This window comes from Mesoplodon densirostris, chromosome 5 (assembly GCF_025265405.1).
Source record: "Mesoplodon densirostris isolate mMesDen1 chromosome 5, mMesDen1 primary haplotype, whole genome shotgun sequence".
NCBI classification, from domain to species: domain Eukaryota; kingdom Metazoa; phylum Chordata; class Mammalia; order Artiodactyla; family Ziphiidae; genus Mesoplodon; species Mesoplodon densirostris.
Window position 1 is genome coordinate 13,058,999 of NC_082665.1, and position 288,358 is coordinate 13,347,356.

General features: G+C 44.9%; 1 protein-coding gene across 1 annotated transcript; it reads right to left on the reverse strand.

Moving 5' to 3' along the window:
• Positions 1 to 101,132: 101,132 nt before the first annotated feature.
• Positions 101,133 to 213,895, reverse strand: HUNK (hormonally up-regulated Neu-associated kinase). Its single transcript, XM_060098558.1, has 11 exons — positions 213,635 to 213,895; positions 166,320 to 166,612; positions 154,361 to 154,416; positions 148,848 to 148,983; positions 135,414 to 135,541; positions 127,266 to 127,401; positions 122,086 to 122,248; positions 117,784 to 117,867; positions 112,429 to 112,476; positions 107,555 to 107,735; positions 101,133 to 104,465 (listed from the first exon to the last, which is right to left on the reverse strand). Exons 1-11 carry the CDS (start codon positions 213,893 to 213,895, stop codon positions 103,807 to 103,809), a joined length of 2,145 nt encoding a protein of 714 aa, XP_059954541.1. The 3' UTR covers positions 101,133 to 103,806.
• Positions 213,896 to 288,358: the final 74,463 nt, after the last annotated feature.

Here is a 288,358-nt window from a genome sequence, read left to right on the forward strand (position 1 = left end):
TGTGGGTGATGGAAATGTTCTAAAATTAATTAGGGTGATGTTTGCACAACTCTGTGAATATATGAAAAACCACTGAGTTGTCCACTTTATTTTTTAATTTTCTTATTTTTGGCCACACCATGCGGCTTGTGGGATCCCAGCTCCCCAGCAAGGGATCGAACCCCGCTGAGTCCTAACCACTGGACTGCCAGGGAATTCCTAGGTTGTGCACTTTAAAAGGGTGAATTGGGACTTACCTGGGGGCACAGTGGTTAAGAATCTGCCTGCAATGCAGAGGACATGGGTTCGACCCCTGGTCTGGGAAGATCCCACATGCCGCAGAACAGCTAAGCCCATGAGCCACAACTACTAAGCCCGTGTGCCACAACTATTGAAGCTCGTGCACCTAGAGCCTGTGCTCCGCAACAAGAGAAGACACCACAGTGAGAAGCCCACACGCCGCAACTAGAGAAAGCCCGCACGCAGCAATGAAGACCCAACACAGCCAAAAATAAATAAACAAAATATAAATAAATTTATTTTAAAAAATGGGTGAATTGTATGGTATGTAAATGTCCAAAAAAAGCTGTAATAAAAGTGAATTTGCCTGTTGTTAACTTTTTAAAAAGAAACTACTTTTTAACAAGGAGAGTGAAAGAATACACTAGCACAGTCTTCAACCCATGTTAAGCCCTGAGTACACCTGGCTCACTTCTGTTCCCTTGTCTTGTTCAGCAATGGGAAGACTTAGCTGAGGCAACGAGAGCTCCTTTCATCCCTGGAGACACCAGCAAATACTGGGTGACCGTCCGAAGCGGGTACAAAGACAGTTCCTGCAGTGAGAGGGATGGTGGGTCTTGGTTTGGAGTTTCTTGAAAGTAGCGTCTGAGGCTTGGACCTGGAGCAGGTCATTGATTTGGGAGGTGATCCCAGGAGCCAGTGTGAGGAGCAGGGCGAGGGAGGCAGGGAAAGAGCTAAGGTCAGGTGCATCATCAAGGCAGGGGGCCAGCCCTCCATGGGAGGGACCCTCCTGAGCAGCATACAGAATGCCTCTCCAAGCACTCTGCTTCCCATCCACCACCTTCTCTCCTCACTGGCTGAGGACCATCCTCTGGATATGTTCACCCCCCGACCCTTCCAGCCTGTACTTGAATGGGAGATGATGGGACCACCACGAGCCCCTGGGGGTTCAAGGAGGTACAGCTGCATACCCTGGAGTGAGATGACAGAGTGAGGTGAGCCTGGACTCACACACAACCTTCCTCCACAGCTGAGACTGAACTCAGAGGTGACGCGAGGAGGTGAGTTATGGACGCCAGACGCATCCACCACAAGGGGCAATTTTGGTTCACATAAGCAACTGAATGGATCTGACCTTTTATTTTATTTTATTGGAGTATAGTTGATTTACAATGTTGTGTTGATTTCAGGTGTACAGCAAAGTGATTCAGTTATCATTCACATATATTCACTCTTTTTTAGATTTTTTTCCCATCTGGGTTATCACAGTATACTCTGTAGAGTTCCCTGTGCTATGCAGTAGGTTCTTGTTGGTTATCTACCTTATAGTAGTGTGTGTATGTTCATCCCAAGCTCTTGATTTATCCCTTTCTCCACACGTTTCCCATTTGGTAACCATAAGTTTGTTTTCTATGTCTGTAAATCTGTTTCTGTTTTGTGAATAAGTTCATTTGTATCATTTTTAAAAAATTAGTTTCCACATATGAGTGATAGCATATGATATTTGTCTTTCTCTGTCTGACTTACTTCACTTAGTGTGATAATTTCTAGGTCCATCCATGTTACTGCAAATGACATTATTTTGGTGTTTTTTTTTTAATGTCTGAGCAACATTCCACTGTATATATGTACCACATCTTCTTTATCCATTCCTCTGTCAGTGGAGATTTAGGTTGCTTCCATGTCTTGGCTATTGTAAATAGTGCTGTAATGAACTTTGGTGTGCAATAATCCTTTCAGTTTATGGTTTTCTCCAGATATGTGTCTAAGAGTGGGATTGCTGGGTCATGTGGTAATTCTATTTTTAGTTTTTTAAGGAACCTTCATACTGTTGTTCACAGTGGTTGTACCAACTTACATTCCCACCAACAGTGCAGGAGGGTTCCCTTTTCAGATATGACATTTTTAAAATGAAGCAAAATAAAATAAAAATGCTCAAATGGGATGGCATCTGAAAAATAGCATTTCGGGAATTTTTTGTTTTGTTCCTTGCTAATTGTGTCTGTGTGCATATGTATGTACTGGGTTGTAACATAAGAGGTCTTTGTTTCTAGGGCCACAGTGAAAAATACTGCTCAGCTGGAACAATCCATAAATTCTTTCAGAAAGGGAGGTTCATTTTTAAATAAGGGTTTAGGTTGTAGTGGAGAAAATTGAAGAGCTGTGTGTCCTGATGGAAAGAACAGGAGTGAATTATGAGTCCAAGGAGATTTGGGCTTCAGTCTTTTTTAGTAATGACGTGATCTAGGACCACTTACCTGATGTAAAGAGATTTATTTTACGGGATTGGCTCATACAGCTGTGAGGGTCAGCAAGTCTGCAATCTGTAGGGAAGGTCACGAGGCTGGAAACTCAGGCAGGGTTGCTGTGTTACAGTCTTGAGGAAGAATTTCTTCTTCTTTGGGAAATCTCAGCTTTTGCTCTTAAGGCCTTCTACTGATTAGATGAGGCCCACCCACATTAAGTTCCTTACTTAAAGTCAGCTGATTGTAGCTGTTAACCACATCTATAAAATGCCTTCAGGGCAACACCTAGATTAGAATGTGACTAACTCACTGGTGCTACAGCCCAGCCAGGTGGACACATAAGGGTGACCATCACACCTGATGTGCAGGGATTTGGACTTGTGGCAGCCTCAGTTCCTGTAAGTCCTGCAGCTCCTTGAAGGTAAGCTCATTCTCTGACAGTGTTAAAGTCAAATGCCTTAAGGAGAATAGAATTTGCAGCCTGAGGCTTGTGCTCTTTTATCAGAAATTCCAGAAATTTTTTTTTTTGGCCACACCTTGCAGCATGTGGGATCTTAGTTCCCCAATCAGGGATTGAACCCGCACTGCCTGGAGTGGAATTGTGGAATCTTAACCACTGGACCGCCAGGAAAGTCCTAGAATTTTTTGTTGTTGTTTTTAGCCACACCTCGCAGCACGCGGGATCTTAGTTTCCTGATCAGGAATAGAATCCCTGCCCCCTGCAGTGGAAGTGTGGAGTCCTAGCCACTGGACTGCCAGGGAAGTCCCAGAAATTCTAGAATGTTTGAGCCCAACTCTGTTCCCAGCTTTACAGCTGAGAGAACACAGACACAGAGAGCTTATCCTACGCTGTAGAGGCCCCACCATGAACGTGTGGCCAAACCCTTGCCTAGTGACACATCTTATCGTTCTTAGAGACAGCCATGGGTTCCAAAATGATAATTGGCTCTGGCCAAGTGAGGAAGGAAATACTGTGTTTCAACAGAATCTCAACTACACTGCGACTGGTTCCTATTCTCCTGAACAAGGGGATGGTCATGCTTTCATTTGATGGCGAACATTTTTGAGAGCACATCTCCTATGGAGAACAGACCTCTTCCCTTCCTCTTGGGAAGAGAAGGAAGAGGAGAAAGAGGAGGAGAAGGAAGAAAGGGGGGCTGCTGCTGTTATGAGAAACTCAACCCACTCCCACATGGCCGGGTTCAGTCATCAGAACCAGATGTGTCTGGGCCCCTCCGTCTCACCACAGGGTGACAAAGCCTGGAAGGGCATCTGTGGCTTTGTGAAGGCTCTTTGGTGTCTTGGGTGCTGGGGGGGTCCCTCAGCACAGGGTGGGGAAGGGACTCTGCAGCAGGAAATATATTGGCCTTTCTCTCAACCCCCCCCTTCCTCCTTGCCCGCTGGCCATCTAATCATTTAAACACGGAAGCCACCCCACTCAACTCAGGGGGCCCATGTCTACATATATTCAGTTCTTGCCCTAGCAGAGTTGTCAAAAAGGTTTGAATCGGTCAAGGTCCCAGTCTCTCCTCTGTGAAGAGCTTAGTTGAAGCTGTACTTTTATCTGTCTTATAAATTGCAGATCTGTGTAAAATTTCACTTGAGAAAAACAAATTCCACTGCTTATATACAAAAGATCTGGAAAGTATTGCCAAAGATAATGGGAAATTATTTAAGGTGATCGTCTGAGATGTGATGAACGTAATATAATATTAAAACATAAGGGGAAAAATGACTAAACCACATATGACCCTTCAAAATCCTTTTTTTTCCAATAGCCTTATGTATAGTCTCCTCTGTACAAGTCAAAGTGTCAAACATCCCTGTACACAGTCAGAAATTATTGAAGAGGCAAAGGTGTACATGACACAAGGCAAGACACATCTTACTTGGACAAAGTTGGGATGGGATGGGACCCAGGAGCCCAGTCCAACATACACATGCATCAGAGATGAGAGTGAGTCAGGGTGCATGGCCTTTCTTATCCAAGGGGCAGGGCAGCTCCAGTGTCATCCGTGAATGAACAGTGAGTCTGACCGTTCCAGCAGACCCAGCTGAATACTGGTTTACCCTCAAATGGACAATAATCTCCCAAGGTTCTCATTTCACACTCAGAGAACAGAATAAGTCCAGCCAGGAATACATTCCACCTTTTAGATGGGAGAAAGCCCTGTCGCTTACAGAAACCTCAGGTTACCTCTAGTTTCTTATTTTTCCTCATGTGTACATAATAAAACAAAATTAAAAAAAATACTGCTTGGCCTCGGAGGGAAAATAGACACCTTCTGAAATTAAAAGGACCTAGTGTGATGTTGACTTTTAGTTGTACTTTTGGGAAAGTACAATAGTTGTTACTTACCTTACAGCCAAATTTGTTCAGAGAAGTCATTTCGAAGTTTCCATCAAACCAAAAAGTGCCATGACCACCTGACATTCTGTGCTAGAGTTGGTCTTTACTTGTATCGATAGGGATCATGGCAAAGAAGTGTGTGCTCTGGCACAGGGGCCAAGGCCAAGAGCAATGAGGGGAAGGGCCAGGATGGAGTGCCCCTGTGATAGCTGGTGGCAGCACAGCATGGTGTCACAGGACCTTAGCCTGGGCTCTGGAGCTTCAGGAGCCATAGCATCAAGGAGCCATATATAGCATTTCACAGAATCCTGCAGGGGCACTTGTGGATTTTCTATCTCCTGCACTCTCTCTCCATAACACATGTCCTCCTTCACACGCATTCTGGATGCCAGGATGGAATAATGTTCTTGTATTGCCCTTGATCCAGGTTTCTCTCGTAGGCATTTGACTTCAGTCGGGACTTGAAGTGTAACTATGACCCAATACTTGGCTTGAATTTCCTAGTTGGCTGCGTTGGGTCTTCATTGCTGCGCACGGGCTTCCTCTAGTTGCAGCCAACGGGGGCTACTCTTTGTTGTGATGTGCAGGCTTCTCATTGCGGTGGCTTCTTTTGTTGTGGAGCATGGGCTCTAGGCATGCGGGTTTTAGTAGTTGTGGCTCACAGGCTTAGTTGCTCCACAGCATGTGGGATCTTCCCGGACCAGGGCTCGAACCCATGTCCCCTGCATTGGTAGGCGGATTCTTAGCCACTGGACCACAAGGAAAGTCCCTCTCTGCTTCAGCTTTCACCTGAGAAACCCAAGCATTCCTATAGAGTGTCCCTGAGCCTGGGAATCAGCATCGCCTCCCTCTTTTGTCTCCTGGCCCCCTTCTTCCACAGGAGAGCAGAAGTGTGCCCTGCTGGTCTCCTGACACTCTACCACAGATGTGGGGCTAGGGGAGGAGCGAGATGGCGAAAGGGGGCTGGAAGGGGAGCTGGCCAGGGCCATGTGCACTGTAGTGAGGACTTTGAATTTTATCACAAGCAAGAGAGGAAGCACTGGAACATTTTGAGCAAGAGGGTGACAAGATTATTTCAGGTAAATTCTGGTTTTAAAGGCTTTCTGTGCTTTAAATGCGTAAGTGGCCTGTAGAAAACAAAAGGAGAAAGATGGACACGAGTTGGGAGGCCATGGCAGTAGTCTAAGTAATAGGATGGGGAGGGGGAGGGGGAAGGTGAGAAGGAGATGACGATGGAAGGGGAAAAAGGTGAGGCAGAAGAGCTGAGACTTGGTCCCGTAGCACGCAGTCCCTCTTAATACTAAACCTGGCAGTTAAGGGTTAACTCTTGTTCTATTAGAAGGCATTCTCTTGGGCTTTCCTAGAAGGCAGGCGAATGACCCGGTGGTGCCTGTATCAGGCAGAGTGGAGAGGATTTACGTGAGGAAGAGCAGGGGCTTCCCCTCAGCCTCCCTTAAATTAGTCACCATCAGTCACCCAGCAGCCTGAACTCTTGAGCCCCTTTCAGGGAGGCCTGTCCGTTGCTTAGGGGAGGAGGGAAGAATCTGGCCTCCATTCAAGAGAACGAATGTAGGGAAGACAGAAAAGAAACAAGACAAAGCTTACCGTCAAATAAAATTCAGCATTCAGACAGCACAGCTCCTAACTGTGTTTAATTCGGCACACAGTTTTAGAAAGTTGCTGTCCTGCACACCCAGTCCCCAGATGAAGTGCATGCTATGATTAGATTTTAATGGGAGAAATATTTTCACCACATACATTGATCACCATGTGTTGAGATTTATAGGGTCATTGATTTCGGTGGAGAAAGGTTTATTTCCCCCCAAGTGATGGGAAAATGTTTCAATAGAACACAGAGCACTATTTGGTTTTGGCGTTGAGGAGAGGGTCATAGATAGTAATAGCTGTCATAGAACTGCTTTAAGGTGTTGCCTGTTAAGCCTAAAAGTAGTGTGTCACCAGCAAGAACAACTATACCAACATGCAAAATCCTTGGGTAACATTAAGGAGGTTTTCAACTCCAAGTGGCTTTGACATTCAGGGTCTTATTATCTCACATATCAAGAGGTTGGAGGTTGGCATGTGCAGAGTTGGTAAGTTCAACAGCTTGTTGACATCACGGCTCTATGTCTGCTCACTGAGATTTTTCTGGACTTTTGCCTTTTGGCCACAAGATGGCTGCTAGCACTCTACGTACTGTAGTTTTACATCACAGTGTCAAAAAGCACAAAGTGTGACTGGATACATTTTTGTGTGCCAATTTTGATAAAGGAAGAAATCTTTCCCAAACAACCCATAGCAGACCTACTCTTCTCATCTCATTGGCCAAAACTGGGTCGCATGCCTATTCCTAAACCATCCCTGGCAAATTATGAATTACCTCCATAACGTTGGGTGTACCATCTATGAGTACACTGCTGCTCAATATCTGTACAGAGCCCTAAGCTGGGTTTCAAATATATCTAGCAACATGCCATAGTTCTATAGACAGAATGTTTGTGTCTTCCTCTCCCCCAATTCATATGTTGAAGCCCTAAACCCCAATGTGATGGTATTAGGAAATGGGGCCTTTGGGTCATAAACGTAGAGCCCTCATCACGGGATTAGTGCTGTGGTAAGAAGAGGTCAGAGGACTCTCTCATGCTCTCTGCCATATGAGCACACAGCAGAAGGCAGCTGTCTGCAAGCCAGGAAGAGGGCCCTCAGCAAAAACCTGACCATGCTGGCACCCTGATCTCAGACTTCCAGCCTCCAGAACCATGAGAAATAAGTTTCTGTCATTAAGCCCCTTAGCCTTGGATATTTTTCTTGGAGCGGCCCAAACCGACAAATACACATAGTTTATATTTACTGAGTAAATGGACCATGGACCATGGGCCAGGTTACTTGCTCTATGCTTTGCATGTATTGTCTAATCTTTATAATGCACAGTGAGTTAGAGATCTCCTTTTTGCAACTGAGGGAATTGGAGCTCTGAAATGTAAAGCAATTTGTCCATGGGCTCATAGAAATACGGAATTAAAATCTTGTTCTAGCCAACTCTAATGCTTGAACTATTAACACTTCCTTATGTAAAGTAGGGAGAGGGGAAGACAGATTTACCAGAAACCTATTTTTAAGGAGAGTCCTGGGAGACAACTCATTCTCAGTGAAGAATGAGGCAGGTACGCCCAGACTAAGCCATTGCAAAGATTTTGTTGGTCAGAGGGAATGAACAATCTGGAATATAGCATGGCATCTGTTGGCTCAGTCCCTGTTGTCTGAAACATTATAAGACATCAGGGTCCAAATAATACTCCTTGGCTACCTCTCTGAGTTGACACAGAAATGGAAAAAATTGGATGACTTAATAGAAATTTATTCTCACAGTTTTGGAGGCCAGAAGTCCAAAATCAAGGTGTTGCCAGAGCTGCATTCCCCCCAGAAGCTCTAGGGGAGATTCTAGTGCCTGTTCCAGCTTCTGGTGGCTGCCAGCATTCCTAGGCTTGTGCCTGCACTACTTCAATCACTGTCTCCATCTTCATGGGGCCATCTTCTCCTCTCTCTGGTATGTCTCGTATAAGGATACTTCTCACTGAGTTGGGGACCAACCCATATAATTCAGGATGATCTCATCTTGAGATCCTTAAGTTAATTATATCTGCAAAGGCCTTTTCTCCAAATAAGGTCACATGCACAGGTTCTGAGGATTAGGATATAAACGTGCCTTTTGGGAAGTCACCATTCAACCCACTATAAGCAATATAGGGCTTTTTTTTGGTTTCATATGACAGCACCACTACCCAGATTACAATAAGCTAAAGGAAATCTGTGGGTTCATGAAAATGGAAAGTATAGGGGAGGTTCTAGCTTTCAGTAGATCTAAGGGTTAAAATGATGGTACAGGGTTCTTTTCTATCTTTTGCTCCATTTCTCAGCTCTACTTGTCTCAGCTTGACTTTATTCTTTCTGCAGGCCTTTTCCATGGGACTAGGAACATAGCCCCTGGAAGCCCTGTATTCATAACCTTGTAGTTGAAGAAGACTGGGGTAGCTGTTGATAGTACTATAGAAAGTTCCTAAGGAAGACTCTGATTGACCTTCCTGAGTCACATGTCCATTTCTACAGAAGGAAGTGTGGCAGGAGGAACTTTACAATGATTGACAAACCCACTAGAACTACATGGAAGACTGGAAGCATACTTCCTGCAAGGAAGTGATGGTGGATAGGCAAACTAAATATGTCTACTACAGGACATTCTTTCCCCCCTCCACTACTTGAAGGAAGCATGACTTTACATCTAGAGGGCTCCAGGCCCTTGCTTCCATGAGACAAAATCAGCAGATAACACATTACATTGCAAATTTGCATCAGGAAATGGTGGAAACGGGGTGACACCTGAAGGGGGAGAACTTACTTGTGACCCCATGTAAGAAAGATGCCAATATGGAGACCTCAAAATACTTGCTGAAGAAAATTTTATAGGAAATGAGAGCCTGTGTATATATTTACAGGCTGGTGGGACCCAGAAATAATGACAAAAGATTCCCAGAAATGCCCCAAATGTTTGAATATTAACACACTTCTAAATAACCTATGGGTCCAGTAAGAAATCACAATGGATATTAAAAAATATTTTGAACTGAATGCTAAGTAAGCTGTGACATACTAAAGCCTGTAAGAATGCAGCTAATGCCATACTTAGAGGGACATTTATAGACTTAAATGCTTATATTAGTTGGGGTTGAGGGAGCTGAAAAGATGAGATAGACATAAATTTCAAAAAATTAGGGACTTACAAGATAAGGAAGCAACCTAAGTGTCCAACAACAGATGAATGGATAAAGAACACACACACAAAGAAATACAACTCAGCCATATAAAAGAGTGAAATTTTGCCAGTTGCAGCAACATGGACAGACTTGGAGTGCATTATGCTGAGTGAAATAAGTCAGACAGAGAAAGACAAATACTGTATGATCTCACTTATATGTGGGCCCTAAAACATACAACAAACTACAAACTAGTGAATATAACAAAAAAGAAGCTCACAAATATAAAAAACAAACTAGTGGTTACCAGTGGGGAGAGAGAATGGGAGAGGGGCAATTTAGGGGCAGGGGATTAAGAGGTACAAACTATTAGGTATATATAAAATAAGCTATAAGGATATATTGTACAACACAGGGAATATATCCAATATTTTACAATAAGTGAAGTATAACCTTTAAAACTGAATCACTATATTGTACAACTGTAACTTATATAATATTGTATAGCAACTATACTTCAGTGAAAAAAAAAGAGTGGAAAAACAAAAACCGGAAAGCAAAACAATGACAAAAATAAAAGAAAGTTAGGGGCTTAGCCAAAATGAAGGAATTATTGGCTCCTGTAACTGAGAAGTCCAAGTGAATTTCTGTTTTTCAGACACATCTAAATCAAGGTGTCAAAAAATATCATGAGTTAGTAGCTGCCTACACTGTTTCCCTGCTTGCCTCCGTGTTGACTTTTTTCTCAGGTAGGTTCTGTTCATGTGATGATGAAGACACCCCAGGTTTATATCTTCCAAGTTGAGCAGGAGGATAGTTCAGTGAAAAGAGGAGTAAATAGTTCTAAATAGCTCCAGCAAAGGTTTCTCCATTGACTCTGATTCGTCAGGCTTGGGTCACATGCCCACCTCCAAACCAATCAACGTGGCCTTTGGAATCCCACTGAATAAGAAACAGATGATTTGTGGACATTTTAAAATGTGTTCACTAGAAATCAGTATGTACTCTTAAAAAACAAACCAACCGGGCTTCCCTGGTGGCGCAGTGGTTGGGAGTCCTCCTGCCGATGCAGGGGACGCGGGTTCGTGCCCCGGTCCGGGAAGATCCCACATGCCGCAGAGCAGTTGGGCCCGTGAGCCATGGCCACTGGGCCTGCGCATCCGGAGCCTGTGCTCCGCAATGGGAGAGGCCACAACAGTGAGAGGCCCGCGTACCGCAAAAAACAAACAAACAAAAAACCCAACCTCATTCGTTTTTGTTTTTGTTTTGTTTTTTAATTGAAGAGGCTTCTCCTTCACAAGATTTGATTTCCATTAAGTACTTGACAGTCTATTGTGATATCTTTGTGGTGGATGAGACAGAATCTTACTCAGTGCATTTATAGCTGGTTGAGTTAACCAGCTGGTTGAGTGATGATGATCACGTCATCCTTTTTCTAACTAATTTCCAAGCCATCTGCTTAAAATTTGTTGACTATCAGTGTGACAGGATGTCTCTTCAATTGACATTCTTCTGGAGAATTCTCTTTAACGGGTAACCCAATGCTTATTTTTTTGGCTGTGTTGCGTGGCATGTGGGATTTTAGTTCCCTGACCAGGGATCGAACCCACACCCCCTGCATTTGAAGCGCAGCATCTTAACCACTGGATTGGCAGGGAAGTCCCCCCAATGTTTTTTTGGTTTTTTGGTTTTTTTTTTTTTGTGCCTCTGGCAGAATGTCTTTTCAGTATTTTTCTTGGACAAATGTATTAAGAAAGTTTTTTTTTTTTCAGTTTTGAAGATGATGTGAATGCAAAGTTTAAGATAGTATTCTTTGATAAGGGAACATGTTGAATTTGACTACAATTTTGGTTTGAAGGGATTCAGATGAGTTGAAATAGAAATTAATACAAAAGCATGCATTTAGGTTAAAAATTTCTCTTGTCCAAGTTTAGAAGGTGGGGAAAACATAAGTGGCAGCAACTTATGTGCAAAGTCAAGATCAAAGTAAACCACAGGGCAACCCAGCTCCTAAGGAAAGTGCATGCAGCCCACATGTGGAAGAGCAGACCAGAGTTAGGGATGTCCAGTCCCAGGGGTGCCTGCTGCTTGCTCCAATTCTAGCTGTGAGTTCAGTTCCTGGGGCCTCATTTTAAGGGGGCATTGACGATTTGAGAGCACTCCAATCAAGGCATTCCTATTAGTGAGGAATTTGGAACCATCCTGCAGGAATACTGGATGGAAGAATTGGTTATATTTAGCCCAGGGAACTGGAGATTTAAAAAAAGAAAAAAAAAAGAACAGCTGCTTTTAAATATTAAAGGGTTGTCATGTGGAGGAGGAAGCAGTCTTGATCTTGTTACTCCAGAAGATGCACTAGGAGAATGGGAGGAATTTTTAAGGGAGTAGATTTGACTCAGAATGAGACACTTCCTAACAACTCAAATTGGTAAAAAATGGAGTAAGCACCCCCTTTTCCTGCTGGCGAGCTCTGGCAGATGCTCAGGGAATTTCTTTAGGCAGAGATGGTACGCATCTACCTACAGGATCCAGGCCTATAGGAGTTGGATTTTACACTGCTTGGCAGAGCAGGTTGTCTTTCTAAGAATTCTTGTTTGTTTGTTTGTTTATTTGCATGCTGTCAAATGATGTCCTAGGGAGTCCTGCTAAGGATGGACCTCCCTGCGGTGGGATTGGCAGGGAGACAGGCCACAGGGCTCTGGCTCTGGTCCAGGACCTGGGACGGCTCTGACAAGTTGGTTCTCGTGGGGAACTTGCAGACGAGCTGTCCACACTGGCAGCCTACCCAACCACCAGCTGCCTCTGGCTCTACCAGTGTGCTACCGAAGCCCATGGGCTTCCGAGAAGGAGGGAAAGGTAGAGGGGCTTGGTTGTCCTCTGTGGTCCTGGTGAGATGCACACAGAGTGCATCTGTGCATCTCCTCTAAGTGGCTGAGGAGATGAGGGAAGGGGGGGCCATGAATGTACCAGGAAAGCAGCCAATTTGCCCACTGAGAAAACCAGAACCTCAAGAGAGGCAGTGAGGCGTATGGGAAAGAACTTCTTCATGAGGTGGCTGGGACCAGGTTGCCTGGGTCTGAGTTCCATCTCTGCTCCTCACACCTATGAACTCAGGCAAGTGACTTAGCCTCTATGTGCCTCAGTTTCCTCATCCACACAGTGGAGGCAATAATGGTACCTACTCCATAGAACTGTTAGGATGAAATGAGGTAACTTGTAAAGCAGTTAAAACAGTGCCAGGAGCATAGATAGTGCTAAAAACAAGTGCTTGCTAAAAAAAAAAATTAAGGTTGTGTAGTCTCTGGTTCATACCTTGGTTCTGCTGCTTTCCGGCTACGTGACATCAAGGAAGTGTCTCAAACTCCCTGGGCCTCTTTTCCACCCATGAAATGGGAATGGGAATGCCAACTCCATAGGGCCATGCAGGGCAGCGTGTGTAAACTAAGTGGGGCCCCGGCATCTGTCACCAACACTGGTTAATAAGCAAGATGCTGAGGACAAGCAAGAGTGAATACTTGGCTTCATGATACTATTTCCCAGAAAGATTCCAATAAAAACAAGCTCAGGGAGTCAGAGATCATTTTTTAAGAGCTGCAAGGGGGGGCCTGGAGGGCCAGATGACCTGCAGTAATAGTAACAGTAACAACAGCAACAGCAGCAGCAGCAGCAGCAGGAATTTACTGTGTCCCAGGCCCTGGACCAAACACTTCACATACGTTATCCTGTTGAACCGTTAAAAGTCTGTGAGGCGGGGATGAGGATAGTGATGATCATCATCATTATCATTTTACAGATGAAGAAAGTGAGCCTCAGCTTAACTTGTTCACACAGTAAAACTCGGATTGGAAAGGATGTCTGCCCACCCCACACCCACGCTCTGAACCACCAGGCACACGGTCTTGGAGCCACTAAAGACAAAATTTCAGCAGAACCTAAGGGACCCATGAGGAAAATCTGAGGGTCTTATTGGAACACAAGACTCAATGAGCCAAAACTGTGCCCTAGCTACTAAAGAAAAAGCAAACATGCTCATTTCACACAATGTGATCAGACAGACATTTCTGGGCCTGTTCTCATCGTCATCTCATTGCCATCTGCCCCACCCGGGCCTGGCTCTGGATGCTCAAATACAGCCACATTCGGTTGGCCTGATTTAACTAGAAATTTCCATTGTCTTGGAATGCCTTTAAGGGGAGTTGTCTTCAAGTAGAGATAATCTTTGAAATGCAAACACTCTAGGTCTGGATAGTACCTTAACTGAAGCTCACTGATACTGGGGACAAATTGCCAGCATCCTTCCCTCTGCAGAGTGGTCCTCGTCTGACTGCCTGCAATGGCAGATGAGGTGAGAAGACCCAACTTGGGAGGTTGGGGGTTTTGAGGGGGTCCAGCTTCCATCCTTGGTGCCTAGGGCTGTGGGGTGTAATCCCTCAAGAGCCTCAGTGTTAAGTTCCAGGCTGTCCCTGCAAGTCATTTCTCCAAGGTGGAACAGCTGATAGAAGCGTGGGGGGTGGGAGGAGAAAATGGGAAATGAGAGGAAGAGAGAGAGAGAGTGAGAGAAAGCAAGCACAAAGACCAGGCTCCCAAATACACAAGGGAGTCAATTAAGGTGGAAGAGTTGAAGTCTAGCAGGGAGGAGACTAGAGTCCACGAGGCTGGGTGTTCTGCAGGGGAAGATCGAAGGAAAGACAGGGTGGGAGGAAGTGACTCAGGAAAGCAAGCATAGTGATGAAGACTTAAGTAACAGAAAGAACACTAGTAATAACTAACAATGTTGTGCGTTTATTGTGTCAGGCATTGAATTCCCTTCCAGCCTCATTTTACATAGATATCGCAGGTTACCAGGAAAAAACAGGTAAAGGATGAACAGGCTGTCAACAGGAAGAGGTCAGGTCAAGTCAAACGTTCATACTTTTCAGAGACCGATTATAGCAACCTGTCGATGAAAATTAATCAATAGTCAATCTATGAAAGAAGTGGAAAATTTTATTCGAGCCAAATTTGAGGATTACAACCCGGGAAGAGCATCTCAGATAACTGTGTTTTGACTTCTAACAGGCAGAACAGTTCTCAGAGCTTCCAAAGATTTTTTTGAGATGGAGGGCTGTACATTCAATGACGTATAATTGACAGTTTATACAATCCAGATCTAAGCACCATCGTGACCCCTTACGAGATCAAGAAGGAATGTTATCTTTTAAGGAGCTGTCTTTTTGATGCTAGGAGAATGTTGCTCTTTCTGGTTGAGCAGGTATTTCTGCCAATGGGGGCGGTCTGGTCAATGCATAAGACAGATACACAATGCACAGTAGGGGAGAGAGAGGAGGCCAAAGGGCAGAGAAGAACTTATGTTTAAATTTTTCATGTCTTGCCATAAAATATGAACTTTATTTCACAAACCCTAGTACATGGGAATGTTTTGTCCACAGTTTACAGAAGAGAAAATTCATAGAATTTAAGTAACTTGCCCAAGGTCACACAGTAAGTGGAAGAGCCAGTATTTTAACTCAACAGTTTTGGCTCCAGAATACACTGTATCACGTAGAGCATGAACAGGCAGTTAGCATTAAAATGTGTGATGAAAACCTCTCTATCCTCCCTATGAAATCTTCAGTAAAATCAACATCTAGCTCTCTAGTTCTTTTTGTGTAATGGTCTCTTGCTGGGGCTCAGAAAGAGAGGTTATGTCCTGCCTTGAGATGGACCAGGGATGAAAATGAGGGCACGTATGGGAACAGATGACATCAAGTTCACAACAAGTCTTGAACAAGGGGAAAGAAAAATTCTTTCTAAGGCCTCGAGCAGAGGTAGATTTAATCTCTCCACAACATCCTCTCCTGATGAAGCAGTGTCCTGGCATGCCCAATCCAAACCCAACCACAGCTTCACAGAAAGAGGTCTAAGCCCATTTCCACATATGTTCTGGAACACTCAGAAAAGGCTAGGTGTGCTGCGGTAACAACAGTCCCCAACCCACAATGACTTACAGCCACAGAAGTTTATTTCTTGTATAAGTTACATGTCTATCATGGGTAGACTACATCCAGCTTCATGTCATCTTCTTTGGGATCTAGGCTGATGAAGCAGCCTTTTTCTGGCCTGTTGTCCAGCTTGTGGAAGAGGGAAAAAACACACAGCAAACCATGATCTGGTTCTTAAAGCTTTTGCCTGGACAGGATGCATGTCACATGACTTTGTTAGCAAGAGCAAGTCACATGGTCAAGCCTGATGCTGGGGGTTGAGAGGGGGACAGCAGAGTATCACCTCCTTCAGGAAGGGCCAGCACATATTTTTGAATAATAACACCATCTATGACAGTCTCAGAGCATTAAACCCCTGAGGACAGACCAAAAATTCTACTCTTAGCACCATGACCCAGTAAAGTGTCCTTGCCCCTGATCAAAATGCATCTTGGGGGGGAGGAGGGAGGTGTGTGAAAGGGAAGGGGGAGCAGAGAGGGCACCCTGAAGGTCAATAGCATCAATTAGTGATGACAAGGAAAAGGGTACAGTGCAGCATCAGCTGATAAGTGACAAGGGTGAGTGCCCTTGGCCCAGGGAGGAGGGGAGGTTGCAAAGAGGCCCATGAAGAAGGCAGGCCCAGAGGAGGAGAATCTGGCACTGCCCGAAGCTATTATCTGGTTAGAAAATGGAACAACTATTTTTCTATGACCCAGTTTTAATACTGTGAGTTTGTAAGGAAGCTGAGGGAGCCAAACTTTAATCTCTAAAGGAGCTTAATTTCTTTAAAAAAAAAAAAAAAAAAGCACTTCTCTACAGATAAGTACAGTTCAGTTCAAGTCAGAATAGAAAAAGTAAATCAGAGAGGACAGTAGGTCAGGGTGACTGGCTTGGTCTTCTGAGTTCATACCCTCTGGAGTTGACAGTCAGAGGGTGAGAAGGCAAAATAGCATAAAGGGATGGCATTCAGATGAGGGGCCTGAAGGGATTATGATCACATTTCTTCACAAAACCCACAGCACACACACTTACAAATACGTTTATGTGAACTGGCCCAGAATCTTTTAAATTAAAATTGTCATCAAGATCTGGAATATAAGGTCATGGGGCCCCCCGGGGTTTCCTATAACTCCTAAAACCAAGGTTCCCTCTCTGGAGTGGAACCATATGATTTGACCTTTCCATTGGCTTTTTGAGAACCTGAATATTTTCTAAAGGGTTCTGGGCCAACTTCCTGAGATAAGAAGCCCTCTGGGTGAAAGTGGTGGATTGTGTTGATTAACAGGCAAAAACAGGTGATGTGTGAGCAGTCATTTCAACAGGAAAGAGTAGGTTCAAGTTTAACTCTCATGTTTTCCGAACACTAGTAAGTGTGCCTGATGAAAAGCAAATTACTTATTGATGCAGTTAGGATGTATTTGTTCAGCTGCTTTAACAGAGATGAAAGTAGGAACAACTTAGTTAAGAGAGAAGGCTCATTTTCCTCTCATTTGAGGTTCGAGCTATCCAGGGCAGTCCAAGGGGTGGAGAGTGCAGCAGTTCTGATCCACTGGGTCTGCCAGGGATCCAGGTTCCTTCCTTCTTGCTGCTCCACTGCTACCTGTGGTCTCACCCTCATTGGACCTGGTTCACTATCCCTAAGTCTGCCTTCCAGGCTGGGTAAGAGGTTTGGAGGGCAAGGAGCTTCCCTGAAGGGCAGGACCCTGGGAGGGCACATCTCACTTCCACAGCATCCCATTTGCTGGAACTTAGTCACGTGGGCATGGCTGGCTGCAGGGGAAGATGGGAAACGTAGTCCAGCTGGACAGTTCTGTACCTACCAAGAGGAAGGGAGGGTGGATCCTGGGAAACCATGCTCAGTAAACAGTAAATGATATACACCCTTATGAGTCAATAAACAAAAATTGTATGTTGTCAAAAATCTCTGAATAGGATGCTATAGCTAATAACTACAATTGTGAATATTTCTCAAAGTAAGACTTCATTCATCGTCTTCAGCCTTGGGACCTCTCTTTGGCACCTCCAAGGGCTGCACAGCCACTCACTAGTGTAGCAGATCCGGAAGGGAGAACTGGCCCATTGGCCACATGTTGTCTGGTCCCAAAGTCCTCCGTTGAGGACAGCTAAGCTTTCAGAGGTCCTGAGCTGCACCATGATCCCGGGAAAAACTGAGGGGAAGGCAGAACTGGAGATGGGACCCCCTCCTCCACTGCATCTCCTGGACTCCGGGTGGTACTGCTGGGGCTGCAGGATTCAACATGCCTCTCATCAAAACCGAGCCTCCTGCTTCTTTCCTGCCCCTCTCTCTCTACAGAGGAACAAGGCACCTTCCTCTCCTTCGTGTCTTTCTCCATCCCTCTCTTCCTTCAGGTATAACCCCAAGCCCCCACGGATAGCCAAACCAAAGCCTCGTGCAACTGGCAAGCTAATCCATTTAAAGGCTAGTTTGTATTTGTTCTTCTTACATAGCCCCTCATCCTCACTTCAAGAAGGTAGCCAGGTTTTGTCATTCTTCGCCAGAGAAGCAAGCTGGCTGACCGCTGTCCCTAAACTCTTGGTATCTCGTTCAGGGCCTTTCCAGTGGTCAGAGTCCCATTAGAGTCCCCACAGGCACTCAGGTTTCCATGGAAACTGCAGCACTCTCCTCGGCTGTCCAGGCAGATGCCTCACAATGTTAGGAAAGCGGGCTGGCTGTCAGCAGGGCAGCGGGTGTCCCGTGACAGCCGGGAGGGAGAGCGCGACATCACCTGCAGGTCTGGGATGACAGCGTGAGGGCCGGGGCAGTGTCCCTGCGAGTTAAGCCGCTGCTAAAAATGTCAGCAGAGACAAGGTTTGCAAAGCAGAAGGACATGTGGATGAGCCTGGCCCCCTCCCCTTCCCTAGGGCTGGGGAGCTGTCTGGAAGCTGCTTCGGGTTGCTGCCATGGTGGGCAGCCTGACATTCCTGATCTGTGCATCTCACTGGGGCCTCTTAAGGAGATGGACAGATGGAAAGATGGAGGAGGGGAGGGGTGGGGGGAGGGGAATGGGAAGAGGGGACAGGAGAGAGGGAGGGGAAGCAGCAAGAGAAGGTGTGGGAGGGGAGGGAAAGGGAGGAAAGAAGGAGGGAGGGAGGGAGGGAGGAAGGAAGCTCCCGCAGCTCAGCTTAGGGGCCCAGGCATTTCTCATTCCAGCACCTCCTCATCCCAGGTGTTGCGAGTTAAACTGAATTCCTCCCTCCGCCTCCACCCCTACCCCTTCCGCCACCCAAAAGATGTGTTGACCTCAGAATTTGACCTTATTCGGAAATAGGGTCATTGCAGATGAAATTAGTTAAGATGAGGTCATACTGGAGAAACCAATCTGAAATACGTACTGTGTGATTTCACCTATATGACATTTAGTAAGGGCAAAATTATGGAGAAAATTTAAAAAGATCAGTAGTGGCCCTTGGTGTGGGGGAACAGGGAGTGACTAGACAAAGCACCGATGACGTTTAGGGCAGTGAAAATGCTTTGTATGATATTCTAATGATGGACACATGACATTATACATTTGTCTAAACCATAGAATGTACAATACCAAAAGTTAACCCTAAAGGAAACTACAGACTCTGGGTGATTATGATGTTTCAACGTATTTCATCCATGGTTAAAAAAAAATTTTTTTTTGATGACTGATGTTAAAATGCAGGAGGATATGCATGTGTGGAAGTAGGGGTGTACTGAAAATCTCTGTACCGCCTTCTCAATTTTGTTGTAAACCTAAAACTTCTCTTTAAAAAACTAGGTATTTTTAAAAATCAGAAAGCAGGTATGGTGCGGGCCAGCGAGAAAAGCAAACGTTGGCACTGTCTCTGCATTCTTCCCCCCAGTTATTCATAACGACAATAACCATCATGTGGGAGGCCAACCACGTGCCAGGCACTGGGCACAGACTTCTTACAAGACAAGTGAAAAGACTTACTACTTTTCACATGACCATTTCTCCCCTTCTACCGAAGAAAACAATTAGGTAACGACAATAAAGCAAGTTCCAGAGAAGTTAAATAGCTTTTTTGAGGCCACCCAGCCAATGGCATGCTTGTATTCAGACCCAAGTCTTTCTAACTCCAAGGATTGTGTGATTGTATTCTTTGAACCAATTCTCTCTCCCTCCTTTTTCTTTTGGTTGTGCCACGTGGCTCTCAGGATCTTAGTTCCCCGACCAGGGATTGAACCCAGGCCCACGGCAGTGAAAGTGCTAAGTCCTAACCACTGGACCGCCAGGGAACCCCCTTGCCACCAATTCTCATAACCGCATTTTGCAGTTAAGGAGTCGTCAAGATTAGAACTTACATGGGGAGAATCCATCTCTTTAGCTACTCTGGACTATCTCATTGTTACACACTGGATTCCAGTAATAATATTCCCCCAAATACAGTGGCTCAAGTGAGATAAAGATTTATTTCTGTCTCATGAAACAGTCCAGACAAGTAGTGCAGGGTCACAGCTCAACTGTGTGTGGACCCAGGACCTTTCCACCTCCTGGTTTTCCCATCCATAGAGTCTTCTTCTTGAACAAATTGTCAGAGATAGCTCTCCATCACCTCCACATTCCAGCCCATGACAAAGAGACAAGGAAGGAAGGGAGCACGGGTGTGTTTTCTTTTACAGGAACACCCCAGAAGTTGTGCACTCTGTTCCTGCTCACATCCCAGTGGCCTGAATCTGACCATACATTTGGTCATATTTAGCTGCAAGGGAGGTTGGGAAACATCATCTTTTTAGCTGGATTAACCAAGCTGAAACTTCTATTCCTATGGAAGGGAATAAAGGTTATTGTAGAAGACAATGGCAGTTCCTATCACAAAATTAATAGAGGAGATTTCCTTAACCAGAGCACATACAGAAGAGAGGGAAGTTTGTCCAGGAAGTGGGAATAACCAGAATCGGGACTCTCTGATCTGTTTTCCCAATTTGTGGTCTTGGTCTTCACAATGACTGCCCTAGTTTGGGTCCTCAAGCCTCTGGACTATTTCACCTGTTTCGTAATTGGTCTCTTTAGTTCCTGTTTCTTTCCCATATAATTTTCTACATCACCACACATATTCTAAAGTGCATTCTAAAATTCAAATCTAATTATGTCAGTTCCCTGCTTAAAGACTTTTGATGGCTCCCCACTGTCTAGAGGACCAAGTCCAATGCGCTTAGCAAAGCACTGGAACCCTGGTCAACTTTTAGTGCTCATCTTCGGCTGCCTTCACATCCTTACCCTAAGCTGTAGGCAGATGGAGACAATAGCAATTCTAAAAATGCTACAACTTCCCACTTGTATGCAGTGTTTCATTGCCCTTGTATATGATGTTTCTTTTGCCTGGAAGGCCCATCTCTGCTTTGTCCTTCAGGTGAACTCAGTCTTCAGTGTACTAAGGAAAAGTATACAGATATCTGCAATATACTTTGAATTGTGTCCAAACAAGTGAGAAAGTCTGATGGATGGCTAGTTGGGTGGAAAGATGGATAGGTTTGTAATTTTTTTTTTAAGTGTAGTAAAATGTTAATGGTAGATTCAAGCTGTGGGCATATGGCTGTCCACTGTACAATTTTTCTAAACTTTGCTATAAGTTTGATATTTTTCATAATAAAAATAAAGAAAAAGACCCCATCACAAAGTGGTTTTAAATGTTTAGTTTTTTATTCTCCCTCAAGTAACAGTTCCAAAGTGAGTGTGCCAGGTTTGTGGGCAGTTCTGTTCCATCTGTTCATTTAGGGGTGCCAGGCTTGTGGGCAGGGACTCAATTTTTTCCAAGTTATCAAGTCATTGCTCCATTATCCTTTAGACCCAAGGATATTGTCCTCATCTGTGGCCAAAGCTGGACCACTCTGTCCCAGTCCCAAGAGAAAGAAAGACTGCAGGAGGCATGCCCATCTCTCAAGGCCTGGACCCAGCTGTAGACAGCATGACTTCTGTCAACACTCCATTGCAAGAACTGATCATATGGCCACATGTGACCACAAAGAAGGCTGGGAAATAAGTAGCACCGTGCTTAGGAAGAAGGAGAGTATCCCCTACCCTGTGCTCTCTGAGAAAACACCACACAGCCATTTATCACACTGTAGTCATTTGAAACCTGCAAACTCCTTACAGGAAGAAACAGTGTTTTGCACATCTAGGAATCAAACACCAATCAAAACCGAACATGAGGCCTGAAATGAGAAAGGTGTTGAAGAAATGTTTGCTAAATGAATTAGTGCATGAAAATAAAAATGCATAAATTAATGAAATGAAGAATTAATAGTACTTTTTGGACCATACATTTCTCAGTATGTATCTACTTTGATTTGTGGAAAGCAAGCCATCTCTTGATATTGTAGATCTATAATATGCCAATTCATTCAAATCAAGTAATTCTTTATTAATTTAGGCCTCTTTCCCATCTCTCCTCTTTCCTCAATTTTATCTTCATGAGGGATAAGAATTACTCTTTTACAGAGTTTACCAAACAACTTACATGCCTTGGAAGAAAAATATTTAACATGATTAAGAATGGAAACTCCTTTCCATGTTATTAAAGCACTTGAGTAACACCAGTTTGTATTAAAATAATGTGAAATGGCATATGAAAATTGTCTACTTATTACAATCGACCCATAAGACTTCTACTTGGTTACTATTTAAAAAATATATCTATGTAGGTGCTTAGAAGTAATATGTGTTTCTTCCATTATATTCTGTAATTCTAACTTTCATTAACTCATACTGAATTCTTTGCCAACTGATCCAAATTATTGTGCTTTTACTGCACTTCTCCAACATTTAACCTGAGATTTAAAGAAACATGATACTATAATAGATGGCATTTAGCTCAAGTATTAATTGGATCACTATTGAAAAAATAGAATAGGAAATCTAATTTTCTTTCTCGATTTTGATGGGTTTGCCTTATACAAGATACAGAACTGTCCTTTCCAATTCTCATGTCATTTCTTTCTGTTCAATTCAGGGACCTCCTGCTTTTCTGCATTCACATCAAGATCTCCACATATACCTTTGTTGTAAATATTGATTTTTCCAGGTTATTTTGACTAGATCTCCTCTGTCTGTATATTGGAAATTATTTTCAGCAAGCTGGTATGATATGCATATGCTAGCCCAGAAGATACAGTGAATTTGGATGGTTCAGGAATTGACTGTCAGCAGAAGAATCTTGTTTAGATAGGTATGAGCCTGGGTTTGTGCCTGGTAAGAGAAAGCAGTGATATGGAAAAGGGAGAGTTTTCTACAAGAGGATAAGCAGAAAGAGGATGGCTTACCCTGGCTTGGGGATGAAGCAGTGAAAGCTGCAGAGGGCAACTAGGAGGTCAAAAGTGGTGGAAAGCTGCTGCTGTGAGCAGCCTGGCATGACTGAGAAGAGACCTGTCAACCTGGACATAAGTAAGACTAGAATGTCTCCAAGGTCTAAAATGAAGATACTGATTACTTCTCATGGGAATTTGGCCAGGTGGAGTTCCACTTTTAGGGTTACAAATTTCAGGACCACCATCAGTTTTGTCACAGATAAGTTGGGGGTCTTCAAGACCACTTTCATTCTGACACAAACTGCAAGTTTGAGCCAAGACTGTTACCCAAAAACTAGGTTCACCTCTTGGTGGGTGTTGAGCTAAAAGAAACAACCAAGTCAAAGATCAGGAGAAGGAAAGATTTATTACTTGCAGCAAGTAAGGAGAACACCAGGGATCTTTCCCAAAGCAGTATCTCCCCAAACAGCAAAATTGGGGAAGTTTTAAGCTACAGGTACACTGCATATTCATGAAGGGGGTTGGGCTGTTGACAGAGTCCTAGCTTTACTTGATGGAAGTCACAAGGGTCAGAAAAGGTCATCATCGTCCTCCCTTAGGTTCCAGTTGATGTGGTGGTTGAGTTTCAGGCTAATCCTTACCATTGAAACAGAACTGGGAGTTTTTACAACTGATTTATTATCTTTGCTATTGTTAATTATCTTACCTGATGACAATTGTTTGTTCCTGAATTTTTTGTTCCCTTAAGATTATTATTTTTTATTTTATTTTATTTATTTTTTTACACAGCAGGTTCTTATTAGTTATCCATTTTATACACATTAGTGTATATATGTCAATCCCAATCCCTTAAGATTATTAATTACTGAGACCTATTCAAGGACAAGCATTGTGGCCAGGCTTAGATCACAAAATGGCTTAGGCTAAAAATGGCTTCTCTCATGTCAAGAAAGCCATGCCTGGTTCTCTTCCTCCAGGGACCCTCCCTACCCTGTCTACTTACAAGACCACCTTCAGCGTTAACACAACATTGTAAATCTATACTTCAATAAAATAAATTTTTTTTAAAAAGACCACCTTTGGGTTCAATAATTTGTTAGAAGGGCTCACAGAGCTCAGAAAAGTCATTATACTCATGGCTACAGTTCATTAAAGTATTGATAAAAGGATTCTGATTAAAATCAGCCAAGGAACGAGAGTATAGGGCAGGGTCCAAGAGTCACCAGATACAAGTTGTCCCAAGAACACCTACTTCTCCATGATATAATATGATGTGTAGCAACATGCATGGAGTATTACTAAGCAGGGGAGCTCAAGCCTTGGTGTCCAGAATTTTTATTGGGGGTCAGTCATGTAGACAGGGTTGGTGATCTGCATGGTGGACCTTTGTCTCCAGCTTCTCCAAAAGTCAAGTTGATACCATGTGGTCCAAGTTCCCCCACCATAAATCACTCTGTTAGCATAGACTTTCTGTCATGGCCCAAGGCCTCCAGATAAACAAAGTCACTCTTATCGGGCAGGGCATTCCAAGGGCTTAGAAGCTACTTCAGGAGCTGAGGCAAAAGCCAAACCTTTCTTTGGGAAGGTAAATCCTGTACTGCACACAAGGGTCATTCTTGATTAGTGACCCTATGCCCAGGGCAGATCAAAAGATCAAATCTGTGGCAGAGCATCAGATAGAAACGTAACTGTCCTTGTATCCAAGGGGCAACGTCAGAGTTATCACAGAAAATAAAGCCCCAAAGTCTGGACAGGGAAGATGAGCAGACATGAATAAGGGAGTCATATCCAGGGCTGAGATACCAGAATCTTGTTCTTATTGGGTTCTTATATCCTATAATGCTTGGGTGGGTCTCTCATTAAAAAATCTAGGACTGGAGTGGTCCAACTGAAAAACTTAAAAACGAAAATCCAACCAAATCACATTGGTTGTGATGACTAATCTGGACACTTGAAATTTTCCATCTCTCTATAGCTTGACCTGGTTGTAGAGCAGATAATTATAAGCAGAATAACTGACACTCCAACTGTGCTGATGGACAGGCATGGGGCCTGGGTATGGAAGTAGATGTGAGGCTCCAAATGGTATCCAAAGAGGGCAAGCTTCCCCCCTCCTTGGGGTGGGAAGCAGCAGTGATCCCAGGTGAATACAAGCTTCCTGAAGAAGATTCTTCACAAGCTCATGAATAGTAGAATCTGTTCCCGTGCCTGTCCTGCCAGGTGAAGAGACAATCTAAAACCAAACTTCTCCACCATTTCTTAGACTAGGTCATGTTGGACTGGAATGGGATTACCAAGCATGAAGCATTTCTAAAAATCAGATGGAGGGTCCTTATAGAAAGACTTTGGCAGAGCCTGTAGCCAACGCATTCACTTAATCAACTTATCCTTAATGTTTATTGAACACCTCCTATGTACCTGTCAATGGATTCAGTTCCAGGGATATCACCATAAAGCTCACTCAAAAGGAGCTTATGTTCCACCTTAAGTCAAACATTTATTGAACGCCCACTGAGTGTAAAGTGTGCATTCTCTTATTTGTCCAGGGTCTGCATAGATTATGTGATGGTGACTTCTGACTGCTCCATGAAAGGTAGTAGTTAGGATCTAGTTGTCTCTCTACCTCCTCTTCCTGAATACCCATGGGTTTCTGAGCTTTGGAGAAGCTCTAGAATCCCTGGTGACCAAGAGAAGGAAACTACTGGTGTGAACGATTAGGGGAAAGGCTGAGGAAATCAGCTGTACACCTGGTACTGAAGTAATGGCTGGAGTACATTCTGATTGGTCAGGTTTGTCCCATACAAGCTGCTAATTCTGAATATCACCTTGGCTGTGTCCTCTCCTTCCAGGGCTCCTCCCCATCAAAGGTTTTCTCTTCTCCAAGAGGAATCCTGATCAGATGGACAAAGATTGCCTTAGAGGGCACTTTCTGGAAACTTCCACTTTTCTCCTTGAATGGTGGTTTCTCCCCACCCCACCCCCAACTTCATAAGCCCTAAGGATTCATCTCTGAGCAATAAGCAAATCTTCAGAATCATTTCACTGTTTCATTCTATCTCAGGACCCAGTGTGGTATTTGATTCTGATAGGGTTTCTTTGTGTGTGAGAAACTCTTCTGAAATCTGCTAACAAGAAACCAAGTCATATTATACTGCACTGTATGGGAAATCCACACAATTCTCCCCCTCCCTAGTGAGGGTAATCACTGCCAATTCATGATGCTTTTGTGAAAATGAGTTATTTGGAGGGGATCCAAAACAGGCAAAGAAAGGAGGTAACAGATCAGACTGATGGATTTGGTGGCATTAAATCACATAGATTTAAATGTGGTGCACTTTGTAGAGTTGTGTTTTTAATCCTTGCTGAGAATGTTGATTAAAGAAAGAAGTTACCTAGATTTGTGACATTTGGTAATATGATTATATTACCCTTTAAAAATTTTTATTTTTGACTAGATAATATATGCAAGTGTTTTAAAACTCAAAATGACATGCAAATGTACACACTGAGAAGTCATGCTCCTCATCTTCCTGTATATACCCTGCCCCCAGAGGTAACTACGTTTGTATCATTTTATGTTTCTTTATGCAAATACAAGTGATGAAACTTCCTCTTTAGTTTGGGGGAATCCCACACCAGAAGAGCTTGTCACCGCCTCTATAAGCTCAAATTAACAGATACATCCCCAGCCTTCCCCACAGCCGGGGTGAAGTCATATGATCTAGGCTCAGCCAGTCAAAAACACCTGCCCAAAGTGTGACTTGGAAGGAGGTGACATCCCAGAGCAAGCACAAGGGAGAATCTTTTCATCTCATTTTCAGAGACAGTGAGGCTAGTGGTTCAAACTGTTGCGTTTGGGGTCCATGGCCAACGGGGTCAGCAGTGCCCACTGAGGCATTTGCAAAGCCAGATTAACAGCGAATCCAATGATTCGTTACCTTCAGTCCTCCTCACTTGAATGAGCTTCTTCCAAAGCCTGGAAGCAGGTTCCAGCAACGTGCTGACACATTTTTGTAAAATCTGCAGAAGCCAGATATTTTAACTGCAATTGGTTAAGACTCTTTCCTCTCCAACTAACCCTTTGTCACACTTCCTTTTGGACTATGTGGTGTTGGTGTGGCTGCAGCATTTTGGGGGAACAAGTTAATTAGGGGGAAGCTGAGTTAGGGTACAGTTAGTTTGGGCTTAGTGTGACACGTTTCTGTGGTTCATGATTATCTCCATAGTCTTTGCTATCCATCCTGAGGTCAGAATGGCTGCCAGGAACATTTCAACCTCTCACTGTGCCAATTCACCCAGCCTCTGGTCATGAAGATGCAGGGCTAGAATTTGTATTGCAAAAGGATATGTCCTTAGTGCAAGGTCCTGAACTATGTGGGGAGAAGAGGAGAAATAAGATACAAATGCACAGAGCCAGAAGCTCGTCTATGGGAAATCCTTCTAAACCTTCAGGATCACAAATGAAACTTGACAGAGGTTTTCCCAAATCTGACCACAGTCCAACAACTTTACACGACGTTGCCAATAATGAGTATGAAGCTGAAAGAAACTTTTCTAAATTATAAAAAATATGAAACATATTTGGATCTCAGCCAGGTGGGCTGAGATGGGATGAAGGTGGTTCTTTGTCTGTGTGGTCTTCCTCTCCCAAACCTAGAATCTCTATCAAACCATGAGAAAAACAGACAAACCCAAATTGAGGGACATTCTACAAAACACCTGTAAAACTCAAAACTGTCCAGGTTACCAAAAAGAAGGAGAGTCTGAGAAACTATCGTAGCCCAGAGGAGCCTAAGGAGACATGGTGACTAAATGAATGTGATGTGTTACCCTGGAACAGAAACAGTTCTTCCTTAAGCTCTAATGAAGAACTAATGAAATTCAAATAAAGTGTGGAGTTATTTATTAATGATGTTTCAGTATTGATTCATTCATAACAAATAGATGATAGAGAAAAATGGATGAGGAGTATACAGGAACTCTTTTCACTATCCTCACATTTTCTGTAAATCTAATACTCATTTTAAAAGTTGCTTAGAAAAGAAATTTGGATCAACCATGCTAAAAGAAAGACTGAATTATCTATTCTCTCTATAGAAAATATTATAAATTACATTTTATAACCCTATTCTTACATAGCCCAAAAATGAAATGGAAAAATGTAATGTGAAGTGTGTCAGGCAAATAATTAAACTATTATGTAATATTCTAGATTTTGTGATGTTTATAGTATTTATCAGTTTTTAAAATATTTAATTTTTGTGATTTATTTTCTCTCATTCTAAATATTTACTTTTGTGCCTAATTTTCTGTTCATGATTTTTTGTTAAAGAACAGCCCCTAAAAATCCAGATCTGCCCCCTGGGTATACGTGTGCAGCCATGGGCAATAGTGTTATCATGGTACCAGTCTATAATATGCTGTGGGACATATGTACTGTTCTTTGACCTACCCAAAGGCCAAAGATATTTATTTAAATATTGTTTAGATAAATTCCTTTTTTGCATAAATTATCCATAGTTTGTTTCTGCTGCTTGTAAATGAGAATTTGATGAATAATTTGGGCATAATTTAAAGCAGTGGTTTTAAGCCCTGCTGTACATTAGAGTCCCCTGGGGCAGGAGGAGGGAGTTAAAATATACTGATGGCCAATCCCTGATGTTGAACCAGCCTTTCCAAGGCTAGGGCTTAGGCATCAGTAGTTTTTAAAATTCCCTAGATTATTCTAATATTCAGCCAGACTTGAGGACCATTGAACATAGTCTGGTTTCCAAGTGGTCCAAGTCAACTATTCATGTGATGAGTCCTAATTTTGTGCCCATCACTGTTCTAGGAGTGACAGATGCACGGAAGGGTGAAACAGACCAGCAAGGACCCCTCAGTCTGGACATCCCAGAGTGAGGTTGGGGTGTCTGGATTTCCCTTTCAGAAGCATCTGAAGAGAAAATTGAATGCACACTGCCTGGAGACAGGAGCAAATGAAAATGTCCAGGAGAGCTGTGTTTTGCTTTATCACATCTAGGGGTAGTGAGAGATTCTGAAAGAGTGTTCTATGAATTCCCGGAAGCTCCCAACCAATTTAAGTCCATGAAGAACCTTCCACCAGAACTCTCAGCTTTGACATTAATGAGGGAAAAGATGATCTCAGATGGCCTGCAGGCCCTGAGCCCCTGCCTTCTTGGAGACCCGACTAACAACATTGTGTGGTTGTTAAGAAAACATGAAGGAAGAGAGAGAGAGAGAGAAAGGCTGCTCACAGTAGCAACAAAAATATAAAATACTGAGGAAACAAGTGATATATAGGATCTGAAGTCAGAAAACTACAAACTTTACTGAATAAGTTTTTTAAAACTTACTAGAAAAAAGAGAATTGGGAAAACTTAACATCGTAAACACATTTATTCATCCCAAACTAACTATATACATTCATTAGAATTCTGGTCTCTATCCCAGTGAAATTATTTTTGGAACTTGACAGTGATTTTAAAGTTGAACTGGCAGAATGTGTGAAACCGGTCGAGTTTTTTTTTTTTTTTTTTTCTGAAAAGGAGGAGCATTGATTTTACCGGATATTAAAACATATTTTTTTAAGTGACTAAAATATAAACAGAATGATACCATCTTAGGAACAAACAGATAAGGAACAGAATGAAAAGTAAAGAAAGAGCTCTACTTATAATAAATAATCAGATATGATAAAGATGGAATTACAATTAAGTGAGGAAGAATGATCAAGTCAATACATCATTTTGGAATAACTGGCTGTCCATTTGGAAAAAATCAAGCTGGATTTCCTCCTCATAACATCCATGGTAATAACTTGCACATGGCTTATATATATTTTTTTTAAATGGAAAGGTACCAGAAGGAAAAAGAGGTAAAATTTTATGTAAACTTGTAGTAGGAAAAGCATTCTAAGCATAACACCAAAGGAAATATCAATAAAGTAACATGCTCGGAGAAATGATTATAAAAAATATTTTAGTCTTATAAATCTAAAAAATGAAGAAACATGAAAGGCAAATTACATCTGGGAAAATAGCTATGACACATGTGATATACATAGGATTTAAGATCTTAAAATACAAAGCTATCTTGACGGACAAAAGAAAGAGCAAATAGTTCAGTATAAAACAGATGAGATGAAATAAGAACTAACCGTTCTTACAATAAGTGCACACAGCCGATATGAAAAAAAGCATTCAATCTCCTTAGTCAGTAGAATGCACACGAAAACAAAGCCACTTTTGGCCTAAAAGATTAGCAAAGAAGGTGTGGAGAAATAGGTTCATCTCCAAAAAATATAAACTGGTAACATGCGTCTGGAAGACAATTAGGTATTAAATCTTCACAATCTTGCAAAGATTCATCTCCTTTGGGGAAGTCATTCTAAGAACTGCTGGTGTAAAAGCACAAAGAGAGAAAGTTAAGCACGTGTTAGGCATCAGCAGAGCAAAGAAAGCTTTTTCTTTTAAAATAAAAGAATTGTAGGGGTAGGAGAGAGGGAAGTGGGGAGGGGCGATATAGGGATAGGCAGTAAAGAGGTACAAACTATTACATATAAAATAAGCTACAAGGATATATTGTACAACATGGGGAATACAACCAGTATTTTATAATAACTGTAAAAGGAGTAAAACCTTTAAAAATTGTGAATCACTATATTGTACACCTGTAACTTATGTAATATTATACATCAACTTTACTTCAATAAAAATAAAAAAGAAAAGACTTATATATTTGATATTCAACAAAGGACCGGAGGAGTATCATCTTAGATAAACTAGAATCTTGCTGAACCTTTTTTATGATTTTACTACTTTTATTTTCTAATCTGAACTAGACAAGGGAATGCAGTGGGAGAAACCACGATTTCTTTTCACTATTTCATTTATCTTTAGATCTTTTTTTTTTTTTTGAGAGAGGCTGCATTTCTTATGAGAGAATTGTCAGACACCTCCCTCAAGCCAAGAGAAAATATGTTAAAAGATCCATGCAGGAGACGGACCTTAGTCCTTGGGATGTCAGGGAAGGAGAGGCTATCAGACTCATCCTTAGCAGTATAAAGGTGAAGGTCATCGCTAGAGTGTTCTGTGGTGGGAGAGGGCTGAACCAGGAGCCAGCAAGGGAATCAAAAGATAAAAAAAATATATAAAAATAAAAAATAAAAACTGCTACAAGATGAAAAAAATCCACAAATTTGTCAAATTATAGCCAAAATTACATTCTAAAACCCTTTGTCTGGAAAAAAAAAAGATTTGGCTAGACATTTCCCACTAGTACAGCAGAAGCAATATATTTTACCACCTGTCAGTAGTGAGTGGTGACCAACTTGCTTGGGGATGAAGACACTGGTTGGTCCTTCTGGAAGGTTAGCACCCTTGCTGCAGTACCTCATCGGTCTATGTGGTTCTTTTGGGAAGAGCGTCTCTCAAAAATTCTTAGTTCAACTCCCATCCACAGGGCCCTCCACCAGGCCAAGGGAACCATGCTTCTTATCTTTAGATCTTGATCCACACTCTGCATAAAGATATTTAATCTACTATTAATATTTATAGTAATGAAAAACTAGAAAAAACAGTAGATAAAACCATCAATGATTTGTTTCAAATGTATGCAGTCTTATAATGGAATACTAGGAGCCACTCAAAATCATAATTGCAAATTTCTATTTATTGACGTGGTTAGATATTCCCAATTTAGGAGAAAGTTCAAAACAAGTTCAGAAACAATCATCTAGTAAGATCCTGTTTTCGTTAAGTAAATATTTAAAAGTGTCTCGATGCACAGAATAAAAGCCCAGAAGAATAAATACTAAAATGGATACAGTGAGTGTGAGGATGGGGGCAGATGATGGTTAGCATTTTTTAAATCTGTGTTTTCCAAATTTTCTACAATGAAAATGAGTTACTTTGGGGATACAGAAAAGAAGTTAACGGAAATTTTTAGCCGCCTAGTTGTAATACTTTCTGGAACAAGGCAGAGTGTAAATTAATTATTTAATTTTTAAAAAACATAGAGCAGTCAGTCCACATGCCTGGTCCCATCTCCAAATAACTAGGTACCGTTGACAATGCCGTATATTTGTAAGAATGCTGTAGATTCTAAAATATTTGATCTTCAGGCATCTGTCCTCTTGGTTTTCTTGGCTACCCTGAAAGTGCCTGGAGGTGCTCAGCCCTTGTTAAAGACGAGAGGGCGAACCCCAAAGAGGGGAAGTGACCTGCCCAGTGTCATGAAGAAAGGCAGCATCCTCACGGGGACTAGACAGGGCCCTGGGGCTGCTGCTTTCTGCCCCACGGCTGAAACGTTCAAGGTATTTTGCCAGTCCTTGCTGTGCCTTCTGTCCAGGCACCTCCTTTTGCAATAGATTCGGGGCCTTTTCCTTCCTCCTTTATTGGGGTAGGGTGGATGGGGGCAGGGGTCCCTTACTAGGTGAACATTTGTGGGGCACTGTGAAGAGGCCACAGTCCGTGGGAGAGAGAGAACGTGATCAAATTATAATGCTGTCTCCAAAGGAGACGGTGGAGGCCTAAATATAGCCCATGAGAGTGACCATCACCCTTGGGGAGCCACAGAGTTTCAAAGAGGGTTGACACCTGAGGAGAATGACGCCTTTGGTGCATGGAGCCCGATGCTTCCCTGGAGCCTTGCCGGCCTCTCAGGGAGGCCTCACAAAGATTGTCCTCCAGCCTCTCTCCTGTGATCACAGCAAGGGCGGGGGGGCACTCCCAGAGGCTGACCCCGGCCCTCCTGTCAGCCCCCTCTTTGCCTTTTCTTTTGTGCTCCAACCACTGGCTCACGCCCAAGCTCTTGTTGCCTTCCAGATGGAGGCAGGCTTGGTCCAAGCCTCCTGGAGCACCGGAAAGCCCGCCCTAAGCTCTGTATGTGATGCGTGCATTGCTGGTACGGAAGGGGCAAGGCCCGGGGAACCCTACAGTGTCTGTGTTGTGCTCAGCGTCGCGGCTTCTGTCTCTCTAGAGTGGGGATACTAATGTCTCCATGCAGAACTATTAGAGAACCGAGTTAATTCAGGTAAAAGACCTGGGAGATAGGAGGTGCTCAATAAACATACATCAGTTACCACTTGGACCGCAGTCTCTTCTTCAGGAAAAATGCAAGAGTTGGTGGGGCAGACTTGATGGTCCCAGCCCTCTCCGCTCTCTGTGAGCCACCTTCCTCCCAGAGTTAACAGCTCTCAACCGAAGGGATGGCTCGTCATCGCCCCTATGGCGATTTTCCTGAAAAGGTTTTGGTATCCATTAGCCAGACACTATAACGAGAATATCTCTTGTTTTTCTAGAAGAATATGTTTTTTAGCCTTCCCTTCTGGCCTATTATATTGTTCTTTTATCCTTTCTTTAAAAAAAAAGTCTTTCAAACTGCTTGCCTTCCATGGAAGAATAGATAGTATATCATTTCTGGAGGGAGCTTATAAAAGATTTAATATCTTAGTTTAAAGCAAATTTACTGTAAGAAAGTTGCAAAGCTAATACTGATTTAAAACACAAAAAAAATTTTTTTGGCCCAACTCTGCCCAGCTGCAGAGATCTCAAGTGAGAAACTGGTCTTTCAGCTCCAGTGTTACATGGTGGTGCATTCACGGCCGGCCAAGCGGGAAGCAGCCGTCGGGAGGCAGTTTCCCCATGGAGGTGGATGGGGAGAGGCTGGAGAGCCTGGGGGAAGGCTCTGGTCCAGGGCTCTCTGAGCTTGGAGCGTGCGGAGCCAGAGCAGGACAGAGCCCCGCAGAGACCAGTGAGCTGGGCGATAGGCTCACCCTAGGAGCTCAGGCTGGGAGAGCAGAATGCAAGGGACTCGCCTGACTGCCTTCCCGTCCTTCCCTCATGACCCTTGACCTCCGCCTGCCCGTCCCCCCTTCTTCAGTGGGGATACAGTGGGCTGGGGAGCCAACGCACAGAGCATGGAGAAGGACTTCCACCTCCCGAGGTGTGGAATCCAATGGGATAATGACGCACTGAATAGCAGTTTCTCATTTTCAGATCACATCACAAGTGTTTGCTCGATTCAGACCCAGCTCTCATCAACTCCACTTTGAGGAGAAAAGAGGGATACAAGCGGATCTGGTGACTGGGCCCAGGTCAGGGTGCCCAGCGTCTGGGAGAGGACACCAACTTGGGCCTCCTACTTCCTGCCCAGGCCCCTTCCAGTGCTGGCCACACCATACATCATCCTCAGGAACCCCTCGGGCAGGTGCTGTTATGCCTACACCCAGGACTCGGGAGCCCAGAGTGGGTGAGTAACCTCCCCATGGTCACCCAGCTGGGTGGTGGGAGCCTGTGAGCCCTCCCTCCAGGCTCTGACCCTGCTCACCTCACTCCTCTGAGAGTCCACTACGGGCCCCTCCTCCCTCACATGTCTTATTTGATTGACTACTTACAATGTCCCAGTTTGTCAAGGCCAGATGACTGGTCCAAGCTCATCCATCAAGTTCTTGGAGTGCATCACAAAGACAGGATCCCTTTGGGATCTTCCAGTGCCAGCCCAGGGCACCTTTCCCACCCACGGGGCCTGGTGCCACACTCGGCTTGGTCTGGGTTACAGTGACGGTAACTAAAAGTCCATCAGTCCTCCTGTGTTTATTGTACTGATCACTGATTAAGGTTAGCTGTAGACAAGAGATAAATTGGATGGAGCTACGGAGAAAGATTTCAGCTCTATTTAAGAGCGGCCCAAGGAGGGGGAAGGTAGGAGTGAGTTCCCCTTGCTAGAGGTGTTCACACTCAGAATGAACAGTCACCAGCATGGGTGTCAGAGTGGTGACCCATCAGCAGAGGCTAGATCACCTTGACCTCCAAGCTCCTTTCTATACAGAGGCCTAGGAAACACTCCGTGATGGTCTCCCACGAGCTTTGAAACACAGGCAAGTGTGGACCCAATACTGCCCTCTCCCTATGGAAAAACCAGCTGTTATGGGTTAAATTGTTTCTGTCCCCCCAGAATTCACATGTTGAAGTCCTAACCGCCAGTACCTCAGAACGTGACCAACACTCGGACACAGGGTCACTGCAGATGTAATTAGTTACGATGAGGTCTCACTGCAGTGAAGTGGCCCCAAATCCCATGACTGTGTCTTTATAAAAGGGGGAGAGTATGATGCAGACACGCACACGGCGAGAAGGCCACGTCAAGATGAAGGCAGGGGGGCTTCCCTGGTGGCGCAGTGGTTGAGAGTCCGCCTGCCGATGCAGGGGACACGGGTTCGTGCCCCGATCCCGGAGGATCCCACGTGCCGCGGAGCGGCTGGGCCCGCGGGCCATGGCCGCGGAGCCTGTGTGTCCGGAGCCTGTGCTCCGCAACGGGAGAGGCCACAGCAGTGAGAGGCCCGCGTACAGCAAAAAAAAAAAAAAAAAAAAAGAAAAAGATGAAGGCAGGGATGGGGCTTATGCATCTCCAAGGCAGGGAACAGTGAAGAGTGCCTGGAAAGCACCAGAAGCTAAAGCAGAGGCCTGGAACAACTTGTCACTCACAGCCGTCCGGAGGCACCAACCCTGCTGATACCTTGACCTCAGCCTCCCAGCCTCCAGACCTGTGGGACAACACGTGTGTATTGTCTCAGCCCCCAGTGTGTGGTACCCGAACAGACTGCAATTCCAACTCAGGGCTCCGTTTCTGGCCCGCCAGGGACAGCCACGTTTGTTACCTTCTCTGTGGGCGATGGCCCACTTTGCTGCCCTGTTACTCGGGTGCATGCAGGGGCCGGGCAGCTGAAAGGTTGCTGCTGGGAGACAAAGCTATTCTTGAAACAATCAGGCGTGGGCAACCTCCTGGGCCCAGGAGGGTCTATCTCTGCTGCACTTTTCCTTTTTTTTTTTTTTGCAGTACACGGGCCTCTCACTGTTGTGGCCTCTCCCGTTGCGGAGCACAGGCTCCGGACGCGCAGGCTCAGCGGCCATGGCTCACGGGCCCAGCCGCTCCGTGGCACGTGGGATCTTCCCGGACCGGGGCACGAACCCGTGTCCCCTGCATCGGCAGGCGGACTCTCAACCACTGCGCCACCAGGGAAGCCCTGTGCTGCACTTTTGAATGATCCCCAGGCAGGGAGAGGGCGGCCATCTCCCGGTCAGTGGTCAGAGCCCCTCTGTTCAGATAAAGGCATCCACAGGGCTACAAGGACAGGAGGAGGAAATAGAGAAAGAGGCGCCTGGGCAGCAAGAAGCCCGGCTCTGCCACGTCCTAATGACCGGCTTTCAGAGCTGGGCTCCCTTTATCCAGACAAGGGTTTCATTCAAGTCAGTAGGTCTCCGTCCTCGGCCCAATTTCATGCCAGCAGTGCGTAGGCAAATGCACCTTTAGAAACCAGAATCCACGGACCTCAGCATCCTGGGGTTGAGCCCTCAGGGAGGACCGAGGCTGGAAGGCCAGGAGCCATGGCTTCCACCCCCATCTCCCAGAGACTCCATGGTCACAGCTCGCATCCCTCCAGCCCTCACTCTGTGTGAGGCACTTCACGTGTGTTGCGTCTTTCATCCTCTACCTGCTTTGGGGGTGGGGGTGGGGTCCTTTCATTAGCCCATCTCACACACGAGGAAAGTGAGGCGCGGATGGATTAAGAAACTTGCCCGGGGCTTCCCTGGTGGTGCAGTGGTTGAGAGTCTACCTGCTAATGCAGGGGACACAGGTTCGAGCCCTGGTCTGGGAGGATCCCACATGCCGCGGAGCAACTAAGCCCATGAGCCGCAACTACTGAGCCTGCGCATCTGGAGCCTGTGCTCTGCACAAGAGACGCCACAATAGTGAGAGGTCCATGCACTGCAATGAAGAGTGGCCCCCACTTGCCACAACTAGAGAAAGCCCTCACACAGAAACGAAGACCCAACACGGGCAAAAATAAATAAATAAATTAATTAAAAAAAAAAAAAAAGAAACTTGCCCGAAGCTTCAGCGCTGTAGATGGTGGAGCTGAGCTCTGTACTAGTAACCACTGTGCTAAACAGTGTCCACCTTGGCGGTGTCCTCCCCGCTGGGGGCGTCCTCGGGCAGACCGTGGGCAGGCCAGGAGGGCTGATAGAGCCCCCAAAGTCGTGAAGGACAAGGTTGAGGGCCTGGCCCAGGCACTGTGTCTCCCTCCGGAGCCTGCTGGCCCTGCTGAATGTAAAATCACCCCCTGTAGAGCTGAACGGGACCTTGACATTCATACAGTCCTCATTTTTTTCACAAAGAGGCTGAGGTCTAGTGAGGTGAAGTGACTGGCTCCAAATCCCAGAGCAAATTAGTGGCAGAACCAGGCTGAGAGCAGAGGTCCTGGTTTCCAATCCAGCAACCATTGTTAAATACCATGTTCCATCTTAGCAAGAGCAGGTAATTTTCTTCTGCCGCCTGAGAGATTCATAAAGGATGCTGAGAAACCCTTTCTGATCCCCAAGGCCATGATGTATCTGGTCAGGTTTTCCATGGTAGATCTTCCATGGGAGTTTAAAAAATGGGGCAGGGGGACTTCTCTGGTGGCGCAGTGGTTAAGAATCCACCTGCCAATGCAGGGGACACAGGTTTGAGCCCTGGTCCAGGAAGATCTCACATGCTGTGGAGCAACTAAGCCCGCACGTGCCACAATGACTGAAGCCCATGCGTCTGGAGCCTGTGCTCTGCAACAAGAGAAGCCACCGCAATGAGAAGCCCGTGCACCGCAACTAGACAAAGGCTGCACGCAGCAACGAAGACCCAAAGCAGCCAAAAATAAATAAATAAATATTTTAAAAATGGGGCAGATACCGTAACTCCCAACTGGGACAGGTACCCACCCTGCTGTAGGCAGACTCCCCTGAGGGGGAGCAAAGGCAGGCTGGAATCTCCCAGGACCATGTTTTAGGTGAGAAGTTGAGTGAACTAACCTTTTGCTAAAAGTCCATCGGTCCTCCTAAGCTTATTGTACAGATCCCTGATTAATGTTAGCTGAAGACAAGGGAATAATTTTAGCACAATATTCTGAGACAGCTGAGAGAGAGATCAACTGTTGGTAGTTCTTGAGGCACGTCTACCACATTTTCCATCCATTCAACCACTTTTCCGTCCATCCATCCATCCCTCCATCTATCCACCCATCCATTCCTCCATCCATCCACACATCCATCCATCCACCTATACATCTGTCCGTTTATCCATCCATCTGTCTATCCAATCATCCATTTATTCACTGTCCCTTACTCTGTGAAAAGTATTCTGCTAGACCTTAGGATTTACAAAAGTAAAAACTTCGTTCCTGCCCTCAGAAGAGCTTAGATTCTAGTGGTGGAGTCATGTTGTAAACCTGTAACTATAACTCTTCGTACTCAGTGAGGGAAATAGTCAAAAACCTGAGGAGGCAGGAGAGAGCTTCTTGGAGGGAATGACATTGAGTTGAGCAGGGATTCGTTAAGCAGAAAATGGGGGAGGGGGAGGGCATTCCAGATAGAGAGGCAAAGGTGAGCAACAGCATGGTGTGGGTTAGGCAGGTAATAATCGTAATCCTTGCGTTAGAGTGGAGTTCGAATCATATTTGCAAGGTGTGTTCACAGCTTTTGTCACAATCAATTTTCCAGCAACCCTGTATGGTTGGGAGGGTGATGCCAGGAAAGGAAATGAGCACTTGTTCAGAGTCACACATAATGCCATCGGCTAGCATCTTTTGAGCCCTCACTATATGCCAGGCTCTCACAAGCAAACCTTAAGGCATCACCTCTACTTTCCAGATGAGAAAACTGAGACTTAGAGAGGTTAATGAACTCACACACTAGCAGGAGGTAGTGATCTGGACCAGGTCTTCCGAGACGAGCCCAGCCCAGGTTAGATACACCCGAGGTCTCCTCAGTTGATGAGAGCTGGATGATGAACTTGGTAGTGATCCCAGCACTGGAGTTTAAGCCTTGAGTTCCAGCTTCTTCTTTGAATAAAGGCTTCCTATGGGTTGCTCCCAGATAAGCCGACAGGCTGCCCCGAGGAGATGCTGGGAGCAGTGTGATGGGCAAAGCAAGCCCCAGACCCAGGAGAGATGCCACGTCTGCCAGAAACACACCCAATCTCGTAGCAGCCTGAAGTTATTTGTTCCCCAGCACCCACTCCCCTTTCCCTCCTCTCTGCAGATGGATTTTATAAACAAGATAAAATCAGAACCTAAAAACTAAACAGACTCCACAAGGCCTCTTTCACTGGCCAGCACAGCCCACAGTACTGTTTTTCCAGATGTTTTCCCAGCCCATTTCTAGGAGAGCCCAGAGGTAAGGAGTGCCGGGAGAAAGCAAGTGCTGGAAGGATGAGGGGCCTCAGTACCATCCGAGGGCCAGGAGAGCTGCATCGCCTGAACAAACACTGTGCCTCCTTATCTTCTTGTTTTATGACCACCCCTACCCCCATCCTCCTCCTTCTGCCTCAGAAACCCACCCTGCATCCTGACTGCCCTCCTCCCAGGAAAGACCAGGGCAACGTTAGGTCAGCCCCATTCATCACTTGCAAATGCAGGCCAACAGCATTCCCATCCTCTGCTGAGAACACACATCCTGAGGTTGGGCAGGGATGGGCTGGAGGAGGGACAGGGCTCCGCCACAGGCACCCGGGGAAGGGAAGCCCCCAGGCTGGTGGTTGTTGTAGGGCTCGTGCCTGGTGTGAGTCCTGGCTTCCTTTCTGCCTTACTCAGTAAGGTTTGCAACATAAAATGAGGCTGCAGATGAGTATCCAACTGTGAAACCACCAGGGTATCAAGACCAAAACATTCATATTTTACCGTTTAAACTTTGGATTGTGGCGGGAAAATCAGAAGTGCTATTGGGTTGGCAAGGGCAGCAAGTCCACTGTATGCCAGTATCGCAGCTGCGGGGAAGAGAAATCGTGTGACATGCAGTTATAAAAATAGTCAGTCAAAAAGAAGAAGAAAGAGGAGGGGGTGGGGGAGAGGGAGAAGAAGAAGGAGAAGAAGAAGAATCTGTCAGAGACCAAGTTGGGATCTGAATCCTAGGCAATCTCGTCTAAGAGTCCATAAGCTCAACTGCTACACCATGGAAACCACAGCGCCTGGCATCTGCCTTCCCTGGTATTAAGCCTTTGGGTGTCAACAGGCACAGCCAGGCCACTAATCTTGTCAAGAGTCCCAGAGGGTAAAAACTGGACCCCCTGCTCCCAGCATTGGAACTTGAGGGACTGACGGGGAAGTCCTGGGGGTGGAGAGCAGGCTTCAGTCTGGTCTGGGGCTTGGAGGCTATCCTGTAAGCTCTGTTTCTCAAAGGCTCACCTGTGGTAGAATCAATCTGAGGGACTGTTAAAATGTAGAGGTCTGATCCCAGATGCATAGATTTAGCACTTTGGGAGGTGGGACGCTGAGAGTTTGTACTTTAAACAAACCCCACCTCACCCCTCACCTCCTACACTGGCCTCAGTGATACCACTGCACGGGAAAGCTGCAGGAGCACCGAGGTGACTGCCTGCCTCCCAGCTGACCATTCTGAGTTCACGTCTCTCCTCCCAGGGGCCAGGAGCTCTGAGCCTGCTGTGTGGATAAGCAGGTGGCATTTGATAACATAGAGGTCTTTCATTTGTTAGGGAGCAATTGTCATCCACATGGATTGCTGGGTTTTGGGGTCGTGCATCAGTCAGGGTTCTCCGGAGGAATAGAACCAATAGGAGATGCAGGCAAATGGACGGTGAGAGATGGATGGATCAGTAGATCGACAGGGAGATAGATCTAGATCTGTATCTATCTATCAATTGATCAATGGATCTATCCATCCATCCATCTATCCATCTAAGGGATTTATTTTGAAAAATAGGCTCATGCAGTTGTGAGGCCTGTCAAGTCCCAAATTTATAGGTCGGGCTGGGAGGTTGAATATTCTGGTAAGAGTTGAGGCTACAGTCTCGAGGCAGAATTTCTTCTCCGGGAAACCTCAGTTCTTTGTTCCCAAGGCCTTTCAACTCACTGGATGGGGCTCATCCACCTTATCGAGGGTAATCTCCTTTACTTAAAGTCAACATATGTAAATGTTAACCGCTTCTACAAATACCTTCCCAGAAACACCTAGACTAGTGTTTGATTAAATAACTGGGCACTATAGCCTGGCCAAGTTGACATATAAAACTAACCATCACAGGGTATTTCTTAATTTATTTATACTTACCCAAGGTAGAACTGGAGGAAAAGAACATTTGTTGAATAACACACAGTAATATAACTCCACAGTTTATGGCAAAAACTGATTTCAAAGGAAAAAAAAAAAAAAGCACCCCACATCTGCTGCCAGAGAGAATCTTTTTAAGCTACTCAAGGCAGAGGGTCACTTCAGTACTAAGCAGCCCGGGTTCAGCAAGCAATGACCTTTCATAATCCCTGTCTCATCCTGTCTCCTGGCAGCCCCAAGTTCTGGTCTCATCATGAGCACTTTAATTGAGATGAATGTTTATAAGTATCAAGGAAAAGTAAAATTATGCCTTAATTACTTTGCCTCCAACCAAATAATTTTCCTAAATATTCTTTCTTTCTTACCAAGAATTTTAAAAGAGACGAGCATAAAAGTAGGAGCGGGGGGGCAGGGCTGAGGGGAAGATTAACATGTTTTTCTAGGTTGGGGTTCTTAACATGGGGTTCATAGGTTTCCTGGGGATCCCTGCTATTACATATAACATGTGCATGTGTGTTTGTGTGTAAGTGTCTTTTTATGAGGAGAGAATCCATACTTTCATCAGATTCTCAAAATGGTAAATGATTCCCAAATAGGTTCAGAACCTTGTTACAGAGTTTGGAACGATAATTCCATCCCATTTAGAGGACAGTGTGGCGGCTGATCAACCAAGAACCAAGAACCACATACTGTGATGTTTTTTTAAAAAATAAACTTTATTTTTTAGAGCAGTTTTATGTTCACCACAAAATTGAGTGGCAGGTACAGAGATTTCCCATATACTCCCCCCATATACTCCCCACCCCATGAATACACAGCATCTCCCATTATCAACATGCCCCAGCACTGTGGTACGTTTGTTACAATCGATGAACCTACACTGACAAATGATTATCACCCAAAGCCCATTTGGACACATGTAGGACATGTATCCACCATTACAGTATCATCCAGAGTAGTTTCACTGCTCTAAGAATCCTGTGCTCTGCCGGTTCATCGCTCCTTCCCTTCTAACCTCCAGTACCCACTGATCTTTTTACTGTCTCTATAGTTTTGCCTCTTTCACAACATCATACAGTTGGAATCTTACAGTACGTAGCCTTTCCAGATTGGCTTCTTTCACTTAGTAACATGCCTTTAAGTTTCCTTCATGTCTTTTCATGGCTTGATAGCTCATTTCTCTCTAGTGCTGGATAATATTCCGTGGTCTGATGTACCACAGTTTATTTATTCATTTACCTATTGAGGGACATCTTGGTTGCTTCCAAGTTTGGGCAATTATGAATGAAGCTGCTATCAACATCCATGTGCACGTTTTTGTACAGATATAACCTTTCAACTCCTGCGGGTGAAAGGAGTGCGATTGTTGGATTAATATGAATTTTATAGATCAATGAGGTTTTCTTTAATCTTATGACTTGACCACTAATCAGCCCAGCAGATTGAAAAGCCAGTCCTGAGAGTGGAAAGGCTTCTCTGTTTGAGAGAGCACATTCTCATACTGACCGGACAGAGGGTTCTGGAGCTACGCAATCTGGGTTCGACTCTGCCACTTAGGAGCTGCCTGACTGGGCAAGTGACCCACCTTCTCTGTGCCAGTTTCATCATGTGTAAGATGGGAACAATAATAGCAGCATCCACCTCATAGGGCTGTGAAGTCTAAGTGAATTAATATGTGTAAAGGGCATAGGGTAGTTCTTGGCACAGAGTAAGGGTTGGATTTGATCAAGCTTCTGGGTACCTGGGGTCGGCCCAGGAATCGGCCTTTTTAACAAGCTCCCCTGGAGATTCTGTTTGCAGGCACAGTTCGCTGTGGACACGGGACTAAACTGAACGTGCCTATTCACAGTGCAGGCCCTGTTTGGCAAATCACTGCTCAGGATGCACAGGAATACCTGGTGAGCTTCTGAGCCCTAGTGCCGGTGCTGGCTGGTGAACCACCTGGGCACGGCCCTGGCTCAGACGGTCCCTCTTGGCTGGAGAGGTGTGACAGGTGCCTGTTATAGCTGCAGAGGCTGCTCCTGGACCCAGGGGCTGTGGTGATGCCAGATGCAACCCAAATGTTTCCTGGCAACTGGGAGGGAACCAAGATGATGTGCAGAGCACCCCAACGAAGGTACGGAGCACAGCCAGTGGTTCCCTCCAGCCCCACCCAAGCCCACACGGGAGCCATCGACATGGCAGTACCCACCCTCTCACCTGTTCAAAGACACCTTCCCCAGAAGCCCTCTCCCACCCTCTGCTTCCCAACTTCTCTCTCTGGCCATGCTTTCTCTCTCTTTCGCTTTACACTGTGGTCCCCCCTTCTCTGACAAAGTTACAGAGGACCCAGGGGGCATTTAGATTCCCAATTACCCTAGAAGCCGATGCCCTCAGCTCTGGTTATGCAGGCCTGTAGGCAGGTGAGGCTTCCAGACAAATCAGCCAGACCCAGGCCCAGTCACCAAGATGATGCACAGAAGTGCTGGCAGCAGGGGCCTAAGTCCACAGGAAGCAGCACTTCAGTGCCCGGTCTGGCAAGAGTGGGGCCCCAAGTCCTGGAAGTCCCTGCACCAGGTGGTGATGGGGTGGGAGTTGGAGAACTGGGCCCAAGGTGGCACCCAACTGGAAGGGGCCCATGTCAGATTAACTCAAAGGTGAAAAACTGAAGTCTTTGTCCTTCTGGAGGGCCTGCCCACAGCTCAGCCTTGCTCTTGAAAACAGGGCCCGATTCCACAGGCGGACATCAAGTCACTCCAGCTGTGAGGGGGAGGCACCAGGACCCCATCGGGACATGGCCTGGGGACAGCCATACAATGTCACAAATCCCAACCAGCCACCACCACTGCTACAATTCAGTGCCCTTTGTAGGGGCCAGGCATTCATGGGGATGCTCCACCACAGCCCTGTAAACTAAGCCTTAGCGTTAGCAGCTCCAGAAGTCAGGAGTGGGGACTCTGGAGCCAGGAAGCCTGGTTCAAACCCCAGTCTGCCACCGACTAGCTATGTGGCTTTGAACTAATTTCTTAATTTCTCTGATCCTCTGTTTCCCAATCTGTAAATGGGTACGACAAAAAGAGCTCCTTCTTCAGTGAGCTGCTGTGAGGTTAAGTGGAATGACCCACATAAAGTACCAAGCAAAGTGCCTGGCACCCAGGGACCGAAATGGCAGCTGATGTCACAATGTTACTGCTGTTATTATTATTCTTTTTTAGGTGGGCTCTGTGAGCTGTGCTCACGTGGCTGCATCAGGGGAGGAAGAAGTAGGCAGGTAGGCAGATTGACACTCCTTGAACAAAGGGATCTGGGTCTACCTAAAAAAGAACAGGCTTTTTAAAGTGTGCTTTACATCTGTTTCCCCCGCACACACTTTAGAGACATATGAACCGACCACAAACCACTTTCCACGTGACCTTGGAAAGGCAGACGTCAAACCACACAGTAGAAGCACCCAAACTTTCCTCAGATATTCTTGCAGAAAGACTGTCTGCCGAAGACAAAGGTCTTTCTCTGGTTAAAAAAAAAAAATCATCCATTAGGAATGTCAATAATATTTATATTGAGGGAGGGAGGAAAATAAGGGAGAAATAAAAGCAAAATCCTTCAAGGCTTATTATGATACTAATGTGCAAATCTTTGCACATGCGACCTCTCTCGCCTGGCATGTCGTCTGCACACGTTGATCGAGCTTTAGGATAAAAGCCACCACACCCAATTTTACACATACTATGCTTGCACCCTTCTGGGCTGAGGGCCAAAAGCATCCTATACAAAGGTCCTCGTTTTGCAAATGTAGCTGTAGAAAGAGTAGGAGCCATCTGGGCACGGGGACAGGCAGATATGCTGGTGGATGCAAGCAGGAAGCAAGGGAATTGAAAGGAAAGAGAAGTAACCTAGATGGACCCCTAGAGTTAGGATGGAAAAAGGCCAAGACGAGGGGCATGGAGACGGATACATTTGGGGATGGGGCAAAAGGGGGAAAAATGATGGGTGGTGATGCACTGACCCATCATGATCCAGGGCCATGAACCTGAGAGGGGAAACTGAGGCAGGACCTGAACAGGTTGCCTCGGGGTTGACTCCCAGGGCTGCCATTTCCTGGGGGGGGGGGGGATCCTGATCCAGGGTCTGGTTATCCCAGCCATGGTAGTGGGAAGCTAGCCGGGAAAGACTTCATGAGCTGCAGCTGACCCTTGAACAACATGGGTTTGAACTGTGTGGGTCCACTTATATGTGGAATTTTTTCAATTAATATATTGGAAAAATTTTTTGAGATTTATGTCAATTGAAAAAACTCTCAGATGAACTGCATAGCCTAGAAAGAAATAGCAAAAAAAGGAAGAAAAAGTTAAGAATGTCATGAATAAAATATATGTATATATTTATTTGTTTGTTTATTTATAAATATATGTATATTATTTATTTAAAATACATATATTTATTAAAATATATGTATTTTATTTATTTTAAAATATTTGTATATATGCATATATAATAAAATATATGCATAAAATATAGATATGAATCTATCCTTACATAGGCATAAAGTGATATTGGATATAAAATTAATAATGTGTTAGTTTTCTTACTGTTTCGCAACTTTGCTTTCAAAGAATTACATTACTGTACCGTATGCCTCTCTCCCTGGTAATTGGAGAAACTGCATATCAGCCTATCATCACAGGTAAGTGGTTTTTAAAAAATGTAATAATGTTTCCAATATTATATTATGAAGATGACTGTAACTCTGTGTGCCATGAAAATTTTATAACGATTCATTCATTAGTGGCTTGGCTTGGCTACTGTGAAGCAATTGTAACGATTACATTAGGCGAGCATAAAACAATCATATTACTGCTTCTTTGTTATCAATGCATGAATCATTATACTTGTAAATAAATATGAATTTCTGGGCCTCCCTGGTGGCGCAAGTGGTTGAGAGTCCGCCTGCCGATGCAGGGGATACGGGTTCGTGCCCCGGTCTGGGAGGATCCCATATGCCGCGGAGCGGCTGGGCCCGTGAGCCATGGCCGCTGAGCCTGCGCGTCCGGAGCCTGTGCTCTGCAACGGGGGAGGCCGCAGCAGTGAGAGGCCCGCATACCGCAAAAAAAAAAAAAAAAAAAAAAAAAAAAAAAAAAAAATTTAAATATGAATTTCTTTTTCACATTATCTTTTCATTTTCGATGTCTAGTGTTAGTAATACATATGACATCTACATTGTTTTGTATCATATAAGATAATATTGTTGTGGGTACTGACAGACAATTCATCTTATAAGCAAATGATGTAAATTTACGATATGGATAAATACAGTACATGATTGTAAATGTATTTTATCTTCCTTATGATTTTCTTTTTCTTCACTTTGAAAAAAGTCTTTTTTTAGAGTATAGTTGATTTACAATGTTGTGTTAGTTTCAGGTGTACAGCAAAGTGAATCAGTCACACATGTACATATATCCACTCTGTTTTAGATTCTTTTCCCATATAGCCATTACAGAGTATTGAGTAGAGTTCCCTGTGCTATACAGTAGGTCCTTATTAGATATCTATTCTCTTATGATTTTCTGAACAACATTTTCTTTTCTCTAGCTTACTTTATTGTAAGAATACATTATATAATGTATATACTGTACAAATTATGTTCGTACATAATTGACTATGCTATTGATAAGTCTTCCATTCAGCAGAATGCCATTAGTAGTTAAGTTTGGGGGGAGTAAAAAGTTATATGTGGAATTTCGGCTGTGACCCTGACCCTCATGTTGTTCAAGGGTCAACTGTATCGTGTTTATATGTACTCAAAATATAAACAAATGTATTTGTAATTATAATGATGTTTGTACCTATATGAATATGTTTACTTAAAATGCATCTGCACTGCTTTCCTCCAATGCCTAGTGTCCAGGTACATTGGAGGCACTTTGGAAACACTGGTTGAGTAAATGTTGGTAGGTTTAGTGTTGATTTAGGGTCACAGTCCCAAGCAGGAAGCCCCCAGCCAGTCATCCTCTGGATCAGGTGGTAGTGAAACATTTCTTGATCACATGCTATTCAGACTGTGAGTTCCTAGAGGGCAGGGAAGGTGACCAATGTCCTGGTTGACACCCCGCATTGTCCACCTGGTAAATATGTAGACCAATAACATGACAGAGCAGAAACCAGCAAGAGGAGCTCAGGACTAGCTAAAAGTGTGGCCAAGGATGCGGTCTCCAGGAGACAGATGACCAGACAGAGGAATCTCTGAAAATCCCTGAGTAATGGGACACATATCTACACACGTGGGAGAGGAGCCTGGAGGGAGATCTTCACCTGGACAGTCAGTGCGATGCTTCAGCAAAGCACGCTGCGCCCACATGAGTGCCTGAGGTGGAGATACCACCCCCCAGACTCGGGCTGATAACTTCAGCAACAAAGTTGTGTCAGAGCCCTCCGATTTGGGGCCAGGGTTGGAGATGGCCTCTGTTACTCCTTGCTGAGGATTGCCGCTCTGTGCACAGGAACTTTCAGTGCATTGCAGAGGATCACAGGCTGCTGGGGACAAAAGCTCCCCACCTCCACCCCAGGTCTTATTGGGCAGCTCTGGAGGGTAGCTCAGAGAATCTCCATCTCTTTCTCTCCCTTCTCCCTTCCCCTTCCCGCTCCCCCAACCCCGACTACATGGGGAGAAAGTCATGCATTAAATGCTTGGAAAGGATTAGTCCATAAAGCCAGATCAGATGGTTAGCTTTGGGGAGTGGGGAGGAGGATGAAGTTAGATCCTTCACTTTAACCTAGACTAAAATTAATTCCAGATGGCTTAAAGAATTACATATAAAACAAGGAGCCATCAAAAAAAAAAACTTCAAAGGTGCAGCGGGTTAGAGGATGATCCCACAGATGAATTTCCCAAACATAAAAGCAAGGGAAGGAGTCACAAAGAAAGCTTGTTAGATATGGATACATAGAGATGCAAAGCTTCTCCACAGCAAAAAGACACCGTAAAAAAATTAAAGGGCAAGTCACAAAGTATTTGCAACATATACAATAGAGTTAATGTTGTTAATATTTAAAGAATTCTTACAAAACAATTAAAAATGGAAAAATTAGCAAAATGGGTAAGAAATGCAAATATATTTCATAAAATAAATACAAATGGATAACGTACATAAGAAGATGGTAAAAACAGCTGGAAAAAAATAAATATTTAAGCCCACAAAAAATTGTATTTTACTTATCAAAATTAGCAAAAATTTGGAAAATTCTGTCATTCTAAGTATATGATTCTAATCACATGAGTACATTGTTATAAATTAGTGCAACTTTTCTGGAAAAGCAAGTGGCAATAAGTATAAAAGATATTAAATACATTCCCACTCTTTGAAAAGCAATTCCTCCTTTTGGAATTGATTCTAAGGAAATAATAAAAGACATAAAGACATGGGTGAAGACTTACATTTAAAGACATTTCATGCAGCATTATTTATAACATTGGAAAACTGGGAAAAGCCCAAATGTCCATCAGCTGGGAATTCATTTGAAAAAGATACATCCATGTGATGCTGTATCAACTAACCTATGACACCCATAGCTCAATGCTAAATGACTAAGACTATAACACTAGAAAACTATACACAAATATAATCCCAGTTTTGGAGTGTCTCTTTCTTCTCCCTCATTTCTCTCTTTGTCTCTGTCTCTCTATCTCTGTCTCTTTTCCCCTCTCAATCTCTCTTTCTCTTTCTTTCTGTCTCTCTCTCCCCCATTCCTCTCTCTGTCTCTATCTCTCTCTCTACCTCTCTTTTTATCTCCCTGTCTCTCTGTTTCTCTCTCACACACACACAGATGCACACACACACAACTACAAGGAAATTAACCAAAATATTAATAGAGGTTATCTCTGATAGGTGAGTATATTAATATTTTTTGTACTTTTTAAAACAAGTATATAGTACTTCTATGACCAGAAAAATAAACCCACATTCATATTATAAATTACACAGTGAGAACGAGCCCCATATCATAGCAGTGGGTTCATGACATGAACTCTGCTAGCTGGTTGAGTACACACTCACACGACTGTAGCCATGGCCACCCAGATACTGGAGCTGTGGTTGGGATATTTTAATAGGCCACAGAAAATGATGACAACCTAGGATTCTAGTAAATTCTTCCACAGGGGACTTTTGTGGAAAATTCCACCCTGAGAGTTACCCAATGTGGACTCACCTCCCCAACTTCTGAAAAAAAAACGGTCAGAGGAAGTGCCTCAGGCTCGGGGGGAGGGGGCAACAGTTTAGAGCAGCAGTTAGCAAACTCTGGCCCAAGGGCCAAATCCAGCCCACCTCATGTTTGGTATATCCTCAAGCTAAGAACCATCTTTATATTTTTCCATGATTCTGTAATTACCTCCGTAACGTCCTTGAGTTTGACTCTTGGGACACAAAGCCTAAAATATTCACTAGCTGGCTTTTCCCCACACCCTCACCTCCACCTTGGTGTTTGGCTTATTTTCAGTTGGAATGTATGTGCACATCACTCAAATACTAGTAACAATTTTCAAAAAGTAGTGCCTTTTTTGAAAACTAACAATGGTGATATTAGCTATGGTTTGGGAGAACATATATGCAAGGAAACTTATTCTCTGGTACTGCTGGGAAGGGTGGACCATTTTCATCTCTTCCTTTGCAATTGAAATTTCATATCAAAATTTCTTTGCAATTTGAAATTACATATCAAAAGGGCTTCATTAATGCAAACTTATTTACTTAGCAATTCCACTTTTCAGAACTTATTCTAAGAAACGTTATATATGTGCACAAAGATCTAGCTATACCAGAGTTCACTGTGGAATTGAAAAATTGCAACCAGCCTCAATGTCCAGCAACCAGAAACTTGTTGGACCTCCATCGATGTAATATTATGTGGCCCTAATACTAACATTATTGATAGACATGAACATATGTTCATGATAAAGAGTAGAGTAAAACAAAATAGATTATAACAATTATACAATATGATCATTTGCATGCATAGAAAATCCTCTAGAAAAATATAAACAAAAATGCCAGCAGTGGATGTCTCTGTGTGATGGGATTGTGGATAATTTTTATTTTCGCCTTTTCTGTTTCTCTGGCCTTTAGGACTTTTATACAAGGAACATAGATTATTTTTGCCTCTGTTCCCTTCCCACCCACACAACCTGACAAAGTAGACCAAAAGCTCATAAACATACTGTAACCAAGCAGGACCTTATAGGGCTTTCCTGGAACAGACCCGACCCTCGCCCCAACCTACCCACCATGTCCTCTACCTGCCTCTTGTCTGTAGAAAAACTTTAGCTTCCTAGGCCTTTCCCGAGTTCCAAAGAGTAAATTTAATCAGAGAAGTGAGAAAATGCAGAAGGAAAGGAAAACAGTCAAGCAAGACAAAATAATAATAGTTTAGCCACTAAACAAAGTCAAGGACTTTTAGTTCCTCCTCAAGGACTATAGATAATAGTCTGAGCCATGTCCTTTGAGCTGCTTTGCAGATACTGAAGCCCCCACCAGGGGGAAGAAGTTAATGGCATGCTGCTCACAAGCATGTAGACCCCAGACCAGTTGGAACCAGAAGGTTGATAATGTTGACTCCTGATTACCTCACCACCAACCAATCAGAAGAATGTCCATGAGCTGATCACACACCCCACAACCCCCCTCCCTCACCCTGTCTTTAAAAACCTTTCCCTGAAAGTCATCAGGGAGTTCAGGCCTTCTAAGCACTAGCTGCCTGGACTCCTTGCTTGGCACCCAGCAATAAATGCTGCACTTTCCTTCAGCACAACCCAGTGTCAGTAGACTGGCTTTACTGCATGCAGGTAAGCAGACCCAAGTTTGGTTCAGTAACAATAGAATCTTACTGACATGTCCTATAACATCTTACAGCAATGTTGTACAAATACTATTTGGAATTAGTTTTCACCTAGGTTGAAGTGAAGGATCTAACTTTATCCCTCTCCTCGCCACCCAAGGCCAACCAGCTGATCTGATCCTTTGTAAACGTTTAATGTGCACGTATTCCTCCCATTCTGTGTATCTTAACTGCACCAGAAAGGTCCATGTTTCTATTGGCTTTTGCTGCAATATAATATACCCAAAATTTAGTGGCTTAAAAGATCCACCATTTTATTATGTGGTCAAGATGTTGCAAATTGGATAGTTTGGTGGGGAGAGCTTATCTGTGCTCCACATGGTACCAACTTGGTAGCTTCAGCATCTGGGGCTTTCTGACATGGTTCTGCTTGGCTCATGTGTCTGGGGCCTCGGCTATCAATATTGGGGGTGGGGGCCTGTCAACTATTCTCCACATGGCTTCTTTACACAGTTAGCTTGGGCTTCTTCTGGCATATTCATCTCTGGGTGATTGGACTTCTTCCATGGCAGCTGGCTTCCCCAGAGCACAAAAGGTGAAGTTATTGGACCTTTAAAAAGTATAGACACAGAACTGGCTCAGCATCACTCCTGACACACTTTATTCTTTAAAGAAGGTCCAGGTCAACCCAGATTCAGGGGAAGGGAACACTGGGAGGGGCCTGTCTTCACTGGAGACCACCAAAGAAGCAATCTCCCACACTCAGCATTTACAGGAATATTTTAGCAAGTTCTCTGGAAATGTACACTGGTTGATTACTAATATGATTTATATTTCTGTATATAGAAATTCTTAAACTCAGCAATACTGTGAAAGGAAGATTCGTTATATATCTTACTACTAATTTGCACCTCTGATTTGACATAGTGTGTATTTGATCCATTCAAACATCTTAAACTGACTACTTTTATTTATGCACTCAACAAGATAACTGTCCTTAAGATATCAACATCTACTTATCATTCCCTTAAAAGCAGTGAATGGCATCAGTACATTTGAGCTCACATATTGCTTAGGCTCCAGACTTTTTTGTTGAGATTCAAGTTAAGCTAAGTATGTTGGATACGCGTTCCAAAAACTTTTCCACCCAGATCCATGTTTCTCACAGATTTTCAGGAAGGACTACGGGAGGCTACAGACATTCAGCTGAAGTCACTCTAGCTGTGGTGAGCAGGGAGGTGCTGTCTGGTGGGTGGAGGGGAGCATGGAGACCTGGAGGGTCAGCCACGAGATCTCTTGACCTCCCCACCCCACTGGTCTGCACCACCTCCCCCAGGGACCAGAATCTTGCTCCTCAGCTTCCTCTGCTCTCTTCTGTAATTTTCAAACTCTCCTTGTCTTCTGGTTCATTGCCAAAATACTGTAAAACTCAAGTCATATCAGATGAAGACTATACAAGCAACACACACTAAATGTCCCTCAGCTCCTTGTATCCAACCAAAACTATTGTTGTGGCTTTCTTCTTTTCTCATACCCAACCTCTGACAGAAGAGCCTATACCTGCTGTCTGCCCTTCCCCACCTCCAGCCCTCACCCAGGCTCCACTTTCCCGAGAGGTCCAGACAAAGCTCACCCATCACCACTGCCACCAAATCCCTGATAGATTTTCTTCAACCATGTGGCTGAACTTCTCCACAGCACAGAACACTTTGATCCTTCAATCTGCTCTTCTTGGGATAGTCTCTTCCTTGGCTTAGTTCTTAGAGCATCTTGGTTCTCTTCCCATCTCTCAGACCAGCCTCCTTCGCAGGCTCCTTTTTCTTTACCCACACGGTGAATGTTGATGTGCCCCTAAAGGCTATGCTTGACTCTCTTTTTGCCCTTAAGTTTGTTCCAGACCAGAGGTTCTTAATCTTGAGTCCGGGACTACATTGTGATTCTGGAACCAGAAATGCTGTGAAGATTTTTGAGTGTGTTCTTTTTCTGGCAGGGACACTAAAGCTTTTAGTAGATTCCGCAAGAGAGCTGTGACCCATTAAAGGGGGAAACCCGTTGTCTTAGGCCATTTCACCTGCTGTCCTGACTTCCTCCATCCCCCGAAGGGTGAAGATTTGTTCCTCTTCATGTCCAGCCTCTACATCTTTCTTAAGCCCCAGTCATGTGTGTTCAACCTAGATGTCTCACAATTATTCTTATGTCACTCAGATCAAACTCAATATATCCAAAACCGAATTTATTATCTTCCCCTGAAACCTGGATCCTTTTTCCCTCTTACCAAAGCTCCCAAGCTAGAAAATAATCTCTTTTCCTGACCCCATATTCAATCAGTGGCCAAGCCCATTAATTCTATTCCTTTTACATCATTACTGGGCCTATATCTTTCTGCCATCTCCACCTTATTGCCTTGGTTTAAGTCAGGAGTTGATAAACTTTTTCTATAAGGGGCCAAATAGTAAACATTTTAGGCTTTGTGGGCTGTGTGGTCTCTGTCACAACTACTCAACTCTCTCCTTGTAGCTCAAAGGCAGTCCTAGATAATCAGGAAATAAATAAATGTGCTGTGTCCCAACAGAGCTACTCTTGGACACTGAAGCTTGCATTTTATATAATTTTTACATGTGACAACATATTATTCATCTTTTGATTTTTCTCAACCATTTAAAAATGTAAAATCCATTCTTAGCTCTTGGGCCACACAAAAACAGATGGCAAGCCAGATTTGGACCATGGGCCATAGTTTGTCAACTCCTAGCTTAAGACATCACATCTCTTTCCCGAAACAATCTTTCTTTCTCCAGGATTCCTTCCTCAGATCTGCTTCCCACGGTGTTCCTACAGCGATCTTCTCAAGAAGGAAGCTGGGCGCGCCACTCTCCAGCTCTAAACTCTCCAACAGCTCCCCATTAACCTAAGAGTAGGGTTTCTCAACTTTGGCATTATCGATACTTGGGACTGGATAATTCTTTGGTGGGTGGGGGAGGGAGGTGATGTCTTGTGCATTCAGGATGATCAGCATATCCCTAGCCTCTACCCAGCAGTTGCTAGTAGCATCCTTACCTCCCTGGTGGTGACAATCAAAAATGTCTTCAGATACTGGGAAATGGCCTCTGTTGAGAACCCTGGCCCTGGGAGTAAAGCCTGAGCTCCCTGCAGAGCACACAAGTCCTCCCTGACTAGGCCCTGCCTTGTTTGCTGCCTATGCTCTAGCCACGCTGGGCCACTTGTAGTTCCCCAGGCACACCAGGCTTTTCCCCCCTCCGCTGCCTGCACAAATGCCCTGTCCTCCTGCCCGGTGAGGTAAATGCCAACTTGTGGTTCAACATTTGGTGCTACCCAGTCTTATGCATCTTGACATCGTGGGGAGATTTGAGCTTTTCCTCCACTGCATCCTCATGGTCAATCCTACATACTTCCGTCAAACCCCCTAAAATGCCTTCAAGCCCTGATTTTCATGTTTGTCTCCCATCTTAGATTGTAAGCCCCCTGAGAGCTTGGGTTGTGCCTGATTCCTCTCTGTAGCCTCAGCACATGGTTGAACGCAGAAATTGGTAAACTGATGCTCAGACATTCGGCGTCCATAATGGGAGAGCCCAAGATCAAGGATTTTCATGGTAGAGCCAGAGCCAGAAGACCCACCTGTCCTAATCCCAAGCCCTCTACCCTCACTTTGCCATGTCGACCCCCAAGCCTCAACTGTCGGTTTAGATATCTGAAGACTTTGTTCTTACAAACAAACAGGAACCATTTCTGGTGAAAAGGATAAACGGGGGAAGACATTTTAGACACGTGTTGCTGCGCTATTAAAGCTCTGGAATTCACTAGCTGTGCCAGTGGGTGAGGGCACACTGCCTTACAGCGTGTGACAGGCCTCTGCGCAAACTCAGACCAAGGTGACCTAAAGGCTCACCGAGGCTGGATGAGCTGAGGGAAATGGGAACATAAACACAAGATGCACCCAGATCCCAGGAACCCGGATCCTTGCCTGTCACAGAGGATTTTCTAACTGCTGCAAGCTGAGAAAAATTACTATAATTAACCCATGCTAAAGAATAATATTATGACACATGATTTTTGCAGCAGATTCTTGAGCACCTCGGAGCCACGGGCAGCCACACTGCTTGCAGCAGCCATGTACTCTCTGAGACAAGCAGCTCAAAAGGAGTTTTAGAAAAGCATTCACGGCCCTGAGACATCAAGCATCTGGTTTTTATTTCAGAAACCCAAACCTTAATAAGGCATGGAAGTCGCCAAGAGGATTATAAAACAAAGGCAAGAAATTGACAAGTGGCCCAGACCCTACAGAGCGTGGGGACAGTCCTGCTTGTGCTTCTGAGTGGGAGCAGTGCTGCAGGCCAAGGTCATCTAGCTGGCAATATTACTCCATCCAACACCCCAAGCCCCTGGTTTGGACATGATGGACGGGCCTCATTCAGGAAGTTCCATCTGCCTAAGTCAGAACCCTATGCCTCTTCCTGCACTTCCCTCCCACGTGTGCAAACCACCATCCATCTGTGCCCGAGGAAGCAGGGACCCCCAGACCCCGACTGGAGATTGCACAGGGGGAAGCACTGGGGAGTATCAGACCTCGATGTCTGGCAGCTGGAGGGCAGGCTGAGACTCTCTCTCCAACGTCCACCCTATGGAGGAGGTGCCTGAGGCCAGTGATGGAAACCACCTGCCCAGGGAGGGTCACCTGCTAGAATGGGGTTGAGTGCGCGCTAAGGTTCTGCTTTCTCCCAAACACGCTGCAATAGTGGGCGGGTCCCATAAATGGTGGTATTTCCCCACAGTGGAGAACTATGCAGCCTTCGAGAGAATGAGGCTACTCTCGAAGGACTGAGACACACTTGTGTCTTCAAGTGTGTCTTCAAGACACACTGCAAAGTGAAAAAAAGCCAAGTGTGGAAACTCACTCGGGTGGAGAAAGGATGAAACATATGTATTTGCTTGGATGCTGTAGTGGATTGAATTGTATCCCCCCCAAAGATATGTCCAAGTCCTAACCCCCAGTATCTGTGGATGTGACTTATTTGGAAATAGGATCTTTGCAGATGTTATCAAGTTAGGGATCTTGAGATAACATCATCCTGGATTCAGGATGGGCCCTAAATCTTAGTTCCCTGACCAGGGATTGAACCCAGGTCTTTGGCAGTGAAAGCACAGAGTCCTAACCGCTGGACCACCAGGGAATTCCTGGAGAGGGAGCTTTCAGACACATAGAGAAAAAATGTATGAAAATGGAGGCAGAGTTTACAATTATGTTGCCACAAACCAAAGAACACCTGGGGCTGTCAGACGCTGGAAGAGGCAAGGAAGGATTCTCCCCTAGACATTTCAGAGGGAACAGAGCCCTACTGACACCTTGTATTTGGACTTCTGGCCTCCAGAACTGTGAAAGACTAAATTTGCATTGTTTTAAGCCACCAAGTTTGTGGTCATCTGTTACAGCAGCCCTAGGAAATAAATACTGATGCTAGCTGATAAGAATATTTTTGGAAGTTAACTTAGACTTTATTGAATACAAAGTCAGTATGAAAAAAAAGCAATAATCAACAAATAATTAGAAAATAAAAGATTTAAACTCTACCATTTATAATAGGATCAACCATGCTAAATACCTAGGAATAAATTTATAACAAAAGATCTGCAGGACCTCTACACACAAAAAATAAAATATTATTAAGAAAAAGTAAAGGTTTGATAAATGAAGGTATATATTAAGTTAATGGATTGGAAGGTTCAGGAATGTAAAGGTATCAGCTCTCTCCAAATGGATTAATGCAGTCACAAGGTAGATGAAATGCAACCACAATCAAAATCTAGGTAGATATTTGTGAAAATTGATAAGCTGATTCTAAAATGTGTGTGAAAGTCCAAAAGTTCAGGAACAGCCAAAACATCTGACAAGCAAGCTAGAACGCTTACCCTTCCTGGAAAGCAAGACTTATTACCAAGCTAGTCATTGAAATAGTGTGCTATCGGCAAAAAGTCAGAAAAATAGACCAATGGAACAGAATAAAGCACCCAGGAACAGAACTACATACAAAGGAACACTTTGGTTTTTGATTTATAACAAAAGATTTGTACTGCAGAACGGAGGGGAAGTGGGGGCTTTTCAATAAACGATTCTGGGTCAGTTGGCTGTCTGTAGGGAAAAATATTTCTCTGGGTCAATTGGCTGTCTGTAGGGAAAAATATTTCTCTTATCAACCTCCCCACACCATACATAGAAATCAATTTCAGATCAGTTATAGGTTTAAATGTGAACAGCAAAACAATAACAATTCTAGAAATACAACAGGGGAATGTCTTCATGACTTTAGAGTCACCAAAGGTTTCTTCAAGACACACAAAACAATAACCATAGTGGAAAATATTGATTTACTGTATTTCACCAAAACGGAGAACTTCTGTTCATCAAAAGACACTATTAAGAAAGTGGAAAGGAAAAACCTCATGGAAGAGCCTATCCTAATGAGCAGTGAAAATAAAATCAATAAAAAAACAAGTTTGTGGTAATTTGTTATGGCAACCCTGGGAAATTAACACAGATGCCCAAGACATTTTGGAAATGGGTTTAGATCTGAAATTCCCTGCCACCGGTCTGCCATGGATCAGATCCTGCTGAGGCCACAGCCAGAAGGTTTTCAATTAGATCAAAAAATAAAATAAGTGAAAATAAATGAAAAGGTGCTCAGTCTCATTAGTCATCAGGGAAACACAGATTAAAGCCAAAAGAAAAACCATACACACTCATCAGAAAAGCTAAAGCAATGAAGCAAACCATTTGGTGGCAAAGATACAGAGCAAGTGGAACTCTTAATACACTGCTAAGTAGAAGGTAAAACTGCACAGTTTCTGGAAAACGTTGGCAGCATTTACTAACGTTGTACCTATATGTACTATGTTTACCCAAAGACATGAACAAGAATATTCATAGCCTCATTATTAGTAATCACTCAAAAATGAAACCACCCAGAAGTCCATTAACAAGAGAATGGATAAAGAAATTATATCTTCATACAATGGCACTAAGTAACAATGAAACGAAGGTGGCACAGCTACAAGCAAAAACAAAATGTGGGGCTTCCCTGGTGGCGCAGTGGTTGAGAGTCCTCCTGTCGATGCTGGGGACACGGGTTCGTGCCCCGGTCCCGGAAGATCCCACATGCCGCGGAGCGGCTGGACCCGTGAGCCATGGCCGCTGAGCCTGTGTGTCCAGAGCCTGTGCTCCACAACGGGAGAGGCCACAACAGTGAGAGGCCCGCGTACCGCAAAAAAAAAAAAAAAAAAATTGCGGAGGGAAAGAAGCCCACCTTAAAAGAAGACAAATATAAAATGCTTAAACACTAACCTATGGTGGTAGAGTTCAGAGTAGAGGGAAGGATGTGGGGCTCGGGAGGAAACCTGAAGGTCCTGCTAAGGGCCCCTTGTTTGACCTGGGGTGGGGTTACATTCGTGTGTCCATTTGTGCTCATTCATTTGATTGTACATTTCTGATGTTTATGTGTGTAAGGTACACTTTCATGTATGTCCCTCAGAGAGCAATTAACATTTTCTTTTTAAAAACTTTAGAAAAGACCAGAAAAGCTCAGGCATTCAAAGCAAAACAAAACAAATCTCAAAGGCTTGGCAAAAAACCTTCCCGCTGGAAGACGTAGAAATGAAAGGGCAGTACGATTTTTTAAATGAAGTGCTCCGAATCCACCACTTTCTTCCTCGTTTCCCTCTTGCTGCACACCTTTAGGGAGCAGAAACCCCTCCAATGGGGAGAGAGGAGGGGTGGGAGGGTGGGAGAGAAAGGAAAGATGGGGAGAAAAAATAAGCAGGAGGTACTGGGGTCAGAAAGAAACACTGCCTGACACCTCCTCAAATCCCAGCCCTTTGGCTACCAGGCAGCATTTTGAAAAATACAAATGTTCTTGCGGGGCGGGGGGTGTGGGTCGTCAGACTCTAGCTGTACAGTATGGATCCATCAGTGAAGCCTCATCTTGTGCCCAGCTGATGAGTATTCAGGAATGGGACCATTTGAGTGGAAGAAAGAGAAGAAAGTGAGATTTTTAAATAGGCCAGTGGGGAAAGGTCAGGCTTAGATGGATGATGGTTAGAAGCCAGCCAGAGGGCAGCGGGGAAGACCCAGGCACACGGGGACAAAGGAAAAGAGCTATTCAAGAGCTCAGAAAGGAGAACCCACCAGCTTCGCCGTCGTGCCAAGTGTCTGCCCATCTGTGTCTCAGGCTTACCCTTCCTGGCCCCCCCGCCCCCCATGATGGTCATTAGAGAATAAACTTCATTCACAATGCGCTGGAGGTACCCCCCTCTACAGGTGACCCGCGTGATGCCCAGCCCAGCTCTGCCCCAGAGATGGATTTAACCTACAGCCTCAGCCCTGCCCTACCCTTGAGGGCCTGAGGGAAGATTATTGGAAGAGCAGGGGTCCCAAGGCTCAGCGGATCATGGTGGCCTGGGGCCGCACAGCTGCTTCCCTGCGGCCACCTTACTCTCTTGTAGACCTGCCCTCCAAGCACCCTGGGCACCCAGCCTACCCACTACCATCACGCTCTGCTCAGCCAGCCCACACCAGGCTGGCTGCACCTCCTGCATCCCCACCAGCTGCTGGATCCCCACTCACCTGCCTCACCATGGATGGCCTGTTTGATTTCCAGGCCTGGCTCAGCCCACCACCCTGGAGCTCCACTTGGTCCAGGGGAATATTGCCATTGCTGCTGTCGCTGGCGAATAGGTACATAGTTTCTGCTGCGTGCCAAGCATCGTTCTACGCACTTTCGTGGTGTTCTCATGTGACCTCACGCCAACCATAGGTACTATTTGTTAGCATTCTTATTTTGCAGATGAGAAGCTGAGGCACAGAGAGGTTAGGAGACTTGGCCAAGGACACACAGCTGTCATGTGATGGTACCAAGAATCAGTCTCTTGACCGCCATGCTATGCTGAGTCGGGCAATGAGGAGGCCAGGTCCAGTCACAAAATAACACCTTCAAGGTGGGAGGGATCACATACGGCAAGAATGACAAGGGACCCCCAAAGGTGAAGCTGGTGTTATGCTTCCACTCTGGCTACTGCTGCCAGATGACAGGAGCACAGCCTCTCTGCACCAGGCTGGGGCTCCAGCCCCCAGCGGGGAAGAAGGAATGCAGCCTCAGCCCCAGAACCAACAGGCCGCATGCTGGGCTCTGAAGCTGCTGCCCTGGAAGGCTCTGCGGTGGGTCAGGTGCTGCGGAGGCCACAGCCCGAAGGTCCCTGCAGAAGGCGGAGGGACCCAGCCCAGCTACAGCTTCAAGCCCGTGATCTCGTCATCTTCTCGTCCTCCTCCTCCTTTCCCACATCACCCCTTCTGCTTCCTTTCTATTATCTGACCTTGCCTCTCGCTGGAATGTTAGTTAGCTCTGTGGGTCCACGGGTCTCCTCGCGTGGTTTTTTCGTCGCTGCATCCTGAGCACCTAGAACGGTGCTGAAGGCATCGTAGAAGCTCAATAGATGTTTATTCAATAAATGAGTGGGAATAAATAAATGCGACAAATACACACAGACTTTCGATTGAATAGACCCAGGCCTGCAGGTCATTCTCCAAATTCATTGTGCCCTTTTCTGGCCTGCTCTGTGCCGGGAGGCTGAGTCCCTGCCTGCGTTACCCAGGCCCTCTGGATGGCTGCTGCTGCTCCAGCAGTAAATGGGAGCACGGGAGGGAAGAGGGTGAGAACAGTTTTCCCCGTGCCCTTGACAGGTCCTCATGGGGCCCAGAAGACACCACTTCCTCCCCCTCCCCCCAGGCCCAGGGGTGGGAACAGCATCCCCTCTTGTTAGCACCTGGGAGCCCTCCATCCTTGGTCCTTCCCTCCTCCCTCCACAGCTGAGCCGTCATCTCACTCTCTCTATCTGCACCATTTGGGATGAAGTGTTTCTTGCTGGAGTCCTCTCTGCAATCCTCTGCTGCAACTCTCCTTTTCTATGTATATACAAAATAGTGTGGGCATGAATTATCTTTCTTTTTTCTTTAAACATTTTTTTTTTAATTTTGCGACTCTATTTTTAGACCATTCTCTGTTACTGACATACAAACTAAAAGTGCCTTGTATCTGCACTGTGGTTGTGTGTGTGTGTGTGTGTGTGTGTGTGTGTGTTTGCCATCAAGGGAAAAGTTTTCTTATAACTGTATAAAATTTCGAACCATCTAAAGGACAAACAATATCTGAAACAAAACGGGAAAGGTTTAAAAATTACAAAATAAGAAAAAAATGGTCGCAAAATTTTAACTCCCCTAAATTAACCTATGAATTTAGGACTAATCTAATAAAAATATTGTTAAGTATGAATGGAGTGTTGTTGTTTAAGGTTTTTTTCCAATTGTTTTTAAAAAATTAATCAAATTTATTCAGGTAAATGTTACTTGTACAGACTTCTAATAACAGCTCATGGCATACAAAAACGGTCTTTATTGTTTTAAGTGTCTGTATCCATATTAAACTTCAGTGATGGTCAGAGTAATACTTGACCTTTTATTTAAATCAAAATACTACAACAATGCTTATATTATCTAATTCTAGAGGGTCAGATGGTGTGAAAATAATGTATTCATAAGGATTATATTAAGAATATATTAAAAATAAACATCCATAAGACATATTAAATAAATCTTTATTTAAAAATACTATCCTAAAACAATAATGTTACATCTACTTGAATAATTGTGGCATCGGTTAAACAACAAACAGTAGCTAAACTAAAAAGAAATAAATCAGAATAACTTTAAAGACAAAACATATGCAGATGTTGTGCTGTGGTTGTGAGTATTTAGAACTCAGCTGCTGGGGAAACTGAGGCAAACCTGCAGGTGACCTCAGATCCCTGAGCCCTTAAAGCGTGACTCTCCTGCTTCCTGGGAAGCCTGATGACCCAGGGCATCCCCTGACACTTTGGGGCCCTTGTGGGCTGTGAGTGGTGCAGCAGGAGCACCAGGGCCCCTTGGGAAAGGCTGGAACTTGGCTCGACCTTGGCCAGCATCTTCCTGTTGTGCTCATTTTCTTTCTTTAGCTCCTTGAGCTTTCTCTCAGTTGACAAAGCTGCCATCCCACATGGTTGAGCTCTTTTCTCATGGACGCAGATCTTTCGATGGTAGGAATTGGTTCTCTTCAGTTCTTTGCCCATGTCTTCCACCATCTTCTTATAGAGGTCATGATCCTCAATTGTGGATTTCATGTTTTTACACACGCTGGGAAGTTTCTCCTCTAGTTCTAAGCAGTGCAGTTCCTCCTCAAGAAATTTTTTCTGAAGTTGTGTTAAATGATCTTCAAACATTTCAGGCAGAATTTGAAGCTGCAGCTTCAGCTGCTGAATCTCTCTTTCCAGCTGTGAATTCTTGTACCACAGAGATGCTTCTTCCACTTCAAGACTTGGTATTTGTCCTGGAAGCTCTTCATTCATTTGCTTTTCTTCCCACAGTGGTCGGGCTATTTCTTTAGGACTCCAAAGGGACACATCGAAGTCAGCATCGCCAATGACACCCTTCAGATCAGATCTGACCAATGGATGGATTGAGGGCTGTTTTCTGCTTCCTTCATTTGTGGGACTTTCGGGTTCCCAACATCCACATGATTCTCCAAGGAGGTCAGGTATGGGAATGGTCTTCAGCATGTGCTCAAACATTGATGTCAGTTGGCTGATTTTACCGTTCAGGATGTGCTCTGTTTGTGGCTTTGACTGCTTCAGCCTTTCTTTCTCCTTCATTTTCTGGACTCTCTGCTTCCACCTGGCAATTTCTTGGGCAAGCAGTTCTGAACCTTCTGGAAAATGAGTGGTCTTATTCAAATCATCCACTTTCTTCTGAGGTTGTTCTCCACCCTTCAATGATGCTTTTAAGATGGGTTTTCCATCAGTGACTTGGGAAAGTCAAGGAGGCTGGCTCTCCTGTGCCTTTTCCAGAAAGTCATCATTTCCCCGAAATGAGGACTTGCTCAGCATTGTATTCATTGCCAATAAGCACAGGGTTTGTAACATGGGAGGACTGGCCTCCACCCCAAGGTACCTGAGGACTTCATCAGCTTGTGCCTTGGTCCAACATTCTCATTCTCACTACAGGTTTCATCATGGGCGGATCTCCTTTTGTCTAGCAACTTCATGCTTCTAAAAGTGTGCTGTTTCTTTACTATCACAAGTAGCATCACAGCACATACCAGGATCTCCCAGGGAAAGGCAGGGAGACCTGGGACGTTTGTCAAACTTTCAGAAACCACCAAAAGAGCACCCCGCAGATGCTCCAGGATCAACTGGAAAGTGGATCCAGAGTCAGGCAGCAGGCTCTCCATGGCTGTGAGGGCTCCACATCTCTGCCTCTGAGAGCCAGTGTCCTGTTGGCCACAGCTAACGGCTCAGAACCCTGCGGGGTGTTCCGTCTCCAAGGTAAACAATTGCTCCGTAACCAGGGTAGATCTGTTGGGCTGGGGGAGGGGGAGGGGCCAGCCAGGTCCTAGGAAACTGTTCTCCCTAACTTCTCTGAAACAGAAAGTGATCTCACTTATACAGGCCCTTGGGGAGGTGGAAAGTGCTGGTTGCAGCCTGGAGCTCAGCCACTCTAGGCCCCACCTGGTCCTACAGCCAACCTAGGGGGTCACAGCAGGCCCAGGCTATGTCCTTTTTCATGTACAAGAGCACATTGGGGCAGACTGGTGGGGCTCTGTTCCCAGGTGAGACCCATTCTCCTGATTTAAAGTTTCCTTCTGCTGCAGGGAAGCCTGGTCTTGCCCTCAAAGGCCCTGGGGATCTCCCTTCTCTGTGGCTCCCTCTCTTCTTTGTGTGTGGTCACTGTGGACAGGCAGGCAGGGGCACCAGACTGAAAGGTATCCCCGAAGTTATTAACTAAGAGACAAAGATTCCAATCCTAACAACTCAGGAGAAATCATTTGGAACTGGCAAGGTCTTATAATTTCAAGGATTTTCTGCGGAACAAGTTTTGTTCAATCCAAGGATTCCTAGGAGGGGGTGACTCAGCTCCAGGAGTGACACAGTGACCGGAGTTGTTCCTTCATGTTCTTCCTCCATCTTCAGCCCATGCCTCCCAAGGTGGCCCTCGGAGGGTCTCAAATCCACTGAGACCTCTTCAGAAGTGGGCCTCTGGGGAGGGAGCGGGTCCTTCTTCTGGCTGAATTGCCCCATTTTACTTCATTAAACCACATCTCACTCTCCTAGTATCTCTTTGGTAGACCAGGCTCAGAGCCCCCTTGCCCATCCTCTGGGACTCCGCCATGAGCCTCTTATCCCCAGTCTGTCTACCTGAGAAGGAAACAAGAGAATTGTCAGCAGATGCCAGTCTGGGGGTCCTGAGGGGTGTCAGGGCTCAGGCTGCAGGGTCTGTATGGATGGAGAGAGCCGAGGCTCTGACCAGGTCTTGTAGTGAGGGGCGGAGGGGGCCAGGTGCCCACAGTGAGCATTGTTTCTTTATTTATTTATTTATTTTTTTTTTTGCAGTACGCGGGCCTCTCACTGTTGTGGCCTCTCCCATTGCAGAGCACAGGCTCGGACGCGCAGGCTCAGCGACCATGGCTCACGGGCCTAGCCGCTCTGCGGCATGTGGGATCTTCCCGGACCGGGGCACTAACCCATGTCCCCTGCATTGGCAGGCGGACTCTCAACCACTGCGCCACCAGGGAAACCGTTTTTTAAAAATTTTTAATCAGACTATTTTAAAGAGCAGATTTAGGGTCAAAGAAAAATTGAGCAGAAAGTACAGACATTTTACATATATGCCTTTGTCTCCCTGCAAAATGTCTCCTACTATTACTATCTTGTATTAGTGTGGTGCATTTGTGACTAGTGAACCAAACTGATGCATTATATTGACTAAAGTCTATCACTTACCTGAGGACTCACTCTTTGTCCTGTACAGTTCTATAAGTTTTGACAAATGGGTAATGTCATGTATCATACATAATCGTGTCACAGCCCTAAAAATCCACTGTCCCCCACCTATTCATCCCTCCCTTTCTCCTCTGGAACTGCTGGAAACCACTGATGACTTCCTTGTTCTGAGGTCCGCTTTGTCTGATATTAATATAGCTACTCTCACTTTCTTTCAATTAGTGTTAGCATGGTATATCTTCCTTCATCCCTTTACTTTTCATCTAATTGTGTCTTTAAAGTAGGTTTGTTGTAGACAACATAGAGTTGGGTGTTGTTTTTTGATTCATACTGATGGTGTCTGTCATTCAATTCATGTAATTAGATCTTTGATTTTAAAATGATCATTGCTATATTTGGACTAATATATTTGTTACTGTTTTCTGTTCATTGTCTTTTACTACTTTTTTGGTCTTCCACTCTTTTTTGCCTCCTCTGATTTTAGCTGAGCATTTTACATGATGCCATTTTATCCCCTCTTTTAGCATATCAATTATACTTCTTCTAAAAAGATGTTTAGCAGTTGCTCTTGACTTGCAGTATGCATTTACAACTAATCCAGGTCCACTTTCAAATAACATCATACCACTTTATGTGTAGTACAAACACCTTAGTAACAGAGTATTTCCAATTCCTCTTTTCCATCTCTTATAACACTACTCTCATTCATATCACTTATCCGTAAGCTATAATAACAAAATACATCATTGCTATTATAATTTTGAGCAAACTATTATCTGTTAGATCAATCAAGAATTTTTAAAAATATATTTTATTTTACCTTCGTTTATTTCATCTCTAATTCTCTTCCTTTTTCATGTGGGTCTAGGTTTCTAACCTATATCATTTTCCTTCCCTCTGAAGAAATTCTTTTAATTCTTGCAAGACAGGTCTATTTGATTCAAAAATCAAATTCTCTTGATTTTTTGGTTTGTCTGAGAGACTCTTTGTTTCCTCTTCACTTTCAAAGGATAATTTTGCAGAGTACAAAATTCTAAGTTGGTAGGTTTTTTCTTTCAACACTATAAATATTTCATTCCAGTATCTTTTTGCTTGCATGGTTTCTGAACAGAAATCCAATGTAATTCTTATCCTTGTTCCTCTATAGGTAAGTGTTTCCCCTCCCTCCCCCAGCTTCTTTCAAGATTTTCTCTCTGTCTTTGATTTTCTGCAGTTTGAATAGGATATGCTTGGGTGTTGTGTTACTACCATGTGCGTGCTGCTTTACGATCACTGTGTTCCCACAGAATTAAAGTGGGGAATTCCCCTTGCAGACACACACACACACACACACACACACACACACACACACACTGAACCATGTCAAGAAATTCTAAATCAAGAAAATAGGAGGGTGCCTCAGAATCTATAAATCTTACATTTTACATGAACAAGTTCCTAGACCATGTTTTACAGCATCCCAGAAACATGAGCAAGGCGACTCACAGCCATCCTGTCTATCTCTCAGCCTGGCAAATAAACACCTTGAATTATGTGGTATTTTGGGTTTCAGTGGAAAGTTGAAACCCAAAACTAAAGATGTGCATGAGCATATGCTTCTCAAGGGAAAAGCATACAGAGAAGGAACGATGATCACACAAAGAAAGGCCCAGTTGTGGTACCTGTGTGCAGTGCAAAGAGTTAGGGTGAAGGGTGAGGATGATAATCCTGAGTGTCTGAACTCAGGGATGGGGTGGGGCACTGAAACATCCAGCTGGACTAATGGGGGTGGGTTAGGAAGCAAGTTCATGTGTGAACATGAACCATCATTCAGGGGAAAGTATGTGAAGTTCAACCCAAGTGTCTGCAGCACAGGGATGGGTGAGGACAAAACCACCCTGGTCCCAGCCATGTTCTGACTGAACCACATGTGTGGGTGTCCAAACAGTGACATGGGTCACACCTGTGACCCATGGAAAATACCAGAGATCATCTGACCTTATAGTGGCCCCTGTCCACGTGACTGGCTTCCACCCAGGGTGCCTCCCTCCCACGGTGGAGGTCCCTGTGTCTCACCCCTTCTGTCTCCCGCTGCATGAAATGGGTCTGGGGCCCTCTCAGGATGGAGTTGGCATTTACCAGTCATTCTGTAAGGGGCTTGAAGTGCTCCCAGACAAGGCCAGACACTCCCAGGGGTTCATTTTAAGATCTGGAAGGCTTGTCCTTAACAGTGTCCTTTGAACATTGGCAGAAGGTCCCTTCAGGCTGCCCCGTGGAACAATGGCTCCATCCCCCGGGGAATCCTGGGTAGAACAAAGTCCATGACTAGCCAGTCAGAGGGAGGTGAGCTGATAGCCCTTCCTTCATCTGCTGGACTTCTCCACGTGAATGGAGAGCTGTGTGTGTGTGAGCACTCACACATATAAACACTCTCACACACCCACATACATATCACTCAAATACATGCACACGTGCATACATGTGCATACCCCACAGTCACATACACACACACGTTCTTACTTACAGGTACATGCACACTCTCATGCTCACTCACAGGTACACAGTCACACTCCCGGACACTCAGCCACTTTTACACACGTGTGCATGCTCAAACTCACACACTCACACACTCTTACTCACAGGCACTCTCTCATGTTCCCTCATGCACACGCTCACACTCTCAGACACACTCGTTTACTCATTCACACACATGCACACACTCACTCACACACTCTCACACACACCCCTTCCTCCCCTGCATCTAAAGAGGTACTGACCAGCCTTGGACAAAGCTCTGCGGGTCAGCTTTGCCCCTCCACCCGGCAGGATGCAGTAGACAGTTGACAAATTCACGGAGTACAGATCAGATGAGACCCCCCTGAGGGAGGCCCCTGTGTGTGTGTGTGTGTGTGTGTGTGTGTGCGCGCGCGCGCGCGTATGGCTGGCGGGGCTGCTGAGTGCCAGTGTTCCTCTGGATGGTGGGAGCGCTCTGCATGGTTTGCTACTGGCCCGAGGAAGCCGGTGTGAAGGGGTGTTTTCTAGGGCAGCCCTGCAGCCTTGGTCCTCCGCTTCTCTCTTGGTTACTGTTACCCAGATGACCCGATCATTTCCTCCAAAGCCCTGATCCTGGGGACCCCAGACTTCTTCTCACCTTTCCTGCGCTGGGGCTCCGCCCTGCCTCTCAGAGGTGGCTTTCTACTATTTGGGAGATCCTGGAGGACAAATTATTATCGTTCCCTACTCATTCATTCCTGTCTTCGTTCAGTAAATAAACGCTCATCGATTGAGTGCCTCCTACGAGAGAGGCTGTGCTCCGGGCGCTGAGAACCCGGCAGTGAACAAAATAGAGAGGAGCTTTGCTCTCATGGGGTGCGTATTCCAGTTGTGGGGTTGGGGTGGAGGGGGCCAAATGTAAATAAAAGAAATGTCAATGTAAATGCTATAAAGAAACATAAAGTGCAGAGGGAACATAAAGTGTGAGTTGGGATGGGATGTTCCTAGCGATTTGCCCCTGCTGGGATGGGAACTCCAGGGACAGCTGGAGCCTCGTGCATTTAAAAGGATCACTCTCTGTAAATGAAGCGACCAACAAGGGATTAATCTCCAAAATATACAAACAGCTCAGGTGGCTCAATATCAAAAAAACAAACAACCCAATTTAAAAATGGGCAGAAGATCTAAATACAGCAAGTGCCCTACATACGAGCCTTCAATTTTCAAACTTTCAAAGACGCAAATGTGCATCTGGTTCCAGCAAGGAACCAGAACCTGTGTCATCAACATCTTGTGTGAGTGACATTGCAGCTTGCCCTCCATCTCCTGTTGCTGACGACCCTTCAGCTCTACCATCTCCCACCTCTTCTCCCATCTCCAGTCAGTAACTCTTCTTGCCTGTTCACTCGATGCCAGCCCCTGTATGCCAGCTGTTGTACTGTACTACTGTACTCTTCAAGGTACTGTACTGTAAGATTTAAAATGTTTTCTTTATTTTTTGTGTTTGTTTTTTATGTATTATTTCTGTGAAAAGTATTATAAACCTATTACAGTACGGTACTATAGAGCCGATTGTGTTAGTTGGGTACCTAGGCTAACTTTGTTGGACTTATGAACAAATTGCACTTACAAACACACTCTCAGAAAGGAACTCATTCGTATGAAGGACTTACTGTAGACATTTCTCCAAAGAAGACATACAGATGGCCAAAAAGAACATGAAAAGATGCTCAAAATCGCTAATTATTAGAGCAATGCAAACCAAAACTTCAATGAGGTATCACCTCACACTGGTCAGAATGTCCATCATCAAAAAGTCTACAAACAATAAGTGCTGGAGAGGGTGTGGAGAAAAGGGAACACTCCTACACTGTTGGGTGTGGGAGGTTGAAATGATGAAAACCATCAGGCAATGCAGGGGGATGTTTGAAGTAGGGCAGGCTTGGTGGCCCAAAAGGGCACAGCAATTCTTATGTGTCACACCCTCCAAGGTGGGTCTAACAGCCCCCAGAATCTTCCTTCCGTGGCTACTTTCTTTTCTCTACCCCTTACTGGAACAGAGGGCCCATCGTTTCTTTTCACAAGCCTGCTCGGCCTCTGGAGAGATGGTCTGACATGCAGACAAGCATTAGGCAGACTGGGTGGGCACCAGTCCTGGCTGGGTGACCTCAGGAAGGTACTATTTCTCTCATGAGTAAATCAGTGATCATGATAGCTGCCTCCCAGGAGTGCTGTGAGGGTTAAATGAAATCATGTACATAAAGGGACAGATAGTAAGTGTGCAGCAAGTGGCAGCTGTCATGGTACACGCCCAGATATACACCAAGTGTGGGCAGGAAAGACTGACACACAACCAACCAGACACGGGGCAAGACCTGACAGTTCTTCAATGCAAGCATCCATGCATTACAAGCATAGCCAGTGGTTTCTTTATGTGGCCTGGTTGTGAGTTCATTAATAAAGTAGATGGTGGCTGCTGGGCTTTGCCAAACCCTTTCAGCCAGAGGATGAATCAACTCTTAGCAACCACGATGAACTGCTCACATTCTGGGGCAGAACCAGCTCAACTCTTTGTCAATGTCTGTTCTTGACACGAGGCACTTAACTCTACTGTGACATTATCTAAAGGCAGCCCAAACGTAGCTTTCTCATAAAAAGCAAAGCCAAACAAATAAAATAAAAAGCAGTGTCTGTGACCGCAAAGAGCAGAGTATATTCTGTGGGTGGTAATCAAAGAATAAAAGAAGGTCAGGAGGACCCAATCCTGGGACATGGTGTGGCAGAACCGGCCGGCTGAATCATCAGCATTCTGTCCATTTACTTCCTCGATTAAAAAAAAGTGTTCTGGGGTGAGTGGGGGTGGGGGTGGGCATGTAAGAACGCCCACCCAAGAGGGTGAGTCACGATTGGCCCAGCCTGTCTTTCAATCACCTTCCCCTTGGCCAGTGATTGGCTTAGTGTGAATATGTGACCTAATACTGGCCAATGAGACGTAAGGAGGGATCTGCTGGGGACTTTTGGGGAAGGTTATTTCCGCCCTGATCAAAAGTGAGGCAGGTGAGGGGCTCTCTTCTATTTTGAGGCGCTCACCTTCTCTTTTACCTCCAGTCCTTTGTGAGACATCTCCAGTTCCACGTGGCAAGCTTCCAGAGAACAGGGATGATGCCTTAGTTATAGCTTTACCCTTCCAGTTGCTGATTCAGGTAAGATGTTTAATGAGTTATCACAGACATGTGCAACCCATGTCTGCTCTTTGAATAAAGTCATTCTACAGCCATGGTCCTCAGTTGGGGATGATCTTGCTCCTCCACCCCCACTCCTGGCACCAGGAGATGCTTGACCATGTCTGGAGACATTTTTGGTTGTCATGACTGGCCAAGGGGAGGGCCACTACTGGTGTCTAGTGAGGAGAGGCCAGGGATGCTGCTAAACACCCTGCAATGCACAGGATGGTCCCCCATAACAAAGAATGATCTGGTCAGGACTCAGTAGAGCCGACTCTGAGAAACTCTGCTCTGTAGACAACCAACTAGGGAGGCTTTCTCTTGATTCTTTTCAGTCAAGATGAAATAAATGTTTGAAAACAAAAATTTTTTTTAAAGAGTGGAATCTTCCTTTTTTTTTTGAAGTATAGTTGATTTACTATACTGTGTTAGTTTCAAGTATACAGCAAAGTAATTCAGATATATAGATATAGGTATCCTTTTTTTCCAATTCTTTCCCACTATACTTTATTACAAGATGTTGAATATAGTTCCCTGTGCTAAACAGTAAATTCTTGTTGTTTATTTTATATACAGTAGTGTGTATCTGTCCATCCCATACTCTTAAATTATCCCTCTCCCCTACCTTCCCCTTTGATAACCATAAGTTTGTTTCTATGTCTGTGAGCCTGTTTCTGTTTTGTAAATAAGTTCATTTGTACTATTTTTTAGATTCCACATACAACTGATATCATATGATATTTGTCTTTGTCTGTCTGACTCACTTCACTTAGTATGATAATCTCTAGGTCCATCCATGATGCTGCAAATGGCAATATTTCATCCTTTTTATGGCTGAGTCATATTCTTAAGGGGTGGAATCTTAAGGCACTAGACTCCAGATTATCTTCACTGATTAACAAACAAACCTGCTTGAACAGTTCGCTGTCAGTAGGGAGACCCTGTTCATACTTCACAATTAGTCTACGGCTCCTCAACAGGCCAGCAGCATCACACAGTAAGAAGGGCGAGGTTATTCCTTTCTTTTTTTTTTTAATTTTTATTGGAGTATAGTTGATTTACAATGTGTGTTAGTTTCAGGTGTACAACAAAGTGGATCAGTTATACATATACATATATCCACTCTGTTTTAGATTCTTTTCCTATATAGGCCATTGCAGAGTATTGAGCAGTGTTCCCTGTGCTATACAGTAGGTCCTTATTAATTATCTATTTTATATACAGTAGTGTGTATATGTCAATCCCAATCTCCCAATTTATCTCTCCCGCTACCTTTTCTCCCTGGTAACCATAAGTTTGTTTTCTACATCTGTGATTCTATCTTTGTTTTGTAAATAAGTTCATTTGTACCATTTTTTTAGATTCCACATATAAGCGATATCATATGATATTTGTCTTTCTCTGTCTGACTTACTTCACTAAGTATAACAATCTCTATATGTATGGAATATTACTCAGCTGTAAAAAAGAATGAAAAATGCCATTTCCAAGGTTATTCTTTGAAAAAGAGGCCAGTGTGACTGGGGTCTCCTCACCTCAAGGCCATGTTCTGTGTAGCATCAAGGTGAGGTGAGTAGTGGAGCCAGGCTTCTGGTCCATGGGGTGGGATAGCCACTGAAGTGGATGGTGGCAACTCAGATCCTTTCCTTCATTTCTCAGAGAAAAGATCTCTCAACTGACAAAGCACAGCTTGTAAGAAACTCCCCTCACGTGGCCTGTGAGACAAAGAGGGTCCAGAAAAACAAACTGGGGCAACTGTTCCAAGCTTGTGGGACCTCCAGCCAGGTAGGACAGTGACTTGGGGGCTGGTTGCCGTAGATCAGTAGGTGGTGTGGCTGGCTCGTGCTGAGCCAGACCCAAGGCCCAAAGCCAGGCAGTGGACAGAATCTTCTGGGGGCCTTAAGATGCCAGGTCTGGTCGGGTCTCCCCACCACCTTGTATGGTAGCTTGTTTTGTTTGTTTGTTTGTTTCACTTCCAGGAAAACTGCCCCTGCCGTCTCTTTCCCCTGATTTCACTGTGTAGTTGATTGTCAAGCTACCACACCGGCCCTTCCAGAAATTGCAAACCTGGCCTGTACAATACAAACAGAACTTCTCCCGAAAGCCCTGTTTCTGTCTGTTGCCTTCGTCCCTTCCCACTGCTCAACCAGCAGCGGTTTGGCTCACAAGTGGGGTACAGAGGGGCTATCTCTTCCGCGTGCGAAGCCCTCACGTTTAGTTCCAGGAGCACTTTGGCTGGCGAAGGTGATTTCTGAGATTGTCATTTTCCCAGCTAAGCCTCAGGATCCCCCCTGAGGAGAATAGGAGGCCTGGGAGGGAGAGGGTGCCGGAGTTCCCACTCTACCCCATGCAGAGGCGGAAATGCAGGTGAATTCACATTCTTTCTAGAGAAGGTCCCCAGGGGTGCCTGGGCCCTCTGAAGAGTTCGTGCTTTAATTTAGAATTTCAGGGACCGCTTCTGGGATTGGGTGAAAGCCTAGAATATCGGAGAACCCCCTGAGTACCTTTCAATCTCCCTACCTCCTCTCCCAGGCTGGTCCCCAGCTCTCCTGCTGCAAACCCTGCCCCCTGGAAGACAGGAACCTGATAAACTCATTTTTACCGTGGCGTTCACGATGTCACGCTGTCTTCTCAGAGATCTAAAAAGCAGCACGGGGCCTCTAAGAAGGAAATTCGAGAGTCTGAGGTCAGAGTGGAGACTTTGTGTTTTAGGTCCTGGGAAACATTGCTTAACTTTTCCTCTCACTGAGTTCTCTATTCAACCAATTAGCAGCTCCCCTCTTCAGACAACCTGAGTTCCCCAAACACCAGATTGAGAACCCCAACGATTGTAGGGTCCAATGGGTGAAGGTCTTACTTTTACACCTCAGGAGGAGAAAGGAAAGCAAGGCTTTGGCTACACTTGGCACTGAGCTCTGGAAGGACCCCTTAGTGAGACGTTTGTGGCTCTCACTCAGGGACTGTGGACCAAGGACACACACACACACACACGCACGTGTGCACACGTGCACCCCACAAAGCTGGAACTACAGGCAACACAGCAGGGTGGGGAGAAACAGGTAATCTGAATTAACGATTCAGAAGAACCTCACGCTGTTTCGTAGCCTTCTCTCAGCCCAGGCATAGCTCTGGCTGACCAGACAAGGGACGAGCAGGGGAAGGTTCTCTGTAGCTACAAGAGGTTTGGTTGTGCAGCTGGTTTGCCTGTGGGGTGAAGGCGCCGAGGGAGGGCATGGAGGCCTGGGCTTGCAAACCCTTCCCCTGGGAGTATGGTCCTCTGGAATATGCCATGACAGGTGGGCATGCCCGATGCTTTTCGTTTGCCTCTGTCCTTCGCAGCTCGGCTTTGCGCCCTGCGGGGCTGGCCTGCATTCACTGCATCGCCAGCCTCCCTCCACCTGGGGTCGCCAGTGGGAGGCAGCATAGGAGGGAGATGGAGGGGCGGAGCGTGCGCTTGGGCTGTTTATTCTCCAGAGTCCCTTTCCGCTGAGAGGCTCCCAGTTGGCTGTGTCCATCTAGCAAAGGTCACTGCTCTGTTGGCAGTCCTCGCCGCTCCACTGCCCTCTTCACCCGGACGTAACCGCTCGCTGTCCCTCCCCTCCAGGAACGGGGAGGTAAGGGCTCCCGCTGATGTTATCCCCCAGGGTAATGCACCGTCCCTGTTCTTTCTCTAAATAAGCCCACATCTTTGTAAATAGTCCTTTTGGGAAACATCCCTCAATTACGCAGCTTAAGAATACCTGTTTCCTACCAGGATCCAGACCCAGCAGATAAAGAGGAAATGAGCCACTGGGATTCAGACTGGCTCCATGGAGTCTGGTGTGAACCATCCCTGTGATGAAAATGATGCAATATTTTCAGGTTTCTAGCTCTTTTCCACTCATCATCTGATGTTGAATTGGCCAGCAAAGCCCCCCACCCCACAATTCTGTTTTCTCCCCCCAAACTGACAATCCACACTCATTTAAGAAACAGCCCTGGTGTGTACTCTCTCTGTAGTGGGTGGAAATAGAGCTCCAACTTCTCACATGTAAAGCAAGAATGTTTTTTGCTTTGTAGAAGCAAAAGTTTGTAGAGGAAGGGAAAAGATTGTTACAGAGGGAAAAAAAAGTCCAAAAAAAGTGAAATTATATTTCACTCCCAGGGTGGGTATCTTCCCAAGAGGTCTGTGCCCTGAAGTCATTGCTGCCCCAGAAAACATGGTCTTTCTTCCCCCACCAGCATGCAAGCTCCATAACAGTAGTGATTTTAGACTGTGTTGTTCATTTATACATCCCACGTGATTAGAACAGTGCCTGGCACATAGTGGGTTCAATGACAGGAAGAAGGAAGGAAAGGAAAAGGGGAGGAAAGAAAGGGATGGATAGATCATGGAGATAGATAGATAGATAGGTGATAAATGATTGATGGATAGATATATAGATAGACAAACAGACAGATAGATAATAGATAAATAATACATGAACACAGACCTCTCCCTTAAGCTGAGGGGAAGTATGGGGTACTTCGGGGCCCCAGCATCTTACTAAGACATGAGAGTCAGGGCAAACCCCAGAGATGAAACTCCAAGGGCTGTGGCCTGGGAGGCCAGCCCACCCTGTGTGGCCTCTGGTCAGTGGCGAGGGTGGCCGACATGGCTGGAAGAAGTAAGACACAGACCTTGTGGCCAGGCCACCAGGTCAAGTCCTTCAGCTGGTTCTCAAACTCTAGGTGCATTAAAATCATCTTGGTTGGGAAGGGGGGCTTGTTTAAAATATTGACTCCAAAACCTTCATTTAAACAAACATCCCTTTGTGGTTCTGAGGCAGGTGGTCCCTGGACCATATTTTGAGAAACATGGCCCCAGAGGACAGAGAAGATTGTTATTCCTGGAGGAGGCCATAGAAAAACTGTAACCTTCCAAGTCATTGAAAAGAGCCCTAAGAGGTGCCTACAGGTGAGCCCACCGGAAGAAACAACCCAGCCTAGAGAACACCTGAAGAAGGACTGCTGACATAACCCCAGGTACAGGTGTGCAGAGAGATGGAAGCAGAGTTGCCATGAGTCAAGGCAGGGGCTCCCTGCTGTCCTAGGGTCGACTCAGTGCCTGACTCATGGTGAGCTCTCAGCAAACGTGTTAAACGACTGTTTCCAACGAGGAAGGTCTACTGATGATTTCATGGAAACCACACATTTTAGTTTGTTTTAGAAACTCTTGGCTTCAGCTGCCCATTGAAATCTCCTGGGGATTTTTGAAACAAAGTCTTTTCATTTGGGTTCCAACCCTGGAGATTCCAATTTAATTGGTCTAGGGTATGGTCTGGGCATTGTTCTTGTTTTGTTTTGTTTTTAAAGCTCCCCAGTGTAATGTGCAGTCAAACTGTGAACCAGTGCTTTAGCTGTTAGTGAACTTGTAGGTATTAAGCTGATGTAAAATTGGCCTACAAAAAAGGAAAATTCATACGGTTGAACTTGACATTTCACTTGAAGAGTTGGCTTTGCTTCCCTTTTATTCATGTCTATGCTTGGTTGTCAGAGGTAAAAGCACCTCAGCTCAAATGAAGCCCAGGCAGTCCTGCTTTGGGACACTGAATGAGATATATCTAAAGACAGGCTGGTCCTGGCTCAGAGAGGGTGCAGAAACCCTACACAGATGATGACTGTATGGAAGCTATGAGAGGCTTGCTCTTCCATTTGGGCCAAATAACGAACTTACTCTGCACCTAAGAGCAAATAAAAGATGCTAATCTGAGCCTGCTTTTCTAATTCACCCTGTAATGTAGGAAAGGCTTAGCTGGATTCATGTATGAAATGCTCAGAAATCCATAAAGGTGAGTGCCCTGCAATCACTTCCACTTCTTCACTGATAACTGGAGATCTGGTCCCAGTGGGGACCAGTGGGAGGAAGGGAAGGGGATGATGGAGGAGGCAAGACGCACAATTAGTCACAAGGGAAAAATGAAGCTTCCATCCTTTTTCTTCCCTCTACTGATGGTCTTTGCTTGGGAAGATGTGAAGGCTGGGAGCTGTGCACACATAGCCCTTGCCTCTGGCACCAACTGCTAAGTTCGGGGGGCACATTTCCCCACGCTGAGGTTTGATGATTCATTAGAAGGACTCACAGAACTTACTGAAAGCTTTCTACTCATGGTTACAGTTTATTACAGTAAAAGGATACAGATTAAAATCAGCCAAGGGAAGAGAAGCATAGGGTGGAGGCCAAGCAAGATCCAAGTGCAGAGTTCCAGTTGTTCTCTCCCAGTAGAGTCAGGTCAGCATCACTGTCCCAGCACAGGTGTGTGACAATCCACACAGGGTCCTGCCAACCAGGAAAGCTCAGCAAGCCTTGGAGTCCAGAGCCTTTATTAGCGCTCCATTGTTTAAACCTGGTCAGGCCCCCACGTGGTTGACCTCAGTCTCCAGCTCCTCCAGATGTCAGCTGATACCACATAACCCAAAGCACCCACCCTAAGTCACATTGTTGATGTGGCTCAAAACCTCCAGGCAAACAAAGACACTCCCATCAAGCATGACATCCCAAGGGCTTGGACGTCCCCTCCTGGAAGCTGAGGACAAAGGCCAGACTCTCTTTGGGCAAGGTTGAATTCTTTCCACACAAAAGACGAGACTTCTTTCTCCCTCAAAGGAATCCTGCCATGCATCGCATTTGCTTTTCTTCACTGGGCCTCATCAATCTGGACAGACTCAGTGCCTCAGCCTGTTTGTCTTTTCTAGGTCAGATGTCATCTCCAAACCCTAATCTAGATAAGTCCTGAGTCCTTGGGGTCCGCCAGTGATGGGAGTGGAGGTTGGTGAGAATAAGGTTGATGCAGCTCCCTGAAACCTTCCATGTAGGTGATGTCTACATGCCTTAAGTATAAGACAAATCTGATTCACTTTTTTTAAAGGTAATCTTGGGATTTTGTCATCTAAAATGCAGGTCACGAGCAGGTATAACATGAATCTGTCATATTATCTGAGGATATTTAATTCTGTGATGGAGGATAGGAAATGAGATGAGTTGGATGAAATAAGGTGAAGTACAAAGAATGAATAAGCAAGTAGCTTGTAAGACATAAGCAGAATTTGTAAGAAATGTCAAGTATAGATAATAAATTAGTAGCCTGTAAGTGATGTTGTATGATTTTTTAAAAAATGGATGGACTAGCAGAGTGCTGCTTACAGATAGAAAGGGATGGAAAGACCAAGTCATGATGTATGGGTCATGCCACCTCTAAGCTGATTGTTTTGTCACCCCTGGATTGGCCACCCATCTGTGGCACTCAGTATGTCCCATTCTGAATCCCCATGTGCTCTGCCCAAGGAATGCTGATAAAACCCACAGCTGTTCAGTAAGCTAGTTGGCAAACTCCAGCTATGACTGGACATAACTGCCCCTGCATCTCTCCAGCAGAACAAGTGTATGTTGACCCCAGGCGCTTTCTGCCTGCTGACCCCTGCTCAACCTTGGCACCAAACCATCACTGCAGAAGGTTGATGCAGCTGTAGAGACAGGGTGTGTGTATGCCATGTAACCCAGGATTCACGTGGGCTGCCCGCTATGCTAACTATGGTAACTACCCCATCCCAGCCCCTTCACTTCTTGCTGTGTGTTTTAAGTTGACTTAACAAACCATGAGATTCAAGCATCTTAGTTTGGTCTGTGTGCTGTCTGTTCAGGGACCACTGGAATTATTTTCAGGGTGGTCTCTTTGGAGGCTACCACTAGATCAAGGTGATTTCCTACACGACAGCAAGGATTAAATATTACAAACTATTATAAAAGGACATACAACTCAGGGTGGGCCCAGCATATCACAGACCTTTAAGGAAGGAAAGAGGAAGGCATAGGCAGGGCTCTCTGAGGCTCCAGGGGCAGCATCTTCTCCCTTGCATCCCTGGGGAGGAGCCTGAATTTTCATGCAAATGTTGAATCAGACAACCCTCTGCCTTACTGATTCCCTTGTGGGAAGGAAAAGTCATGAAGCCAGGATTTGGGTATTTCTTTTGCTTCATGCCAATTAAAATACTAGTATTTTACTTTTTAAATGAAAGAGGATCACCATGACCATCTATGATTTTGTCCTCATAGGCATTCTACCTGAGAGGAGGTCAGGATCCAGGACTAAAGTTTTCCTCTCTCCAAGTGAAATGATTGAGAAAGAAGGGCCTTGGAAAAATAAATTATCTTAGAAGAGACATCTTCCCTAAGAGACTGGATTTGGCCTTGGAGGAAAAAAATGGGAATAAAGTGGAGGGAATGTAGCCCTGAGGAGCGGGAGGTGATTTGCTACTGGGGCAGGGGATTGGGTTTGAGAATCTTCTTCTTCTCATCCTTCCTTCCTCTCCCCCAACATCATCCCCCTACTCCTTAATAATACACCCTTCTCCTTAATAATCCCCAGTAATTCTGAAATGACTCCGAGAGAGTTAAGGAAAGAGATGTGGGCCAAACGCTCTGGGAAAACTATAAATGACCAATAGGTTCCAATAGGAATTAATTAAATTAATTAATTTAATTCCAATAGGAATTAAAAGCAACAATACAATTCCTTAGGAGGGTTTTGAACAACTGAGAGAAGTGGCCTCCACTCTTTCCAAGTAAGGAGACCTTTAAGCTTATAACTCCCTAGGTCTGCCTCAAGATGGACATGATTCTGATTTTGGAGGGTTTTTTTTTTTTTTTAATGATAGTGAAATACTACCATTATACCGACAAAAGTGGCAGGTATTTGGGGATTTAATAAAAGCGTGGTATCCAGGATTTATTGAAATCATAACTCATGGCAGTCTTGAGAGATGACAGTCATTTTTTTCTTTGCCATTGGTCTTGTGGAGATTTCATTTGGAGAAATCAGAGCCTATAACCAGCACTGAGTTTTGCAAGAGGAAATTATCCCACCTCTGTGTTACCCAGACCCTTCTCTTTCTTCCACCTAAAAGACTCTCCCATCTATGCCCTGACCCAGTCCTGCCTGTTCACATGTGCACTGGATTCTGAACAATAGAACTATAGAACTAATAAGCTGTCGAAACCTGGGTACCTTCTTCATTAGCAGATCTTCTTTCTTCCCTGCCCAGAGAAAATTGAGATTTGGAAGTTCAGCAAAGAGCTTTCTGGCTGGGTTCCCCTCTGAAATGAAACTGAAAGCACCTAGCATCACCTGTGAACAGACATTTACAAGATGGAATGTCTGCGTGTCCCCTCCCCGCTTCTGTAGAAGGACAGATTTCTATTCCATACACCAAATGCCATTTCTTGTCTCCTTCCCTTCTCAGTTTCCTCCTATTCCATCAGGAAAGAGGAAAGTTCAGCAGTGAACTTGAAACTTCCAGCATTGCAGAAACGCCATAAGGCGTTTCTTTCTCCTGTGAATTGGTCTGTCCATAGCCTACCTCCAAAAGTTACAGCTCTGCAAAATGTCAGGGATACAGGATGAGTGAGGGCCACCTTCTGCAGGGAATCTGGCAGATCCCTTGGAAAGTTCTGCAATCATTCCAAATGAGATGAAGAGATGGAAACGCTTGCACTGGGATCATTAAGAGCCATTTTCCAGAATGAATGCAAGAAGATTTGATAACATTTCCCTGGCCACCACCATCGTGACCATCAGGAAAGTTCACCAAAACAGTTCAATCAAATAGCAGGATGACGCGAAACAGAAATGCGGACAAAACCTCCTACTTGGAGCTTCTTTTATAAACTTGTCTAACCCACTACGGTGGTATGTTTTGCCCCAAGCCTTTGAAACTATCAAGCTGGGTTTTCTGGCTGTCAGGGAGGACCACTGACACAGACCTTGCCTTGAAATTCCTGTCTGTGTCCACCCAAGAGCTATTTGGCATCAAACGGGTGGCGACAGGCTGGGTGCCAGATCTGCCTGCCTATTCCAGGCAGCGGATGAGGATATCTGAGAGGCTGCCTTTCATCCACAGTTTCCCTGCCCTTTGCCAACATGAACTCCTCTGGGAACCGCCCCACCCCTCATGCTGAAAGGGGGCAATGCCTGGGCTGTCCCTGCCACTCATACTCCTGGCTCAGACTCTCTCAGGCTGCAGTCAGCTGACAAAAAGAAAGGTCAGGCTGGGGGAAATACATAGGGGGCCCTGGAAAACCCCATGCCCCTGGCAGCAGTGCCAGGTGCATCTGTGGCAGCCAAGGCAAGGGTCCCACATCATCCATGTAAGCACAGAAGCATCAAGTGGAGGCCAGAGGCAGTAGACTGTCTTTTAGGCTTGTGTGTCTTGCTAATGTAGTGGTGACCAGCCTTTGTGGAGGGTGCTATAGGCTGACTTGTGTTCCCCACCCCCACCCCCAATTTCTTATGCTGAAGCCCTAACTCCCATGTGGCTGTATTTGGAGATAGGCCCTATAGGAGGTAATTAAGGTTAAATGAGGTCATAAGGCTGGGGCCCCAATCCTATAGGCCTGGTGCCATTATAAGAAGAAGAGACTCCAGTGATTCTTTCTCTGCACTTGAACAGAGAAAAGGCCATGTGAGGACACAGCTAGAAATCAACCATCTACAAACCAGCAAGAGAGGTGTCACCAGAAACCAACCATGACAGCACCTTGATCTTGGACTTTCCAGCCTCCAGAACTGTGAGAAAATACATGTCTGTTGTTCAACCCACCCACTCTGTGGTGCTTTGTTATGGCAGCCTGAGTAGACTAATACAATAGACTTTGTATGAAAACTGGGCAAGTCCAGAGAAAACCAAGACAAGGCCCTTACCCTACCTAGAGGTCCCCATGCCCTCATTACCCTTCCTGGAAAGCCGCAAGTGTATATACTGCAAGCCCTGCTCCCACCACGGGGGCAGTCATTGCTCTTTGCCTCATCTCCAAGGAGCACAAGCCAGGGCTGGGCTACCAGCCATCCCCAGGGATGTCAACTCCCTGGCACTTCCACTCCATGCCCTTGCAGGTGAAGCAGATCCAGTGGCAGGCATCTGAAGGACACAGGTGCAAGCATATAGGAGCAAAGCACATGGAAGCTGGGGATGCAAGCACAGAATGGGTAAAAGGGATTCCTGGACACCTGGACATCAAGAGTGTCCCCTGGTGCTAATATCCTCCAATTTTACAGATGAGCAAATTGAGGTACAGGGAGATTAAGTAATTTGCCCAAGACCAGCGAGCTTTTGTTTGAGACACCTTGATTTCAGACTTCTGGCCTCCAGAACTGTAGGAGAATAAATTTTTGCTGTTCTAAGGCACTCTGTTTGTGGTACTTTGTTATAGCAGCTACAGGAAACTAAGCCAGGAGGGCTCTGTAATTATGGACTCAGGGGAACAGTTGTAAGGGCCCTGGACAGTTGAGGGGGTGTTTTATCCAGTGGGGACAGCCAGGGCAGCTGCTAAGGTCCTGAGGTCCAAGGGCCCTGGATTTGATGTCCAGGCCAAACAGTTGCTACTGGAGCAGCTCTGCCTCTGCAATCAGCCATTGCTAGCTTGACGCTCATCGGACCGAAGCAAACCCCAAACTTTTGTTTTCCCTTCTGAGCCTCAAGAACACGTGTTAGAAATCAGGGTTCCCGGGCCTCCCTGGTGGCGCAGTGGTTAAGAGTCCGCCTGCCGATGCAGGGGATACGGGTTCGTGCCCCGGTCTGGGAGGATCCCATATGCCGCGGAGCGGCTGGGCCCGTGAGCCATGGCCGCTGGGCCTGCGCGTCCGGAGCCTGTGCTCCGCAACGGGAGAGGCCACAACAGTGAGAGGCCCACATACCGCAAAAAGAAAAAAAAAAAAAAGAAATCAGGGTTCCCTATGGACCTGCTATCGCGATATTTCTAAGTCTGGTGGCTTAGTGCACCAATACACTGAAAAGGAGCATCACTCACCAAGTCTCTTTCTCCCACTCGGTGTCCCCACTCCAGGTCATCAGGTTCAGGGAGTCACCCAGGACACAGGAGACCCAGTGACCTGCTGGCCTCGCAGCCTGGGAAGAGTAAGCACTACCCTCCCTTCTCTTTACAAGTCCACTCATGGCTGGGAAGCCATAGCGCCGCAGTGGAGCAGGAGACTGCCAAATAAAATGGTATTTATGGAGAGGTTTTAGTGACAGGGCCAAGTGCTTTTGTTATGTATCTGTATTTTGTTAAGTAAATAAAGCTGGTGGCCACAAAGATTGCATATGCAATTAAAAAGAAAAATAAGGTTTAAAAAATTATATATGTTGACAATTGCACCATGGTTATAGAAGATATTGTCACTAGGCACAGCCATTAGGATGGTTATTATCAAAAAGAAAGAATATAGCAAGTGTTGTCAAGGATGTGGAGAAATTAGAACACTTGTGCTTCACTGGTGGGAATGTAAAATGGTGCAGCCACTGTGGCAAACACTATGGCAGTTCCTCAAAGAACTAAACATAGAATTACCACGTGATCCAGCAATTCCACTTCTGGGTATAGACCCCAAAAAAGTGACAGCCGGATCTTGAAGAGATATTTTTACACCCCTGTTAACGGCAGCATCATTCACAATAGCCAAGAGGTGAAAGCAACTCAAGTATCCATCAACGAATGAATAGATAAAGAAAATGTATTATACACAGTATACATTGTATAGTCATACAATGGACTATTCTTCAGCCTCAGAAAGGAGGGAAATTCTGAGACATGCTACAACATGGATGCACCTTGAAGCCTTTATGCTAAGTGAAATAAGCCAGCCTTCAAAGGACAAATACTGTATGCTTCCACTTATATGAGGTACCTAGCACAGTCAAATTCAGAGACAGAAAGTAGAATGGAGGTGGTCAGGGGCTTGGGGGAAGGATGACGGGGCATTCTTGTTTAATGGGTCAGGTGTTTTAGTTTTGCAAGATGAAAAAAGTTCTAGAGACGGATGGTAGTAACGGTTGCGCAACAATGTGAATGTACTTACTGACACTGAATGGGACACTTGAATTTTATGTTTTGTATATTTTACCACAATTTAAAAAAATAAGGGAATTCCCTGGTGGTCCAGTGGTGAGGACTCGGCACCTTCACTGCCGTGGCCCCGGGTCAATCCTTGTTTGGGGAACTAAGATCCTGCAAGCTGCGTGGTGCAGCCAAAAAATAAAATAAAATAAAATAAAATAATCACTGGGGGAGGGTACATGGGAACTCTCCATACTAGTTTTGCAACTTGTATGAGCCTAAAATTATTTCTAAATAAAGAGTTAAAAAATAATAGTAAAATGAGCAAACCCTATGAAGGGTAAAACTGTATTTATAAATGCATGGGAAGGAATTACAAATGTTTTTAGGCATGGGATTTGGGGTAAACGGTTTTTCCTTTTTTCCTAACCTTCTAGATTTGCTAAAATGCAACAGTATTATTACAATTAGGGGGAAAAAATCCCTCACTTTTAAAAAACCCTCTGCTATTTCCTAGTCAAATATAGAAACACGAGTCTCTTGATATTCAAGGGCCAAAACAAAGTCTCATTTTTAGATCCCCCAAAGACTCACAAAAAGTTATTCATAGACAAATATTTATAGATTTATAAATCTATATTTATAAACACAAATAAATTTTTATTGAAGGAATTATAATAACCATCCGTATAATGAATGGTGAGATGAAAACCAGAAGAGCAATTGCTGAAAAGACAACAAAGGCATCAGTCTCTGCCCAGGCTAAAGATGGGATGCTCTATTCTGAACAGGAAAGAATGTTATTGTCACAAACAGACTAGTGGCCTTGTCATTGATGATCAGGAAGCTTTTCTATGAAGTTCACTCCAACCTGGGGGCTTTGGTGTCTTTCATCAGACTCCCCATCCCTTTCTAACCCCTTCTCCCATCATAACCCACCCCACAAACTGCAGAGAAAGTTCTTCTCAAGAAGAAATATCATTTTGAGCAAAAATTCTCATTTCCTAGCTGACTGGCTGTTATAGGTTAAATTGTATCCCCCTCGAAAAGGATAAGTTGGAGTCCTAATCCCCAGTACCTCAGAATGTGACCTTATTTGGAGATAGGGTCTCTATAGAGACAAATAAGTTAAGATGAGGTCATTAGGATGGGCCGTAATCCAAAATGACTGGTTTCCTTAGAAAAAGGGGAAATTTGGATACAGAGACAGACATGGACAGAGGGAAGATGATGTGAAGATGCAGGGAGAAGACAGTCACCTACAAGTCAAGGAGAGCCCGAGACCACCAGAAGCTAGGAGAGAGGCCTGGAGCAGATTCTCCCTCAGAGCCCTCAAAAGAAACTAAACCTGCTGACACCATGATCTCAGACTTGTAGCCTCCAGAAGTGTAAGACAATATTTTTCTGTTGTTTAAGCCTCCCAGCCTGTGGTACTTTGTCACAGGAGCCCTTGGAAACTAACACACTGGCCTTCATTTCATCTTCCAAGCCAGGTTCTTGCCTGACAAGCCCATATCAGGCCACCGAAGGGTAGGCTATGCCTTTGGATCAGCTGTTGTTACACTCTCTTTCCCAGACCCAAATCTGAAATGGCTGTTTTCCCCTGGGTACCTCAAAGACACAAATTTGTCTTCTGTGTCCCTCCAGCCCTTTTACCTTGTTATTTTCCAGTCTGGTAAATTGCTCACCAAAAAACTGACTCATAACACTAATACCCAACTGGAAGACCTCCCCCAATTCTACCTTGCCACAGCCCAGAGCAAGGACCACAGGACCTGATGACCTTCAGGACCCAAGATGCCAGCCACACTGGAAGGCTAAAGGCAGGACATGTGGCCCTGTGGTAACCTTGCTAAACAGCCATTATACAGCCTTGCATTTCCCAGGTCAGTGGGTGCATGGCCACAGCCACAGATCAGGGCGCCAGGTTCCCACCATGGGAGGATTGGATGGTGGCCCCAATCCCACAGCTTGTGGCTTGGCCCAGAATCAAGGGAATTCACATCCCACACACTACAATGGGGAGGGTGGTTGATGGGTCCAAATGGGATCACGAGCTTCAACTCTGTGTGGCTTGACAGCATGAAAAACTGGTAATACTAATATCTCCAAACCTCAAACCTCCCCTGTGTGTGGAGAAAGGACCCTCAGGGAGCCTTCCCCATCCAAATTCTGCAGGGCTGCTCTGCCTGTGCACTACTGACCCCCAGCTCCTTGAAAGTGGTGCATGTTGCTTCTCCTGGCTTGGTGCGCGGAGGGGCGCTAGGTTCAAGGGGGGCAAACAACTTGCCATGTTCTTTAGTCTCTGAACTACTAAATTCTTGGGCAATCTCAGCATACATCAAGTCCAGCCAAAGGTCATATCTTAAAACCAGGATGATATCTCTATTCATTTCATTATTCAACAAATGTTTGCTAAGCACCCATTATGCTCCAGGCACAGCTGTTACTGGGGATACAAGATGAGAAAGATATGATTCCGAAGGTTGAAGAGCAGTTGGGGGTAAAAGGGGCAAGATGGATGAAGAAATAGATAACTACAGACTAACGTAATAAGTGAAGCGATCAGAGTATGCATCAATAGTTATGGGAGAATCAGAGAGGGGCATTGTGGTTGACTGAATAAGGCCCCCCACCAAATATCCACATCCTAATCCACAGAACCTATAAGTATTACTTTTTATGGCAAAAAGAACTTTGCAGATGTGATTAACTTAAGGATATAAAGATGTTACCATGTGAGGGAGGGGGATGGTGTCCTGGATTATCTAGGTGGGCCCTATCTAATCACAGAGGTCCTTACAAAATGGAAGGGAGGGTCCAGAGTCAGAAAAAAGAGGTATGATGAAGGAAGCAGAGATAAGAGTGATATAACTTTGAAGTGGCCACAAGCCAAGGAATCCAGGCAGCTGCTAGAAGCTGAAAAGGCAGGAAAACAGCACCTGCAGAAGAAACCAGTCCTGACAACACCTTGATTTTAGCCCCGTAAGACTCATTTCAGACTTCTGACCTCTAGAGGTGTAAGAGAATACACTTGTATTATTTAAGCCATTAAGTTTGTGGTGATTTGTTATAGCAGCAATAGGAAACTAATACAGGCATATGATGACCCACTCCAGGATGGTAAGAGTGGGGACAATGATGTCTCCTTGATAAGAGAACATTGGACATAGTCTTACAAAATGGGCAGGAAAAGTGGGAGAGAGGGGCCCAGCAGAGAAGACAGCAGATATATGTGTGGAAATACGAGCAGCTGAGCATGGCTAAAGCACAGTTACAGACAAGGAATGGTGACAGTTGAGCTTGGAAGATAAGCAGGGACCAGGTTGCACAGAGCGCTGTGTTCTTGCTAAGCAGTGGGGGTTGTAGCCTGTGGCTATTAGGGAGCCAATGAAGGTCTGTAAGTAGGGAAGTGACATGGTCAGAGTTTAATATTAGGAAGATCAGTGCAAGTGGATGAAGGGTGGATTTCAGGAGACCAGTTAGATGGTTGTTGCAATAGGCTTGACCCAAGATGATAAAGATTGGTGTAAAGGCTATTGAAGGGAAGTGGCTTCAATGAAGGTGTGGAAGAAGCAAGATCCTGAGGTTGGTTGAACGTGGGAGCTAAAGGAGAAGAATCAAGCATGAGAGCTAGGATTCTGGCCTGGGGGCCTCAGGGCAGAAGAAAACAGAATGGAGGAAAGAGAGCAGATTCAGAGGGGACACTGGTAAGTCTGGCTTTGCACATGTTGAGTTTGAGGTGCCTATGAGATTGCTGAGATTTCCAACCAGAGACTGAACGCTCATGTCTGAAGTTCAGGGAGATATAGATGTTAACAACTTTGGCTTGGAGGGAAGAGCTGAAATAATGACAGTGAGTGAGGTGGCTGGGGATGGGAGGTGGGGACACCAGCATTTAGAAAGCGGTGAGGGGAGAGGAAATCCAGAAGAAGACAAAGAAGGAAGAGTCAAAGAGATGAGAGGAGAATCACGGAACTGGGAGAGTGGAGAGTTTCTAGGAAAAAAAAGTGTATGAGTCAGCTAGGGCTGCCATAACAAAATACCGCTGGAAGTCCAAGATCAAGGTGTCAGCAAGGTTGGTTTCTCCTGAGGCCTCTCTCCATGGCTTGTATAGATGGCAGTCTTCTCACTGTGTCCTTACATGCTCTCTCCTCTGTGTTTGTACATCCCTGATGTGTCTTCCTCTTCTTATAAGTTCCCCCAGTTCTATCCTACTAGGGTCCACCCTTATGACCCCGTTTACCCTTAATTACCACCTTAAAGATCCTATCTCCAAATATAGTCACATTGGGGTTAGGGCATCAATGCATGAATTTGGCAGGGGGACACAATTCAGTCCATAACAGAGACAGTCCAGTGAAATAAATGAAAAATAGTCATTATGTTTGGCAATGAGGAAGTTCGTAATGATGCTGGAGAACAATTTCAATGACACAGTGGGAGATACCAGAAGGCAGTGGTGCCTGGTGGATGGAACAGCGTGAAGAAACGGAAGCAGCAAATGTGAGAACATCTTCAAAAAGTTTGGATATGTTGGGATGAGAAGGGGAAGAGAGGAAACAGATCCAAGTTGGAATTGTGTTGGGTCAAGGTAGAGGGGCTTGGGCTTGGGTCAAGGTACTGGAGGGGCTCGCTGTGGTATATGAGGCTCTACAGAAGACAGCTTGGTGGGGAACTTCTGGCGGTGGTTCCTAGCCAGATGACATGTGATCCTTCTAAGGAGAGTGTATTAGTCGGGTTCTCCAGAGAAAGAGAACCAATAGAACATATATACCTATAGAGGTGTACACACACATGCACACACACACACATATGGGGAGACACACACACATACACACACATATGGGGAGAGAGAGAGAGAGAGAGATTTATCATGAGGAATTGGGGACTGAGAAATCCCACAGTCCGCCCTCTGCAAGCTGGAGACCCAGGAAAGCTGGTGATGTAATTTAGTCCAAGTCCAAAGACATGAGAACCAGGGGAGCATCTAGTATAAACCCCAGTTCAAAGGCCAGAGATGAGATGAGATGTCCCAGCTCCAGCAGTGAGGCAGGAATAAAAGGGGAGAATCTCTCTTTCCTCCACCTTTTGTTCTATTCAGGCCCTCGATGGATTGGATGATGCCCACCCACCTTGTGGAGGACCATCCGCTTTACTGAGTCCACCCATTCAAATGCGACTCTCTTCTGGAAACTGCCTCACAGACACACCCAAAATAATGTTGAATCTGGGCACTCCATGGCCAGAGAAGTTGACAGGTAAAATTCATCATCGTAGACAAGACAAACATTTTTCACTCTTTTCACCATGAATATCAGTCCATCCACTGCAGTGGATTTCTGTGTATCCAAAGGGGTGGCCCGTGAGACTTGTGAAAGTCAAAGACTGATCTTAAAAGGGACTTGCTATAACCCGCCTTTGCCTGACAGCTGCAGGATTTCCCACACCAAGCAGACAGGTCTGCGCCAGGGGGTTGAAGAGGATGTGCATGTTGCTTCATGCCTGAGTAAAAATGATGGCAGTTTTAAGAGCAAAGAGTCTCCAATTTTATATAAAATAAAACAATGGGTAAGCTAGACATCTGATTTTTTTTTTTCAAAAGAAAGCATTGGGAGAAAAATCCAAGAACATATGGCAAAGAAGAGAGTTCTTGATTGTCACGGAGGGCTTAAGAAAGGAGGGAGCTGGTTCAGCGATGGAGAACGGGGAGTTGCCTTCTCACTCAAAAGAGCAGTGGAAATGCTGAAAGATTGGCACGCTGGACAATTGAATGTGAGCATGATGGCTGAAGTGTTACAGTCAGATGGAAGAGGACTTGAACACTAGAGAGATTTCTGTGAAAACTTGCCAAGAATTTTAATTCATGAACTTAAAGCTAAAAAGCCTTGGCATTTGCTCTGATTTTTCAAGGGGGGTTTGAAGAAATGAACAAGCACACGGTTTTGAGAAAAATAGTAACTAATCATGGAACGTGGTGTTTCTATTATGATCCAGAAGCTAAGTTTCAACATTTATGGTGGAAAACTTCAACATCCCTAAGACTTAAGAACATCCCTAAGACTTAAGACCAACACCCCTTTCAAAAGCAAAAGGGAAGGAAGTGTTCATTTGTTTCTTTTGCATCAGTGACATTGTTCATGCTTAATTCATCCCACAAAAGCCGAGAGTTGATCAGATTTTTAAAATGCATAAACACAGAAGTCATTGAAAAATGTTAAGTACTGTTAAAAAACAGACTGGCTATGATTTGCTTCTCAACCATGCCATTGCTTTGGTTCACCACTTACTTTCTGTCAGATAGGTTTTGTTTTTTTCTTTTTTTTTGCGGTACTCGGGCCTCTCACTGTTGTGGCCTTTCCAGTTGCGGAGCACAGGCTCTGGACGCGCAGGCTCAGCGGCCATGGCTTACGGGCCTAGCCGCTGCGCGGCATGTGGGATCCCCTGCCTCGGCAGGCAGACTGTCAACCACTGCGCCACCAGGGAAGCCCCCGTCACAGAGTTTTTGATGAATGATATTATTTAACTCACTTGATTACCAATCTATGTCACCAGATAAGATTCCAAATGATGTTTGGTTATTAAAATATTTTTTAAATCCACTCACAAAGGAATTGGACTTGGCACAGTTGGTGACACTCAAAAGAATAGAATGAATCAGGGCTCCTTGGGAAAATGGCTGCTTCTAGGACAGAGGCAGGGAAAGTATTAATACAAGATGAGCCTGAAGCATCTTAGAATGCCAGAAAGTAAGGGAGTGTTAAAAAAACAGAAGGGAGGAAACATGTCAAAGGGATGCAGAAACCAACCTGAAAGGGTTCCCAATGCCCAAAACTGGAACAATTTGGGCAACAAAATAAATAATGTATATTGGATTATAACCTAAAGTATAAACTTATAAACCACGAGTCCATACTGATATTAATAAGTGACTGAATAAACAAACAAATGGGCAAAAAGAGACATATCTTCCTTAAAGAAGAAATTCAATTAATGTATGTAATACTCCCTCTTCCCGGAGGTAGAGCTTGGTTTCCCCTCTTCTCACTTAGTCACTGGCTTCCAAAAACTAGAGAAAGGGAAAAACAGGAACTTGACAACGGAGAAACCTAACAACTCTACCTTTACCAAATGATTGAGGTTCATATCATCATGTTGCCATGTGGCTCCCAGGTACGCCCTGATACAAGGGTACTTCTCCTCCATGGAATTCCTTACAAAGACCCATGCTCTAGTCTAATCATGAGGAAACCAATAGAAAAACCCAGATTAGGAGACATTCTACAGGACACCTGGCCAGTATTCCTTGAGACCCACAAGGTCATGAAAAACAACAAAAGATTGAGAAACTGCCACAGGCCAGAGGAGACCGGGGAGTCATGACAGTTAAATGCAATGTGGTGTCCTGGATTGGATCCTGGGACAGAAAATGTCCTATTAATGGGAAAACTGATGAGACCCAAATAAAGTCTGGAGATTAGTTAATAGTAATGCACCAATGTCAGTTTCTTAGTTGTGGCAAATATACTCTAATAAAGTAAGATGTTAACAATGGGGGAAACTGGGTAAGGAATATCCAGGTAAGGGGAACTCTCTGTACTATCTTTGTAATTTTTCTGTAAATCTAACATTTTTCCAAAATAAAAAGTCAATTAGAAAAAAGAATACTTTGAATTCCAAGAGAAATACTAAAACAGAATTCCTCAAAAGCATTCTGAAAACTGGCAGCAATGCTAGAACACGAGTTCAGTTTCTCAAGGGGCTGAATTCAACTGTTTTTGTTTTATTTCAGTGAGGAATCTCTCCCTAGAGAGTGGGGCAACTTGTCCATAGCTCCTTAATGCAGATCGAGGCTGAGGATGCAGGCACCTCGACTCTGGTACTCTGTACAACAGCGCAGCAAACTGCCACAAGATAGCTTACACACCTATAGCACTTGCTACGTATCAGACTCTTCTAAGTGTCTTGCATATATTAACTATTTAATCCTCATTTACCTTATTACCCCAAATTCTTATTTTGCAGATGATTCTGGATTTGATGTATCTTCCACTGCCCCATGCTAAGTGGCATGAGAGGAGAGTGGATTTCATACCTCCATGTGGAGTTCATATTAGCCCTTGGTAGCCCTTCGTCTTTGGAGGGTGGAACTAACAGGATTTGTGAACGGACTAGAAGTGGGAGGTGAGGGGAGAATGTGGTCCAGGATGATGCTCAGGATGGGGCTCGGGCAAGGAGGCATCTGTGGTGCCCTTCACTACAAAGGGAGACCAGGAGAATTTGGTCTGAAGAATGAGATAATTTGTTTTGGATACACTGAGTTGAATGTGGTCCTTCTCTGGGGCTTGATAAACATACCTGAAACTCCAGAGAATATTCTGATGTGAAGATAGAGTTTTAGGACAAACAGTATGTTGATCCATGGATTTTGTGGAGAATCGAGACTTCATAAACCCCTGGACACAGCATTCCCACAATTCAGCATCCCCCCTCCCCCCCAGGGTTGTCTCTCTCTTTGTGAAAGTCTATGTCAGGAGGTGACCAGATCATCAACTTGGTCCCAGTGTCTGCCTTCCTTGGAATGGACCTGCCAATCACTCCACATGGTCAGATGTGGTTTCCTCTCCTCCCCACCTCTGAGCATCCCAAAGTTTCCACCCAAAGCATCACTTCCTAACATACTCAATTCTGAACATCTTGAGACTTCACAGAGTTGACTCCCCCGTGGTGCCCAAGGCCCTGTGTCAGGTCCAGACTTGCCAGGCCTCTGGTCTTGGTGACAGCAGAAGAGAGTCCTTAACCAGTATAGTATGTTGTATAGTGTCTCCCCTAAAATTCTCGTCCACCTGGAGCCTTAGAATGTGACCTGATTTAGAAATAGGATTACTGCAGATATAATTAAAAATGAGTTGATACTGTGTCAGAGAGGGCCCCAACCCAATGACTGGTGTCTTTGTAAGAAGGCCTTGTAGAGACACACAGGGAATAATGACAAAGTGACGATGGAGACAGACATTGGAGTCATGAATCTGTAGCCCAAGCATGCCAAGGATTGCCCAGAACCACCTGGAGCTGGAAGAGGCAAGGAAGGGTCCTCCCCTAGAACCTTCAGAGAGAGCACAGCCCTGCTGACACCTTGATTTCAAACTGTCTTCTCGAGCACTGTGAGGGAATACATTTCTGTTGTTTTAAGCCACCAAGCTCGTGGTAATTTCTTACAGCAGTCCTCGGAGACGAACACAGCCAGATAAATGGAATGAGAAGACCAGTGAGATAAAGGATATATTGTACAAATGGAAAATGGAACTCTGATGTTCTTTTTCCTTTTTTTGAATTCAGTCAATCCTTTATTTTTTTTTAATTTATTGGAGTATAGTTGCTTTACAGTGTTGTGTTAGTTTCTACTGTACAGCAAAGTGAATCAGCTCTAGGTATACACATAGCCCCTCTTTTTTGGATTTCCTTCCCATTTAGGTCACTGCAGAGCAATGAGTAGAATTCCCTGTGCTATACAGTAGGTTCTCATTAGTTATCTGTTTTATACATAGTATCTGTAGTGTATATATGTCAATCTCCATCTCCCAGTTCATTCCACCCCTCCTTCCCCCTTAGTATCCATACATTTGTTCTCTACGTCTGTGTCTCTATTTCTGCTTTGCAAATAAGATCACCCATACCATTTATTTTAGATTCCACATACATGCGTTAATATACAGTATTTGTTTTTCTCTTTCTGACTTACTTCACTCTGTACGACAGTCTCTAGGTCCGTCCACGTTCCTACAAATGACCTAATTTCATTCCCTTTTATGGCTGAGTAATATTCCATTGTATATATGTGCCACATCTTCTTTATCCATTCCTCTGTTGATGGACACTTAGGTTTCTTCCATGTCCTGGCTACTGTAAAAAGTGCTGCAATGAACATTGGGGTGCATGTGTCTTTTTAAATTATGGTTTTCTCTGGGTATATGCCCAGGAGTGGGACACTATAAAGCTCTCAGAGGAACTCTGAGTTTCAACCTCTGCTGTAACCAGCCTGCACAGCCAAACTACACCCTCGGCAACAATCAGCCCAGCAGGTTAGGAATTGGTCAGCGATTGCCTATTTCCCTAGTTTTGTCTCTGCTTCCAACTCCAAACCAACCAGAAGAAGCCAGCTGTGTTCCCCTAACCAATCACGTAGGATGCCCTTCTTCTAGTTAGTCTGCCTCCAGCTTCTCCATGACAACCGCCTCCAATCGGGGCACACCTGAAGACTTCCCTTGATCCCACTACGAAGCTTTCCCACTCCCCTGCCTGCTGTTGAGATGGTTCTGATTCCCTTGCTAGAGCGAGCTCTGAGAAATAGCCTCTGTCTGTTCTCACTGGGTAGTCTTCATTGTTTCCGCACCCGGAATATGTGGGTGTATTACTTTGCAAGGGTTACCATAACAAAATACCACAGACTGGGCAGCTTAAGCAACAGAAATTTATTTTCTCATAGCTCTGGAGGCTGGAAGTTCAAGATCACGGGGCTGGCAGGTTGGTTTCTCCCGAGGCCTCTCTCTCCATGGCTTGCAGATGGCCGCCTTCTCCCTGTGTCCTCACACGGTCATGCCTCTGTGCTTGTGTATCCCTGGTGTTTCTCTGTGTGATCAAATTCCCTCTTCTTATAAGGACATCAGTCACATTGGATTAGGGTGCACCCTAACAGCAGCCTCATTTTAACTTAATTACCTCTTGAAAAGCCCTACTTCCAAATATTCATATCCTGAGATACTGGAAATTAGGGCTTCAATATATGAATTATGGGAGGACATAATTCAGCCCATAGCAGAGGGGAATAGACCACGTCAGCTGGGGTGAGACATTCTATCTCCCTTGTAAAAATGCTTTATCTGTTTGTAGCTTTTAGATGATTTGTGTGCTACAGAGCTGAAAGATTGGGGTGACAAGATATGAAAGTAAATAAGAAGGAGCATTTCAGAGTCAGTATTAGGATACAGAGAAGAGTTTGGGCCTCAGTAAACTGGGCTAGTAAGCAACCATGTCGGGGGAGGAGGAGGCCAGGTAACTGTCCCAGCTTCTCTCCTAATTGCCTCACCTTCTTGCCAAATCTCTATAGTCACCAAAGTAAAAGTCAAGTGGACATACATGCCTTTAAGAAATGGGGACAATGGCTTCACCACACAAACAAGGCCCATGATTACTTGTTTCCAGGATGGTGAATGGACCAATTTTAGGAGGAGGCAGTACTCTGGCCGTCTTCTGTGTAGGATGTTGGTACCCAAACTGAGAGCCCTATTTACTTCCCAGGCCCTCTGCTTGAATGTTTATGATATATCTGCAGGCTTATACTCTGGGTTAGAACAGTATTTTCCTTTCCCTTAAGTGCCCTTCCGCCATCCACTAATCGAAGTCATCTAACTCCTCTCCACATTTACTCTTTATAATTATTATTATTTTTTTTTGCGGTACGCGGGCCTCTCACTGTTGTGGCCTCTCCCGTTGCGGAGCACAGGCTCCGGACGCGCAGGCTCAGCGACCATGGCTCACGGGCCCAGCCGCTCCGCGGCATGTGGGATCTTCCCGGACCAGGGCACGAACCCGTGTCCCCTCTATCGGCAGGCGGACTCTCAACCGCTGCGCCACCAGGGAAGCCCCACATTTACTCTTAATACTATTCATGCATCAGTTCAACCACCCACGCATCCATCCACTACCCACGCATCCATCCACTACCCACGCATCCATCCACTACCCATCCATCCATCCATCAGCCACTCACCCATCCACCCACCCATCCATGCCTGTGTTGGATGTACTCGTGGAGGACCAGGAGTACCCAGAGAAGGGCAAGACAAACCATGCTTGGGAAGGTGGAGAGAGCAGTTACACATACCCTCTTCCTTCAAATACTCCTCACAAATCAATTTCCTTCTTTCTATTATCCACCCTCTCTGTGGCCCAAAATGTGCAAGAGGGAACGAGTAGACCCCAGACATCGTGACACTCCTAAGCATCCCCAGCCCCTCCTTTAATTCTGAGCTCTTCAGACAGGGTGGTGGGAAGAGAACTGACCATGGAGGCAGATGTTGCCAATGACCAATTTGAGTTCCTCATGCCTTATTTCTCCATTCTGGCCTCAAATGCATCATCTGTAAATGAGGGAGGTTGACCCTGACTCTGCCTCTTAAAATTATCCCCTGAAATAGCCAAAGCAGAGAGGACAATCAGGGGTGGATTCACAATATTCACACTAATTTTGCATCTGAATACATGACATACGTTAGTTTTAAGTTAAAAAATAAAATTGTTTTAAGTAGCAGTGAGTTATAAAAGCTCTGCTCCAAGAAGCTGCTTCGTGCTTATCTTGAGAACCCATGTTTCCTGTTGCTCTTTGTGGAAGGCCCCAAATGCCTGGGGGGGACTAAGCCCAGGAGCTAGGTGACCCCAAGGTCCTTGTGATTCTGTGACTTGGACCCAAAGGCTCTGAAAGTGAGAATGGCTCACGTAATTGAAGTGGCCATGGTGGGAAGGGCTCTGAATGGGCTCTCTGGGGCTCTCTGACTCAGAGGGCACGATTCATCTTTCAGTGGAGGGGACGCTGGTCCAGCCAGTGGTGACACCATGTCATTCAGGTTTGAGTAATGGTCATGATTCATCTACAAGACATCACGCAGCTACACACCTGCTCTAGATTTAGGCTTATTTGCTCAAATGTTGACTAAGCTCTCTCTTTTTATGAGCAAGCAAGAGTCCATTTTGGAGAGGCCATTCACAAAGAGAATGGGAAATGGCTTGAATGGAATGTGATTTGAGCACCAGGGCCATGCTCTGTTCTGCGTGGATGAAGCAGGATGAATCCGAGAATGGGGACTAATAATGGCAGTGGCAGACTGCTGACCAGGACGTTCTCCTGAAATATTGCTGCGCCTGTGGATGGAACCAGCGCTAGAAATCTACCAAAAGCAATACAGGAAGGAGTTCTCTTTCTCTTCTTTTCAGGTGGTGGGACATTTTGAACATCTGTGGTCTGTGACTGCATTAGTGCTGGTTGTATGAACTGGGCAAAGCTACCTCAACTTACCTGTGAAATAGAGACAATCTGACCACTCCACAGGGTTCTTGTGAGGATTAAAGCGGGAGGCCTGAGGGCCAAAGTCTCTGTGGCCTGTTTTTGTCTGCCCACCAGACATTTTTAAAGGGTTGTAGAAAAACGAAAACAAAACACAAAGAAGAATATACCACAGACTGCATGATAATCCGCTAAGCATAAAGTATTTTCTATCTGGCCCTTTACAGAAAAGTCTGTGGGTCTCTGGATTGAAGGAAGAAATATACTTGAAAACAACTGGCACATGGGTCTAGCACATCGGGGACACTTGGAAAAGGTGGAATTTCACTCCAAAAAAAGGACAACTTTCCGGGAGTAATTTAGTTGCAAGAAAAGGGTAAATGAGATTCAACATATGGGACAAAATCTGTAGGATTTGTAGAATATATAAATATTTCTATTTGGCCTCCCCACCGTGTTAGTCTGCTGGGGCTGCCATAACAAAATACCACAGACCATGCGGCTTAAACAACAGACATTTATTTCCTCACAGTTCTGGAGGCCAGAAGTCCAAGATCCAGGTGTCAGCATGTTGGGTTTCTCCTGAGGCCTCTCTCCTTGGCTGACAGATGCTGCCTTCTTATTGTGTTTTCACATGGTCTTTCCTCTGTCTGGTGTCCCCTCTGTGTATCCAAATTTCCTCTTCTTATAAGGACACCAGTCAGATTGAATTAGGGCCCACCCTAATGGTGGCCTTTTTTAAACTCACCTCTTTAAAGGCCCTATATCCACACACAGCCACATTCTGAGGTACTGGGGGTTAGGCCTTCAATATATGAATTTTTGAGGGCATACAATTCAGCTTATAACACTCTTCTTAAGTTAAAGGAAGTATCTATAATTAACAAGGCTTATCCCTTTATTTAGAACAAGTAGTCCTTACACATGAAGAGGTGCCATAATTGTGTAACAATGGGAAAGGCCAATCCAATTTTAGGGAACCTTTAAGTGAGAGGCATCTGTACTTCCCCTGTGGCAGAAACATTCACTGCACCCAAAATATCCATATGGTCCCACACATTTCTCAGCCTCTTGCTCACAGGCAGGGCCATAGGACGAGTGCCAGCTCTCATGAAGCTCTCAAGGGCCAGTGGAAGCCCTCCAGCTCGCCCTTCTTGGCTGTAGCAGCTAGAGAAGCTTCATTTTTTTTTTTTTTTTTTTTTGCAGTATGTGGGCCTCTCACTGTTGTGGCCTCTCCCGTTGTGGAGCACAGGCTCCGGACGCGCAGGCTCAGCGGCCATGGCTCACGGGCCCAGCAGCTCCGTGGCATGTGGGATCTTCCCAGACCCGGGCACGAACCCGTGTCCCCTGCATCGGCAGGTGGACTCTCAACCACTGCGCCACCAGAGAAGCCCGAGAAGGTTCATTTTGAGTGGACAGAACTGGAAGCTGGAAGCAGCCTGGATCCCTGAGTCACCACATAGAGGACAGCTACTCTGGAGTCAGCCAAAGTGCATAAATGTTTGTGTAAGTAAGAAATAAAGCTTTATTGCACAAATCACAGAGATTTGGGGTTTAATTTATCATAGCAAAGCCTGATCTATCTCACACACTGGTTGTCAGAGAAGAGCTAAACACTGGTGAAGGATCGCAGAAGGCACGCTCATTTCAGACCTGCCGTGAATTCACTACCTAACCTTGGACAAGAAGCCTTACTCCTGACACAGGCTTGCACTCTGCCCTTTGTTAGCTGGCTGTGGTAACAAGGCCTAGAAAAAATAAATTTTGTTATTCCTGAGGGTTTATATATAATATCAGCCAAAGACTTTCCTTTCAAAATAGCTATGGTGGGGGGCTTCCCTGGTGGTGCAGTGGTTAAGGGTCCGCCTGCTGATGCAGGGGACACGGGTTCGTGCCCCGGTCCGGGAAGATCCCACATGCCGTGGAGCGGCTGGGCCCGTGAGCCATGGCCGCTGAGCCTGCGTGTCCGGAGCCTGTGCTCCACAACGGGAGAGGCCACAACAGTGAGAGGCCCGCGTACCGCAAAAAAAAAAAAAGGCTATGGGGGCACTTCCCTGGTGGCGCAGTGGTTAAGAATCCGCCTGCCAGTGCAGGGGACACGGGTTCGTGCCCTGGTCCGGGAAGATCCCACATGCTGCAGAGCGGCTGGGCCCGTGAGCCATGGCCGCTGAGCCTGCGCGTCCGGAGCCTGTGCTCCGCAATGGGAGAGGCCACAACAGTGAGAGGCCCGCGTACCGCAAAAAAAAAAAAAAAGCTATGGGGGGACTTCCCTGGTGGCGCAGTGGTTAAGAATCCGCCTGCCAATGCAGGGGACGTGGGTTCAACCCCTGTTCCGGGAAGATCCCACATGCCATGGAGCAACTAAGCCCATGCGCCACAACTACTGAGCCTGCGCTCTAGAGCCCGTAAGCCACAACTACTGAGCCCGCAAGCCACAACTACTGAAGCCCACGCACCTAGATCCCGTGCTCCGCAGCAGGAGAAGCCACCGCAATGAGAAGCCCTTGCACCACAACGAAGCGTAGCCCCCGCTTGCCACAACTAGAGAAAGCCCACACACAGCAACGAAGACCCAATGCAGCCAAAAATAAATAAATAAAGTAAAAAAATTTAAAAAAGAACAGCTATGGGCCATCTTCTGAACAAGGAATATGTTGTGTAACTAACTCAGGCCCTTAAATTGGAGCCATTTATTAAATAATGCAGCATCCTGGCATTGTCCCCTCTGTGATGTGTCACTGGTTAGTCCCTGAGTTTGCCGCACATCAGTCTACCCTATGCTCCCAGAGCTCATGCCCCCAAAGACCTCCTTATCCACACACCAGCTCAAACGTGGATATACATGTAGAAGGAAATTGCAAAGGCTGAGATGCTCCCCCCCCTTCCCACACCCAGGCCCTTGGTGCCACAGACATCAGCTCTCAGAGATAACTGTGTGTCCTGAAAACAGGTCCACAGAAACGAAGTGCAAATACAGACTCCATTTGTCTTTGGAACTAGGTGTCTGAAAAGCACCCTTGACAAAAAAAAAAAACAAAAAAAAAAAACCTGTTACAAATAGTACACTCATTTACTACTCAGGAAATATGCTCCTTTCACTGAAAAGTGATGACATTAAATTGAACCAGCTCCCAGTACTGCTCTGAATTATTCTAACTGTGCCTGTAACACTTAGAGGGTCTCACAAAGAAAACAAATACAATAATCGAGATGCTTCCAGACCCCCTAAAAATATCAGTCTCACATTCTTTCTGAATTGGTCTCACATTATGACATGGCTATATAGAAAGTATTTTATTGACTTAATCTAGTAAAACCCAGTAGCCTTTTAATAGCTAACCTAGATAACAAGGCTATCCAGGGTGGCTGCTTACTTGGGACATCTGTTGAGAATGAAAGAGTCTTTGTCCAGCTTCAAGAGTTGTCATACTGAGTGAAGTAAGAGAAAGAGAAATACGGTATGATATCACTTATATGTGAATCTAAAATAAAATGACACAAATGAACTTATTTACAAAACAGAAACAGACTCATAGATTTAGAGAATGGACTTATGGTTACTGGGGGGAAAGGGAGGAGAGAGGGATAGTCATGGAGTTTGGGATTGACATGTACACACGGCTGTATTTAAAATAGACAACCTGAAGAGCGGCCCCTGCTTGCCACAACTAGAGAAAGCCCTCGCACAGAAACGAAGACCCAACACAGCAAAAATAAATTAATTAATTAATAAACTCCTACCCCTAACATCTTAAAAAATAAAAAATAAATAAATAAAATAAAATAAAATAAAATAGACAACCAACGAGGACCTCCTGTATAGCACAGGGAAATCTGCTCAATATTATGTAACACTAAATGGGAAAAGAATTTGAAAAACAATAGATACATGTATATGTATAACTGAACCACTTTGCTGTACACCTGAAACACATCATTAATCAACTGTACTCCAATATAAAATAAAGAGTTAAAAAAAAAAGAGTTGATGGTAGACGGAAAGCGTGTGATGCTCAGGATCTCAAGAAGCTGCACAATTTTGAGAACGACTTAAAACAGCAAAGACCTGGCCCACGTGGAAACACCAAAGATACGTGCTGTAAGGACAGCTCAATCTGCTGTTGACTTTCCCCTCTGCCCACGGTGGCCATGCTCTCTGATTTCTCTGTGTTCTTTGAGGAAGGTGCCCTGCCCCCCAGACCCACTCAGGGACCCTGGAGAGTCCTTAAACCATTTGGGGCCCCAGTTTTCTCTTCTTCAAAAAAGCTTGGGTTGAGCCCCATGATCTCAGGTCCCTTCTGTTCTAAATTGTTCTGATTCCTAAAAGAAAACATCATCATCAAAACTAGACACACCTTCTTGCCTCCCCCATCCCCACCCCATCAAACTTCAGAGCAAGCTTTGCATAGTGGAAACTGTGGGCCTCTCACTTTCTACCATGCTACACCGTACAGGGGAGCCACACTGTAAGGGGGACACAGGGCTTAAGCAAGTCTGTAGATATGAAAAATGTTTTGTGAACAGTTATGAATGAAGTCAGAACTGGGCCAATCCAAACACCCCATCTGGACCCCCCTTCCATTCTACTCATCACTCCTCTTCCCCCAACCCTCAAACAAGGACAAAAGCTAGAGGTACTGTTCACAGATGGCACTCTTCATGTGCCATTTTCAGAGTCTACAAGGAAGATCCTGACCTCCCCTCCCCATGAAAAAAGAAAAATGCTGATTCATCTTGAACTGCCATTTGCCGGTCGTCAGGAAGATAGATGTTGGCAGACACCCTGTGGCAAGTGAAACGAAGCCAAAAATGCCCTCAGATACCCACACCTCGATCCCCTCTTGTATCCTGTCAGTTCCTGGGCCAAGAACTTTACGTAGAAGACGATACCACTATTTTGCAATGTGCTCTTAGTTTTAAGATGTATCAGCCAATAAATGAAGCAGTCATAGTGAGGGAAAAGTGTATTTCACAGTCGTTATAAAAGTACATATATTTAATAATGGTGACATAAATACAGTCCTTACTTATGACCAGATGGTACAATGAAAGCCGACTTTTCCTCCCGGATGTCACAGGAAGATAATTGTCACTTCCGGCAGTTAACTATAGGCTGACTCAGCTCACAGGTGCGGACTACTACTGAGAGACAGTCATGGGTCAAAGAGACAACACGCTTCTTACTTACCAAAGGGATAATCAGGGTCTCCATATAAATATAATAAAATAATAAAGAATTAACATTTCTTCTCTCACTCGATTCCATAGATTTGTCAGGTGCTCACACACACAAAATACAGTTTCCCCCATTCCTCACTGCCCCCTCACCTCTCACTGGGTTTGGAATAAACCTGAGTTCACAGTTCAAGTTGCCAGTGGAGATGCACTTGGTCAGTTGTAGGAGAGCCTGCAGCTGTTCTGGAAGCATACGAGGATCGGGGAACACGTCCCAGCAAGCTAACAGCGACACAGAAATGCTTACGTTCTCGAGGCAAGTAAAACACAAGAGAGAGACATAAAGAGCTAGACCAAGTTCACAGGCACGTAGCCTGCAAGCCTGCAGAGCCGGCAGTTGCAGCTGGAAACCATCTTCAAAAAGGCTTCTTCGGCGATCAAACACCAAACACTTCATGTCAAATGGAGAGAGGGACTTTTTCAGATGCTTTTCTTCTCTCGACTTAAAAAGCTCTATTTTTAACGGAAAGTTCCGCAACCCGGTCTGGAGCCATCCAAAGGAGTGCCACCAACAGCGGGGAGGCTGACTTGTTCCCTAGCCCTAGGGCTGGGGTGATCCCATCAAGGGGGAAGCAGCAGCCCCAGGTCTTGTCAAGGTCAGCCAAGACTGGGCACGGCAGTGGCTTCTGGGGACAGCCAGGTATCCGCTCTCTCCTTGCTCAGTCAGAGACGTTTGGGGCAGAGAAGGTCACCAGTGCTGAATGAGAAGAAATGAAGGACCATCCCCACTACTCTCTGGCACAGGCTGGCTGCCGGTGGAAGGGAAGGCAGGCTTTGCAAATGCTCAAAGGCCGTGGCCTTTTTTCAGGATCAGTGGGCTGGGAGGACTAGCCCTGGGGTGGCCACATTAGTGGTTTCTGGCCGCATCTGCACCAGCCAACAGTTGAAGGCTCCAGGCTGCAGTGTAACCTGTCTCTGAACTGACCTCTATCCAACCTGTGCTGATTCTTCTTCTTTTGCCAGTTCTGCTCACCACCAAGTGGTCCCCACCAAGTGCCAGGGCCCAGGCCCCAGTGGAGACAGCCCCCAGTGGGCTCCAAGCTACACACGGTCAGACAACGCTGGGGTCCACAAAACACGTACAGAGGGACGGCACAGACACAGACCCAGAGATGCATCTTTGGTTCCATCCTTGGCAAAAGGTGTGAAAACAGAACATGGACTCAAAGCCTGCGTGAGGAATGCTGCTGTCCTCAAAGAAGATACGGTACTGTATTTTGAATGTGATGCCCTCCAGACGAGCCTTTCACAGCCCACGGCAAACTGGCTGAATTCTAAATCACGCCTGTTTCCTTGGCAGCTTGAAAACCGCATTGCACAGAGCTAATGGTGCCTTCTGAGTACATCCATATCCAACCTTAATTCTCTTTTCTCTTTCCAAATAACCACCCGTAACTATGTGTTACACTTTCCAGCAGGATCAGGGCTCTGTTGATCCGATGGGAGGAACACGTGGCTGGCTATGATCTCGCCCCTCCTGCAGGCCAGCGTAGGCCACCAGCCACTCAAAACATCACCTGGGTGAGCTTTGATGCCCTCCACGCTTATCCTCCTGTGAGAACAGGAGTTTGGTGAAATCAATTCTCATCTCTCCATCCAGGTTTTTAAAAATTATGTTGTTTCGGTCTAATGACATCACATAAAGAAAAATCATCTTCGGAGAAGATAATTCAACCATTAGCCAGTTTCAACCAAAAGAGAAAAGAAATCTGTCAAGACCCCGCTTGGCAAATGAGTGTCCCCATCGGCCCTTTCCTTTCATTGGCGTCCCCACTGTTCAGATCAGTCTTTGCCCAGATGCCCCTTTTTGCTCAGAGGGGATGGTGCTGGTTTCAGAGGTTCCTGCCTGTCCTCCCCAGGGGTTCATGGGACTGGGTGCTCCAGGTCGCCAACTCTTGTCACCCCTGCAGGGATCCACCTCTATGAAAAGAGGGGAAACCGTGCCTGGGTGAACCAGTTTGTGACGCCGCCATCTGACTGCTGAAAAGAGAACAGTCCGTTGAGAGGCACACACAGAGCACGAAGTGGAGAAACAGCTCGGAAGGGTCTGTCATCTGAGTGGCCCAGAGCCCGAGGCTGGCTTCTCACCCCTAGCGCAGTTGAGGGAGGTGGGTGGAGGGCTCGTGAGTGGGTGGGAGGAGGCCGTGCATGATTGGAGCTGGTCGCACAGACAGGCAACCCTCCTGGGGGATCCCAGCATCTCCAGGGGGCCCTACTCGGGACTGGGCTCTACAGGCTCTGGGTCTGTGGGTTTCAGCTGTGGGGACATCGCATCTCAGGAGGAGGTGAGACCGTGAAGGATGCTCTGTGAGAGGCCTTTGAGTCTTCATGCCCTGACAGATGTATGGAGCTGCTCCATTGCTTTCCTTAGAATTGCCAAGAACCCCACTGCTGGCCCAGGTTAACACTGGCCTTTGACCCCGTCAGCCACATCGAAGGAGAGGCTCACAGGGGCCAGGGGCTGCAGTGGGGGCATGCTGGCCTCCAGGGGCCTGTCTGCGGAGGGCTGCAGGCTCTGATGCCGCTTCCTCAGCATCTGTCCGATGCCCATCATGGGGAACCTGCCTCGGCTCTTCACACAGTTCGGGCTCCCCAGGGGCTGTGTGGTGCCGTTGCCGGGCCCTGGGGCTGGGGGACACATGCCCTCCTCTTTGGGGGGGCTGTTCTTATCTTCGTGGGCAAAGGAGACCAGAGTGGGGTGCAAAGGCGTTTGGAGAGGTGACGGGCTTCCAGGCAGCAGGACGGGAGAGAGCGTCCGCTCACCGGGATTCCCTCGAGCCAGGCCCCCAGGGGAGTTCAGAATCCTATAGTGATGGGACGGGGACAGCAGTTCCGTCTGGTCGTCGCGATCCACAGACTCAAAGGAGCGCACCATATCCAGCATCGGGGGGTCTTCCTTGGCAGGGATGCCAGCGCTCCCAGGCCCCTGCTGAGGGGGCTCTGGTTTCTTGATAATCCTGGGTGTCCTGGGGGGCGGCACAGGGATGAACTCCATGGAGGAGGAAGCCACACAATTGGAGTCCGAGGTTTTGCGAAAAATATTGCGGCAGCCGAAGGAATCTGCACACCAAGAAAGCAAAGGAAACATGAAGACGGCCACACAGACCGTGCCAATGGCCCACTCCCGCCTGCTCTGACCTCCAGCTTCACTGAGACCGTGCATTATCCAGGGCGGTCAGATGGAACCAAGAAGTGAATGGCCTCAACCTCCCATTCTCCCCATGGGGAATCAGACGGTCTTCCTAGAATGGAGGGGAGAGAGGGCTGGTGATGGGAGGCCTCCTGGATTCTGATTTGCCTCATGGCGCCAGCTTAACATCTGTTCTCCTTTCGGTTGCTTAAAATTCTGGACCCTGCCGAAGAGCCTTTGAATAAAAAGGTCCACGGCTCAACAGAACGACCACAAAACTGGGGAAGCACATGGATACCAGCTCTCTGAGGACTTGCAAATTTGGTCCTCAGATAATCAAAGCTGGAAAGAGTGTTTCCCTTGTGACTTAAAAAAAAAAAAAAATGATGGTAAAAATTACATAACATGAATTTTAAAGTGTTTATTTATTACTGAACCACTTTTAAGTGTACAGTTCAGTAGTGTTCAGTACATTCACACTGCTGTGAAATAGAACCCTTCACCTTGCAAATCTAACAGTGGTTGCCAGGGGCAACCGGTCTATGAATCTGACTACTCTAGGTCCCTTGTATAAGTGGAATCCACAATATTTGTCCTTTTGTGAACGGCTTGTTTCACTGAGCACAATGTCCTCAAGCTTCCTCCGTGTCCGCGGAGCGCGGGTCAGAATTCCCTTCCTTTTTAAGGCCCCCTCATGTTTTTTGGTCTCACCGGAGCCTCACCTAATTCTGACTAGGGGTGAAACACTCTTCCTCTGTATATTTAAGGCAACCAGCTGACCCGCACGGTTTCCATTTCAAGTTGGCACAGACTAGAATCCAGCTTTGCAGACTCTGCCAGAAAAGAAAGGGAAAACCTCCACGAGTTTGGAGGTGAGGGAAGTAAAGCCAAGTTCCTGTGGAACAGGCCCTGTCTTAGCTGCCTTTTCCTACCATCATATTTTATAGGCCCCGTCGGGGCCCAGAGGCAGGAGCAAGCTGCTGCCCCCGGCAGTGATTTCGGGGGCAGCCCAGGGCACTGGGAATCCTCTTCACCTTACATAAATAAATACACAGATCCTGAAATAAACCTCCTCCTCAGGCCAGCACAGATGCCTGAGATTCACCGGCAGAGAGAAGGAAAGTTTCATCGATGGCTAATGTCTCCACAGTGTTCCAGCTGGCATGTGAGGTCCCTGTCCCTCCCTGAGATGGCTGCATGCTCCCAACTTGTAGCCCGGCTTCTCCCTCTGTGCCGTCCTGCTTCCTTCACTTCCCCAGAGGTGCAGATCCTGGGAGGACGCCCCTCACCCTTGCCCTACTGATCCCCAGCTCAGAGTCAGCCCCGGGGCATAGAGCCAGACACTGCATTGTCCCCACAAGAAGGGCACAGTCACCAGCCCCGACCCCTGAGCATGACTGCCAGCTCGTCTTCATCCCATCCTGCCCGGGAGGAAGTAAGCTACGCTGGTCAGGAGAGAAAGCTCTAGAGCCAGGCTGCCTGGTTGGAAATCTGGATACCGTCACTCACCAGCTCTCTGACTTTGGACAACTCTCTGGGCTATTTCCTCATCTCTAGAAAAGGGGGTGAGAATGATTTCACTGGGTTGAGGTAAGAGTTGAAACAGTGCCTACCACACAGTGAGTGGTCAGTGCTAGCAATTATAGAGGCTCAGGGGTGCTTCTCAGCAACAGGCTCTCCAATCCCAGGAGGAAGGAAAAATGCAAAGAAACAGAGGACAGTTGGTCCAGAAAAGTATCAAGGAATGCACTCCACCTCTGGGGCTGCAAAGTTACCCCCAAATATGCAGCCCTGACCTAGACTTTCCTTGGGGAATCCATAGGACGCCACTGCCAAGGGTCCTAACCGGATTTGCTGCCTGTTCCCAAGCCAGAAAGAAGGATCCCCCAAGGAGGGACAAGCACAGTCCCTCTAGTGGGGTCCCCGCCTTCCTGAAACCTGCAGAATGAAACTGAACTACATGGAATTGTTCTTCTCTGGGTGAGAACCGGTCTCAGAGTCCAATGGACCGTGCTGCTTGGTGCTGTTTGAATCTCTCTGATACTTTCCTGCTTCCCCAGGGGACCACTGGTTGATCTCAGACAGCCAGGGCCCTCCTGGAACCTCAGTCTCTTCATATTTAAAACAAAGAGATCAAAGGCTGGACTCCACAATCTCTCCCATCCGCCCTCTGTAAGGAGAGCCTCTCCTCTACCCCGCGGTTGGCTTCAGGATGCTCCCCGGCTCCCTGTGCCCGCCTCCCGGCTCTCAGAGCGAGTTCAGCCTCCCTTCTGCATCGCTGGATGCTTGCCCCCGAGGAAGGAGACCCGTATGGATCAGTTATCTCACGTGCTGGATGATGAATGAGGCAGCGTAGCCCACACACGTATCTCATTCGATCCACGCAATAGCTCTGACGGGTAGATTTCCTCACAAGTGAGGGAACCAATTAAGATCCTCAGAGGGGAAGGAACTTGGGCCACAACCAGCTATAGAGCTGTGTTTGAGCCCCCTACCTCCACCCCAAAGCCCACATCACTGCCTCTCAGGGTGCACTTTCCTGGTGAAGGCTCCCACAGAAGCACGCCCCCATTGCTGCTCCTGCACCACGATCTCTGCCCCCCAGTACTGAACACCCATTCCTGGTTCCATGATACCGTGCACCCCAGATCTGTTCCCGCAATGCCACGCACCCTGACATCTGCTCCTGCAAAACCATTCCTCCAATCTCTGCTCCTTCATCCTGATCTCTTTTTCTGCACCAAAATCTCTACTCTTGTAATACCTGACACCCTGATCTCTGCTCCCACCATCCCGTGCACCCCATCTCTGCTTTCTCAAATCCTGCCCACACCGGTGGACAACACCAGGCAGTCTGGACTTGCTTATTCTCAGGTTGCCTTGCATGCGTTAATCCTGCTTTCCCCTGGGCACGAGAGTCGTGTCTGTCCCAGGGGCCTACACAGCCACCAGCATGGGGTACACAGCGGACACGCAGCTGAACACAAATGGCCTGGAAAGCCCCCCCGAGCTGACCCACCTTTGTCGGGGAAGCCAGGCTTGGCGGCCTTCCGGTCCTTCAGCAGGGCCCTGGTGCTCTGAATCTGCGTGATGAGCGAGGCTGAGGGCTGTTTGTGCGACGGTAGGTTCTTATCCAACTTCTTGGAAAACGGCCGATGAAGAAAATCCCCTTTTTTTTCTTGTTCTTTGGGCTTTTTATCCTTCCAATCAGAAGCAAACATAGGTACTCAGATGCACACAAGAATACACAACGGAGTCCCTCCCTGAAGAGTTACCGAAGTAAAGAAACGCCAGTTTTCCGAAACTCTAGGCTCTCAGCTACGTGTTGAACCATGGAGGCGCTGAGGCCCAGCGGATGCTCCAGGGAACCTCCCTCCCTCCGCCTGGGCCACAGCAGGCTTCGGTGGTCCCCAGCTCCCTGCCTTATGCCGTTTTGACGTGTTCCAACAAGGGCAAGGTCATCCCTGGGCAGTCCATTATTCTAGAACAAGCTGAACAAACTGAGGCAAAGCAGATGAGGACTCCCGGAAACCTGGTGTCTTATTTATAGCAGAGCCCTACGATTCTGTCCACAGCAGTGGTTTTGCAAAGGCAATTCTGCAGAGGAAACGTAACTGCTTCCTCAGCGCCTGTGTGTTCAGTCAAGCCAAGGAGGTGGACGACCCGCCCACGGAGCCCAGAGCCAGTCTAGGTGAGCTTCTGACCCCTTTACCCGCTCCGGGCACGTGGGCTCTTCCTTGTGTCCTTAAACTGGCCCAATTCAGCCACTTGTGCTGTCAGCCTTGCCTTTATTTAACTCAATTAGAATCCCTCTGCTAGGAGTGAAGTTGACTGTTTTATATATCTTCCACCCCACAGCCTCGGGCATGAAGCCAGGCAGAGAGAGAAAGCTTAATAAATAGTTATTGAAATGTTAAAAAGCAAAAACAAAAAAGCCAGTGGAAACAGAACTGAATTAAAATTAATTGGGTTCAAGCTTCTGGGAAGGGTGATGCTGCTAAGAGGAAGCTTTTTTTCTGGCCCTAAAGATTATGTTTGATGTTTACTGTTAAACAGAGGCTACTGAAACCGGACCTCACCACAAGGGAGGGGGGGAAAAGAGACTGATTTTCACATGTTTTGCCTTAAAACCTTCAGAGCATTTGCAATTCAAGAGAGCTCATCTATTTTTCATTGATGTTGTTGAAAAGCTTCTCAAGGAAACATCCCCTTGCACTCAGGTGGCCCTTTCTAATGAGGATTTTCAGAGCCTTTACGAACTGGGGTTCATTATGTCCAGGTTTTGACTGGGAAAGGACGACTGGGAAGAGATGGAAAATGGGGACGCCCCGTCTTGAGTGTCACCATGAGGACAATAGCTCCCTGGGGCTTACGCCTTGGCTGAGGTGGCTTGTCACCTGGGGAGGGGTGAAGTGGGATGAAAGCAGAGGTGAAACTTCTGCAAACACCCTCCCCAGCTTCTGGACAGCCACTGTCACCTTTACTGAAGATGCCTGGAATGCAAGACTCTAAGAGCATGACCCATGCTGAGGCCAATACTGTTATCCCCTCTTGCAGAGGAGCCTGCGGTGGTTAAAGAATTCACCCAGAATATACCCAGACAAAACTATAATTCAAAAAGAGACATGCACCCCTATGTTCATAGCAGCACTATTCACAATAGCCAAGACATGGAAACAACCTAAATATCCGACAGAGGAATGGATAAAGAAGATGTGGTACATATATGCAACGGAATACTACTCAGCCATAAAAAAAGAACAAAATCATGCCATTTGCAGCAACATGGATGCAACTAGAGATGATCAGACTAAGTGAAGTGAGTCAGAAAGAGAAAGACAAATACCATGTGATATCACTTATATGTAGAATCTAAAATATGGCACAAATGAACCTATCTACGAAACAGAAACAGACTCACGGACATAGAGAACAGACTGGTGGTTGCCAAGGCAGTGAGGGGGAGGGAGAGGGATGGCTTGGGATTTGGGGTTGGCAGATGCAAACTATTACATTTAGAATGGGTAAACAACAAGGTCCTACTGTATAGCACACAAAAATATATTCAATATCCTGTGATAAACCATAATGGAAAAGAATATAAAAAAAGAATGTCTACATGTGTATAACTGAGTCACTTTGCTGTACAGCAGAGACTGGCACAACATTGTAAATCAACTATACTTCAATAAAAAAAAAAAAAAAGAAGAATTCATCCAGGAGCCAGATGGCAACTCAGTTTTTCACAGCCCGCCCTGAAAGTCAGTGTTCTTAACCCTTGACTCCACACTGCCCTCCGGAAGCCTGGGGCAGGGCCAGGCGTTTCCAGTGGCATAGAGAAAGGCTGGGCACAGCGACTGCAGGATCAGGGACCACACTGTAGTCCCAGGGCTCCGGGTCGGCATCTGGAATGCTACAGAGGAGGCCGTGGGCAGGACACTATGGAGGGGGAAGGGGGCATCCTCTCCAGGTCAAGGCCAAACACAATTCTCCACTGCCCCCACTCCCCATTTCTGTCAAACACCAACAGGCCCCCGTCTCTACGGCAAAGGAGAGTGAGCTTTCACGCTCCCCAGCCTCCCCCAAGCATCGAAGGACCTGTCCTGAAAAGTCTGGCAGAATTCCATCCTTTTGCTCTGTTCTATCTCTGTTTTTACGAGAAAACTCATAAGTTCTACCTGATAACACCTTAAACAGGAAAAAAGAAATCAAACACGCTTTCGTGCTACATTGTAAAACAACAGTATTTGGAAGAAAAAACAAAACTGGAGTCCCACCCCCCACCCCCCACCCCCGGCCCCTTTTTAAGGATTTTTTTTTTTTTTTTTCAGTACGCGGACCTGTCGCTCTTGTGGCCTCTCCCGCTGTGGAGCACAGGCTCCGGATGCGCAGGCTCAGCGGCCATGGCTAACGGGCCCAGCCTCTCGGCGGCATGTGGGATCTTCCCGGACCGGGGCACGAACCCGTGTCCCCTGCATTGGCAGGCGGACTCTCAACCACTGCGCCACCAGAGAAGCCCAAGGACTTTTTTAAGAATGATGAGCACACCTTCCTTTGGGCTGCCCTGTGTTCCCTACACTCAGAGGGCTTCCTGCCGACGGCTTCCTGGGTCCAGCTCAACCCTTTTCTAACTCTCCGTGGGTTCTCAAAGCTAAAGGATCAAGATGCAAACTTTCGGGGGGCCAGTATCACCACCCAGATAGAGTTCATGAACCAAGAGGTGTACAAGGTGTGAGAGTTTTCTGTAGGAAGAGACCAAGGTTGGCTCTAGAAATCTCTCCAACAACCGACTAAGGGGTGTTTGGCAATGAGCTTAAAGCCTGCGATGGAGGCAGAAGAAAGGGGACATGGACTTAGGACTAAGGACTGTGGGGAACCCTGCTCAGGCCTCGCTGTTGAACTTAATCCCAGGATCCTGAACCCTGGTGCTTCCTCCATAACCCCCAGCGCACCTTTCTCCAGCCAGAAAGACTGGGTGACTTCACAGTGACTGGTTTCTTGGGAGATACCAAGAGTTCATCACCGGACCGCTCCCTGTGCGGGACAATCCGGGTCAGTCAGTCCCGGTGGAAGGGTCACCAGCCCCCAGGAAACGAGTTTGTTTACAAGCAGCCATCCTCATGCCTTCCAAACACAGGTAACAAGTGCAACTGATCATCCAATTCTACCTTTTCATTTGCATGGCCTATTTTCTCCAAAAGAGATTTCCCAGGGAGCAGGATGCTAAATTGCCTTATGTAACAGAAACAGATCTTCAGAAGGACTAATTACGTTCCCCCTTTGACATGCCTGCACCCATTCCCTCGCACCCCACCCAGCATCGCTGGCTGCCTTCAGGCCTCTTTGGTTTCCCTCTGATTCTCACGGGAGGGCCGTGCGCCCCACCCCCGTGTGCGTCTAAGGGTGGGCGATGGAGCTGAAGCTTCAGGGGTCTTCTCTGCCCCCTTAGGCTCAGTCCGCACCCCCAAGGCAAATCCAAGAGGAGGCCACAAGCAAGCCCCACACAAAACAGCTTCTTGCTTTCTTTCAACCATGTTCCAACCACCACACATGTGTGTGGACATTTACAAAGCTGGACACTTTGAAAATGTGACCCCTTAAAGGATTATCTACCCAAGACTCTTTGGATGTCATGGATTGTTTGATGGAGGAGAGGGAGAAACCGGTGAGTGAGGGCCCAGTTGCTCCACGGCATGTGGGATCTTCCCAGACCAGGGCTCGAACCCGTGTCCCCTGCATTGGCAGGCAGATTCTCAACCACTGCGCCAAACCCCACTTCTTTACAGGTAGAAACACGAACGCATAGCCAAGCGTGTAGTTTTAGCAAGACAATAAAAAACTGGTCAACTACGCATAGACAGCACTGATCTGATCTGAGGGGTTCTGACAAATCCACTTACAGCAGGATTCTGCATGGTGCAATTCAGGACAGGATGGAGGCATGCAGGGTCCAGAGCCCTGGGCAGAGATCTGCCAACCTTCAGGGTCATATGTGATGGTTACTTTCATGTGTCACGTTGGCTAGGCCAGGGTACCCCGTGTCTAGTCAAACACCAGTCTAGACGCTGCGGTGAAGGTATATGGTACATGTGACTGACATTTAAATTGGTAGGCTCTGAGTAAAGCAGATTAGCCTCTACAGTCTGGGTGGGCCTCATGCAATCAGTTAAAGGCCTTAAGAGAAAAAGACTGAGGTGTCCTGAGGAAGAAGGGATTCTGCCTCCAGAAGACATGGGGATGAAGCTGAAACATCAGCCCTTCCCTGGGTGTCCAAGCATCACACACACACACACACACACACACACACACACACACACACACACACACACACACACTATTGGTTCTGTTTCTCTGGAGACCTGACTAATCCAACATAACCCCCCAAGTTCTTACCTGCACAGCGTGAAATTCGAGGTCTCTTGTCCAGGTGCCCAGGGAGGCCTGTAAAAAGCAGCATTTTTCAACAATTCAAGAAGCTGCACTTGCTGTTTATTTCCCAAACTGTACTCCCTCCCACTTGCAGCTCCGGTTGAGGATTCTCCATTTCAAAGTTCATAGACAAGAAACCAAACCGTCGTGGAAGCAGGCAGCAGATGTCCTGATGCCTGCCCTGGCTAGATTTTCTAGGTAAGATTTTTATTGAAGTCTAGGACACATAACACAGGGTGCTCTGATGATGAGTAAGGAGTTCCATACGTTTCCTCAAACAGCAAAAACACATCAAAATGGCACCCTGATCAAGACACAGAACCCAGCTGGCACCTGGAAGTCCCTCGTTCCCAGCATCCTCTCCCTGTCCCCAAAGGTAACCACTGTTCTGATTTCTAACAATGCAGCTTGACCTGATTCCATTCTTGATCTAAAAAATTTGTACAGATTTTTAAATGACACAGAGAAAAATCATGGTAATATTTTACCTTTAAACTTAACAGTCCCCATTATGGGTTTAACTTTATTCCCCCCAAATTCATATGTTGGAGTCCTAACCCCCAGACCTCAGAATGTGGCCTTACTTGAAGACAGGGTCAGGACAGGCCCATCACATCCTCTTTGAAGCTTGGGGGAGGGGGGAGTGTGAAAGTTTGCTCTCCTTTGCCCTTGAGAAGAAGGAGTGTTGGGGCTTCCCTGGTGGCGCAGTGGTTAAGGGTCCGCCTGCCGATGCAGGGGACATGGGTTCGTGCCCCGGTCCGGGAAGATCCCACATGCCGCGGAGCGGCTGGGCCTGTGAGCCATGGCCGCTGAGCCTGCGCGTCCGGAGCCTGTGCTCCGCGACGGGAGAGGCCACAACAGTGAGAGGCCCGCGCACCACAAAAAAGAAAAAAAGAAGAGTGTTGGTGTTACTTTGACAGAGGTAAGCAAGTTAAGATGAGGTCATCAGGGTGCGTTCTAGTGCAATGTGACTGGTATTCTAATAGGGGGAAATTGGTCACACACACACACACACATACACACACACAGAACGCCATGTGAAGATGAAGGCAGAGATCGGGGTGATGCTTTTACAAGCCAAAGAATGCCAAAGATTGCCAGCAGCCACCAGAAGCTAGGAGGCGTGAAAGAGTCTCCCTCACAGCCCTCAGAGGGAACCAGTCCTGCAGACACCTCGACCTCGGACTTCTGGCCTCCAGAACTGGGAGACAATACACTTCTGTTGTTTAAGCCACTCAGTGTGTGGGACTTGGTTATGGTAGCCCTAGCAAACTAATACAGTCCCTCTGCACCGCTGCACAACTTTTCTTCCAAAACTGCGATGTTACTTTGACACTACAGAGAAGCCCTCCAATTCTAACTTCCATTTTGCTACAAATTAGCATTATTCTTCAAGACTAAACAAACTTGGCCCCTGGCTCTCTACAGCTTTAATAAGCCAGTTTAGAAATGATGACTGCTCTGCCATGACCCCCATGGTCCCCCAGGGCCTCTGTCTTAGGAAAAGGAATCTCTGGGGCACACGCCTAAGGTGAGACAAGTGTCCCACTTTTCCAGACATAATCTCTGCCTGTTACAGGAAGAAGAGGGGGAGAAAGTGGTGAAGTCATAAAATGACGGCACTGTAGTCCCAAGAGGGAAGGTCTTTCCACTTAGTTCAGCTCCTCCGTCTCCTTAGAGAAAAAGAACCAGGATCGAGAAGAAGAAAGAGACCATCACGTGCCCTCAAGGCCCGGACATGGCCCCGGAGCCGCTCCCCACGGCTTGTGTACAACCATGAACTTCATTCCACGGTTCCTGCTCACAACACCTCCCGCCCCTGCCCCTTGGCCGCTTCTCCTCCTGGACCAGCTGATGGTAACTGGGAAGAACCCCACGGAGGCTCTGAGTGGGCTTTACCTGGAAAATCTGGCTTCTTTCAGACTTTCTCACCACTTTTTCTAACTGGCCCCATTCCACTTTCTAGGTTCCAACAGAGAGGAGTTGCGTCATCTAGTCAGAGCCTGTAATTTAATTAGCACAAGGACTGCTGCAGTTTGGAGAAAACAAATGGATCACAGAAAACTGAAATGCTGTCTTCCCATTAGCGTTCCCATTGAAACCCTAACCATTAAATATTTCGACAAATGGTTTAAAATGCTTACTATGTGTTTTCCGGGCCAAATGAAATAATCAGCTGAGAATAATAACCTGGATGAAAAGAAGAGGCCCCTTTCCCATCACGGTTCTGACACTTAACACACAAGCAGGGCAGGGTACGAGGGCAACCAAGGACATGGGTGTCAGCCAGGTGGCTTAGAGGCTGCCTAGGGCACACACATAGGGGCATGCGGTACGTCTAAGTTTGTGTTATTACCTGCGGCCCTAAACAGTCAAACCAAGAGGCAGGGGAGCCTAACAGTGAATTCAGTATCCCCTGGACCCCAGCCGAGGTGGCCACCCTCCCTGCAAGTGACTGTAAGAGGTCCCTCCCTGCCACAGGGCATGGCCATCAGGTGATGATCATTCGACTTGCACGCTATGGTGCAGGTGGTCCCCTACTTTAATCAAGCTAGGTGTCCCACCTGGAATGTTCGACCTTCCCCAGATGCTGGCCCAATTCTATTTTCTGAGACTAGGGCCAAGGTCCACTTGATTATTTCATTTGTTCATCTACAAATATTTATTGAGCCTCTACTGGGTGCCAGGCATTGTGTAGGCTCTAGGGACACGATGAGGAGCAAAAATGACACAGTCCCTGCTCTCAAGGGACTCACAGACCAGAGTGGGGAAGACATGATAATCAAATAATCCCTGAACAAACAGAACCCTGCCAATGCGACAAGCCCCAGGAAGCAGAATGTGTGTGACGGTGTGTTCTGGAGGGAGGCAACCCAATGGCAGAGGTCAGAGGATGTCAGGGGTCCACGAGGACATGACCCTGCCGTGGGAGCTGAAGATACACATTAACTCAGCAGAGAGGGGTGGGGAGAACATTCTGGAAGAGAGAACAGGGTGTGCCCAGCCCTGGCAGCCAAGAGAGCACAGAGTCTCAAGGCCCACGGGACTGAGCACAAAGCAAGAAGCAGGGCTGTGTGCGGGGCCTGGGAGACAAGGCTGGAGTTGCTGGCAAAGCCGGTTCAATCCGGGACGCAGTGGCCATGTCACAGAGCTTGCCTTCCAGGTTAAGGAAGGCTTTGAAGGTTTCAAGCGGGGAAGTGATGTGGTCTGATTTGAGTGTGAATCGCTCGCTCTGGCCAGTGTGTGGATGGAGCGCCAGGTAGTCACGGGGAAGGAGCGGGACCAGTTAGGAAGGAGCTGCAGCTGAGGTCCACGCAAGAGGTGATGGTGGCGAGGATGGGGCGGATGGAGAGTGGAGGGGTTGGAGAGGTTCAGGAGTCAAACCAGCAGAACTTGGCGACAGACTGGCTCTCGGGGTGAGGGAGAGGAATGCAAAGGTCTTCCAGGTTTCTGCCCTGTACTGAGGGTGGGGCTGCCATTTGCAGACAGAAAATAGGGGCCAGGGGTTGTGGGGGATGGGGAAGGAGAGGTGGGGTTGGTTCCAGGCGTGCTGGATTTGAGACACCTTCGTTCACACCACAGAAGGTTCAGTAAGCAACTGGCTGGAGGGGCGTGGAGCTCAGAGAAGTCTGGCCCTCCACCATCTCCGCTCTCCCTCTCCCAGCCCTAGAAGCCATGCTCCCCGCCCAGCCCCAGTCCGCGCCCCCTTGCTGGCGCTCCAAAAGCTTATCTCCGTCTTCATCATGCTGGTGCCACACAGCCAGTCGCAGAGGAAGGAGGCCTGCAGCCTGGGGTCAAGGCTAGGGCCCACCCTGGCTGCTCTGAATGCATGCCCTCCCCCCACCCCCCCCATCACTGGAGTTCCTTCCTCTGCCTCCCAGCCCGCCTGCTCCCCAGCCCCTCTTCACTGCCAGCGGCATCGCCGGAGAGATCTCTGCTCACGGTCCTCACTCCCCCAAATCCACGCAATCTCCTTTCTGCTTCTCCACCTCCTCCAGGACGAGAAACGGCTCAGCTGTCACCACTGGCTGCTTTATACTTGACCTTTCCCATGTCCTCCCTGGCATCCTTCCCTCCTGGGTCTCTGGCTGCCCCGTTATCTTCGCTAGCTTCTCTGTCATCAGCGTCTCCTTTTCGCTGCCTCCTTAAATGGTGCCATCCCCCAGGCTGTGTAGATTGACCAGCCTCACCCTCCTCCTGCAGCTACCGAAGGCTACCCCAACCTCGATGCTCAGGGGTGGCCGCATTGACCCGTGGTGCCGGCAGTTCAGCAGCCCCGTCACCGGTGTCACTGGGCTGGCCTGGGCCGTGTCCCACTTGCTTTCTGCTGCCGCCATGGAGCGCAGCCCAGCTCGTTCCAGATTCCATGGAAAAGCACTGAGAAGACAGGCGACCCCCACTGGACAAAACAGCGAATGAGGAGTCCTGGTGGGGGGACCCTTACCCTGTGCTCCTGGTCTTGGATCTCGAGTCCCCAGGCACAGTCTCTCTCTTTTTTTTTTTTTTTTTGTGGTACGCGGGCCTCTCACTGTTGTGGCCTCTCCCGTCGCAGAGCACAGGCTCCGGACACGCAGGCTCAGCGGCCATGGCTCACGGGCCCAGCCGCTCCGCAGCATGTGGGATCTTCCCGGACCGGGGCACGAACCCGTGTCCCCTGCATCAGCAGGCAGACTCTCAACCACTGCGCCACCAGGGAAGTCCAGGCACAGTCTCTTAACAAGCATGTATTTGGGGTCCAAATTTGGGACAATATGATACCAGTTTTTACTCTGAAATCAAAGAATCTTGGCTATTTTCTCTCAGGTACGTTCTAGGTAGCATCAAGTCACCAGGGACAGCTGACTGGAAAGGCTTTGCTCCAGATACTTTTTCCTGTTCCTCACTGTACTTTGTTCTCCTGATGCCAAGTTTTACATACACATATTTTTCAGCACCTCGTTTTTACCTCTTGGAGACCTGACAGTAGATTCCAACCTTGATTCCGCTGGGAACCATCCAGGGAGCTTTAAAAAATAGTGACCCCTGATCTCGTTGGAGATCGAGAATGGATCAATGGAATCAGTCTGAGGTACGGCCTAGGCATCCAGATGTTAAAATGCTCCTCAGGGATTCCACTATGTGGCCACAGCTGAGAACCATAGTCTAGAGACTGAACGATGGTGGCCCCGCTGTAAACCATTTCTCAAAGGCTCAGTTAAGTATTTGTCTTTGGCTACTTCTGTGTCCCACAATAATTGGTTTCCTTTCCCCTCTTCCCCGCAGAATAGAAATCCACTCTTCCTAAGAGATCCTGGTGTTTTTGCTCTGGGGGCCACTCACCTCATAGGGCTCCTTGGTGGGCCTGCACTTTTCTATCTGGTAGAGCTGGGTCTTGTAACAGACGCTGTCCTGGATGTCGGATTTCTACCAGAGGAGAAGAGAAAAAAAGCCTGGCTTAACTCCCAGGAAATAGAAATGTCCATTAAGCATTCATTAATTTTTAAACCAGCGCTTGGCTGAAAAAGGGCAGAAAGGGGTTGTCAAGGCACTTAATTGCAGTGCAAAGCCTCATCCAAGGATGGAGTGTGGGGAGAGCACGGGACCCAGAATCGGGTGACCTATTTCTGTTCCTGGCTCTGCCAGGAAAGGGCCAGGTGACCCTGGGCACATCACTGCTCCTTGCTGGGCCTCAGTCCTTTCATCTGTGCGATGAAGACCACTCTAAGACATGGAAGCAGAGACCAAGTACGTGAGCTGGGGAGAATACCTTATTTTACTGAATTACTGAATGGGATACAGATGTTGCTTATTTAAAAACAGCCCTAAAATGGATAAATAACAAGGACCTACTGTACAGCACAGGGAGCTAGATTTAATATCTTGTAATAACCTATAATGGAAAATAATCTGAAAAAGAATATATATATATATATATATATATATATATAGGTATAACAGAATCACTTTGCTGTGTACCTGAAACTAACACAACACTGTACATCAACTATACTTCAATTAAAAAAAAAAGCCCTAGTTCCTGCCCCCCGCCCCAATAAACGTCACAGCAATTCATAATATAGCTTAAAGAAGAAGACAGATAACCACACATAAGATGATCTAGGGGCACTGTTTAGGTGCAATCCTCTCTGGCGACAGGTGAAATGAAATGACTGATTAATTTTTCAGCCAACAAATATTCACAGAATGCCTTTACAGGCTCTCCAAATTAAAATCCACGCTTCTAGGTTTTAGAAAGAGGAAACAAGAATCAAGGGATAAGGGGAGAAATGACAAATAATTAAGTTACAATATTTTACTTTTTTTTTTGCAGGTTATTAGTCATCAATTTTATACACATCAGTGTATACATGTCCATCCCAATCGCCCAATACAATATTTTACTTTTTAGTTCACTCATTTTGCTTTCAAAATTATACACGGTTGTTAGTAATTGGTTAATGATATCCATAACTGGCACAGTGCATAGGTGCAATTAAATTAGCCTTGTGTGGAAATTACTGAGTGGACCAGCTATGGCTGTCTCTGGGGAATAATTCATTCTTAAAAGCAGCCACCCACCTAGACAGTGGTTCTCAGAACAGCTATGTCCTATGATTTAAGGTTTAAGTGTGAAACAGACAATAAAATAAGAAAGAACCTTCTCCAGTTAGAACTAAGTTAGTAGAGTTTCCAGGGAGCTTCTCAGTAAACAAAACCACAGAGCTTTGCAACACTGCACCATTTGTAACCCTGATGCTGGGCAAACACAGCAGATGGCAAGACATCCAGAGAAGGCAAGACGTACCCTAAGAGCTTCACACAAATGTCTCTTACTTGGGATGAGCCATGTGATTAAGAGCGTGAGTAACCAAAGTTTGCATCTGTAGATGTGGAGGTAGACATAAGAAAGAAACTAGGGCTTCCCTGGTGGTGCAGTGGTTAGGAATCCGCCTGCCAATGCAGGGGATGTGGGTTTGAGCCCTGGTCCGGGAAGATCCCACGTGCCGCGGAGCAACTAAGCCCATGCACTACAACTACTGAGCCTGCGCTCTAGAGCCTACGAGTCACAACTACTGAGCCTGCGTGCTGCAACTATGGAAGCCCGCATGCCTAGAGCCTGTGTTCTGCAATAAGAGAAGCCCTCACACCGCAACGAAGAGTAGCCCCCACTCACTGCAACTAGAGAAAGCCCGTGCGTAGCAACGAAGACCCAACACAGACAAAAATTAAAAATATAATTTAAATAAGGAAAGAAACTATTTTAAAAACAAAAGCCCCTCTATTTTATTGATCAGTATCCAGAAAACTGGTCCTTTCAAAAGAAGAATGTTTCAATCTGCTAGCTTACTCAGGAAAGTAGCAATGTCATCCTTTAAATATGTGAAATCATAAACTTTATAGTCAGTTTCATGGAAACATTTTTTTAAACTAATTTTTTGTTTTGCAGTACGCGGGCCTCTCACTGTTGTGGCCTCTCCTGTTGCGGAGCACAGGCTCTGGATGAGCAGCCTCAGCGGCCATGATTCACGGGCCCAGATGCTCCATGGCACGTGGGATCTTCCCGGACCGGGGCACGAACCTGTGTCCCCTGCATCGGCAGGTGGACTCTCAACCACTGCGCCACCAGGGAAGCCCTAAAACTAATTTTTGAACAACATTCATCATTTCAAAAAGAAAATCAGCGTGTGACCCTCCTCTGTTCCTTTACTTGAGAACTACTTGTCCCTAGCATGGTGGTTCCTAAATGGTGTGATCCTGAGCCCATATGAGTGAAAAAAGTTGTTAGCAGGCATCTACAATATGTGCACATTTATTTATAAATTATAAGCATGTACTGTACTAACATATCACGTACATTATAAAATAGGCAATAAAATAGGAATTTAAAAGGATAAGAAAAGAAAGAAATATAGGACATATGGTCTTCTCATAAAAGAGAAATGAGAAATGGCTTCAAGTCTAACATGTCTTTTAAGCTCATCATCATAGGTGAACAGAGGACCTCTGTTCTCTGGTGTGAGAGAATTTCTTAATCCCTCTTATCACATAATAAAATGATATAAGTAACATACTATGTATCAAAGGTCCAGTTTTTCTGAACTCCACTTCTCTCCTGCAGTAGCTTTCCCATGACCGTGACACTGGCTCTGAAATCCAGCTGCATATCTGTTCCCTTCTGAAATTTCGTCCCATCACTGCTTCTGGAGCACGTTTTTTTCCCCCATAAAACATTGCTCTTATTTTTAAATGCCTTTTACTATAATGTTTCTTCTCATGTACATCATTCCTTTTGTGGCTCACCAAAAAAAAAAAAAAAAAAAAAGTTGTTCTGTGGATAATTTCCTGTTGAAGCCAAATCTAGGAAATACCCTAAGCTGAATCAGCTTAGAAACATCGATACTTTTGTTCCATTGTTTGACAAATCTCCCATCAAGCTTCTTCATCTATTCGGCAATGTTTTCTAGATGTCTCCCAAATCCATTTGCTAATAAGAGACACATTCTGATCATGCTGTCCTCTGGACATCATTTTGGTCATTTTCTCCCTCATCAGGGAGAATATCATTTCCCCAACTATCGGTGAATTTTCATCTTTAGCTTTAATGTAGAAACCTCATAAAAGGCTTGTAAGCCTATTGTTGAGTGGAATTTTGTGGGATATTGGGCTATCACATGACTTTAAATAGCACCGAAAAACTCTAGAAGTTCCTCTTTACGTTCTGGATTCTCAATGTCTTCCTAACAGTGGTGACCCCATACAACCTGATCTCAAGGCGCCATATAGGCAAGGTGACGATCATCCTTCAGGAATGGGTATGAAATCAAATTTCAGATGGGCTTCCTGACAATTCCAAATTTCTCTGGTTGACTTCCTGTTAGATCTGGTCAGTGGTCACCATTCTGAGTAGGAGAAACAGAAGGAGTGATATGCGGAATCCATACTGCCTGTGATCCAGTTTTCTTTGCAGAATTCCTTTTTAACCATTGTCCATTTGGAAAGAGTTGATCTAGTCAAATCTATATACTGAAGCATGTAAGTTCCCTCACCCAGGCATGTATGAACTTCATGAGGCAGAAGAATGAAGGTGACCAAAGCCTGAGGGTACCGTGGTCCGACCCAGGCTCCCAGCTCTACGTCCTTCATCTTCAACACACGCGACACCTGGACCATCTGATGCCCAGACTGAGTGAAGGGGCCAAGGTTTCACTTTTGCTTTCTAGAGAAGTAAATGTAAATAGTGGCTTTCTCATCTACCATGCTTTACAGGTGAATGCTTGAGGGGCTCAGCTCCCCAACTTTTATGATTACACAAGCCCCAGTGCATCTAAGTGGGGACCCCAAGGAGCCAAGAGAAACGGAGCCAAAAAGGCAACAAGAAGCTGAAAGGAAAAGAGGCTTGAATCTCTCACGAGTCTGCCCAGAACTTAACCCTGTGGGAGAATATTTTTAAAACACCTCAGATAAAAAGCGCTCCCTGAGAAGCAGGTTTTGCTACTATTTTATCCCACCTTCAGGAAACTCGGCCTCACATTAGTTTCAATTAACAGCTCAGATCAAGTGTCAGTAACTGGGAAACACTTCCAGTGTCAGAGCTCGTTTTTCCACAGAGACCAGAGAAAACCACCGCGGGGCTCCACTCACCCCGGACAAATAGCGCTCGAGCTTCTTGTTTAAGAGGAAGTAGATGGCAAGGATGTGGCAGGCGCGGTTGGAGAGCACGGTGTTGATCACGTCGCTGTTCTTGTAGCCCAGCTTCTCCGTCATGTGCAGCACCACGCTCGGGCTCAGGTCTTCCAGGGAAATCCTGCGGGGCAGAGGGACATAGAACCCGTCACCTCTCCACCGTCGCTGAGAGGCTCCAGCGCCTCCTGAGCGATGCTCACAGACATGACGGCACAGAAACCGCCCCCCCCACACGGGCCCCCTCGTGGACAATCAGTCCATTCATTCACTCATTCATTCACTTGACTTTTTATTATGGAAAGTTACATATACAGAAAAGTAATGGGAATCGTCTAATAGCCTATGTGTGTACCCGATTCCTGGGTGAACACTTTGGCTTTCTTTCTTTCTTCCTTCCTTCCTCCATCTCTCCCTCCCTTCCTCTCTTTCCTAAAGTATTTTAAATCACAAACATCATGACATCTTTTTTCCTAAACACCTCGACCTGCATCTTTAAAAACCAAGGACATCTCCTGTAGAACCACAATACCATCAACACACCCAACAAAATTTTAGTAATCTCTTAATATTCTCTGATATCTAGAATATATTCAAATTTCCCCAATTGTCCCAAATTTCTTTACAATTTGACATGTTTTCCTTAAAATGTATTTATTGGAAATGGGGTGGAGCCCACACTTAGGTTGGGTGGAAGCTGAGTTGGGGAAGGAGGGTGTTCAGGAGCCAGCCCAGAGAGTGTTTGAAGGAACAGTGTGAGTTCACAGGTTCACAAATAGGGGATTTGAGGCTCAGCTGTAAAGTAAAGTGCCCTCAGAGGACAGGTTAAATCTTCTACACAGGAGTATTATGAAGATAAACTCCTTGGGATAAAATGCCAAAGAAATGAATGCCAGGCATTCATTTAACCACTCATTCACTCATTCGTTCATTCAACAAGTCCCTGCCTCATGAAGTTTACATTCCAGTGGGGAAGAGAGAAAATAAATTCATTTATTCTTCATGACAGTCTTACGAGTAGGTACCATTATTATCCCCATTTTACAGATGGAGAAACTGAGGCCCACAACAGGGAAGTAACTTGCCCAGGGACACATAGGCAAGAAGTGGCAGCTATGGAGAACACAAAAACAGGCTGAGGGGCATAGAGAGTATGTGTGTTGGTAGTGGAGATGTGTCATCAGAGAGGAGGTGCTACAGTCCTTCAGAGAGATGCAAATACAGTACTCTGTGAGCAGAAGGTGAGCACATCTGGCTAGAGAGCTCTGTAACCGCCGCCGAAGAGTCTGAAGACATTTCTGGTGGAACCTCAGAACCATAACACTAGGAAAAACCACACAGTATAACCCCATAATGGTGCAGAAGAGGAAACCGACTTGCCAAGTTCACAGGCCCGTTAGTAGGGGCAGCAAGGGCAGACCTGGGTCTCTTGACCACTGTAACCTAGGTCAGCGCTCCCTCTATGTGGCTAAGTGCCGTCCAAAGAAAAGGTGCCCAAGAAACCACAAAATCTGCCTTCCTCACTCCTGTTGGCTACAAAATCACAAATTCTAGAAAGCAGGTTGGAGTATGGTTGGTATGATTAATGGTTAAAAATAATGTTTGTTTAAAAAGGATACAATTACGTGAAGACTGACACAAGCACTTAACACAGAAAGCACAACTGTTTGAAACTATCTGGTAACAACCACATGCCAGCAGCCCTGCCCTAGGTCAATGACACCACTGCTGCTTGACCTCACTCCTGGCCAATGAGATCACTGACATTGGCCAATCAGACCACAGCCTCATAGACTCACCTCCCAGCCAATCAGATCATGATTTTGTGACCCTCCCCCCCCCCCCGGCCAATCACCCACAGCTACACATGGATGACCCCGCCCCCTACCAGGAGCAGGCCCTGGAAGGGAGGGTGCTCTGGGTGTGGGGTGCCACCGGGGTGGGGGTGGGGGTGGGGGTGGAGGAGAGAGGAGGAAAGTGAGCAGGGGAGACGCCCCGTCTCTGCCCTTTGTACCCGCTGTCTTCCAAAATAGGTGAGCTCTGCCAAACATAGACTGTGGACTGGCTCTTGACTGAGAGTAATATTTTAAACATTTTCAATAAGCAATGCATGTATTTAGTGCTCTCCTGTATCAGTTGTTGAACCTGTGTTATCTCTCCAAGTTTTTCTTTTTTTAAATTTTACTTATTTTTTTATACAGCAGGTTCTTATTAGTTATCCATTTGATACATATTAGTGTATATATGTCAATCCCAATCTCCCAGTTCATCCCACCACCAACCCCTACCCCGCCCCCGCCGCTTTCCCCCCTTGGTGGATAAAGAAGATGTGGCACATATATACAATGGAATATTACTCAGCCATAAGAGGAAATGAAATTGGGTCATTTGTAGAGACGTGGATGAATCTAGAGACTGTCATACAGGGTGAAGTAAGTCAGAAAGAGAGAAACAAATATCATATATTAACGCATATATGTGGAACCTAGAAAAATGGTACAGATGTACTGGTTTGCAGGGCAGAAATTGAGATGCAGGTGTAGAGAATAAACATATCTCTCCAAGTTTTGATGATATAGACAACGGTAAAAAATGTTCCAGAACTCTAGGTATAATTTTGAGTAAATTTGCATTAAATCCAATTTGATTCCACTTTGGTCTAATTCAGTCCTCTGAACCAATGACCTGCTTTCCCTCCCACTCATGTCCAGAGCTAACTGGAGGTGTGGGAGAGTGTCCAGGCCCAGGCAGGAGAGGAAGGAGGTAGCCAAGGTCGGCTCTAAAAAAAATGTCTGTTCCCAGAACAGGGAGGGGGGCCTGGCACACAGCAAACATCTGTGACTGACTGACATGAACATTTATTATAAAGAGTTTAAAGACATTTTCCTCTTGCCTCTTGGGGCTATCAACTTGGAGGCCCAAATGAATTAACAGAAGGCTTTACAGAAGAGTGATATAAAACACAGGACCTTTATTTTCTCTCTTTCCCAGAAGTAAAACATTGACAACATCTAAAATAATTAAATCTGGGGCTATGAATGTTGGGAAGCTATAAAATAGACTTTGTAAAGAAAATATTCCTTTCCCTGGTCACATGTTCTTACTCCCTTTATCTGTGTGCTGGTAAAAGCAGAAAAATAATCATCAAAAGCACATTTTTTTGCATTATATATTTTTCATAATAAAGACTGTAAATAACTCGTGTCTTTTCCAATAGTTGAGATTTCTGGTTTCATTACTTAAGAACTGGACATTGATTTGCCTCTAGTATAAAATGAGTAACGAACCTTAGCTAAACAGAAGATACTGAGCTGCTGTTTTCCTTCATATACAAGCTCTTAACCATTTTTACAATCTACCCAACTAGATCATGTGCAGCCTTTATTGCTTTTGACCAAGTCCAAATGCAAAAATGACCAATCTGGCAAAGCCAGTATGGGTTACTAGAATTTAAGTTTTAATCTACCAAAGCCTGTTTATAAGCTACAAAATGAGATGCCTGGGTCTGAATCTTTGTGAATGAAGATGTGGTCAGCAAGGAGGGGGGATTGTATTTTTAACAGCGGCTTCACTTCCTTTAACAGCTGCCGCATCGAGTGGATTGATTCTGCTCATTTAGACCGTGATTACATTAGGTTAATGACTCATTTGGCTGCCACCAGCGCCTCCTTCTTTACAGAGAGCACACCTGGGCGTGCCAGGCAGCATGAGCCCTGGTGACGAGGCACGGCTCCTCAGCTTTGCTTTCCGTCTCACACTGGGCTAATATTCCTGGTGTCTATTTCAGGTACTAGCCCAAACCGAGCCAGCACTGGAAACCAGCAGTCTATTTCCAGGTTCCCTTGGTAACCTAAGTAACCTAGACTTTGTTTACATTACCTCCCACAAGTCAAATGCTAGCACTGTAGATAACAGCTATCTATGGCCATGGCGAGTGCAAATGTGGCCCAGTAGCCAGGAGGCGGGTCCCAGCACTGTCCACCCACACCCCCTGAAGTTCTTCTAGAACTTCCTCCCCAAGACGGAGCTCTGCCTGCCCATCTCATTTGGAGAAGTCAGTGCTGCAACTTTCATAAGTCCTGGTGGATGTTTCCAGACCTTCCTGGGCATTTTGAAGATAGGATCACAGAGGACACGTCTTCCCTGCCCTGTCAGTGCTGAACCTGTCCCGCTTCATCAGTGGTTCTCTTGTCTTCATCTGAGCCTCAGATCTAGAATGCGCGGGCCACTCCAGGTCTGAAGGAAGAAGGGACTCAAGGTAGGTCCCTGTCCTGGGGGGTTTTGGACCCACAGGTCCTCACGTTGGCTCTAAAGTCACCAAGGGGAAGGTCCTCATTCCTCCACTCGGGCTAGTTAACAATATGTCACATGAGTAAGGAAAAGTACAAGGAAATGTTCTCCTGTACTTGTTTTCAAATCTGTACTCCATACCCGCGCATGGGGACACGTGGGCCGTCATGAGGTGTCCCTCAGGGATACCTGAGGACTCCTGTGGACTCCGGCCTGTAAGCCTTCCCTAAAGAGTCCTCCTCACAGAAATGGCACAGGGAAACACGGCCTGAAGCAAAGGACTCCTGCCCTTGACTTTTCTTTCTGTCCCCAACATTTCAGGGCAGGGGACTTAGGGCTGAAACAAACATCAGAGCAAAGAAGTGGCGGAAGAGGAGCCCGGGGGATGGTTTGAAAAGGGAGAGAGGCGATTCCACTGGATTCCGCCCGATGCCGACAGGATTGAGTGGAACACACACACACACACAAACATAACACTCACAGACACACACAGACACACACACACTCACTCAGGTCATAGCTAGTCTACACGGTCCCTTGGTGTGAATTAGAAAGAGGTGCTGCTTTGGAAAAATGCAGGCCCTCAGGAGCAGGTTTGAGAAGGGGAGTGCGGCCTGATTTCACCGTCCTCACGCCCTCCGCGGGGCGCCCCCTGCAGGGCGCACTCTGCACAGCCACACGGGCTGGCCCCGCCTACACTTCCTCTTGTGTGCGCCGTGGGAAAGGGCAGCCAAGAGAAGGCGTGGCCTTTCCTCGAATCGCGTGAAGCTTCCTGTCCAGAACTATTCAGGGGCTGGTAAGACAGGCCCCATCTTGCCCGAGGAGGAGTCCCTCTGTGTGCACTGGATTACCTGTTGGGATAGGTGACATTGCATGGCACTTTGCCCATGTAATTCTCATTAAGCCAGCGATTCGCCAGTGCTTGCTGGATATTGGGCCTCTTCACAGGATCTGGTTCCAGGAGAGAACGCAGGAAGTTCACGGCTCCTGCAAAGACATTCAGCAGAGAACACGCGTGTGTTACAGGCTGAAGGAAGACCCAGGGCAAGGGACCCGCCACACCTCCCGAGCCACTGCTGATCTAGTTTCTGGATCTCTGGGTGTCATAAGTCAAGAGTTTAAGGTATCTGTCCAAGAGGTGCACCTGGAACACGGTAGAGCACGAACCAGTGCGGGTCTCCCCACATCCTGTACTTCCCCAAACCACCTGTGGTCTTATCTTATGGTCCACCGCTGTGGTTTTTTCTCTGGTCCACTGCTAAAGGTGAGCCAAAGAGGGACGAAAGAAAGGAAAAAGACAGTGCTTGATCTCAAGGTAGGTTTTGAGGAATATATATATATTATTATATATATAATATAATTATATATTTATGTATTATATATATGCAAATTCTTTTCAGATTCTCTTCTCTTTATAGGTTATTACAAAATACTGAGTATAGTTCCCTGTGCTATACATGCATCCTTTAAGATGATAACAGTGGAGACAACTACACAACATGGGAAAATACGTTTATAATGCACATGGAGGTCACAGGCTCCAAAACTGCTCAGCAGGAGAATATGCAGGTCCTCATATGGACAAGGAATGCCAGGGATTCCTTCAAAATGAAGATGGTCTGTCTTGCTTGAGTTTTGGGACCAGGATATTTTCTTACTTGTACTCATTTTATGAAGCATTGTGATATTATCCTTGCAAGAGAAAAAAATACTCTTTTATGTAGCTTTGTACATGATAGCCAATTTCCAATATACCAAGTAATAGATTCCAGAAAATAATCTTAATTTGCTTGGTCACGAAACTTTTCTATCTTCTCTCCAAAGCTGTTTTTCAGTTTTCTAAGATAATCTAACTTTTCAGTGATACGTCATAAAAATTCTCACTTTCTCACAGGCTTTAGCTGTCATTTCAAAAACTGTCCTTTACAGAATGATGGGTGTTACTGTCAACCATTTTTTGCGGGGTAAAAATGAAGCCTTCAAAAGAGGAGCTAACTCTGATGCCAGAACCAACCCCAAAGAAATAGCCTTTGCTAGTTCAGGACCCCAGGTAACCTCTCCAGGTGCGTTCCCACACAGTTGATGAGGTCACCAGAAGGTCATTTCCCTTTGAGAACGTTGTGGGTAAAAATATATGCGTAGATGCCAGAACAGTCAATGAAATACATTTACTATGCTAAGTTTTATAGCTGGGTCTCCAAATCAAACTTTTCTAAAATGTTCTTCAATGCTCTGAAAAGCAAGTGGGGCTCCAAAAGAGGGCTTCCTCTTGTTGGAACCTCTATCTCCCTTCTCTCACCTCCCCTATATTGTAAGGTCACTTACATTTGCTTTATCAGGGGCATCTATTGGTCAAAGAAAAAAAGATGTGAGCTTAATGAGTTGAAACGGGGATGCTATTCAGTAAATGATGTTTCTTTTACAGACATCTCTGTTGCTTACCCTCAAAGGACCCGAACAGCAACCCAGGCTTTCTCAGAGTATGATTAACCAGAAGAGCTAAGAACAGACTGGATGTGTGTTTTTGTTCTATTTTCAGAACAGGCGCTGTGCGCCTTCACAAATTGCTGATGAGCACAAGTAATTTTAGTTCAGATCTCTACTGGTGAATTTTCTTTCTGTGGACATCACAAATATTGCCTTACTATCCAAAAAGGACTTTGAAAACATCCTTAGAGCTCTTTGCAGTTTGTGTTAGGGTCTTGAATATCCCTATGACTCATGAGCAAAAGGGATTAAAATATTCTCCAGTGTCCTGGAAAACCATGGGGGGAACAGCCATGCGTCCCAGCCCGTCTTCTAAGCTAGCGCTTGGGGTCTCCACTAGGGCTCAAGTGTAGGGATGGCCCACACGGGGCGCGCTCCCTCTCTGTGCTCCGTGTCACAGAAGGTACACACTCCACCGGTGCAAAACCTGTTACCTCCATGAGCTTCAGCTTTCCAAAGTCTGGACTGGCTTGTGTGAGCTCCTGACCCTGTGCCTAGGGAAAGAGCCACAGGAGACAGACGAAGCCATCAAACTTTTTGCTCCAGTGCAGCCCATGGTACGCCAGCTGGGGTCTCCCACACCTGAAGCTCCTTCCCCATCACCTCCCAGGAGAAAGCAGCAACAACAATTATTGGACTGTCGAGGCTTCTCAGAAATCTTTTTTTTCATATATATGTATGTGTGTGTATATATTTATATATATACACACACACACACACATATATAAAAATATATGTATTCTTTTTCAGACTCTTTTTCATTATAGGTTATATACAAGGTACTGAATATAATTCCCTGTGCTATACAGTAGGGTCTTGTTGTTTATCTATTTTATATATAGTACTATGTATCTGTTAATCCCAAATTCCAAATTTATCTCCCCCCACCACTGCCCTTCCCCTTTGGCAACCATAAGTTTGTTTCCTCTGCCTGTGAGTCTATTTCTGTTTTGTAAATAAGTTCATTTAAATCATTTTTTTTAGATTCCATATATAAGTGATATCATATATTTGTTCTTCTCTGTCGGACTAACTTCACTTAGTATGACAATCTCTAGGTCCATCCAAGTTGCTGCAAATGGCATTATTTCATTCTTTTTTATGACTGAGTAATATTCCATTGTACATGTATACTACATCTTCTTTATCCATTCATCTGTTGCTGGACATTTAGGGTGCTTCCATGTCTTGGCTATTGTAAATAGTGCTGCTGTAAACATTGGGGTGCACATATCTTTTCGAACTAGAGTTTTCTCCAGATATATGCCCAGGAGTGGGATTGCTGGATCATATGGTAATTCTATTTTAGTTTGATTTGCATTTCTCTAAAAATTAGCGATGTTGAGCATCTTCTCATGTGCCTGTTGGCCATCTCAGAAATCTTAACTGGCATTGGCTCAACCCTCACAAATGCTAACACTCCACCTTCAGCATCACTTCAGTGACTTCATGGTGCAAAACCCTCTAGATCTGAACTGAGTGTCTGGAATGTATTCTAAGTGCCATCATTGATGTGTAGTGATGAAAAGGTAAATGTGAAAGCCATGAAAGGCATTCACAACTCTGTGATGTACAAGCACCAACAAGCAGAAAGAGAAACTGTCTAGAAGCCAGAATTGGCAAGATCCCAACAGCTTAAGCTTTCAAACTACATGGTGAAGAGAGGCAATTCTTCAAAAGCGTGCAGAACAGACTCACAAGGACAATAACACTGTGCTCTTTTCCAGCTCAAATTTGGCAAAAATTATTCCAACTTAACCTAAAAAAAGAGTGCTATTATACAACAGACGTGGAAAGATCATTACAAGCATGAATGATAGGGGACTTCCCTGGTGGCACAGTGGTTAAGACTCCGTGCTCCCAATTCAGGGAGCCCGGGTTTGATCCCTGGTCAGAGAACTAGATCCCACATACATGCCACACCTAAGAGTTCGCATGCTGTAACTAAGGAGCCCACGTGCCACAACGAAGGAGCTGGTGAGCCACAACTAAGGAGCCCACCTGCCGCAACTGAGACCCAGCACAACCAAATAAATATTCTCAAAAAAAGATGAATGATAGAATCATCAAATTAATAAAGATGTGTTAGTGAGACACAATAAAATGGCATATCCTCAATTTGGATGTTTCAATTTTGATATTACTCAAAACATGAGGACAACAGATAAAACCACCAAATCTGGGATGGGGAGGGGAGCGGAGGCATCTTATACTGAATAACATAAAGAAAGATAGGGAAGCAACTGAGTATAGTAGGGAAGTTCAGGTTTGGGGGTCAAGCAGATGCAAATTAAAAACCAGAGAAGCTATATGACCTCACCGAGACTCAGTTTCCTCCTTAATAAATTGGGAATAATAGAACTTACCTTACAGAGTTGTTTTGAGAACAGGAGGTACTGTGAAGAGCACTTACCAATGGCCATTCAGTAAATGGCAGCTACTCTTGTTATTGTAAGCTAGCATTCTGGGATGTAAACAAGGCAGTATCATACAGTATCACAAATGAAGGTGGGCCAGGCACGGTAGAAGGGAGAAGTGGTAAACTCGGGGTGCAAAGGACAAAGGGTTGGAGAAGCAGGGGGCTGATGGAAGGGCAGTAGCTGATCCCCGAAACTGAAGCCATTCCCTCTGTAAACAAGATGACCTGAGCTTCCTCAGCAGCTGGGGCACAGCTCTGGGCCCTACCGCATCGAGCCTGATCCCATATCTGAGTAGTCAAATGAATCTATGGGCTGCCTTCCCAGACCACACACTTTAACACAAGTGCCAGAGACTTAGATTCCCTGAGCAACGACTATGTGCCAATGCTATGTTTGGTACATGGCACAAAGGGTTAAAGCCCAAGATGAGTAGATATACACATATCCCAATGGTAAAAGAATAAAAGGGGGAGGACAATGTCCAAATTCCTTAATCGTAAAATCAGATATAGAAATGCACTTCATGCTTGTTCATGCCTGACCAGTCAAAGACCACAACATCCTGTAGGAATGTGAAGATCTTTAACAAGCACACACAGAGCTTAAGGCCAAAGTCAAAACTGTCTGCTCAGCGCAGGAGCTACGTGAGGTTGGACACCAACTCCAGGGATGCTGACATTGCTTGGAACATTTCTAATTTTTCTTCTGTGGAATTTCCTTTGGATTTTTTTTTAACATTTTCAGGGGTGCAACTTTTACTTCTTTAAGGGTATATTTAATTGTCACAATCAGAAGACACTTAGAGCCTAGCCTGCTAAGGCCAGATAACAGTATTGGGGTAAAAACAAGTTTGGTTCAGAAGTAATGAGACTGATTTCCTCGTGCTCTTACTCTACCTTTCCTTGCCCTGCTGCCCAACCCTCCTCAGTGACGATGGCAGGGACCACTGCCCACCCCCCACCCCCACTCCTCCTCCTACAGCCTGTGGCTCACACTAATAATGCTGTTTGGTCATCGAATATTTCTGGCTTTCTGCCTTCCAGATATATGGTAGGGTTGTACTTCCTCAGTTCCTTCAGCTGGGTGAAGCCATGTGACATGTTTTAGAAAGTTAGGAGTTATGAGTGGAATGTTGGTGGAAGATTTCACTGCTGACAAGAGACCTTCTAGATTTCTCTTTCCCTCTGCACGGATCAGATACATTTGAAATGGTGGCTGCCCCATTGGTCTGGGACCCTGACTAATTAGAATGAGCAGAACCCTTTGACCTTTGATCCAATTCTCCATAGACAGAAAGAGGAATGAGAAAAGAATCTTTGTTGAATTCCCTGGTGGTCCAGTGGTTAGGACTCTGTGCTTCCAATGCAGGGGGCACAGGCTCAATCCCTGGTCGGGGAGCTAAGATCCCGCATGCCACATGTCGTGACCAAAAACAAAACCAAGAGAATCTTTGTTGTCTTATGCCACCGAGATCTGGGGACTGTTTGTTACTGCAGCATAACCTGGGCTATCCTGACTAATACAGTGAGAAGCAGCTCCAGCTCTTTAGGGTCTCACTGGGATTCAGAGTGAACACTGTCTGCCTTTTCCAGGCATGAGGATACAAACAACCTCCTATTGTTCTTTGTATTGGGCCACTTAGGACAAAACAGGCTCTGAATCATAAGAGGAACTTCAGAATCACTCTGAAAGATGGCGGTACTTATGACTATATAACCCTTAAAGAGACTACCTTGAAAGATTGAATTTATTTATAAACATTAAATCTTTTTTGTTACCACAATGAAGTATCATTAGACCCCTATCAGAATGGCTAAAATAAAAAGTAGTGAGAGTATCAGATGCTGGCAAGGATGCAGAGAAACTGGATCACTCACTCACACATTGCTAGAGAGAATGCCAAGTGGTACAGCCACTCAGAACAGGAGTGTTAACAGTTCCTTACAAACCAAATATGTGCTTACTATACAACCCAGCGATTTCACTCCTAGGCATTCATCTCAGAGAAATGAAAACATGTTCACACAAAAACCTGTATATGAATGTTGACAGCAGATTTATTCATAGTAGCTGGAAACTGGAAACAACTCAATGTCCTTCAATGGGTGAATATTTACATTGTGGTATATCTATACCATGGACTACTACTCAGCAAGAAAAAGGTACAAAGGATTGATACGTGCAACAACTTGGACAGACTCCAAAGGAATTATGCTGAGTGACAAAAAGTGATATATATATATATATATATATATATATATATATATATATATATATATACAGCATTTTTGAAAGGACACATGACAGAGTTGGAGAACATGTTAGTGGTTGCCAGGGGTTAATTAGGAGGCAGGGAGGAGGCTGTGGCTACAGAAGGGTAGGACGAGGAATGCTGGTCATGGGACTGTTCCCTATCTTGACTGTGTAACTGTCACATGACTCTGCACATGTGATGAAACTGCATAGAACTAAATACACACCAATACACACAGGTGCAGGCATATTTCAATAAGCTCAATGGATTCTAACAAGGTCCTGGTGGTGACATTAAACTACAGTTACTTAAGATCCTACCAATGGGGGAAACTGGGTGAAGGGTAAACATATCTCGCTGTATGATTTCTCACAGCTGCATGTGAATCCACAATTACACCACAACAAAAAGGTGTTTAAAAATTGTAATTGGTTAAACAACAACAACAACAAAAACCTATCTTTATTCTCTATCCCCTTATCCTGGTTTATCTGATTTTCTTTAGAGCATTTAAACTATTAAACATCACATGTGTTTGTTTATATATTATTTTTTGGCCTCCCCTGCTGATATGTATGCTCTCTATGGGTAGAGACTGTTCTATTCTCCTGGTGCCTAGAGCATTCCTAGCACAGAGTTGATGCCCAGGACATATTCATGGAATAAGTGAATGAATGTGAAATATGGAATGAATGAATGAATGTGCTTTCATTGCAGCACTTTCAACATTTCAGAAAGCTCTAAAACATAAATATAACAATTCAATCAACATTTTGCACATTTTCTAATTCCAGGAGTTATGGCTCTTGGTACAGAACTATTTCTTTCACAACGACAGAACTGTGTAACTCATCTTTCTAAGTACCTAATGCCTGCTTTGCTTTCAGCCTCCAGAGATTCGAACCTCCCCAGCAGAGGTGAAAGTATGAACCGAATTAGATAATTACCTATAAGAATGCATTTCAGCTTGGGTGCCATTTGGCAAGCATTAAATTCTGGGTCAGCCTCATGGATGCTTTATAAACTCAAGAAAAAAATACCTGACAGTAGTCAAACAAAAATGCTATATTTTGACCATGTTTCATACATTGAAATTAAATAATTACTCCTTTTTTCTTTCGTGGCCACATGCCTTATCTTAGTGAAGCTGAGTTTATTCTAAGGAGCCAATTAAATGACTGTCAAGGCCAAGCCAAGGCCAGGAACTTGAAGTGAATTGTGAAACAAACCAAAGAACACACTGTACTAATCTGCTGGATCTGAAACCAAACCTTAATACGAACTGTTTACTGAAATGTGAACCAGGTAAAGTTGAGTGTACTTTCCAAACACACCTGATGATTCAGTCTAATCAAGTAACCAAACCTATATATATTTAAAAGCTCCTGAACAGGCTCAAAAACTCACATTGCTAAACAAATTCCAGGCCAAAGTTGAATGAAACTAATATTTCTTTACAGTAACTTGACTAAGGAAGACACAATAGAAATGTGATGATCAACATTCTTTTCAAAGTCGACATTATAATATGGTGAGTTTTAAAACAAACCAGCCTGAAAGTATTTTTCCAAGGCAGACTATACGATCCTTTTGATCTGTGTATTTTGTGCAGAAAGAGGAAGTTAGGGGTTCAGAATTACAACGGAAAAAGAAAGGATTGAGGAGAGTGCCTCCTTAGAGATGGGAAACCCAACCATTTTTTGCGACTTAGCTTTAATACTAGGAAGAGACCGAGTACAATCAGAGGGTCGTCCTAACTCCAGTGCTGCAAAACAAACACTGCTTCCGGTGGTCAGAGTGCAGCCCTGGACCCTGAATCAGAGTGGCAGGTGCATTACCTGTGGAGAGCTGGGTGGGAAGGGGGTTCATTTCCTTGTCCACCATCTTCTGGTACAAAGCCCTCAGGCTAAAAGGCTCCACCGTGAAAGGCAGGGTCCCGGTCAGCATGGCATACATGTTCACACCTCTGAAAAGAGAGACACCAGAGCATGAGACCAGAAGAAGACCCCAGGGAGAGGATGCCAAAGAGGGCGTGGGCTGGGGGAAGCTGCAGTCCTGCCACTTTCATGTCCACCTCGGTGCTCCTTCTTGGTCATTTTCTGGAACACTCAGCTCTGCTCTGAAACAGCAAATGTGAAAGGCGTGGGTGAAAGCACAACTCTGACGATTTGGACAGGCACTAAGAAGAGGTTAAAGAGCTTCAAGATGATACAAATGAACTTATTTACAAAACAGAAACAGATTCACAGACATAGAAACTTATGGTTACCAAAAGGGGAAGGGGGGGATAAATTAGGGGTTTGGGGTTAACAGATACCCACTACTATATATAAAATTGATAAACGACAAGGACCTTCTGTATAGCACAGGGAACTCTACTCAATATTCTGTAATAACCTGTTATGGGAAAAGAATCAGAAAAAGAATGGATATATGTATATGTATAACTGAATCACTTTGCTGTATACCTGACACTAACACAGTATTGTAAATCAACTATACTCCAATATAAAATTAAAGTTAATTAATTAATTAAAAATAAATAAATAAAGAGCTTCAAGAGCTATCCCAGTAAGGAGGGGAAACTATGTCCCTTCCTTCTGGGAGGAAGTCCAGACCAAATGATGTGAAAAATACCTGGGGAACCTCATATAAATAGGAACCTTGAATAAAAGTAGGTCTGCCATGATGTGGTTTTCCAGGTACAGTGTACAAGGTGGAGCCTGGAGGAGGCCAGGCCAAAAAATACATAGCAAGACCCTGCACAGGAGGCCAAGTCACAGCATAGCCAGCATGCCTGGTTACCACTCAGCCCTTTGAGACAAAAGTCTCATACCCCAAACTGGTGTTTTGCTCCTCCCTTGAGTTCTGTTTTGGTCTGTCACTGGAGAAATTCCTTTGGGGGTGGGGAGGGGAAAGGAAGTCTCTTTCCCACTCTTATTTTCTATATTATTGTTTATTGTGAGATTCTGCCACCCAGCTCTGGACCAATATCTCAGATGTGGTCAGAATACCTTCCGAATGGGCTTAACTCTACTTATATCCAAAGCCAAACTAGAGAGCAGCAACATCTCTTGGAGGATTTTTATTTTCCTGATGTGAAATCCTAATATCATTTTGATGAGATTTCCTGATGGGGATGAAATGCCTTGCCTGCCAAGAGGTCTGAAGTGTTCAAAAGCGCCCAAGGGAATGTTTTAAAAAGAGGCATCAGGATCTCCAGTCAAAACAAATCCAATGAGACTGACTGAAATGAAGACCCTTGGGGCCCCATTCCACCAAGGTGCCTCTGAATCACAGAGCTCTGGAGAAGGACAGGTACAGAGCCCACAGGCTCCAGCTAGAGATCATTCTCGCATTGCAGGCATATGCCAAGACCCAGTTCCTGCTCTGTAACTCGCAGTCGAGTTAGGGAGACTGATACATCAACATTCAATCCACAAATGCTTGCAGGTCGGCTCTCTGCCCCAGGCAGTGGAATAGATGCTGGCTCTGGGGTGGGTGGGGAACCAGACAAGGAGCCGCCATCTTGGACTTAGAATTGGGTGATGGCTGACAACCAGCAAGTCAACAAATAAATAAGCACAGTTCTTTCAAATAGTGAGTGCAGAGGGGATAAGAAAATGCTGAACTCTGCTGCTCTTGACCCCAGAGGAGTTGAATTAATGGAGACAGAGGACTGTAATAAGTACTTGAAGATGGGAGGCCTCTCAGGGGTAAGTATATGTGTGTGAGCTTATCTGTCTTGGCTGGCTGGATATGAGGATAAACTGTGTAGACCAAGAAATGGAGAAAAGAATGAACAAAGCACATGCAGAGCCGTTTCGAGCAGCGTTTTCCCGTGTGTGCTAAGTGGAACACATTTCCCAGGACAAGAATAGATGTTGGGTGAATAAACCTTCTATGGCCAGATAAGTTGGGGAGTAGTTACCTGGCATTAAGTGGATGAGGGCTCAGAATGAGCAGGAGACTGTGTCATGCTATTATTAAAGTCTGAACGGGAGGGACGGCGTGCAGTGGAAAGAGAAAGGCAAATTAGCAATAGAGACGTCTGAAGGGGATGTAAGATGCAAACATGGAAAGCGGATGGTGGTGATGATCGTGATAGAAGACAGGAAGCTGGGAGGAGAGCCAGTCTGGGGGCAGAGGGAAGGGGTGTTAGGGGATGTAACCTCTCTGAGAAACTGGGATGCAGTGCTGCATTGTGGGTCTGTTTGAGGCAGAACCAACCATCCTTGCTTGGCGGATGCTTGGAGACTGATGAGGGGGAAAACTAAGAGGGCCTCCAAATTTTATCGTTTTTGCATTCAAAGGGGTCTTGGACACATGGCTCTTATGGATGGAAACCCCATGGGACACTCCACGAGGTTGTTGTTGGAAAACCCTGAAGAACCTCAGAGTCAAACAGCTTCCAACCTCCCTAAGGCAGCTCGGGCCATTCAGGGCAATGCATGGGGAAGGGCTTCAAATACTAAGCCACAGTCTACAACTTCTACCCATTGGCTGTGGGACACGACCAGTCAATCGTGTCCCCGCTCACCTCTGTGTGCCTTAATCCTGGCTCTGACACTCACACCTAAAGCTGAACAGCCTGGTACTTAAACAATATCATTTTTCCCGCAGGTGTTTTATGGTACCCAACCCATACAGTGATTCTCAAACTGAGGCCCAGGGACACAACTTCACGGGCTCAGCAGTCCTACTTTTGCTTTGCTTGTGGTGACAATACTAAAACATTTGACAAAGCCCAACGAGGGACATGGGACGGCCGCCATAGAACCCAGTCACCCTCCAACTGTACACACTTGACTGCAGTGCCTGCTTTTGCATCTGTGTTTACCAATACACACCTTTATTAAGGTGTGTGCTAAAATATATCACTTTTGTTATCATAGGCCAATGAGAAAGGAGCGGAGGTGGACTTAATTTGTCAGTAATGTCTCTATGCTTATATCTGTGGGAAAGAAAGCCTCCAGATGATCTGAAGAGGGTGGTGGTTCCCAAAGTGTGGTCCTCAGACCAGCAGCCGAAGCATCACCTGGGAACTTGTTAGAAATGCAAATTCTTGGGCCCCGCGCCAGACCTACTGAGTTAGAAACTCTGGGGGTGGGGACCCCCCCACCACGTGCTTCCTGTGCACACTCAAGGTTAAAAGCCACTCAAAGAGTGAAAAGTGGTGAGCGAGTGCAGGGATCACAAGCCGGGACTGAGCAGCTCAAAAAGCCTGCGCCCAGCGGTGAGAACCACATTCAGACTGCGTACAGCAATTCAGCTCCCACCCACAGTAGCCTCGGCATTTAGTGAATGTTGCTAATTTGAATATTTGGGGGTTCTTTTAGTCTTGGTTAGATTTAACTTGTAAATGAGTTTTGGTTTTTCATTTCTACAGGACCCTAAATAAAAGGAATTTAATTTTACATGCATGCACAATAAGTAAAACTTAAATAAAAATCACGAGTCAACACGAGGGGTTACCAAGAATGTTCTTCCTTTATAAGAACGATACTGAAGTTTGATGAATATCGCCCTATGACCTTTTCTATTTCCCTTTATCTTTAGGGACACAGAGCATCCTGTGACAGGTGGAATAGTACAGAATGCTACATAAGGTAGCATGTTATGGTAATGGGACGGGGGTCCAGCTGAAGAAGTTTGGTGAGTGTAATATGGGGTCAGAGAACTGACTCTAAAAGCTTTATGAACTTTCTTCCTTCAAGGAGTTCTTAAGACGTCAAACTACTTGTCTCCTTGTCACCCCTGGCTGCAAAAGATGACAGAAATCTCCTCCAGGGCTTCCCTGGTGGCGCAGTGGTTAAGAATCCACCTGCCAATGCAGGGGACACGGGTTCGAGCCCTGGTCCAGGAAGATCCCACATGCTGTGGAGCAACTAAGCTTGTGTGCCACAACTACAGAGCCTGCATTCTAGAGCCCGCGAGCCACAACAACTGAGGCCGCGTGTGACAACTACTGAAGCCCACGCGCCTAGAGCCCGTGCTCTGCAACAAAAGAAGCCACCGCAATGAGAAGCCTGTGCACAACGAAGAGTAGCCCCGCTCACCATAACTAGAGAAGCCCGCGTGCAGCAACAAAGACCCAAAGCAGCCACACACACACACACACACAAAAATCTCCTCCAGTCACTGCCCCTCTACATGATCTGGCAGTGACCACAGATAAAGGTAGCAGATGATTGTCTTAAAAATGGTGCCCGTGAACTCTGTGGTCAGGCCAGGATTGAGCAAGTGGTTTTTATAGTAATTCTACCTGATTATTTCACCAAACTCACTCCAGGTTTCCATTTCTCTTGGAGGAGTTTATCATCAACAAAAAACAGTCACAAATCTGTAAAGAAGACCCAGCTCTCTCATCCAGCGTCTCTCATCTATAAAATGTGGATAGGGCTTCCCTGGTGGCGCAGTGGTTGAGAGTCCGCCTGCCGATGCAGGGGACACGGGTTCGTGCCCCCGTCCAGGAAGATCCCACATGCCGCGGAGCGGCTGGGCCCGTGAGCCATGGCCGCTGGGCCTGTGCGTCCGGAGCCTGTGCTCTGCAACGGGAGAGGCCACAACAGTGAGAGGCCCGCATACAGGAAAAAAAAAAAAAATGTGAATAATAATAGTACCTACCTCTCAGGCTGTATGAGGGTCAAATGAACTAAGCCACAGAAAGTGCTGAATGCTGTGCCTGGCATAAGTTTACTGCTTGATAAATGTGACCTGTCATTTCATCACAAAACTTTTAAAAACGAGAGATAAAAAGCTACCATTATATTTGTACCTTACTGCCAAATAATAATGGAAATGTACATTAATAGTCCTACAGCCGCAGGAGGTTTGAAAAGGGAAACCAGACTGAGCATCTTAATTCCCCTCTGCTAGAGTTTTCATCCACGTTTAGTATCTGGATAAAGAGAAATCCAGTCCCTTTGACATTTCGGAAGGATGTGAGAATACCAAGGGAAAAATGTGGAATGCGGTTTATAAACCTCTGTAATCCCATAGAATTAGTAGGAGTTTCAAAACATGTTCAGAATTTCCTGATGTGTCTTTTGAAACATGGCCCTTGGGCTTTCTCGCTTCTCCATGGCAGACATGGGGCCCCCAAGAACCACAGATAGTTTTAAAGAAAGAAAGTAATGAGATGCTGGGGTGAAGGAGGGCAACAAGCAAATACAATTCAGGGTTTTCCAAGCAGAAAGAAATAAGGATGGAAGCAAATCCAGAGAGACTGGCCAGGTGGAATACTCTGATGTCAAGAAAGGAGGGCTTCCCTGGTGGCGCAGTGGTTGAGAGTCCACCTGCCGATGCAGGGGACACGGGTTCGTGTCCCGGTCCGGGAAGATCCCACATGCCGCGGAGCGGCTGGGCCCGTGAGCCGTGGCCGCTGAGCCTGTGCGTCCGGAGCCTGTGCTCCACAACGGGAGAGGCCACAGCAGTGAGAGGCCCACGTACCGCAAAAAAAAAAAAGAAGGAAAAAGTGCCACTGAAGGACAGCTGGAAGAAGAGAGGAAGGGGCCCTGGGAAATGTAAATGTGGAGTCTTTGGGATTAAATCAGGAGCCAAATGGTGGTCCTAATATTAATCCGAAACACAAAAATATTCCCTGGAGGAAAAGTTGGGGTATCACCTGGCATCTCTGAAAGGAAAGACATAGAGTCACAGCTCCCTGGAGAAGTCAGCCAGCAACTTTAACAAGACACAAGGGACAAAGCAATTGGCAGAGTTATGGTGTCAGGGGAGGGTGTGGATACGGGTTCTCACAGGGCCGGTGGGCAGCCCAGTTTATACCAGAGTGAAGCTGAGAGAACCGTCAGCTGACACACCTTGCTTCTGTGTGGTTCTTCAAGAAAGAAACTGCCTTGGAAAAATTAAAAATAGCTCTTCACCTAAAAGCAAGAGCCTTCCATCTTTGAGTATCAGCTTTCAGTACAACCTCTGATTTAAGGTCTTAAAAATAGAGCGGGAACAGATCCATCCATTTGGTAAATCTCAAAGTTCACAACTGCTCCATTAAATGGTCTGTGTTCAGCAAGAAATTACTTTCTTGTGGACTTTAAGGCTTCCCCCCGCTACACACACACACTTTTCCTTTCTTCTTTTCCTCTTCTGTTTTAAATGCACATGCTGGCTACAAAAACAAACAAGTCTTGTATTTTATACCTGAAAAAGCTCAAAAGCTAAAGAAACCTTCTCTTTTCAAAGTCAAAAGCTCTACACTACCCAAAAGAAGCCATCAGCCTCCTCTTTCTGCCTGCTTCTCCTGCCGTCTTTCATTTTCAGGGGGCCTGAATGAAGAGAAAATGCCATCCTTCCAGATTTGACCCCTGGAAGTAGCTGATGGTGTCTGGTAGTACTTTTACAAAACAGAGTCTGAGGACTGGAACAAATTCTCCCGCTCTCCCTCCTGAATGCTTAGGTCTATAGGGGGACAGTAGGGCTGGGAAAAAGATGGCACCCCTCGGCCAACTTGTCTACCCAAAGGGACAGCACTGGAACAGAGATTTCCCACTAAGTGAAAACAGACTCAGTGAGCCTGGGAAGGTGGTCTGGGTGTATTGTGCAGGACACTCCACTAAGTACCAGGTCTTCACACAGATGCTTCCCTCACCTCAGATGCCCCCACGAGAGCAAAGAGCAGCTTTGGTGAAAAAAATGTTGCATTCTCAATGTTTTGGGGATAGAACTCTCAATTTCCGGTTTCCCTACCCTTAGAGATTCACCGAAGTTCTCCCAAGAGCATTGTAATATTTTGAAAATTAAGTTCATTTGGATTCTTTTCATTTAAAACGTACATCTGCATGAAAGCGTTTTTTTAATTAGCATATATGCCACTCTGAGGAAAAGTCAGTTGCAATAAAAAAAAGTTCACTGCACCAGAATGAATATTTAATTTTTGTGTCTGACATTTCAAAATTCACTGGAGATAGAGATATAGATATTTCATTCATAGGGGTTAAAGGAAAGAAGTGAATGATTTTTAAAGGTATTCATATACAGTTCAAATACAAAAACAATGACCATTGAAAATAACAGGAATCCCCCAAGATGGCACACGTCTTTTTCCATTTCCATTGTTAATTCCTGATTCACTAGAGGAGGAGGATCCTGGGGGCTCCATTTGTGGGGAAGAGCTTTCTCTCCCAAGGTTTCCTTGAATGACAAGCTGGTTTTCTTCCTGAGTCAGTGTCAGAAGTCTTGAAGAAAGGCCCCATCCATCTGTCAAGGTCCAAAAAAAACCTCTGGAGACGGGAGTTTGCTTTGATTTTGGAAGCAAGCTCTTCATTTTATTGATTCAGAACAATAAAAAGGATGTTTTATAACACTGGTGTCTGACCCAGGGAGAAAATTGGTCCCACTTTCACTCTCTTTTTAAACAGCCTTTAAAATTAAATTCTCTTTGGGTTTTCCATTTCCAATGCCGCCAGCAAAGTCGTGGGCACCAAACAGAAACCTAACCAGTATCTCAGACACAACACCCCAAAGCAGTGGAAAATTAATCTCTTAAAGAAGGTTCTGAAGTTTTGTTTTCTCCAAGATTAAGAGCAAGAGGAATCAGACTTTTCACAACTTCCCGCCTTTGCATAGGCTGTTCCCTCTGCCTGGAAAGTTTCCCCTCCTTTTCTCCATCTGGCAAACTCCACATCATCCCTCAGGAGCAGATTAAAGCCTCCTCTGATGCCTTCTTGAATTTAACCCAGCTGGGCAGCCTCATTTGTTCTCAGCACCGTGCTTCCTGACATGCTCTATTTGTTTTCAGGTGAGACTTCTAGGTCACCTGTAAGCAGGTATCTTGGTCAGCTTGGGCTGCCATAACAAAATACCACCGACAGGGTAGTTTAACTACCAGAAATGTATTTTCTCACAGTTCTGGAGGCTGGAAGTCTGGATCAGGGTGACAGCGTGGACAGGTTCTGGGGAGGTCTCTTTTCCTGGCTTGTAGACGGCCACCTTCTCGCCATGTCCTCACATGTCAGGGAGTGAGCAAGCTCTTCTTGAAAGAACACCAATGCCATCATGAAGGCTCCACCTTCATGACCTCCCAAAGGCTCCACCTCCAAATACCATCACACTGGGGCTTGGGGCTACAAAATAGGACTTTTGGGGGGAACACACTTGTCCATAGGAGTAGATAAGTATGTTCAATTGCAAAACAAACAAACAAAGGCCACAAATTCCTTGCTACTCCCCCGTCAGGGGGTGGAATCTCTCTCTCCTCTTGACTCTGGGCTTGGCCACGCACTCTGCTTTGCCCAAAGAGACATGAGAAAAGATGACACAGAGGCCTCTTGAAAAGTGCTTCTGCACCAAGGCTTGTCCTCTCTTGCTCCAGGGACTCTGCCGCCATTATGTGAATGAAATGCTACACGGTGGTGGTTTTATTTTGTTTCTGGTTTCCATGCAGCCAATGATGTATGGGGAACAGCAAGGACTGAGACTTCGGTATATGGTCTGACCTTTTGGTGACCTCTGCTGGGGGGCTGTGAGGGGTGACCAAGACTTCAGCTAGTCCGCTTCACTCGTCAATAAGTGCACTTGATTCACTGGGAAGGAGAATGGCTCTTGGGATCTGGAGTGGTGAGTTTTTACTCACCTGTCACCTTTCCTGAGACTGCAGAGCTTAAACAAAGGAAATCTCACAATCCTGGAGGTGCAGAGTCTGTGATGCAGGTGTTGGCAGTGTCAGTGTGTCCTGAGGGCAGTGAATGAGCATCTGTTCCTTGCTGCTCCCCGAGCCTCTGGTGGTTTGCTGGCCAGCTGGGGTTCCTTGGCTTCTAGATGCATCACCCTGATCCCTGCTTTCATTGTCACATAGTCTTCTCTCTGTGTCCAAATGTCCCCTTTATGTGAGGACACAATCATATTGGACTACAGCCCATCCTAATGACCTCATTTAGCTCATTAAAGACCTGATCTCTAAGTAAGGTCATAGTCTGAGGTCCTGGGGTTTAGGACTCCAACAGACCTTTTTCTGGAGGGACACAGTGCAATCCATAACTTTTTGTTACCCACCTGCTTATAACTGTCCAATAGTCTCTCACTACCTTTAGGGCAAAGTCAAACCCCTTCCCACCCCTTCCCACTCTACAGCCTTCACACATCCTGTTCTGTCTGCCTACAGCCTTCTCCCACACCTTCTTCTTCCCATAGCTGATTCTTCTCATACTTAGGATTTGGCTTTGAGGTCTTCTCAAGAGGCCACCCCCATCCTTGTTCCCAGCATCCCGCCCACTTCTTCCACAGCCATTACTGCACTGAGTTTACAGCTTTTTAAAAAATTGTCCGTCTGCCCCACTAGTTTGTAAACCCTACAAGAGGAAGTACAACATAGTAGAAGCCGTAGAGGCTGACGATTAAAGGCAGACTCCAGAGTCAAACCACCTCAGGCCATCTTGGCTTGATCGCGCACCAGCTGTGTGTGTTATCTGGGCAAGTGCCTTCAGCAATTCATGCCTCAGTGTCCTCATCTGTAAAGTGGGACAACAAAACATTCCCTTGAAGCGCTGTGAGGCAGATGAGATGAGCTAAAACTCGCAGAGCCCTTGGAACGCTGCTCGTCACTCGGCGGGAGGTATGTGAGGGTTAACAGTGATCATTACAGGAGCAGGACGGACCATTGTGCACTCGGAACTCAGCACAGGGCCTGACTCCACAAATATCTGCCGAATGAACAAATCTCTAGTAAGCCAATATAGGGCTCACATAGTTTCCTTTTGTTTTTCAAGCTTTATCAACAGCTTCTAAAAAGGTCTGAGTTTATACCAACCCTGTGAATTAGGTGTGGGTCGTGTGGTCTCATCCCCTATGGAATGTTCCAGAGAGTCAGCTAACACAGAGCTGCTCTGGGGAAACCTCGTTTCTAAGAAGGAATCAAACATGACCCTTTGTAGCTGAGCAAGGGTAAGAATTTACTCCACCTCAACTCCCCACCTCAGGGCACCAGAACAGGGACTCGAGGGGCTGCGGTTTCTGGTCTACCTGGACGCATCCCACACGGGCTTCCAGAGCTCTGCCGTGATCAGCTGAAGCCCAGTGTCTGTAAAGTGTATAACCGTTTATCAAAGGCTTTCACATACATTACTTGATGGTATCATGACTAAGAATATGGCACGATTAGAGCTTTCAGGAGAGTTTCAGCTGCACATCATCTTCTTGAAAAAAAATGTGATTAAGTGGAGGTTAGCAAAGAAGTGTCCAGCTGCTCCAGACACAGCCCACCAGGCCAGCAGCGAGGGTGGAGGCGGGAGGCGAGAGTCCGGGCATCCTGGTCTCGGGTCATCTCCATTCCTTCTGCAGCTTCCCCTTTACCTGTCTTCCTCCGAGGCCACCATTACTTCTGGGTAGAGTCACTGGATGGATGGCGATGCAGCAGGTGGCGATGGACCAAGTCCCTTTATTTTATTTTATTTATTTATTTTTTAATTAATTTATCTTTGGTTGCGTTGGGTCTTCGTTGCTGCACGCGGGCTTTCTCTAGTTGCGGCAAGCAGGGGCTACTCTTCATTGCGGTGCGCAGACTTATTGTGGTGGCTTCTCTTGTTGCGGAGCACGGGCTCTAGGCATGCGGGCTTCGGTAGTTGTGGCGCGCAGGCTCAGTGGTTGTGGCTCGCGGGCTCTAGAGCTCAGGTTCAGTAGTTGTGGCGCACGGGCTTAGTTGCTCCGTGGCATGTGGGATCTTCCCGGACCAGGGCTCGAACCCGTGTGCCCTGCATTGGCAGGCGGATTCTCAACCACTGTGCCCCCAGGGAAGTCCCAAGTCCCTTTATTTTAATCATGGGGCCCCAAAACTAAGAAGTGGAGCATCTGTGGTCACTAAATGTGGATTCCTTTCCCACGTCAAGGGACTTGGAAGAAGAGGTGGGAATAAAGTCCGAGCTTAATACTGACCCTCGGATGGTGCTGCCCTTTGCAGCCTGTGCTGTTCATTTTCCTTTGTATTTCCCCACACAGGATAAATGATTTGTCCCCATCTTAGTGTTAGCACAAGGGGACGAGTGACCCCAGGCTGGTTATAAGGCCAGGCGCTCTCCTACAGCTCTGACAATCCACTGGCTCCTTCCTTCCTGCCTTCCTTCCTTCCTGCCTTCCTTCTAGCAGCAGTTCTAGACTTTGCGGAGATGCCTGCTTTGTTAGTCATGGGCCACAAAGGGTCCCTCTCACACAGGCTGAGCTTCATCACCATGACAACCAGGGATGACACAGTATTGTCCAGTCCCCTCTAGAGCAGGACCTCAAGAGCAGACTGTCACTTCTTCTCCAACCTCTCTTTCCCTTTGATCACTATGTCGCCCACCCCACTGCCTGTCACCACAGTTAGGTGACACCCCTGAACCCCTGGTCTTTCAGACTCCCCATTCTCCACTTTTTTTTTTTTTTTTGGTACACAAATCATCCCTCTCAAAGCTTTCCATTTAGCCTAAATACGTTCCCTAACTGTTAAGGAGAGAGAATGATTATAGACTCAAACTTTCATATTCACCCATTAATAAATAAATACTTATTAAGGGCAGATTACGTGCCAGACACTTATGACACCAAGAATGGCTTTCACCTGTGTATTGACTCCGATCCATTGGCGTTGGCTGCCTGGAGGGCTGTGTTGAGAAGGATTCTGAGGCCCGTCTGGGCACAGGATAAAAAGAGTCTGAGATTAGCATTGCCAGTCACACCACCCAGCGCACCTCAAAGAGAAGATATCCTCTGCCTCCTGCTGCCACTCCCCCCTACCCCAGTGGCCCCCAGCAAGTCAGCAGCACACGGCACCCTCTCCACCTGCAGCCTTCACACATCCTCTGGAGAGAGGGAAGGAACCGGGAGCTCAGGCTGAGGCGTGAAGAGCCCTGAGTGCAAAGCACAGCTCCCACACCTACAGGCTGGGTGGCGCTGGGCCACACTAACCACAGAGCTGCCCTCCTGTCTGTGTAAAAGAGGGTAAGAGCCGGCCTCACAGGGTGTCCTGAGGAGCAAAGGGGTCAGTTAACTCCGAGCCCTCAGCAACGGAAGCTGATCCCCCACTCACTGGTCTCACCCGCTGGCTGAACAAACAGAGCTGCGGTTCCAGGGAGAGCTGGCCCTTTCTGGGAAAGTTCAGGGAATTCTGGTGCCCCCAGAATCACATTCTCGTCTCTGGCTCCTCTGAGTAATCTCCAACCAGAACCTCCTGAAATCCCCTCACTGTCTCACATTCCTTTGTCTGCTTCCTCTGCCAGGTTTAGCCCCTGACCCTCTAGCTTCTGTTCACCTGGATGAAGTGCCTGTCCCTCCCTCCCTCTTTCCCTCCCTCCCTCCCTTCTCTCCTTTTCCTCCTTCCTTCCTTCCTTCCTTCTTTCCTACCTTCCTTCCTCCCTCCCTCCATCCCTCTCCAGCCCAGGCTCTGTGCCAGGTGCTGAGGCATCCCTGGAACAAGAGATGGACGCCGCAGTGGTGACACTGGATTAGCGCTGGAATGTGGGAGTGGACGGGCCATTCAGAGAGCTGGGAAATGGCATTCCAGGCAAAAGCAACAGCAAGTGCTGGCCAGGGGGGAGGGGAGGGGGGAGGCTGAGCAAAATAGGTGACGGGGATTAAGAGGCACAAACTTCCAGTTATAAAATAAATAAGTTACTGAGATGTAACCTACAGCATAGGGAATAGAGTCAATAATATGGCAATAACTCTGTACAGTGACAGATGGTTGCTAGACTTATTGTGGTGACCAGTTTGTACTATACATAAATGTCGAACCGCTATGTTGTACACCTGAAACGAATACGATATTATACGCCAACTATACTTCAATAAAAGAAAAGAAATAGCGAGTGCAAAGCCCAGAGGTGGGGAAGACAAAACAGAAGCCGACATGTGTGAAGAACAGTGAGCAGAGGCGGGGGGGTGATAGGTGTAGAGGCAGGAGAGGTGGGCAGACCCATGAGGTGTGGGGCCAGGCACCAAGGCTGGGATTTATGCTGATGCTGATGGAAAGCTTTGGGAGACTCCAAGCAGGGGAAGGACGTGAGTGATTCGTGAAATCAGAACATGATCGCGGCGAGGGCACGGCTCTGTCTTCTTCCCTTCCAGCACGTTAATGAATTTTAATAAAGGCCTTTCGGGCAGTTGGTGGAGAAAAGACAGAAAGAACAGAGGTGGAAATCAGGACCCCAAAGAATCACTGCATATATATCCCAGAGCCTATAATTACAATTCAAGCTCATCAACTACTCAAAGGTTATTTCATAAGAAGGGAACAGCGGAGACACCAGGAGGGCGCATTCAGTCTGAGAAGCTCAGTAACTCACATGGACCAGACATCGATTTTGGGGCCGTATTTCTTCCTGGCAAGGAGTTCGGGCGCGGCGTACGCGGGGCTGCCACACTGTGTGCTGAATGGGTCGGAGTGGCCCAGGATCCCGGCACAGTTGCTCAAACCAAAGTCTGCAAAGAGGGGAGGACAAAACCAGCCCTGAATTAGAAAACCATGGAAATGAAAAATGGGGGAGGGTTGGGGGACGCAGCAGGAAAGGAAACATTCTCTCGGGCTAACACATCATTTCACATCCAAAAGGAAACCCAGCAGCTGTGAACCGTAACCTCTGGATATGGGTCTCAAGACAAAAGTTCCCTTGCTGAACTGGAAACATTTTCTATCAGGCCTCACAGTCAAATCCAGCGAGAGCTAAAAAGTATGTTGAACCAAAACATATTTTCATGAAATCTTGGAAATGAGTCATCCAGAAAAAAGACAGGCTTGCTTTCTAGGACTAAAGCAGAAGGAGAAAACGAGCAGAAGTCCTTGGAGTCAGCCTGCTGGCTTCCAAGTGGCCACGTGGGAAAAAGCCGAAGGAAGATTGATTTTCTCTGGCTGGTGTTGGTGTCACCCCAGGTGACATGCGATCCCACCCAGTTAGAGTTGACTTTTTTGGCCGAATTCTTTCATTTCATGCAAGTCTCTTAAAAATGCTCCCAATGCAAGAGGCAACATATGGTGATTTGAAGAGGGGGGAAAAATACACCCAGCAATTCAGACAACGCTGAGTGTTGGCCGGAAAAATAACGCCAGAAAGATAGCAATGAGGACTAGACTAAAGGACCTCCTAGCATTGCTTTGCTCCTGGATGATTAAGGCAAGGGGGGAAGAAGAAAGAAGCGCCCAGTGCATCTAAAGCCATACTGGGTCCATTGTGCCTTTTGTGCTGTGTTTACTTTTGATCTTACAGATCCTGCGACTGACAGGTCATAAGAGGGCTGTTAGGGTTAGGTCCTCATCTGATATCTTTCCTCAATCTTTGTTGATTGAAGAATTAAGAGCATGGCTCCCCCTTTGAACTTCAATGTAAATATTATGGTTCTGGTCCCCAAACAGAAGGCTCAGCCCCCGGGGCTCAGTCAGAAAGGGGCTGTGGTCAGAGACAGGCTCCACATCGGGAACAAAACCCTTGCACTTTCTCAACTGGCAAGATATACATCTAATTTCCTTGACTGTTTTCTCCTTGAGGCTAACACGTCTCTACCTGCAAAGCCACGGCTCTTGTGAAAGCTGTAGAAAAGCTCAGGAAAGGAGAGACACAGGGTGGGTCAGTGCTGCGAGTCCACGAAGTTACTCACACACCACAGGTCAAGATGCACCACCAAAAATTCTCCCCACAGTCGCTGGTGTAAGCCGTGTAAGGAAAGAGCGCTTCTGAATAGAACCACAGGACTTCCCTGGTGGCTCAGAGGTTAGGAATCCGCCTGCCAATGCCGGGCACATGGGTTCGAGCCCTGGTCCAGGAAGATCCCACATGCCGCGGAGCAACTAAGCCCATGCGTCACAACCACTGAGCCTGCAGTCTAGAGCCCGCGAGCCACAACTACTGAGCCCGTGAGCCACAACTACTGTTGTGCGCCTAGAGCCCGTGCTCCGCAACAAGAGAAGCCACCACGATGAGAGGCCCACACGGCAATGAAGAGTAGCCCCTGCTCGCCGCAACTAGAAAAAGCCCACGTGCAGCTACGAAGACCCAAAGCAGCCAAAAATAAATAAATAAATTTTTAAAAAATAAATAAATAGAACCCCATCCAAGCAGAGCTCTGAAAATACATCAAGGCTCTGAAGATCACCCAAACTCTTCAGCTCAAGATTCGAATGAAGAATCAGAACCAAAAGTGGGGTGAGGAAACCAACCAGGAACGCTGCCTGTTCACATACTTGACTCTTCTTTTGTTTGGGGGAGTTTTTTAAAATATGATTTTATTCCTTTCTCTTAATCTCCCTCTTCCTCTCTTCCTCTGCCACTCCCACCCTGACAAACAGGGGGACAAAAAGGCCCCGACTTCTTTTCCCATCGGCCCAGCCTGCACTAGCAGGCCACACATAACGTGCCCAAAAAAGCCCTTCAGGGGCTCCACGGCTCTCTTGGATTAGGGGGAGATCTCTGTTCAAAAGGATCTGAGGGCCGCTGCTCTCAGGTCTCACCCTGTAGTATCACTGAAGTAGGAGAAGTGGGGGGAACATAAGTAGAAAAATCATATTGAGCTTTAAACTGAATGGTCGTTTAGAATTGCCAAAGGAAATTTAAGGAGACAACCGATGTGTAAAGAGTACCCACTATGTATGGTAAGATGGAGAGATAGCACCATGGAATACACATCATATTAACTGGGCCAACATTTCAAGGAACATTTCTTTAACAGTCATGTTAGAGGCCCAATCTCCTGAGAGCCCCTAAACTAAAAGCCTCCCTTTCGAATCTCCGTGGGGTTCCATTAACTCCTTCAATTACTCCCTCACCTCCTGACCTGGGGTCTACAACAAAGTGCTTGATCTTAAAAGAGGGCAGGGGAGGGGAGATAAGAGACCAGATCACCCCCCTTTGCTCCCAGGCACGCTTGTGCGCACAGCGCCTTGCCTTGTCTTAAGTTTCAAGAAGATAAATAAGCAGGGGAGCTGGGGAATGGAGAAGATAAAATCTACATTTTAAGTGACTTATGTTGACCTAGCCGAAATATAAAATATATTGTAGAGAAACAACTAATGTGTTTCACATTCATAACTGTAATTATTAAAAATTTACACATATGCCTATAATTAGAATTGTGAAACTAGGGAGAAGTTCGCCTCCCAGTAATGTCACATGGATCTGCCTCAATTAGATTTGGTAAACGCATAAGCCAATTATCACTCAATTTTCTGGGAGCTACACAATGAATTTCAAAAGACGTCCAAGTGAACGCTGTTTTGGAAAACTGAAGTGCAAAATCGTTTTAAGTTGTGGCTGATACATTTTAAGATTATACTAAACTAAAAACATCAAACTGCTTTTTTTTTTTTTTTAAAGGGGGTGCGGGGGAAGGATCCTGATTAAATCAAATCTCATTCCAGCTAATTCTAGTTAACTTGAAACATGGCTTACATGGCTTAAGTAAATTTATTTAAATCAGATTATTTCAAAGAGAAACTATTAAGAGAAAATGGTAATAGCTATAATCAACCTTTGAATAAACAACTAGGTAATTCCTTTGAAGAACAGGTTCAAAGGCCTTTCAAGTTGCAAAAGGACAGTTGTAGAGACATTTGATCCAAATTGCCCAACCCAGGGGCAAGAAAACCCACAAGACACTGGGCCTTCCTTGCCTCCAGCATCTTCCCTCCCCTCCTTCGGCCTCCTCTTTATGAAAAAAAGGAAGAAACGCAGATTCTGCTAAACAAAATGCAATTCCCAGCTGCCCTCTGGGATGGCATAATGTCTCTTTCCATTAGGATGTGCGTTAGCGTTCTTTGGTTTTAGCGGATCATGAGAGAAGAAGGCGCCAAGTGAAAAGTTCTAACAAAGGGACCTCTAATTATCAGAGCCTCCTTTCCAGCAATTTTGGGAATTCCAGTCTCTGACACCTGGTTTCTGACATGGCCCATTTTGTCTGGATGAGCTGAAATCCCAGCGTGGGTACCAATCCAGCGGTTGCCAAGCTGGGAGATGATGACTGAGTAAAATGGTCCCTGGTATCCAAAGGGTCCACCACTCATCCCAAGGCAACTGTGGGCTCTAATTTAGGTCCATCTTGTCTTCATCTTATTTGTACAGGTCTCTTCTAAGAGGGTTTATTATGCAACCAATCTGTGAGCTACTTATTAAATGCATCTGCTGTTGACAAGAGATTGGTTCTTCGAGGATCTTCCCAGCAATGAAAAGATCTGTGCTTTTCAATACTATATACTCTCACAAATGGTCGTCTAGGGCTACAATTGAAGAGAGAGAAGGGAAAGCAAGCACAGGGGCAGACAGTGAGGCAAAGTGAAGGGAAGAAACAGTGTAGGGGATGCTGGGTGGGTAGGGAGACCCCCTGCCGGTGGCCTGCTCTTTGCTGGAATTACCAGCCTCAGTATAGACGGTGCGCAGGGGAAGTGAATTATTCTAACTCGTATGGTCATGGACATCCAGCCTTCACACAACCTGTTACAATCTCTGCAGCTTTAGGGCAACTCTGTGATTGTCACCTACACACTTTCCAAAGACAAGTTCCAGGTCACCCTGCCAGGGAACCTAAAAAACAATCTCCGTTCCTCACCAGCCCCCTCACCAGGACATGCCTTTGTTTAATGCCACAGATCCCATCCCGGAAACCAGGACCAGAAAGACATCCGGCAGGCATTTCAATGTCTGCCTTGTTTAGTGCTGCTGCATCTGGCCCTCAGGACAACTCAAATGCAGTAGTAAAACAACTTGATTAAAAAAAAAAATTCTTTGAGTCATTCAGGAATCTTTTAACAATACCGCCTATAAAATCTTTGGAGGAATAAAACTGGTTTCCTCTTAATTGTTAATCTCCTAATAATGGGTGTATTTACCAACACCTGTCAGTGATGCCTAATCACCCAGCCAAGGGGTCTGGAGTCCCTTGCAGCCTCTTGACTGTTACTGGGTTGGAAGCCAACTGGGCTTCCAAAGAATATAACTGGTCACTTGAATGATATGTTTTAAAAAGTCTTGAGATGGTTTTCAGTATTTGAAAAACAAAATTTCCTTCTTGGGTACAAAAGTTGAAATTCACAAAGTTCTGTTGATCCTTCTCTTTTCTTCTAATATAAAGTTTTTTCAGGCCATTGAGGTGGAAGAAATTACTTGCACTTGAGATGGGAAAAGAAAGAAAGGAATAAAAGATGATGCTAATATCTGGGTGGGAAAATGATGCCCTGAGATTTTGCCAAGAGCAACAAAACAGGCAAACAAAAGCAGAATTCTAGAGAATAAGCCATGGAGTGAATTCTCTTCTGGACCCTGACTTGTGAACCAATTATGATTGACTCCATTCTGGAACCTCCTTCTGATTGGGACAGACCTCTAAAGGATCCCTCTGTGGGGATTTCTCTTTGCACGACCATCAGTGTACTACAGGGCTTGGCTAAAGATATTAAAATGAGAAGGTAGGTCACATTCCCCCTTATTTCAGTGCCTCTACATTCACTGAAAAGTAAAATAAGGCACGGCCAAGCTAAGGGCAGCATTTCTGAACCAAACTATTTTCCACTATTTTTAAGAAGCTTTTTCGTGAATTCAGATAAAAAGAACCCCTATAAATAAGTTCAGCTCCATCTGAATTAACAGAGAAGCAGAAGTTTGAAGAATCCTAAGAACATGTTTTAGGTCTAAATTATTAAAATTAATTTTCTTTTTCAAAACCATTGTTAAATGTTGCAGGTAAAAGGAGGTGAACTAGAAGTATTGTCTGGGGATTAGAAATAGATCATGATAATTTTCAAAGTCAGAAACAAATAACTGAGAATTGATAACACAGCACTTAAAGGATAATCTTGCTTTAAAAAAAAAAGTCATACCAATCAGCTTGATATTATTGTCTTCATCTAGCAGCAAGTTTTCTATCTTCAAGTCTCTGAAATAAACAAAACCATACAACATTTCAGATAAGCACTTGAAATAGTGGAATAACATTTTGCTTCTGAAGGGAAACAAACTGTTTTAGAGCCACTGTGAACCAACCCATAAGGCTTTCTGCCAAAACTCACACAATCAATAAGTAAATATTTATAAAACATGATATAAGTAATTGCTGCAGACTGAAAAACCTAAAGGATTTCAGATAAGATGGGGAGCAAGAAGGGCAGAACAAATAAGTTTCCAAAAGAAACGGGACCAAAGCTGAAACTTGGAAGTTAATAAGACCAGGAGACAGTGGAAGCATCATTCAAGGCAGGCACTGTTAGAACAGTCAGGGCAATACAAATGTGGCCACATGTTTGTGAGACGGTGAGCAAAACCAGCCAGAGTAAGGAAGATTCAGGGCAATAGTTTAAAAAAAAAAAAATGGAAAGCTAACATAATTATCAGTCCTACAACCTCCATGCTTGGAGCCCAATCCACAAATTGGCAAGTGATAATAAATTAATCTATTTCGCGAGCAGCTATTATGGTGGGTAGAAAAGTAGACCCCAAAGATGTCAGGGTCCTAATCCTTGGTATTATGCCCAAGGATAGGTTAACATTACATGACCAAAGGAAATTAAGTTTGCAGATGGAATGAAGATCGCTAATCAGATGGGGGACTTTGATCATGGACACTGAGATGATTCAGAAGGTGGGAGGGAGAAATGCACCCAGGGTCATGCTGAGTGTGAGGGGCCTGTGGTATCTGTACAAGCTGACTGTAAGCCCCTTGAAGGCAGGAAACATGTCTGCCTCGCTTACCACTATGCCCCAGTACCTTTGCACATTCCATACTCAGCAAATACCAATGAATCTACATTACCAAAGAGATCGTTTGGGATTTCAGAAGGAAAAAACACGGGCAAAAGTATAAACCGGCTATGTCAATGACTATGAGCATCTTAAGTTGCAGCCTGTCAATTCAGACACACCATGAACATTAAATATGTAAGAATATTCTTCCCTTCTATACACACACAAAATGATTTCTTCCATTGTTTTGAAACACAGCATTCTTGGTCCAGCTTTTATTTTCCCACTTCTGAATAGAGACATGGCCAATAGAATTATTTTTGTCCTCTTATCTCTATTGTTAGGACTAGAATAGTGTGGTCATGATAAACAAAAATGGCAACTGACAGCACTTCTTCAAAGTGCAGAGGCAAGGGGAGCAGCAGTTGCTAGGACCGTGGTAGCCAGGAGAGCAAAAGTGTCCCATTTAACGGGGACAGTGGCTCACAGCTTGGTCCCAGCACTGCCACCTCATCCTGCTTCCCAAGAGACGCCAGAAATCTAGATTCGATCCCAGTTTTTTAAAGGTTGGCAACAAATTCACATTTAAAACAACAATAACAATCACAGTGCGTGGGCCAACCTTGCAGGCAAGATCCAGCCTACAGACTACCAATTCTCAACCTCAGTGTGGGTAGAAGCTGAGCCTGGAAAGGACATGAGATGCCCAGGGAGAGGGTAGAGAATGAGGGTGAAAAGACCAAGGACGACATGCTGGTGGGAACACCGACATTCAGAGCTGGCTGGGAAGGAAGAGTCCGGGAAGCATTGGCACAGGACGACCAAAGGGCAGCATTTCAAGACAAGAAGAGTTAAGGAGTCAAGTGCAGAAAAAGGTGGGCTCTAAACAGTGACCAGTGGCTTTCAAAATTGGAAGGTGGCCGGTAGCCTTAAGGCTGGACACTTGAATAAGGGAGATCGCGTTGAACCTGGCAGCTGGGGAAGGTAAATCGATAGTCTCTAATCCACATGCACCACCAACGGGAAGAATTGTATGCCTGCACTTCAATTCAAATGAAACGATACACTTGAAAAACTGTGCCAGGCTTTAAAAGATGTCACGTATGTCCAAATGCAGGGTGACCCCCAATACGAGATGATCCTCCTCACTTTCCCAGTGGGAGGACCCTGCCCCTCAGAAGGGTTTTTGGAAAACACAAATATATAATTTTTAGAAATGCAATGAAATTATCAAATGACTATTTATACTATTTACCTATGAAGCTGCACCATCCCATTTAAGAGCATATACTATCATCTTAACACAATTAATTGTAGAAATATTGTTCCCACACCCTCACATTTTATAACACAATTTCATTCAAACTTGTGGCAGGCAGGGGCAGGATGAATCCTGCTTCAGATGATTCAGCAGAATCATCGCCCGCTGTTTCCAGTGTAAGATGATCTTTAAGTTGATTGGATATTTGAGATAAAGCACTTTTCGAATCTGTCTGTGACGTGCTTGCTGGAAATATTATCCCAAGTCATTTAAATAACAAGAGCCCATTTAAAATCTCTATAAATTATCTGCTGAGTGAATCGATTTTAGAGTGGTCTCACAAACTATCACAATTGTGAGTCATATCTCTTTAGAAGTTATTATTAAAGCCACGCAAAATGCCTCCCTTTCTGTTGGTTTCCTCAGGTGACTTCTAGAGTTCCCGAAGTCATCAGTGAGTCAGGTCAAGGTTAACTGGTCCTTTGCTGTTGAAAATAAAGTAATTGAGATTGTGCCCCCATACTATCAGAGACTTTGCAAGCACTCTGTAAGGCACTTCCTCTTTCCTGAAGAGGATGGGGACAGAAGACAACACCCTTATATTCAAGCATGTACGGTAATTCCCAGCCACTTGCACAGACTCAGAAAAACAGTGTGCCAGCAATAGCCCAAACTGTGATTCTGTGAAAACTGATTATAAAGCAGCAGCATTATTTTAATCTAAAGGAGAGCCACAGTTTGTTTCCAGCAAAATTAAACCTCTTTCCCTGGGAAGCATGGAAGCCACACTAAGGCATTAAAGGAGAAATTTGGTTCAGAACAAATACTATAAAGAAAGACAGCTTAAAGAGGTGAGGTAAAAGAATACAATTGTCAAGAATAATAAGACTAAGCTGGATAATTCTGGGGCCACAAAAGCCCAGAGAACAACCACAGTGATTAGAAGAATGATATAAATAGAAGGCTAAAACTAAGAGAAAAATGTAGAAGAAAAAAAGCCCACTTTTAAAATCGGGAAAATGTCATAAAACCAGGGGAGAAAGCATTAAAATGTAATTATTAGGCGAAATGAGAAAAATGAAATCAGTTTTTCTTTTCACCCATGGCATCTCATAGCCACCCACCCCAATCCCTGGGAAAAATGCTCAGGACAAACCTGGTTAATGGGTTGTTTACCCATACCCTTTTGTCAAGGTTTCTAAAGGATTTCAGTGATAACCAATCAAGCTGCCTCCATGACTAGTTAATGGAAAGGTAGCTACATCAGTATCTGCCCAGATCAATGTACTTAATCTACCCAAATGAAGGGAACATTCAACCTCTTTTGGCTTTATTTCCACCTCCTGCTTTGTCTTTGCAGATTTATCTAGAAAGAGGAGAAGAAGACGTTCCTTCTGACTCTTTAGGAAAAAAGGGTCTAAAGGCATATTTTAAAAAGTCATTTTACCCAAACGCGTTGAAAACTTATGGATACGAATGTTTACAGCAGCTTCATTCGTAATTGTCAAAACTGGGAAGCAACCAAGATATCCTTCAGTAGGTGAATGGATAAACACATTGGGGGACATCTCAGACGATGGAATATTATTCAGCCGTAAGAAGAAATGAGTTATCAAGTCATGGAGGAACCCTAAATGCATGTTTTTAAATGAAAGAACGTAGTCTGAACAGACTACATACTGTATGATTCCAAATTCTGGAAAAGACAAAACTATAGACAGTGAAAAAAACCACTGGTTGCCAGAGGTTGCAGGAGGAGGGCTAGAATGAATAGGTGGAACACATTTTTTTAGGGTGGTAAAATTATTCTGTATACTATAATGGTGGCTACATGACATCATGCATTTGTCAAAACCCATAGAATGTATAACACAAAGAGTATCCTAATGTACTATGTACCCTAATGAACCCTAATGTAAACTGTGGATGTTACTTAATAATAATGTATCAATATTGGTTCACCAATTGTAACCAATGTCCTACACTTTCCTAAGATACTAATAATAGGGAAAACAATGTAGAAGGGAGGTGGGAACTCTGCAGTTCTGCACAATTTTTCTGTAAACCTAAAACTGCTTTTAAAAATAACATCTATTCATTTTTTAAGTCACTCTTGGATATGTTCCCCCTTCCTAAGAGATCCGTACTAGGAATGTTAGGGCCACCACCAAGTACCTCATTCAGGATGTTCACTGTGGAGCATCCTTACCGTCTGAAGTTAATTATGAATCCATTCAGCACAGTGGGCCACTCAGACCCTCTGCCCAGCTACTCAACATATGACCCAAAAGGCCAAAAACTGAGAGATAACTACATGAGTAATAAAAGAAGGATGAATTTATTCACACACACACACACACACACACACACACATATACTGGCAGGCCTCTATAATCCAGAAAACCTCCCCCATGGTCCATGTGAAAAGCATGGTTTTTAGCTCCATCCCGAAAGCAAAATATTCGTCTGTGTTAAGTATCAGATCTGTCAGATGGGAAGGAAGGTTCTGACGGCTGACTGGTTTGCACTTGATGATGGAGCAATGCTCAATTTCCTATTTATGGTCCTTGATCGGACTTAGCGCTTTGTGCAGACGAGACAGAAGTGGAGGGCTCTTCCTCCCGTCCTGCAGTGTGAGAAGTTCCTCTCTGCGGCTGGCAAACTTGAGGTGGTGTGAACTTGCAACTGAAAGCCAAAGGGAAGGAAGGAAAATGGTCCCTGGATGGAGAGGAAATAGCTCTTCCTTGGCCAGAGGGGCTTCCAAGAGGAGTCAGGACAAGCAAGAAAGGGGATGGGGCACATGTGAAGGATCCACTGGCTAGGACAGTGCTGGGGGACAGGAGTGGCAATGGTGTGTCTCAGGAACAAAGGAAAGTAGCCAGTGAAGTGGCCTTTGGCAAAGCATGAGGGAGCCAAGCCCAGAGTGCAGGCCCAGAGGCTTCTGGACCCATCTCTAGTAACTGGGCAGTTCCAGGAAAAATGCCCAGTGGGACTCATCATGGCGGCCCTCGGCAGACCAAACATTGGGTCCTGTTCCCTACAGTGTTTGGGGGTGGGGAGTGGGGGTGGGTAGGCATCTTTCCAGACATTGAGAGAAGGCCCAAGGGGACAGCCCCAATCACCAGCCCTTTGTTCTAGGTTATTTCAAAAGAACAAGCTCGAACAGGCTGCAACTAATAATTACAGGTTCACCCACAGGCTACCAAGCACCCCTCCCCCTCCCCACCCACCCACCCAGAGGTTCCTTGCATTTCTTTAAAGATGATAATCTCTAAGATTTGGAGACTGGGCACAAGGAACTCTGCCCTCCCAGACTGAGGGGTGGAGGGGAGGGCCCTGTTGCCATAACAAACACAGGGTCCTGGGGCGCCATGGGGGAGGGGAGGGCCAGGATCGCCAGGACCTGCAGAGCAGAGGCCTGAGTGGGAATGTGTGTGTGCATGCTTACAGGGAAAGCACACATCCCTGTATGGGTACTCGTATGAGACTGCACGTGTGTGCATATGTGTTGCACGCACACCCACGTGTGTGCGAGCACACGTGTTCGTGTGTACGTGTGTCTGTGTGCACCTGCACACACACGCTTCCAGAATACTGGGATGGGAATGAAGGAAGAGTTTCTCCCCTGGGCCTCACCTGGCCATGCAGTGAAGGTGGAAGGTCGGGCCTCTAACCCCGGGCCTAAACTGAGGGGCAGGAAACTCGAGAGCCTCCAGGGGCCACTCAGGGCTGAGACCCAAGATGAAAGTGAGGAACTGAGGGGCATAAAATGGAGGCTGCCAGGCTTCCAGGGAAGGGAGAAGAGGACGGGGGGGAGACATGGGGGAGCTGGGGAAGGCCCAGGGTAGAGGGGCTGAGCAAGGCCTGGTCCAACACGGCAGCCTGGGGAGGGAAGGAGACAGGCTCTGGAGGCTGGGTCTCTCTCACTGACCCGCTGAGCCGCCCTGGGCAAGTTACTTAAACTCTCTGAACTTCTGATTCTTCTTTGGAAAAGGGCTTCATGAGAAGGGCCACCTGGCAGGGCCATTCATGGCGGAAATGAGAAAATGGGCCACTCCCAGCTGAGCAACCACTAATAGGTAAGAGGTGAGAGGCTGGTGTGGCCAGGGGAGGATGTGAAGTTAAAGGTTCTAAGACTCCAGGCAAGACTTAAGTGGTTCACTTGGTGATAAGCAAACAGTACTGGGGGACATGAGCCCTCGAAGGAAAGGTCAGAGAGAAGGGGCCCGGGCAGGAGGTGGGGAGCCTGGACCAAACCCACAGAGGATTAGGTCTGGGGGAGAACGCTGTACCTGTGGAGATGGCCACAAGATGGATTTCAGTCATAAGCTAAGAAGAAGGCATTCAAGAAAAGCACATAACTCCCCAAGGCGATAAGCATTTTGCCGTGAACAAGAGGTGTTTCTGTTTTTGTTTTCGTTTTTGATTAGGTTTTATCTTCAGAAGCACTGTATTAAAACCAAATGATGTTTTAATCTTTGATTTATTTACAAGATGGGCAATTTGGTAAAACATAAGAACAATTTGTTAAGCATGGACCTGATTTATTTATTCAAAATGAAACCTTTATTGAGTTCCTACAATGCTCCGGAAACAAATTCTCTTTATAAAATCAAAGAGCTGGTCATTCACTAAAAAGATGCCACTCTACAAACTGTGACCTGAAAAATAAACAAATTGGTATGAAGTCAATGAAGAAACTCCCTTAAAATTCCAGGGAGAATATGGACTATTCCAGAAAGAACATGAATGGGTGACCAAAAGCTTCCATCCCAGTACTAACTGTATCCGTTCAGTTTCCCTTCATTTAGCTAACAAAGTCTCTCTGAGTGAGTACTGGGCTGGGCGCTGGGCTATATGGTGGACTATGCAGAAGACAGATAGCAAAGAAGCCAGTTATCTTGTGAAAAGTGTTTGGAAATCAAAGTAGAAGATGCCGGGGAATCTATGACCGGGGGTCCTAGCCTGGAGGACATGCGCTTCCTAGCTGGGACCCGAAGGATGAATACGGTTCATCCAAAGGTTGCAAGGGCAGGGGCTTCCCTGGTGGCGCAGTGGTTGAGAGTCCGCCTGCCGATGCAGGGGACATGGGTTCGTGCCCTGGTCCGGGAAAATCCCACATGCCGCGGATCGGCTGGGTCCGTGAGCCATGGCCGCTGAGCCTGCGCATCCAGAGCCTGTGCTCCGCAATGGGAGAGGCCACAACGGTGAGAGGCCTGCGTACCGCAAAAAAAAAAAAAAGAAAAAGAAAAAGATTGCAAGGGCTGTACAAGCAGAGAACAGCTGTGAGGCCTTGAGCACACAGAACTCAGCGTCTGTGGATAAAATGAATGGGTGGACTCAGTAGTAGTTACAGCAAACACGTACTCAGTACTTCCTAAGCGTCTCGGTGTCAAGCACTTTACATGAACTGACTCATTTAATCCTCACAACAACAACATGAAGTGGATAATCCCTCATATCTGTTGTGTAGCTCTGGAAAGCGAGGCAAAAAAGCCTAAGTGATTTGTCCAGTGCAGCTTTTTTTTTTCCTCATAAGTTTATTTATTTTATTTATTTATTATTTTTGGCTGCGTTGGGTCTTTGTTGCTGTGCGCGGGCTTTCTCTAGTTCCAGCGAGCAGGGGCTACTCTTCGTTGTGGTGCGCAGGCTTCTTATTGCGGTGGCTTCTCTTGTTGCAGAGCATGGGCTCTAGGCACGCGGGCTTCAGTAGTTGTGGCACGCAGGCTCAGTAGCTGTGGCTCACAGGTTCTAGAGCACAGGCTCAGTAGTTGTGGCGCATGGGCTTAGATGCTCCGTGGCATGTGGGATCTTCCTGGACCAGGGCTCAAACCCATATCCCCTGCATTGGCAGGCAGATTCTCAACCACTGTGCCACCAGGGGAGTCCAGCAACCGTGCAGCTTTTAAGTGGTAGACCCCGTACGTGGACGCAGGCGGTCTGGCTTTAAAATCCACATGGCCGACCGTGCATCCCAGTCCACAAAGTTGTCACGTTTTTTTCTAACTCAATTAAACAAAAAACCTCTGATCTATATAACCTGCACCTCCCGATATGTGCTCAGGCCCTGGTATCTCCAACAGCCCCCGATGTGAGCAGAAGTCACTCCCTTCTCTTCTGCCTTGCCCTTTCTCCCCTCTCCAAGGAAACTTAAAAGTTACAACAACTTCTTAAACCCCCCCACCAGTACAGGAGGGGCTTGCTTCTTGTCAGGCCCATGAGAACAAAGAAGCGTCCCCTCTCTTGCCCCACAGTCCTCCCAAGTGCAGAAGGTCCTTCCCCAATACTGATGAGTGAATACAGACACGGCTCTGGGAGCAGCCGTGTTGACACACAGGCTCCCGTTCACTTTGATCGTCTGTGTTTCTCTCCCTGTCCTCGGGCCCCTATGGCTTGTCTCTTCCTGCTTAGGGGATGGCGGTACTGTGTTACCCAGGTATGTTCTGTCTGTACAGTTTGATTGGACTTTGTTATTTTGAATGAACAGAGGAATCTCAAAGTAGCCTCTTGGCAGAATCAGTATTCTTGATGATGGATGTGAAGAGTCAACGCTCTTTGTACAAGAGGAAAATCATCAGATTTTGGTACCCTGCTGGGTGAGCCCGGAAGAGAAAATGAAAAAAAGAAAAAAAAAACTCTCATTAGATTTTAAACCGAAAGCATCTCAGGCAATCCTCAAATGGTGTAATGAAGAAGTTAAGACCATATTCTAACTTTGCAAAAGTGAACAACAACCCTGTTGAAGAAGACACAGAAGCTACGGCAGGTCCAGTTTTAAATGAAGTTCTCTGCCAGCTAAGGAAATCTGCTTTATAGACGTTTAGTTTCCTTTTTTCCCTTCTACTTGTAAATAGTTACAAGATTTTTAAAGCTTTGCTTCCTTTAAATGATATTTAAATAGTTCTGGAGATAATTAAATATTTAGATTTAATTTCACAGGAAATGAGGGCTCTGCTAGGCATTAAGTTGATGATGATGACATGACGATGTCGTACCAGCCTCATCAGGAACTGTGCTTTTTAAAGCATCCTCTAACACATAACCAAAAGCCCTTTAAATCATATAATGCAGCCACCAAAATTCATCCTAAATCCTTTTGGATGATCCAATCTGTTTGCTCAGAACTCTTCCCGCTAGGGACTCCGGGACATCTCTGAAACGCTATCTAAGCTCTCTTACTCATTTGAAAAATCTAACCTCAACATAATTTATGAAATTCACTCCACCTCCATAGCATAAAGGAGAAGATTCTCCACCACTGAAAAAGGCTACAGCATATAGGATACCAGCCAGATTACGGCTGCTAAAAATGAGACGTATGGAACCTTTTAAAATCAAGACATTCCAGGTACAGCCACCCATGAATATATTCTAAACAAACATTTTCCTGTTCTGTCTCAACCACCTAATCACCTATGCCCATGTGTGCATAGGTGACACTCATTAACATGAGTTCTGGAGAAGAAAATAAAGAACTCCTCCGAAACGACACCTGTATTTGCAATCTTCCCTAACTTTAAAAGATCTGAGCCTTTGCCACCATTGGCTGGTGAATATATTTCCAGGGAGGGGGGAAAAAGTAGAATGCTGGAGATCAGAGAGAAAAAGCACACCGTCTTTGCTATCAAAACATTATTAAATTCATTCCTTTGACATTCTGACAGTAATTGCACTGAGAGGGATTGGATTTTGTTAAAATTACTTTAAAAGGGTTGTTGAGAACTTCCTGTGGGAGGGACCAGCGAGCGATGCACAGCCTTTGCTGGCTTTCCCTTTGTTGTCCTCAAAGCTCCAAGCTCCGTGCACATCTGATTTTTGACAGGACGAAACCCTTGTAATAACACCTTGAGTCTCTTGGAAAGCTCTTTCCCAGGTTCTGTTTTCTGCCGTGACCATCCGAGTGGGTAACCCAAGCTGATTCATTCGTGAGGTTTCTGCCTTTGTCATCTCAATCACCAAAGACAGAACCAGGAGCACTTACGACCATCATTCTCCTAATAACGGCAGAGCTCTGACACGGCAGGTTACACAAGGGTATTGTTGGAAAGAGCCAAAAATAGTGTTATTCACTTAAAATTTCTGAATGTTCCCTTCCTTGCTGATCGAAACTCAAAGACTTCTAATGAATCGTGATTTCGTGACAATGTGTGTGACTAAAAATATGTACAAGGAGAGGTTTTCTTACCTTAGTGAGAAAAGGATGTGCCTGAATGGGACCTGGCTGGCTCCCTCCCCCCAGTGCCACCCCTCTGCCCCTGAGCCCGGGACCTCCCCACAGGGGACCTCCTCCCAGTGTCCCCCCACCCAAGCCCAGGACCTCCCCACAGTGTCCCAGATTCAGGCACACAAGGCAGAGCATCCCCCGGTGCCAATCACATTGGTAAAGTTAAGTGAAAGAAGCCACTCATAAAAGACCACATATTGTTTCCATTTATATGAAAGGTCCAGAATAGGCAAGTTCATAGAGACAGAAAGCAGATTAATGGTTACTACCAGGGGCTGCTGGGAGGGCTGGGAATGGGGGGTGACTGCCCATGGGTACAGGGTTTCTTGTTTGGGGTGATGGAAATATTGTAAAATTAGACAGTGGTGATAGAGGCACAACTCTGCGAATATACTGAAAATGACTGAATTGTACACTTTAAAATGGGGACTTTTATGGTTTGTGAGTTGTATCTCAATACAAAAAATTTTAAACGTATGTGTGTGCATATATATATAATTCCTCGATCTTGCTTTTGTAAATGAGCATCAAACATGAGCCCTAATTTTTCTCAACAACCCAGAGTAATTATGAATTATAACTCCATGAAGGAAAAACTATGCATTTATTGGTGAAGTCAACACTTTCTTGGGACGGAAAGAGGGCGCTTTCATTTTTTTATTTTATTGTATCGTATTGACCTTATTTAGTCTAGCACTAAAAGTCAGCACCCACCACCAACGGCAACGCTGCTAAGAATCCTGTTTCTGCTCAGTTTGCTTGCAAATCTCCTCCACAGGAAGGAACAGGCTGTTTTTTTAAAAAAAGTTTGATTTTCATAATTATTTGCAAGGTTGGTTTGGCTTATGGAGAACATGCCTAACTTTCAAGGGCAAGTTCACACTTCACGTGGTGATTCAATTCCGTTGAATGAAACAGCTATTAAGCAACTACCATATGTAAAGCAAATACAATGAAAGCACCATCACTTGCTGAAAAACAATCTCACGCCATCTTAACATTGATGCTTCTTTCAGGCACCTGAGCAACTGTTCTCATTACTTTGCAAATAATAATAATAAGAGCCGCCAACACTAAACATGCCCCTTACTATGTACCAAACGCTGTTCCAAGCTCTTTCCGTAAATATATAGTTTTTCTTTTTTTTTTTTTTTTTTTTGGCCATGCCGTGCGGCATGCAGGATCTAGTTCCCCGACCAGGGATCGAACCCAGGACCCCTCCCTTGGGAGAGTGGAGTTTTAACCACTGGACCACCAGGGAAGTCCCTCTTTCTGTATATTAACTCATTTCCCCTTATACCAACCACGAGATAAGTATCATGAATATTCCCATTTTACAGAAGAAGAAACTGAGGTCCAGAGAGGTTAACTAACTAGCCCAGGGTCACACAACAGTGAAAGGAGAGAGCCAGGATGCAAACCCAGGCAACTCTGGCTTCAAACATTATTCTTTTAACCCCATGTTAGCATTAACCCGACTCACAAAACAAGTCCATGAAACAAAACTGCAGAAGAACTGTAAAACATGCTGCAAGGATTCAACCTTGCTTGGAGCACGCTGAAACACAGTGCCATCCATTCAGCACAGAACTGGCGATCAGCCAGTGGCCCTTACCTGTGGACCACCCCGGCCCGGTGCAGGTGCTCCACCGCAGAGATGAGCTGCCTGATGTATCTGCGGGCTTCGGATTCCTCCAGCCGCTTCTTCTCATATATCTTGTGCATCAGGTTGCCCCCAGGACACAGCTCCATGACCAGGTAGTAGCTGTTTTCTGTCTCTAAGATGTCAAGGAGCTGGGTAATGTTAGGGTGGCGGATCATCTGCTGGATCTGCCCCTCTCGCCGAAGGTTTTTGGTGACATAGGTGTCTTTTTTGGCTCTCTTCTTGTCGATGACTTTTATGGCCACCTAAGGAGACACCAAGAATATGGCTGCTGTCAGACACTGCAGGCAAAGTTTATGCCCTGACTATTCACAAAACCCTAGGAAAATACATAGCTACTCGTCTTCACCAGGAGAAAAACTTTATCTGAAATAGCATCAAGGGAGAAAAGAAAGATGTAACATCAGAGAAGATCAAAAGATTCAGTTATGGGGCTTCCCTGGGGGCGCAGTGGTTGAGAGTCCACCTGCCGATGCAGGGGACACGGGTTTGTGCCCTGGTCCAGGAAGATCCCACATGCCGCGGAGCGGCTGGGCCCGTGAGCCATGGCCGCTGAGCCTGTGCGTCCGGAGTCTGTGCTCCGCAAAGGGAGAGGCCACAACAGTGAGAGGCCCGCGTACCGCAAAAAAAAAAAAAAGATTCAATTATGAAGGAAGAGAATGAAATTTACTCAAGCAAACTCAAATGGTGGTCCGGAAGCCTCCGTGAAGAGTCAGCGTTGAACTTGGTTCTCCGCAGGGTGAAACACCAAGTTCTCCTCCAGCAAAGGGCCCCTCCCCGCTCCCTCTCCGGCCTCGCCACCATCCCTCCAGGTTGGGTCCCCCCGTGACTCCATTTCTGAAACGGCCAAATCTGCCCGATCTTCAGTTCCAGGGCGTGTTTCGGGAGCCGGGGGATGCAACGCCCAGTGATGGGGCACCCCTGTCCGTCCTCCCCACCCTTTCTCTGCCCTGTACCAGGACCTCAGGCCAGGCCACCTCTGTCCAATGGTTACCTCTTTCCCTGTGAATCACTGTACAGGTTATCTCTTGGCCCCAAGTCCAGAGAGGTATCTCAACTGCCCCCTGGATGCTCCTCCTGGGTCACTTCCCCCACAATCAACATGTCACATGTGTGGACCCTCCAGCTTTGTATAAAGGGAGGGAAGGGGGAGGGAGGGACAGGAGAAGGGACGTAACGATGGCACGAGGGAGGGGAAGGGAAGATTGTCCCTTCTGCCCGAGTCTGCACCCTTCCCCACTCTCCCTTCCTTCAGTGGCTGTCACCAATCCACTCACCTGGCCTTACAACACACCACCGTTTGGCCCTCTTCTTTTCTTACTATGTCTTCACTCCTCTCTAATGTGACCAGCCAGTGACATCATGTCTATGCCTTCTGCTAACTGCCTTCCTCACTGTTCCTTCCTCTCTGTTCCCATGCCAGGTCGGGTTCATTTAGGACCTTGCTTCGCAGCGCCCAGACATGTTGTCTCTACGTGAGACTTCAGCAACCCAAGGGACGTTCTCATACAAGGCTACCAAGCCACTGGGCTGCAGGACAAAAACAGTGGACCTTCCATTTCTACTTATTTCCTTTTTTGTAATTATATATATATATTTCTTTTTTGTGTGTGGTATGCGGGCTTCTTACTGTTGTGGCCTCTCCCATTGCGGAGAACAGGCTCCAGATGCACAGGCTCAGCGGCCATGGCTCACGGGCCCAGCCACTCCGCAGCATGTGGGATCTTCCCGGACCAGGGCACGAACCCGTGTCCCCTGCATCAGCAGGCAGACTCTCAACCACTGTGCCACCAGGGAAGCCCTATTTCCTTTTTTGTAATTATATTTTTTAACGGCTTCATAATGCACTCAATGTGCAGAGGTGTGATGTAGATCAATCAGCAAATGATTGATAGATGATAGATGATAGATAGATAGATACATACATACATGTTTGCATCAAGGGGCTCAAACGTTATTTTCTTGAGAGAAGTTTGTAATAAAATAAAATAAAAGTCTATCCACCACTAGCCTGGACTATGACATCAGCGTGCTACCTCTTTTCCTTGATGCTCATCCTGGCCCCTTGAATTCATACTCGAAATCAGTGGGTCTCGAACTCTGATTTCTTGCTTAAAGCTCTTCGGCGGCTCCCTGCTGCCCACAGAGCAAGGTCCACAGCCTCAGCCCAGCCCTGAAGCTCCCTCCCCATCAGCCCCACCACTGTCCAGCCCCGACTCCCAGTTCCCCAAGGCGGGTCTCCTCACTGCCCAGACCACACGTTCTGCTACTCTCCAAGCTTGCACTCACAAGCCCACTTCACCCCTTCAAATCCTCCTGGTCCTGCAGACGCTAACTCCAGGCCCACCTCCCTTCCAGGAAGTCTCTTCAACCCTCCTTCCTTACGCTCTCACCCCACCCACTGTCTGCAGTACCATTTAAAGCTCCCACCCCTCTCTTAAAACAGGGACTGCTCCCCCGTCACCGCACACAGCACTTCATAAACAATGAGTGACCAACAGGTCACTAATTGAGCAAATCAGTGAACCTTTTTTTTTAACCATTGAAGCAAAAATAGCTGTAACAGCTTAATCTATGATCTCTTCTGGGGAACAGTCTTTTTAAATTTTTTTTAAATTGCGATATAATTGACCTATAACACTGTATTAGTTTTAGGTGTACAACATAAGGATTTGGTATATGTATATATTGGGAAATGGTCACCACAATAAGTTTAGTTAACATCCATCACTACAGTTACAAATTTGTGTGTGTGTGTGATGAGAACTATCCAGACCTTCAGTATTAGCAACTTTCAAATATACAACACAGTACTGTCAACTGCAGTCACCAGGCTGTACATTACATCCTCAGGACTTATAACCAGAAGTGTGTATCTTTGGACCACCTTCACCCATATTGATGGAGATTTTCAGGCCCTTAAACCAAAGATATGACTAAGAGGGGACAATCAGCCATTGGACCAGACAAGCTGGGGGCCTGTACTGTCCCTGGGCCATGAGAGGCAGGTGCTGTCAGCCCACAGAAGTGGGCTGTAGTTTGGCCTACGAGTCCAGTATATATGAAACTAAAAGCTTTAAAAACTGTACTCATTTGTGTGTATATATGTATAATACATACCTATACATATATATATACATACAAATATATATCCATCATCTTGTAGAGGTGGAGAGAGAGAGGAGTGCTGGAAAGCACAATTAGATTCTCTCTTTGCTCGAGTCTATGTTGCAATGTTTTGAAAATTACACCCTTTAGCAGTGAAATTCTCAAATGTACTCTGAATACACAGCAGTCTGAAAACCCAGCAGTAAAACGATCTACCTTTCTTAACAGAGCACACAATTATTATTAGGATAATTTATTTAGCTCTTTAATTGCCTGGAGTAGGTTATATAATGGCCACCCAAAGATGTTAAGGCCCCATTTCACATGGTTAAGGACCATGTGAAAGTGACCTTATCTGGAAAAAGTGAAGGATGTTGAGATGAGATTAACCTAGATTATCTGGGTGGGCCCTAAATGTCATCACAAGTGTCCTTATAAAATAGAGGCACTGGGAGATTTCACACAAATACACAGAGAAGTGGCGAACGGGGCAGAGATGGCAGGGATGAGCCACAGGCCAAGGAATAATGCAGCCACCAGAAGCTGGGAGAGGCAAAGGACAGATCCCCCTAGAGCCATCAGAGGGAGCATAGCCCTGTCGACACCTTGATTTTGGCCCAGTGAAATCGATTTTGGAATTCTAGCCTCCAGAACTGTGAGAGAATGAATTTCTGTTGTTTTCAGCCACCAAGTTTGTGATAACGCATTACAGCAGGAAACTAACACAACAGGTGTCTGCTCCACCATCATGTGACATCTTGGTTCCCAAGTTCTACTCATTCTGAGAGTCCCTCAGTGAAAACCGAGAACCCTTAGGCAGCCTCACCTGGAGAAGGTTTTCTATAAAGCCCCCTCTCTATTTTTTTTTTTTTTTTTTTTGCGGTACACGGGCCTCTCACTGCTGTGGCCTCTCCCGCTGCAGAGCACAGGCTCCGGACGCGCAGGCCCAGCGGCCATGGCTCACGGGCGCAGCCGCTCCGCGGCACGTGGGATCCTCCCGGACCGGGACACGAACCCGCATCCCCTGCATCGGCAGGCAGACACTCAACCACTGCGCCACCAGGGAAGCCCCCAATCTCTATTTTTAAACACCCTTACTTGTAAGCGACCCTAAACTTATAAGCTCTGCATTGATAATACTGAAAATGGAATCCGTTCTTGATTACACAAAACCATTTAATCAACTTCATCTGTACAACTGAAAAGGGAAAAACTGAATTGGAAGTTAAGGAAAAGGCAGTGATCAATGATCAGCAAAGGGAGGCATCTAATTTAATTTGACAGTAATCAGAGATATTCAGGCACTAATTCTACCTGGGGGGAGCCCAGTGTGATGACCGGTCTCTAGCTGAAAAGATAAACTGCTTTAGTCAGGGGAGTTTTAAAGAGTAAAATTAAATCTGCACAGACCGACTGAGGCCCCAAGTCCCAGGACCACACTGGAACTCCCAAGCTGGTCCTCAAGTGTGGGAGGGAGGGGAGGGGAGGGTGTCAGGGGAGTTTCTGAGTTGCATCCTGAGCACATTGGGACAGAAACTTTTGCTGTGAAAGGTCAGTAAAACAAAGACTCCAACCCTTCGACGGATCCAAGTTGCAAAGCCTCCTGAAATTTTAAGTTTTCAAAGATTGCCCCTAGGGCGTCCCTGGTGGCGCAGTGGTTGAGAGTCCGCCTGCCGATGCAGGGGACACGGGTTCGTGCCCTTGTCCGGGAAGATCCCACATGCTGCAGAGCGGCTGGGCCCGTGAGCCATGGCTGCTGAGCCTGCGCATCCGGAGCCTGTGCTCCGCAACGGGAGAGGCCACAACAGTGAGAGGCCCATGTATTGCAAAAAAAAAAAGATTGCCCCCATATTTCCGAGTAAGTAGCAAAGTCTTTAGGTGCTAGGAACTTACTAGAGAGAGATTAACACAGCGCCAGTATACCACAACTGAAACTGATCACTCATCAACTTCTTATTAAGAAGTTGCACTTCTGTGACTTCTCTGGGGGTGCAGTGGTTAAGAATCCTCCTGCTAATGCAGGGGACACGGGTTCGAGCCCTGGTCCAGGAAGATCCCCCATGCCGCGGAGCAACTAAGCCCATGTACCGCAACTACTGAACCTGCGCTCTAGAGCCCGTGAGCCACAGCTACTGAGCCCGCGTGCCACAACTACTGAAGCCTGCAAGCCTAGAGCCCGTGCTCCGCAACAAGAGAAGCCACCGCAGTGAGAAGCCAGAGCACAGCAATGAAGAGTAGCCCAGGCTCGCCGCAACTGGAGAAAGCCCGTGCGCAGCAATGAAGACCAAACGCCACCAAAGAAAAGAAATTGCACTTCTCACAATATGGCAACTCCCACCCCACCCCACCCCACCCCACCCCCCAGGCTCCCGCCAAAAAAAATACCTATCCATGATGGATAAAATCCGCAAACTTTTAAATAACTAAGCTCATAAGAAAGAAAAGGAAATCTTCCAAGGCCAAGAAAGAAAAAAAAAAAAAGAGTAAATCTAAGATGAGGAGAGGGCAGCTATGGGGTAGTGAAATAGAAGATACAGGAAAGAAAGGGTGACTGCAGGGAAGGATCCTGAGGAAGGAAAGGAAGAGGTGGCAGAGTGCTTTGCAGGGATGGGAAGCACCCCTCCCTCCCACACGGGAAGGAGGAGGGACCCAAGCACGTGAAGCCCAATTCTCCAGGAGAGGCGCCAGCTGCAGCAAGGTGTTCATGCTTAACGGCCCCTGTGACGTATTAGGAGAAAAATTCCAACATAGAATTGTGCTTAGAATGCAGGATGCACAAAAGCACATGGCTCCAGTCACGGCACACACTCCCACAAACCAATTGGTACCTAAGATAACGTATGTAAAGCACTCAGTACAATGTCTGGCACATAGTAAGAGCTCCTTAAACTGACATTCTTATTCTCATTATCATTTTACTTTCACTGAGGCAACCTGTAGAGGGTGAAAAGCATTTAAGCTTAGTTCGGCGAAGAAAAAATGTGCATTTCCTTGACCTGTCGCTTTAGCATATTTTCAAAAAAGAAAAAGAAGCCTGAACCTCATTTCAGTGTTTCGAACTCTCTGGAATAGAGTTGCTTTTAAATCCCAAGGAGGAGGTTTAATATCAGTCTAGTCTCTCATCTTCTTTAAATATTGACTTAGTTGAGACTGTCTACGTAGGATCAGAGTTAACAGGATTTAAAATTCATCCCTTCATCCTGGATCACCGTTCACTGCCTTTAAAATTCATTCCTCTGAAGAGGATTGTTCACATATCCAATCTCCAAAATGAAAAAGCAGATGCAAAATGGATGGATCTTCCATACAACGGAGAGGGAGGGAAACACTGATCAAAGAAACGACTCTTTAATATCACAGAAATATACATATAGGTTTTACCCATTATACAGTGTATGCTGTGTAAGTTCAGCCTTTCTTTAATTAAAGCAATTTTATACCATGATGTTTTAAATAATCAGAATGCACAGAGAATAGGAGGCTCTCATCAGCAGGATTTTCGTTTTACATGGAAATTAGCCAAAAAGAGCTTCCTTTCCAGAACATGTTGGTTTCTTCATAAATACTGTATGTTAAACTCAAGTGAATCTTTTCTTCTTCAGCAAACATTTATTAACCACCTAAAATATACGTGACACTGTTCTACATGCCAAGCGTACACCATGAGAGAGACATGGATCTTCAGGCCCATTTGTGGCCATAATTCAGATTTTTTATAGTGGTTTAAGATGACCATCTGTCATGGGCTGAACTGTCTCTGCCCACACACCCTGCCCCCAAATTCACATGTTGAAGCCTTAATCCCTAATGTAACTATATTTGGAGATAGGGCTTTTAGGAGGTAAAAAGGTTAAATGAGGTCATAAGGGTGGGTGGGGACCTAATCTAATAGGATTGGTGTCCATACAAAAAAAGAAAGAGATACCAGAGATCTCTCTCTCCACACATGCACAGAGGAAAGGCCATGTGAGGACACAGCAAGAGGACGGCCATCTACAAACCAAGAAGAGAAGCCTCACTAGGAAGTAACCCTACTGGCACCTTGATCTTGGACTTCCTGCCTCCACAACTGTGAGAAAATAAACGTCTGTTACTTAAGCCATCCAGTCTGTGGTCTTTTGTTATGGCCACCTGAGCATCGTACAATTCTACTATGCAGAAGAGTGTAACTGTAAGAACCAAGGGCTAGCATCCATTCTCCAAGGACTGGGGTCAGATCTGATAGTTCCTTTCCTGCCCTCCCCCAGTTTTCCACACCCCGGCAGTTCAGAGGGTGGAACGGCACAGCAGCCAGACATACAGATTCCAAAGTTGGGTGCCTTGACTTCAAAGCCTGCCTCTGCCACCCGGTAGCTGGGACCTTAGTTTCCTCGCTGTTATAAAAAACGGAGGGGGGATAATTGTACCTATCTCATGGGGATGCTGGGGATATAAATGAGGAAACTCAGGAAGGATGGTGAGCACCGGGAACATTTCTGGAAGCCCTTGATAAGTGTCCACTGTTAGGATTTGCATGTTTTGTGCAGGAAGAGGAGCCAGGAAGCCCCTGCCACTCAGCTTCCATCCCCATCACTCCCTGTAGTCCTCATCAGGGTCCCTGGTGCCTCCCAACCACCCAGTCCACAAGGTCACTCTCCCTCCTTGTCTCCTGCTTTTCCTCCCAGCCCAGTCTTTCCAAGGTTATGCCCCAGGCCCCATCCTTCCTCACATTAGGGATGTACAGTCCATCTCCTCCACTTCCAGGACTCCTACGACCATATGCTGACCAGTCCCAACACCTACATCCTGCTTACGCCTCTTCCCCGAGCTCTGACGGCCCTGTGGACACCTCCCATTTGGATGGTCCACTGGCTCTCCAAACCCATCACTTCCCCCTGGTCCTCCCTGGGGCTCCCCAGCTCAGCCTGAAGCACCTCCCTCCATAGGTGTCCTTGCACCCCACCTGTACATCCTCCTCCACCCACCGCACCCCTAGTCCCCCACCTAATTAATCACCAGGGCCTGTCACCTCCACCTCCTAAGACCTCTCCACCCCCTCTCTTCCCCCATTCCATCCACTGCTTGCTGCACCACCATCCTCTCCGGCCCAGATGTCTCCCACCCCCGCCCACCACTGCCTGAAATTCCCTCCCACACAGGGCTGTCTCGTCAGGCCAACTCCCAACTCCCACTCCTCTCTCCGACCTCAGATTACAGTTTGCTTCTCCACCCCAGACTGGCTCGGGCCACCCTGCAGTCCCCCAGCTGTCACACCCATCACACACACTCTTAACGGTGTGGGACACCCTCCAGTGTCATTTCCAGGAAGGCAGGACTTGCCCAGCCTCCTCACTTTTGTGTTCCTGGCTTCCACACTGTGCTTGGCTCATTTAGGGCAAGAATGTGAGAGAAAGAAAAAAAAAAGAACAAAAGGTCCCAGCAGTCTGCTACAGCGGGTCAGGATGGTGAGCTGGGGATCATCTCTATGCCTGCCTTGGGTAAGCTGGCCACTCGAGCCCTCCCCCTCCTAAGCTACAACACAGGCAGGCAGACCAAAAGCCTTCCCTTCAACCATTAAAATTATAAAATGTGATGCCACCTGTGGACGTGGTTTCAGCTCGTGCGTGACTGTGATGTGGAAACGCACCCTTCCCCTTTTGAGAGATGTCACCTCTTCAGAGGCTTCCCTAACCAGCCTAATTAGAGCTGCACCCACGCGCTCCACCCCCACCCCCGTGGCAACACTCATAATCCCCTTACTCTATTCTGATTTTCCACTGGGCTCCAATAGGACATTCCTCCTTCACAGCATCAAACTCTCCCAGATTTTGGGATCAGCCCTGCTGGATCCTTCTCACCCTTCTTCAAGCCTCATCCTTTTCATAGAACACTCTTCCAGAACCTCAATCCCCCTTGTCACTTCAAACAGTGCTCACCCTTCCACGACCTGTGCCTAGCAGTGTCAGGAACAGAGAAGAAGCTCAAGTAACGTGTACTGGACCAATGACACAGCCAACAATTGTGCAGGTTAAGGAGAGAGGAAGGGAGAAAGGGAGGGCGGGGGAGAGGGAAGATGGATGGATGGCTCCAGTCCTTCCCACTTACATGTGAGCTTTGTGGATTCCCAGATAGAAGCCAGACGATGTACACTAAATGCCCACGCTAGAAAATAGATTAGATGACATGGAACGAACAGGATCCTTGGTGACCCTCTCTGGGCGAGCCAGGGCAGACTGGGAAATTCAGAATCCCTGCTAAGCTAAAGGCAGTGGATTGTGGTCCCCTGCTCACCACATGTGGACTGGAGCTGCCCAGCCATCCTGCTGCAGAAAGCAGTTTCTTACTTCCTGAGAGTCTGGCTGAGCGCTGGGGGAAGCACCAAGGAGAAGGGGTGCTGGAGAGGACACCCAGGACCAGCGGTGAAATGTGCCATCTGGGGACCTGGTGTCCGTCACAGAAGCAGCTTCATTCTTCCCCCTCGTACCCGCTAAGTCCCTCCCACCCCGACATCTTATTCTGGCCTGTGCCCCTGCCATGTACCCTTTCTCCCTCCTAAACTTGTCTGAACCATCTGTCACCTTCTCTAGAACAGCTCATCTAGAGGGGCAGGAAAGTTCCCCCAAAGCAAGGACCACCCAAAAGCACCCAGAATCTCCATTTCTCCCAGAGAAAGAACCAAAGTTCTGACAGTGCCTGGACACCCATCTCCCTCCCATCTCCTGTCATTCCCTCTGCACACTTGCGGGCCTTCCAGTAGTTCCACGAATGGGACAGGTGTATTCCCGCCCTGGCCACACACTCTCTCCCTCACTTCCAAGACTTGCCGAGATGTCACCGCTCAGAGGGGCTCCCGTGACCCACCTATTTACAGCCACACCCACCAAGCACTCACCATCCCCTCAATCCAGTCTATTTGTCCCCATAGTGCTCATCACCTCTTAAATCCTACAGAACTCATTGACTGAGTGTGGAATCTGCCTGACCCATGGCAGCTCTAGAAGGGAAGAAACAGCTCTTTGTCTCCTTTGCTGTCATGTGTTCAGCATCCAGAATAGTCTCTGGCTCATAGACAACACTCAATAAATATTTCTTGAATGAATGAATGAATGTAAGTGCAGCTGGAAGAAAAAGATTCTATTAACTATATCAGAACCTGTTATGGACCAAACTGTGTCTCCCCTCAAATTCATATGTTAAAAGACCTAACCCGCAATGTGACTACTTGGAGGTGGCTCTTTACAGAGGTAATTAAGGTTAAATGAGGACATAAGGGTGGGGCCCTGATCCAATAAGACTGGTGTCCTTGTAAGAAGAGGAAGAGATACCAGGGATCCACTCACAGAGAGAAAAAGCCATGTGAGGACACAGCAAGAAGATGGCCCTCTGGAAGCCGGGGAGAGAGGCCTCAAGAGAAATCTAACCTGCTGACACCTTGATCTTGGACTTCCAGCCTCCAGAACTGTGAGACAATAAATTTGTTGTTTAAGCTACCTAGCTGTGGTATTTTGTTAGGGCAGCCTGAGTGGACTAATACAGAATCTTCATGAAAGTTATCAGTGATGACAGGATGGCTTGCTCTGCAGATCTCATTACAACAATAATATCTAGGTGACCATCCTGCCTGAAGTGAGTTGAGCAGGGGTGAGCCGGAGGGGACATCCCAAAAGCCATGAAGAAAATAGCAAGGGACTGAGGACTCTGAGGCTCTAGCCCAAGCCTGAATTCGGTGTAAAAGGGCTGAAAACTGTAGTGATTAGCATGACCCAGTGGGAAGATTTGAAAATAAATTGGTTTCACGCCTTCTTCCTGTAGAAACAGTATATGTGTAAATGCACTAGAGTAGAGAGTGTGCCTGTGAGGAGGATACTTATTTAACAGAAAGCAGAAAATATCCTCTACTGGCTTTATAATTAATTTCAGGGTAGCTCCAATTCACAGAGAAATGATGCTGGACAGCACACACAAATCACTGTCTTTTATGAGGGCCCATTAATTGCTGCTATTTATGTCACAGAGCACACAGCTCTGACCCCTGGCTCCCCGCCGACTGTCTTTGTGGAAGTGAGGGGGAAAAGTTTCTTTCCCCAGTTTAAACAACAGAGCTCATTAGGGCTGATCTTGGTGATGAGAGCAGAACCCAGTGCTGGGCAGATGTGAGGAGAATCCAGCTCACAATGCAGGGCTGGGAGACCCTCCCACACCCACCCTGGGAAGTCCTGAAGCCACCATCACCGGGGTTCTCTGTGCCCTGACTCCAGCTCCGATTCAGAAAGCAAATCACATCCTGACACCCTAGAAACATCCTGTGGTTGGGAAACCAGAAACTGGTTCCTGCAAGGAGGAAAAATGCAAGGCACAGAACTTTGAGAGCGCTATGTAGACCAGCCAGGCTGCCCACAAAGGGCAGTAGTTGTGCAGTTGTTGGAATTCTTATCAAAAGCCCGCCTACTTAGTTAGAATATGCATGTCTCATTTGTCATCAGAATGTATTTATTATCCACAAAGATAAAAGCAACCCCCAATTCCCTGCCCAGTTGGAATTCACCAAAGCTCAGGAATCCTAAGGGGAGATGAGAATTAAATGACGAATTAAAACAGGTAATGCTAGAATCATTTCTCCTTGGTTTTGGAAAAGGGTCAAAAAACCCCAGCTCAGTAACAGATTACAAGTTTTTTGAGACCATGGGTAATTCATCTTGGTATTCCCCACAGTGCCTGGCTCTGAAAGCACCAAATATATTAAATCGATAAATATACTGGTTAAAAAACTGAATGTCCATTTGTCTCAAATACCCTTCAACTCTGATCCCCCCAGCAGCCTCTTCCTGCTCCAATTCTCTTCTAACTCCACCCCACTTTTTAATGACCCAGAATGTAACTCGGGGCCAATATGGAGGAAGCCACAAGTTACATCATCTAGAAGCAAATCGATCCGTGGAATCCAAAAGATAATGGGCTGGTTAGGCTTGACTACCCCTCGCCAGCCATCACTGTCAACTGGCTGGGAACAGCAACTCCTGGCTGCCCGCGGGACACCCCACATGGACAGCTGGCATCCAACCCTCCCATCACAGCCTCTCCAAGATCATACCCGCCATGCTCCTCCTCTGAGTGAATCGCTCTCTATGCTCCCCTCACTGAGGCCATCATCATCCCCACCTATTGGTTGAGCACTTGACTCCCTCCCCCTCTCCCCCCAGCCCCCAATTCCCATGGCAACCAGTCACCAAGTCTCTTCTGGAAGTTTCCTTCCTCACCAACCCCATTGCTGCTGGCCCAGCCTCCTAAGGGCTCCCTGGGGCTCCCTGAGGTCTCCACCTTCCTCTTTCTCTACACACTGAGGCATCAGAGGTTTCTTTCTAAGGATGGTTATGATCATATTCTGTGCTCAGAAACTTTTAAAAGAAACTCGATCCCTTGAGGAGAAATTAAAACTCCGTCATGATCTGGCACAAGCCACCACGCCCCCTTACCTCCCCCTCTGCATTTTTTTTTTTGAGCAAAATTTTGACTAGCTTACATTCTATCAACTTTCATTTAGCCCGACTGCTGTCAGCCAAATGACGTTTTCATTCTTTAAATGGTTTCACATAATAGTCATAGTGAGACACATAGTCATGAAGTTTTTGTTTGTTCTTTATTATTTATTTTTATTTTGATAAAAGACACCTAATATATAATCAAGCATTATTTTTTTCACATCTTTATTGGAGTATAATTGCTTTACAGTGTTGTGTTAGTTTCTGCTGTATAGCAAAGTGAATCAGCTATACATATTCATATATCCCCATATCTCCTCCCTCTTGCGTCTCCCTCCCACCCTCCCTATCCCACCCCTCTAGGTGGTCACAAAGCTCTGAGCTGATCTCCCTGTGCTATGCAGCTGCTTCCCACTAGCTATCTATTTTACATTTGGTAGTGTATATATATCCATGCCACTCTCTCACTTCGTCCCAGCTTACCCTTCCCCCTCCCCGTGTCCTCAAGTCCATTCTCTACATCTGCATCTTTATTCCTGTCCTGCCCCTAGGTTCTTCATAACCCTTTTTTTTTTTTTTAGATTCCATATATATGTGTTAGCATATGGTATTTGTTTTTCTCTTTCTGACTTACTTCACTCGGTATGACAGACTCTAGGTCTATCCACCTCATTACAAATAGCTCAATTTCATTTCTTTTTATGGCTGAGTAATATTCCATTGTATATATGTGCCATATCTTCTTTATCCATTCATCCGATGATGGACACTTAGGTTGTTTCCATCTCTGGGCTATTGTAAACAGAGCTACAATGAACATTGTGGTACATGACTCTATTTGAATTATGGTTTTCTCAGGGTATATGCCCAGTAGTGGGATTGCTGGGTCGTATGGTAGTTCTATTTTTAGTTTTTAAGGAACCTTCATACTGTTCTCCATAGTGGCTGTATCAAATTTACATCCCCACCAACAGTGCAAGAGGCTTCCCTTTTCTCCACACCCTCTCCAGCATTTGTTGTTTGTAGATTTTTTGAGGATGGCCATTCTGACCAGTGTGAGGTGATTCCTCATTGTGGTTTAAATCAAGCAGTGTTAAGTATACAATTCAGTGGCATCAAGTACATTCCTATTGTTGTGCAACTGTCATCACCACCCATCTCCAGAACTCTTTTCATCTTGCAAAACCGAAGCTCCTGATTCTTTAAGCAATAGCTGCCTGTGACCCCCTCCTTTGGTAATCACCTTTCTACTCTTTGTTTCCATGGGTTTGATTTTTCAAGATTCCATCTAAGTGAGATCATGCAATATTTGTTTTTCTGTGTTTGGTTTATTTTATTAGTATAATGTGCTCCAAGTTTATCCATATTGTCACAAATGGCAGGATTTTCTTCTTTCTCATGATTACATAATATTCTATTATATATACGCCACACTTTCTTTGTCCACCCATCCAACAATACATAATATTCTATTATATATATGCCACACTTTCTTTGTGCATCCATCCAACAGATATTTGTTTCCATATTGTGAATAATTCTTAACAAGCTATTTTATGCTTTTTTTTCATACTAAGTCTCTGAGGTCTGATGTGGATTTTGCACTCACGACACATCTCAGTTCAGACCAGGCACACTTCCAGTGCTCCACAGGCAGACGTAGAGAGTGGCCAGGGTCAGACAAGCAGTCCTAGTTCCATGACTTTGACCAAGTCACTCACCCTCTGAGCACAGGACCCAGCATGCTGTCTGCCTGAGACAGAGAACTCAACAAGAAAGCCTGGTGAATGAAGAAAGGAATGAAGAGATGCTCCTTGGTCTTCATCTGCACATTGTGTAGGAGAATGCCAATCACACAGATGTGTAGTGAGAATAAATCACACCTTTTGGAGCCAAACCAAGGTCAAGCTCCAGAACTGAGAAATCCCAGGGAAGAAACTTAACCTCAGTAAACCACAGATTGTTGATCGGTAAACCGGGGGTGATGGTGGTGGCCAGGATACACCGAGTAAAGTGCTCAGCACATGGTGACTGTTCATTAGTTGAGTGAAAACTGAGCAAACAATGGTGACAACACAGTGGGATAAGGATATTACTGCTCTAATCACACCGTGCTAATGGGGAGGGGAAGGAAGGGAGGGAGGGAGGAAGGGAGGAAGGAAGGAAGGAAGGAAAGGAAAGGAAGGATGGAGGGAAGAGAGGGAGGAAGGAAGGAAGAGAGGAGGGAGGGAAGGGAGGAAGGAAGGAAGGAAAGATGGAAGGAAGAAGGATGGAAGGAAGGAAGGAAAGAAGGGAGGGAGGGAGGAAAAAAGGAAGGAAGGAAGGGAGGGAGGAAAGGAAAGGAAAGGAAGGATGGAGGGAAGGGAGGGAGGAAAGAAGGGAGGAATGGAGGAAGGAAGGAAGAGAGGAGGGAAGGAAGGAAAGATGGAAGGAAGGAAGGAAGGAAGGGAGGAAAGAAGGAAGGAAGGAAAGAAGGGATGGAAGGAGGAAAAAAGGAAGAATGGAAGGAAGGAAGGAAGGAAGGAAGGAAGGGAAAGGAAGGATGGAGGGAAGGGAGGGAGGAAAGAAGGGAGGAATGGAGGAAGGAAGGAAGAGAGGAGGGAAGGAAGGAAAGATGGAAGGAAGGAAGGAAGGAAGGAAGGGAGGAAAAAAGGAAGGAAGGATGGGAGGAAGGGAGGGAGGGAGGAAGGATGGAAGGAAGGAAAGAAAAGAGGAGGGAGAAAAGGAGGAAGGAAGGAAGGAAAGAAGGGAGGGAGGGAGAAAAGGAGGAAGGAAGGAAGGAAGGGTAGACTGCAGGGGGAGAGGGAGGTGTCTCATGGAAGCCTTCAAGAAGAGGGACGTACTGCTCTAGGTGGAAAAGAGTTCACCAGCCCCCAGAAAATGAGGGAGGGCAAAGGCCCGGGGGAGGGAGAAATGCGGTGGTTCCAGAAAAGGACAGTCAAAATAATAGTTGTGCACCCACCGAGCACAGGAATCCTTATCAGCCCTGCCGTCTCCAGCGCCCGGGACGGCTGCTGCCCTTTCACACAAGGTCCTCAATCAGTGTCTGCAATGGCTTCCCCGCGCCGCACGCACACAAAGCTTCCTTCCTCTCCGCGTAAATCACGCGTTAAGCATCAGGGCTAGCCCCAGTGCCTGTGCTCTTCAGAAAGGGAAAACTAGGTCTTTTTTCCACTCTTGCTCTGATTTATACGCATCCATTTATGGTGTCAGTCTGCGTGAAAGGAGAATTTGTGTTCCTGCAATGACACCATAAATCCTCCCGGCCTCTCTTCCACTTGCTGGGAATCCTGAAAGCTCCGCTTCCACTGACAGCAGATAATGGCTTTTAGGAAGGGCCAGGAATTCACAGGCAGATAACAAAGGGGCTCGGCAGGCAGCGTGTGAGTGTTCGCAGGCACTTCTGCACAGGGTGCAGTAGGCTGTGTGGAGAGGGCCTGGGCGAAACCAGAATGCCCCAGTACTTGATTCTTTTTTCTTTTTAATACAGGTTGTTCTTTCAATCATTTTAATTTATGTCTCCCAGTGTATTCGTTTGCAAGGGCTGCCGTAACAAATGACATCAGATCGGGCGGCTTCAACAACAGAAATTTATTTTCTCACAGTCCTAGAGGCTAGCAATCCGAGATCAAGGTGTCAGCAGGGTTGGTTTCTTGTGAGGCCTCTCTCCTTGGCTTGTGGACGGCTGTCTTCTACCTGAGTCTTCACGTGGTCCTCCCTCTGTACATGCCTGTGTCCTAACCTCCTCTTCTTTTAAAGACACCAGTCAGGGCTTCCCTGGTGGCGCAGTGGTTGGGGGTCCACCTGACGATGCAGGGGATGCGGGTTCGTGCCCCGGTCCAGGAGGATCCCACGTGCTGCAGAGCGGCTGGGCCCGTGAGCCATGGCCGCTGAGCCTGCACATCCGGAGCCTGTGCTCCGCAACGGGAGAGGCCACAGCAGTGAGAGGCCTGCGTACAGCAAAAAAAAAAAAAAAAAAAAAAGACACCAGTCATACTGTAACCGAAAGTGGGGTCCGGCTGCTCACCGCTCAAAAGCCAATAAAAAGGCCAGGTTGGTGGAAAGGAAAGTGTGCTTTATTTTGCAGCCTGGCAACCTGGAAGGAGGGCGGACTCCTATCCAAAGGCCAACTGCCCCCGCTGACAATCGGGGCAAGAGCTTTTATAGGTGAGGGAAGGGGGCTACGTGCAGAAACATCACAGTCAGCTCTGACAGTCATCTTGAAATCGCTCATCAGTGGTCTGACCAGCATCATCTTGATTGTTTTAAGTACAGTTAATCTTCAGTCCCAGGGTCAGTTTGTTCCCATTTTCTTGAGGCCAATTCTTGGAATTCTGGCAGCCTATGTCACGGCTACAGTCTGGTCATCATGTAGTTAACTTCTTCCACCTGGCGGGGGTTTCAGTATCTACCAGACAGCTCACGGGATATGGCTCAGAATAGTATCTATAGCCCTTGAGAAGGAACTAATGGTCCTTGAATTTACTTACTGACTAAACTGTTATTGTTTTGTCCTGTTTGACTGCTTTTCTTTTGTTTATGCATTTTCTCACTTCTCTGATTAAACTTATTCTTTGGCTAAAGTTTTTCCACAGACAAAAGGCAGGCAGAGGACATGGGGGAGGACAAGGAAGATAGGGTCCTGCCCCATTTTAAAATTAAGTTAGGGCCCACCCCAGTGACCTCATTTAAACTTAATCGCCTTTTAAAGACCCTATCTCCAAACATGCACCCCTATGTTCATAGCAGCACTATTCACAATAGCCAAGACATGGAAACAACCTAAATGTCCATCGACAGATGAATGGATAAAGAAGATGTGGTACATATACACAATGGAATACTACTCAGCCATTAAAAAGAATGAAATAATATCATTTGCAGCAACATGGATGGACCTAGAGATTATCATACTAAGTGAAGTAAGTCAGACAGACAAAGACAAATACCATATGATATCACTTATATGTGGAATCGGAAATATGGCACAAATGAACTTATCTGCAAAACAGAAACAGACTCACAGTCACAGAGAACAGACTTATAGTTGCCAAGGGGGAGGGGGGAAGGGAGAGGGATGGATTGGGAGGTTGGGGTTAGGAGATGCAAACTATTACATTTAGAATGGATAAACAACAAGGTTCTACTGTATAGCACAGGGAACTATATCCAATCTCCTGGGGTAAGCCATAATAGAAAAGAATATTAAAAAAAATGTATATATGTATATAACTGAGTCACTTTGCTGTACAGCAGAAATTAGCACAACACTGTAAATCAACTATATTTCAATTAAAAATCAAAAAGTTTCAAAAAATTAAAAAAATTAAAAATAAATACAAAGACCCTATCTCCAAATACAGTCATATTCTCAGCTACTGGGGGTTAGGACTTCAACACAGGAATGTGGCAGGGAGACAACTCAATCTGTAACACCCAGGAAAACTTCTCACAAATTTTAGGAGAAAGGAAGCAACGAATGTAAAGGAGAAGGGGACTCACCAACAACGTGACCTGAGTAAACTCAATTCCGACAATCACATTGCTCTGAGTTTCTTTTTATCTGTCACCTGTTTTCCCTGCTTATGCATTTCAATATGCTTATTAGTTTAAGTTATTAACTTTTCTACAAATAAACATATCTTTTGCATCTTAATTTTGGACATTTATTGTACTTCCTGCATATCTTTGAAAAAGGAGATCACTGTCTTATATGCATTTGTCACCATGGTTTTCTTTTCTCTTTTTCAGCTGCTTTTAGCGATGCACAAAGTTTAGGAAACACCAGATAAATATGCTTTCTACTCTATACCATTCATCCATTTAAAGTTTAGCAAAAAAAATAAAACAAAAAAATAAAACAGAGGCAGAAAGGGGCTGCAAGGGTGGACTCCAAAAGAAGATTTCCTGAAGCAAGTCCAGGTCAAAAACCTGCCAGGATTTCAATATGTGCACATAAAAATCCAGTCTTTTGTGGTAAATAGTAATAATGTGAATGTTGGATAGAGGGCTGTGACTAATTGCTTAGCTTACAGGAAAGGGGGGGTCTTGAGATGGTTCTAGGAAGGAACAGAATTGGTTTTTGGCTCCATCCTCCTTAAAGAAGTCTTTAAAACTCTCGTAGTAACTACAAGTGTCAGATAAGAAATTCACACCCATCCCCAATGAGACTACTTTTCTGTTAATACCATTTCATTTTCTTAAATGGTATCAAGACTTAAGAGTCACATAGTCTAAATCAGCTATCAAAAAAAGGGGAAACCATTTTTAATCAATATTGTTCATCCCATTAGATACAATCTGATGTTTTAGAAAGACTTAACTTCAAATGTTTCTATTATTTTCTCTAAAATCTTTCTCATATTGTGAAAATGCACTTTTTGTAGCACAGTCCCTCTGAAAATGTGACCATTTAAGAAAGTATTAGGAGTTTAGTTTTATTTCCACTGATGGAAGAGTGGGAGTTTGGGGATTTGCCCAGGGTGACACAGACAATGTGGCAATTCCCTGACTGGAATGTAATTATTCCAACTCTACCCAGGACACCAATGTTCAGAATTCTTTTAAAATATACACTTTTTATTCATCATTTAGTCAATGGTCTGCTGCAAAGGTAATTTTTTTTTTCTTTTTGCGGTATGCGGGCCTCTCACTGTTGTGGCCTCTCCCGTTGTGGAGCACAGGCTCCGGACGCGCAGGCTCAGCAGCCATGGCTCACGGGCCCAGCCACTCCGCAGCATGTGGGATCCTCCCGGACCGGGGCACGAACCCATGTCCCCTGCATCGGCAGGCGGTCTCTCAACCACTGCGCCACCAGGGAAGCCCTGCGAAGGTAATTTTTGTGGCAAGAATAAACTAATCTGTTTGGCCAAGAATTAAAATTATTTCTCAACTCAACCATATCGTTAGTACCTGGGAAACATTTTTTGTTATTCTGATGGCAAAAAAGTAACTGATGAAACAACATGAAATATACACACACAGCAACATAAATATTTATATAGTCAAGTCCAATAAAAGAATCATTTCAAGAGAACAGACTATCACAGACTTCAAAAGGATGTTTCCCACTTAAAAGAAAGGGATCACTAACTATGAAAATACATTTTAAATTGAGGTTTTTTTTTTAAGTTTTGGTGGAGGTATACCTGTGATGGGAGTTATTACCCAGTTTATGATTTCCTACACTACTGGGTCCCATACTGTGAATTTGGGCCAAGTACCAGTTATCTATTTCTTCCATCAGAATTAATGGAGCTTTGTTATGTCAAAATCAGGATAGAAAGATTTTAATAGTGTCTTTCATAGGAGACAAAATTTACTGGTTGCAAACCCCACCTCTCCCCCTTCAAAAAGAAAAAAAAAATACTTTGATCAATATCATAGTTTTTAAAGTGGATCAGTAGTGATAATCTCATTATATTCAACACATTTTTATCATTACATAAAGAAAAGATTCATAGTGCAAATAGTATTAAAAATTCGTGTTGTAATTAGGATTGGGTCTCTGTGGTCCAGATAAATCGATCAATCAATCAATGTAGGCAAGTGTCTGAATAACTGAAGCTATGTAAATATTCAGACTGACTAGGGATCCATTTAGTGATCTAAATTGTCTAGTTTAGCTGTCTATAAGCATAAAATTAATGAGCTATTTGGGCGATTGCCATTTCTTTGTCAATTGCATAGTGTGAAAACAAATTAAAAAGTACACGTGTAGACCACAGTCACCGAGCCATATAAAGCTCAAATTGGGACTAGTCCTATTAAGTACTTGCCAAGCAAGACTCTGCAAGACGTTTTACATGCATTGTCACATGTAACTCCCATAGATCCTACTATTTTCCCTTTTTTTTTTTCCTTCGGCCACGCCGCATGGCATGCGGGATCTTAGTTCCCCAAACCTGGGGTGCCCCCTTCAATGGAAGCACAGACTCTTAACCAGTGGACCACCAGGGAAGTCCCTTTTTCCCCTTTTTACCAGAGGGGAAACTCTTGTTTTACACAGATTAAGAAACTTGCTCACAGGTCACCCAGCTGGGATCTGGTACAGCCTGAATTTGATGCTCAACCCACAGCCTAGCTCTTCTTGCCATGTACAGGGGCCATTGGATCTGAGTTGGAGCCCGAGCTGGACTACCCAGTGGATTATTTGATTATTGTAAACAGCTAAATCAGGTAATTCGATGTAACCAAGAAAAACAAAAACAACTTATTTTACTATCCACATTAGTCACTTAAAAAGCCTAATTCCCAAATCTCTACATCTTCCACTGCTTAATGAGACATCCTACACTATCTGTCTTAGCAAACGGGCAGTAGCTCAGTTCATGCAGGAACAGCACTTGGTGAACAGAGAAAGAAATCGTACAGGTGGGACAGTGTGAACAGAAAAGGGCAAGTCACAAGTTTAAACATTAGCTAAACACAGATGTGACTGATGCTGGGACCTTAACTCGGAGACCTCAAAAGCTCTCTCCAAGAGGACCTACCAATTCCTACTGGTCTCTGAATGTATCCCAAGCCTGGTGGGTCACTCCTGCCACCAGCCTGAGGCTTCCCCGTGGGAGAAGTGCTTATAGTGCATCCACAGCCAGGTGTATGGACCAGAGTTATTTCCCAGGGACTAGAGGGGAACAGGGTGGATGGGAATGGTCAGATCCTTCTCTTCACCTCCTTCACCCCTGAGGGAGTATTCCTCTGCCCTGGCAGACTTCAATGCCTCACCCAAGTCAACCTAGCAGACACACCCCAGGCTCTATGGGGTGTTATGGGTTGAAGTGTGCCCCAAAACGTTCAAGTTGAAGTCCTAGCCCCCAGTACCTCAGAATGTGACCTTCTTTGAAATAAGGTCACTGAAGGTGTAATTAGTTAAGATGAGGTCACTAGGGTAGGCCCTAATCCAATGACTGGCATCCTTATAAAAAGGGGAAATTTGGACACAGTCGCACATGGGGAGAAGGCCATGTGAAGGTCAGAGTTATGCTGCCACAAGCCAAGGAACTACCAGAGCTAGAGGGGAGGCCCGGACAGATGCTTTCTAGAGCCTTCAGAAGGAGCCTGGCCCTGTCGACAGCTTCATTTTGGACTTCTGGCCTCCAGGACTGTGAGAAAATAGTTTCTGTTGTTCTAAGCCACCCAGGTTGTGGTTCTTTGTTAGACAGTCCCAGGAAATGAATCCAGGACACTAGGGTTACTGGCACCCAGTTCATCCTGAAACCTCTGGAAAAATCCTTTCCAACCACTCCACATCCGGCCCATCAGGAAGTTAAAAATAAACCACAATAAACCAGCGGCCGACTTTGGATAAAAGCTTTCTTCCAGAGTGCTGATTAATTGAGGTCTCACACGGGGCTCAGCAGTCATGTTGTCCGAAGGAAACCCTTGGACGGTAACAAAGCCTCAGAAGTGCAGCCAGAGCCTCCACAGGAAGACCTTGGTTCTCCCGAGCTGCCAAGTCCCACCATGTGTGAAACATCAGGAGAAGCACAGAAGAGTATTTATTTTGAGTGACTAAAACCTGGTTCTACCTAAACAATCCTACGAATTGATGAGGAAGCTAACACATGCTCCCTCATGACCAAGATGTCACATGGAGTGTGAGAGGTGACAGGGGCAGGAAGACACAGAAGCAGGAGAAACTGCTTCGGGTCGGGCAGATCAGGGCAGGCTCCGTGGAAGAAGTGGCATCTCAATGGGGCTGGAAGGGTGGGCCTGCGGGTGGCACCAGCAGGGAGCAGAGGCGTGCCACAGGCCCCCGAGAAGGACACTCCAAGGACAGAGAACCCATCTGGCCTGGGTGAACACAAACGCTGATGGGAGAGAAACCAGAACAGAGCTCGGGGACTGAACACTGAGAACCCTGGACGCAGGGGATGGAATTTGGAATCTGCTCGGTAGGGAATAAGAAAACCAACCAATGGAGGGTGTTTTTGGTTTTGTTAAGCAGGGCTGTGGCATAGAGTTGGTTTCTAAATGGTTAGGATGGATTCTGGCCCTGAGGAACTGAGGGTGGGGAGGATGAACAAGGACTCAACCTGAATGCAGCCAAGAGACGGGTCAGTGGGTGATAAAATCAAAACGCAACCCGGAAGTGGAACTCACAGGAGCTGCAAATAACCCGGAAGGGCTGAGGCAGCGGGAGGCGAGGATACCAAGCCTCTGAGCAGAAGAAGCAGGGAAGGCAAAAAGGCGACCGGGGGGCACAGATGGAGACAGATGTGTTCGGGGTGGAACTGTGTCCCCCCGAAATGATACACTGAAATCCTAACTCTGAGGACCTCGGAGTAAGGCCTTCTTTGGAAACAGGGTCATGGCAGATGTAATTAGTTAAGGCAAGAGGAGGTCCTACAGGGGTAGGGAGGGTCCCTTATCCAAGGTGGCTCGTGTCCCCATGGGAAGAGAAGGGACACAGGGAGAAGGCCTTGCGAAAACAGAGGGAGAGATGGAGTAATGCGGCTACAAGGCAAGAAACACAAAGCTTGCTGGCAAACCGGAAGTTGGAAGAGGGGCAAAGAAAAGCTCCCCTACGTGTTTCACAGGGAGCCTCGCCCTGCTGGCACCTTGATTTCGGACCTTCTCGTCTCCAGAACTGTCAGACAATGAATTTCTGTTGTTTTAGGCCACCTTGTTCATGGTACTTTGTTTCGGCGGGCCCGGGAAACGGATACAGAATGTGGAAACAGAAGATCTGAGCAGGGTTAGCTCATCAGGAAATCACCGCCAGCCCTAAGGCCATTTCGTCTGTAGCACGAAGTACGGGATTCAGCTTTCCCCCCATTATACTCATATACCTATCAGAACAGTGGAAGGCGGTAATAACTTATAATCACTGAAACTGTTTCCCCTGTAACATCCATCATCAATGTTTGTAACTTTAAGCCATAAAGGAGAGTAAGTTCGCAAACGGTAGTCCTCAAGAGGCTCCCAGCCAACTATTTAAGCATACTGATTGGATGCTTTGCGGATATCAAAGTCTTTACTTTCAAATCCATCTCTTTGAGTATCAGCAGAAACTGCCTTTCCCCTAAACTTCCCGAACTCCTTACTTCCCTCAGGGCTGGGCCAACGTTAACCAGCCTCCGCCCCACCCCTGCCCTGTTCCACCCCAATCCACAGCAAAGTTCAAAGCTGGGCCTCTCCAAGGGGTGACCCAGAGACAGAGGAGAGGCCTCCATAGTCTGGAAGAAAAGAGAGCTGGCAAAACGCATGTTCAATACACTTACTTTGGCCCTAATAAAACCTCAAAATATAAAGTTGGTCCTGATAGTAATCACAAACCATAAAATGGTTCTGCCAGGTGGGGATTCACCAAGGGGCACGTGGGTGAACGTCAAGGCTGAGAAATACTGGACCCAGACATGAGCTGTGAGCCCCACAGATGGGCAGGCTTCCACGGAAGGCAGAGAGGTGAGCAACACAGGGCAGAGTTTCTCAGATTCGCTCTTCTTAGGAAGACACCAGTCCTACTGGATCAGAGCCCACCCACACAACCTCGTTTTACTGTAATTACCTCTTTTTTTTTTTTTTTTTTTTTGCGGTACGCGGGCCTCTCACTGTTGTGGCCTCTCCCGTTGCGGAGCACAGGCTCCGGACGCGTAGGCTCAGCGGCCATGGCTCACGGGCCCAGCCGCTCCGCGGCACATGGGATCTTCCCGGACCGGGGCACGAACCCGTGTACCCTGCATCGGCAGGCGGACTCCCAACCACTGTGCCACCAGGGAAGCCCCTGTAATACCTCTTTAAAGTCCCTATCTGCAAAGACAGCCACATTCTGAGGTCCTAGCGGTTAGGACTCCAACATGGGATTTGGGGCAGGGGGTGGGAGTTGGGGGACACAATTCCGCCCATAACAAAAACCCCAAGATTTGCAAGACTTGGGTCTCTACGTGAGGATGCTCAGGATGACAGTGGCTCACAACCATTGCAAACACCAAGCACCAGCTTACACACCCTTTCCGGGGCAGAAGCCACACTGAGCAACTTTACTGAAAAGGTCGCTGATGCCCGGGCACCAGTGAGGCATGGCCCACCCAGCTGTTTGTGATAAATCACAAGTTACTTTCCTAATGTTGCAACTGTCCTCTGTCACACTGCGATGGATGAGTCTCTCAGATTATACACGGAGAAACCCAAAACTATCACGTTCCTTTCCCAGAAAAAACAACAACAAAACCCAACTCTGTTCAAAGACTCTTGCTTCTTATTCTCTCCACTTGCATGTAATTGTCGCTGACCCTTTATTAAGCGGTCGCACTATTTACCCATCCAAGGGGGGTATTGTGCAGAGGGGCCTGAGGTGCCATCAGTGCTTTGGGGGAATTTTTCTCTTCAGACTCATAGAGCAGGGTCTTTGGGACCCCAGCTGAACAGCTGCTGCAGCTCTTAACACACAGGAAGTCTGAGCCCTGGGCCTCTCCATCGGCTTGAATGATGACTCAGGAGATGGGGCGGGTCACAGGCCTTGAGGCTCCAGTGAAGGGCACTTCCCCAAGATCTTAACATTACATTTGCTGGAGTATGTCTTATGTCTCCCAGACAGTGAGTAACACAAACACAACTGAATTTATTTCTCACCCAGATGCTTCATCTTGCTTGTCTTTCTCTTATAGAGCAAAGCAACACAGTAGACATTTCCAGAGAGGAACCAGGACTGATTCTGCAGAATTTTACTGGAGCTTCCCTAAAACCCTAGGACTCTTCATCTGTCACTCTCTGAGGAAATTATTTTTTTAATTTTATTGAAGTATAGTTGATTTACAAGGTTGTGTTAATTTCTGCTGTACAGAAAAGTGATTCAGTTATACATATATCTATATTCTTTTTCATATTTTTTCCACTATGATTTATCACAAGATATTGAATATAGTTCCCTGTGCTATACAGCAGGGCTTGAGGAAACATTTTCACTGTAATACCATGAGCTCTGTGTTTGTGGATCATGGCTTGGTTCTGATTCTAGAACACAGGTTTCCTGAGGGCAGATCTGATTCTTCTGCCTATTCACAGTGCATTTGGTGCCTTACACACACACACACACACACACACACACACACACACACAAACACCCATTGGAGGGGCCGTTTGAGACAGAAACCCAGACTCCACTTGACTTGCCAACCCGTGTGCCCTGGAGGTGCCAGGTACCATGGCGCTGCAGCCACTCATGGGGGGCATCTTTTTCCAACTGGTCTAGCAAAGGAGACTCCTTTTTCTAAACAGTCTGCCCAGGGCAACACCTTTTTCTAACCAGTCTGTCTAGACATACATGCCTTTTCTAATTTGTACAAAAGCCCATACAAGTTGCCAGCAGCTGTGCATAATGAAAGAAGTCAATAAATGTTTGAATGAAAAAACACATGATCATCTCCAACGGCCAAGTAAAGGTAATGCTTTCTTTAAAAACCATCCACAACCGGGAAACTTCTCCAGCCATGAACGTTCTGACCTCACAGTACACCTAGCAAATGGCTTTAGATTAAGAAATAAATCCTTAAGAAGGACAATATGAACATGGAAAGACTTCTCCATGAGTGTGGAGGGGATGATTCAGAAGAGGGAGAAGAAGTCATCAGCTGTTTTCTCTTTTCCCTTCTCTTTCTTCCTTTCCCTTCCCCTCAGCCTTGGATGACCTTCCCTTGTGTAACAAAGCGATCTTAAACAGGCTATCTTCAAAAGTTGACATTGAGTACTTTAAACTCCAAAATTAGCTCTAATTCAAGAAGCATTCCTGTCCCACAGGCAACAGGAAACAATCAATATTCTATTCTCACATCACAGGACGACTGGCAGTCAAATGTAGCTGAAAAAGTACAAGAATAAAGTTGCCTTTGAAGGGGGGGTAAGTTTGGGAGGCACTATAGGAAATGGAAACACAGATATTTTGGCAATAATAACCCAATAAAAAATTCTCAGTCCAATCCTGGACTCTAAGGAGATCTTTAGATCACACTGGAAATAATGAGAACTTCTAGCAAAGGGCCAGTTAACAAATGTAGTGCCATATCCCCAAAACCACAAATGTAGAAGAAATCAGAACCCCTAAAGACAGTAAAATGTTTTACTGAGTGTTGAGGAAAGAGTTGGCTACCAAATCAAAAACATGGAGAACTAAGTTGTCTAATACATTTTTCTAAACCATACCAATCTGGTAACTCATGGGGAATCACCTATAAATTGACTCTTTCTTCTACTGTTAAAATGATTTTTTACTGTTAAAGGATGCTCAGTGCCAAAAAGGTGACAAGAAGGTCAGGGCAGTATGGATTCAACGATCAGACCTTCCAAGCACTATGTCACCAATTCAAAAAATGTCAGGGAACCAAATAATATTTAGAAAGAGTAGAAAGGGAAAACCAGGAGGCAGACAAGACAAAAGGCAGAGAGGATGGGCCGGATGGAGGAATATTCCCTAGGAGCCTGGGAAGCTCCAGGCAGAGGCAGGGAAGGGAAGCGGAATGTTTGGAATGCAGACATCCAGGGCCCTGGGGAGTCCTGCAGACCTTCCAGGCCTCAGGGAGGTGCTGACTGCAGAGGTGAGAGACATAGCCCTGGTCTTCCTCACCTTCCCTTTATCCTTAAAATAAACTCCATCTTCCATGATGAACTGAGTGGGTGTCTGTTAACTCGCTACCTGAAAGAGGTTAATTAACACAAATCTTTAAGTGTTAAATATAAATGTGAAAATATAACAGAAGAAGATAACCAACTGCCATTTGTTCACTAACACAGTATGGAATACATTTTCAGGCTAACTATGTGCTTTACACATACATACACATACATACACATCAAATACACAGTATATATATATATATATATTTTACATACATGTGTATTTTACACACACACATATATATTTAATCAAATTTCTATTGAATTCCAAATTCAATTTTTCTTTCTACTTTTTCTCCCTTTTATTCTGAGCCGTGTGGAGGACAGGCTCTTGGTGCTCCAGCCAGGTGTCAGGGCTGCGCCTCAAAGGTGGGAGAGCCAACTTCAGGACACTGGTCCACAAGAGACCTCCCAGCTCCACATAATATCAAATGGCGAAAATCTCCCAGAGATCTCCATCTCAACACAAAGACCCAGCTTCACTCAACGATCAGCAAGCTACAGTGCTAGACACCCTATGCCAAACAACTAGCAAGACAGAAACACAGCCTCATCCATTAGCAGAGAGGCTGCCTCAAATCATAATAAGGCCACAGACACCACAAAACACACCACTAGACGTGGACCTGCCCACCAGAAAGACAAGATCCAGCCTCATCCACCAGAACACAGGCACTAGTCCCCTCCACCAGGAAGCCTACACAACCCACTGAACCAACCTTAGCCACTGGAGACAGACACCAAAAACAACAGGAATTACGAACCTGCAGCCTGAGAAAAGGAGACCCCAAACACAGTAAAATAAGAAAAATGAGATGACAGAAAAACATACAGCAGATGAAGGAGCAAGGTAAAAACCCACGAGACCTAACAAATGAAGAGGAAATAGGCAGTCTAGCTGAAAAAGAATTCAGAATAATGATAGTAAAGATGATCCAAAATCTTGGAAATAGAATACAGAAAATGCAAGAAACATTTAACAAGGACCTAGAAGAACTAAAGAGGAAACAAGCAATGATGAAAAACACAATAAATGAAATTAAAAATACTCCAGAAGGAATCAATAGCAGAATAACTGAGGCAGAAGAACGGATAAGTGACGTGGAAGATAAAATAGTGGAAATAACTACTGCAGAGCAGAATAAAGAAAAAAGAATGAAAAGAACTAAGGACAGTCTCAGAGACCTCTGGGACAACATTAAACGCACCAACATTCGAATTATAGGGGTCCCAGAAGAAGAAGAGAAAAAGAAAGGGACTGAGAAAATATTTGAAGAGATTATAGTTGAAAACTTCCCTAATATGGGAAAGGAAATAGTTAATCAAGTCCAGGAAGCACACAGAGTCCCATACAGGATAAATCCAAGGAAAAACATGCCAAAATACATATTAATCAAACTATCAAAAATTAAATACAAAGAAAACATATTAAAAGCAGCAAGGGAAAAACAACAAATAACACACAAGGGAATCCCCATAAGGTTAACAGCTGATCTTTCAGCAGAAACTCTGCAAGCCAGAAGGGACTGGCAGGACATATTTAAAGTGATGAAGAAGAAAAACCTACAACCAAGATTACTCTACCCAGCAAGGATCTCATTCAGATTTGATGGAGAAATTAAATCCTTTACAGACAAGCAAAAGCTAAGAGAGTTCAGCATCACTAAACCAGCTTTACAACAAATGCTAAAGCAACTTCTGTAGGCAGGAACACAAGAGAAGGAAAAGACCTACAATAACAAACCCAAAACAATTAAGAAAATGGGAATACAAACATACATATGGATAATTACCTTAAATGTAAATGGATTAAATGCTCCCACCAAAAGACACAGACTGGCTGAATGGATACAAAAACAAGACCTGTATATATGCTGTCTACAAGAGACCCACTTCAGACCTAGGGACACATACAGACTGAAAGTGAGGGCATGGAAAAACATATTCCATGCAAATGGAAATCAGAAGTAAGCTGGAGTGGCAACTCTCATATCAGACAAAATAGACTTTAAAATAAAGACTATTACAAGAGACAAAGAAGGACACTACATGATGATCAAGGGATTGATCCAAGAAGACTGTAAATATTGTAAATATTTATGCATCTAACATAAGAGTACCTCAATACATAAGGCAAATACTAACAGCCATAAAAGGGGAAATCGACAGTAACACAATCATAGTAGGGGACTTTAACACCCCACTTTCACCAATGGACAGATCATCCAAAATGAAAATAAATAAGGAAACACGAGCTTTAAATGATACATTAAACAAGATGGACTTAATTGATATTTATGGGACATTCCATCCAGCACATTTTTCTCAACTGCTCATGGAACATTCTCCAGGATAGATCATATCTTGGGTCACAAATCAAGCCTTGGTAAATTTAAGAAAATTGAAATTGTATCAAGTATCTTTTCTGACCACAATGCTGAGAGACTAGATATCAATTGCAGGAAAAGATCTGTAAAAAATACAAACACATAGAAGCTAAACAATACACTACTTAATAATGAAGTGATCACTGAAGAAATCAAAAAATACCTAGAAACAAATGACAATGGAGACACGACCACCCAAAACCTATGGGATGCAGCAAAAGCAGTTCGAAGATGGAAGTTTATAGCAATACAATCCTACCGTAAGAAACAGGAAACATCTCAAATAAACAACCTAAACTTGCACCTAAAGCAATTAGAGAAAGAACAAAAAAAAAACCAAAGTTAGCAGAAGGAAAGAAATGATAAAGATCAGATCAGAAATAAATGAAAAAGAAATGAAGGAAACGATAGCAAAGATCAATAAAACTAAAAGCTGGTTCTTTGAGAAGACAAACAAAATTGATAAACTATTAGCCAGACTCATCAAGAAATAAAGGGAGGAGACTCAAATCAATAGAATTAGAAATGAAAAAGGAGAAGTAACAACTGACACTGCAGAAATACAAAGGATCATGAGAGATTACTACAAGCAACTCTATGCCATAAAATGGACAACCTGGAAGAAATGGACAAATTCTTAGAAATGCACAACCTCCTGAGACTGAAGCAGGAAGAAATAGAAAATATGAACAGACCAATCACAAGCACTGAAATTGAAGCAGTGATTAAAAATCTTCCAACAGAACTTCCCTGGTGGCGCAGTGGTTGAGAATCTGCCTGCCAATGCATGGGACGCGGGTTCGAGCCCTGGTCTGGGAAGATCCCACATGCCGCGGAGCAACTGGGCCTGTCAGCCACAATTACTGAGCCTGCGCATCTGGAGCCTGTGCTCTGCTACAAGAGAGGCCGCAATAGTAAGAGTCCCGCACACCGCAATGAAGAGTGACCCCCGCTTGCCACAACTAGAGAAAGGCCTTGCACAGAAACGAAGACCCAACACAGCCATAAATTAATTAATTAATTAATTTAAAAAAAAATCTGCCAACAAACAAAAGCCCAGGACCAGATGGCTTCACAGGTGAATTCTATTAAACATTTAGAAAAGAGCTAACACCTATCCTTCTCAAACTCTTCCAAAATATAGCAGAGGGAGGAACACTCTCAAACTCATTCTACGAGGCCACCATCACCCTGATACCAAAACCAGACAAAGATGTCACAAAGAAAGATAACTACAGGCCAATATCACTGATGAACATAGATGCAAAAATACTAGAGAACAGAATCCAACAGCACATTAAAAGGATCATACACCATGATCAAGTGGGGTTTATTCCAGGAATGCAAGGATTCTTCAATATACGCAAATCAATCAACCTGATACACCATATTAACAAACTGAAGGAGAAAAACCATATGATCATCTCAACAGATGCAGAGAAAGCTTTCAACAAAATTCAACACCCATTTATGATAAAAACCCTGCAGAAAGTAGGCATGGAGGGAACTTTCCTCAACATAATAAAGGCCATATATGACAAACCCAAAGCCAACATCATCCTCAATGGTGAAAAACTGAAACCATTCCCACTAAGATCAGGAACAAGACAAGGTTGCCCACTCTCACTACTATTATTCAACATAGTTTTGGAAGTTTTAGCCATAGCAATCAGAGAAGAAAAAGAAATAAAAGTAATCCAAATCTGAAAAGAAGAAGTAAAGCTGTCACTGTTTGCAGATAACATGATACTATACATAGAGAATCCTAAAGATGCTACCAGAGAACTACTAGAGCTAATCAATGAATTTGGTACAGTAGCAGGATACAAAATTAATGCACAGAAATCTCTGGCATTCTTATACACTAGTGATTAAAACTCTGAAAGTGAAATTAAGAAAACACTGCTGTTTACCATTGCAACAAAAAGAATAAAATATCTAGGAATAAACCTACCTAAAGAGACAAAAGACCTGTATGCAGAAAATTATAAGACACTGATGAAAGAAATTAAAGATGATACAAATAGATGGAGAGATATACCATGTCCTTGGACTGGAAGAATCAACATTGGAAAATGACTCTACTACCCAAAGCAATCTACAGAGTCAATGCAATCCCTATCAAACTACCACTGGCATTTTCCACAGAACTAGAACAAAAAATTTCACAATTTGTATGGAAACACAAAAGACACCGAATAGCCAAAGCAATCTTGAGAATGAAAAATGGAGCTGGAGGAATCAGGCTCCCTGACTTCGGACTATACTACAAAGCTACAGTAATCAACACAGTATGGTACTGGCACCAAAACAGAAATATATATCAATGGAACACGATAGAAAGCCCAGAGATAAACCCACGAACATATGGTCACCTTATCTTTGATAAAGGAGGCAAGAATATACAGTGGAGAAAAGACAGCTTCTTCAATAAGTGGTGCTGGGAAAACTGGACAGGTACCTGTAAAAGTATGAAATTAGAACACTCCCTAACACCATACACAAAAATAAACTCAAAATGGATTAAAAACCTAAATGTAAGGCAGACACTATCAAACTCTTAGAGGAAAACATAGGCAGAACACTCTATGAATAAATCACAGCAAGATCCTTTTTGACCCTCCTCCTAGAGAAATGGAAATAAAAACAAAAATAAACAGATGGAACCTCATGAAACTTAAAAGCTTTTGCACAGCAAAGGAAACCATAAACAAGACCAAAAGACAACCCTCAGAATGGGAGAAAATATTTGCAAATGAATCAACTGACAAAGGATTAATCTCCAAAATTTATAAGCAGCTCATGCAGCTCAATAACAAAAAAACAAACAACCCAATCCTAAAATGGCAGAATACCTAAATAGACATTTCTCCGAAGAAGATATACAGATTGCCAACAAACACATGAAAGAATGCTCAACATCATTAATCATTAGAGAAATGCAAATCAAAACTACAATGAGATATCCCACACCGGTCAGAATTGCCATCATCAAAAAATCTAGAAACAGGGCTTCCCTGGTGGTGCAGTGGTTAAGAATCCGCCTGCCAATGCAGGGGACACAGGTTTGTGCCCCGCTCCGGGAGTATCCCACGTGCCGCGGAGCGGCTGGGCCCGTGAGCCCTGGCCGCTGAGCCTGCACGTCCGGAGCCTGTGCTCCACAACAGGAGAGGCCACAACAGTGAGAGGCCCGCATACCGAAAAAAAAAAAAAATCTAGAAACAATAAATGCTGGAGAGGGTGTGGAGAAAAGGGAACACTCTTGCACTGTTGGTAGGAATGTAAATTGATACAGCCACTATGGAGAAGAGTATGGAGATTCCTTCAAAAACTAAAAATAGAACTACCATACGACCCAGCAATCCCACTACTGGGCATATACCCTGAGGAAACCATAATTCAAAAAGAGTCATGTACCAAAATGTTCATTGCAGCTCTATTTACAATAGTCAGGACATGGAAGCAACCTAAGTGTCCATCAACAGATGAATGGATAAAGAAGATGTGGCACATATATACAATGGAATATTACTTGACCATAAAAAGAAACGAAATTGAGTTACTTGTAGTGAGGTGGATGGACCTAGAGTCTGTCATACAGAGTGAGGTAAGTCAGAAAGAGAAAAACAAATACCGTATGCTAACATATATATATGGAATCTAAGAAAAACAGAAAAGAAGGTCATGAAGAACCTAGGGGTAAGACGGGAATAAAGACACAGACCTACTAGAGCATGGACTTGAGGATATGGGGAGGGGGAAGGGTAAGCTGTGACAGTGAGAGAGTGGCATGGACATATATACACTACCAAATGTAAAATAGATAGCTTGTGGGAAGTTGCCGCATAGCACAGGGAGCTCAGCTAGGTGGTCTGTGACCACCTAGAGGGATGGGATAGGGAGGGTGGGAGGGAGACGCAAGAGGGAAGAGATATGGGAACATATGTATATGTATAACTGATTCACTTTGTTATAAAGCAGAAACTAACACACCATTGTAAAGCAATTATACTCCAATAAAGATGTTAAAAAAATAATAATGAAAAAAGTATATGTAAGTGGCCATGCAAGAATAAAATACATGGCAATTAACAAATATTAGCCCAGGATTTATTTTGATTAATTAAAAACCACAAATATTCTAGAATGTGCCAGTGACTAGACTAGCTGAAAAAATTCTAAAACACGAAGTACTTGGTCCAAAATACTTTAAAAAATTATTTTAAAAATATTTATAGCTGGGGCTTCCCTGGTGGCGCAGTGGTTGAGAGTCTGCCTGCCGATGCAGGGGACACGGGTTCGTGCCCTGGTCCGGGAAGATCCCACATGCCGCGGAGCGGCTGGGCCCGTGAGCCACAGCCGCTGAGCCTGCGCGTCCGGAGCCTGTGCTCTGCAACGGGAGAGGCCACAACAGTGAGAGGCCCGCGTACCGCAAAAAAAAAAAAAAAAAATTTATAGCTGATCATAGGAAAAACACGGATTTATACTAGATGATTTACATATATATTTTAAATAAATATGCCCTGCTGAAATCTGTAGCACATTATTCCAAGTCTGATTATTGGAAAGAAACCATTTGTTACTCTATGTGCTCTCAGGTACTTTAATTTAATGGCTTCAATGACAAAAAGCTCATTTTTGGTCTAGGAAGAAGCATCTTAGGGCACTGAATTGGGTGGGAGTACCATCGCCATAAAGCACCTTCCCTCCAGAGGGAAATTCAAGTTTCATTATGTCAAATCGGGCTTGAAATTACAACCACTGCTCACAAATGTTAGTTTTTAATATAATAAAATGTCATCCCGTGGGACTGACACTTTACAAACTTGAAGAAGTGTTTTCAAAACAAGTTCTTTAGTAGTATTATAAATGTAAATGTTCAACTGAGAACTGAGTCATCAACTAGTTTCTCTAATTAAATTTTTAACCTGGAATAAAGAATACACTTAAAAACTTCGACTTCTACATCAAAGCCGCACTAATTCCACCGAAAGACCAGATTACATAAGTGATAACACTTATCTCTATCCACTTGGTTTCACTAAAGTAGGGCTTAGGTAACATGCTAGAATATTCTGATCCCAGACTTTACAGTCACTTTCCTTGCAGCTTCATTTTCACTTGGGCACTTCCTTCCGTTTGGCTCCAGCGTCCCTTCTTAGCCCGGATGGGGACAGAGGAAAGGCTTAGAAAAGCTAGTCTAGCTCCAACCGTCTGCATAAATAAACTAGGCAAAGGTACTGGGTGTTCTGCATTGTTTTTAATAAACAATCTGTTCATTCTTGAAGGAGAGTGGTCTAACAAGGAGACTCTCAGGGACTGTTCAGTGAGCTACATAAGACGTGCAGTTGCAGCTTCACCTTTATTCAAAATCCTCTCTCCCCTCATACAGATTTTTCTCCCTCCAGTGCAAAAGAAAGGTATTAAAACTAAGACTGAACGCTAATCAGAGCTACTCAAGGTAACTCCTAGGCCCCACCGCTTCCTTCATTAAGAAAACCTGCTACCGGGGCTTCCCTGGTGGCACAGCAGTTGGGAATCTGCCTGCTAATGCAGGGGACACGGGTTCGAGCCCTGGTCTGGGAGGATCCCACATGCCGCGGAGCAACTGGGCCCGTGAGCCACAACTACTGAGCCTGCGCATCTGGAGCCTGTGCTCCGCAACAAGAGAGGCCGCGACAGTGAGAGGCCCGCGCACCGCGATGAAGAGTGGCCCCCACTTGCTGCAACTGGAGAAAGCCCTCGCACAGAAACGAAGACCCAACACAGCAAAAATAAATTAATTAATTAAAGAGTGAAATACCTTGTCATTAAAAAAAAAGGAAATCTGTTACCAAAAAATTATGTGTGGGGACTTCCTTGGTGGTCCAGTGGTTAAGACTTCACCTTCCAGTGCAGGGGGTGTGGGCTCGATCCCTGGTTGGGGAGCTAAGATCCCACATGCCTCATGGCCAAAAAAACAAAACATAAAACAGAAGCAATATTGTAACAAATTCAATAAAGTCTTTCAAAATTGTCCACATCAAAAAAATCTTTGAAAAAAAAAGTTATGTGTGTTTATATTTAGCTCGGTATTATGATTTTTATTTAATAATACACACACACACACACACAGCAGGCTCAAGCTCTTCATCTCATTGTGAACTTGTAAAAGATGGCAGACCAGGACCTCTGCCCACACTGGAGACTTGGAGTGCACGGTGAACCTAGCATATTGGAGCCCAGGGGTGGGAAAAGCCCCCCTCACCACCCAGGACCACGAGTGGAGGTCATCATCCACAACAAGCATCTCAGTTATGCCCGGGGCTTGGGGCTTTGGATTTGGTTCATTCATCACTTATTCATGACCTGATAAACTGCTTTTTTTTTTTCTTTTTTTTTTCTTTTTTTTTTTTTTTTTGCGGTACGCGGGCCTCTCACTGTTGTGGCCTCTCCCATTGCGAAGCACAGGCTCCGGACGCACAGGCTCAGCGGCCATGGCTCACGGGCCCAGCCGCTCCACGGCATGTGGGATCTTCCCGGACCGGGGCACGAACCCGTGTCCCCTGCATCGGCAGGTGGACTCTCAACCACTGCGCCACCAGGGAAGCCCGATTAACTGCTCTTTAATACTTTCACTTGAAAACCCTCAGTAGGATTCCAAATACTGATGAGATGTCTTCTCGGGTTCATCTGGTTTTGCTGTTATCTTAGGAGTTTCCCCAAATGCAGGACTTTAGAGACTCTTGGGCACCCTGGATGGCTGGTCAACCTAAGCTACAAAACTGGGACAACACTGCCTACTACAAAAGTCACTGTAAGGAATAAATTCTATTCCGTAGCAAAGCATCTAGGACATGGCCTAGCAGATGGTATGCGATCCATAAATGTTAATTATTACTATTGTTATCAGCATTACATTCTCATAGTCAAAGCAAAGAGCAAGCACGCAATCCTCTCCTGTAGGTTTTTGGTGATTCAGAAGGTCACGAAAACCCTGCTGTGCTCCAGGTAGACAAGAGAATCACTGGGATTCGGAACTTCATCCCATCATCCGAAACAGAGAGAGCAAGCCTCCTCGTGGGTGGCTGCTGCATTTTCCGCTTGCTTTGTCCGTCAGCACCATGCCCAGGGAGCATCCCTCACTGCTGTTCACCCTTCCTGTGTCCTGTGCACAGAGCTCTGGCAAAGAGCAAGTCGTGACCAAGAGAGGAGATTCGTGGAACAAGAGTATCTGAACAGAGTCAGAAGGATGACCAGACACCTTAACAAAAAGCCATGGGGCAGGATGTAAGACAACAGAAACTCAATAGGAGATAAAAATGACAGAGATACAACATCTCTAGTTATTAGGGAAATGCAAATCAACACTATATGAGACATCACCTCACACCGGTCGGAATGGCCATAATGAAAAAGTCCACAAATAACACTTGCTGGAGAGGGTTTGGAGAAAAGGGAACCCTCCCACACTGCTGGTGGGAATGTAAATTGATACAGCCACTATGGAGAACAGTATGGAGGTTCCTCAGAAAACTAAAAATAGAGCTACCATATGATCCAGCAATCCCACTCCTGGGCACATATCCAGACAAAACTATAATTCAAACAGATACATGCAACTCTATGTTCATTGCAGCACTATTCACAATAGCCAAGACAGGGAAACCATCTAAATGTCCACTGACAGATGAATGGATAAAGAAGATGTGGTACACAGAACTCCCTAGCAGTCCAGTGGTTAGGACCTGGCCTTTTCACTGCTGTGGCCCCAGGTTCAATCCCTGATCAGGGAACTAAGATCCTGCAAGCCGCGAAGCACAGCCGAAAAAGAAAAGAAGAAGATGTGGTACATATATATAATGGAATACTACTCAGCCATAAAAAAGAATGAAATAATGCCCTTTGCAGCAACATGGATACAACTAGAGATTATCATACTAAGTGAAGTAAGTCAGAAAGAGAAAGACAAATACCATATGATATCGCTTATATGTAGAATCTAAAGTATGACACAAATGAACCTATCTATGAAACAGAAACAGAATCACGGACATAGAGAACAGACTGATGGTTGCCAAGGGGGAGGAGGTTGGGGGAGGGGTGGAGTGGGAGTTTGGGGTGAGCAGATGTAAGCTTTTATATAGAGGATGGGTAAACAGCAAGGTTCTACTGTGCAGCACAGAGAACTATATTCAATATCCTATGATAAACCATAATGGAAAAGAATATAAAAAAAGAATATATATATATATATATATATACACACACACACACACACACATATATAAAACTGAATCACTTTGCTATACAGCAGAAACTAACACAACATTGTAAGTCAACTATACTTCAAAAAAAAAACATGACAGATAACGCAAGGAAAGGGATGAGAATGAATCAAATGGCTCAGAGAACAGGCAAGAGAAGCAAGCAGGTTTGCTAAATGTTTTGGCAGCAATTTGGCTAAGAGACTGATAAACTTATAAAAAAATTTTTAGTTAAAGAGACAGAATCCAAAGCTCCATATATCTCCATGGGAAACATCCAAAGAAATGTATGTTTGCAAATAGCAACGTCGCCCATCTGCTGCAGTGTTGGTACATTTTCTCAGGAAAGAGCTGAGGGTCCATTAACAGTCCCATGACATGGCAGAATATCTTTCTGTCTCTGGCTGGTCCCTCTGATACCTAGGTGACTTCCTTAACAAGTCCCTGCAGAAGGCACAGCTGTCCTGGGTCTGGGATTTTTTCCCAAAGAGCGCCAGCTGAACAAGCTGTCCAATCTACTCACTGCTCACACAGGCGCACCCAGGAGCTGCAAGGAGGTGAGAGAGACAGGGCTGTCAAACCATTCCCGGCCAAGGAATTCCCTGGTGGTCCAGTGGTTAGGACTCCATGCTTTCACTGATGGAGCCCGGATTCGATCCCTGGTCGGGGAACTAAGATCCCACGAGCTCCGTGGCGCGACCAAAACAAAAAACAAAACAAAACAAAACCATTCCGGCCAACCGTCCTCATGGCCTGGGGAGATCAAAGCATTCTTTGATCCATTCAAAAAATATTTACTGAGCACCGTCTCTGTACCAGATACTATACTATTCTAGCCACCAAGCATAAAGCAGTGATCCCTTCCTCATGGGGCTTACAATCTAATGGGGAGAAAAATAATAAACATATGAACACAGAAATATATACCATGGGGTCAGGTGATGGTATGAATTAAATGGAGTCCCCCCCAAAATTCATCTGTTTAAGTCCTTTCTTAGTCTGTTCAGGCTGCTATAACAAATACCATAGGCCAAATAGCTTATAAATAACAGACATTTATTTCTCACAGTTCTGGAGGCTGGGAAGTCCAAGATCAAGGCAGATGTGGCGTCTGGTGAGATCACTCTTCCTGGTTCCTAGACAGCCATCTTCTTGCTATATCCTCACATGGAAGAACAGGCAAAAGACCTTTCTAGGGTCTCTTTTTTAAGACCAGGAATTCCATTCATAAGGGCTCTGTCCACATGGCCTAATCACCTCCAAAAGGCCCTACCTCCTAATATTGTCACACTGGGGATTAGGTTTTAACCTATGAACTTTGAGGGGACACAAACATTCAGACTAAACCCCAGTACCTCAGAATTTCACCTTATTCGGCAATAATGATCTTGACAGAGGTCATCAAGTGAGGTCATTAGGATGGACCCTAGTACGACTGATGTCCTTATAGAAAGGGGAAATGTGGACACAGAGACAGACACACACAGAGGAAAACAATGTGAAAACACACAGAGAGAAGAAAGCTATCCCCAAACCAAGGAGAGGGGCCTAGAGCAGATCCTGCCCTCACAGCCCTCAGGAGGAACCAACCCTGCCAACACCTTGATTTGGGGCTCTGGCCTCCAAAACTGTGTGGCAGTAAGTCTCTGCTGTTTAAGATGCCCAGTGTATGGTACTTTGTTACAGCAGCTCTAGCAAACTAATACAGGTAGTGAGAAGCACCTTGAGGAAAGACAAAGCAGGGTGAGGGGGCACAGAGTGACAGGGGACAGGAGCAATAGAGAGGGTCATCAGAGCGAGGCCATGCTGACCTTCAGGACTCCAAACAGGCCCAGTTGTTCACTCCACCAGTACCACCCGCCGGAAGGCTTCGAGGGTGGACAAAATAGCCCCAAAGGGTCCCAGGAATATTTGTACACACGTGCTTACACTTGACTTGGTGCATTTTATGTCCAAGTTAAGAGGCAGCTATTGCTCCTTAAAAGGTTTTCATTTCCCTTGATACTCCCTCTTTCTCTTTCTTCTCAACCAGCCACCATAAACTGTATCTATCACCTTTCCCATGAAGAAATAATGGGACATGATTCAAACATGTCCTAGCAAGAGTCAAGGTCTTCCAAAAATCTGTCTACTCTCTATCATGCCCTTTCCCTGTGACCCAGGCATGGTGCGGGACAGGAAGGCAGAAATTAGGCATGCCAAGCCAAGGTCACAGTCATAGAATCACCTGCCTAGCCCGAGTGTAATCTGCAACTTCAGCCCAATTAGCACAGGTGCTAACATGCCAAGGTGATCCAAATCCTGATCCCAACTTACAAACCTCCATTCAGACAGCATTGCCGACACAGATGGGCAACAAAGCAGTGGCTCTTAACATTTTGGGGGTAAATAATTCCTTGTAGAATCTGATGAAGTCATGGATCCTCGCCCCAGAAATATAATTATACACATACAATTTGTAGGGGTCCATGGAACTGCAAAGCTCCTTATGGCCCCTCACTTGTTAGTAGAATCCAGGGAAATAACCTCTGCAGTGGTGAGGATGACCAAGAAACAAAGACAAAGAATAAGCAGGGAGCAAGCAAGGTGGAGGAGGCTTCAAAATATATCACTGAAAGAGGACTGATTGCCTTAAAATATAAAAAGTGCCTATAAATCACTAAGAAAAAGACCAAAAACCCAAGGGAAGATGGAGAATGGACATGAACAATTAACAGAAATGAAAACCAAATTGTTTTTGGACATATAAAATATGTTCAATTCACTTACAAATATGATACACTACACATAAAAATGATACCATGTTTAATCTAATAGATAGGCAAAGATCAGAAAGTTTGAGAGTACCTTATATTGATAAAGATGTGGAAAGAAACTCACATACCAGGTTGATGGAAGTATTAACTAGGACAACCTCTTTGGCAGGCAATTTGGCAATATTCGTCAACAGTTAAAAGTCATACCCTTGGGAATTCCCCCGTAGTCCAGTGGTTAGGACTCAGAGCTTTCACTGCAGGGGCCCAGGTTTGATCCCTGGTTGGGGAACTAAGATCCCACAAGCCACACAGTGTGGCCAAAAAAACAGAACAACAAAAAAAAAAGAGTCATAACCTTTCGCCTAAGGCTAGGAATTTATCCCTCAGATACACCTGAAACATTTACAAGATGACACAAAGGCACAGATATTCACTGCTGCACTATTGGGGAATAAGAAAAAATTGTATACAACCTAAATGTCCATTCTTTAATTGTGCTTAATTCCTTAAGTAATGTCCATGGACATACTCATCAAGGAATGACTAAGTAAACATGGTACCTCCATACGATGAATACTATGCAGTAATTAAAAAGAATAAGGCAATTCTGTAGTAATTTGGGGGAAGGATGTTCAAGATATATTGTTAAGTGAAAAAGGCAAGATACTGAACAGCATGTGTAGTGTAAAAATATATTTCCCCCTATCTATACCTTTACAAATGCATGCATATGGAGTATCAAATGTATGTACACTTGTATGCAGATAAGAGTATGTCTGGAAGGACACACAGGAAACTAGAAGTGGAGTTGCCTCTGGGGAGAGGAACCCATCACTGAGGCACACAGGTAAAGGCAGAATTACCTTTCACTGCATCCCCTCTTGAAACCTTTCCATTTAAGACCACGGGTCTGTATTTCCTATTCCAAACTTTAGCCAAACGAATCTTAAAACACACACACACGTGATTAGAAAGCAGAAAGAATCCAGTCATTAGAAACTGCATAGCTGTAGGGAAGAGCCGGTTCGCTGGAGGTAGAGGTGGTAAGAGGGTGTTAAGAGATGGCTCCCACCCGAGCAGTCCTTCCTGTCACCCGAATGTCCCGAATCATGACTCTGTTTGTCACCAACCCAATTTCCCACAACTCAGGAGTGATGGGGGAGGGAGGATCTCTCCCACTGTCTCTGATTAGACACGTTGGTCGACAAGTTAGCCCAACTCTGTGGACATAAAGTCCTCAAGAGAAAACACGTAGAACACATGAAAGTACCCCAAAGGTACCCACAAACCCAACAGTGAGCCCTGAGTATCCTAAGTGAAAAGAAACATGAGGCCAGAATATTCCCAGGATGTTCCCTGTTAGGAAGTAGACTCTGGCTGTTCCCTCATTTCAGGTGGCTTCCAGAAGTCTAAGAGAATAAATTTCTGTGGTTTTAAGCCACCCAGTTCGTGGTCATTTGTTAGGGCAGCCCTAGCAATAGAGAAGAGAAGGTCAGAGGAAAAATCTACTCAGGGCAATACCTCCACGTAGTCAACAAAGGTAAGGGCACCAGTGAGTTAGTTCTCACCTGCCCAGGGTTGCTTCTAGCAACTAATGAGAAAAATACATGGAAGACCCTGAATATGCCACAAAGCGCTCTACCGCTGAGCTGGAGTTCAGGAGACAGGAGAGGCAATAGCTCTGTCTACCTTTGTAGAAGTATCTGCCTCCTCAGGTACCATTCAGGTCCCGTGGTTCACCCCTCTCCTGCTGGTCATCTTACCAGCCAGCACCATTTCATCAGAGAGCATGAAATTCAATTCAGGTCAGCACTTGAAAGTGGCCAGGGCCCAGGCTGAGCAGAGGAAGAGGTTTCACCAGTTTGCTAAAAGTAAGGCTTGGGGATTATCTACGGGTTTCAATGAACCAAGACAGCAGGTCACTGGGTTACCAGGAATAATCGAGATGGGGCGTACATCCCAAGGTCAACGATACTTGGTGCCCAAATTACCTTCCCACAGGACACCCAGTCTGCTCCTCTCTCTGGGCAGACACGGCTGCCACTCCCCACACCTCCTGGAAAAGTTAACCCCTGGGATGGGTGGTTGCCACGCGGCACTGGAACAGCCACCAGCGTGCGGACCGCTGTCGTTGAGCCCAGCCTGTGCCGGTGACTCCACACTCGCAGAGAAAATGTCAGACCGTGTCCTCTTCGTGGGCACTGTTCAGCACTGTTGTGCTGACTCAAAGCGCCCTTTGAAGTCCATGGGACCTGCGTATCGATGAACACTGAGAAGCGAGCCCAAAGTGCCAATTTCCATCATTCACAAGGACTTCAAAAAGATCGTGCCTGTGAACTGCAGCGTGCAGTCTCGGAAATTATAGGCACTGCCTTATCACAAGCAACACACTGAGCAGGTGCTTTTGCCCAATGCCTTTCGCTGGCCAAGAAATCCCTGCTGGGGACTTATAGGAATTTCCAGTTCCCTAGGCATTTCTTGAGCCTCAGAGCTATTACCCCTAAATTTCTAGCACTTAAAAAAAAAAAAAATACAGGATTTAGCACCTGTTTGTTTCCGAAATACTTGCTAAAAACAGATCTGCCAAAAGGCCACCTCTAAAATTAGTCATATTTCCTCCTCCAAAAAACATAGTAAATTGTATTTTTAGTAACTCCTTCACTCCAGGTATCTGGCGCTGTCATGCTTGAAGCATAATTATTGGCAACTTACTAAGCAGGCAACCCTTATTTTTAGCCCCAAAATAGCTCGAATGAAAGTGATAAACAGGCTTTTTTTTTTTTTTAACCAAGGGTTAGAACAAGGTAGTTAAACATCTTAACCAATCATTTTCTGTACCTAACTTTGTCTCTCAGAGACACTTAATCACAAAAAAAAGTAACTGTGGCCTCAACTATTTTCCCCTTTTTGCAGCTTTGCCTGCCTGTGGAACCTGCTCTATACTTGAGATACTCCTATGCTGTTCTCTCTAAGCCTCTGCAACTATATTCTTTCATTTTTAAAATGAATAACCTATCAAGTGCCAGAGACTATGCATTTCATAGGTACTGGGGACCAATACAGAGGCCTCAAGCACACCTCTTCCTGCATATTTCAAAGTTATCACTTAATACTCCTGCACGGCAACTTTGTTCTTTGTCTCAAAGCCACTGAGAATCCTTTTTTTCAAAGTCTGATTTTGTGATCATTTTTCTTTGTCTAATCATCAACTTAGTCAAAGACAGACTGAGAATGTGCTGGTTAAGAGTTTCACATGATCGAGTGAATGATTTATTTTCAAAGCTGCATTAACAGAGGATGGCAGCAACTCGAAGCTACAGGAGAACAAAATTAGGTCTTGCCCGAAGCCAGCCTTTCTTTTCAAGTGGTAAAAGGGCCGACTAGATTCAAATGACTTTCCAACAACTTAGGAGAGAGGCTGGCAAAAAAAAAAAAAAAAAAAAAAAAAAAAAAAATACTGTCCTGCAGGCAGTGGTGGGAAAAGGAGCCTCTTGATAAGATAGGATTGAAGCCTGAATGAAAGTCAGGAAAAAGTGGCTGCTTTTGTCAGACGGACTCAGACAGTAATTCTCAGCGAGCCATGTAGGATGGCACCCAAAGCTTTTTGGAAACGTGCGCCGAGTCAAAACACAACACACACACACACACACACACACACACACACACACACACACCCTAAGCCAGCACTACTCTGTCTGGATGTTGGCATAAATGACCCAACGCAACGTGCACAGTTTGAGACTGCAGCTGCAGGCACGGGACACCTCGCCTGCTTCCCTTTCTCCATCCCCCTTTGCAGATTTTTCATGAACTGATTCCTCAGACAGGCTGCCCTGGGTCCTTCCACTCAGGGGATGGCGTGGGGGGATATATCTATTTCTTAGGACAGCCTTCATGACTTAATTCCCCTCCCGCGGTGGTCTGTGTCCTTTCCAAAAAAAAAGGAATAGAGAAAAGTGAAGTGCTTTCTCCGGAAAGTATGCACCTCCGCGAAGGGGGAATTATTGAAGCGAGAGGCCCTTCTGGAACACTCACATCACCCACTCTGGGGACACTTCGTTTCCCTTCCTCTGGGTCCTGTCACCTCGAGGTGTCCCCTTGCTTGGCTCACAGGAGCAACCCCTCTCTGGGCGAAAACCCTCTTAATAGGTCACCTTATAAAGAGACCTGGAGGCTGCAACTAGTGTGAGGTTGACTTCACCTTTGTTTTGGCCTTAGTAAGATATTATCCAGCACATGAGTGGGGCTGGGGACTCACGAACTCAGCAATACTTCCCAGGCAGAATCATGTACACACACACACACACACACACACACAAACATTTTAATCTCTACAATCTGCCAAAAAACAAATCTTTTAGTTAAGCATTAAGGTTTTGGATCTGGGAGATAAAAAGCTATGAATGACACCCATTGTTTCTTTCAAGCTGGCCATTAAGTGAACTAAAATCCAGATTTCTCACGATGCCTGCATTCCCTGAGCACCGATTCTCAGGGCTGAAGTGAGGCACATCGGAAAAATCTCTCAACCGCCTTCTCCACTCTAAGAACCACACTCCTTAACTAGATCCAATCAATTAGTCCAGCACAATGATTTTACGTCCAGTTAATTGTTCCTCCCCTTGTGGAGAGGAAGTGAGATGCATCATTTAAGAAGGGCAAGATGAGATACACGGGCGTGAGCACCTAAGGGTGAGGGGGAATCCTCACTGGACCCCATCCGGGCAGGAATTCCCCACATTCCAGAGTGCCTTCGGGCCCAGGACAGAGCTGCAGAACCCAAGCATCCGGCTAGGGACTGAGCTCTGAGTGCATCCTCGGGCAGTTCAGCCAAAACGAACAGCCTGATGTTAAGAAGCAAAAATGCAGCGGAGAGGAGCCGGACCCACAGCACGGACCGGAAAGGGGAAGGCAGCCCGAAGCAGCTGAGCGGCAGGGCAGGGGAAGCGAGCGTGCCCCTAACGGTGCCCATTCTGCGGTCAGCATAACGCCTCGTCTCTTTTTGCTAAGTCTCAAGAGGAAACATACACAACTAGACTGAATCCTATACATTTCGAATCAAAATAAAGTTCTACCCCCCGCGGGCCGGGCACGGAGAAGTGAGTGCACTGTAGTTAGCAGGCTGGGGCCGCGGGCATCCCTGTGCCATGACGGGATGTGTAAGTTCCCAGCCCACTGCGAACCCAGGAGTAAACGGTGCCACGCTCCCTTTGGACTAGAATGAGGTTTGGAGTTCTTTGGGTTTGTTTCTGTTTTTCTTCTTCTTCTTCTTCTTTGAAGAGTTACTCAATTCAGTGAGTTCATCCTGAACACTCTCATTTTGCATGGAAATTCAAGCAAGAGGCACTTTTAGAACTGCTCACTCTAACCCCACTTAACCCAAAACAAAGGGCACCCCACCCAGAGCAGCTGTAGGAAAAGGACAAGTGACAAGGGTGATGGAGACCTGAACTCAAATGCAAGGGGCTCCAGGACACACTGGGGAACCGAGGAGGGAGATTAAAGCCACGTGAGGCTGGGGACGGGAGGGCAGGGCAGCTCGCCCAGTAATCAGAGGTGGAAGGGTGTGTAGGAAGCCTGGAGCTTGCCGGTAGCACCCACACCGCTGATGCCTCCCTGGTGAATGGGCCACAGAAAGGGGCTACTACCCTACCTGTGCTGAACAAGCCCCAGCCTGCAGGGAGCCTGGAGTGTCAGATGATCATGAGCTTAGGGCAACCCCAGCCTGAAGTAGCTCCAAGCTTAGGGTAACTCCCAGGCTGGGGCAGCCACCCGGCTGGAGCCTCACCTCAGAAGTAAGTCATCATATTGTGGGTTTCTTCTCACAGATCTAAGTTACAACTTAGGTCTAGCTGAGGCTTGCCTGGCAAGGGTTCACACCCTGCTAACGTCTCACAAGGTTGGAGGGGGTGCCCTTGCAGGTGTCTGGGGTTCCTCCTTTGCTTTCCCCTCTTCTAGGAAGATAAGAAGGCGTCTCCCAACCTCTGAAATCTGGGGAGAGCGGTGTGTAGTTCTGTATATGCCAGAGCAGGATCCTTACTGCAGCTCCCACCCCAGCGGCTGGAGTGAGGAGGGAAGGAGGGGGTGAGATGGGGATGCAGGGGTGGGAAGCGTGGGTGGAGGGAGAGGCGGCGCGTGAAAACCCTCCTGTAAGCACGCAAAACTTCCCGCAGCCCACAAGTGGGTACGTCCCTGGGCTCTCGTCCTTCCCCCACCTCCTACCCAGAGCCCAGGGTGCGGATCAGACACTAAGTTCCCCCAAGGGCTGGCTAATCGGCTCTCCCACCCTCAGCGTAAGGGCCCACGCACTCCATTCCTGGCTCCAGCCTCTCCACGGATCTGCCGCCCCTACCGGCCCGGAGATCAGAGTCCCCCAGACCCCAGCCCACCCCACCCCCGCGCTGGTGTCCGCCAGGCGGCGCCCTTCGAGAAGCAAAAAAAGCTGCGGGCGGCTTCGCGGGGAAACCAGTCGTCCCCCGGGGAAAGTGACCCCAGATCGCCCCTCGGGAAAGGCAGGTATCCCGGCTGCGAGGGTCTGCGCGCGCGTCTGGCTCGACCCCGCTTTCAACCCGAGAGGAAAAGCCGACGGAGGCTCCGCAGCCAGACCCGCAGCGCAGGGCTCTCCGCAGGGTCCCCGCCTCCCCTGCCGCCCCGATCCCCCAACCCGAAGGCCAGGGGCCGGCGCCCCGGGCGGCTCACCTTCTCTCCGGTCAGCACGTGCAGACCCTCGCGCACCTTGGCGAAGGAGCCCTCGCCCAGCTTCCTGCTGCCGATGAGGTAGTTGCCCACGCGCTTGTGGTGCTGGAAGTCGCGGAGCCGCTCGCGGGGCACGCCGCTCACCCAGGCCGGCAGGAAACTTCCCTCACAGGCCGCCGCCGGCCTGGCCGCGTCCTCGGCGGCGCTGCCGCCCCCGGGCGCCGCCGGCTCGCCCAGGAGCCCGTCCCCCGCCGCCGCCGGCATCGCGCTTGCCCGCTGCCCGCGCCGCTCCGGCTCGGCTCCCGCGGGCGCGGCTCCTCCTCCTAGTCCGGCCCACGCGACTCCCCCGGCTCCTCCCGCCGCCACCCCGGGCCCGGCCCCGCCCGGCCCGCGGCTCCCGCGCCCCGGGCCGCCGCCGAGCGCCGCGTGCAGACAATAGCGGTCGCCCGGGCCACAGGGTACCGGGGACCCGCCCACAAGAAGTTCTTCTTCGGAGGGTCGTCCGGGCCCCTTTCGGGACCCTGAGATCCCGCCCGGGGTCCCGTCCGGGTGGCTAGTGACAGTCGCCCCGCTCGGGTGCGCGGGGAACGAGCCGGCTGCGGAGGGGCGGGGGCGGGGGGGGGGTGGCGCGGTCCGGTGCCCGGTCCCGGAGCCGGGGTGCCTGGTCCCGGAGCCCGGGCGCCTCGGCAGCCTCCGCCCTAGTCGCCGCCGGCTGGCCCGCACGGGCTCGGGTCCGGCTCGCTGGCTCCTAGCTGCGCGCCGGGCGGCCGCTCCCGCCCGAGAGCAGCGCGCGGCGGGCTGCAGGCGCCCTCTGGAAGGCAGCAGAAGAAAGCCCCATTCAGTTTGAATTTGCAGAAATTTAATCCGGTCGCGGGCGGCGGGAACAGATGCGAGCTCCACTCCGCAGCCTGTACACTTTCAAATCCCTCGTAGCCCCTCCTTCCCCGCGCGCAACAGCCAAACTCGACCCTCGCCGGAGAGGGGAGGGCCCTGGGAGGGGAGCAGCGGAGTGGGCGGCGGAGCCACCTGAGCGTCGGACAGCGGGACCTCGCGCTGCCTCGGAGACGCGCGTTCCCGGGCCGCCCAAGTCGGGCCGCCTCCGGCTGCGCCTCTCGCCCGGATTCGGGGCTCGGGCTTTCTGGACCTTTCGGCGAAGAAATCCCCCACTACCAGCCGCACCCACCCCGGGCAGGAGGATGGGAGGGAGGCTCTCGTGGACTGTGAGTTAGGTGCCCGGTGTGTAGCCCCGGGCGTGGCACATAGTAGGACCCTCTGGACCCTGGATGGGTGGATAGATGGATGGGTGGAAGGAAGGAAGGAGAGGTGGTGGGGCGTCTGCCCGGGCTCACACCAGACGGGAACGCTGTGTTGGAGGAGGAGCAGCCGCAACAATACTAGTAGCGGCAGCAACGTAGGAACCAGGGCATTTGCTGCCTCTGCTCGTACGTTTACACCTTCTCTGTTTTCCATTGAAATGATGCCGGTGATTGCAGGATGCGATAGACCAGCGCTCCCCGCTCCTGGAGGCTTTTGTTCTGTGCGCGCCCTGACTCTGCCCATCCCTCGTAAACAAGTGCAGCTGCCCTGACGACTCTGATCTTCTCCAGGATCCCCAGCGTCTTCTCAAACCCAAAATGAGGAATCTCGTGGCAGGGAGGTGGCGGGGAGGGGGGGAGGAAGGGGGAGGCATTTACAAAATGCTACCTGTTGAGCAGCCAGATAAAAGGCACCAGCGTTTCAAGCATACTTAACCCCTGATATTACAGCATCAGAGTTCAAAGGCAGGATTCGGTCCTCAAGTTCCTTTCACTACTGACTCCGCTGTAAACAATTATGGCATCGTCAGTGCTCTGAGATCGGGGCGGGGCGGGAAGAGGAGGGAGTGCACAGCAGTCGTTAATCCAGTGTCTTGGGGCTTTCTGACCCATGTGAAAAGTGACCCAGAGAAACGCCTGTTTTAAGTAGATCTAATTTTAAATATGCTATGATCGACTACTCACGTGTTATGACTGGGGTTGTTTTCCATCAGTCACCTCGTTGGTCCCTCTTCTCAATATTAAAAATACACTTTCAAATGTTTTTCTTGCTGTGCTTAAGGGACTTCATGACTACCACCCCACCCCCATAATTTCCACAAGGCCAATCCAATCGCTATAATGTCTCCGATTCAATCATCAAATTTTAGGACAGTAACCTGGCGGGAGAAGGGGGCTATATGACCAGCACTGAGTGAATGTTCAACAAAGATCTGATGGACGAGGAATATGGAGCTCACTTTGGAATCAAAACCATTCTGCATCTTCTTTCTGAAAAGGTTTTAGAGTTTCCCCAGTTAGTAGCCTATGTGTTAATAGAGTATGAATTTCTTTAAATTTTAGGATAATTAGCTCTGTATGAAAATTTAGAAATTACTTTATTATAGAGTAAGGCAAATGTCAGAGACAGTTCATCAAATTACCTTTATGGCCTAAAAAAAAAAAAAACTAGCCAATTCAGGCACAAAAAAGGTGGAAGACATTTACAATGAAGTAGAGATTTTCTTTCCTTTTAATTATCCTCTTGGGGTGGAGGTCAGGAAAGGGGTGAAGAAGAGAGAAAATCCAGGCCCATTAATTCTTTTTCAAGCCTGATGCCTGGGTTTGATTCAAGTTCACTGCTAATTCCATCAGCTGGGATGGATGCCAAAGAGAAGTCCAAATCCTACCCTTCCTGGGCTTAGTAACTGGTTTTTGAACTATAGGTCCTGTCCTCTGAAATGGCCTTGTTTAATAAGGAATAAGCCCAGAAATTCCTTTATGTAGGACAAAGTAGTACACGAAACAATGGACTGCCCTCATGTTAGATAGATACGTAGAAAACATCTTGTTGAAAGTCAGAGTCCAGCATTGAAGATTCTCTACTAATTATTCCAAACTATATGTCTTCTCTTCCTGTGGGATGTCCCTGAGCACTACATTTCAGCTGTCTTTATCTGGGATGGGGCATCCTCACCTCTGCACTTTTTTTTTTTTTTTTTGGCTGTGTAGGGTCTTTTAGTTGCGGCACGCAGGATCTTCCTTGTGGCACGCGGGGTCTTTGTTGAGGCATGCAGGACCTTTCATTGCAGCGCTGGCTCTTCGTTGTGATGCGTGGGCTTCTCTCTAGTTGTGGTGTGCGGGTTTTCTCTTCTCTAGTTGTGGTGCACAGGCTCCAGGGCGTGTGGGCTCTGTAGTTGTGGCGTGTGGGTTCCAGAGCATGTGGGCACTGTAGTTTAACAACAGTGAGCTGCAAGAGGCTGATCACTCCTCCTTCTCTCTTACTCTATATCATTCATCCTTCTTAAGTTCTGTATTACTTCCTGTGAATGTCTTTCTTCTCTTTTAGACTCTTTGAGGACAAGAGATTCTATGTGCCCTAGAGCACCTAACACAGTGCCCTGAGACCCAGTCATCATTCAATATATATTTGCATAAATGAAAGCAATCGTGGGACTTCCCTGGTGGTGCAGTTGTTAAGAATCTGCCCGCCAATGCAGAGGTCACAGGTTCGTTCCCTGGTCCAGGAAGATCCCACATGCCACGGAGCAACTAAGCCCATGCACCACAACTACTGAGCCTGTGCTCTAGAGCCCGTGAGCCACAACTACTGTAGCCTGCTTGCCCTAAAGTCCACACACTGCAATTACTGAGCCCACGCACCGCAACTACTGAAGCCCACGCGTCGCAACTACTGAAGCCCACGCACCTAGAGCCCATGCTCCTCAACAAGAGAAGCCACTGCAATAAGAAGTCCAGGCACCACAATGAAAGGTAGCCCCCGCTCGCCACAACTAGAGACACCCCACACACAGCAAAGAAGACCCAGTGCAGCCAAAAAATAAATTTAGAAAAAAAAAAAAAGAAAGCAGTCGTTCACGGATTCTCAAATGAGTGGAGCTTCATTGCTCCAGACAGCAAGATCCCCTCTGTCCTGGTGGAAGACACTTATAACTTTCTAAAAGCGTTTGCAGTTATATTGTTGGTTGCCTATTTGCAGTCAACAAATATAATTGTTTGTCTTGTCAAAGATGGGCCATTCTCTAATTTGGATGCATTAACCCTTTAAAAAACATTACCAATTACAGTGGGCTGGAAAGCCGTGAAAAGCTTTCTCAGTTGACTTGTACCAGCTGCCTCCTTCCCGTCTCTTTCACCATCTCCTGCTTCCATATGGCTGGGAGACTGTCTATGTGCTCCCACAGAACGCCAGCTAGGAGACCCAGCTGGAAGCAGTCAAAGACAATTAGAAGTAATCAGGCTGGCACGGCCAGGAAATGAAAGTTGTCTGGAGGGGGTTAGGATGGCAGAAGCTGGCTGGTGACTGGAGAAGGAACGGAAAGCAAAGCAAGGAGTGTAGGCATGAAGAAACTTTGCCTGGAAGACATTCTCTGAACTTATACGTTAATTCTCCCCCAAGCAAAGCTTCCAGCCAATCACAGAGGCAGGGCTTGAACACATGTCCCCAGAGTTCATGTGCACCGTTATCTTTTCACAGCCCTCAGCTGTTGAATGTGCACAATGCAAAGGCTGAGGAAGGCGGGGTCCCTCAGTCACAGACGGGGGTGTGGAGGCAACCTAGGCTGGCACTGGAGAGCAGGAAATGTGCAACACCCCTCAGTGGCGTCCTTCTCTGAAAATGAATCGTGACTCACCACCTCCCTGTGCCTCAGTCTTCTCCATCTGTAAAAGTGGGATATTAAGGGAGCGTGAGAATTAAATGAGATGATGCACACAAAGCATTCAGCCTAGTACCTGGCACTTAGGAACACATGGTGAATTTCAGTTCTCACTCCTTCAATCAGTACTGTGACCATCACAACACTGGGAGAAGTCACTCAGGAAGGCCCCAGAATTCCACAAACACAACTGCCCTTATTACTGGGGAAGCCAATGCATTTTCTCCAGGTTGGATCACTTCCCTGAAGCCAGAGTCCTGTGACCAAACCCTCTTCTTCTCCAACAGGCTGTCTGAAAGGATCTCAGACCTCAACTGGGCTCAACACACACTCACACACACACACACACACACACACACACACACACACCCTGCTCCACTCCTATTCTAGGGTTTCACCCCAACTCACCCCCAAATCTAAGAATCATCCTTTGCTTCCTCTCCTTCCTGAGCCTCCTATCCAGTCCCTCAGCAAATGCTCTGGGTTCTACTTTCACAACACACCCACATGTGACCATGACTGGCCACTCTCACCATCGTCACCTTCTTCAAGCTACCATCCTCCCTCTCCTCCTAACTGGTATCCCCTGCTTCCATACCAAAGCCCAAACCATGCCCTAAAAATGGGAATCCTATCACAACAGCACTTCCCTTCCCCAAACTGTCCCACAGATCCCCCACCACAGAAACGATGCCCACGTGCCTTATCCTGGTGCAGCCCCTGCTTCCCTCTTCAGCATCTGGCCTCCTGAGACTCACTAGCTGTACCTCTCTCCTGCCCCGACTGCAAGCCACCCAGCTCTTTCCCACCTCAGAGCTCTTGCTTTTCCCTCTGCCAACAACACACTTCTCGATCTTCGTGTGGTCTGTCCCTCCCTTCATTCAGGGCTCTGTGCTCTGGATCAGAGAGCAGGGAGACCTCCCCAGGTCCCCTCATTGCCATCCTCTACCCCCAAACTCTATTCCATATTTCCTTGTGCCACTTGGTCAGTAGATGACAGAAGCGTGCACATTAGTTTGTTTATGCACGTCTCTCTCTCCCTCTAGACTTTAAGGTCCGTGCAGCCAGGACGTTGGCTGTATCCCAACCCCTGTGCATGCCCGGCCTATTGTAGGAGCTCAGCAACGCCTGTGGAACCCCATCTCAACTCCTGATATGCCTATGCATGGAGTCTGGATGGTGGTACCAAGCCTGCCCGCCTGTGACTGCTTCCCAGCAGCACTGAGCTGATGTCAGGAAGAGAAAGGTGCATTCTTCCAACAAGATCCTGATGGCTGCCCCCAGGAGAGCTCGAGGCTTATCACGGTTGTACCTCCATCAGGCCCCAAGAACCAGATGTCATGGCTATTTCAGTAAGAAAAATGTATCGCCCACCTCACAGCCACACGGGAGCCTGGGCTTTAGGATTCCACATCTAAGGTTTGGTCCCTTCCTCCAAATTCCAGAGAGAGGCTATCAAGAAGGATTGGAAGTTAAAATATTTTACAGGAAGTGATCATCACATATTCTCCTCTGGACCGTTTCTGCTTGCCTCTACTTCTCCTTGGCAGTCAACACCAAGAGCATCCCCGTGGACCACGAGGCCCTTCCCCCTCCCTTTACTTCTCTGACCTGTCTCTCCCTATTCACTCCAGGGAAGCCACACTTCTCCTGCAGTGGGCCCTTTAAGTTATCTATTCCCTGGAATAGCTTTCTCCCAAGTATCTGCAGAGCCAGCCCCCTCACCGTCTTTGGGTCTTAGCTCAGAGGTCACCCGCTCTGTGAGCCTGTGTCTGACCTCTTCATTTACAGCACAGACGTCCCCCAGGCTACCTCTTCCACTACCCACCTTCCCCTTCTCTTGCTTGACTTTTCTTCCTGGCACTTAACACCATGTGACAAATCATATACTTTCCTTATTTATTTTGTTTACTATCTGTCTCCCTCCCTAGAATGGAAGCTCCATGAGGGCTGGGATTTTTTGTTCAGTGCTCTATGCATGGTGCCAGGCACACAGGAAGTACTCAATACAAATCTGTCGTGATTAAATGAATGTGTAATTCACAGGTTCTCCCGTTGCCGAAGAGGGGACCATAATAAATGAGAAAGCAGAAAAAAGAAACACAGCAAAACTGAGTTCTGTTAGAGAAAGCTTACATCAAAAAGAAAGAATTGAAAAAAAAAATCAATACTCATGCCGCAAAGATAAACCTCCATAACAAGCTCCACATTTGTAGTATGGCAGGAAGGGAAAGGTTATTACCAGCACTAAGCCTTGAAACACGTGGCCTCCGTTTACAGATGTGAACGTCTGTCCATTTCTTGCCGAGGACTGAGCAGAACCACGCAGCATCATCAGGTCTGCAGTGGCACCTGGAGAGTGAGCACACACAGTGGGGCAACTCTAAAACGTGACCCGTAGGTGGAGGGCCAGTGAGTGGAAGGGCATTCTGGAGCTGAGCCCACTCACCAGTCACAGGTCAGGCACTCCCGCAGGCTGATGGCAGAAGCCTGCTCTGGACGGTCAGTGGCCAGACTCAGACAACAAGGATCAGGCGCCCCCTGCTGGTTGACTCAGCTCTGCTTTCCCTCCACAGCCCAAGGAGCCACACAGTCAGAACACCCGTCTGGAAACAAGAAACTCCCTCACCCGCTGGCTTAGTGACCCTCAGCAGGGCACTTAGTATCTCTGACATCAGTTTTCTCCACCTGTAAAGGGAATAACTCCTTTCTGTCATTCCTAGTTCCCAGGAATGTCCCCTGGATACAATGAGGCAAATATGCATGCATGTGCCACGAGAATGGAAGCTGTTTTGGTCCTTGCTGTCTTAAGTCAAAATGGAAAGCGTCTGGAGCATACATTAGAAATCAATGAATTTAAAATAAAATAGAAAGTGGATGGTTGAAAAGATGTAGTCAGTCAGAGCCTCTTCCTTTCAAGGTGGAGGCTTTCTGGGGAGTATTGACATGGGTAGAGACATCTTCATGCTTTGTGACTACTCATAGGTCCATCCACATGCCCCAAGCTTAGACGTCCTTCAATGATGATCTTCCCATGTTTCTCCTTCCAGACCTCTGATCCACTGACCAAGCCATTTGTCACTGCTGATGAGTCTGTGTGTAGAGATAGTAGATGGATGACATATATTCTCCACCGAGACCAGTGGATGACCAGGTGCACCACTGAAGCCACCCATTAGAAGGAATTCACCTCATTCTTGTCTTTAAGGCCGATCCTGGGGGCAGCCGTAGTGTCACTGTGTATTTTTGCCTAGTACCCTCACACACCAACCAAGAACCAAGCTTGTGCTTTTTCCTCCTCCATCAGTGTATCATCAGGGATGCCCTTCCAAAGGTGGCCATAAGTGTGAGCTGATGGAGAGTTGCGGGTGCAGGTTATGGAAGTCTGAGCTACCTGCTTATATTGCTTGCTTGGGCCATTAGGCCCTGCCCATGCTCCATCCCAGAAGGCTGGACTTGGGCTGGATGATCCAGTTCCAAGAGGCATGGATGGGAAAGATCATTCTGGTTGGTCTCAGGAGGCCTCAGTTCCTTGCCACATGGTCTTCTCCAAATGGTTTGACTGTCCTCATGACAAGACGGATGGCTTCCCCCCAGTGCAGTAGTCTGTAAGAGAAGGCAAGACAGAAGCCTCAATAACTTTGTTTTTGAGAATTTTATTGAGTTTTAATGGACAATGAAACATTTTGTGTATTTAAGAGATACAACTGGATGGTTTGATATAGTGTATGTACACATTGCAAAATATTCACCACAATCAAGTCAATTAACATATCCATTAACATATCCACCTCAATAGTTGCCTTGTTTTATCTGTGTGGTTTGAGAACACTTAAGATCTACCCTTTTAGCAAGTTTCAACCATACAACAGAATATTGTTAATTATAGTCACATTGTTGTACATTAGGTCTCCAGAACTTATTTATCTTGTGTAACTGAAACTTTGTACCCTTTGACCAACATCTCCTCATATCCCCTTCTCCCAGCCCCATTCTACTCTCCATTATTTTATTTATTTTTTAATTTTTGGCCGTGCCTCGTGGCATACGGGATCTCAGTTCCCCGAACAGGGATCGAACCTGCACCCCCTGCAGGGGAAGCGTGGAGTCTTAACAACTAGACTGCCAGGGAAGTCCCATCTACTCTCCATTTCTATGAGTTTGACAATTTTAGATTCCACATGTAATTGAGAGCATGCAGTATTTGTCTTTCTGCGTCTGGCTTCTTGCACTTAGCATAATGTCTTTCAGGTTCATCCATGTTGTCACAAATGGCCGTATTTCCTTCTTGTTCATGGCTGAATAATACTCCACTGTATCTATACACCACATTTTCTTTATTATTCATCCATGGACAGACATTTAAGTTGTTTCCATACCTTGGCTATTGTGAATACTGCTGCAATGAACATAGGAGTACAGATATCTCTTCAAGACACTGATTTCATTTCCCTTAGATATACATTCACAAGTGAAAGTGCTGGATCATATGGTGGTTCTAGTTTAAATTTTTTGAGGAACCACCATACTGTTCTCCATAGTGGCTGCACTAATTTACATTCCCACCAACAGTGCAAGAGGGTTCCCTTTTCTCCACACCGTCTCCAGCATTTCTTATCTTTTGTCTTTATGTTAAAAACCATTCTACCAAGCCATTGTGGTGTATTTTTTAACAACTTTATTAGAGTATAATTGTTTTACAATAGTGTGCTAGTTTCTGCCTTATAACAAAGTGAATCAGCTATACATATACATATATCCCCATATGTCCTCCCTCTTGCATCCTCCTCCCACCCTGCCTATTCCATCCCTCTAGGTGTTCACAAAGCACAGAGCTGATCTCCCTGTGCTATGTGGTAGCTTCCCACTAGCTATCGATTTTATGTTTGGTAGTGTATACATGTCCATGCCACTCTCTCACTTCATCCCAGCTTACCCTTCCCCCTCTCCATGTCCTGAAGTCCATTCTCTACATCTGTGTCTTTATTCCTGTCCTGCCCCTAGGTTCTTCAGAACCTTTTTTTTTTTAGATTCCATATATATGTGTTAGCATACAGTATTTATCTTTCTCTTTCTGACTTACTTCACTCTGTATGACAGACTCTAGGTCCATCCACCTCACTACAAATAAGTCAATTTCATCTCTTTTTATGACTGAGTAATATTCCACTGTATATATGTGCCACATCTTCTTTATCCATTCATCTGTCGATGGACACTTAGGTTGCTTCCATGTCCTGGCTATTGTAAATAGAGCTGCAATGAACATTGTGGTACATGCCTCTTTTTGAAACATGGTTTTCTCAGGGTATATGCCCAGTAGTGGGATTGCTAGGTCGTATAGTAGTTCTATTTTTAGTTTTTTAAGGAACGTCCATACTGTTCTCCATAGTGGCTGTATCAATTTACATTCCTACCAACAGTGCAGGAGGGTCCCCTTTTCTCCACACCTTCTCCAGCACTTATTGTTTGTAGATTTTTTGATGATGGCCATTCTGACCGGTGTGAGGTGATACCTCATTGTAGTTTTGATTTGCATTTCTCTAATGATTAGTGATGTTGAGCATTCTTTCATATGTTTGTTGCCAATCTGTATATATTCTTTAGAGAAATGTCTATTTAGGTCTTCTGCCCATTTTTGGATTGGGTTGTTTGTTTTTTTGATATTGAGCTGCATGAGCTGCTTGTATATTTTGGAGATTAATCCTTTGTCAGTTGCTTCATTTGCAAATATTTTCTCCCATTCTTAAGGTTGTCTTTTCATCTTGTTTATGGTTTCCTTTGTTATGCAAAAGCTTTTAAGTTTCATTAGATCCCATTTTGTTATTTTTGTCTTTATTTCCCTTACTCTAGGAGGTGGATTAACAAGGATCTTCCTGTGATTTATGTCATAGAGTGTTCTGCCTATGTTTTCCTCTAAGACTTTTATAGTGTCTGGCCTGACATTTAGGTCTTTAATCCATTTTGAGTTTATTTTTGTGTATGGTGTTAGGGAGTGTTCTAATTTCATTCTTTTACATGTATCTGTCCAGTTTTCCCAGCACCACTTATTGAAGAGTCTGTCTTTTCTCCATTGTATATCCTTGTATCCTTTAGCAAAGAAAAGATGACCATATGTGTGTGGGTTTATCTCTGGGCTTTCTATCCTGTTCCACTGACCTATATTTCTGTTTTGGTGCCAATACCATACTGTCTTGATTACTGTAGCTTTGTAGTATAGTCTGAAGTGTGGGAGCCTGATTCCTCCAGTTCCGTTTTTCTTTCTCAAGATTGCTTTGGCTATTCGGGGTCTTTTCTGTTTCCATGCAAATTGTGAAATATTTTGTTATAGTTCTGTGAAAAATGCCATTGGTAGGTTGATAGGGATTGCACTGAATCTGCAGATTGCTTTGGGTAGTATAGTCATTTTCACAAGGTTGATTCTTCCAATCCAAGAACATGGTATATCTCTCCATCTGTTTGTATCATCTTTAATTTCTTTCATTAGTGTCTTATAGTTTTCTGCATACAGGTCTTTTGTCTCCTTACATAGGTTTATTCCTAAATATTTTATTCTTTTTGTTGCAATGGTAAATGGGAATGTTTCCTTAATTTCTATTTCAGATTTTTCATCTTTAGTGTATAGGAATGCAAGAGATTTCTGTGCATTAATTTTGTATCCTGCTACTTTAACAAATTCATTGATTAGCTCTAGCAGTTTTCTGGTAGTATCTTTAGGATTCTCTATGTATACTACCATGTCATCTGCAAACAGTGACAGCTTTAGTTCTTCTTTTCCAATTTGGATTCCTTTTATTTTTTTTCTTCCCTGATTGCCATGGCTAGGACTTCCAAAACTATGTTGAATAATAGTGGTGAGAGTGGGCAACCTTGTCTTGTTCCTGATCTTAGAAGAAATGGTTTCAGTTTTTCACCATTGAGAATGATGTTGGCTATGGGTTTGTCATATATGACCTTCATTATGTTGAGGTAGGGTCCCTCTATGCCTACTTTCTGGAGAGTTTTTTTTATCATAAATGGGTGTTGAATTTCGCCAAAAGTGTTTTCTGCATATACTGAGATTATCATATGGTTTTTATCCTTCAGTTTGTTATATGGTGTATCACATTGATTGATGTGCATATGTTGAAGAATCCTTGCATTCCTGGGATAAACCCCACTTGATCATGGTGTATGATCCTTTTAATGTGCTGTTGGATTCTGTTCTCTAGTATTTTGTTAAGGATTTTTGCATCTGTGTTCATCAGTGTTGTTCATCATTGACCTGTAGATTTCTTTTTTTCTGACATCTTTGTCCGGTTTTGGTATCAGGGTGATGGTGGCTTCGTAGAATGAGTTTGGGAGTGTTTCTCCCTCTGCTATACTTTGGAAGAGTTTGAGAAGGATAGGTGTTAGCTCTTCTCTAAATGTCTGATAGAATTTGCCTGTGAAGCCATCTGGTCCTGGGCTTTTGTTTGTTGGAAGATTTTAAATTTTTAATCACTGATTTTTCAATTTCAGTGCTTGTGATCAGTCTGTTTATATTTTCTATTTCTTCCTGGTTCAGTCTCAGAAGGTTGTGCTTTTCTAAGAATTTGTCCATTTCTTCCAGGTTGTCCATTTTATTGGCATAGAGTTGCTTGTAGTAATCTTTCATGATCCTTTGTATTTCTGCAGTGTCAGTTGTTACTTCTCCTTTTTCATTTCTAATTCTATTGATTGGAGTCTTCTCCCCTTTTTTCTTGATGAGTCTGGCTAATGGTTTATCAATTTTGTTTATCTTCTCAAAGAACCAGCTTTTAGTTTTATTGATCTTTGCTATTGTTTCCTTCATTCCTTTTCATTTATTTCTGATCTGATCTTTATGATTTCTTTCCTTCTGGTAATGTTGGGGTTTTTTTTTGTTCTTCTTTGTCTAATTCCTTTAGGTGTAAGGTTAGGTTATTTATTTGAGATGTTTCTTGTTCCTTGAAGTAGGATTGTATTGCTATAAACTTCCCTCTTAGAACTTCTTCTGCTGCATCTCATAGGTTTTGGGTCGTCAGGTTTTCATTGTCATTTGTTTCTAGGTATTTTTTGATTTCCTCAGTGACCTCCTGATTATTAAGTAGTGTATTATTTAGCCTCCATGTGTTTGTATTTTTTACAGATTTCTTCCTGTAATTGCTATCTGGCCTCATAGCACTGTGGTCAGAAAAGATACTTGGTATGATTTGAAGGCTTTTTAAATTTCCCAAGGCTTGATTTGTGACCCAAGATATGATCTCTCCTGGAGAATGTTCCATGAGCACTTGAGAAGAAAGTGTATTGTGTTGTTTTTGGATGGAATGTCCCATAAATATCAATTAAGTCCATCTTGTTTAATGTGTCATTTAATGCTCGTGTTTCCTTATTTATTTTCATTTTGGATGATCTGTCCATTGGTGAAAGTGGGGTGTTAAAGTCCCCTACTATGATTGTGTTACTGTCGATTTCCCCTTTTATGGCTGTTAGCATTTGCCTTATGTATTGAGGTGCTCCTATGCTGGGTGCATAAATATTTACAGTTGTTATATCTTCTTCTTAGATTGATCTCTTGATCATTATGTAGTATCCTTCTCTGTCTCCTGTAATAGTCTTTATTTTAAAGTCTATTTTGTCTGATATGAGAATTGCTACTCCAGCTTTCTTCTGATTTCCATTTGCATGGGATATCTTTTTCCATATCCTCACTTTCAGTCTGTATGTGTCCCTAGGTCTGAAGCGGGTCTCTTGTAGACAGCATATATACGGGTCTTGTTTTTGTATCCATTCACCCAGTCTGTGTCTTTTGGTTGGAGCATTTAATCCATTTACATTTAAGGTAATTATCCATATGTATGTTCCTATTACCATTTTCTTAATTGTTTTGGGTTTGTTTTTGTAGGTCTTTTCCTTCTCTTGTGTTTCCTGCCTAGAGAAGTTGCTTTAGCATTTGTTGTAAAGCTGGTTTGGTGGTGCTGAACTCTCAGCTTTTTCTTGTCTATAAAGGTTTTAATTTCTCCATCAAATCTGAATGAGATACTTGCTGGGTAGAGTAATCTTGGTTGCAGGTTTTTCTCCTTCATCTCTTTAAATATGCCCTGCCACTCCCTTCTGGCTTGCAGAGTTTCTGCTGAAACTCTGCAAGCCAGAGTTAACCTGTTAACTTTATGGCGAATCCCTTGTATGTTATTTGTTGTTTTTCCCTTATTTGTTGTTTTCCCCCTGCTGCTTTTAATATGTTTTCTTTGTATTTAACTTTTGATAGTTTGACTAATATGTGTCTTGGCATGTTTCTCCTTGGATTTATCCTGTATGGGACTCTTTGTGCTTCCTGGACTTGATTAACTATTTCCTTTCCCATATTAGGGAAGTTTTCAACTACAATCTCTTCAAATATTTTCTCAGTCCCTTTCTTTTTTTCTTCTTATTCTGGGACCCCAATAATTCGAATGTTGGTGGGTTTAATGTTGTCCCAGAGGTCTCTGAGACTGTCCTCAATTCTTCTCATTGTTTTTTCTTTATTCTGCTCTGCAATAGTTATTTCCACTATTTTATCTTCCAGCTCATTTATCTGTCCATCTGCCTCAGTTATTCTGCTCTTGATCCCTTCTAGAGAATTTTTGATTTCCTTTATTGTGTTGTTCATCATTGTTTGTTTACTCTTTAGTTCTTCTAGATCCTTTTTAAACGTTTCTTGTATTTTCTCCATTGTATTTCCAAGATTTGGGATCATCTTTACTCTCATTACTCTGAATTGTTTTTCAGGTAGACTGCCTGTTTCCTCTTCATTTGTTTGGTCTGGTGGATTTTTACCTTGCTCTGCCATCTGCTGTGTGTTTCTCTGTCTTTTCATTTTGCTTACCTTACTGTATTTGGGGTCTCCTTTTCACAGGCTGCAGGGTCATAGTTCCCGTTGTTTTGGTGTCTGTCCCCAGTGACTAAGTTTGGTTCAGTGGGGTGTTTAGGCTTCCTGGTGGAGGGGACTAGTGCCTGTGTTCTGGTGGATGAGGCTGGATCTTGTCTTTCTGGTGAGCAGGACCACATCCAGTGGTGTGTTTTGGGGTGTCTGTGACCTTATTATGATTTTAGGCAGCCTCTCTGATAATGGGTGGGGTAGTGTTCCTGTCTTGCTAGTTGTTTGGCATAGGGTGTCCAGCACTGTAGATTGCTGGTCATTGAGTGAAGCTGAGTCTTGGTGTTGAGATGGAGATCTCTGGGAGAGCTTTCACTGTTTGATATTACATGGATCCAGGAGTTCTTTGGTGGACCAATATCCTGAACTCAGCTCTCCCACCTCAAAGGCTCAGGCCAGACACCAGGCTGGAGCACCAAGACCCTGTCAGCCACGTGACTCAGAAGAAAAGGGAGAAAGAAAGGAAGAAACAAACAAACAAACAAAATAAAATAAAGTTATTAAAGTAAAAAATAATTATAAAAAATTAAAAAGTAATTTATAAAAGAAAAAGAAAGAAGAGAGCAACCAAACCAAAAAACAAATCCACCAATGATAACAAGCACTAACAATTATACTAAAAAAAAAAAAGGACAGACAGGACCCTAGGACAAATGGTAAAAGCAAAGCTATACAGACAAAATCACACAAAGAAGCATACACATACACACTCACAAAAAGAGAAAAAGGAAAACAATATATATGTGTATATATATATAAAAAAAAAGAAGAGGAAGAGAGCAACCAAAACAATAAACAAATCTACCAATGATAATAAACTGTAAATACAAATCTAAGATAAACATAAAACCAGAAACAAATTAGATGCAGAAAGCAAACCCCAAGTCTACAGTTGCTCTCAAAGTCCACTGCCTCAATTTGGGATGATTCATTGTCTATTCAGATATTCCACAGATGCAGAGTACATCAAGTTGATTGTGGAGATTTAATCTGCTGCTCCTGAGGTTGCTGGGAGAGATTTCCCTTTCTCTTTTTTGTTCACACAGCTCTTGGGGTTCAGCTTTAGATTGAACCTCAGCATGTAGGTTGCCTGAGGGTGTCTGTTCCCCGCCCACACAGGACGGGGTTAAAGGAGCAGCTGATTCGGGGATTCTGGCTCACTCAGGCCGGGGGGAGGGAGGGGTATGGAATGTGGGGCAAGCCTGCAGTGGCAGAGGCCAGCATGACATTGCACTAGCCTTAGGCGCGCCGTTTGTTCTCCCGGGGAAGTTGTACCTGGATCACGGGACCCTGGCAGTGGCAGGTTGCACAGGCTCCCAGGAGGGGAGGTGTGGAGAGTGACCTGTGTTTGTACACAGGCTTCTTGGTGGCTCAGCCACAGCCTTAGCATCTCATGCCCGTCTCTGGTGTCCATGCTGATAGCCGTGGCTCACGCCCATCTCTGGAGCTCGTTTGAGAAGTGCTCTGAATCCCCTCTCCTTGTGCACCCCGAAACAATGGTCTCTTGCTTCTTAGGCAGGTCCAGAGTTTTTTCTGGTCTCCCTCCCGGCCAGCCGTGGTGCACTAACCCTTTCAGGCTGTGTTCACGCAGTCAACCCCAGTCCTCTCCCTGGGACCTGACCTCTGAAGCCCGAGCCTCAGCTCCCAGCTCCCAGCTCCCATCCCCCACCCTCCCCGGCGGGTGAGCAGACAAGCCTCTCGGGCTGATGAGTGCCGGTCGGCACCGATCCTCTGTGCGGGAATCTCTCCGCTTTGCCCTCCTCACCCCAGTGGCTGCGCTCTCCTCCGCGGCCCCAAAGCCTTCCCCCTCCGCCACCTGCAGTCTCCGCCCGTGAAGGGGATTCCTAGTGTGTGGAAACCTTTCCTCCTTCACCGCTCCCTCCCACTGGTGCAGGTCCCGTCCCTATTCCTTTGTCTCTGTTTTTTCTTTTTTCTTTTGTCCTACCCAGGTACGTGGGGAGTTTCTTGCCTTTTGGGAGGTCTGAGGTCTTCTGCCAGCGTTCAGTAGGTGTTCTGTAGGAGTTGTTCCACATGTAGATGAATTTCTGGTGTATCTGTGGGGAGGAAGGTGATCTCCACGTCTTACTCCTCCACCATCTTGAAGGTTTCTTCTCATTGTGGTTTTGATGTGCATTTCCCTGATGATTAGTGAAGTTGAGCACATTTTCATGTACCTGTTAGCCATCTGTGTATCTTCTTTTGAGAAATGTCTATTCAGGTCGTTTGCCCATTTATCAATATAGTTATCTGGTTTTTTGCTACTGTTACATGAGTTTCTTATATATTTTGGATATTAACCCCTTATCAGATGTGTGGTTTGCAAATATTTTCTCCTATTCTGTAGGTTGCCTTTTATTTTGCTGTGAAGAAGATTTTCATTTTGATGCAATCCCACTTATCTGATTTTGCTTCTGGCGTCAGATTAAAAAATATATATTGCCCAGCTTGTTAGATCCTATATGCCAGGAGAGTACTCCCAAATTGATAGGCTCTCCTTTATCCAACTTTATATTCCACACCCCTTCATCCAGCATCTGAGAATTCAGTTCCTTCTGTTCTTTTTCCACTTCTGCCAGCACATGTTGGCTAGGTCCTGCAGCAATGGTTGCATTGTTCCCTTATTCAGACCAGCACTTTACCGGCTCTGTTATGTTGTGACTTAATCCTAACTATTGCCCTCTTGGCTGGGAGGGGAGGTTGGACCAAGACCTCTGCACCATGCCCAGGCAAGAAGAAGGTGCTAGCCCTTAACAGGGAGATGAGACTACAATAGTAAAGAAAAGTGAGTCCTCTGGTGTCAAGATGGACAGGAAAAGTAAAAGAAATGCAATATATACGGAGAAAACTATAATTTGAAAAGATACATTCACTTCAATGTTAATTGCAGCACTATTTACAATAGCCAAGACATGGAAGCAACCTAAATGTCAGATGACATTTGACTGGATAACAGATGAATGGATAAAGAAGATGTGGTGTGTGCATATATATACACAATGGAATAATACTCAGCCATAAAAAATGAAATAATGCCATTTGCAGCAACATGGATGGACTTAGAGATTATCATACTAAGTGAAGTAGGTCAGAAAGAGAAAGACAAATATCATATGATATCACTTATATGTGGAATCTAATATATGACACAAATGAACTTATCTACGAAACAGAAATAGACTCACAGATGTAGAGAACAGGCTTGTGGCTGCCAAGGGGTGGGGCGGGTGGGGGAAGGATGGATTGAGAGTTTGGGATTAGGTGATGCAAACTTTTATATGTAGAATGGATAAACAACAAAGTCCTACTGTATAGCACAGGGAACTATATTCAATATCTTGTGATAAACCATAATGGAAAAGAATATGAAAAAGAATGTATATATATCTACAATGGAATCACTGTACAGTAGAAATTAACACAACACTGTAAATCAACTATACTTCAATAAAATAAATTTTTTTCAAAAGTAAAAGAAAGGTGAGGGCTTCCCTGGTGGCGCAGTGGTTGAGAGTCTGCCTGCCGATGCAGGGGACACGGGTTCGTGCCCGATCCCGGAAGATCCCACATGCCGCGGAGCGGCTGGGCCCGCAAGCCATGGCCGCGGAGCCTGTGTGTCCGGAGCCTGTGCTCCGCAACGGGAGAGGCCACAGCAGTGAGAGGCCCGCGTACAGCAAAAAAAATAAAAAATAAAAATAAATAAAAAAATAAAAAGAAAGGTGAAAGTGAAATGCTACTTCTAGTTCAAAAGCATAAAACTTAAAATACAAACCAATCTCAAAAGAGAATCAATAAAGAATATGCACATTTAAGCCTTTACAAACAAATCTAAATGCACAATAGCAAACTCAGAGTCCAGACCTATACCAAAAATGTAATAAAATGTTTCAATGAGGTCCACCTTAATTAAAGTCAAAATTATAGCTTTTTTGTGCAAAAGAAAACAGGCATAAAAATAAAGCTTTGGCAACTGACTTATGGTGTGCCTTCACTTCCAAGAGAATGCTGAAGACTGCCAAGGAAGAAAAAACCCAGGCACCAAGGTGAAAACAACAACTCGATGGAAATATTCTAAGAGAAAACACTGGGCTTTTTTTTTTTCCATTTAATACTCAGGAAAAAAGAAATGTAAGATGTCATTGATGAGCTGAGATAGTGAAGTATTTCTATTTCATTTTACTTATGCTATTGATGAGTTTCTGGACTTCCTGGGATTTTTTTTCATCCCGTTTTGTTAAGATATAATCGACATAGAGCACTGTATAAGTTTAAAGTGTACAACGTAGTGATTTGACTTAACATACATCATGCAATGATTACGACAGTAAGTTTAGTGAACACCATCATCTCATATACATATAAAATTAAAGAAATATAAAATATTTTTCCTTGTGATGATAACTCAGCATTTACTCTCTTAACTTTCATATATAACATACGGCAGTGTTAATTATATTTACCATGTTGTGTATTACATCCCTGTGCTTATTTATCTTATAACTGGAAGTTTGTACCTTTTGACCACCTTCATCCAATTCCTCCTACCCCTACCCCCCACCTCTGGTAATCACAAATCTGATCGCTTTTTCTGTGAGTTTGTTTGCTTGTTTTTGAAGTAAAACTGACCTACAACACTATGTTGGTCCCTGTTAAACAACATAGTGATTTGATATTTCTGTACATATCAAAATGATCACCATGATAAGTTTAGTTATGATATGTCACCATACAAAGATATTAACATAGCTGTCGACTATATTCCCCACACTGTACCTAGCAATATATACCTCTATCTATCTATCTATCTATCTATCTATCTATCTATCATCTATGTATTTCAAGTTGCTGATCTCTTAAGTTCAGACTCATTGTAACAGTCCTGCATTTTATTCACCCCCTCCCACGTTTATTGTTTTTGACATCATATTTTACATCTTTTTGTTTTGTGAATCCATTAACTACTTCTTGTGGATATAGCTGATTTTACTACTTTTGTCCTTAACCTTCCCTACTAGCTTTGGGTGTGGATGATTTACTATCTTTACTGTATATTTGCCTTGTAATTTTCATGTTATTAGCCATGGCCCTTTCTTTTATGCATAAAGAAGTCCCTCTAACATTTCTTGTAAAGCTGGTTTTGTGGTGCTGAACTCTCTTAGCTTTTGCTTGTCCGTAAAACTTTTGATCGCTCCTTCAAATCTGAATGAAAGCCTTGCCAGGTAGAGTATTCTTGGTTGTAGGTTTTTGCCTTTCACTACTTTAAATATATTGTGCCACTCCCTTCTCGCCTCCAAAGTTTCTGCTGAAAAGTCAGCTGATAGCTTTATGGGAGTTCCCTTGTATGTAACTTGTTGCTTTCCCCTTGCTGCTCTTAATATTGTCTCTTTAATTTTTGCCATTTTAATTACAATGTGATTTGGTGTGTTACTCTTTGGGTTCATCCTGTTTGGGACTCTCTCTGCTTTCTGGACCTGGAGGTCTTTTCTTTTCCCAGGTTAGGGAAGTTTTCAGCTATTATATCTCCACAAATGTTCTCTGCCCACCCCCTTCTCCCCTCTCCTTCTGGGACCCCTATAATGTGAATGTTAGTGTGCTTGATATTGTCCCAAAGGTCTCTTAAACTGTCCTCATTTCTTTTTATTCTTTTTTAATTTTTTTCTGTTCAGCATCAGTGATTTCCACTACTCTGTTTCTCAGCTTGCTGATCCGTTCCTCTGTATCATCTATTCTACTGTTGATTCCTTCCCGTGTAGTTTTCATCTCAGTTATTGTATTCTTCATCTCTGTTTGGTTCTTCTTTATATTTTCCAACTCATTGTTAAAAGCTTCCAACTTCTCACTCTGTCATCCATCCTTTTCCCAAATTCTTTGAACATCTTTATGATCATTACCTTGAAGTCTTTATCAGGTAGACTGCTTACTCCACTTCACTTAGTTCTTCTTCTGAGGTTTTATCTTGTTTCTTTGTTTAGAACATGTTCCTCTGGCATCTCATTTTACTTAATTTGATCTTTTTAATTTCTACATATCTGGTAGGTTGGTGACTTTTCCAACCCTGGAGAAGTGGCATTCTCCTCTTTTGTAGGAGACATTCTATGCATCTCAACAGTGCACTACCCTCTGGTCACCAAAGCCATATGCTCTAGGAGTGCCCCCTATGTGAGCTATGTAGGTCTTTCTGTTGTTGCAGGCTGACTACTGCGGGTGGTCTGGTAGGCACGACTGGCCCCCAGTCTGGTTGGTTGCCAGGTCCTGCCTTGTGCAGAGGCTGCTTTCTGGGGCCAGGTCATGCAGCTGTGGGTTGTGTGGTCTTAGGGTTCCCAGGACTAGTGCTGGCCCCATGGTGGGCAGAACTGGATTCTGGGGTGGGTGGTTGTGAGGCCAGGGATCCTGGATCTAGTGTAGGACTACTGGTGGGTGGGCCCAGTTCCTGAAAACAGCTGGCTGTGGTGTCTGGGATGTCCCAAATCTGGTGTTGGCCTGTTGGTGAGTGGAATTGGATCCTGGGGCAGTTGGCTGAGGGGTCCAAAGTGTCTCAGTGCTGGTATCAGCCTGCTGGACAGGGCTGAGGCCCAGGGGATCCCAGGACTGGTGACAGCTCACTGGTGGGTGGAGCCAGGTCCTGAGTCTCTGGTGGACAGGGCTGGATCCCAGGGCATTTGTGGGCTGAAGGGGGCTTAGGACAGCAGGCCTGCTGGTGGGTGGGGCTATGTCTCTGCCCAGCTAGTATCTTGGCCTGAGGCCTCCCAGTACCAGTGCAGAAAGGCTGGTGTATGGGGCCAGGTTTTGGTGCCAGTAAGCTAGAGGGAGGATTCCAAAGTGGTGCTTGCCGACATCAGTGTCCACATGGTAGAACCAGCTTCCCAGAATAGATGCCGCCAGTGTCTATGTCCCCAGGGTGAGCTGCAGTTGCCTCCTGCCTGTCCAGGAGATTCTACAGGATCAGCAGGTGGGGCTGACCCAGGCTCCTTTCAGATTACTGCTTCTGCCCTGTATCTCAGAGCATGTGGGATTTTGTGTGCGCCCTTTAAGAGTGGAGTCTTAGTCACAGCCCCCAGGTCTCCTGAAAATAAACCCACTGGCCTTCAAAGTTGAATGTTCTGAGGGCTTATCTTCCAGGTGCAGGACCCCTGGACTGTGGAACCCAATGTGGGGCTTAGACCCCTCACTCCTTGGGGAGAACTTCTGCAGTTGTAATTATCCTTCTGTTGTGGGTCACCTTTGGGGGGGTATGGAACTTGACTAAACCACATCTCCGCCCCTCCTATCTGTCTCATTGTGCTTTCTTCTTCATGTCTTTGGTTAGAGATCTCTTCTGCTAATCTTCTGGTTTTATTTATCAATAGTTGCTCTGTAAATAGTTGTAACCTTGGTGTGGCCATGGGAGGAGATGAGCTCAGGGTCTTCCTACTCCGCCATCTTGGCCACTCCTCTTCCTGGGATTTTAATTAAGAATAAAAATATCTTGGGGATATTTTTCACAATTTCTGCAAACTCTAAATAGAATCAGACAACTCTGAGGTGGACCTGAGACTTTGTGTGGGGACTATTGAAATATCCGGAATTCTTCACAGGTGGCAGGAATTCTTCACCTTCATACTCAATGGTAAAAAACTGACAACTTTTCTGTTAAGTTGCAACGTCTCATGACACTCTGAGTGATGGATACAGACCACCAACAGGGGTAAACTCCTTTATCAAGGATCTTCTGGACCTCATAAAAATGGCAGAAAATAATACAGACAGTGTTAAGTGTCCAGTGTTATCTTTCAGGGCTGAGACATCTCTGGAACCCTGTTGACCTTACACAACTAGGACTCCTGTTACAAATGCATAATTCTTGAATAATTTAAGCCCCCCAAATCCTAGCTAATACAAAGTACAAATACCTTGGTATAACAAAAATTTTCTGGGTCCAGTGAAAACAAAATGTGGACTGAATCTGTTAAATGAACTTATATGAGCTAATTTCACATCTGTAAAAATTTGTTTATTAAATTTTTTAAAAGATCTTAAATGGTTATTTATGTTATCTTTTTAAACTCAGTGTGTTCCCCCTTCAGGGGCAAATGTTCATCTTCTTCCCAGAGCCCAGAGAAGCAACTGGGAGAAAGTGCCAGTATCCCTAATGAGGAAGCAAGGTTTGAGCCCATCATCATATACTCAAGGATGTAAAGCTGTGGCTGGACCAGGATTCAAACTAATTTCAAAGAATTCCTCATGATTCTGGAGGTCACTTAATTGACATAGGAAGAGGATATGTTAAATGGGCAAGAACTTAGAAAGATATAGTAGGAAGCCACTGCTAACAAAGATCTCAGTACTGTTCATTAGAAGCTAACATCAGTAATAGTGACAGTGTCATTGCAAATAAACCTTGCTACAGGATAGTAATCTGCTGCTACTATAACATTGCCAAAGAAAATTACTATAATTCCTTTCAATGGATGCAGAAAAAGCATTTGACAAAATTCAACATCCATTCATGATAAAAACTCTCAACAATCTGGGTATAGAAAGAGCATACTAACATAATAAAGGCCATATATGATAAGCCCACAGATATTGTCATACTCAATGATGAAAAGCTGAAAACTTTTCCTCTAAGATTAGGAACAAGGAACAAAGATCCCCACTCTCACCACTTTTATTAAACATAGTACTGGAAGTCCTAGCCAGAGCAATAAGCAAGAAAAAGGAATAAAAAGCATCCAAATCAAAAAGGCAGAAGTAGGCCTTCCCTGGTGGTGCAGTGGTTGAGAGTCCGCCTGCTGATGCAGGCGACACGGGTTCGTGCCCCGGTCTGGGAGGATCCCACATGCCACGGAGTGGTTGGGCCCGTGGACCATGGCCACTGAGCCTGCGGGTCCGGAGCCTGTGCTCCACAACGGGAGAGGCCACAACAGTGAGAGGCCCGTGTACCGCAAAAAAAAAAAGACAAGGCAGAAGTAAAACTGTTTCTATTTGCAGATGGCATGAACCTCTATATATAAAACACTAAAGACTCCCTTAAAAAATTGTTAGAACTAATAAATTCAATAAAATTGCAGGATACAAAATTAATATATAAAAATCAGTTGCACTTCTATACACTAACAATGAAAAATCAGCAAGAGAAATTATGAAAACAATCCAAAAAAAAAAAAGAAAACAATCCCATTTTCAACTGCACCAAAAAGAATAAAATACCAAGGTATAAATTTAACCAAGAAGTGAAAGATTTGTGCACTGAAAACTATAAGACTTTGCTGAAGGAAATTAAAGAAAACACAAATAAATGGAGAGATATTCCATGCTTGTGGATTGGAAGAATTAATATTGTTAAAATGTCCATACTACCCAAAGCAATCTATAGATTCAATGCAATTCCTATCAGAATTCCATTGCATTTTTCACAGAAATGGAAAAACAATCCTAAAATTTGTATGTAACCACAAAGACCTTGAATAGCTAAAGCAATCTTGAGAAAGAAGAACAAAGCTGGAGGCGTCACACTCCCTAATTTCAAACTATATTACAAAGCTATAGTAATCAAAGCAGTACAATATTGGCATAAAAACAGACACATTGATCAGTGGAACAGAATGGAGAGCCCAGAAATAAACTCATGCATGTATGATCAATCAATTTATGACAAAGGAGAATATACAATAGGGAAAGGATAATGGCATCAATAAATGGTGTTGGGAAAACTGGACAGCACATGCAAAAGAATGAAACTGGACCCCTATCTTACACCATAGACAACAGTCAACTCAAAATGGATTAAAGACTTGAACATAAGACCTGAAATCATAAAACTCCTAGAAGAAAACATAGGCAATAACAACTTTAACATCAATCTTGGCAATTTATTTTTTGGATTTGACATCAAAAATAAAGATAACAAAAGGAAAATAAAAGGTGGGACTACATCAAACTAAAACTAAAAATCTTCTGTACATCAAAGGAAGCCATCAACAAAATGAAAAGACTTATATAGAATGGGAGAAAATATTTGCAAATGATACATCAGATGAGAGGTTAATATCCAAAATATATAAAGAACACATACAACTGAATAGTAAAAATACAAACAATCTGATTTTAAAATGGGCAGGGGAACTGAATAGATGTTTTTCATAGAATACAGATACAAGGCCAACAGGTACATGAAAAGATATTCAACATCACTAATCTTCAGGAAAATGCAAATCAAAACCACAGTGAAGTATCACCTCACGCCTGTTAGAATGGCTATCATCAAAAAGACAAGAGATAACAAGTGTTGGCAAGGCTTGAGGGAAACAGGAACCCTTGTGCGCTGGTAGAAAGAATGTAAATTTGTGCAGTCACCTTGGAAAACAGTATGGAGATTCCTCAAAATAAAAATAGAGCTACTGTATAACCCAGCAATTCCACTTCTGAATATATATCTGAAGGAAACAAAAAGACTATCTTGAAGAGATATCTTCACCCCATGTTCATTGCAGCATTACTTTCAATAGCCAAGACATGGAAGCAACCTAAGTGTCCATCAACAGGTGCATAGATAAAGAAAATGTGTGTATATATACAATGGAATATTAATCAGTCATAAAAAGAAGGAAATGCTGCCATTTGGGACAACATGGATGGACCTTGAAGACATTATCGTAAGGGAAATAAGTCAGAGAAAGAAAATACTGTATGATGTCACCTATGTGGAATCTACAGAAACCAAATTCATAGAAACAGAGACTAAACTGGTAGTTGACAGAGTTGTAGAAGGGAGGGGTGAAGGTGGTCAAAAAAGTACAAAATCCCACTTACCAGATAAATAAGTTCTGAGGATGTAATGTACAGTATCATGACTGCAATACTGTATTGTATATTTGAAAATTGCTAAAAGAGTAGATCTTAAAAATTCTCATTGTAAGATTAAAAAATTGTAACTGTATGAGGTAATGGATATTGAATAAACTTAATGTGGTAATCATTTAACAATATATACAAGTATCAAAACATTATGTTGTAGGGCTTCCCTGGTGGCGCAGTGGTTGAGAGTCCCGCTGCCAATGCAGGGGATACGGGTTCGTGCCCCGGTCCGTGAAGATCCCACATGCCGCGGAGCAGCTGGGCCCATGAGCCATGGCCGCTGAGCCTGCTCGTCCGGAGCCTGTGCTCCGCAACGGGAGAGGCCACAACAGTGAGAGGCCCGCGAACCGCAAAAAAAAAAAAAAAACAAAGAAAACCAAAAACATTATGCTGTACAGTTTAAACTAATACAATGTTATATGCTGATTATATTTCAATCAAAGTGGGGGGGAGAAAATTACTATAAATCACTTTATTTTTAATCTAAAAATTAGAAGCTTTAGTATTTTATTCCACTGATAGCATTTGCTCTAAGGGAGATAGAGACACAAACAGATAAATGTATGTTTTACAGGCCATCTTTCTGATAAGATTGAGGTAGTTAGCCATCACACTGGCTAACCTAAATATGAGATACCATGAAACCAACTGGTTTATAGAATGTGCAACATTTAAGCATGCACAACTTACAATACAAGCTTAGGGAGAGCTTGATTATACATAGATGATAAATTGTAAATGCAGCTACAGCTGCATTATGTGATATGATAGCCTGTTTCTTTACTCTGCAACTTTAGTGAGACTATAAAAGTTAGATTATGCATCAGTATAACACCCATCATTAATATAACTAAAGGTGTGTCAAAATGAAAGAGACAAGATGGTCACTAAGAGGATTAAAACTCACAGAACAATCGTTTCTAAAAGATGAAATGTCATATCATTATCATAAAACTAAAAATTAAAATCTTCTCTTTTTGTACATCTAGGCTACAGGTTTTTGTTCAAGCAAGTTTGCAAGTCATGTAGCACAAGTAATGTGCTATAGTCATGCCTCTCACCCTGCAATTTTCTTTGCTACATAGAACTGAGATGAATTGGTTTGCAGGGGGATTCAATTACTAGGGACACATTTCATTTTCAAATCTGAACATTTTTGCAAAGATGGATATTTTTAGAAAGCCTCCTAATATTTCTTTTCAGAAACTACTGATTTTATTGAAATCAAAAAAAGCAAAAGCCATAAAGATCAACATTTAGAATAGACCAAAAAAAAGTATGCTTTATTGTTCTACAGAAAATAAATCTAATTTAAAACATGCAAGTGGGCTTCCCTGGTGGCGCAGTGGTTGGGAGTCCGCCTGCCGATGCAGGGGACACGGGTTCGTGCCCCGATCCCGGAAGATCCCACATGCCGCGGAGCGGCTGGGCCCGCGAGCCATGGCCGCGGAGCCTGTGTGTCCGGAGCCTGTGCTCCGCAACGGGAGAGGCCACAGCAGTGAGAAGCCCGCGTACAGAAAAAAAAAAAAAAAAAAAAAAACATGCAAGAAAGATTTTGTTGACTGTTCAGTTTTGGTTTCTCAGAAATGAGAAAATCATAATGAATGAATATATATGTGAAAGATCTTGAAAGTGTATATACATTTTGACCCACAATTTTACTTCTAGGAATTTATCCTTAAAAGAAGTATTAACAAAAATGTGTAAAGACATATACACAAATATGTTTACTGCAGTATTTACTTACAGCAAAATACTGGGAAACATCCAATTGCCTAATACTACAAGATCAAATACGTAAAGTCCAGTACCTCTGAAAATGTGCAACTACACAGCCGTATTGTGATGCAGAAGAATATTTATGGACATGGGAAAGTTTTAATATTAAGTGGAAAATATTATAATGTTAAGGGTACTTATAGAAGTGATGGTTGAGTAAAAAGGACATATGTGTATACAGTCCCTGCATTGAAAAAAATTAGCAGAAGTGTCATTTTAATAGTGATTATCTCTAGGTAGTAGAATAAGTGTGATATTTCTTTTGTTTGGCTTGGGCTTTTCTGTTTATGTAATCAGTAAATGCTCATTGATTATCTTCTGTGTGCTAGGAACTGTGTTAGGTGCTGAATGTGTGAGATGGTTTGAAAACATCGCCTTAATTTTTTCTTCAGCTTTATTGAGATATATTTGACATATAACATTGTATAAATTTAAGGTGTACAACATGATGATTTCATATATGCATATATGGTGAAATGATTACTACAATAAGGTTAGTTAGCACATCTATTCTCTCACATAGTTAAATTTTGTGTGTGTTGTGTGTGTGTGTGTCTGTGGTGAGAACATTTAAGGTGTACCCTCTTAGCAACTTTCAAGTATGCAATAGAGTATTGTTAACTATAGTCACCATGCTGTACATTAGGGGCTCAGAACTCATTCATCTTTTTTTTTCATTCATCTTATAACTGGAAGATTGTAGCCTTTGTCCACCTTCACACATTTCCTTACCCCACTCCCCCCAACCACCCAGTTAACCAAGCCTCTTCTAACTGGAGTACTCAGAATGCTCATTGCCCAAACACTCCCCTTGGATGCTCCCACCCTGAACCCAGTCACTGTGCTGTGAGACACCCAACACACAGGCGAGGCACGTGGAGGTGCTGGGGTCAACAGTCTCAGTGGAGCCCGTCCCTCAGCCAGCCCAGCCTAGGCCCCAGGCAGGTCAGGGAAGGAGCCACCCCAGATATGGTTCCTGCAGCCTCTGCTCTTTCCACCTCGAGTCTTCTTTTTTTTTTTTTTTTTTTTTTTGCGCTATGCGGGCCTCTCACTGTTGTGGCCTCCCCCGTTGCGGAGCACAGGCTCCGGACGCGCAGGCTCCGGACGCGCAGGCTCAGCGGCCATGGCTCACGGGCCCAGCCGCTCCGCGGCATATGGGATCCTCCCAGACCGGGGCACGAACCCGTATCCCCTGCATCGGCAGGCGGACTCTCAACCACTTGCGCCACCAGGGAGGCCCCACCTCGAGTCTTGCCAGCTGAGACCAAGACATCCTGGAGTAGAGAATATTCATCCCCATGGTGCCCTTTCCAAATTCCTCACCCTCAGAATGTGTTAGCACGATAAAATAATTGCTGTTTAATGCCACTAAGTTTGGGGTGCTTTGTTACACAGCAAAGATAACCAGAACAGCATGAGACAGTGAAGAATAATAAATAAGATTATGGGGATTTCTCCATTGTTTTTTTATTGTTTTTTATTGCTATGTGCTGTATATGTAATCTATTTTACTTCTTTATCTTGTCTATCATATTAATCAGTGTTCTCCAGAGAAACAGAACCAATAGGAGATATACACAGAAAGAGAGAGAGGGTGATTTTAAGGAATTAGCTCACATGAATGGGTGCTTGGCAAGTCTTACATCTGCAAGGCAGGCCAGCAGGCTGGAGACCCATGAAAGAGGAGAAGTTGGAGTCTCTAGTCTTAAGGCAGGCAGGAAGCAGAATTCCTTCTTCCTCGGGAGACCTCTCAGTCTTGTCTCTTAAGGCTGTCAACCGACTGATCAAGGCCCACTGACACAGCAGAGGACAATCCTCTTTATTCAAAGTCTACTGACTGAAATGTTCATTACATCAAAAAAATACCTTCACAGCAACATCCAGACTGGCATTTGACCAAACACTGGCTACCATGACCTAGCCAAGTTAACACAAAAAATGTACCATTTCATCTGATCTTTGATTCTCACCACTGGAACATATCCTCCATGTGGGCAGGAATTCTCATCTGAGTCACTGTTCCAACACATGGAACAATGCCTGGCACTTAGCAGGCACTCATTAAATATTTATGGAATCACTAGGTAAGTGTGTGAATTGACTGGGGCAGTCACTTTACTCAAGTGGTCAGGGAAGACCTCTCTGAAGAAGCAATATTTGGACAGAGACCCAAAGACTGAGAAGGAAGGACAGTCAAGAAGAAGAGACCCACAACTGCTACTGCACAGATCTGGGGACGAGCATGTTCATAGAGGGAGGGAATTTGCTGTGGCTGAAGCCCTGGAAACAATAAGATGTGATGCTGGCCAGTGATGCTCACTGCCATTAGATGCCATTAGAGCCTAGCAGTCAGGGGACCTTTGCACAGATTGGAGAAGAGCACCCTCTCCTCGGAGCAGAGGTTCTTCCTGTGGCAGAACACAGACCCAGGCTCAGACCATATATCAGCCCTTGGACATGGTGGCCAGGAGCCCAGAGCAGGACACAAACTGCCCCACTGTATCCAGTGGCTCCGCTTCCAGCTCCCTGTGAGGAGTTTGGACTTCATCCTGGGACGCATGAGGGTGACGACTGTTGACTTGCACTTGAGTAACACAACTCTGACTTTTTGGAAGAAGCCGGAAGCCGGAAGACCCTATAAAAGCTACTATGCAGACAAGAGACAAAGCTCTCTTGGGCAAGTGGCATGGCCACAATGTGGAGAGAGGGGCACAGAGTTGATGTCTATTTTGGAAGCTGGACAGCAGGACTTGATGATGGATTCAAGGTAGGGGGTGAAGGAAAGGAGGAGAGAGGAGTAATGAGAAAAGAGTCCTCAGTGGCTCCAAATCTGGGGCTCAGGCAGCTGGGTGGGTGCACACCATGGCTAAGACAGCCCAGCCTCATGAGGAGTGAGTGTCAGGTGGAGGGTTGCGTAGGGGGCTGGGCGCCGGGGAAAGATCAGGAGCTCTGGCAGACACCAGGTGGACACAGTAAATAGGTTTTTGGACACACAAACCTGGAACTCAGAGGAGAAGAATGGGTGGGGGTATATATTTGGGGATCCATAGCATATAGATGAATTGAAGCTCTGGGCCTGGATGAGATCACCCAGGAATTGGGGTAGAACAGAGAAAACAGAACAGTCAGGCTAGGCCCTCCCACTTCTCTCCAATGCGTTTCTAATTTCCAAGTTTTCTGCACTAAGCATAAAAAAGTTTGAATTAGGAAAAAGAAATGAATAAAGATCTTCTTCCAAAAGATAAAAAGCCATTGTATCGAGGTTCCTCCCCATGGGAAACAGATGGCCCACTCGGAAGGGAAATGCAAGCTGATTCAATGAAGGGAGGACGAGCCATAAAAGTGCGGGCAGCGTTGAGGGAAGCCAGCAGAGAAGGGAAGCCTTCTGAGCTCGGGAAAGCAGGAGCGCCTCTCACCCCTGGGCCTGGAGGAGCGAGAAGCAGCAGGGGTGTGGAGCTGTGAACGGCAGCCCTTCCACAAACCGTGCCCAGCGGGGAGGCGGCAGGGGGTACATGCTCCCACCTGTATCTCCCTGTCCACTGTCCCCGATGCCCAGACCCAGTGGGAATCCAGAGGGCAAGGAGCCAAGTTGGTGCCATTTGGGAAGTTGGCTTCTGTGATGCCCAGGAGGGTGGAGGTGCTGAGGGCAGCCCTGGGAGGGGAAGGAGGGGGAACGGGGCAGGGTGGCCACCTGCCCTTGCCACACAGAGCAGCTGCAGATCCTTGAGCTTAAGGTTTTTCTGGAATGAGTCAAACACCAGCCTACCGCGTCACCCCAGCCGTGGGACACGCACAGCAAGCTCTCTGGGTGGTCCCAGGGGATCCCCTTTCCCTAGACTTAGGAAGAAGGGCAAGTACCCCGACCTCCCTTTTGGGGTGAAGAGACCCCAAATTTGTCAACCAACCTCTCTAAGGAAGAACCTCCTCTAGCTTCCCTCTTAGCTCTTTTGTGCACCTGTATTTTTGAGAAACTAAGAGTCTTAAAACACTTCTGCCAACGCTTCCTGGTCCTCCCACTTGGAAAGTGGGACATGGCATCTCTTGAGAACCCAGCTAAAATAAGACGAAAACAAACTCCATTATCACTTCCTGTCACCCACGTATAGATGCGAATTTAATGTTTGACACAATGGGCATTTAAATCAGAAAAGACCAGCCATTCAATAAATAATGGGACACATGGTTATCAACTAAGGGCAAAACTTAAATCCCCACTTCACACCATTCATCCAAATAAATTGCATCAGGATTAAAGTTCCATTTTAAAGTATTAGCTGGAAATAGAGGATAACACATTCATCCTCAACCTTCTTAAGAGACAAAAATAAAAAACCACACACACACACAAAAAGGGCCCCACCCCCTGGGCTCGAAATCTATCACTGTGTGGCACTGAGGCCACCCACTTTCCCATGAGTTACTCCCAGGCAGTGATTGAGCACAGTGGGGATACTAAGGTGGCCTGGGAGCAGGGCTGGCTTCACCAGCACAAGACCCACGCAGTCACACAGAACATTCCACTCATAAGGGCCCCGTACTTGGTTGAACGCTCTGCTGTTAAAAATTTGTTAACAAGAGGTCCTGCCTGTTCATTTCACACCGGGCCCTACATATGATGTAGCTGGTCCTGCCTGGGAGATGGGCGACCCCCAGGTGGGCTCAAGAACTACCTGGCATCTTTGCAGAATCTTCCTTAAACTGCTTGTCGGTCTGGGACCTTTCCACCCAACCCACCCTCCCTTCTCTTGAGGCCTGCTGGCTCTCCTGAATTTTCCTGGCCACCTTCCCCATTTTCTCACAGGCATCTGCCCTAATAAAAACCTTGCCTGCTTAAGCCCATTTCAATGTCTGCTTCTGGGAGGAAGCTTACGTGATGCCAAGGGAAGTCAGACAATACAGGCAGAAAGATGGGGATTTGTGACTACCTCATCCACCACGTGGTGGGCCAAGAGGATGCTGTCTGGGTTGGTAGGTCACAAAGCAGCAGCTCAATTGCTAATGATTTCACAGGTGGTGGCCTGGGAAAGTATCCTGGTGGTAGGGCGTGCTCTGGCAGGGGCAATGATGCAGGCATACGAAAAACCTGTAGGGAAAACCTACAGAGAGAGCAACATCGGCTGAGTTATGCTAAGTCACGGTGAGGCCTTGCAGGAGAAGAGACAGGTGGCTGGAAACCAGCAGCAAATGGCAGAGCGTGAGAGCTAGAGCACCTCAGTGAATGCTCACAAAGAGGTCCAGATCAGCTGCAAAGGAAGGATAGACACAGGCTAGCAGCAGGCTAAAGACCTGATTCGGCTGCAGGTAGCTCCAGAGATGTCTGAATGCTCAGCCAAGGCAGGTGTGGGATGCATGGGTCAAGACCCTGGTGAGGACAACCTGGATGGGGGTAACCCAGCCTGTAGAATAAAGCCAAAGAGAAACAAGGAGAAACAAGAAACAGAGATGACACAATATGACATGAGACTCTGGATTCAGCCATACCTAAAGCCAAATCCATCTCTGGGCTTTTCAGCTTTGAGAACCAGTATTATTCCCTTTCTCTAAAAGTAGTTTGAATCTAATTTCTGCCATTTGCACTGCAGAGTCCAGTCATAGCTTCCCTTTATGTATCTTTCTGCACAGATAAGCATCTTTTCTCTATGTATTCCAGCTCCAGCAAGAATATCTACATGTTTTCCTTCATTTTTTTGCAGAAAGAGGGAAATCATAGATTCACACAGAGCGTGATTTGGTAAGTTGGTCTTGTTTGAATCAAGAAAATCCTCATGGTAGTCTGGAATCCATTTCATTACTTCATTCTCTGCAACCCCCTTTGAGGCTTCTTCTTGGCAGACAATGAGTTTTACATAGGATAGCTCCAGATTACTTTTTAAGCCCTGTCTTATACAATCTGGCTCTGGAACTAAGCTCCTCAGTTTCTTGGGATTTACAGCCTGGCTTTCTGCTGATGTGAATTTCTTCTAAATCTTTAGAAGTTCCAGACGTTTTTCCTTCTAATATTATAGAATATATTTTGAAAAGACACAATAGATGTGGGGTTGAGGGAATGGATATTGTGGTTTCTTTACCCAATGATGGAGGGAAGTTCTTACTTAGTTGTAGTAATAAAAATCTCAAGATTATTTTAACCTCATTTCAGCTTTTCTCATCATTCAAAAAAGCACACAATCATAGACTTCTACTCAGAGAGAATGGCTTACAGGGATGGGATTTGAGAATGCATTGGTACGTGATTATTTATTGTATGGAGTTGTTTGATTGACAAATATTTACTGAATACTATAGCACTTTGCATGATCGTTCTCAAATATTTGCTGCCCCTCCCTATGGAAAGATTATATTTCCCTGTGCCAGTGACATCAGGTGAAGCCATATAACTTGTTTTAGCCAGTGAAAAGTCTGTAGCAGTGACGTGTCATTTCCAAGTGGAAGCTGTAAGAAGCAATGTAAGTTTTGCCATGTTCTGTTTTTACCACTGCCATGGGCCAGCAATGTTTTAGCTTGAGTCTGCTCTGTCAGCCTGAGTCCCAAATTAGGAGGATATATAAACAGAGCCACAAAAGATGTGCAATGGACATACAATATAACCAAGAAATAATGGACCTAGCAATTGTCATACTGAGGGAGGTAAGTCAGACAGATAAAGGCAAATATCATATGATATTGTGCATATGTGGAATCTTAAAAAAATGGTACAAATGAACTTATTTACAAAACAGAAATAGAGTCACAAATGTAGAAAACAAACTTATGGTTACCAAGGGTGAAAGGGAGGAGGGATAAACTGAGGGATTGACATATACACACCACTATATATAAAATAGATAACTAATAAGAACCTACTATATAACACAGAGAACTCTACTCAATACTCTGTAATGACCTATATGGGAAAAGAATCTAAAAAAAGAGTGGATATGTGTGTATGTATAAATCATTCGCTTTGCTGTACACCTGAAACTAACACAACATTGTAAATCAACTATACTCCAATAAAAATTTAATTAAATATATATATAAGCAAGAAAAAAGTCTTTTGTGTTGCAAGCCACTGAGATTTGGGGGTCATTTGTTATAGCAGCTTCATATAACCTACCCTGAATAACACAGAGTGCCCACTATATGCTTATCATTGTGCTGGATGAATAATTTATTTACACATACAACTATAAGGCTATGGCCCCCAAATAGCTTTGCTTAATAGAAACTTCTTTTAAACAAGGGTACTATATCAGAGACGATTTCAAACTTTCTTTAAGCAGCAGAACCCTCCTTATGCAGAACACCAACTATTAAACTGATACCAGCAGAATTGCTCTGGTTGAAAGAGTGGGGGCCAGGAACTTGGCAGTTCTATCTCCCCAAAGACCATACTCAAGCCGGTGCCAGACATCTGACCAGCACTCAGTGAGTATTTGTTGAGTAAATAAACAGATAGATTATTTCCTGCAGAATTCTTTGAAGACTCTCTGGGGAACTCTATATAGGTCCATAGAGTAGAGTTTAAAATTTCCATAGTAACAGTATGGTCTTATAGGAAGTTTCAGAATTAGTTGTCAGATTCCTATATACAGACTCAGAGGACAAGAGCAGAGATGGTAAAAATTCTGATATTATTTCAGCCAATTTTTTCTATGTCTTTCCAATCACTGTTCTATCAGAGATGCTAATGATTGTTATTAAATAGTTTTAAGGGTTTTCTATGACATCTTTGCCATGATCCAGCCAACAGAAGAGATGCTAATAAATAGAAAGGAAAAAAACAAATAAAAAAAAATCTAATAATTCACACATTGAGTAATTAGTCCTAAAACAATAATTCAACCCCCTGTGTTCAGACTGCATGTTAGGGAAGTCTCTAAAAAACTGATAAGTTTAGAGAACTGGCTCAAAATGATACTTTCAATGTAACAAGAATTCCTTTCCTTACTAAATCTCTCTCTTTCTCTCTCTTCCCATAAGGGTAGCCTGCTAGACATAGGAGCCTAATGCTCATATTATTCCAGTAACAGTGATCTCTCAGCAAAAGACTTTTTAAAAACAATAATGGGAGGGGGCAAGCTGTGCTGGCAAGATGACAGGCTGAGATAAAATAAACCTCCCTCAAAAAACTCCTAGATACGCTGCCTAAAATTTAGGGGTTTTTATGGTTTTGTTGTTTTGTTTATTTATTTATTTATTTATTTATGGCTGTGTTGGGTCTTCGTTGCTGTGCATGGGTTTTCTCTAGTTGCAGCGAGCAGGGGCTACTCTTACTTGCGGTGCACGGGCTTCTCATTGGGTGGCTTCTCTTGCTGTGGAGCATGGGCTCTAGGCACATGGGCTTCAGTAGTTGTGGCACACAGGCTCAGTAGTTGTGGCTCGCAGGCTCTAGAGCGCAGGCTCAGTAGTTGTGGTGTACGGGCTTAGTTGCTCCATGGCATGTGGGATCTTCCCAGACCAGGGATCAAACCCATGTCCCCTGCATTGGCAGGCAGATTTTTAACCACTGTGCCACCAGGGAAGTCCCTAAAATATAGTTTTTAAAAACCTTTTTAAATGTTATAGTTGAGCTCACAAGAAAGAGAGAAGAAATTCCAGGGCCATGTAGCAGAGAGAACTGAAAACTGCTGTGTAAGCTGACACTGCAGATACAAGGGCAGGTGGGTGGAGTCTGGTCCAAATAACCAAAGGACTTGAGTTTCAATGTTCATGTGGAGAAAGGAGCTGAGGTCCAGGATGAGATGAAGAAGGAAGAGTGAAAAACTCCACATGGAGTTTACTTGTCAAATAGCTGCAACCTCAGCAAAAGAGTGGACCAGAAAAAATCATCCATCAGCACAGCCAGTAGTTAGGGAAGAAAGCTTGTCTGTTTTCTGCTTGGGCTCTGGGTAAAAAATAAAAGAAAATTAAAACTTTAAGCCATTGCTTCACATATCTGAGATTATAATTTTACTAATTGTAGAGTCTAGGAAACATCAAATTGGAAATTAATATAAAAATTGGTCCTGGACCAGGGGAAAAAAAACAGGGGAGAAGAAAATACAAGATGATCTCTTAGATTCTCTGCAAAGAAAGCCACACTAGACTGCCACAATATAGAAGCCTTGCTAAAGATAAACTTACAAATATATTACATTATATATTATATATACATATATTCATATATATGTATGTATGTAAACACACACACACAATCCACAGGGGCCATAAGACAAATATTGCAATATAAATAAGAGGATTAGAAACCCTAAAACTTTAAGATTTTAAAAATCAAGAATCTGGAAAATAATACAAATTAAATATGACTAAAATAAGTAAAGACTTAAATAGGAGATATGAAACCCTAAAAAGTGAACAGATAACTATAAACAAGAACAAGGAGATTTGAAAAAAAAACAAAAAGCAAATAGAAATTCCAGAAATGAAAAATATATTAAATGACATTAAATGTCAATAAACAGAAAAGCAGCAAATTAGACACAGCTAAAAAGAGAACTGATGCAATGGAAGATAGATATGGTGAAATTACTCAGAATGAAATACAGGAAAACAAACAAACAAACAAAAAATGTAGTACAGCCACTATGGGACACAGTATGGAGGATTCTCAAAAAATTAAAGATAGAACTACCACATGATCCAGCAACTCCACTTCTGGGAATATATCCAAAGGAAATGAAAACACTAACTCCAAAAGATGTCTGCACCCCCATGTTCACAGCATTATTTATAGTAGCCAAGACATGGAAGTAACCTAAGTGTCCATCAATGGCTTAATGGATAAAGAAATTGGGTAAAGAAATTATACATATACATGTATAACAGAATATTATTTGGCCATGAAAATGAGGAAATCCTATCATTTGAGGTAACATGGATGAGCAATGAAGGCATTATGCTGAGTGAAATAAGTCAGACAGAGAAAGACAAATACTGTATGATCTCACTTATAAGTGAAATCTAAAATTAAAAAGTCAAACACATAGAAAAAGGGATCAGACTTGTGGTTACCAGAGGCAGAGGGTGGGGGAAGGGGGAATTAGAGGAAGGTGGTCAAAAGGTACAAACTTCAGTTATAACATAACGAAATACTAGGGATGTAATGTACAACATGAAGACTATAGCAAACACTGCTGTATGATATATAGGAAAGATGTTAAGAGAGTAAATTCTAAGAGTTCTCATCACAAAAGAATTTTTTGTCCTTTTTTCTTCATTTTTTTTTCTTTTTATTGTATCCATATGAGAAAATAGATGTTAGTTAAATGTATTGTGGTAATCATTTCACAAAATATGTAAATCAATATATATAAATATTTGTAAATAATTAAATATCGATATATGTAAATATTTACACAATATATGTAAATCATGTAACCCATCATGCTGTATGCCTTAAACTTACAAAGTGATGTATGTCAATTATGTCTCAGTAAAACTGGAAAAAGAAATGAAAGAAAGAAAGAAAAACAGATGGAAGAGTGGTTAAGAGACTTGTAGGATGGGGACTTCCCTGGTGGTCCGGGGGTAAGACTCCATGCTCCCAATGCAGGGGGCCCAGGTTTGATTCCTGGCTGGGGAGCTAGATCCCGCATGCATGCCACAACTAAGAAGTCTGCATGCCACAACTAAGAAGTTGACATGCCACAACAAAGAAAGATCCCACATGCTGCAATGATGATCCCGCTTGCCGCAACTAAGACCTGGTGCAGTCAAAATAAAAAAATAAATAATAAATTAATTAAATAAATTTTTTTAAAAGAGACTTGTAGGATAAAGTTAGAATATCTAATATAGCTCCTCAGAATTTCATGGGAGAGAGGAAATATTGCAATATAAAATATTTCCTAGGATCTTGGTGTCTTAAATATGATACTAAAAGCACAAGCAACTCAAGAAAAAATAGATAAATTGGACTTCATCAAAATTAAAAACTTTTATGCCTCAAAGAACACCATCAAGAATGTGAAAAGAGGGGCTTCCCAGGTGGCGCATTGGTTGACAGTCCACCTGCCGATGCAGGGAACACGGGTTCGTGCCCCGGTCTGGGAAGATCCCACATGCCGTGGAGCAGCTGTGCCCGTGAGCCATGGCCAATGGGCCTGCGCGTCCGGAGCCTGTGCTCCGCAACGGGAGAGGCCACAACAGTGAGAGGCCCACGTACCGCAAAAAAAAAAAAAAAAAAAAAAAAGAATGTGAAAAGACAATCCACAGAATGGGAGAAAATATTTGTAATTCATATATCTGATAAGCGGCTTGCACCTACAATGTAAAAAAGTTACAACTCAACAATATAAAGACAACCCAATTAAAAAGTGAGCAGGGTGGTGCTTCCCTGGTGGTGCAGAGGTTGAGAGTCCGCCTGCCGATGCAGGGGACACGGGTTCATGCCCCAGTCCGGGAAGATCCCACAAGCCATGGAGCGGCTGTGTCCGTGAGCCATGACCACTGAGCCTGCACATCCAGAGCCTGTGCTCCGCAACGGGAGAGGCAACAACAGTGAGAGGCCCATGTACTGCAAAAAGAAAAAAAAAAAATAGTGAGCAAATGACCTGAGTGGATATTTCTCCAAAGAAAACATAAAAATGGACAATAACCACATAAAAAGATGTTCAACAGTATTCGTCATTAGAGAAATGCAAATCAAAACCACAATGAGATACACCCACCAGGATGACTACAATCAAAGACAGACAATAACAAGTGTTGGTGAGGATGTGGAGAAATTGGAATCCTCATACATAGCTGATGGGATTGTAAAATGGTAGTGCCACTTTGGAAAACAGTTTGATAATTCCTCAAAAACAAGCACAGAATTACCATATGATCTAGTAATTCCTCTTCTTGGTATCCACCCAAAAGAACTGAAAACAGACGTTTGAATAAAAACGTGTGCATGAATACGAATAGAACTATTATTCATAATAACCAAAAAGTAGAAATAACCAAAATGTCCATCAACTGATGAATGGATAAACAAAATATAGTATATTCATAAAATGGAATATTTTTTTGGCCATAGAAAGGAATACTAAAACATGCTACAACCTGGATGAATGTTGAAAGCATCATGCTATGTGAAAGAAGCCAGTCACAAAAGACCACATAATCCATAATTCTATTTATATGAAATATCCAAAATAGGCAAATACATAGAGACAGAAAGTAGATCAGTGGTTGTCAGTGAGGAATGGGGAATGAATGCTTAGTGGGTATGGGATTTCTTGTTGGAATGATAAAAATGTTCTGAAGTTAGATAGTGGAGATGATTGCACAATTTTGTAAATAAACCTAAAGCCACTGAATTGTACACTTTAAAAGGGTGAATCTTATGATATGTTAATTGTATCTAATTTTTTTTAAAGATTAAAAACTATGAATGAGGAAGTAGACAACCTTAAATACAATAATGCTTTGATTGAAAAATGTTTGCCAAGAAAAGAAAGAGGTTATAAATTAATTCTGATGTTTAAAAATACACACACACACAACTGCAGAGCTTCCAGTTCTCAATTCACACTGATACTAGTTTTTAAAGAGTAATGAACAGGATTGCCACTTGTGGTGGTACTAAACTAGAAAAGAATTATTAACTTCTAGGGCGGATACATGGAGCTGAGGCAATAGTAAAGGGAAAGAGCCAGTCCACAGTGCCTGGCAGGCAGGGAAGAAGATGAGAAAAGACCCCAGGTTCCCCCTTGTTCTACCTTCTGGCCTCCCACCAGTGCCTTCCAATGGCCAAACACAAAGGGAATCCAGAGGTCAAGGAAGTCCACAGATGGACTCTGTAAGGATCAACTTTCCAAGATACTGAGCCGCGTAGATGTCTGGGGAGCAGAACCAGAGAGACAAAGGAAGAATGCACAGTACCCATTCTTAATTCATTTTGCATAAGATTTAAGTTAGAGGAGAATCCAAGTTGCCCACTTTGGACCCGGTTCTTACTTCTTGGGTAGGGAAGGGTAGAGCATTTTTTTTTTTTTTTTTGCAGTACGCGGGCCTCTCACTGTTGTGGCCTCTCCCGTTGCAGAGCACAGGCTCCAGACGCGCAGGCTCAGCGGCCATGGCTCACGGGTCCAGCCACTCTGTGGCATGTGGGATCTTCCCGGACTGGGGCATGAACCCGTGTCCCCTGCAGCAGCAGGTGGACTCTCAACCACTGCACCACCAGGGAAGCCCAGAGCATATTGATTTGCTATCACATTAAGACATTAAGAAGTAAATCAAGGTACTTTGAGGAAAATAAGGCAACCTGGTTTCCAGAGAGTGATACCCACCATGGACATCTTTTAGAACTTAAAAAAAAAAGACTTTAGTACTTTTGTAATCCCAAACAACTGGCTACAACACAAAAATGAAAATGAAATAGACTGTAAAACTAACTGGCACCTGGTCATTTGGTCTTCACTATCCGTGAGAGGTTAAAAATCCCGTGAAAGGTTAAAAGTGAATCTCTGTAAACAATGATAAAGGAATTGCTTCCCTCCTTTGCACAGCTCTGCGTTAGTGTCTGTGGGGGAGGAGTGGTGTCTGACAGCTCAAGTCTAGGTCACAGAGTTGTATTTCTTCATGCCATCTCAGGGACATAGACTCCTAGGTCCTCTCTGCCAAGCATTGGATATAGCACACAGTGGTCAAGGTAACTTGTCCAAGATGACTCAGCTGGTATGTGGTTGATCCAAGAACAAAAGAAGAACCCTTGCTTTCTCCACGATGCCATACTTTCTAGAGATATTCTAGTCAACAGCAAGCTCTAAAGGCTAATGAGGCAACTGGGGACTAGAGAGAAGAGAGTTGCCCAATGTCACACAGCTAGTTACTGAAAAAGGTAGAATAAGCTAGTCTTCTGATTCCTAAACCAGTGCATTTTCCATTACACAATGGAGAATAGAGGGAATTTCATTATTTTGAACTTGCTTGTTTTCCCCATCATGAAATGGAAGCAAAAGGGATGAATGAGTGAGAAACAGAAGAGAACATAACTGAGCTCTGTATTTTATCTAAGTCCCTTTTCTTTCTTTGGGGATGCATGAGCAAAACTGACATGAATAGCTCTCCATGTGCTTCCAATACTGGAGGGCACCATATAGAGCAGTAAGAGTATGCACCATCAGAAACAGTATGCAAATTTGGATGTGAGGAAAACTCATTTGATTCTCCATCTGTCTCCCTGTTTAATTACTTAGCCATAAATTAACACTTTTTACTAGCTACATTCAGCAAATGTGATCAATTCATTGACTTTCATTTCAAATATGGGAAATTTTTGACTTTCAAGTATTTAGCCTCTTAATTTACATTCACATTTGGAAATAATCTAAATTAACATCAAAATCTACCCAAATACAATGTTGGGAATTTTGTCCTATTTGTCTTCTCATTAAGATATTTCTTTGATTGAATCATTGATGAGATGCTTTTTTTGAAACATTGTTTTTTTCCCCTAAAGGGCAAGAAAAGAAAGTGTTTTTAACATTTAAAGTATATGTATATAGGAAGTATATAGGAAGCCTATCATGGATAGTGTGAACTCGTGGCCTTAAAGACACAGAGCCTGTAACTCTGCTTGAATTTGCTTACAGTCTGACAAGATGAGCACATCCTGCCTTCCCTACACTCACCTTATCAGACTTTCATCAACAGAAAAGGAACAGCACATTCCAGCCCTCTCTTGTGCATATTCTCTTAAAGAGTGCAACTTACCAGCTTGTCTGTTGGTGAGATCACCCCTTATTTACTGTGTAATCACAATGTATCAAACTACTGTGTAGGCCCAACAGAGAAATAAAGAGGATGAGATGACTTCTGGTATTAGAATATCAGGGATGAGAACAAGCTCACACGAGGTAGAAAATGTTAAGGAAACATAATAAAATAACTACAAATATGTATTTGCGTGTACTAGTATACACTGTACTGATATCCTACTCCTTCTGATTCCTTGCCCACAGAATCCCAGTTTTGTTTAGGAAGGTAATGTACCCAGCTCTGAGCAATGGATCAGGATTGAAACCAGTCATGGCAGTCCTGCTTCCTAAATTCCCAGATCTCTTGCAATTACAGAGAGCCATGGGACACAATTCTAGCTAACAAAATCTAATAGGAAGACTTCTGTGGGCTTCTAGAAAAGCTTCTGTCTCCTTGATATAAGCTCTGAGGTGCCCCTCCCACCCTTTCCTGTTATGAATGTAAATGTGATATTTGGAGTGGTGAAGCCATCTTGAGATTGTGAGTGAAAGGCAAAAAGAACTGCCAAGATGCCAGCCCTGCAATCTTTGAATGCCTGAACCAATGCCAGGAACCACCTACATTAGGACTTCTTATTGTATGAGAAAAGTAAATCTTTTGTTACATGCAACTGAATGCATTCCTAACCAATATGTATATAGGTTGCAAAATATATTTAAGTACAAAAGTACTAAAATACATTCATAAAAGAAGAGTTACTGGAAAACTAAGAGTTAGTTCAATGTCTGCTTCTCAATTAGCCTCAGAACACCCAGCTGGTCCAATTTCAGTTCCTCAGTTGGGGGCTGATTCATCAAGCCACTAAGACAGTGGGTTCTAAAGTGTGGTCTCCAGGCTGGAACAAATGCAAGAGAGAGATGTGTTGGTGTTTTGAGTGATGTACTGAGCAAGTACTGGAAGGAAAGACAGGCACTGAATGTTCTGACTGGCTTCACTGTTCCAAACTCACCAACTCACCATGGACAGAGTGCTGGGAAGTTGCTGAGCCTCCTGGCTAAGAAGTTTCAAGGTTAAATCCTCTGGAATCAGGTGAGAAGCTTCTCAGTAGTCCTCATAGTCCCAGAAAAAAGCCAGAGCTGGACCCAAAGCGATCTACAAATTCAACACAATCCCTATCAAAATCCAACAACTTCTTCTTTTTAAAAATGAGAAAGACAATTCTCAAATTCCTATGGAATTGGTGAAGGCTGGGGGGGAGCTCTGAATAGCCAAAGCAATCTTGAAAAAGAACAAAGTTGGAGAACTCAAAACTTCTCAATTTCAAAAGTTACTACAAAGAGAAAGTAATCTCCAAAGTATAGTATTGGCATAAGGATAGATAGAACAGAATTGAGAGTCCAGAAATAAACCCATACATATATGGATCAACTGACTCTTGACCAGGGTTCAAGACCATTCAGTGGGAAAAGAACAGTCTCTTTAACCGATGGTGCTGAGACAACTGGATTTTCATATGCAAAAGAATAAAGTTGGACATGTACTTTATACTATATACAAAAATTAACTCAAAAGGAATCAATGGGGGCTTCCCTGGTGGCACAGTGGTTGAGAGTCCGCCTGCCGATGCAGGGGACACAGGTTTGTGCCCTGGTCCAGGAAGATTCCACGTGCCACGGAGCGGCTGGACCCGTGAGCCATGGCCGCTGAGCCTGCGCGTCCGGAGACTGTGCTCCGCAACGGGAGAGGCCACAACAGTGAGAGGCCCACGTACTGCAAAAAAAAAAAAAAAAAAAAAGGAATCAATGACCTAAATATAATAATTAAAACCGTAGAAGTCTTAAAAGAAAACATAGAGGTAACTCTTCATAACCTTCGATTTGGCAATTCTCAGATTCTTAGATATAACACAAAAGCACAACCCACAAAAGAAAACATAGATAAACTGGACTTGATTAAAATGAAAACATTTTTTCCATCAAAAGACAAAAAGACGAACTATAGAATGAGAGAAAATATTTGTCAATCCTATATCTGATAAGGATTTTATATCCAGAATATATAAAGAGCTCCTACAACTCAACAACAAAACAAACAACCCAATTTTACAATGAACAAAAGAAGGTACACAAATGGCCAATAAACACATGAAAAGATGCTCAACATCATTAGTCACGAGGGAAATGCTAATGAAAACCACAATAAGATACCACTTCACACTTCATAGGATGACTATAAAAACAAAAACAAAAACAGAAATTAACAAGTGTTGGTAAGAATGTGGAGAAATTGGAAGCTCCACACATCAATGCTGAAAACATAAACTGGTGTGGCCACCATGGAAATCAGTTTAGTAGTTCCTCCAAAATCTAAGCACAGAATTACCATATAACCCAGCAATTCCACTCTTAGAGGTGAATGAGGGCCGTTGGGAGGACAGAATGGAAAGTTATTGCTTAATGGTACTGGTTCAAAATCTCAGGAGCTTCCCAGGTAAAACTGGCCCCTGTACACAGAGGGCAGGGAGAAACCAAGGATGAGGCAGATCATTCCAGATCAGTAGGTGGCGGTTTTAATAAGCAAGAGGTTTTTCTTGGGCCACTACAAGATGAGTAGATCTCTGCACCCATCTACCAGAATCTTAAAAGTTTATAGAGAGGACTTAACAGGGTTCAGTCACATATAAACCGTCCAGATGGTCCCAACAACACATTGCTCTTTCAAGGCTGCGTCCTTCAAAGTAGTTCCCATGCTGAGAACAGTGGGCAGAACGTACCTTCCAAGGACAGGGGAGGAGGTGAGGTGCCTCTGATTGCCCAGGTCTAGCTCATGGCTCAGCTGGTGGTCACATCCTCTCAATGACCTCCTCCAACAAATGGGTACAAAGTTCCTGTGTGGGGTGATGAAAAAGTTTTGGAGCCAGATAGTAGTTATGGTTGCACAACTTTGTGAATATACTTAATGCCACCTTAAAGTGGTTAAAATGGAAAATTTTATGTTTTATATATTTTACCGCAATTTTTAAGAATTAAATTAAATTGGGCTTCCCTCGTGGCGCAGTGATTGAGAGTCTGCCCGCCGATGCAGGGGACACGGGTTCGTGCCCTGGTCCGGGAAGATCCCACATGCCGCAGAGCGGCTAGGCCCGTGAGCCACGGCCGCTGAGCCTGCGCGTCCAGAGCCTGTGCTCTGCAACGGGAGAGGCCGCAACAGTGAGAGGCCCGCGTACCGCAAAAAAAAAAAAAAAAAAAACGTTAAATTAAATTGAAGAAGCAAGAGCTGGGGCCCACTATACAGGCAAAGAATCTTTAAAAGAGTGGATATATGTATATATACAACTGATTCACTTTGCTGTACACCTGAAACTAACACAACATTGTAAATCAATGACACTCCAATAAAAAAAAGAGTTTTTTAAAGAAAAATAGATAGCTTACCTTCACACACACAGAAAAAAAGAGCTGGGGCCCAGAGCCCTGGTGAAGGGAGTCACATTCATCCTGCTCTTGATTCTATGAGAACCCAAAGATTCCTGAACAAGAGCCCTGGAATACCTGCTCAGCAACCAAACATTGACTATTTCAACGTCACTGCCCTGAGGAAGTTGGTTTTTCCCTCCCCCTTTTAATTAGTGACCACAGCTGGTTATAACAAAGGTATCTTTTCCCATGGCTTTTCTCTGAGAGAGGATTTACTGACTACAGTCTGAGAAGCACATAAAGCACCTTCCTTTCACCTGAGCATAGATTCTTGTTTCCTTCCTTACCGTTCTCCTGTAATTCGGGTGGCTGAGTAACCCAAGTGACTGCCAACTAAATAGGCCTCATCCACAGAGCAGCAAGGTCTGTCCCTCCCCTACTTAAATGTCACCTTCCTTTCAGTCAGGCCTTCCGATGTGGAGCCCATGTGCTCTAGTGGCCACTCAACCTAGCCCATGGCTGCAGGGAGACAGGGGAGAGTAAATTATTAGAACTCTTGTATTAATTTCCCATCTCTTCCTTTTTTAACCTTGATTTTTATATGTGTTTTGTAATGTTGATAATATATTAGTATAGTAGCACATGTATATTATTGACAAAAATAAATATACATATATATTGGAGGGGCATGCTTACAATTTTTCCTTACTGATAAAGGTATTTGCTCAAAAAAGGTAGGACACCAAGGCTTTAGGACCTTTGGGGGAAGGATTTGCGGCCCATCCCTTCTGAGTTGGGGCTTGCTATGGACAAATATTTTATGATTCCACTCATATGAGGTACCTAAAATAGGAAACTTCACAGAGACGGAAAGTGGATTTTGTGCTGTTTCCTTTTCATAACTGCAGTTCTTGGCCCCCTTTCCATGCTGGCCCTTGGGCTGGGCCTCTTCTTTATCCACAAATAACTAATGGCACAAAACCAGTTTTCATAACAGAATTACTGAGGGTTCAAGGGCAATAGAAAGGGATTATAACCCGTAATACTAAGCAACTTAAAATTAAATATTTGACATCAGTGTTCTGGAATATTCCTTGTTTATTCTCACCACTGGGAACTTCGCTCGGCCCATTTCCTCCTCAGGCCCTGGCTCTTACCAAGTCGCTGGGCCCCTCCTCTCGTGAGAGAAGCCTTCTCCATCTTTCTAGAACCTCCTCCCTTACAGGCTTCCAGCAATTTCCAGATTCCTGCTATTTGATTACACATAACGATACAACTCCATCACTGTTCACATCTCCTCTTCCAGACTTTATGCAGACTTTGCCTTGGACAACCAAAATCTGCCTGTGAAAGCAATTCTTTCCTTGGGCAGATTCGTGTGAGCCTCAAGGATCCGAATCACATAAGCATTTATTTAAAACACGGATTCCCAGGCCCCCAGCCCAGTGCTACTGAAACCAGTTGCTGGTGGGTGTGGCCTGAGAAGCTTCTCCCCCATGATTCTGGTGCACAGTGAGGTTGGAGAACCACTGGCCTCTCAAGTAGAGACTCAACCTGCAGAGACAGTTGAAACTTGAACAACATGGGGATTAGGAGTGCCACCCTCCATTTATAGTAAACCCTCCGTATATGTGGTTCTCCATATCCACGGTTGGGCCTCCGCAGTTTCAACCAACCAGTGGATCATGCAGTACTGTAGTATTTACTATTGAAAAAAAATCCCTGCGTAAGTGGACCCACTCAGTTCAAACTAATGTTGTTCAAGGGTCAACAGTATTTGTTTTTCTTTCTGTTACAGCTGATTTGCTACTGAATGTATTAGACAAAATTATCTTTTGCTTTGTTACCCATCCCACACCTGTGTTCAGAGTACTTTTCCAAACCACACCTCTGACAAGTGTTTCAATGTAACCCTCCAGGTAGATGAGCCCAACAGGTACACAGTTTACAGGGGGCCCTGTAAAGATTAGAAAAAAAGGCATCCCTTACTCTGGGGATACAACCCCACACAGGGGTGAGACACTTGCCAAGCAGAGGTGGGCTGGGGTTCAGCTGGGAAAGGAAGCAACTTACACACCCCTGCCTTTGGTATAAACCCACCCAAATAATAATCATTTTAGCTCCTTCTCGCAGATTTTGGGCTCCCCAGAGTAAAGTGGGCAGGAGCTAGTGCCTAAACTTCCTGGGAGCAGGACAGCAAACAGCTGAAGCATCTACATCCAAGCTGCTATGAAAGGCTTGTCTTCTTGATGACTGTTAAAGAACAAATCATTCTGACACTTGTTAAAACAGTAAGGAAGACTTTATTTAGGGTTATTGCAATAGGTGTCAACACTATCACAAGGGAGAGAGACTGGGCTCAACTCTGAATGCAAAGATGGGTTGGAACTTATAGGGAAGGGCCAGGGTAAGGGGGCCAGTGGATGGGAAATTATAAAAGGAGACATCAAGAGTAAGGGGGTCTTGCTGAAGGTAGCCAATGTGATCAGATATCAAGGGTGGGGGATGAAGAATTTGATCACATATCAAGAGTGATATCAAGATATCGAGTAGAGAGATTCTCTTTAAACTGACTTAGCAGGACTCTTGCTACAGCTAGGCTATGCAAACCCTGAAGGGAGAGGGGCCAAGATGGAGGCCCAGCTGAGAAGAAGGCTCAGAGGAGCCCAACTAAAGTTTGGTCAAAGTGAGAATCTTCGTCATTACTCAACGGAATCATAGTTTGTCTTCGTGATTACTCCGTGGAGTCATTCTGGTCTGAAACACAGCCAGGGGCTATTAAGTTATGCTGGGTGGGATGTTCCTTCACCAGGTGTGCCCAGGAGATTGCTTCCAAATTCTTAAGTCTACCTCTAATATTTTGATGGTCACTATTCTTATTATTCTGTTAGCTGTCATTTTTGTGCTTGTCAACACACTTGCCTTTCCTATTTGCTGCTTCTAGTCTGCTGTAAACTAGGGAGCCAGACTGCTAGCTTTGAGTGAAATATTTCTAATTAGAATAGTGGGACTAGAATGCTAGAATTCTGATTGATTGTTCTGGGAGATCGCTGGTCAAAATCCCTTTCAAAAACCTGGCACTACTCATCCTCTCCATTTATAATTTTACTCCTTCCTTCTGGGAGAAAAAAAAAACAATATCCATAAGTATTGTATTCAAGAAATAAAAGTTGGGCGTTATCTCCTTCAGAGTTGTAAATTTCACAGCATTGCAACAGATTAAATACATGGATGCTTGCAAACTTTTTACAAGAGATCTGTTCCAAAGAACTGAAAGGGGCGGGTCCATTAGGCCTGCCCCAATCAGGCAATGGAGATGTGATTGGACATTATTGCTGTCAGTCACATTTGCGCCAAGAGAGGCTGTGAAAGGTCCCACACTTTCTCCTCCTTCTGAGCAGTTGTAGGGTCCTCTGCAAGTAGGACGGTCCTGGTCTGCTCAGACCTGTGCAAACATAAATCATCTCACAAACAGAACAGAAGTCTGCTTGATTATATCTAAAAGATGTATTATATCTTTTGAATAGAAAATAAGGGGAAAGCAAAGTGACTCTTAGAGGATCCTAGGTGTCCTGAAATATTGATTGACGTCATCACCAAGAATTAGACTTGATTCAGAGGAGAAGATCCACTCTTGATTTTGGCCAACAAATGCAGTGCCTTTTTAATGTTTTAAAGTTAAAATAACACTTCTTTTTCAACTATTAGGGTCTAAAATAAGAAGGGAGAGATGGAATGAGAACCAGAGGAGCTTTCCTGCGAACACAGCCGGTAAACTTCTGGGCAGGGATTTTGTGAGATTGAAGCCTCCTGACTTATAAAGTGTCCAGCTTTCTTCAAGGCTTCTGGGTTAATTCCAAATGGCTGAGCTCACAGGGTGCTGAGTTGTTCCCTTAAGGAAAAAAAAATCAGTGTAAATAATTTGCACTTAGCAATGTTTTGTTCTAACACACATTCTTTTGCCATGGTAAAATTTCAGGTAGGGTTAGGAGATTTCTCTCCACGAAGCCAAGGGCTTCTCTTTCTTGCTTGTGAGGATCCAGGCAGCCTTTGCTTGCTTGGGCACTGGGTCTGTGCTCTATCGTCACAGCCCTCCCCTGGATGGCCGCAGATGGTCTCCATGGCTGACTCCCTGATTATGGAAATGTTGCCTCATTCTAACTCAGTGTTCTTCAATAATTTTAGGCTATAAATCTATATTAAGAGTGTGACTGTGTGTGGGGTGGGGGAGGGTGACTGAAATTAAAATTCCACAAAATAATTCTTAACCCTTGTATTAATTTGTTAGGTCTGCCATAACAAAGTTCCAGAGACTGGGTGGTTTAAACAACAGAAATTTATTTTCTCCACAGTTCTGGAGCCTAGAAGTTAAGATCAAGATGTTGACAGAGTTGGTTTCTTCTGAGGCCTCTCTCCCGGCTTGTATATGGCTGCCTTCTTGCTGGGTCCTCACATGATCGTCCCTCTGTATGTCTATGTCCTAATCTCCTTCTTCTAAGTATACCCAAATATTGGATTAGGACACACTCTAATGGTGGCGTGTTAACTTAATTACCACTTTAAAGACTATCTCCAGGACTTCCCTGGTGGTCCAGTGGTTAAGACTCTATGCTTCTACTGCCTGGGGCATGGTTTCCATCCCTGGTCGGGGAGCTATGATCCCGCATGCTGCACGGCCAAAAAAAAATAGACTCTGTCTCTGAATATAGTCACTTTCTGAAGTGCTGGGGGTTAGAACTTCAACACATGAATTTTGGAGAGACACAGTTCAGCCCACAACACTCTTTCTGCATGCATCCAGTGCAGTCTGTTATTTTGTATTCTGTTCTGTTTTTCAAAAATACACGGTGAAATGCTCTAAAATTTTATTTCATGACCCAATAACGGGACACAACCCAGAGTTTGAAAAACACCATTTAACACCTTGGCGTTACTCTGTGGTTTGATGATTGGCAAATAAAACCTTGATAAAGAGTCAGAAAACACAACCCTCAGATCCTGATGTGATCTTCGCCTGTCCTTAGGGAGAAGTGAAAAGAGCAGAAGCTTTGAGTGAGTCATACCCAGATAGAAATCCCAGCTTTATCACTCACTCACTGTGTGGTCCTGATCTGACCAGAGAGACCACTGAAATATTCTGGCTTCCTTCCTTCCTGGTTTTGTAAGTCCAAGATGGTGAACCCTTAGATCCTGATTCCAGAATTAAATGTTGGTCTTTCTATATCTTTTGGTCTTCCCAGAAAAAACCATACAGATTATCAGCAGAATGGGGCAGTACTTCCTCAAGGGAAATTTTATTCCTCATTCACACAAATTCCTCCATAAATCAGAAACTTTGTTTTCTTTGAGTCTGCTTTACAACCATCCCTCTTCCCCATGCCTCAGAGAACTGAGGTTTCATGTTATATAAAGGAGTTCCTATAATTAGTGTTTCTAATTTGAATTATTTTTTTAAAGGATTGTTAACATCTTTACCTTTTTTTCAATTTAATTCCCAGCAAATTTCTTTTGTGCATAATTAGGTTTTATTTTCTTTTGAAAAAAAGTCTTTAGGTATTAAAAAAGATGAGCTGGTTATTAAATACAAATTGAAATTCTTCCCACCTACATCTCAATGTTCAGTGAAGTTTCTTGGGCGCTCAACATCAAATAATCCTGTCCTCCAAGAAAGGCGGGCAGGTGCCATATATGAAGATGAAGATGTGATATCTTCCTGGGAGAAGTTAAGTACACAGAGTAGACCTGAACTGGAGACCTGCAGGTTAAGAGAAAAGGAAAATTCAGAGGCAAGTACCCAGAAAAAGCATTGTACACAAGAGAACCTAAAAGGAAGCTTTCATTTGGAGAGAAAAGAAACATAGGTCCCGTGGTACCCTGAGCTGCTAGGACAGCAGACACTTTCATCAAAACCTACATTGGAGCATTTTCCACTTTCTGGCTGAGAAAATGAGGTGAAACGTGCATTTGAGGAGGAAATGATCTCAGCACCATTTTTAAGAAGAGAAAGAATACCTGTGGTGGCCGAGATAGAATTTCTTGACCACTTTTTGATTATGTGTTTCTCCCTTTCCTCTTCATCTTCACCCACTTTTTTCCATCTCTACAATCTCACTTCATTCTGTCATCCCACTACCCCATTTCCAAAATTTTTGTTTCTTTCTCTCTTTTCTTTTTCCTTCTCCCGTTTAGAGGCATCTTTAAGTATTGCTACATCCCGCCTAAGCCCTCACCCCTCATCCACATATCTCTACCCCATCCTGTGGAGTTTAAGGCATCAGAGACTCTTGAGTTGGATTCTAGATTTTGTGGTACACACACTGCTATGCTATGCTATACTTTGGTCCCTGCTGTCTGAGAGCTTACAATCTATATAGACAATATGAAGTGGTCAGCTTTTGCTGGATAACAAACAATCTCCCAAATTTCAGAGGCTTCCAGCATCAAACCTATATTTCTCACTCCTGTTATAGGAGGGCTGCAGTTCAGGCAGGATGACTTCAGGTTTGCTTCACATGTCTTCTCACTCTGGGACCCAGAATGGAGAAACAGCCCCATGCATCATGCTATTCTATTGCAGAGGGCAGGAGCACCAGGGGTCAAGCCAAACCACACACTTGCATCTAAAGCTTCTGCTCTGAAGTGGCCTCAGTCATGTCTGCTCACATTCCACTAGCTACAGTAGCAAGTCGCATGTCTGAGTCTGTCAATATACTCCACCTCCTGGGAGGGAACAAAGAGTTGTGACCAAAACTAAACATACAAAAGACAAATGTGTGGACATATGAACAAGCAGGAGACCAGTACCATGCAAGAGCAGATATCTAGTAGCTGATGATTAATGAATCAGTATTTTCACCAATCTGGGTAACTGTCTTTTAAAAAGGTATTCTTTTGGGGGTAAGAAAGTTAATTGTGGTTATTGTAAAAAGTTAGGAAGGGCTTCCCTGGTGGCGCAGTGGTTGAGACTCCGCCTGCCGATGCAGGGACACGGGTTCGTGCCCCGGTCGCGGAAGATCCCACATGCCGCAGAGCGGCTGGGCCTGTGAGCCATGGCCGCTGAGCCTGTGCGTCCAGAACCTGTGCTCCGCAACGGGAGAGGCCACAGCAGTGAGAGGCCCACGTACCGCAAAAAAAAAAAAAAAAAAAAGTTAGGAAAATATGGGGGTAAAAGAATAAACAGGAAAGAAAAAACCATCCATAATATTGCTACCCAGAGACAATTTTAGTGCATCTCCTTCAGGAATTTTATCTATAAGTGGGTGTGAGGGGGAGAGGATATTTAAATTGTGATTATACTTCAAGGTTTTATATCCTGCTTTTCTTTGTTAAGGTGGTGTGCCTTTCCCCAGGTCAGTAAAAATCCATTACAAATCTCATATTATATAAATGTGTTATACTTATTTTTATTATGTAGAACAACAACTTACTTTACCTACTCCTATTATGGTACATTTAATCTGCCTCTGAATTTTTATGCTACTGTAAATATTTCTGCAATGAACATCCTTATAAATACATTTTTGTGGTATCTATGATTATCTCTTAAAGACAGAATTTATTGAGTTATAATTGAATACAGTATACTACATGTATTTAAAGTGTGAAATTTAGAAAGTGTTGACATATGTATACATGCATGAAACCATCACCACAGTCAGTAATGGATAATCAACATATCCATCACCTCCAAAAGTTCCCTTCTGCCTCTGTGTAATCCTGCCCTCTCATTCCTACCCACACTCCTCAAACTATTAAGCAGCTTTCTGTCACTATAGATAAATTTGCTTTTTTAGAATTTTATAAAAATTAGAACCATACAGCATGTACTTTTCCTGTCTGGCTTCCATCACTCACATAATTAGCGATTCACGCATGTTGTTGCATGTATCAGTTATACTTCCTTTCTTTTTATTGGGCAGTAGTATTCCACTGTATGGTTATACCACATTTTTTTTTTTTTTTTTGGCTGCGTTGGGTCTTCATTCCTGTGCACAGGCTTTTCTCTAGTTGTATACCACACTTTTATCCATTCATCTGTTCATGGACATTTCAATTATTTCCACAAACAAAACTTGTTTCCAGTTTTGGGCAATTACACATACAGCTCATATGAATATTCATGCTTAAATCTTTGCATGGACATCTGCTTGCTTTTTTTTTTCACATGTTTATTGGAGTATAAATGCTTTACAATGTTGTGCTAGTTTCTGCTGTATAACAAAGTGAATCAGCTATATCTATACATCTATCCCCATAGCTCCTCCCTCTTGAGCCTCCCTCCCACCCTCCCTACCCCACCCCTCTAGGTTGTCACAAAGCACCGAGCTTATCTCCCTGTGCTATGCAGCAGCTTCCCACTAGCCATCCATTTTACATTTGGTAGTGTATATACGTCAATGCTACTCTCTCACTACATCCCAGCTTCCTCTTCCCCCGCATGGCCTCAAGTCTGTCCTCTACACCTGCGTCTTTATTCCTGCCCTGCCACTAGGTTCATCAGTACCGCTTTTTAAAATTTCATATATATGCGTATTTGCTTTTCTCTTTCTGACTTACTTCACTCTGTATGACAGATTCTAGGTCCATCCACCTCACTACAAATAACTCAATTTCATTCTTTTTGATGGCTGAGTAATATTCCATTTTATATATGTGCCACATCTTCTTTACCCAATCATCTGTTGATGGACATTTAGGTTGTTTCCATGTCCTGACTATTGTAAATAGAGCTGCAATGAACATTGTGGTACATGGCTCTTTTTGAATTATGGTTTTCTCAGGGTATATGGCCAGTAGTGAGATTGCTGGGTTGTATGGTAGTTCTATTTTTATTTTTTTTAAAGAAGCTCCATACTGTTCTCCATAGTGGCTGTATCAATTTACATTCCCACCAACTCTGCAAGAGGGTTCCCTTTTCTCCACACCCTCTCCAGCATTTATTGTTTGTAGATTTTTTGATGATGGCCATTCTCACTGGTGTGAGGTGGTATCTCATTGTAGTTTTGATTTGCATTTCTCTAATTAGTGATGTTGAGCATCTTTTCATGCATTTGTTGGCTATCTGTATATCTTCTTTGGAGAAATGTCTATTTAGGTCTTTCACCCATTTTTGATTGGGTTGTTTGTTTTTTAGATATTGAGCTGCGTGAGCTACTTGCATATTTTGGAGATTAATCCTTTGTCAGTTGCTTCATTTGCAAATATTTCCTCCCATTCTGAAGGCTGTCTTTTCGTCTTGTTTATGGTTTCCTTTGCTGTGCAAAAGCTTTTAAGATTCATTAGGTCCCATTTGTTTACTTTAGTTTTTATTTCCCTTACTCTAGGAGGTGAGTCAAAAAGGATCTTGTTGTGATTTATGTCATAGAGTGTTCTGCCTATGTTTTCCACTAAGACTTTTATAGTGTCTGGCCTTACATTTAGGTCTTTAATCCATTTTGAGCTTATTTTTTGTGTGTGGTGTTTGGGTGTTTTCTAATTTCTTTCTTTTACATGTAGCTGTCCATTTTTCCCAACACCACTTATTAAAGAAGCTGTCTTTTCTCCATTGTATATTCTTGCCTCCTTTGTCAAAGATAAGGTGACCATATGTGCGTGGGTTTATCTCTGGGCTTTCTGTCTTGTTCCATTGATCTATATTTCTGTTTTGGTGCCAGTACCATACTGTCTTGATTGCTGTAGCTTTGTAGTATAGTCTGAAGTCAGGGAGCCTGATTCCTCCAGCTCCGTTTTTCTTTCTCAAGATTGCTTTGGCTATTCAGGATCCTTTGTGTTTCCATACAAATTGTAAAATTTCTTGTTCTAGTTCTGTGAAAAATGCCACTGGTAATTTTTTTGTATTTTATTTATTTTTAATATCTTTATTGGAGTATAATTGCTTTACAGATGTGTGTTGATTTCTGCTTTATAACAAAATGAATCAGCTCATTGCCACTGGTAATTTCATAGAGATTGCACTGAACCTGTAGATTGCTTTGGGTAGTAAAGTCATTTTTACAGTATTGATTCTTCCAATCTAGGAGCATGGTATACCTCTCCATCTGTTTATGTTATCTTTGATTTCTTTCATCAGTGTTTTATAGTTTTCTGAGTACAGGTCTTTTGTCTCCTTAGGTAGGTTTATTCCTAGGTATTTTATTCTTTTTGTTGTGATGATAAATGGGATTGTTTCCTTATTTTCTCTGCTTGATCTTTCATTGTTAGTGTATAGGAATGCAAAAGATTTCTGTGCATTAATTTTGTATCCTGCAACCTTACCAAATTCATTGATTAGTTCTAGTAGCTTTTCTGATGGCATCTTTAGGATTTTCTATGTATAGTATCATGTCATTGGCAAACAGTGACAGCTTTACTTCTTCCTTTCCTATTTGGATTCCTTTTATTTCTTTTTCTTCTCTGATTGCCATGGTTAGCACTTCCAAAACTATGTTGAATAACAGTGGTGAGAGTGGACATCCTTGTCTTGTTCCTGATCTTAGAGGAAATGGTTTCAGTTTTTCACCATTGAGAATGATGTTTGCTGTGGGTTTGTCATATACAGCCTTTATTATGTTGAGGTAGGTTCCCTCTTGCCCACTTTCTGGAGAGTTTTTATCATAAATGGGTGCTGAATTCCATCAGAAGCATTTTCTGCATCTATTGAGATGATCATAAGGTTTTTATTCTTCAATTTGTTAATATGGTGTATCACATTGATTGACTGGCATATATTGAAGACTCCTTGCATCCCTGGGGTAAATCCCACTTGATCATGGTGTATGTTCCTTTTAATGTATTGTTGGATTCTATTTGCTAGTATTTTGTTGAGGATTTTTGTGTCTATGTTCATCAGTGATATTAGCCTATAATTTTCTTTTTTTGTGATATCTTTGTCTAGTTTTCGTATCAGGGTGATGATGGCCTTGTAGAACGAGTATGGGAGTGTTCCTCGCTCTGCAATTTTTTGAAAGAGTTAGAGAAGGATGGGTGTTAACTCTTCTCTAAATGTTTGATAGAATTCGTCTGTGAAGCCATCTGGTCCTGGGCTTCCGTTTGTTGGAAGATTTTTAATTACAGTTTCAATTTCATTACCTGTGATTGGTCTGTTTACATTTTCTAATTCTTCCTGGTTCAATCTTGGAAAGTTGTACTTTTCTAAGAATTTGTCCGTTTCTTCCAGGTTGTCCATTTTATTGGCATATAGTTGCTTGTATAAGTCTCTTATGACCTTTTGTATTTCTATGGTGTCAGTTGTAATCTCTCCTTTTTCATTTCTAATTTTATTGATTTGAGTCCTCTCCCTTTTTTTCTTGATGAGTCTGGTTAAAGGTTTATCAATTTTGTTTATCTTCTCAGAGAACAAGCTTTTAGTTTTATTGATCTTTGTTACTGTTTTCTTTGTTTCTATTTCATTTATTTCTGCTCTGATCTTTATGATTTCTTTCCTTCTACTAATTTTAAGTTTTCTTTGTTCTTCTTTTTCTAGTTGCTGTAGGTTTAAGGTTACAACATTTATTTGAGATTCTTCTTGTTTCTTGAGGTGAGCTTGAATTGCTATGAACTTCTCTCTTAGAACTGCTTTTGCTGAGTCATGTAGGTTTTTGGATCACTGTGTTTTCATTGTCATTGTTTTTAGGTATTTTTTAATTTCCTCTTTGATTTCTTCAGTGATCTCTTGGTTATTTAGCAGCACACTCTTTAGCCTCCTTGTATTTGTGTTTTTTACTGTTTTTTTCCTGTAATTGATTTCTAATCTCATAGTGTTGTGGTCAGAAAAGATGCTTGATAAGATTTCAATTTTCTTAAATTTTCCAAGGTTTGATTTGTGACCCAGAATGTGATCCATTCTGGAGAACATTACATGTGCACTTGAGAATAGGGTGTATGCTTCCTCTTTCAGGTGGAATGTCCTAAAAATATCAATTAAGTCTATCTGGCCTATTGTGTCATTTAAAGCTTGTTTTTCCTTATTTATTTTCTGTCCGGATAATCTGTCTATTGGTGCAAGTGGGATGTTAAACTCCCCCACTATTATTGTGTTATGGCCAATTTCTCCTTTTATGACTGTTAGCATTCGCCTTATGTATTGAGGTGCTCCTATGCTGGGTGCATAAACATTTATAATTGTTATGTTTTCTTTTTGGATTGATCCTTTGATCATTATGTAGTGTCTTTCCTTATCTCTTGTAACAGGCTTTATTTTATTTTATTTTTATTTTTATTTATTTTTTTTTTTTTTTGCGGTATGCGGGCCTCTCACTGCTGTGGCCTCCCCCGTTGCGGAGCACAGGCTCCGGACGCGCAGGCTCCGGACGTGCAGGCTCAGCGGCCATGGCTCACGGGCCCAGCCGCTCCGCGGCATATGGGATCCTCCCAGACCGGGGCACGAACCCGCATCCCCTGCATCGGCAGGCGGACTCTCAACCACTTGCGCCACCAGGGAGGCCCAGGCTTTATTTTAAAATCTATTTTACCTGATATGAGTATTGCTACTCCAGCTTTCTTGTGATTTCCATTTGCCTGGAATATCTTTTTCAATTCCCTCACTTTCAGTCTGTATGTGTCCCTAGGTCTGAAGTGGGTTGCTTGTAGACAGCATATATATGGGTCTTGGTTTTGTATCCATTCAGCCAGTCTGTGTCTTTTGGTTGGGGCATTTAATCCATTTACATTCAAGCTGATTATCGATATGCACGTTCCTATTACCATTTTCTTAATTGATTTGGGTTTGTTTTTGTGGGTCTTTTTCTTCTCTTGTGTTTTCCACTTAGAGAAGTTCCTTTAGCATTTGTTGTAAAGCTGGTTTGGTGGTGCTGAATTCTTGTAGCTTTTGCTTGTCTGTAAAGCTTTTGATTTCTCCATCAAATATGAATGAGATCCTTGCTGGGTAGAGTAATCTTGGTTGTAGTTTTTTCCCTTTCATCACTTTAAATATGTCCTGCCACTCCTTCTGGCTTGCAGAGTTTCTGCTGAAAAATCAGCTGTTAACCTTATGGCGAATCCCTTGTATGTTATTTGTTGCTTTTCCCTTGTTGTTTTTAATATTTTTCTTTGTATTTAATTTTTGATAGTTTGATTAATATGTGTCTCAGTGTGTTTCTCTTTGGGTTTATCCTGTATGGGACTCTCTGTGCTTCCTGGACTTAATTGACTATTTCCTTTCCCATGTTAGGGAAGTTTTTGACTATAATGTCTTCAAATATTTTCTCAGACCCTTTCCATTTCTCTTCTTCTTCTGGGACCCCTATAAGTCTAATGTTGGTACATTTAATGTTGTCCCAGAAGTCTCTGAAACTGTCCTCAATTCTTTTCATTCTTTTTTCTTTATTCTGCTTGCTGGCAGTTATTTCCACCATTTTTTCTTCCAGCTCATTTATCCATTCTTCTGCCTCAGTTATTCTGCTATTGATTCCTTCTAGAGTATTTTTAATTTCAGTTATTGTGTTGTTCACCACTGTTTGTTTGCTCTTTAGTTCTTCTAGATCCTTGTTAAATGTTTCTTGTATTTTCTCCCTTCTGTTTCCAAGATTTTGGATCATCTTTACTATCATTACTCTGAATTATTTTTCAGGTAGTTTGCCTATTTCATCTTCATTTATTTGGTCTTGTAGGTTTTTACTTAGCTCCTTCATCTGTAACATATTTTTTTGTCGTTTCTTTCTTTTTTTTTTTTTGATATGTGGGGCTGTACTCCTGTCTTACTGGTTGTTTGGCCTGAGTCATCCAGCACTGGAGTTGGCAATCAGTTGGACAGAGCCACCTCTTGGGCTGAGATGAGGACCTCCGGGTGGCCTCACTCCGATTAATATCCCCTGGGGTCTGAGGTTCTCTGTTAGTCCAGCGGTTTGGACTCAGAGCACCCACCACAGGAGCTCGGGCCTGACCTCCAGCCTGGGAACCAAGACACTGCAAGTCGCATGGCATGGCAAAAAAAAAAAAAAAAAAAAGAAAGAAAGAAAGAAAAAAAAAGGAGCAGTACAATAACAAAGAGTAAAAAACAAATTAAATTAGAAAGATAAAAAATATATTAGGAAAAATAAAAATATAATTGAAATAACTGCAGCAAGGTAAAATAAAGCCACACAGAAAGAAGAAAGAAAAAAGAAAGGTGTGGGGTGGGGGGAACAAGCCAAAAGGAGAGAACAATAACAAAGTTAAAGAATAAAATAAAATTAGAAAAATAAAAGATTAGAAAAATATATATATAAATGAATCAACGACAACATATCAACAAGGTAAAACAGACCTGAATCTAAAAGAGGAAAAAAAAAAAAAAAAAAAAAGCCTTGACTATGGGGGTGGAGTTTAGGCGGGGGTGGAACTTAGGCAGAGGCGGGGTTTAAGGGGGGACAGGACCTAGGCTCAGGATACACGCAACCAGAAAAGGCCTTGAGTGCCGGGCCTAGGCTGGACGACATTCACGCATGGGGTGAGGCCTCTGCTTAGGATCTGCGCAGCCGGGGAGTGGCAGCATGTCCAAAGGAGGGCCTCTGGAGTGTGGGGTTCTAGAGTTTGGAGGTAAGGCCCTGGGTGAGGGTGTGTGGGTGGGGTTTAGGCCCAGTGCGTTTGGAGGGGGTCTCAGAGGGGGTCTCCAAGTGTAGAGGTGGGGCCCTGGGTGGGGGTGTAGGGGCGGGGCTTGGGCCCTGCACTGCAGGAGGGAGGCTCTGAGGGCAGAGAAGTAGGCCCGGGAGCCCAGCAGGCTCCCCGGTGCCTCAGTGAACAGGTAAAGCGCTGGTCCCGTTCCCTTCTGTTCCTCTGTGCCCCTCCCCCACCATCTCCCCCAGGGTCTCCCCCATCCCTGCTGGACCCCTAACCATGGGTGGGTCCCGCTGGATGTAGGACGTCCTCCCCTCCACCAGCCGCCCCTCAGGGTGCTGGTCCCGGAGGTCCAGCCTTTGCTTTTGCTCCCCCTTCCCTCCCTCCCACTTCCTCAGTACCCACACGGCTGGAGGGGGCCTCGGTGGGTGGAGGATCAGGTCCGGGACCTCAGCAGGCTCCCCGGGGCCCAAGTGGGCAGGAGAAACCTGATCACCCTCCCTTTGGATCCTCTGCCCTCCCAGTGGTCCCCGAGGTTCCCCCTTCAGGCGTGGGATTGCTTCCCGTCCCCCAGCCGCCCCTCAGGGAAGCCAGTCCCGCCCGGCCTCCACTTCTCCTCCCCCTTCACTCACCCCACGTCCTACCCGGTCACTGGAGGTTCCTCCTGTCCCCTTAGGTGTCCGTGGTCTGCCACTGGTGCCTGGTAGGTGCCCTAGTTGTGTGGAGACACGAATTCCACGTCCTCCTAGTCCGCCATGTTGACTCTGCCCTCCATCTGCTTACATTTCTTTGGGGTAAATACCAAGAGTGGGATGGCTGGTAGGTAAGAAACCGCCAAACTGTTCCAAAGTGTTTGTACCATTTTATATTCCCACCAGCAGTATATGAGAGTTTAATGTACAGCTCATCAGTACTTAGTTTGGCCAGTCTTCTTAATTTCAGCGATTGTAATAAGTATGTAGTAATATGTCAGTGTACTTTTAATTTGGATTTCCCTAATGACTAATGATATGAGCATTTTTTCATGTGTTTACTTGCCATCTTTTTGGGTGAAGTATCTTCTCAAATTTTTTGCCCACTTAAAAAACAGTTCAGGGACTTCCCTTGTGGCACAGTGCTTAAGAATCTGCCTGCCAAAAGACCTAAATAGACATTTCTCCAAAGAAGACATACAGATTGCCAACAAACACATGAAAGGATGCTCAGCGTCACTAATCATTAGAGAAATGCAAATCAAAACCACAATGAAGTATCACTTCACACCGGTCAGATTGGCCATCATCAAAAAATCTGCAAACAATAAATGCTGGAGGGGGTGTGGAGAAAAGGGAACCCTCTTGCCCTGTTGGTGTGAAGGTAAATTGATACAGCCACTATGGAGAACAGTATGGAGGTTCCTTAGAAAATTAAAAATAGAACTACCATACGACCCAACAATCCCACTACTAGGCATATACCTTGAGAAAACCATAATGCAAAAAGAGTCATGTACCACAATGTTCATTGCAGCTCTATTTACAATATCCAGGACATGGAAGCAACCTAAGTTTCCATCGACAGATGAATGGATAAAGAAGATGTGGCACATATATACAGTGGAATATTACTTAGTATAAAAAGAAATGAAATTGAGTTATTTGTAGTGAGGTGGATGGACCTAGAGACTGTCATACAGAGTGAAGTAAGTCAGAAAGGGAAAAATAAATACCGTATGCTAACAATATATATGGAATCTGAAAAAAAAAAAAGAAGGTTATGAAGAACCTAGGGGTAGGACAGGAATAAAGATGCAGACATAGAGAATGAACTTGAGGGCACGAGGAGGGTGAAGGGTAAGCGGGGACAAAGTGAGAGAGTGTCACGGACTTATATATACTACCAAATGTAAAATAGATAGGTAGTGGGAAGCAGTCGCATAGCACAGGGAGATCAGCTCGGTGCTCTGTGTCCACCTAGAGGGGTGGGATAGGGATGGTGGGAGGGAGACACAAGGGGGATGAGATATGGGGATATATGTATATGTATACCTGATTCACTTTGTTATAAAGCAGAAACTAACACACCACTGTAAAGCAATTATACTCTAATAAAGATGTTAAAAAAAAGAATCCGCCTGCCAATGCCAGGGACATGGTTCAAGCCCTGGTCCAAGAAGATCCCACATGCCATGGAGCAACTAAGCCATGTGCCACAATTACTGAAACCTGCGAGCCTAGAGACTGTGCTCCACAACAAGAGAAGCCACCCAATGAGAAGCCTGCGCACCGCAGTGAAGAGTAGCCCCCACTTGCCGCAACTAGAGAAAGCCTGCGTGCAGCAACAAAGACTCAATGCAGCCATAAATAAATAAATAAATATTTCTTTATTTTTAAAAAGTTACTTTCTCATTATTGAATTTTGAGCATTCTTTATATACTCTGTATACAAGTCCTTTATCATAAATATGATTTGAAAACATTGTCTCCCTATTTGTGGGTTGTCTTTTCATTCTCTTATAGGGATTTATGAAGAGAAAAAGTCAGTAATTTTTTAAAAATTTAATGTGGTAAGAACATGTAACATGAGATCTACCTTGTTAACAAATTTTTAAGTATTAATACATTATTGTTGACCCTGGGTGCAATGTTGTGCAGCAGATCTCTAGGGCTTATTCATCTTGCTTGATTGAAAGTTTATGCCCATTGATTAGTAGCCCACTCCCCATTTTTTCCAGCCCGTGTTACCCACCATTCCACTCTTTGATCCTATGAGTTTGACTATTTTAGACACTTCTTGTAAGTGGAGTCATACAGCATTTGTCTTTGTATGACTGGCGTCTTTCACTTAGCATAATGTCCTCAATTTTCATTCATGGCGTTACATATTGCAGAAAGTCCTTTTTTAAGGCTGAATAGTATTCCATTGTATTATGTACCACATATTCTCTATTCATCCATTGTCTATGGACTTTTAGGTTGTTTCCACATCTTGGCTATTGTGAATTGTGCTGCAATAAATATAGGAGTGCTGATCTCTTTGAGATCCTTATTTCAATTGTTTTAGATAAACACCCAGAAGTGGGATTACTGGATCATATAGTAGTTCTATTTTTAATTTTTTGAGGAAGCTCCATACTGTTTTCCATAACAGTTGTCCTATTTTGCATTCCTGCCTTCAGTGTGCAAAGGTTCCAGTTTCTCCATATCCTTGCCAACACTTGTTATCTTTTGTTTTTTTGATAATAGCTATCCAGACAAGTGTGAGGTGATATATCTCCTGTGGTTTTGATTTGTGCTTCCCTGATGATTAGTGACATTGAGCATTTTTTTCATTTGTATGTCTTCTTTGGAGAAATGTCTATTCAAGCCCTTAGCCTATTGTTTAATTGGATTATTAGTTTTTTCACTATTGAGTTATAAATGTTCTTTATACATTTTGGAGATTAACCACATAATAGATATATGGTTTGCAAATATTTTCTGCAATTCCGTGTGTTGCCTTTTCACTCTATTGATTGCTCCTTTTGCTGTGCAGAAACTTTTTAGTTTGATGTAGTCCTACTTGCTTATTTTTGGTTTTATTGCCTGTGTTATATTCATAAAATCATTGTCAAGATCTATGTTATGGTACTTCTACCATACATTTTGTTCTAGGAGTTTCATAGTTTTTGGTTGTACAGTAAGTCTTTAATCCATTTTGAGGTGATTTTTTTAGTATATGTGCTGCTGAAGCAAGCACGAGGTGATTTTTTTTATATGATGTATAAGAGTCCAATTTCTTTTGTTTGCATGTGGATATCCAGTTTTCCGAACACCAGTTGCTGAAAAGACTAAAATATTTTTAGTTCTGATGAAGTCCAACTTAACAATTTTTTTTCTTTTATGGATCATGTTTTGGGTGTGTTTTTAAATTCTGTTAATGTGAATTATTATTTACTTTATTTTGTTTTATTATTATTTTGTTAATATAAATTACATTGATGGAGGTTCAAATATTAAATCAACCTTGCAAACTCCGTTTAGTCATGATATATTATTCCTTTTACATATTGTTGAATTCAATTTGCTAAAATTTTTTTCTATTTTTTCTTCCTTTTTTTATTGAGGTATAGTTGATGTACAATATTAGTTTCAGGTGTACAATATAGTGATTCAAAATTTTTATAAGTTATACTCCATTTAAAGTTATTATAAAATATTGACTATATTCCCTGGGCTCTACAATATATCCTTGTAACATTTATTTTATACATAGTAGTTTGTACCTCTTTATCCCCTACCCCTATCTTGCCCCTCCTCCCCACTGGAAACTACTAGTTTGTTCTCTATATTGGTGAGTTTGGGTTTTTTTGTTATAGTCACAGTTTGTTTTATTTTTTAGATTCCACATATAAGTGATATCATACAGTACTTGTCTTTCTCTGTCTGACATTTCACTTAGCATAATACCCTCCAATCTTGTTATGGCTGAGTAATATTCCATAGTATATATATACCACATCTTCTTTATCCATTCATCTGTTGATGAACACTTAGGTTGCTTCCATATCTTGGCAGTTGTGAATAATGCTGCTATGAATGTTGGAGTGCATGTATCTTTTTGAATTAATGTTTTCAGGGTTTTTTTGGATATATACCCAGGAGTGGAATTGCTGGGTCATATGGTAGTTTTATTTTTAGTTTTTTGAGAAACCTTTATACTGTTTTCCACAGTGGCTACACCAATTTAATTCCCATCAACAGTGTATGAGGGTTCTCTTGGGAAAGTTCTAAACTAGTTATTAAATTTCCTTAATAGACATAGGGTTAACTATTTCTTCCTGGATGAGCTTTAGTAGTTTATGCCATTTACCAACTGTGTCCTTTTCATCTAAGTTATATATAGGCATAAAATTGTACATAATATTATCCTTTAACTATCTGTAGAATCTGTAGTGATTTGGACCTCTTTCAATCTTAATATTGGTTTCTCTTTTTAAAAATAAACTTTTAATTTTAAAATAGTTTTAGGGGGCTCCCCTGGTGGCGCAGTGGTTGAGAGTCCGCCTGCCAATGCAGGGGACACGGATTCATGCCCTAGTCCAGGAAGACCCCACATGCCGCGGAGCGGCTAGGCCCGCGAGCCATGACCACTGAGCCTGCGCGTCCAGAGCCTGTGCTCCACAACAGGAGAGGCCACAACAGTGAGAGGCCCACGTACCACACACACACACAAAAAAAAATAGTTTTAGGGATTTCCCTGGCAGTCTGGTGGTTAAGACTCCGTGTTTTCACTGCCGAGGGCCTGAGTTCGATCCCTGGTCAGGGAGCTAAGATCCCAGAAGCCGCGTGGCGCAGCCAGTAAATAGATAGATAGATAGATAGATAAATAAATAAATAAAATAGTTTTAGATTTACAGAAAATTTGTGAAGATAATACAGAGAATTCCTATATGTCCTACCTACTTTCCCCTACGTTAACATCTTCCATTAGTATCGTGAACTTGTCAGTTAATGGACCAATGTTGATACATTATTATTAGCTAAAGTTCATACTTTATTCAGTATAATAAATTCTGTTTTTCACCTCATCCTTTTTCTGTTCCAGATTCCGTCCAGGATACCACATTATATTTTGTCATCATTACTCCTTAGGCTCCTCTTTCCGTGACAGTTTCTCAGATTTTCCTTGCTTTTTATGACTTTGATAGTTCTGTGGAGTACTAATTAGGAATATTTTAGAATGTGCCTCAATTTGAGTTTGTCCAATTTTTGTCTCATGATTGGACAGGGGTTATGGGTCTGGAAAAAAAAGACCAGAGAGATAAAGTGCCATTCTCATTATCTTATATCAAGGGTACACACTATCAGTATGACTTTACACTGTTGATGTTGACCTTGACCACTGGCTGAGGTCGTGTGTGTCAGGACTCTCCACTGAAAAGTTACCCTGTTCTCCTCCCTTTCCATATCATACTATTCAGAAGAAAGTCCCTTTGTATGTTGCACACTTAAGGAGTGGGTTTTTATGCTCCATCTCCTTGAGAACATAGTATCTACATAAATTATTTGGAACTTTTCTGTACAGGAGATTTTTTTCCCCTCATTTATTTATTCAGTCACTTATTTATATTAGTATGGACTAATGGATATTTATTTTATACTTTGGGTTATAATCCAATATACGTCAATTGTTTTGTGCTCAAATTGTCCCAGCTTTGGCCATTGGGAGTTCTTTCAGCTGTGTCCCTTTGACATATCTCCATCATTGAGGGGGGTGGCAGTTGGAGTGGGGTTTTTGGTAGCACTTCCTTATTTTCTGGCACCACAAGATGCTCCAGGTTCATCTTGGATATTTCTACCCCAGTCTTAAAAGCAGATGTCTCTTTTTTTTTCTTTTCTTTTTGTCAGTCTAATAATAGTAAGTTAAGTTCAGAAGGGGAATATTTCCAGAATTGGTTAATATGGAGACTAAAAAAAATCAAGGACCCAAACTAACTGTTTTCCTTTTTACCATCCTCGGTATGCTGGTTTATCCTTTAGGTGGGCTCCTCTAATGGTCCCAAAAAGGCTACATATTTCCAGACATCACCTCTTTACAACCCACACAAGAAGCTGAAAAAGGAGCATGCCCACCTCTTTTAAAAGCAAAGGAAAATTTCCTCTAAGATCCTTACCAGATTTCCCCTCTCATCTCATTGTGTCACAAACCCATTCATAAACCAAACCCTGGGAAGGGAAAACAAGATTCCCTATTCTGTGCCTGGGGCCACTGCAAGGCCGTCCTAATCTGAATAGCATTTCCACACTTTGGAGAGTAATTAAAAATGGGATTCTGTTCGTGTGGAAGAAGGGAAGCTGGGGTAACAGCTGTATGCAGGTAACTAACGGTGTCTGCCATAGAAAGCTGTAATAATTAGATATCTCAGAAATACATCTTCATTGATAGAAGACACATCAGTCCACTGCTGGGATTTAGGCAGAAAGTGTGTATTGGGTTAGGGAGAGGTCATGGAGTCCTTACTGAGAATAACTGGTGAGGGCCTTGAAAAGCCGTAGTGCTACAAAGGCTTCTCTCTTTCATCTTTTCTTTAGCTTTCTTCCATTGTCTTTCTAATTTTATTTTAACAACTGCCCTCCTCCCCCCTCCAAATTCTTTTATGACTTTTCCTGCTTGAGGTCTTTTTTCTTTAAGTTTCTAAATTACCAGACTCCCTCTGGGCACAAAACAAAATGATAAGCAAAGCATCTGTAAAAGGCCTCTGGGAGCACCATGAAAGAGTTTAGGTCTCTGCCCTCTGCCCTGGAATATTTTTGAAAGCTTGACAAAGGTACAATGAGAATCAACAAAGGAAAAATTTCTTTATTCCAAACCAGTAGTCATGAAGCTCGTGGGCTTAATGTGGGCTAAAGGAAAGTGCGCAGGGGGTAGGAAAGTTCCTGCGGGAAGGGAAGAAACAGAAAAGAAAATATGACTCTGTCTTCAAGATTTACAACACATAAAAAAATTAGAAAACAAAGCAACGTTCCCACTGGTGCCCAACACAACGCCCTACACTCCAAATAAGTTCACCTCTCCCTCCTTTTTTCTCCTCACTGTGCTTATTATAGCCATTAGCACATGGTCAGCTAGAGGTAATGAAAAAATATAAACTCCTAGGGGGTTACTTTTTTCACGTATTAAGAAGTCCAGAGGGAAGGCCTTGCATTAGTTTAGCTCATGAAGAACCCAGCACTTTCTACTCTGCCACCCTCCATTTGTTGGCTTTTTGTCTTTGTGTCTGTTGCTTCATGGTCACAAGATGGCTGCCACAGCTCCTGGATTCATGGCTGCCTTCGAAGTCAGGATGCAGTGAGGCAGCCAGAAAGAGAGGGCTGATGTTCCTGCCTTCCATCAAGGGAATCAAAATACTTTTCACAAGCCTTCAACAGACTTCCCCTTTGTCTCACTAAGCAACTTGGTCACATGACCCCTCACTGGCTACAGCAAAAGTGAGTACATAGCAAACAGGATTAGCTTAGCCATGATTGGCTTAAAACCAGTCACAGTTCATCCCTAAGAGCTGGGCACGTTGCTGCCTCCTCACCCTCTCAAAAAAAAAATCAGAGACAGAAAGCAGAGAAATGGCAGGTAACCAGGTCTGCCAAGTTCATCTACACATGTGCCTTTCATCCTGTTCACCTCACCTGTAGTGGCTTCACCGACCCCCTCCTCTTACTCAGGATTAGTTCATACCTCAAGACCCCAGCTGACCTTGCTGCCTTTAGGAGCCACCCAGGACCTCAGCCCCACCCTGAGAGGAGGGCTCAACTGACCAATGTCTCTGGCCCAGTGGAAGAGTCTGATTTCCTGGGTTTGAATCCCAGCCAAACCTCTTTCTAGTTTCAGCTTTTAGAAATTGTTTTGACCTTCCAGGAGTGAGGACACTTCAGTTTCCACATCTATCCAAAGAATATGAATAGAGTGACTGGCCCGAAGCTGTCTTTGGTTTTAAAATAAATGGTTGGATGGATGGATCATACATACCTCCACAGAACCACTGAAAAGATTACGTGAGACAACGTATATGAAAAATCTGAATGACTCCTGGCATGTAGTAAATGCTCATTAGACACAGGTAGAAACCAGTCCTATCACTGCCCTGCTTCAAAACCTTCAGTCGTTTCAGTCAGCCTTATGGAAAAGGATCAAATCAAGTCCAACCTGTTTAAACCATCTGGCCTTTGCCTTTGGGACTCAGCTGTCATGTTTGTGGCTCCACTGACCCTGTCACTCACCTGCACACCTGCTTCCCCCACCCATTCATCTTTCATGCCCTGGCCCAGGAGTCTCTTCCTCCTGGGGGCTTCACCACTGCTCCTCTCACAAGCCACGCCAGGTAAGGTTCCCAGGGCGACGGGAAGTTGGAACGTCTGAGAGCTCAGGGAGAATTTTTGGAGAGCAAGAAAGCATCCTCTCAAATCTGTACCTCCAAGGCCCAGGCTACACCCCCCCCTCACCCCTCCACCTCCCCCCCCACTCCCCCCTCACCCCTGCCCCCCATCCCTGAGAAGTTCTGCATCTGGGGAAGTTGTGGAAACCAGGGCTGCAGCTCAGACCACTGTACCGCGCAGGACGGAACTACAAAGAGGGGCATGTTCCTCGATGAACCAAGCCCTCAGAACTCAGGAAGACCCCATAATTACCCAGGAACCTACAACGTGCCAAGAGTTATAGTTGCAGTCTCCCGAGATGCCTCGTTTTGTAAGAAAGTATTTTTTCATACTCCTATGTGCACGTGCAAAGTTAAACTGTTCATCTTCTCTTTCTTCCAGCCCCTTCTCCCCCACGATCTCTGCCCACGGGCTGCGCCGCCGCCCATCCTCCCAGGCATCTTTCATCCTCTGGTGTCCACGTGGTGGTGGTCCTCACACCCTTCCCATGGCACCGCCCCTCCACTGCCCCACTGCGCAAGCTCAGACCTTGCTGTCACTCCTCCCAGGCTCCGCATCTCAAGCCCCCCCCTGCTCTCATCCATCCTGCCTACAGAGCCTGGACCCCTTCCTAAACCACCGCTGGCATCCCCTTGGCTCAGACACCTTCACTGGCTCCCCGGTGTTTCCGTTAGGTGCAGACGTCTCACCTGGCGCTCTGGACCCTGCACAGTGAGTCCTCAAGTGCGTTTCAGTCCGGCTTTCTTTGGCCTCCCCCTCCCCTTTGTTCTTTCTTTGTTCTGAAACAGGTCATACATTCGACAGTGTTCATAAGAGATGTACAAATTGTTCCTTTAAGGACCACACCTGTGAAACCACCACTCACGGTAAGACTCGACGGACATGTGGAGTTTGTTAGATGGCCACTCATCTCTCTGCTCGCCACTCCCTGCCCCCCTCAGCTATTCTCCTGACTCCAAGAGCTGACACTCCCCTGACATCTGCAGAACGATTCCCTTGATTTATTTACAGTTTTGCCACCTATTCCTTTTTTTTTTAAATAATGTAGTTGTGACTTAGATTTATTTTAATTAATTTATTTATTTTGGGGGCCGCACCACGCAGCTTGCGGGATCTTAGTTCCCCAACCAGGGATTGAACTCGGGCCCTCGGCAGTGAAATTGGGGAGTCCTAACCACTGGACCCCCAGGGAATTCCCTGCCACCTATTTCTAAATGGCATGCTGTTTAATGTCACCAGGTTCTGAATTTTCTACAGATTGTATCATTCTATATTTATTGTGCTGTGACTTTGTAATGGTTTTTTGAGGTATGATTCATACACCATGCAATTCACCCATTTAAAGTGTACAGTTCAATGGTGTCAGTACATTTAGTATATTTAAGCTAACCATCATCTCAGTCTAATTTTAGAAAACTTTATCATCCCAAAAAGAAGCCCTGCCCCGCAACCCTGGGCAACCAGTAATCAACTTTCTCTCTATATAGACCTGCCTATTCCATTCTTTTTTTTTTTTTTTAATTTATTTATTTATTTTTGGCTGTGTTGGGTCTTCGTTTCTGTGTGAGGGCTTTCTCTAGTTGCGTTGAGCGGGGGCCACTCCTCATCGCGGTGCGCGGGCCTCTCACTGCCGCGGCCTCTCTTGTTGCGGAGCACAGGCTCCAGACGCGCAGGCTCAGCAGCTGTGGCTCACGGGCCCAGTTGCTCTGCGGCATGTGGGATCTTCCCAGACCAGGGCTCGAACCTGTGTCCCCTGCATTGGCAGGCAGATTCTCAACCACTGCGCCACCAGGGAAGCCCCTGCCTATTCCATTCTATTTCATATGAATGGAATCACGCTCATTTGGCCCTTTGCACACTCTGTGCCCTCATTCACCCAGACTGTTCTTCTCCCTTCGCGTGTGGCACACATCTTCATTCTGTCTGGAGAGCCTGCCCGCCCACTGCTGCCCAGCCAGGGCTGTCAGTTTCTGCAGGACCCAACCCCAGTCATCTCTTTTCCTCCTTTTTTTTTTTTTTTTTTTTTTTTTTGGCAGAATCTTAGTTCCCCGACCAGGGATTGAAACCACGCCCTCAGAAGTGAAAGCCCGGAATCCTAACCACTGGACTGCCAGGGAATTCCCAAAGCCGTTTTTCCTTCCCATGCCACCCTGTGTGATGCTTCCCTCGTTAAATTCTCAAAATATGCTGCGTGTCAGTTTGGGGGGGTCCAGGGTCTCCCCACTAGCCTGTCAGCTTTGGGGAGGCTGAGGGCCTTGCTTGGTTCTGTTCTCTGTTGGTCCCTAGAGCCAGCTCTGAGCCTGGCACATAACAGGTGTCCAGTGGGTATGTGCTGAGAGAGCGAGGGACATGCCTGTCATTCTGTCTTAGATCATCATCATGTGTGCATATAACTAGGACTCCAGTGAGAGAGACTCACTAGGTTCAATCAGGAGTGAGGTTTTCTTTCCCCTGAAAGGGCTTGTCTGACCTGTTCACAGAGCAGTGCCACAGGGGCTGGATCGTCCCCCTCTCCCAAATGAAATCTCAGGTCGGCCCCATGGCTTCCTGCTCACGTTCCCACTGGCGTTCCCAACGTCCAACCCATATAATAGTCAAATCTCCATTTTAAAGTTAAAACTCCTCCCTAGGTCAGTTGAGGTCTCCTTCCACCTGGAAGCATGTGGTTGGTTTCGTCTCTCCTTCCCTCACCTTGTCTGCACTTTCTGACCTCTCCATGGTTAGAATCAAGAGGGACAGAGATAAATATCCATCAGCCGAAGCTCGTGTGTGAAGCCAACTCTTTCTCTGAGCATCCCTCCTGCTCCCGCCTCCCCTAGAAACTGGGGATATTTTCCACCTGTCATGCCCTTGACTCAGGCAGGAGCATCCCATCTAGCTGGTCACCTAAGAGCCCTCCCTTGGTCCCTGGTCACCTAGCAATACCTCTCGCTTCCTTCTGCTCTTAGAATTCTCCAGGACAATCTCACAGGGCTCTCTCTCACGTGGCTCACCCCTGCTCTGCATTGAACTTGCATCTTTGGCCTGTGGTCATCGGAAGTGCCGACACACAGCCTTCTTCTCCATGGCCTCAGCCAGCCCCCTGCCTGTGAGCATCCACAGGCCCGAATCCGACTCTGGTCCCTGAGTTACCTAAGTGCCTGGGGCACTGAATGTCATCTCCAAAAGGCATCACTTGAAGCTACCCTCACAGACTGAAGAAAGAAGGTAGCACCCCACCCCTGCTCCATGGACAGGTAAAGCGTATTGCACACTGCCTATTTCTCTTCAAAGCAACCCTCCACTAATCTCCAGCCCCTCTCTCAGCCTCTTGGATGTTTTGTATAGGCTGCAGCTATAGGTGATCAGCTGGAGGCCTTGGAGCTGGTTTCCAATGACCTCCTTTGCAGTCCTGCCTGGGAAACCACATACCTCACCATGGAATGTGACTGCTCTTCCACCTACTGACTTGGGGCCTCGGTCAAAACTGAGACAAGGGGCCTCCCTGGTGGCGCAGTGGTTGGGAGTCCGCCTGCCGATGCAGGGGACACGGGTTCGTGCCCCGGTCCGGGAAGATCCCACATGCCACAGAGCGGCTGGGCCCGTGAGCCATGGCCGCTGAGCCGGCGCATCCGGAGCCTGTGCTCCGCAACGGGAGAGGCCACAACAGTGAGAGGCCCGCATACCGCAAAAAAAAAAAAAAAAAAAACTGAGACAAAGAGTCCCATTTTAAGTCCTGTACTTGTCTTATCCCCTCGTGAGACTGTACGCTCCTGGAAGCAGGCACTCTGCCATTCTCGTCTCCACTGCCTTCTCCCCTCTTACCTGGTGCTTGGCGGTGCCATGCTCAAGGTGCTGGGAAGTATTTTAGAGGAAAATCCCCGTGGCAGTGGGCCTGCAGCATGAAGGAGCATGGAAGAAGAAAAGCAAAAGAGTCCAATTCTGGGGTGATACCTCGAGAGGGAGGCTTTAGAAGTTTCGTTTTAGAAGTTACTCAGGCTTGGAAGCTATTTTTCAATGAAATCAGACATCTGCCCCGTCCGGTTGCCTCCGTCATTGAGTCAAAAACAAGTCTATAATGTAAGTAATGTCATACAGATTGACCTTACAATGCTGAGAATGCAGAAAATAGAAATAATGAGGGAATTCCCTGGTGGTCTAGTGGTTAGGACTCCAAGTTCTCACTGCCAAGGGCCTGGGTTCGATCTCTGGTCGGGGAACTAAGATCCCTCATGCAGCGCGGTGTGGCCAAAAAAAGAATAGAAAGAAAGAAACAATGAGGTTTTAAGAGGAAACAAAGGAGCACTCTCACAGCACCTAGGCCCCTCCAGTGATCTTTCTAGGTAACTCTGTTCCCAAAAATCAGACCTGTCACCCACCACTTCTTTGGCATATTAGGAAACATATTGGTCCATTTGTTTAGACCTGGTCAAGGTACACGCTCAAGGTCTTGGACATACGGAGAAGCAGAATTTATTAGCAGGATGAAGAGTTCTGGGATAAGACAGCAAAAAGTGTCCAACTCCTAGCTAAGCAACAAATCCAGGGTGCTATACTGAGAACTGGATCTCATCACTTTGCAATCAGCGTCTCCGTTACATCCTAAACTTACGGGGTTACGTTCATTTGTTTGACGCTAGGTAGGAATTCTGAGATAAGGGCTCCAAACTTGTCCCTTCTACTAAATTCCCTGCCTTGGTTTCAGCCATCAGCCTCTTCTCAAAAGGTCCACTGTAGAAATGGCCCAGGATTTTGACCTACCTCTCCCCTCCCCCGTTATTGCTATTGAACCCACCTCACAAGTACCTTCCCAATCCACCACCTCCTCTCCATCCCCGCCATGGCCCCCAGTCAGGTCTTCACCATCATCCACCAAGAGGACTTGTACAAAAGAGCTTTATAAGTGGTTCATTTCACTACCTACCAGTCTTCTCACCCATATGCCTGCTATGGACTTAGTTGTGTCCCCCCAGAAATTCACATGTAGAAGCCCTAACCCCCAGTACCTCAGAATGTAACCATATTTGGAGATACGGTCTTTAAAGAGTATATAAGTTAAAATAAAGTCTTTAGGGGGACCCTAATCCAGGATGACTGGTCTTCTTATAAGAGGAGGGAATCTGGACACAGATGCACACATGGAGAGAAGGTCGTGTGAAGACAGCGGGAGAGAAGGTGGCCATCTACCAGCCAAGGGGAGAGGCCTCAGAAGAAACCAACCCTGCCAATACCTTGATCTCAGACTTCGAGCCTCCAGGACTATGAGAAAATAAATGTCTGTTGTTTCAGCCACACAGTCTGTGATATTTTGTTATGGCAACAAACTAATACAATGCCCATTAGCTTCCTACGCATAGAGCTGTACGTTCTCCTGTTTAAAACCCTTCTAGAGGGAATTCCCTGGCAGTCCAGTGTTTAGGACTCTGCACTCTCACTGCCAGGGGCCGGGGTTCGATCCCTGGTCAGGGAACTAAGATCCCACAAGCTGCGCAGTGTGGCCAAATAAATAAATAAGTTAAATAAAACCCTTCTACAGCTCTCAGCTTCCCTGTTTCCTTTGGGATCAGGTTCAAAGTCCTTAGTACGGCACACCTAGCCCTTCCTCCAAGCCCACTGATGTCATCTCCTGCTCACCTCTCCTGGTCCATGTCACCATCCCCAATAGCATAACCCAGCACATCAACACAGACCTCAGCACACACTGTGCCTTGACCACCTCCCTGACTTGGCACTTCTATCACCTCTGTCTGGGATCACCCACTCTGTGCCTCCCTCATCCTTCAAGACTGGCTCAAACGTCACTTTCCAGTGATATCTTCTCCCAGGTAGAGTTTGTCCCCCATCCTCTCTGCACTCCCAGCAGTTTTCCTATTGTTTGAACTGAGTTCCTTGAGGCAGAGACAGTGTTTTACTCATCAGCACAACTATAGCACATAGTAGGTGCTTAATAAATATTTGTTGACTGACTGATGTTATGTACTTAATATTTGTCTTCCCCTCCAAATTCATAGGTTGAAGCCCTAATTTCCAATGTAATGGTATTTGGAGATGGGGCTTTTG

Bases quoted from the DNA above. Each gene is read 5' to 3' on its own strand.
- HUNK (XM_060098558.1), bottom strand. From the start codon at position 213,895: ATGCCGGCGGCGGCGGGGGACGGGCTCCTGGGCGAGCCGGCGGCGCCC. The intron at 166,613-213,634 runs GTGAGCCGCCCG...GTGTCTCCTTAG, and splicing joins ACGTGCTGACCGGAGAGAAG to GTGGCCATAAAAGTCATCGA. The intron at 104,466-107,554 runs GTGGGTCAGCTC...CTTGGTGTGCAG, and splicing joins GCCTGGCTTCCCCGACAAAG to ATTCCTTCGGCTGCCGCAAT.